The sequence below is a fragment of the Suncus etruscus genome, chromosome 4 (genome assembly GCF_024139225.1).
Source record: "Suncus etruscus isolate mSunEtr1 chromosome 4, mSunEtr1.pri.cur, whole genome shotgun sequence".
Classification (NCBI taxonomy): Eukaryota; Metazoa; Chordata; class Mammalia; order Eulipotyphla; family Soricidae; genus Suncus; species Suncus etruscus.
In genome coordinates this window covers 114,669,370-114,933,608 of record NC_064851.1, presented here as the reverse complement: position 1 = coordinate 114,933,608, position 264,239 = coordinate 114,669,370, and the positions used below count along the sequence as shown (strand labels likewise).

Below are 264,239 nucleotides of genomic sequence, written 5' to 3'. Positions count from 1 at the left end.
ACATAGAGAATGAAGATGACAATTCTGAGGACCAGATAATGACTGAACAACTAATCAACCTCTCAGATAAGGACTTTAGACTAGCAATATGGAAGGTGCTCAACAGACTCCAAGAAACCATGGATCGAGTTGAACAGAACACTAATAAGAACCAAGAAAATATGAAGGCAGAAATGACAAAACTCCAAACTGAAATAACATGTCAACTAACAGGCCTGAAAAACTCAGTAAACGAAGTGAATGACAAAATGGATAAGCTCTGGGACAGGGTATCAGAAGCTGAGAATAGACTTGGTGCTGTGGAAGATGAGATACATAACAATTCCATACAGCAGGAGAGATTGGACAAAAAACTTAAAGCAAATGAGCAGACAATGGAAAAATTAGTCAAAGAATGGGAACAGACGAAAATAGAAGTCTATGATAAGATCAACAGAAACAACTTAAGAATCATTGGAGTCCCAGAGACCCAGGAAGAAAATTTCCAGGAAGAATCAATGGTCAAGAACATCATTAAAGAGAAACTTCCAGAGCTAAAGAATATATGTGATCAAATCCTGCATGCCCGAAGAGTACCAACCAAAAGAGACCCCAGAAAAACCACCCCAAGACACATCCTAGTCACAATGACAAATCCCACAGATAGAGACAGAATTCTGAAAACAGCAAGATCAAAAGGGGAAATCATGTTCAAGCAAGCTTCCCTGAGATTTACAGCAGACCTGTCACCAGAAACGCTCAATGCCAGAAAGCAGTGGTGGGATATTGTGACAAGACTGAATGAAATGAATGCTTCACCCAGAATACTATACCCAGCAAAACTCACTTTCCGGTTTGATGGAAGAATACATGGTTTCACAGACAAAAAACAGCTCAGAAACTTCACAGACACAAAACCAGTCTTAAGAGAAAAACTGAAAGACCTAATCTAAGACAAGACTACCCAAAAGACACACCAAATTTTGAAATAAAGATGGCGTTAAATCCCAGGACAATTCTTTCTCTCAACGTCAATGGACTAAATGCACCAGTTAAGAGACACAGAGTGGCTAAATGGATCAAAAAACTCAATCCAACCTTCTGCTGCCTACAAGAAACGCACCTGAATAGTCAGAACAAACATAGACTCAAAATAAAAGGCTGGAGAAAAGTTATCCAAGCAAACAACACCCATAAAAAAGCTGGAGTGGCCATACTAATATCAGATAATGCAAACTTTATACTCAGGAAGGTTGTAAGGGACAAAGACGGACATTTTATATTAATCAAGGGGTACGTAGAGCAGGAAGAATTCACTCTCCTAAACATATATGCACCGAATGAGGGGCCAGCAAAATATTTAATACAACTGCTGACAAATCTGAAAAATAATATCAACAACAACACAATAATTGTGGGGGACCTAAACACGGCTTTGTCAACACTGGACAGGTCAACCAGACTGAAACCCAACAAGAATATACTAGACCTGAGGAGAGAAATGGAAGAAAGAGGCCTAGTGGATATATATAGGACACTCCATCCCCAGAAACCTGGATACACATTCTTCTCCAATGTACATGGGACATTCTCCAGGATAGACTACATGCTGGCACATAAAACATACCTCCATAAGATCAAGAGGATAGAAATTTTGCAGATTACCTTCGCTGACCACAAGGCTCTGAAATTATTTGTGAACTCCAAAGGGACTCAGAAGAAACACTTTAACACCTGGAAGTTAAACAGCCTCATGCTCAATAACCAGTGGGTCCGAGATGAAATCAAGGAGGAAATAAAAAGGTTCCTGGAAACAAATGACAATAAAGACACAAACTCTCAGAACTTATGGGACACAGCAAAAGCAGTACTGAGAGGAAAATTTATAGCTTTGCAAGCACACATCAGGAAGGAAGAAGGAGCTTACCTGAGTAGCTTAATGACACAGCTAATAGAACTAGAAAATGCTCAACAAAAGGACCCAAGAACAGGAAGACAGAAGGAAATAACAAAGCTGAGAGCAGAAATCAACGAAGTGGAAACTCAAAAAACAATCCGAAAGATCAACGAAAGCAGAAGTTGGTTCTTTGAAAAAATAAACAAGATTGATAGACCACTGGCAAACCTAACAAAGAAAGAGAGAGAGAGAAACTTGATAACTCGTATCAGGAATGAAAAAGGAGAGATCACTACTGATATGACAGATATTCAAAGGGTAATCAGAAACTACTTTGAAAAACTCTACGCCACTAAAAATGAGAACCTGGAAGAAATGGATAAATTCTTGGACTCTTATAATCTTCCACGGTTGAAGGAAGAGGATGTAGCATATCTAAACACCCCCATCACCATTGATGAAATTAAAACAGTAATCAAATGTCTGCCGAAAAACAAAAGCCCAGGTCCAGATGGATTCACTAATGAATTCTATCAAACTTTCCAAGAGGAACTACTGCCAATCTTGGCAAGACTCTTTCATGAAATTGAACAAACAGAAACACTTCCAAATAGCTTTTATGAAGCCAACATCACCTTGATACCTAAACCAGACAGAGACGCTACCAAAAAAGAAAATTACAGACCAATATCACTGATGAATGCAGATGCAAAGATCCTCAACAAAATCCTGGCAAATAGGATTCAATGCCTCATTAAGAAGATCATCCACTACGATCAAGTAGGTTTCATCCCAGGAATGCAAGGCTGGTTTAACATCCGTAAATCTATCAACATAATACACAACATCAATAACAAGAAAAATAAAAACCACATGATCATATCAATAGATGCAGAGAAAGCATTTGATAAGGTCCAACACCCATTCTTGATCAAAACTCTCAGCAAGATGGGAATGGAGGGAACCTTTCTCAATATAGTGAAGGCCATCTACCACAAGCCAGTGGCAAATATTATCCTCAATGGAGAAAAACTGAAAGCCTTCCCTCTAAATTCTGGCACAAGACAAGGCTGTCCTCTCTCACCACTCCTATTCAACATAGCACTGGAAGTACTTGCTATAGCGATTAGGCAAGAAAAGGATATCAAGGGAATCCAGATAGGAAAGGAAGAAGTCAAGCTCTCACTGTTTGCAGATGACATGATACTCTACTTAGAAAACCCTAAAGACTCTATCAAAAAGCTTCTAGAAACAATAGACTCATATAGCAAGGTGGCAGGCTACAAAATTAACACACAAAAATCAATGGCCTTTCTATATACCGATAGTAATAAGGATGAAATGGACATTAAGAAAACAACCCCATTCACAATAGTACCACACAAACTCAAATATCTTGGAATCAACTTGACTAAATATGTGAAGGACCTATACAAAGAAAACTATAAAACTCTGCTCCAAGAAATAAGAGAGGACACACGGAAATGGAAACACATACCCTGCTCATGGATTGGCAGGATTAACATCATCAAAATGTCAATACTCCCCAAGGCATTATACAGATTTAATGCCATCCCTCTAAAGATACCCATGACATTCTTCAAAGAAGTGGATCAGACACTTTTGAAATTCATTTGGAACAATAAACACCCTCAAATAGCTAAAGCAATCATTGGGAAAAAGAATATGGGAGGAATTACTTTTCCCAACTTTAAACTGTACTACAAAGCAACAGTTATCAAAACAGCATGGTATTGGAATAAGGATAGGTCCTCAGATCAGTGGAATAGGCTTGAATACTCAGAAAATGTTCCCCAGAGATACAACCATCTAATTTTTGATAAAGGAGCAGGAAATCCTAAATGGAGCAGGGAAAGCCTCTTCAACAAGTGGTGTTGGCACAATTGGATAGCCACTTGCAAAAAATTAAACTTAGACCCCCAGCTAACATCATGTACAAAGGTAAAATCCAAATGGATTAAAGACCTCGATATCAGCCCCAAAACCATAAGATATATAGAACAGCACATAGGCAAAACACTACAGGACATTACAGGCATCTTCAAGGAGGAAACTGCACTCTCCAAGCAAGTGAAAGCAGAGATTAACAGATGGGAATATATTAAGCTGAGAAGCTTCTGCACCTCAAAGGAAATAGTGCCCAGGATACAAGAGCCACCCACTGAGTGGGAGAAACTATTCACCCAATACCCATCAGATAAGGGGCTAATCTCCAAAATATACAAGGCACTGACAGAACTTTACAAGAAAAAAACATCTAACCCCATCAAAAAATGGGGAGAAGAAATGAACAGACACTTTGACAAAGAAGAAATACGCATGGCCAAAAGACACATGAAAAAATGTTCCACATCACTAATCATCAGGGAGATGCAAATCAAAACAACGATGAGATACCACCTCACACCCCAGAGAATGGCACACATCACAAAGAATGAGAATAAACAGTGTTGGCGGGGATGTGGAGAGAAAGGAACTCTTATCCACTGCTGGTGGGAATGCTGTCTAGTTCAACCTTTATGGAAAGCAATATGGAGATTCCTCCAAAAACTGGAAATCGAGCTCCCATACGATCCAGCTATACCACTCCTAGGAATATACCCTAGGAACACAAAAATACAATACAAAAACCCCTTCCTTACACCTATATTCATTGCAGCTCTATTTACCATAGCAAGACTCTGGAAACAACCAAGATGCCCTTCAACAGATGAATGGCTAAAGAAACTGTGGTACATATACACAATGGAATATTATGCAGCTGTCAGGAGAGATGAAGTCATGAAATTTTCCTATACATGGATGTACATGGAATCTATTATGCTGAGTGAAATAAGTCAGAGAGAGAGAGAAAAACGCAGAATGGTCTCACTCATCTATGGGTTTTAAGAAAAATGAAAGACACCCTTGTAATAATAATTTTCAGACACAAAAGAGAAAAGAGCTGGAAGTTCCAGCTCACCTCAGGAAGCTCACCACAAAGAGTGATGAGTTTAGTTAGAGAAATAACTACATTTTGAACTGTCCTAATATTGAGAATGTATGAGGGAAATGTAGAGCCTGTTTAGGGTACAGGCGGGGGTTGGGTGGGGAGGAGGGTGATTTGGGACTTGGGTGATGGGAATGTTGCACTGGTGATGGGTGGTGTTCCTTTTATGACTGAAACCCAAACACAATCATGTATGTAATCAAGGTGTTTAAATAAAAAAAAATTAAAAAAAAAATAATATATCCAGTTTAATATTTTCTCAATCCATATCTTATATAATGAGGGTTTTTCTTAGATTCTAGTGACTTAGTATTAATTCTTTATTATTACAAGTTTGGTTAGAAGTCATTCTGATTTGTTGTACAAAATTCTATATTTTACTTTCTTCCACCTAAACTTTCCTAATAAATTTATGAGTTATTATGGCATATTATTAAATAAAAGCACCCAGAAATTTAGTTTTAACACAATTATAGTAGAAAAAAGGGGCATTTGAAAATACATGATGTAACCTTAAATTTTATATTAACGGTACTAATAAGAAGAATATAAAGCAAAAGAAATATTTTCTATAATTATTCTATTGATATTCTATTCACATCCTTCTGTTCACATCTTCTAGGCAATAAACTCTTTATTAGGCTTTGTAGGCTCAACCTAATACAACTCGTCACTCAATATTTGTTGAATGATGATATCAATGAAATCCAAAGGCAAAACTTAGGATACTTTTGTATGTTTCAAATAAGATTGAAATATTTTTATGTTGACATATAAAATTGCTGGCTAGCATGTCAGAAAACATTATATAATTGATTTCATATACTAATGGGTTATTTAAGCCTACTTAAAAGGAAAAAACTGGATATTCTTTCAATTTTTTTAGGATCTAGTCCAAAAAACTAGATTAGATTAAAAAATAGATTGGATTACAATCTAATCATATTGAAATGTCTCCTGATGATGAATACAGCTTCATTGTGGGGGCATAATTTCTTCTTCTGTTCCTCTTCTGATTACCAAAAGATTAGTTCCCCAAATGGGAATTTGTTAATCACTTATAGAAACATCTTATTATTTAGAAAACTTGAGAAGAAAAGAAGGATGTGTTGGGTTTCAACTATTTTATTTTAACTTAGGTCAATGTAAAAAACTGCCAAAAAAGCATTTCTCTCAGAAATTTTTGTAGTACATGGGAACTAATTACACAAGTTTGGGAGATGAGCTCAGTGGCTAAAAGTTCCTGCCTTGAAAACCCAAAGTTTTGAGTTTTATACCCCCTACCACTCTTCCTACATATGTTGAGTGTGATTCCATAGGACCTTGGGAATGATGTCTGGGACCCTGTACCACAATTAGAGTTCATTCTCCTTGGCTAGAGCACTTGAATTGTACATGGCCAGCCTAGATTTAACTCCTGCATCCAATATGGTTCCTTGAGCCTGCCAGGAATAATCTTTGAGTACAGAGCTAGCTTTTGTGTACTTCTGGCATGACCCAAATCCCCAAAATAAATAAATAACAAATATTAGAGTTCAATCTCCAGTGCTCAGCTAGTATCACAAATAAAGATTTATGAATACTTTCCATCAGCAGACTGACCCCTAGTAATTATTTGTGTGTGGACAGCACAGTGACCCCAGTTCACACAACAGCAAAAAAGTCACCAGGTTTATTGCCTTTCTTCACATTGCACTGCCTGCCTTTTTAGAGCACATGTATGATGTCTTGTATATTCCTCTAGCTCCACTAATATACAGGAACAATATACTCCCCGGCATAAAGAGTGGGAGGCAGATGGTACACTTTCAGAGTTTGAAGCAACTGAATCATTAGGTAACATAAAACTGAAATTTGTTCTTGATTATTTTTTCAAAGGCAAAAGTTCCCTTATTTCTTTGGTAGAGTCCTAAGATCAGCTTGTTTACTAAAACACGAAGCAACTTGCAGTCCTTGTCAGTAGGGCGCTCCATTGCATTCTCTGTCTTCCATTCAGATCACCAGAGGCAATTGTCAGATTTCACATCTCTCTGAGAGTGGCAGAGAAGCCCCCTGCCCCCTGCCCCCTGCCCCCTGCAAGGACTTCTGCTTTCTTCTAGTCTAGGACCAAGCTGGTCTGGGCCATTATGCAGGTTGGCTGCAATGCTGGGTGATGTCACATAGTAGAACACTGTCTCTTTTTGCCTCTAGACAATTTTCCAGAAAATAAAAGGAAGTGCAATGGTAGCAATATCAAATAAGAAGAGATGGTGGACTTTAGCCAGAGTCATGCACGTTGTGGGGTAGTTAGCTAATGCACGCCAACTTCAGCTCTTCAATGGCCATTTTTCCTCTCTTTTCCATTGCCTTAAGATTTCTTTTAACATCCTTGATTCAGTTATTTCCCACCTTATTCCAAACAAAAGAATTTCTTTTTATAGCTTGAGCCTTCTGCTCATTATCCTTCAAACCCCACCCCACTATCTTCATTATAAATAACTGCAATAGTGCACTGGCATCCTTCTTTTAAACACCTCTTTTTCGAGAAACCTTTTTGTAAGTCCATTAGGCAAGGTATCATTAGGCATCTCCATAGCAGATGGATCTGAATGACTCTCATCATAATATACATTCTATCATAGCACACCTTCCTTCCTTCTCAGCCTATGTATTTCATTAAATGATGAATTTGCTCTTTTGTCTATACCCATATTTAGTTGACCACGTTATTAAACTGAATGAGTTTTTATAAAAGGGATAATAGACTGGTTGCAGAGAAACGTGTTCTGATCATATTACCAGCACACTGTGTTCTGAGATCACTTACTTGGACCTGGTCCTCTTTCTCTTCAACACAGCAAGTGAGAGAGCTGAATTTGGCTTGCTCCTACACAAGGATAAAACACAATTAATGAAGCAAGAGGTACTTGATGTGATGAATTGAAGAGAGATTTTAGCATTCCTAAAGATGAGTATCACATATGCAATGCGGTTGGTTGCAAAGACCAAGAAACATTTCCCACCCAGCCAGCTTGAGGATGGGAAGTGTCTTATTTCACAGGTTAATTGATCTGGTTCACAGCTCTTTCTTGAGGGAATGAAGAGCCCAATCATTCCATCAGTTCACTGACCAGAGTATGCCAAAGGCATCTGGCTGCTATTTGCCTGGCAGTCCATGCAAGACAGAAACCATTTTATTATTTTATTTATGAACTGCAGTCATTATATCTCAGTGCCAAAACAACTAAAATGTACAATTTTGGGTCTTCATGAATCGCATAGAAAGTCTAACATGGTGAGTTCAAACTGAGACCAAATTCACCATGTGATATTCACTGTTTATATCCCACAAAGTAAAGATGAGGGGGTGTAGAATAAGACATTAAAAGGCTGTTTAAAATATGTATTAAGACTGAAAATATAGAATATGGTTAAAGAGAAGATATATGGTTAAAGGAGAACAGTATACTGAGGAGATTGATCACTAAAGTTACATATATAGGATTAAGGTTCAAGTAGAGGAACCATAGATAGAAACCATTCCAGAAAATTCTCAATTCAGAGTGTTTCATTCCTCTGTCTCCTTGCTCTCTCCTTTTCTCTTGCAGCTATATGAATATTTCTTCTTAGATGGTCAACAAAAAGTGTGATATCTTTCTCAGTGTCCACCTTTCCAAGGTTTCATTTCTAAGTTCAAAAAATAAAAGTATATCCAAAGTTTGATCACAGGATGAAATGAGATATTATGATAGAGATTCAGTTACATCTAATTAGTAATAATAACAAACATCCTAGCCAATGTATTTACAATCATCAGTATTCAGGAAGGGGCTGATGCCTGTGTTCACAAAAGCCTGTGTTCCATATCCAATGCAAATAGTTATCAAACAGCTGTTTTCTCTGAGTTGGTAGATAGGATTTGTGCTGAAGATTGCTGTTGTCCTCTAAAAGCACTAAAAAAGAAAATCCTCTATGTTTCCTACCTTAATCTAAGGTGACTAATTTTTTTTCATTCTTCTTGGTCATAGACCTTATTAACTTAATTTTTAAAAGCTTCTAAATTTAGTTCACATGAAATTACAAAATGATCTGTGATTGGGTTTCAGGCAAATAATATTTTAATATTATTTCACCAATCCCTTCACCAGTGTTCACTCCTTCCCCATGTCCCCAACTGTCCCTTTTTGACTCTCGGCCGCCCATACACACACACACACACACACACACACACACACACACACACACACACACACATTTTTGCATTGTGGTTTACACTGTGGAGTACTGTTGGATCTCATTAACTTTAGCTTACTTGATCTGTCTTTCTCTATTCTCATTTCTTATTATTGGACTTCAAGAAAATGAGAGACTTAATCAATACAATGCCAGAAATAACCAAGAAACTGCACCCCTATTTTTAGACAATATATAAATCAGCCCCAACAGGTATTTCTCTTAAAGATTTTCCCAGATATAGATTCATTACCTGCTATATTTTTCTAGTATCATAAAACCCAGTTTTTCTTTGCTTGTTGTATGAAAAGAAACCTTTATCCAAAGTATAAAATTGACCAGTTTTGTGATGGTGGTGGTTATTTATCATCTTTGGGAACAGGATAATGATAGCAAAAAATAGAAGAGAACTCTCTATTTTATTCAGTTGAGATATGTGCAAGCCAAAGAACTCTGGATTTTCAAAACTTCTCCATATAAGGGGCCAAGAATGAAGCTTATATCAGAAGAATTTCATGTCTTGTACCAAAGTTCTAAGATTTGGGCTTTCACAACACACACACACACACACACACACACACACACACACACACAATTTCATATTGCCCACCTATCTATGGATCCTATTAAACATCTAATTTGGGGAACTTAACTCTGATATTAAATACAAAAGTAGATCAGACATCACAAAATTAGATAGTCTATATTGATAGCATTATTCAAGATCTTCCATATTTTAAAAAAAAAGAAATTTAAACCTCAGTAATACTAAAATACTTAATACTAAGTAAACATATATGATGTGTCATTTATTTATAAAATTTGGAAAATAGGGTCAGGGGTGAAAGTAATTAATAGAGTACATTAGTTTTTATTTAATTTTAAATTACAAGAATTAAACTCAGAATCCTGTGATTTGACTAGTTACCATTGTTTAGTACCAAACTACATTGTAATTTTCAATGATTATGTAATTTGAGTGAAATGATTAAAGAGCATATGCACAATTTTAAGACTAAAATAGGTAGAAGGTGAAGAAAAGTCGAGGGGCCGGAGCCATACCACAGTAGTAGGGCATTTGCCATGCATGTGGCTGACCCAGGATGGACCTCGGTTCAATCCCCAGCGTTCTATATGGTTCCCCCAAGCCAGAAGTGATTTTTGAGCGCATAGCCAGGAGTAACCCCTGAGAATCACTGGGTATGGCCCAAAAACAAAAAACAAAAACACACAAAAAAAGTCAAGAGGCACGAACATAAGAAAATCACTAGAATTCCTATCACCCCTACTAACGGGTCTGAGAGTCGAAAGTGTTGGAAAACTGAAATCACATTATTACATAAAGGAAGTGTGGGGCTGTGGCTCATTAATTGCCACAACTAAATGATGTTGCTAGAAAAATGACACCTTTTTAACATCTTGTTCTTAAGCTTCTTTTCAAAAATTTCTGCTTACTTTCTCTTTGTTATTATGATGACCAGGCTTAGACACTTATGGTTGTGTTAGAAATGTGACACTGCTGTAGCACTGGCGACTCTAACTACCAGTGCTCTCAGGATTACACAGCATGTTCTGGGTGTCATTCAGATTAGGGTATTTGCCTGTAAGGCAGGTAAATAACTGACCATTGAGCTATCCCTAGGCTGTTATTCTGTGATTTCTTATATATAATCACTCTGTTTCAGTTGTACTGGTTCAATGAATGAATGCTCATTAAGAAAATGTATTAGGTAAGGTCACTGTAGATAATTTCTAATGATACAGAAATATTTTAAGGTGCACACCACTTTCTTTCTTTTAATTTTCTAGCATAGGCATGAAACCCTATAAACAGTTTTGTAAATCATAATACCATAAATAAGTTTTTAAAATGTATTTTTGAAACGTGCTAATCTCTGGAAGATAAGGGGAGCAAGACAGAAAGAGATAGAGACAGAGACAGACAAAGAGAAGCTAATTACTAAAATAAAAACTAGCATCACCTGAACTGGTGACAGGGCCAAGATGGCAAAATGGAAAGAAGCTGTGTTTGCATCATCCTGCAATTGGCACTAAATCTACACAAAAACTTGGATTAGTCACAGAAATACACCTGAGGCCCCAGCAAACAACAGACAGAAGGAGAGCTTCCAAATATATTTGGAGACAGAGGGAGGCCTTTACCCCACAACCAACCACACAGCAACAAGCTAAAATTAGGGAGCAATCTTAAGGGACAAGACGTTGCCCTGAAGAGCAGGGAGTTGACATTAAGCACCTGCTACACCCATTCCACAATTCTACACTGGAACAGGAGCCACAGAACTGTTGGGAATAAACAGAGGACAGAGTCGTCATCCGGGGCAGCCTAGCTAGTTGCCTTAGTAACAGAGTCACCAGCAGGCACCATTTGGGGGAACCTCTGCAACCTGAGCAGTGGGTATCATATTTGACTCCAGTTGCCATAGCAACAGAGTCACCAGTAGGTACCATCTAGATGACCTTTCACCATCTTGCAGGTTATGAGAAGCCATGTTCAAGATGACCTTTCACCATCTTGCAGGTTACGAGAAACCATGTTCAATCTCTTTTCTCAGTAACAATTTCAGAGTTGAGTTTCATCCAAACCAAGTTAATGGCCAAATTAACTGGGGAGTGGAAGGGCTTAGAGACACTTATTTAGACTTAAAACACAGACCTAACCCCTCCCAATACACAACTAACTGCTAATAGTAAATGCCTTCATTTGAATTAGGAAGCACCTTGCTCACTTCCCAAAGTACAAAGTATTAGTAAGAGGGAAGGAGATGGAGGGGTTACTGACTATAGTGCTCCCATTGTGATTGAAATCCTACTATCCTCTTTTTTCTTTTTAATTTTTTATTTAAGCCATTGTGATTTAAAAAGTTATTCATAGTTTGGTTTTAGACATACATTGTTTCAGCAACAATCCTACCCCCAGTGTCAAAATTACTCCACCAATGTGCCCAGAGTCCATTCCATACCCCTACCCACTCCCACCCCAGCTGCATCATAACAGGCACCTTTTCAAGCTTGGTTGTTAATGTTTGAATCTCATCATTTCATTATTATTGGATATTTAGTTCTGTCCTTTCTTAACACCAACAATGCACCTGAGATTCCTTAGACCTGTCATTTCATATGTGTCTTTCTTCTCCACTCAATTTCTTTTCTTCTCCTCACTATACTCTTGGGCCTAAGGTGTTCTCAACAACTTCCATTTAAGTCATTGCAATTCTTCATGCAGTTATTCAAAATACCACATATAAGTGATAGCATTCTGTGTTTATCCTTCTTCTTCTAGCTTACTTCATTTAACTTAATATCTTCCAGTTCCATCCATATTGCAGCGAATTACATGACTGCATCATCCTTACAGCCATGTAGTATTCTGTTGTATATATTTATCACATTTTCATGATCCATTCATCTATTGTTGGACATTTAGGTTTATTCCAACTCTTAGCTATTGTACTGAGTGCTGAGATGAATAGTGGTGTGCATACATCCTTTTGGATGAGTCTTTTTTGTTGTGGGCATAGATACTTAAAGGTGAGAAACCCCATTGCCCCGTTAAGCCTGCCCACTTTCCCAAAGGTTCTCCAGCCAAGATCTGTATGACCAACACAGTACAAGCCTGGGACAGCTAGGCACTAGTGATACTGAATCATTTGCTGCCCCTCTTCCCTCTCAATTTTAATGCATCAGTGTCTTGTTTGAGAAAAGAACACAAAAAAAATGGATAAAAGGAGGTCTCCTCAACCAGTGGTATAAGGAAAACAGGGTAGCCACATGCAAAAGAATGAAACTGTATTACCTCATACCATGCATAAGAGTTAATTCAAAAATGGGTTCAGGGGCTGAGCGGTGGTGCTAGAGGTAAGGCATCTGCCTTGCAATTGCTAGCCTAAGATGGACAGCAGTTTGATCCCCCAAAATCACAAGCCAGGAGCGATTTCTGAGAGCATAGCCAGAAGTAACCCTTGAGTGCCAACGGATGTGGCCCCAAAACAAAGAAACAAAAAAGTGGGTTCAAAACTTTAATATTAACCCAAAATCCATGAAGAGAATCTGAGCAAAGCACTCCATGCTGTTCAGGGATGTTCAGGGATTGGCCTCCAAGATCAATAGAACTAAAACAAAGCTAAACAAATAGAACAACATCAAACTCAAAAGCTCCTGCACAGGAAAATAACCAACAGTAAAAGGACTCCATGCTAACTGGGAGAAAGTATTAGCATTTCAGAACCTTGACAATGGAATATTATTATGAAAGATATTATGTAAGATACAAAACAAGGGCCCAGAGAGATAGCACAGCTGCGTTTGCCTTGCAATCAGCCGATCCAGGACCTAAGGTGGTTGGTTCAAATCCCGGTGTCCCATATTGGTCCCCCATGCCTGTCAGGAGCTATTTCTGAATAGACAGCCAGGAGTAACCCCTGAGCACCGCCGGGTGTGGCCCAAAAACCAAAAAAAAATAATAATAATAATAATACAAAACAAGAACCACCATCAAAAGTTGTGGATAAGATATACAGATGGGTTACAGGCATAAGGAAAAATGCTCATCATTGCTGGTTATCAGGGAAAAGCAAATCAAAACAATGAGCCAGTCATGGCACACATTAAGAAGACTCTATATCAAAAAGACCAGAAATACTTAATGCTAGCAGGGATGGGAAGAAAAGGACCTTTCATATACAGTTTACATGGGAATGAAAAACTTATTTAGTGACTATGAGAAAGAGTATAAAAATGTGTCCCCAAAATAGAGCTACTGTATGATATAGCAATTCTTTTCCTACATATCTAGCCAAAGAATCCCCCACAAAAAGAATTTAAATATATATGCATGCCTACATTTATTGCAGTGTTATTTATTGCAGTGTTATTTTTATTAACAAAGATATGGAAGCAATCCAAGTACTCAATGACAGATACATGGATAAAGAAGATGTGGCATTTATGTACAATGGGATATTATTCAACAATTGTTTTTAAAAGATGAACTCCTCTCATTCATAGCAAGGATGCAGCTAAAGGGCATTATGCTGAATGACATTAGTCAGATGAAGAAAAGCACTCAATGTGTTGTATACTGCCATCCTCATAAGAACACACCAATTTAGATGTCAATGGTGTCTGAAGCCACCCAATGTTCAGAAATAAATGAAGTAATCAAGTGGTCAACTAGCAATGAAAGCTTACTAAACCTTCTGACAATGGTGTGCTGACCTCATTGGAGACACAATAATTTTCACAAATTTTCTTGTGGCTGTACTTCTTTTTTCTTCCTTTTTTCTTTTTAATCTCTTAACAATTTTGCTTGCACTTACCTAGAAACAAATATGTCTACTATGTGATACAACCTCTTTAAATAAAGTAAATTAAATTTCTATGTTCCCATAGAAAAGGTTCTCCAAAACCACAAGACAGACATTTAGAAGTTTTTAAGGCTAAGAAAATTATAAATGAAATCTGATACATTAAGCATAATTTAAATATTTAAGAATATTTCATCCCCCCCCCAGTATTCTTCACATCAGATGTAGTCATTTATCTAGCAGTCAGCTGACTGCATAAATATGCTTCTTTAACCCATTGTCTCTTCTCAACTCCAGAACAAGAGAGAGTGGATAGTTTTGAGTTATTTTGCACTGTCAGACTAAACTACGTTATCTAATAATCTTCAAGCACTTCTCCTTTTCCATCATTTCTGTAGTTTCCTGCCATGTGACCCCAACAGTTTTAGTTTTCCAAAGCACCATGTGAAAAGTTCTTTGAAAAAGGCTTTCCATTTGCTTTTCAGCTGCCACTATAACTTCAGTGTAAAGTTTTTCTAGCCCCCTTCACCTCCTGCAGGGGGAACTGCAGTGGTAAACCAGAAGATGGGCCAGTTGACGCTGACTCACGCCTTAGATCACCAGTGTGCAATACTTAGGTTTCTCAGCAAGGGGTTAGGAGAACGGGTTCATTGGAGGGTCACTCACCATGAGGATATAACCCTGTGGTCACCCTAATTTTGGAGGTTCTTTTAGATTTTCCATTTGACTGTTGGCCCCTGAATCTATTCCTGTTTCCCAAACCTTAAACTCAAAATAAAGATGGTACGCAGAGCCCTCTCATGTTTGTCCACTGCTGCTAAGTCAACTCTTAACTACATCTACGTTAACAACTCTTTATGGTCTAGTTACTCTGAAGGCATATAGGAAGAATTTAAAAATATTTTAGTTGGCATGTTCAGCGGTGCTCATCTGACATCCTGGTCCCTTCATTGCCATTGTTGTGTGGGAGATTTTATTTCCAAAAACATGTTGTTTCGTTTAAAAAAAATTACGACGCATATGAAAATCAAAAACAAATTGCCCGGTAATTGCTTACAGTTTCTTAAAATCATGTGTGCTGCCAGACCATTTAAAGAATATGCTTTACAGGTTATTAATTTAACTACTTACAAGAGTCTGGAAGCAAAATAAGCAGCTCAATTATTTGAAACCATAATAGTTGAAGAATAATCAAAACACATGCATATTTGGATCATCTAACTATCTCCACTGTCATTACCCTCATCCACGCTCGCTCCCTCTCCCATCTAGATTTTACAATGGCCTCCTGATTGTTTTGTTTGGTTTGGCTTTTTCATTTTCTCTCTTCTTTGACAAACCAGACCCAGAAGCTGAAAGTGTCGATCCTATTTCAATGTAAGTTGTGTCAAAGCAACATTCTGTACTCTCCATGGTTTCTCATCTTGAAATTCAAGCCATCTGCCTCACTTTCTCAGGGATTCCTTTCAGTTTAACCTTGTTTCCCGTCCCCACCCCCTAAATAAACAGCAATATTTTTACCCAAGAGCTTTTGTACATGCGATTTCCTCTTCATGAAGCTGCCTTCCCTCAGATGGTAATTGGATTGTCCCCTCACCCTTGAGGTCTTGTTAGAATAGCATCTTTGCGGGGGAGGGGGAAATCATATCCTGTAGTATGGAGGAGCTACTCCTGGCTCTGTACTCAGGAGTGACCCCTGGCGGTGCTTGGGGACCATATGGGGTGGTTAGGATTCAAACCGAGTCTATGGAGCAATGGCATCTCCTTTAACTCCTGTAGTATCTTTCTGGGCATAGAGAGTATCGTAAAAAAATCTTATCAGATGACTTTTTTAGTTTTTTTTTATTTAAACTCCATGTTTACAAGGTTGTTAATAATATAGTGTTTTTCCCACAGAAAAATTTGTTCATGATTGAATTACAGTCATACAATGTACAACAAACTTCACCAGTACACATTTCCCACCATCAATATCCCCAGCTTCTTTTTCACCCTTCCTGATGCCTCTTCCCTCCCACCAACCCTCCACCATCAGCTAGATACTCTCTTTTTCTCCCCCCCATTCTCCCCAACCCCATTCAGCATTCCAAATCCGACTTCTTTGCTTTCATTCTCCCCATTAGCTTTTATCTTCTATTATACTATCTAAATAAATGAGCTAATCTTTGGAAAATTTAGAGCTGTTATTTGGCACATAAGTAATGTACCAGATTGTTTGATAACAATTCAGAACACTTCGTATATAGTGTTTATTATCTGACACCATTAGGACAGGAGTTTCTTTTTTTAATCTCGTTATCTAGAACAAAGGCTAAGGTAGGATACAATGCTCCAAAAATGTGTTGAATAAAGTGAAATATCTATACATATACTGTAAGCAATTATAGAAAATGATCTAATTTGTTTAGTCATTTTATATAGTTTGAGAAATAAAAGTTATCCATGAAGATGTCTCAAAATCCTCAAAGGCCATTTCTCCAAAAAAGAAATACAATTAAAATCCAACTCTTAAAACTCTGTGCAATATGCCAAAGGTTCCTTTATCAAAGTGACAGTATTTTCAGCTCCCCTGAAGACCAGTGCTCTTGGCTTACATTTTCCTGGTGTGGTTCTCAAGATTTTTTTTTTTTTTTTGGTTTTTGGGCCACACCCGGTAACGCTCAGGGGTTACTCCTGGCTATGCGCTCAGAAGTCGCTCCTGGCTTGGGGGACCATATGGGACGCTGGGGGATCGAACCGCGGTCCGTCTCCTAGGCTAGCGCAGGTAAGACAGGCACCTTACCTCCAGCGCCACCGCCCGGCCCCAAGTTCTCAAGATTTTTTTACTCAAAGAGAAAATATATTTGTTTGTTTAGCACTTGCTAAAAAAAAATAAGATGAAATGTCCTTGCATCAGCAAAATATGATATAATATAGTTGAAATATAATATTAAAAATGACCAGATATCGGGGCCAGAGAGGTGATGCTAGAGGTAAGGTGTCTGCCTTGCAAGCACTAGCCAATGAAGGACCTTGGTTCGATCCCCCAGCATCCCATATGGTCCCCCAAGCCCGGTGAGATTTCTGAGCACTTAGCCAGGAGTAACCCCTGAGCATCAAATGGGTGTAGCCAGAAAACCAAAAAAAAAAAAAAAAAAAAAAAAAAGACCAGATATCTACTCCTTGTCTATGAAGCTTCTGATTTCCTGGATCAATGAGGATTATCTCCCCCACATCTCTCTATCATCTATACCCCAAATTATCTACATGCAATTCTGTTTAACACTCAAGAAACACCTGAAAAGGCTTTTAAGCAGGCATCACTATGGAAAATATCCCCACCATATTCATAACTCTTCAAATAAATCAGTAAGTGGTTAGTTACTTACCTTTAGTTAACTTCTTCACCTGGATTTTAGCTGGAAGAATTTGCCTGGAATGTGAAAGGAATAGACTTTCCTTTCTCCACTTCCCTCCAGAGACCCTGGTTATCCAGCACTGCCCATAGAGGTTTGTCTACAGATCCAGAAAATATCTGACCCACAGAGTCCCTCTTAATGTGGGCACCTGACATGTTCAAAGCAAATCAATGTCTTTCTTGGCAACACTGATATTCTCTTAATGGGTAGCTTTCAATGCCACTAGGGTGGAATGGGCAGAAGCTATGTCTGTACAAGGGAGAGAGAGAGATCAGCCTCCTTCTCACCCTGACCCCTGCCTTATGTTCTAAGTAAAAGGGACATTTGGCTAAACTCTATTTTCCCTTCAGTGCTAACACTTTAAGAAATGAAGGAAGGAAAAACACCAAAGCAAATACTCAACTTCTCAGCAGTGTAGTTAAACGACATTAAAAAAAAAAATCCAAACTGAAATTTGTCAGTGTATAACTGTCAGTGCTATTAGAGTTTGTGCACATAAACCTCCGCATCAGTGAGCAGATGGGTAGTTCTAAATAGCCATCATTTTATTATCTAGGAATTTATAGCATTGGTTTTGCTCAGATAAAAATGCAGAATACGGGTTCCTCCTTTCCCAGCCCCTAGATAAGGACAAAACCACCTACCTGTAAAATACATCCCCAAAGCATTTAGATTTGATTGTCTTTTAGGCTCTGTTCATTCAAAATTATAAAGGCTTGTGGAAGAAAAAATTATCTATTTCTAGACACATTATTAAGATATACAAAGGTACTAAAACTCCTAAAGATTGAAGGAAATGCAGGTTAAAAATGCATAGCTAGATTTAATAGAAACAGAGTGGGAATTGAAGGAAGCTTCTGTTTCTAGGATATTAATTTTATTTATTTTGCCATACCCAGCAATGCTCTGGGTTATGCCTGGCTCTGTGCTCAGGAGTCACTTCTGGAAGACATAGGGGACCATATAGGATGCTGGGAATTAAACCTGGGTCAGCCACATACAAGGCAAGTTTCTTGCCTTTTGTACTATCACTCCAGTCTGAAAATTTATTTTTAACTAATGCAACTCTCTGCTATACTGTTTAAAGATTGTGTCATTTTTAAAATGGGCCATGTCTAGAAGTCATTTTGGATATTTCAAGGGAGATAAATAGTACTACATGCAAATAAAGAACTGATCAGAAAGACAAATGCAAAGAGATTATCCTAAATAATCTTGAGTTTAGAAGCTGGTCAGCTGGGAAGTAGACATAAGCTCTTATCCAATCTTTATACCTCAATTATGCCATATGATTTCTTTCTTTTTTTTTTTTTTTGGTTTTTGGGCCACACCCGGTAACGCTCAGGGGTTACTCCTGGCTATGCGCTCAGAAGTTGCTCCTGGCTTGGGGGACCATATGGGACACCGGGGGATCGAACCGCGGTCCGTCCAAGGCTAGCGCAAGCAAGGCAGGCGCACCTTACCTTTAGCGCCACCGCCCGGCCCGCCATATGATTTCTTGCCCCTACAGGGAAGCTATACCTTTATTTTTTAATAACTGTACAATGAATAATTATACCTGCTTTTTATGTACATTGAAGCAATATATCCTCTATTACATGATGCTTCCAATCATCTCTGTGTCTAAACAGAATAAACATTGGAAACAGTGAAGAGATAGCACATAATTTCCCTGAAACATGGAATATCTCCTGGGTGCTGGACCCTGGGAGTGTCTGGTAGTTTTACAAGGAAAACCTGGTTCTTGCCATTGGGAAACTTGGTCTAATGGAGGGTGACAGACCATTGAATAAGAAATTCCAAAGCTTGAGGCCAGAGTGATAGCACAGTGGTAGGGAGTTTGCTTTGCACACAGAAGACCTGAAATGGACCCAAGTTCTATCCCTGGCATCCCAAAGGGTCCCTCAAGCCTGCTAGGAGCAATTTCTGAGTGCAGAGCCAGGAGTAACCCTTGAGTGTTGTTGGGTGTGAATCTCTCCCAAAAAAACCCAACAACAACAAAAAGAAATTCCAAAGCTGTATTTCTCCATTTCATGAGAGTGTATATAGTATGCTGCCCCAATAGCATAAAGCTGGGACTTCTAAACTAACAAGGGCCAGGATTTGGAGAAAATCCAGGATTTCTATTTAACTTGAAATATAATGAAGCATTAGGAATTTAGTAGGTGGGAATTTGGTGCCCAAAGAACTTGGTCTGTTCTAGAAAAGAAGGTCAACATCAATGTAGCTGGAGTCTAAATGAGAAAAGAAGAGGTAAGGAATGAATTAGAAGGCTTCATGTGGAGACAAGCTCACAATGATCTCTAAGATAAGGAGACGCTGGGGTTTAATTCTAAAGAGTGGTAAGAAATAAAACGTGTCCTGATTGCCTTTCACATGATGGTTAAATCAGAAGAACACGTCTGAATTATGGGGATCTGAAAATAGGACTGATTTATGGAGAGGTGGTGTCCTATAGTGTTAAATCGAAGAAGGCTTTTAAATAAGTATTTCTACTTTCAAAACACCATAGGAGACCATTAACCTCATCAAATGGAAGCCTTGGTGACAACAGTCTTTTATTCCAGATGAGTACAACTCAGGAATTATTCACCTCTTACACTTGTGATAGAAATAATAATCCATGTCAGGGGAAAAAAATACATAGGCACAATAAGACTTTTTCATGTTCTGCACAGAAGTACAAATTTACAAGTCTCAACCATATATTAACATCACAGGACAACCTTAGAATTTCAATATTGGAAGGAATGTTAAAACCCATTTGGTCCAACTCCATTTTACAGATGAAAACAGTCTACGGACTCTCTTGGCAAGAAAATCAGAAATAAGCAATTGTTTAAAATCTGAATTCAGAGACAGAAAAATAGGACTGGGGAGAGGGCGTTTGCTTTGCACACAGTCAACCCAGGTTCAATCCACGATATCACATATGGCTTCCCAGGCTTAGCCAGGAGTTATCCCTGAGTACAGAGCCAGGAATAAAGTATGAACCCCCACTGGGTGTGACCTAATCCCCCACCATAAAAAACAAATAAAGATATAAAATCTGAATTAATTTTTCAAGACTTCAGCAGGTCGTTTTGAACATGTATAATACATGATAAAAGCTAATATTTTGGCCCAGACATTTGATTCACAATGATATTAAGCTTTCAAGCTATCTTAATACACTTGTGCAGTCCTCCTTGACAAACACTTGTAAACACAAGCATGCATTCATAGGGTGAATCAGATTCATTCCCTGCTTCCCTTTCTCAGATCTTTGCCTCTGGATGAGGAAAGCAAACCGTCTCCAGCCAATGGTAGTTGAGAACCTTGGCCTGTGTGTGAGCCTGGTGTGCAAACTTGGAACCATGTTCATGAAAAGTGCCAGTGACAGCCAAGCAAACACCTCAGAAAAACTAAGAGCCAGGACCAACCAGTTAAGACACACCTGGATTTCTCTTCCCTTTTTTTTTTTATTTAAGAAAGATTTATTGAAGAGAAAAGGAAAAGAGAAGGAAATTCCCCAACTGAATCCTCGACCCTCAGAATCTGTGTGCAATTATAAGTATGCATAGTTTTAATGTGCTAAATTGTGGGATGGGTGTTTTAGTTAAGAATAATAATCCCTATATCAAATTAACATATTCTATTTGTAATATTTTTCTACAAATACTTTCTTCACAAACTTAAAATATCAAAATGATAAAGTAGATTTTAAATTTTAAGATACTACCAAAACAGGGGCCACAAAGATAGCACAGTGAGTAAAACAATTGTCTTGCATGCAGCTGACCCAGGTTTGATATCTAGTACCAGTGATTGGTCCCCGCACAACAAGGTGTGATTCCTGAGAGCCAAGTCAGGAAGGAGTAAGCAAGCCTTGAGCCCACATTAGGTATAGCCCTCAAACCAAAATAATAATTTAAAAATACTATGAATGCTATTTTTCTTTGAGAAGTGATTAAAGAATTTTCAGGACAGGAGTAGGATGTTTAACTGGTCATTTATAGGTCACATTACTGTTTGATTGTAATTTATTAGACATTTATCATTGATTTTTCATTTAATCCAAATTCAGTGGTAGCACAGCAGGTAGGGTGTTTGCCTTGCACATGGCCGCAGCGGGTTCAATCTCTGGCATCCCATAAGGTCCCCTGAGCACTGCCAGGAGAGATTTCTGAGTGCAGAGCCTGGAGTAATCCCTAAACGCCACCAGGTGTGGCCCCAAAAAACAACAAAAAAATTTTTTTAATCCAAGTTTTTTGCTAGCATGCATTTAAACTTGAAATTTTATTCTCATTTTAGTATAGCATAATTTCTTTTCTTTTAGTGGGGGAAAAATCTTAATAAGTACCAAAGAAACTAATATTAAATTAAAGCTATTTGATTCTTTGTCCTAAGAAGGAAGTAGATAAAAGAAAAACAACTTACCAACATGAGGACAAACACATGTAAAATAATTCAAAATTTTAGCCCTAGGAGACACTCCAGGAAAGGAGGAACAAGCAGTTCGAGTAATTTAGAGTAATCCTAATCCCTCTTCTAAATTTCATTTTTCCTTTAGAGTCTCAATCCAATTATTCAGCCAGTGTTATTTCAAAATATTTACTGAACCGACCTACACACCAGGCAATCTAGAGATACAATGATGAGCTGAATAGACATGTCTACCCCCTGTGCACCTTCTTTTTTTATTAATCTGTTGCCTTAATAAAATAAATCAATGGGTTACAAGAAGTGAAAAGTTGTAGCTAGCAGAGGTCCTCAAACTTTTTAAACAGGGGGCCAGTTCACTGTCCCTCAGACCATTGGAGGGTCTGACTATAGTAAAAACAAAACTTATGAACAAATTCTTATGCACACTGCACATATCTTATTTTGCGATGAAGAAACAAAACAGATACAAATACAATATGTGGCCAGCGGGCCATAGTTTGAGGACCAGTATAGTATAGAGAGTACAGTAGAACCTCCTAAATGTCTTTTATACGTTCTTGGAAATTGCAGATAAAATCCAGTATAATGAAAGCAGTTCCTCCAAGAACATCACTTCTGTTCAATGGGGACCTGGCTTTGTTTTTATTTTTCCCTCATCAATTTATAAGGATGTTATTTGAAGACCTGATTAGTCTATTCCTGGATACAGATGGAGAGGGAGAACCAGTGGGAAGGACATATCAAAGATAGAAGGGAAATCCTTTTTGTGACAGTGTGGTTTCAGGCGACAAATAAAAACTTAAACCAAAAAAAAAAAAAAATCAAAACCTCCCTGTGCAAAGACTTGAATGCAAGATGTTTCCAACAGCATTCAGTTAAGCTGTAGCCTAAAGACCTGGCTGAGGAACCTGAGATATTTTAGATCTGAAAAAGTGCCACCTCCCACCTGGATGGTCCCATTAAGACTCAAGTCAAGGGCTGGAGAGGTAACCTAGGGGTAAGGCATTTGACTTGCTTGCAGCAGACTCCATTTTAGTGCCTGTCAACCATGTGGTCCTACAAAATACCTCTGGGGGTGATTCCAGCCCACAGAGCTAGGAGCAGCAACAGTAAGTGTGCACCTTGCTAAACTAGATTCATGCCAATCACAAGAGAAAAACCGTAATGTGATTTGTTGGGGGGGGAATGCTTGGATCCAGAGTTCAATGCAGTATTGATTGACAGAAAGGGGAAGGACGTGTGTGTGTGTGTGTGTGTGTGTGTGTGTGTGTGTGTGTGTGTGTGTGTGTACTTTCTTGAGGTGCTCACGGGAATTGGGACCCACTCTCAGCCCACTGGTCTTGGTAGTTCAATGCCAGGCCCCAAAGTGCAGTATTGCCTAGGACCTGCAGTATCATGGACACTCCAGCACTGCTGATGGCTTCCGAGGATACTGGAGGAATCAGGTAGTGCTGGATTTGGAGTGTTAGGGGTACCTGCACTATCTCCCTGGCTCCCGATGACTCTCACCAAAACCCAGAGAATTCAAACCTGTTAATTGGCTTGAAGACAATTTCCAATGTGGCAGCTTTCCCTTTAGGAGGGAGCCCACACCCGGCAGAGGTTACTTCTGACTCTGCACTCAGAAATCACTCCTGGCAGGCTCAGGGGACCATATGGAATGCCGGGATTGAACCACATGCAAGATAACTCTTCCCAATGTGCTATCACTAAGGCCCCAAGTGGTGGCTTTTTAACAGACAACTTACTGCTGTCTCCATATCCATCAGCTTCTTCTTGGTTGAGGAGCCAGAATCATTGGTTCATGGCCTTCTTACACTGTCACACTAGAACAGATACCTGAGATTTCCATGAACAGAGCAGACAGAAGGTGAAGAATTTTAAAAGAGAACAAACCTTTAGGCCCTGACCTTTTGCGTACTACCCGGGAAAAAAAACTTATTTATATTCCAAGTCCAGAAGGCTAGTCCAGCGTGCCAAGGAGTTTAGATGCAGTGGCAAGAATTCTGAGCTCAAAAAGAGCAGCTCTGGATCCCAGCTTGAGTAGAATAGTCACGCCAACCTCACCAGGGGTTGTGGTTACATGGAAAAAAAAATGAAAATATGACACATTTTGCACTTGGCGCTCATTTATTTTTCTCTGCCCCATGACCAGGCTTCTGAGGAACCAACCAGTTTCCATTCTAGCTGGAGGTCCCTGGCACCACCCACCACACATGACCAGGTTAGGAGGATCTCTCTCCTGCCAATCTTTCATTCTAGTCTGTACCCTTTTTTTCAGGGAACTCTGGCATAGAACACCCCGAGTTTCTAGCACGATAGCACCAGCTTTCATTTCACACAAATGCATTCGGTGCATAGCCATGCACAGCTGAGGCTAGCTCCATCACCTCTGGTCTTCATACTTATATACGGGGACTTGGTCATCCTTCTTTTGGACCACATTGTGGAGGTGGTAGTCAGTCCTAGTAGACAACTAAGAACCTGGGGTCAAAGAGATCCAGTAACTGACTCCAACCTAAGCTTTGAGCCTGGATCTTCATTTTCTAAATGAGTTCTGTGAGTTCTACAGAGCTCCTTCTGTAGAATTCCCTCAAATGTTGCCACGGGCACAGGACTAGAGAAACATGGGTTTCACAGCCATATACCCACTCATCCATTTCTAACTCTGTGTTCTTTCACACATAGTTTAAGTTGTCTATGTGCGAAACTAAAGAGGGGGTGTGGTGATGGCAGCAGAATTTCCTCGGCATGCTATTTCCGACCACAAACCATTCCAGTCACCTTTGAGTGGAGGACCACTTGCAACCTGCCTACCTGCCTAACGCAGCTGGGACTAGGTAAAAATGAAACTGTTTTCTGACTAGTAAAACTCAACAAAACCAAAAGGTCTCTTCTGACAGTGAAAGTGAAAGCCCAAAATGAAAGGTTTCATAACTGCTTGGCCAACTTGGGATGCAGGTCTCAAATGCGATTATTGCCTCTTGTCTTCCGAGTAAGATCTCTTGAAGGACCCCAGCTAGGGAACTTGTTCAGGAACTTCGCAAAGGTGATCTCTCACTTCGAAATAGTCCAAACTGAGTCCACAAATGTTCCTATTTCTGCTTTCCAACAACACCTAAATCTCTGCCCCAAGCCCTCCTTCATTTTACTGTTACTCTCCATCTTATTCCCCCTTTGCCAGATTCTCTGTATGTTGGACTTTTAGAAAATGGAATGCAATTATTCAGTGCAATCTCAAATACACCTATTACTTAATAACCCACTCTATTATCCCCCCCTCCAGGCCTTCAGCAAATATCTTCAGGTATTCGGTGGAATTCTGAAATTACAGCACTTCTGGAATTCCCCCAAATGACAAGGTAAGGTGACTCTTACAATGAGACACATGAAGTGGGTTGGGCTGAATTGTTCATCTATCTTAATGATTGAAAGTCTCCATTTCCTTCTAAAAATATACACCCCTAGGTCTTGACTGTTTCAAAGCGCCTCAGATAAGACAATACTAGAGCTAAAAGGGCCCATTTTCATCCTGCTAAAACAAAATACAGGACGTTATTCAGTTTTAACCTCCACGAGACAGTTCAGGATAAGGTACTCTGGAAATTTAATTGTACACACTTGGCGATAAGGAAAAGTGACAGACAACTTGATTGAGAGATGTGGGCACAAAAATTATTTACTCAAGGCAGGGCATTTGGTTAAACATTTATCCATATCCTTTCCTGAATGGTTCAGGAGGGAAGGGGTCGGGGGAGAAGGAGCCTTTGAGAAACAATTGAGGATCCCAACATCAGCTCCGAGGTAGAACACGGTTTTGAAATCCCCACCCCCCAATTCTTGCTTCCTTGCAGAAAACGGATCTGCCCCCGGAGAGACGACTACACGAGTTTATTAGCATCTAAGATAAGCTCTCCTCTAATTAGCTTGGAAGAAAGTGAAAAATGCGGACTTGGCCGGGGTGCTCGGTGGGCTGACGTGTGTGTGTGTGTGTGTGTGTGTGTGTGTGTGTGTGTGTGTGTGTGTGTGTGTGTGTGTGTGTGTGTGTGTCCACCTCACCTCGGCCTCTTGGCTCACTAACCTTCCACCCCCTCTAAGGCTGGCGTGTTGGAAAAAGCCAGAACAATTGATAAGAAAAAGAAGGGGAAAAAAAAAAAAGAAAAAGAAAAAAGAAAAATCTTCCAGCTATATAAATCAGCCACGTGGAGCTGCGGCAGCAAACCCCCGTTTGCTTCCTGGTTTGCTGACTGCCAGCCAGGCAGCCAGCCTGGGGCTGAGAGGGGGGGTGAGGGTGCTGCAAAAAAGGGGTGCAAAAAGGGAAGAGATGGATGTGGCTTTGGGGAGAAAAGCCTGGGGGGGAAGCTGAAGCCCGGGTTAGCAGTAGCAACCCCCCCCCCAAAAAAGACAGACAACCCCAAGCCAAGTTGGGGCCACATGGAAAGGCTTTGGGAGGCCAGGGCTGGGGAGAAAGTGTTCAATTAGTTTCGGGAGGCCGATCGGGTGGGCAGTGGGGAAGTGGGGGGGGGGGATTTGGACTGCGGCTCCGGACAGGGGGGTACAGAAAGCGGGGTGTCCCGCGTGGGGGAGGGGGAGGGAGGGAGGAGGCCGTGCGAGCCCGAGGAGGAGGGAGGAGGAGGAGGAGGAGGAGGACGAGGAGGAGGAGGGAGCGAGCGCCGTGGCGGTGGCGGCGGCTGCGCCGGGCTCCGGAGTCGCTCTCGCGGGCGCCGGAGGAAGATGAGGCTGAAGCTCGGCTTCATCTTACGCAGTTTGCTGGTGCTCGGGAGCTTCCTGGGGCTGTTGGTGCTCTGGTCCTCGCTGTCGCTGCGGCCCGACGAGCCCAGCCCGCTCAGCCGGATGCGGGTGAGTGAGCGAGTGGCCCTCCCGCCCGCCGGCAACTTGTTGGGGTGGCGGGATCGCGGTGGGTGGGGGTCCGCCCGCCCCCCTGCGCGCCCCTCCCCAAGCTCCGGAGAGCCCCGATCTCGCGCGGCGGCCGAGCCCCCCACGCCGGGACTGGCGGGGCGCAGCGCGGGAGGGCACCCGGGGGCGGCTCCGGGGTCCATCCATCCCTCCAGGCTGCGGCCTGGCGGCGGGGTGCGATGCGCTGCGGGGCGGGCCGGGCCTGGAAGGAGCCGCGCGCGACGCCGCTGCAGCCGCCCGCCGCTCGGGACCAGGCCCCTGGGTCCCCGGCCGCCCGGGGGTGCTCGCCGGGGCTCCCCCGAAGCCGCCCGCCAGCCCGCCCGGGAGTGGGAGGGCGACGGCGCCCCGCCTCCGGCTCTTACGAAGCCGCGCCGCCTCCCCGCTCGCGCCCGTCGCTGGCCCCGGAGTCGGGGTGCGATGCGCGGCCGACGGAGGCCTCGCCCCGGCCCTTCCTCCGCCGCCCCGGGCTCGGAGAGGGGCGCTGAGCCGAACGGGAGAGATCGGGGGTGTCCGGGTGGTCCGAGAGGGCGTGTGGGCGCCCGACTCGCCTTCCCGCCCTCGGCGTCTTCGGGGGAGCCCTGCACCCCGCGAGTCCTCGCCCCCACCCCCGGGCTGCTCCGGCCACACGAAGTAACTTGTGCCGTGGCTGCTGGCTGCGCTGGGCGCCTTGGTTCCGCAGCTCACGGCCCCTGGCAGGATCTTGCGGTGGGGGGCTTCTCAGAGCCGCCCCGAGAAAGAGGGGAGTAGGCGGGTGATCCCCCCCCCACTCCCCGTGAACTGCTCAGCACTCTCATCCCATGTCTCGTACTTGACCCGGGCAACTGCCAGAGGGGTGTGTGTGTGTGTGTGTGTGTGTGTGTGTGTGTGTGTGTGTGTGTGTGTGTGTGTGTGTGTGTGTGTGTAAGGGGCGGGGTTGTGTAACGGGCAGCGTCCTGGAGGACTCCCGGGGTCCTTGGGGGGCTTGGAGTCGCGGTTGGGGTGCAGGTGCCTTTTGCAAATGAGCCCCCGGCGCGGCATCCCCGTGATCTCCCCTCCTCCGTGGACTCGCAAAGTTTCACGCTTTGCAAGTTGGGCGACCGGAGCTTGCTGCGTGCCGGAGTGCTGCTGCTCAGTGCTGGCCTCGCTGCCGCCCGCCAGCCCGGCGTGGACCCGGGTTCTGAGTTGGAGCTGGTGCCGCCTGGAGACCGAGCGAGCGCTTAGGGCAACTCTTGGGTGCCTCTGCTGGGATGCTCATCCACAAGTCACCAACGAGAATGAGCGGTTTTGTGTGTGTGTGTGTGTGTGTGTGTGTGTGTGTGTGTGTGTCTGTGTGTCTGTGTGTCTGTGTGTGTGTCTGTGTGTCTGTGTGTGTCTGTGTGTGTGTGTGTTTTAACAGCACATCTGTCCTGCTTTTAATGCCTTTGTGGTTTGAGGTCCATGGGCTCTCTGCAATGGTGACGTGTGTGTGTGTGTGTGTGTGTGTGTGTGTGTGTGTCTGGTTTTTGCTTTCAGAGGGCTCCATTGACAAAGGACACACATTGCAGTTGTTTGGAGGGCAAGCTCTTGATCTCTTCAGATTACCTTTCCTGGAGAGCTAGGAATGCGAGAAATCTTGTTTTCTGGGAGATAAATGTGAAGGAAAAGACTGACAGAAATCACCCCTTCTAGATTTTTTTTTTTGGCCCTTGGTTGAAATAAGCCCTTCCCCTAAATGGTGACTGTCACCAGTACCTACGCCCCCAATCTCTTTGGAAATATTTCATTACTAGTTGCTCTTAGGTACAAGTGTTGATGCTCCCTTTAACGTGGCACTTTCTTGAGTCTTTCGGTAGTGTCGTTCATTCATTTCATGTGCCAAATGCTAAAACTAGCATTCTGAGACTTTCCAACATAAATACCAAAAAGAATGTTTGCAATTGAGGCTACCCTGAGCTTTGTGACAAATAGTCTCTAAGTAATTTAAGACACAGTTTATAAATCGTAAGCACATCTATGGGAACTGTTGGCTCCCTTTAATGATAATAATAAAAAATTTCCTGAGTGAGGTTCACATGAGAAGGATATCTTGAAAGAAGATTCTGGCCAGTTACTGATTAGCTCTGTAGGTTTCAAGCTTCCCTTTTTGGTTTTGTTGTTTGAATAATGATTGTAGATAGTGGTTCCCATCCTGACCCTCGCCTTGCATGCTGACCCACTGAGGGCTCTCCCCACTGGTGTGAGATGATGGGTTAAAACAATCCAGGCTACCAAATACTGCTTCTGCCTCTGCCATGGCAAACTTAGCTGTATTCCTTGTTCCCCTCTGTGGCCAGCTGCCACTTCTTTTTATCTTGTACTTTGAGTTTTCCAGATAGGAAAGTGTTGCATGCAAGGTAATTCTTTTTTAAACCTAGATTGCTTCCTCCTTGTTAGAGCTCTGCCCAACTGTGGAAGGCATTACTGCAAGGACACATTCTTCCTCATCATCAAGACAAGAGAAATATGTGTTTCTTCTCTTTTATCTCTGGTTCTTTTTTGTTTTCCCTGATGGAAAAGAAAAGATAAAAAATACTCATACTGTTTCATTGATTTACTTCATTTGATCTGATTTATTCCTTCAACATTTTTTGAGCACCTTCTGTGCTGATCTAACCTTAGGGAAATACTTCTTGCCCCAACACCCAAGGGTCTGGAAGTCTAGTGAAAATAATAACCCTCCCCCCCTCAAAAAAATAATAAAGCACATCAGTCAAGGTTCCACAGATGCATAAATAGAAAATGTTCTACCTATGGTGAAGAAAGAAAAAACAGTAGGAGTTAAGGAAAAGGTGGAGCTACAAAAGCCCTACCTGAAGAAATGAGTTGAAATCTAAGACTTTGAAGAAAAGTTGTAGTTAACCTGGTGCTGGGACGGGGCACCCAAAACTGGAGATGCATGTGGCAAGGCCCTGGCTGATAGAAAACCGATAACATTAAACTACAAAATGGGAGAGCCAGACTCCTACAAAAGTGGAGGCATCTTGTGGCCCAAACCAAGGATTTGGTCATTAGTGAAGTAAAAAAAATTTTTGTCATTGTTTTTTGGGGCCATACCCAATGGGGTTCAGGCATTACTCCTGGCTCTATGCTCAAAGATCACTCCTGAAAGGTTTAGAAGACCATATGGGATGCCGGGGATTGAACAGGGTCAACTGCATGCAAGATAAACACCTTACCCACTATACTATCACTCTGGCTCCAGCCACTCAAAGATTTTTAAGTCTGAGAGAGATTTGCTTTGAAAAGGCCACTCTTCCTGCCGGCAGTATTGTGCTTAGAATTGAGCTTCTTAAGTGTTCTTTAGTGTTTTCCACTCCAGACCTTTTGGCCAGAGAAATTTTGTTTGTTTGTTTTTGCTTTGTTTTGGGGTCACACCTGGCAGCACTCAGGGTTTACTCCTGGCTCTACGCTCAGAAATTGCTCCTGGCAGGCTAGGGGGACCATATGGAATGCCGGGCTTCGAACCACCGTCTTTCTGCATGCATGGCAAATGCCCTACCTTCATGCTATCTCTCTGGCCCCTGGCCAGAGAAATTTTTATGCAATTCTGTGATATGGTATATGAAATAGGTTAAAAAAAAAACCTCAAATGTTTTTCTGCTAATAATGAAAATTTTTGTTTTCAGATACATTTTTTTAAATTATTGGATCACATAGCATTTTAAAACAGTGTTAAAAGGCTAGAATTTAAAGAAGAGTAGATAGGACATGTTGGGATGGTGTGGTGAGGCAAAGTATGTAAGAGCTAACATAAACCTAAAAGGCAACAGAACTAGGTGAGAAGGTGAGGGGTAAGAGAGAAGATGTCAAGAGTTTTAGGATGACAGATTATTTTTGGTTGCCTTGTTAGTAGTTCTGAAGACAATTTATATTTCATGTTGTATTTTAGTATTATGGAAAAGCCTTGCTTGTTTTTTAAGGCTCTGTCCACGGGATGTTTTCAGGTTAGCATTTATCAAGACCATCCATTTAGCACTTGGAAACTGTAGAAATTTCTATTAAGTAAACAATAGCATCTCTCAAATCCCTGGTCTTGGTCTTGAGTGTTTTAAAGTTGAATCGGAAGCCTCTGAAAATGTAAATATATAATGGGAATATTAAAAGTTCATCATGGCTCTGTGTTGGCCCTTTCAGTTATGGTGAGAAACTGCCTATAAACTCATGAGGCCTTTTATGTGCACAAGCAACCTTAGTTAGAACATTAGTGTCACAGGTTCAGCACGTGCCTGCAGGACCAGTTCAAGACCCATGCCTAGGCAGAGATGTGCTAAGACCAGCCAAAAGGAAAGTCACTTATAGAAGGCCAGATGGCTGAATTGATTACCCTATCACAGTCAAGGTCCACTTTACTGAAGCCCTTTGGTCTCTGTGCTGATTGGTTGTCACCGGGATAGCTCTGCCTATGGCCATGAGGTGGTATTTCTTAGCAGAGTTCCAGGTACAGTCCTAAGGATGGAGCTTTCACTAAGCAAAATATGAAAAGCAAAGTCCTTTGTGGCACCAAGGATTAAACTTGGAGCCTCACACATTCAAGGTACTGGTTTTTGGAGCTGGCTCCCCTGCTATGCGCCTCAGAATTTTTAGCACAGTTGCTACCCTTGACTTTGCTCTCCCAGCTGAATGCTGTGGTAATACTTTTTATCCTGTTCTGCTATCCATTCCTTCTCACACACCTAAGGCCAGGTCTTAAGATATGTGGATTTTCTATTAAAAAAAAAACCACTAACCCTAACCCTAATACTAACCCTAACCCAAACTCTTAATTTAAATCTAACCCTAACTTAACCCTAAACTTGACCTTAACCCGACCTTAAACCTAAATGTAATCTGAAACCTGAACCCGCATCCTAATCCAAACCCAAAAACTAACCCTAACCCTACCAGTAACCCTAACATAACTCCAAAATCTAACCCTAACCCTAAATCTTAATCTAACCTTAACATTAACTCTAACCCTAAACTTTAGTCCTAACCGTAACCCAAACCCTATCCCAAATAAATAAATAAATAGATAAATAAATAAATAAATAAATGTGGGTTCTCTAGACTTCCTGGAATCCTTATAAAGCCTTAATAAAGAATCAGAAACTTTCATGTTTCCTAATGGCTACTGTAAATTATTGCCTTAGTCTTGTGGGAGGAGGGCAAAATTCAAGTGTAATGCTCATGGAGTGTCTGCCAAAGTGCAAAACTTATTTCTGTCTCCCACAGAGGTCAGGGTACCCTGGAACTGTGAACATTCCAAAACTTTGCTGTAAATCTGTCCTTTAATGTGAGTAGCTTCTTAGAAACTGCAACTTTATAAGCAAAATGGCAGGTCAAGATACCAGTTTGACCAGAAGCTAATGGCTATAATAAGAGTTCAGTTCCCTTGGCAGGTTTCTAATCACAAAAACACCAGCAAACTTATAAATAAAGATCTCAGACAATTCTAAAACCACAAACCATCTATATCCATCCCTCTACTTCCCAGCTCACTTTTTCTAGCTCAGGAATATAGGTGACAGAGTCTGCAACAAGCAGCACAGGACCAAGCTAGGATGCTCTCCTGGAGAGTCAGTCTGCCTTCCCACCAGTTTTCACTGTGCTGGGACGGGAATGTGGAAGAGATTGGAGCAACTGGGAAAAAAATCCTTGTACATCTTCAGGGTTGGGGGTGTACCTGCAAATTCTGCACAGAAAAGTAGCCGAAACTGGAACTTGATTTCATCCCACACCCCACTCTCATCAATGTTATAACGAAGTTGCAATACACAAAAAGGTTTTCAAAAATGCAGTTTTCAAAGAACTGCTGTACCAAGTCCAAAGAAGTTTTTCCACCCTATATCCAGTGGCTAAAAGTTGGATATAAATTTTGCCCTGACCAGTCATGGTTATCACTGTCCCTGCTGGGAGTGCCTAGAACAGCAGAAGTGGAGCTCATCCTCCTTCTAAAAGACACACTAGTTCAGGTTGCCTGAGGTCCTTTCCTACTTCCTGAGTTCATCCGCAAAACGAGAACTTATTCAAGGCCATGTTTCATTAATAGCCAAACCAGTCGGTGGGAATCGTCATTCACAGAGAGCAGAAAGGAGGAAAATTGGCGAACAGCTGTCACATTTAGATAACTATCTTGTGTCATGGGCTGCCAAGGGGAATGGCAGGTACAGGCTTTGCTATAAGCTGTATTGGGCCAATTGTCAATAGTAACTTGGAGAGATAAAATAATGTTCATGACTGGAAATCAGAATTGGGCCATTTGTAAATTTAACTTTGGAGTTAGATTTTTATTAGCAAGATTTGAATAGCTGTTGAATGTAGGCAAACAACTGATTATTGAACTGCAGCCGAGACAGACCATTCTCGGCTCATATTTTTGAATTCTGATTTTCTTCCCTGAAGAATAAGTGTACAGTCTGGCAAAGAGAAAGGCAGATTAATCATCGAAAGTTTACAGGATAAATTTATATATTTCAGGCTTACTGAAGGCTAAGAAATTATTTTCAAGTTGGATTATGTTTGTGAGGGAAGACCATGAGAAGATGTATGTTAACAATATTTGTGTGGGATTGGAGTGATAGCACAGTAGGTATGGCATTTGCCTTGCATGAGACTGATTCGGGTTTGATCTCCAACATCCCCGACCCTACTATGAGTGATTCCTGAGAGCAGAGCCAGGAGTAATCCCTGAGCACAATTGGGTAATGCCCCAAATAAACCAAAAACAATATATGAAAACAATCTAGTCCTTTGAAGTAGGTCTCTCTATTAGAAAAGAAAAGAGAAGAATGTTTTTACATCATAAAGTTATAACTCCAGTCTTGACATCATATCTATTCAGTAGGTATTACATCTGTAATACCAGTCTTCTTTTGCTGTCCAAAGCCAGGACATTTTACAATACATCCTGGCTTCCTACCCTTAAAACAGTTACTCAAAATAATGCTTGAGAAGTTGCTCCCCAAGAAGGTCCTTGTTTGGCCACTGAAGATATACAGATGGCAAGAGCACAGACTCTCAGCTCATACTCTTCTAAGTGAAAATTTGATGAGGAAATTCATGCATAGATATCCAAGCTGTATGTATAGAAATAAGAGGGAAGGATATGACAGTTGGCCTAGACCTGGCATGGCAGGGTTTAGACAGGTAAAAATGCAGGGAAGAATATTTTAGACTAAAGGAATCTGGTGATACCAGGATCAAGTTTGGTTTTATTAATGAAGGATTCAGGATTAGAAAAAGAAGTTTGGGTCATGCTTTGAAGGAAGTTAAATGGTAAAGCTAAAGAACTGGGTTGGCATGCTATTAATCCCACAGGGAGAAAAGATATTGGAAAGCTTTTCAGGTAGATATGAGCAAGTATTGACATCCATTCACTCATCAACTCTTGATTCACTCACATACTTAAGATATTTTTTGAGTGTCTGCTAAGTACTATTTATTGCTCTGGGCACTGGAGATTGATTCTACAGAGCAGTAAATCATGCAATATAGATAACAGTTAGCATAATTTGAATCTTCCATTTGTGCCACATGCATTACATTAATTATAATAGTCACCTTCTAGTGCCAATTTGATACAGTCTCCACTTGATGGATGAGGCCACTGCATTACAGAGATGTGGACTCTTTGGCCCCCAGGCTATTTGTAAGAGGTGGAGCCAAGATTACTTTTCAGGCATTCTGACTTCATAGTGATGCTCTTTGACCCATCACATCAGATCTTAACAACACAGACAAGCTCTCATGAACTTTGGAAGAGAGTCTGAAATAGAGTCAAAACTGAAGGCAGCACAGGTAGCTTGAAAGATTGGAGGAAGGTCAGAGCTGAAGCCTAAGGAATAATTAGAAGCATTTGGTGAGTGAAACTCTGAAGATAGAGTGTTTGGACAAATTACAAAACTCAGCCAGGAGGAAGATTTGGGATATGGGAAATAGATGGACTTGGAGGGAACCCTGTGCTTCATAAGCTCACAGACCCAGGCAGAACTCTGAGTGGTGAACATTTCACAATCATCTCACTTGCTATGCCAATAAACAAAATCAAATGAGTCATCTTTCTTGGTCACAGGTTTGAGGCCAAATACAGAGATAACTGTGATAGTGGGTGTAATCAGAAGTGCACTCGACAAGCCCATAGGGACTAAGAGATCACCTAACAGAGACTGGAATTAATGGGGCTCAGTGGACGGAAACAGTTCATCTTAGAAAGGTCCCAAAGAGGCTCCAGTATTCATGGACAGGAGCACAGCATGTGCAAAGGTGCAAAGGACACTGAGTTTACAGTCCCCAGGATCAGGAGAGGGGACAGAGGAGTGGAGGAACGTGAGGGGGAAGTCTGCCAAAAGAAATTGCATCTGAACTGAAAAAATCTGCTCCTGGAAGGGTTAGATCTGGGCTTCCTAAGGAACAATCTAGACATGCTGTGAGCTGGATTTTGGTGGAGAGAGCAGTCTCTGGAAAACATAAGAAGCTTCAAGTAAGAAAAAGAGCAACAAAGTGAATTAGAGAGAGAAGAGGTTGTCCCCAAAGGCCCTTTCTCAGCATGGGGGAAGTGGCTGAGACTGGAAGGATGCTGGTGTCTTATCTGATGAGGTGGTTCTCACCCTTTGGCAGGTTTCAGCATTCAAACAGGTTACTCAGCATAGTGCCCAGAATTTCTGATGCTCGTGGGCTGGGTAAGGCAGAAGGAAATTGCATGTGAGATTCATTTCAGGGGAATGCAGGTTGCCTGCCAGTATCTAGAAGTCCTGCATGGAGGATATGCATATGTAGCCGGAAATAGAGATGACGCCAGGCAGGCTGTAGCTTGTCTAGCATATGGCACTGTACAGGCCACATGCCAGTCAGGCACAGGTGTCCACCAGGTAGCATGGAATAGAAATCAGGACTGCTGCAATGAAGGACCTGTCCTTGGCCAGAACCTGGGGACGGAAGCTCTGGGAAGCAGATTGATAGATCAAGGGGAGCTGGTGTGGGTGGAGGAGAGAAATCTTGGGTGGAGGAAAAGAAGCACAAAGGGCCCTTTAGTAAGGTGCCAGGAGGAGAGATGAAGAAGGCAAAGCAGGAGGAAAAAGATGTAGAGAATGTCGTGCTATTGAAAACGAACCAGGATTATGTTTGTAGGACTTTCAGAGGCTGCACACTTGAGCAGCCATTGCTAGAGAATGAGTCTATGAGACCACTCCATGGGCTAGTGTGTATACAGGAGGTCTGGGTTCCATTTCCTGTACCCCCTAAATCAATATGAGTGGCCCCAAATGCAGCCACTGAACCTTACTGAGTATGGTGCCTTCCAAAATAATGAAACAGGTGAACTGAATAGAATTCAGGATGCTGCAAGTAATTCTGGAAGCAAATTCATCTGTTAGCTAAAGTCATCAGTGTGCATGGGGACTCCAGGTAATATTTTTTATTAATGTACCTGTCAGTAGGTATGATCCAAGGAAACCAGCTCAGATGAAAACCTTCAGAGCTACTCAGAACATTCAGGAGAGGAAAAAACACAAATAGAAGAGGAAAGATGATAGAAAATCCCAGCTATCTCGGAAACATTTAGCGTGTTACCAGTTGTATCTGCTCTGTTTTAACCAGGCACATGATTATATGTACACATTTCCACAGCCGACACATTTCCACAGCCTACATGTGTGGACACATGTCTGAATATACATCCACAGCCAGTCCTCACTGAATGTCACTAGGAGCACTTAGGCATACCACTAATTGAAAAATGGCATAAAAGAAACCAGCTTTACAGTAGGGTTTGGTATACACAGGAATTAAGTCTTGTGGTTATATTATTTCTGGTCACAAACCATCAAGCAAACTTTTAAAGGTGCAAAACTCTTTTTTCATAAACAGTGCTTTTGATTTTTGGTTTTGATTTTGATTTTGCATTTGTTTATTTTCTAACCCACTAATTCTAGGTTATGGGTGACTGGAGTTTATCCCAGTAGCTCAGGGCATAAAATGCTCCCTAACCTGTGGAGAAGATGCCTTTCCATCCACTGCAGGGTCTCTGTCTGTTTTTCTGTTTCTGTCTCTTTCTCATTCTCTCCTCTACCTTTCCCTCTTTTTCTCCATCTCTCCCTCCTTTTCTTTGTGGAACAAACTTTTATCATATGCATTAATTTGGCAGGTGTGTATTTCCAGGGAAAAACAAACTCGAAATCAGTGTCTCAGTGATATTCATTTAAAATAATTTAGGTCTACAGTTGATTTAGTTAATTCCAGTTCAGCTGCTGATCCCAGAAAGAACCCTGAAACAACTTGAACTGCAGTTACCCAGAGTTTCTGTCTCTCTTTGGAGATGAACAAATTCACTTTCGGTTGCTTCATTTGCTAGGCATCCTGACTACTTCAAAATGAGGAATGTTCTCATTTCTGTTCCATTAGAAATTCCCTTCTGGGCTCCCCAGCCTTCATAGCATTTTTAAGTGTTGCTCCTGAGAAGCATTTAAATATGCCAACAGGGAGACCTGATTCAGTTCACCGCGTGCAAGAACCAGTGCACTGAAACTTGAGGAAAAAATTAACTTTGCATTATCTAATTAGGTTTATGGAATTGCTGCAGAGCCGCCTGGTTCCCTAACTCTAGAAGGTACAATTAACTGCAGTATTATATCAATAGCAACTAGTCTGTTAATGGGCTTCCAAGCAAAGCAATTGGAATTTGTTATTACCGTGGATATTTTAAACTGGATGAATTAAAATGAAATCACATTCTATTGGGAGCAGTTATAAATGTGAATCAAAAAGGTGACCTAATCATTGTTTTTCATCTTTAATCTTTTATCAAGTCCTTGGATTTAAGAATACATTTGGGCCTCCGGAGGTGTGCCAAGTGTTTCAGGAGTAAACTTACATGCTCCAGTTATTTGGCTTACATATCATTTTAGCCTGTGTTGTGCTTTATAAAAGATGACTTAGTGCTTCGGGATTACACTGCTGTGACAGTGATGTGTTGAGAGTCCTGTGTCCATTCACCTTTCTGAAGACTTGGTATTAATGACAGAGGAAATGTGTCTTACATAGGGTTTAGTAGGGAACGGCCAAAACTTTGTTAGTCTTCAAGATGATGGGTGTGCCAGCATTTTCTGTGCATTAAACTGTAATTATCCTCTTACTCGTGCTTTTCTTTATAATCAGACGCATGAAACATGGAGCTAGGATGTTCTTTTCACTGTGAGCAAGTTTTGCAACTGGCTTTTCCTGACCCTATGAGTGTCTGACTCCTTCTCTAGCCGGAACCTGCCTAAAGGAAGCCATTGAGTCTAGTTATTGAAGTGGAACTTTCATCTCAGGTTCTGCATGTACTTTTGATCAGAAGAAATACTTTTGTAGAGTTTTACAAAATTTTAAGAATCATTCCTTGTTGAGAAGTGGTGTCCGAATATCAGTGCACAATTTTGCGCCTCTGTGAGAATTTCTCTTTTGATAAATTCTTTAGAGAAATGAAATGGGGGTGGGGGGAGAACAATATAATACAATGATGCATTCCAGAAAATCAAGTTTCTACAGCATATTGGATGTGCTATTTTTTCATCAGTATTTGCTATTATACTTTAAGTCATCTTATTCTCTTTAATATGAAGCAAATATTTCATTGATTCTTGGCTAAAAATTAGAGAAAATAGCTTCCTTGAAACTCTATCTCAAATGAGGCAATTAATGTGCTTGAGTCACACACATTTCATGTTTCCAGAATGTATCAGAGATATTTGGGTAAGACACTCAGATAGAGAAAATTAGAAGGAGCCTGACAGATTTTTAATTTTTACTAGATTTGTAGTTTATCAGTTGTGTAAACATTTCAAAATGACTCAGAAGTAATTTCATTAAATCAATTAAGGATATTTTATTTGCTTATTTAATGTTTCTATGAGAAATAGATGATAAGCAATATTGTGATGAGCAATATTTGCCTAGAAAAATGTACTGTACAATATATTATCAATATATTATAGTGGCCTTTATTTATCAATAAATAGATTGCATACCTATAAAATTAAAAGGTTGACTTTATATGTAAGTCATTTTAAAACTCGTGTTTGGCAACTTTAAAAAATATTTGCCTTATTAGACATAGATTTTTATCATGCTTACTTGGAATGACTAAATTTTCCTTGTCTCGATTTTCTGCCAATTTAATATTTTGCTTTGCAATGTTTATTGAACAATTTGATCATTATGTTTCATAGATTTTAACTGACAGTATTGTCTTTTTAATCTCCACCAACAGTAAGTTAGACCACATAAGACTTAGTGTTTGTTACCTTGACATTCTATTTTCAGGGTTTTACATCTTTTCTTTTGAAAGAAAGCATTTAAAACCCCCTGTTCAAAACTCTGCTGACTCTTGCCAGGGTGATTTAAAATGAATAAAAAATCCATTAGATTTTTGGCAAATAAGCTCTCAATTATGGTACAGAATAAATGACTACAAAGTGCTTTTTGGAGTAATGGGATGGAAATGACTGAAATCTTATTACTTTACACATGCAGATTTCTCCATGTAGTGTTTAGTCTTTTAAGCAAAAAGATCACTGTCAAGGTTGGAAATTTCTATCACTTGAAATATGTAATTACATTTTAACATTTAAGCAAAAGATTGGTAGAATGAGGAAATTCAGGCTTACAGTGCCTTTAACTGTTGCTCTCTGCGGGATGGTCTCTGAGGAAAATCTGAGACCAGTATTTGTGAAGGGCTGGAGAAGAGTGTTTCTGTTGTGGTCAATTAGAATAATTTTGCTTACAGTCCAGAAGAGATCCTAGAGAGTGATAAAGAGAAAAATACTTTTACCAAATAGTCTTCTAAAATTATCTCCTAAAAGTCTGCCCAAAAGTGATTTCTACACACCAGGGGATTATAAAACAGGTACATTTTCTGTAGGAAGTAAAATAGCCCTTCCTCTTTTGCTCCTGCCATCTAGAAATTCTATATTTTTTTTAAATAAATGATGGCATGTCATTGTAGTTGTAACTTGGAAACTTGTGAATAACATTTTCAAATCTGCAAATAGGTGCGAAGGACTTACCTCCTAGAGCTCTTACTGGTCTGGTTCCTGGCTTGCAAGAACTGCTAACATCACCTAGTTTTAGTAAAACCTGCACCTACTACCTGCCTCTCTCCAGAGCATTCCCTATATCCTAAAATCTGAGCAAGATTTTCAGTACCCATTCTGCACTTACTCTGAATTACCAGGGCAGGGAGAGTGGGGGTCCATGTGTGGAGACTGCCTCTCCCTCTGACTTAATGGAAAAATCAACCAGCATGTGTTTCAGAAGTGGCTGTTGTCATCCTTGACCTCTGCTTAAGTAAGCAGCAACAAGGAGAAAGCGTTGAAATCTTTGTCATTCTCTAGCAAAAATTCTTTCCACAGGTAAAGTGAGTGGCTGGAAACATTCTGATTTGCATCTACAGCTGCTTTGTGTTGGAGAGTAAATGTGTCTTGTGTAATGATTTACGACTTACAAGAAGTGATAAAATGCAGAAGAGTAGCTAGTAGGAAATTGTTGTGACCATTAAGAAAAAGGTTTTTGTTTTTTAAATATTATTAACAAGAAATGTCATAGTCAGGGTAATAGTATTTTTGTTTGTTTGTTTGTTTGTTTTTGGGCCACACTCGTTTGACGCTCAGGGGTTACTCCTGGCTATGCGCTCAGAAATCCTCCTTGGCTTGGGAGGACCATGGAACACCAGGAGATAGAACCGAGGTCCGTCCTAGACTAGCTCTTTCAACGCAGACGCCTTACCTCTAGCACCACCTCTCCGAACCCAGTAATAGTATTTTTGTGTGGGTTTTGTGTGTGTGTGTGTGTGTGTGTGTGTGTGTGCTTATTTTCTCATGTCTTGAGAGATGATTTCTATGATTCCCTCAATTTTTCATAAAATAACTGAAACCTGTTTTTTTGGTGTTTGTTCAGAGGGACTGGATGTTCCTTTGATTCTGAAGCCTGGCATTTGTTGAGTAATTGGTCAGTTCCTGTAGGTCTCAGTGGGTACTAAATGTGAGAATGATTCCTTCAAGGTTAAGCATGTCATAGGAATAATTAACCACAAGGTAGCTAACCACACCCAGCCTGACATTTGTGCACACAGCATGCTGCCTCTGAGGCTAGCAGCTTACTCAACATTCATATCACACACACACACACACACACCATGCATTTTCTAAATATATATATTTTTTAATTAAAGATAACCCAACCTGCATAGTCCTTATTATCACACACACATACACACCATGCATTTTCTAAATATATATATATATTTTTTTTTAATTAAAGATAAACCAACCTGCACAGTCCTTGTTATCCCATTAACTCTTGTGATGCCAGTCTGAATGAAAAAGCAAAATGTTCATTTTTAAAATTAGAAACAGAGAACTTTAGAAGAACTTTTGGCCCTTTTGGTAATCTCCGTTCATCTCTTTACACATGCAGATTTCTCCATGTAGTGTTTAGTCTTTTAAGCAAAAAGATCACTGTCAAGATTGGAAATTTCTATCACTTGAAATATGTAATTATATTCTAACATTTAGACAAAAGATTGGTAGAATGAGGAAATTCAGGCTTAATGTAGTACCTTTAACTTGTGTTCTCTGTGGAATGGTCTCTGAGGCAATTCTGAGGCCACACCTCACACTGGCTTCCCAACTGCCCTTTTCTGTGCCAGAATTGGTCCAGGAAGCTATTGCATTTTATGTTGACAAAGACTGGAGGAAGGAGTGGAGGTTTTCTTGTAGGGAAACCCTTTCTGTCAAGTGACTGAAACTGTTCCTTGTTTGGTTGTTTAGCCTGGGCTTAACAAAAAACTATGAGAAAATTGGAATCAAATTGAAAAAAAATGAGAGAGAGAAAAAGAGAGAGAGAGAGAGAGAGAGAGAGATGAGACAGAGACAGAGAGAGACAGAGAGAGACAGAGAGACAGAAACAGCTCTCTCCACTAATAGGCACTTTTCTTGCATGCAGACAATCTGGATGGATCCCCAGCACCACAAAAGGTCTCCTGAGCCCCACTCAGGAGAGATCCTTGAGCACAGATCACAGATCCAGGACTGAGTCTTTGAGCACTGCCCAAGCCACCATCTCTCCAGCCCCTGAAAGCACAGTAGATGGCTAACACCCGGCAGAACAGAACAGCAAACAAAATCAAACACACCACACTTTCATAATGGTTTTGGTGAAGCACGGGGGACTTTGCTGTGCCTCTGCCCTGTTCATCATCCATCGACCCCAAATCAGCTGGCCTTGCCAGGAGGAGACTCAGATTGGTGGATCCTCTTTATCGCTTGCCAGGCACAGTTCGTTGTTTACTCTGTCCAATTTGTTGCACAGAGCAACGTGCAGGCCACTTGCTTAGCATGTTTGAGGAGTAAGCACTGCTCCAAGTCGCACCTGGATTCTCAATAAGAGTGAAAATGAGTCAGTGTTAACAACAAGACAAGTGAAAAATCCATTTGTGGGAGAAAAACAACTAGTCTGATGTAGAATTTGGGTTACTCCACCTCACTCAGAGACTCCCCTGATCTTCTAGGAATACTGGGAATATATATATTGGTTTTGGGGTCACACCCGGCAGTGCTCTTGGTCACTCTTAGCTCTACACTCAGAAATCACTCCTGGCAGGCTCAGGGGACCATATTGGATACCGGGATTTGAACCACCGTCCTGCATGCAAGGCAAACACCCTACCTCCATGTTATCTCTCCTGCCCCTGGGAAGATATTTTTATAGTTGTCTAATACTGCTTACATGCTCCCATCCCTGGCAGTGAAATGAATGAAAGTGTTTTAGTTATTTAGCACAAAAATCAGGCCTACTGGCTAGCAATATGGAATTTAGAGCTTTGCACTGTAGATTAGGTAGCAAACAGTTGTACATTCTGGATTAAATGCAAAGCTGTGAGATTCTGGATTCTTTTTCATCCTTTGCATCAATTTTAGGAGTGTAGGGTGTATCCATCTGTTTTTGCTGTTGTGTGAAGTATGACCTTTTCTGTTGCATAACTTGAAGTGAAGTAAGAGACATACCGTGTTTAAGTTCAAGAGATTCATCAGAGTGATAGTTTCAGAATACTTTCAGTGTTTCCTTCTTGCTCTCACTGGGTCTTTGGAAAAACGTGAGTCCAGAAAGATTCCTAGAGAAGGTATATTCAAGTCCATTCTCTTCTGTTCTTTATGCTTAGTGATTTGTAGAATAGAGCGAGGAGCATAAGCTGTTATAATGTAGGAAGAAGGGAAAGGTGGAACTTTGTTATAGGACAAGGTCAAGGGCTTAAGCCTATTATTTGTCTTGGGAACTCAGAGAGTAGGAAGGTAGAGGGCAGTTGATCTACTTTAATGTTTTATTTTCTTTTTAAAAATAATTAGGTAAATAATTATGAATTTTGTTCCTTGTGAATGCTAAGGAGCCTGAGGAAATGACTGACATTGCATTTACCTTACTCTAATATGTTGCTCCCTCGGGATAAACTGGCAGATTAAACATAATAGCTGACATCGTTGTTCAGTAAAAATATACTTCAATTCTGACGTTGGTTGAAATCCTCATATAAACACTGCTAATAGCTTTAGTAAGCGTGGCCAAATGGCTTAACTTCTCTGTGTGTCTCCCTCTCCTCACTTGTAAAGCAAAGTAACCATGTTCCCTGCAAGCCGTGTTCTTGTCCATTAAATTGGGCTGGTTACAGCTCTTTAGGGCAGTGTTGAACTTTCAGTCTGATATACATTGTTTTCCCTTCATTCCCTTCCTCCTTGGAAGAACATAGTTCGCACCATTTTGAGAATCCTTGTGAAGTGAAAATATACTGTGCAGATTTATTTTTTGAAGGGTTTTTTGTTTGTTTGTTTTGGGCCACAGCTGGCAGTGCTCAGGGGTTTTCCTGACTCTGAGCTCAGAAATTGCTCCTGACAGACTCGGGAGACCATCTGGGATGCTGTGAATCTAACCCAGGTCTGTCCTGGGTCGGCTGCGTGCAAAGCAATTCCGGCCCCTATTATTTGGAGTTATAAAGTGAAAAGTGGCTTAGTATATGTTTTCTTTTTTTCCTAGACTTTTAAGACTGTTTATTGAGGAAAGTAAAATGACAGCAAATCAGAAAGTTAAAGACACTGATCTTTATTTTATTCAAAACAATCATCATGATATGTTTGGTGTTCTTTTTGATATTTGTGATATTATTTTTTAATATAAATTAATTTGTTTAAACACCACTTTTAACATAGTTGACATAGTTGATCATAGTACATTTGTTTCCAGGTAAGTGGGAGCAAAATTCTTAAAAATAATAATAATAAAGGATAAAAGAGTACAACACCAATAAAATTTGTGAAAATTATTGTATCTCACCATGAAGTCATTGTCAAAAACTTTATTAGCCTTTGTTGCTAGTTGACCATTCTATTATTTCTTTGGTTTCAGAACATTGGGTGGCATCTACATTGATGATGCTAATAAAAAAAATTTGGAGTTTAGTGGCCACGTTACAGGAATTTCAAGCACTATTGCTGATACTGCAACTTCTGTGGGATGTGTTTTTGACTGTCAGGGCTTTCGGAAATACAAGAAGGTCAGGGGAGGGTGCCTGAACTCACTCCAAAAAAAAGTCCTAGTAGGGCTGGAGAGATAGCATGGAGTTAAGACGTTTGCCTTGCATGCAGAAGAACAGTGGTTCAAATCCCTGCATCCTATATGGTCCCCTGAGCCTGCCAGGAGCGATTTCTGAGCATAGAACGAGGAGTAACCCCTGAGTGCTGCTGGGTGTGACCCCCCCCCCAAAAAAAAGTCCTGGTGATGTCAGCCCAAATACTGGCTTATCTGGAGATTGATGTCTCTGCAGAGAGCCATAGAGTGGTGAATCAGGGCCATTGGAGAAGTGACGATGGTGAGTGATGTGTGCAGCAGTCATGAGTTTGGCAGGGCCAAAACTTGGTCTGCTTTCTTCTCCCTGCCTCCCAGAGATTGCCATCTTTTAGCTGCCTGGTTTTGTACCCATACATTTTCATGGCTCTTTCAAGAACAGAGTGAGTTTATGGGGCTGGCCCAGTACAGACATGGCAATTGCATTTGTGGGCATGGTTTCAGTTGCTAGTGTTTAATGTATTCTTTATATGCATTTGGTATTTATGTATATGGAGATTATATATACTACTTTGTGGTTTGCCTTTTTATTTTACCATAAAATACTTTAATTTACATAATGTTTTTAGAACAGATACTAGATTTTGCAAGTTAATGTTTAATATCTGTCCCTTTTCTCATTGAGATACTTTCAGGAAAAAGGACATTATATATTACAAATATATACATTTTAAAGTATCAGTGAACTTAGAATTGCAGATCCCAAGTTATCATCTGTATTACATTTGAAAAAAAATGTTATCCTTAAAGAGGAATAAAAAGCACATATTATTTTTATGTATGTTTTATAAGATGGTTTCTAAAACTTGCTATTTAAATTGGCATGCTTCTTGATTAAAGCAACAATTAAATGAGATAAAAACACAGAATTCTTGGGGCGGGAGCAATAGCTCAGCAGTAGGGCATTTGCCTTGCACATGGCTGATCTAGGACGGACTTCGGTTAATCCCCTGGAATCCCATATGGTCCCCAAGCCAGGAAAAATTTCTGAGCGCATAGCCAGGAGTAACCCCTGAGCATGACCAGCTGTGGCTCCAAGAAATAAACAAACAAAAAAAAATATAGAGATCAAAACTAGAAGAATAATTATCCCATATAAGTGATTTATTTTCTTCTCTCTTATGCTTTCCACAGCATTGTCCACAACTTAATTTTGAATTGTGAGGATTTTAAAGTTATGCTTAGTGAGTAAATATTAAGAAATCAGTGCCATAGGCTTTCTTGTGAGACATAGTAAATATATTGCTTTCCTAATTTCATTTATTAATCTTATTTCTGTCTTATCTATATGAAGAATAGTGACTCAGCCTATTCCCTCCTGGACTTGGTCAAATCTTTCTCTCCACATTCTAAGCATTTAGAGATGAAATTTGTGGCTACCTTTTGATTCACTGCATAGTCAGGCTGCACCTATTTCACTGTGCTATGATAGAGCTCCTCTGAGTCCTTGAATCATATTTAAAGTGCATCTTATTTGCATATCTATATATAGTAATACAACAGTTTGTAACAGACTCTCCCCCCTGCCATCCATGTGGGGTCCCAACTCCTTATCAAAAACTCGACTGGTAGCATATTACATGCCAATTAGTACATTACATACCAATAAGGAACTTGCACTGAATTCTTGCCAAGCTGGCTGGTGGCGTGTTTCTGCATTCTGGGTTTGCTCTTCTGACATTTTACAGAGGAGGAAGTGTGTGTTCGTAAAGAGGCTGACATCTTTCCTGCAGTCCCTTGGCCTTGCTTCATGGAACTTGAGTTCACATGCAGACTGAGCAGAGTCTGCCCACTCAAGCACTCCGGGAACTGTGTTCTGTGAATCAAGCCGTGTCCTAAGAGTTTCTCTGTAACCGACTCTGGATTTTGGCTGCTGATCTGAAGTTGCCAAACAATAGGAGGAGGAAGAGGCTGCCTAGAAGTGACATAAGGAGAGGAATGGAGGAGGGGCTTTGGTGAAGCAGTAGTAAGTTTATACACTAGGAAGCATCAACGACAACACGGTTGTAAACATGTTACTTCAGCTAATATATATTTTATTTTATTTTATTTTTATTACAGCACCATGATTTACACATAGTAGTGTTCCGGACATGCAGTGTTCCTGTCATTGTCTGCTGAAACCAATCCCACCGCCTATGTCGACTTCCTTCCACCCCCCAGACTGCTTCCTTCATAGAGATTTGCTATTTGCTTTTTAAAATTTGTTATTTGAGTTGTGTTACTGTCATTTGGGTCTCCTGCTTCCAGTATAATGTTGACTCTGTGTGTGTGTTTGTGTGTGTGTGTGTGTGTGTGTGTGTGTGTGTGTGTGTGAGAGAGAGAGACGGGGGGGGGGGGGGGAGAAAGAGAGAGAGAAACAGAGACAGAGATAGAGATAGAGACAGAGAGATAGCATATATACAACATCTCTACACCACCTCTATGCCCAAGGCCCCTACTACTTCTTGTTCACTCTCCTTATATCTCTGCTTGATTTCTGTCTTTCCCTTTCCTCTTCATTTCTGTAGTCAAGGGATCAGGATAATCTAGATGTTTCCCCTTTGATACTTCACACTCTCTTGTCCTGTTATCCTATATACTATGGAGAAGAGAGACCATCCAGTAAGTCTTTCCTATACTGACTTTGCTTAACATGGTTCCCTCCAGTTCCCTCCATGTTGCAGTGAATTGCACAATATCATTGTTTCTTGCAGCCGCCTGACATTTTTTATGTATACACACCTTCCTGGTCCACTCATCTGTCATTGAAAGATTTGTAGGTTGATTCTGCATCCTAGCTGGCAATTCTTTAAAGGGGGTAATTGGACCAATAGTATTAAGAAATGTTCCATGTTAGAAAGCACCCTTAGAAAATACATCGCGCACACAGGTTGGTGAAAAGCTCTGAGTTCAGAGCCCCACAGAAAATACACTTTTAAAGTTTATTTGCTCTTTCATAAACTGACCAGGTCACTGATTGAGTTTGAAAAGCTTGAGCATCTTGGGAGTCTAGTCTGCTAATGGCTTCATCAAAACGAGGCAGTTACCTGGGTAATGTTCTTTACTGGCCAATGCTCTGGGGAGAGAAACTGGTGTCTCTGGGGGTGGATTCTGGCTGCCTGGACTTGCTCAGCTCTGCCCTCAGGTTCTGACTGCCCTGCACTGGGTTGGCAGGTCAGCTTCCAGCAGTCTGACTCTTATCAGTCTTCTTTACCAATCTTCACCTGTCTTCTCAATTTCTCTTAGAAGCTACCTTGTGCCACTTGCATCCACACTGAGCCCAGAACAGCTTCTCACTATGCAGCTTGGTTGTCTTTGGTACTCTTTTCCCAGGTATCTCCAAACCTGTTTGTGGCCAGGCTGTATATCTTGGTGCCCTGTAGAATGACTTCTATAGTCCATTGATCTAGAGAAGAGAGTTTCAGGTTTTTAAAGGAGATGTCTCTTCCCTTGGAAAAAAAAATAACAACTTATTGTTCCCTGATTGCTCAATTATAGCTTCCCAATGAGAGCTGGGATTTGATTCATCTTGGGCTTTTGGCCATTCTTCAAAATGCTCAGAGACTGGGTCAAGCCTGTCTGCAATGATGGGGAAGAGGGTCAAATTCAGGGCCTCACACTGCTAAAAATGTGCTCAAATACCCTGACCCAGCACTTTGTTAAGTCTCAGCCTGGTGTGACTCTTAGGTTCATTTCCTGAATCCCTGCCTTCAGTTGTGACTCACTGGTCTTGTTGCTGGGTTTTTGTTGTTGTTGTTTTGTTTTGTTTTGGGGCCACACCTGGCGATGCTCAGGGGTTACTCCTGGTTCTGCATTCAGAAATTGCTCCTGGCAGGCTCAGTAGATCATATGGGATGCCAGGAATCGAACTTGGGTCTGTCCAAGGTCAACTGCTTGCAAGGCAAACGCCCTACCACTGTACTATTCTCTGGCCGTGCTGCAGGGTTTCTTAAGCATGAGTTCAGTTCTTTTGCAAGTTTTCCTACAGAAGAATACTACTACTGTTCAGTAAAAGTAAGTGTCTTAGAATGGCTCCTGCATGCCAGTCACCTACATCTCTTGCTCCATTGCCTCAGTAGTCCTCAGTGAGTCTGCAAAGAATTTCTTGCTAGAGCTTTCTTGCATTCATGACATGGTGTGAGACAAATGGCCAAAGTCTAGCACATGTCACAATGCTATTCATCTAGAAGTAGATTTAGGCCCGGTGTGGGAGTTGTGTCTCAGTGACAGGAAACTCATTTTTCTATCATGAAAATATCAAAGTAATTCCCCCCAAACACAGTAAATATTTTATAGACTTTTTTTTTGCTGGCACATAACACCAAAGCCATATCATATGTGTTATGTGGATCAAATTTTCTGCATAGGCAAGATTGAGTGAAACTGTTTAAAATATGAGTCTAATAAAGTTTGCACCACCTTTTCTCCTGGAAATTTCGTGCACTAATCATTGGATATTCTTCATTGCTCCGAGGGACCTCGAACAAAATGAATATCATCTGTCTTCAACATTTCAGTGTGTTCAATGAACACAAATAACCTCTGGAGGGGGAACCTGCTGTCTCTATCTCACTCCCACCTTCCCTCGGGAAATACTGAAGGAGCAGACTAAAGGGGCACTGCTGGCTTTGTGAGATTGCTACTGAGGGGTAATAACTAGCAAATGAGAGTTTATAGCAATTAGAACATAGACTTAACTGTGACAGAAATTCAAACTTTTCTACTTTCTTCTTTTTTTTTTTTTTTTTTTTTGTTTGGAGGCCATACATGGCAGAGCTTGGGGGCAGGATAGTACACCCAGCCATGGGCACTCAAAGCATGCACTTAGCCCATAGAACTCTCTCTTTCTGCAACCCCAATTTTCCCCCTCTTTTACATCAATATTCAGACTGCTCTAATAGCTTTACAAAGTTCTGTTTGACCTCACCAGAGACTGTTGTGTCATCTCCCTTGTTCTTGGGCATTCCTGAAAGTTGCTTTTCTTCATGTGGTCTGAGAGAGTTTACCACCATGCCTGCCTAGCAGAGGTGGGAGGACACAGAATGGGGAATTTGCTTCCTCTGTAGCTGCCACTCTCGGTTCATCAAACTTGGCCAAATATGGACACTCGGGAGAGAAGTTGAAAATGGACTGTCATTCTGGGTGGCCTTGTGATGGGTGAAAATGGGAAGATAAGAGGTGGTTGTCTTAGGGCAAACAGGAAAGAAGGGTGAGAGGAAGAGTAGTCTTTGCAGGCTTTCTTAGAGATAAAGTTGTAAAAGTGAGGGTTAAGATTAAGATTCTCTTTATCTCAGGGCTGCTTTGCATGGTGGAGGCCTGGATTTTTGTTTTGGGCTTATTTGGGGACCACATCTGCCATTGCTGAGGGATTACTCCTGAATCTATCTTTAGGGATCACTCCTAGTACACTTGGGGATCATATGTGGTACCATGGATCACACTTAGGTAACCCCTTTATAAAGTACTGGAGTATCTCTCCAGTACCCAGGTCTGGGTCTGGGCACTATATGGTCTCTGAGGAATCTTTAGGAGTAACCCCAAGAACCGCTGGTCTTGGTCCCCAAACCAAAGAAAAAGATTTGTTTTAACTTAACCTTTACTTCCATATTCTTCCCTGGGAAGATAGGAATAGTCCTAATATATGGAGTAGACTGGTTCTCATTCTCAAATATAAAACTTGTTTACTTCTATTTTTTTTCATGACTGTTGATTTATTACAACTTCCAGACTTGCCTGCTAGGCTCATGTCAATACAAGCCAGATCAAAAGTTTCACTTATGAACCCATTACTTCCAAGAAATGTGTTCTTTTTTAATCTAGGTGATCAAAAACTTAGTCACAATTGAACTTTGATGACTTACTACAGTTGTGCTCTTTCCTTGGGTTGCTAAAGGATTCCTGGGTCTCTTGACTTTTCTTTCTACCATCTAGAACAGTCTCTACCTTCTGTACAGATGCTTTCTCCACTGGGGGAGAGAGAGGAGGCATGGAATTTTCAGGTTGGTAAAAAGACTTTCCACAAAGTCATTCTCAAGGTCCCTGTGTTGTTAGTAGTCAGGAGAATTGAGGTGCTATGGTTCCCTGGAGGAATTAGTGTGAACAAAAATGTCGATTTTTCAGAGAGAAGCAAATGTTCAAGAGGGAAGCCTCACAGTGGGCAAATGTGTTGGCGAATCCCAGATGAGAACAAAAAGGGGGGCTGCAAGAAGAGCTATTAACCCTGGCATGAGGAATTGAGTGGGGAGGAGATAAATAGAGAAGGAGTTTGGGATTATGAGAATTTTGAAGCTCATTGCTAATTGGGGAGTTTGAAGCCTAATAAGGAGACAATTTGCAAAAGGGAGTTGTTTGCTGTTTTAGGCCACAAATAAGAATTACCTTAGAAGTTGATGTTTGGGGCTGAGAGATAGTTTGGGTAATTGGCTTATAGAAAGTTCAGGATGGAAGCGCAGGGCCAAACAGGGCCCAGAGAACTTCAGAGCTATAGATCAACAATGGAAGTGATGTACACAGAGAATAAGCCTTTTTTTTCTAGGTGCTACCTGGTTGTGTACCTGATAGAACACAGGCCCATCAACCCAATTTTGAATTCTGTCTTATTCCCAGACAAGTGGTCTTGGAGCTCAAATTCTGGGCATCACAAATGCCAACCTACCAAGGAAACACCTTCGCAGCATCAGACCATGAGAGGATGGGCCTTCCTCTAGCTTTTTAGATTCCTGTGCTAATGTGGAGCTCACAGTTTTCTCTTTTTACTTCAGAAGCCCTTATGAAAATGATCCTACATTTCCTTGAATCTTTTCTGAACTTGTTTATTTTAAGCATCTGTGACTATCTAAACCAGGGGTCTCAAACTCAATTTACCTGGGGGCCGCAGGAGGCAAAGTCGGGGTGATCCTTGAGTGCAAAGTCAGTAGTAAGCCTTGAACATTGGGGGTTGTGACCCAAACAATTAAAAAAACAAAACAAAACAAAAAAAGATTCCTCTAATGCAGGGCCACAAAATGTTTTACAGAGGGTCGCAAACGGCCCATGGGCCGCGAGTTTGAGATCCCTGATCTACACCATTTAGTAGGGCTGTTTAGGATTCTTGTGTTGTACCAAGATGACGAAGACTATCTATCCTTGGGAAGTAACAACCTAGCTTGTGGTACAAGGTGCACAGGAAGAAATTAGCATTATATGCAGAGTATTAAACAATAAATTGTTCCAGAAAAGTAGAAAAAGAGCAGGTCAGAGAAAGAGAATTAACTTTTGAATTTATCCCTAAAGTGTGCCAATGGAAGGTAGGGGGATGTACATTTGTTTGGGGGAGGGGATAGCAGGTAGAAACAATAAGATGGGGGTTTGTTCATGATTAAGATGGCTTATGCTATATAGTCACCCACTGTATATAATGAACCCTTAATTTAGTTGCTCTAAATTTTTTGTTTGACCTTCAAGGAATTGGCTTGTTTTCAAATCTTTCATTTTTCAACATCCTCCCTCCCATCTATTCTATGTTTGTACTTAATTTAAGCCCCTATTCTTGTTGACTTGATGATGTAGTCTTGATATTTTTCAATTTTGCTCCAAATCAGAGGTGCAGATGTGCTCTGTGGATGGTACCAGACCCAATGCCTGAGAGTCACATACAAGTAATGACTGCTTGAGGACAAACTGAAAGTCTCAAGGAAGAAGCACCAGTGGACTTAAGATCTTTTTCAACTTAGACCACCCAGCCATAGGCAATGTTTGGGAAAAATGAAGAGGCTAGCAGGCTAGCAGTTACAGAGTTTACAAGGGTTGAGGATCTTGGGCATTATGGTGGTGAAGACACAGGAATTGCATGTCATGACCATAAATGTTAGTATTGTTGTAACCATGGGACCAAAACTATAACCTAAAAATCAATAATAAAACTTTTTCTGAGAATCTGAGTCAAAAGTTTTATGCACTCATATCCATTTATTTACTTGGGAAGTGAAATTTGGCAGTGCTCGGAGACTATTCCATGATGTTCATGGAACCCATGTGTGAAACTACAGTTAACCAGGGTTGAAACTACCACAAGACTTGCAAGGTCTGACCTCTCCATTCAAAAGTAATTGTATTTTTATTGATTTAACTAATTGCCTCATAATTTTATTGTTTCTTAGGGTTCAGAGTATTTAAAGCATTAAAAGATAATAGAAGGTTAAGGAGACATGCTGTAAACTAATTGGAGTTCTTATTTGTCAGGTTTAATATCACGTGTAAATATGCAGAGTTTATTGAGGCATGTTTTGTACATGCCTTGGGTTGCTTAAAGAGATCATTTCAATTTAAAAAGGGCAATTTACTTATCAACTTGGAAATCTGTCTTACTGCCCAAGGGTTATTATAAACTATATTGCAACTTAAAAGGAAAAACAAGTTTAGAAAGCTCTTGGGAGTTCTTTTGCCAATGTTTTTACAGTCTCAGTAATATCTGAATGTAAATGCAAGAATTCATTATGTTCAGAAACAAGGGAGATGTTTGTTGATAGTAAAATGAAATTGATCCCGGTTTTTGCATGAAGCAATTTTCCACAGGTAGCTTCATGTAAGTTTTCTGTTATGTTCTTATAGGAGATAAGTATTATATGGCTTTTAGCCATAAGAGCAGATATACTAAAAATCTTGAAATTGTCCCATCACCTTTTGTTGCCCTTGAAGTGATCAATGAAGGCCTCATTATGAACTCTGTCTTACATTTCAGAGATTGTGTTGTCATTGTAAAAATAAAGACTCAGATTGTTCACAAGATTTTGTTTTATGCATGCAAAATATTTATAAACATTCATTTCAACCCTGTAATTAAAAAATGCCAGACCTGCCTTTGGGATTGGGAATTGAGTTTTGGGCTTGATGAAGTGTCATTAAACAAGCCTCTTCTCTAATTATTTGTGACAAAAGGACACTCAAATGATATATACAGTGGCTAGGTAGAGCAATCGGTTCAAGACTGCCAGAGAACTGGGTGATTGGCTTAGTAGGCTAAGTTGGAAACAAGTGCTTTATGTGGAACTGTCCTGAATCCAACTCTTTCCTATTCCATACGACCTTTCTTTGCTTACGTTGGTTCTTCATCATCTTGTGAATAAACTGAATAACTTCTTCAGGATCTTCAAATCATTCTGGAAGGCACCAAAGTGGAACAAAATATTTCTTCCACTTCTCAGTACTGTGAATTCCTTAGCTCAGGAGCTATTTCCTAACAGCTCTAGATCCTGCTGCATTCTTGCTGTATTCAGATAGGTGGTCTCTTTGGCAATAGCAAGACTTGAGATCTGAAGCGACCATCCAGAGAAGTGTTTAAAATGCCCGTGGTATTTTACTGTTGACCAAAAAAAGAGAATACACATTAGCTTGTGATTTATTGTCATTTTAATTTAAGCCTAAAAGCTAAAATGTGCCTCTTATTGGTGTTAGGCCATCAAAAAAATAAGTTGTCTTCAAGTTAATTGGAAAGTTACCAATAATTTTCAACTGCTTATTATATTTGCCTTTGGATATGAACAAAATACTTATTTGATCATTCTCTACTTAGGGGAAAAATTAACTCTTGGACCATGTATTACATTAAATCAAATTAAATTACATGAGCTTCCTGCTTAAAAAAATGAGTCTCAAATTGGAATGTATTTTACAATGTTTAAGATGAAAGCATCATGTATGTTCAATTCAGGGGTCCTCAAACCTTTTAAACAAGGGGCCAGTTCACTGTCCTTCAGACTGTTGGAGCGCCAGATTATAGTAAAAACAAAAATTATGAACAAATTTCTATGCACACTGCATATATCTTATTTAGAAGTAAAGAAACAAAATGGGAATAAATACAATATGTGGCCTGCGGGTCGTAGTTTGAAGACCCCCTGTTCTAAATGATAATCTAAAAAGACTCAGAACATGGGGCCAGGATAGAACATGCTAGATGATATGAACATGTGTGTCTGGTTCTCATGAAGACAAATTTGTTTTTGATGGTGGTGGTTATGCAGTGGAGTAATAATGGCCTCATTTGGACTTTCTTTTGCTTCCTGAATACTATCCCCATTCATTCCTGCCATTCAACTATCACATTGATGCATATCAGATTTTTTGCTCAGGGCTGCAGAAGTACTTATGTTTCACAGTAGATGAAATTTTTAGTTTTTTTGTTTTGGGTTTTTTTAAAAGGTAGGTTAATAGAAGGAACTATGTTATTCAGGATTGTCAGGAAATAGTTGTAGGATCTAATTCCATGAATATTTTCTGTAGACTTGGGAAAGTAACCCCACTGTTTCAAACTTTATTTATTTGGATTCTTTTCTTAAACACAATATACTATTATGCTGGATTTTCTGTATTTATATAGAATAGAGCCTACTGTACCATGTTCTGTTAGAAAAGTGGAAAAATAAAAGTCATGTATTTGAAGGAAAGAAAGAGTGCGCATGACTTTGATAAACACTTTTTCATGAAACTCTGGTCCATAAAGTCTGACTTTTATGTGAAAAGTAACTCCTTTCCTAGTTGACTTCAATGGGAAATGTGAAAAATGCCTTTCTTTTCTTTCATATGTTATCTTGGGAAGATGGTTATACTGCTTGGTCCTCAAAGATATCTCTGTTTTGTCTTGGGCCTAGATTCCAATATATCTAATGGCATCTGTGAAGGGTCCTTGGCACTTTGGTGGTGGTGAAATGTACAGTGATTTCATAAGCCAAAAGTATAAATGTTGAGGCCATAGTAACCACAGCTGCCTCAACAATGTTACCTCAGCCACAAGCAGTATTATGTCGCACTTAACTCTTACAGTCTCCAAAGTCTGAAGAGGCAGGACTACCTGTTTAAGTTTAATCTTGTGGGATCAGTTTATTCCATTTGGGAATGTACTTTGCTCCATCAGAGCAGGTTGGAAAAGAAAAGGATAGAGGATGGAAAAGTTCAGAGACTGGTGAAAACAGTGTCCTCCTAAATCTGGGTGACTTATGGGGAGAGAAGAGACTCTATATTAGAGTTGACGGTCTCAAGGTCTCTAGCAAAAGGAAAATTGGGGCTGGAGTGTGAATGCTAAGTGGAGTAATGCTGGTGGACTGACTTCTGCACAAATCTTGAAAGGCAAAAAAAAAAAAAAAAAAAGACTTGGAGAAAAAGGAAGAGATTTGTGTTCTTTGGTGGCACCATTTCAGGGAAGCTGTTACAATTCAGGTCACAGAGAATATGTGAATAAGATGTTATCAATCAAAGTTATGTAAACATAACACTGAAATTTTTTCTTGGCCTTTTCCACCCAGGTGCTGTGGGCTGCCTTAGGCACAAAAATCACAGTTCTATTATATTTTCATGATTTAGTGCCACACCCAGCAGTGCTCAGTGCTTCTGGTTCTGTGCTCAGGAATCTCTCCTGAATGCTTGGGGGTGGGAGGACCATCCTCACATGGTTGTGTTTTAAAGTATCCTGTGATTTGAAGACAGAAAGCACTTTTAGTGGTTAGCATGATGAGTTGGATGATAGGTTTATGCTATGATAAAGAGGAAGCATGAGGGAGTGGTGGAACTACTCGAATTCAAATCCCAGGTCTGTCACTTCTTTGCAGCTGAATCAGAGGTGACTGCATTTCTGTGATAGGATATCAGGAAGCCTGAAAATGCCTCTTTCCCAGCAATTGCTCAGAGATGCAAAGTTCTTAAAACAGGGGACACTTGTTAAGACATGACAATGATGGTAATGATGCTGATGGTGGTGTGACATTACTATGATAATTGTCCTTGTCATCCCTGCCCACAGAAAGTGCCAGTGAGATCATCCTTTCCTCAAAGAAGACTGTGTCATTGCCTAGCTGTCTGTGTTTCCTCCAACCCCTTCCAGTGGGGCCCTGGTTCCCCAGGAGGCCACTGTAAGGTTGCCCACCAAGCAAGCACTGTCTTTACTCAGCATAGGTGATGAAAATTTGCTGGGTCTATTTCCTATCCAAGTTAACTTTGCTTCATCCACAACTCCCAACATATCACACAGTCCCACAGAAGTTCTCAGGGATCTCTCGGGCCAAGGGGTCAGGAGGTAATAAGGTTGAGGACAAGAGGGACAGAAGAGTATCTTTGCAGAGTCTCTTGAAGCTTGAAGACTGGGTATGATCGAAATCAGTACTGTCACTGTAATGGATTCTTATCTTCCTTACAGGGAGTAAGCGATTCCTTGTTTTCCTACCACTCTCCCTTGATTTTGCTTTGTTTTGGAGCCACACCTGGCAGTGCTCGGGGGTTACCCTTGGCTCTATGCTCAGGGATCATTCCCGGTGGTCCTCGGGAGACTAGGAAGAATCAAAACCCAGGTCAATGCCAAGGATTGAACCCGGATCAGCCTCATGCAAGGCAAATGCCCTAACTGCTATGCTAACTCTCTAGCCCTGATTTTGCTTTTAAGAGGGAACAAATTAGAATCTGCAATAAGTCACAAGCTCTAAGGATAAAATGATGAAAATTGGAGCTGTGTAATTATACTGAATTCAAGTGACCTTAAAGGACTTAAAAGTCTACTGTATATCTTTTGTGTGTGTGTGTGTATGTGTATGTGTGTGTGTAGAGATCAAATAGCAGTTTAGTATGTGCAGATTATGCACTTTCCATTGATCTGTGTTTTCAATCATGTGTTGTTCCTTCTAAATTACCAGAAGCTAAATGTTACCTGAAATTATTTTTAACATATTATTTATTTCTCAGCAAACCAGCAATTCCTGTGTTAAAGAGGACAGTTGTCACAAATATTCATCATTTGAAGAATTTATTTGCTGACCACTTAACTAAATGAGAAATTTTTAGAAAGCTAAAAAAATGATTAAAAATCTATTTGTACATGAAAGAAGCCATTTGGTGCACCAATTATATATCTAACATCTTTGGCAGCCCTTTCGAATTAACCTAATTGCATTCTATTGAGGCTCGCTCACCGTTTGCAACAGGACAATTTTGTGGCAACAGAATGAAATGTCAGCTCTTTCCATTAGAGGACCCAATTTCCCTTGGATAATTTAAGGCAGAAAGTCACTTAGATTAACCTGTTTTAAGACCACTTTCATGTATCTGTGTGTATCATATGTGTTGTTGTGTTTTAAGACTTTTTGTTCTTAGTTGCAATTTTCCAGAATCTATGGATTCATACTCTTTAAAGAAACTGGTGTGTGTGTGTGTGTGTGTGTGTGCGCGTGAGAGAGAGAGAGAGAGAGAGAGAGAGAGAGAGAGAGAGAGAGAGAGAGAAAGAGAGGGGGGGGGGAGAGAGAAATTGAATCTAGTAAATATAATAGCATAGAGCTAGGGGCTGGAACCAGAGAACAAAGGTAGGGAGCTTGTTTTGTGCACAGCCAGCTCAGGTTTGATCCATAGCACCCTATAGGTTCCCCCAAGCACTGCCAGGAGGAATCCTTGAGCACTACCAGGAACCAAAAGAAAACAGAGAACTGGTAAACCTCTATATATAATCTTAGGGTTCCACTGCAAGGACTTCCCATTATAGTTTTTGAATAACATGTATTTGCCACAGCTTGCTAACATCAGTTTGCTTCCCTTTCTGAAAAATGTATGCCTATCTGGTGTTTTTGCTAAGGAGCCGGTGGTAAACTTGTTCTCAAAAAGGATTTTGCAGGGGCTGGGATAGTGGCTCAGTAGTAAAGCACTTGCCTTGCAAGTATAAGTCCCTGTGGATGTCTGAGTACTGCTGGGTATGACCCCTCCAAAAAAAAAAAAAGAAAGATAAGGCCAGAAAAGGAATGTGGTAGCATATGTTTCACAAAGTATGGTTATTTCTACTTTTTAGGAACAAGGTTCTATTATCCTATTCTGCATTGTAGAGTGTTGAATGCTGCTTTTTTATTTCACTGAAACAAAAGTAATGTTCTGAATGAAAAAGGATTAAGTAGCATTTCTGAAATACACTTTTTGAGCCTCTGCTTAAAATAAAGACATCTATCGCAGGAAAGCTTAGAGGAAAGAACATTTATGGGACAGCCATTATGGGCTAAGGATTATATTAGGTCTTTTTATAGAGGTTTAATTCATGTAGTGAATCTACAAGATCCGTGACATCCACCAAAAATAAATCTCTTCAGATTAAGTATGTTGTCAAATGGTTTTATAAATTATTATTTTAACTTTATCTCAATGCCTTGAAAATTCAGTGTCCATTTTAACTTACCTGCATAACTCAATAGTATTTTTATATGTTATTCTATAGTACCTAATATATTTTAACATATAAAATATAATATCTTTTCAGAAGACACCTTTTAGAAGAATGTGTATTCTGTTTTCTGGGGGTAGAGGGCCCTATATAAGTCTATTAGCCCTAGATCTTCTAATATTTCATTTTGGTCTCTTATCTTTGCTATTTTTCTGTCTGCTGGATCTGTCCAGTGGTGATAGTGGTGTATTGAAATCTCCTACTATTATCACATTTCCCTTCATGTGTTTCTCCAGGTTAGTGAGCAACTGCCTCACATATTTTGCTGACTCTACATTAGGTGCATAAATATTGATCAGGGTTAGTACCTCTTGATCTATTGTTCCCCTGATTAATATGTAGTGACCCTCTTTGTCTCTGATCACTTTCTCGGGGTTGAATGGAATTTGGTCTGATATAAGAATGGCTATCCCTGCTCTTTTTGTTTTCCATTGGCCTGAAAGATTGATTTCCATCTTTTTATTCTAAGCCTATGCCTGTCCTATACTTGTAGGTGTGTTTCTTGCAGGCAGCAGAAGTCTGGTTTATGTTTTTTAATTCAGTTCTCTACTATGTGTCTTTTAATGGGAGAGTTTAGTCCGTTAACAGTTAGGGAGATTATTGACAGAGAGGGCTGTTGTGCAGTTGTGTTGTGTAGGGTGGTTGTTGTTGTTACAATCGGGGCTTTGGATTGTGTAGTTCGTCTCTGAGTAGGTTGTTTAGGATCAGTTTTGTTTGCACAAATACTGAGAGTTTGTTTTTGTTTGAGAATGTTTTTAGGCTACCATCCCATATAAATGACAGTTTTGCTGTAGGCTGGAAACTTCTTTCATTCAATCATTTAAATATTGCATTCCACTGTCTTCTTGCTTGAATTGTTTCAAATGGGAGATCTGGTTTGATTCTTATGTCCCTTCCTTTGTATTTGAGGTTCCTTTTTTTCCTTATTGCTTTAAGGAGTTCATCTTTCTCTCTCTCTCTCTCTCTTTTATTGCCATTTGCATTATTATATGTCTTGGTGTTGGTTTATTAGGGTCTATTTTATTAGAGACTCTTTTCTCTTCCTGGATTTGCACGGAGTCCTCTTTCCAAAGGGTGGGGAAGTTTTTTGCTATTATTTCTCTAACTACTTGTTCTTCCCCTTTCCCTGTTTCCTCCCCTTCTTGTATACCTACAATTCTTAGATTATTTCTTTTGTCTTTGTTCATTAAGTACTGGACTTTTCCTCCAGTGCCTTGCCTCTTAGTTCTTTGTTGGTTTCCTGGTCATTTTTGGTTTGCAGTTTTCCTTCAAGTACTACTATGTGCTTCTCCATCTCTGTGATTCTGCTCATCTGGCTTTTTACATTGTCTGTCAATTCCTTTAATTGCTTTTGTATGGAGTCTCTCATATTCTGTATCAGATCTTCTTTAATTTGGCTAATTTCTTCCTCCATGGATTTCTTGTACTCAGTGGCTAGCGATTCTCTCATTTCCTGTACCAGGGCTTGCATTTCCTTTCTCATGGCTGCTTTTAAACCCTCATCTCTTGGATCTGTGCGTTTTGGTGGACTTGGGAACTTAGTAGGAGTTCTCTCTGTATCTCCAGAAGTTAGGGTCCTCCTTAGTTTACCCATGTTTTTATGCATTTATTGGTGTAGCTTGGAGAGCAGTGCCTTCCAATTTTGGCCTGCTTTTGCTCCCTAAGATGTGGGGCTGGGTCCCTTCTCTTGATTGCAGCTCTGGGTGAGACTGTTGGGTGAGGGGTGGGGGGGGTCGGAGACAAAGGAAGGTCCCCTGGCCCAGAAGACACATTTTAGAATAAATTTTTATGTTTGTTTTTTTTTTATTTCCACTGATTTTCCTGCCTTAGTTTTTTTTTTCTTTCTCTTCAATATCTTTAAGATATTATATTTTTGTGATAGAGTTTTAGATAGGGTGCCTCATGTACTTATCACTATAAGAATGACTTATTCAATTAACAAATGAATTGCAAACAGCCAAAGTTGCAAAGGCAGGGAACAGGAAAACCAAATAATAATACAAAATCAAATCTGATTCATTTCAGAGTGCTTGCTTGTTCCCAATATACCTGGCAGCCTTCTGGAAATCAAGATTTTAAAAAAAGTTTTTTAATTAAGTGTTTTTGAGTGAGTTCACAGCTCTTTTGTATGACTTAGAATACAATCTATTTTAAGCAAAGAGAACTGGGTTAGATGCTGTTTCTATATAGAGCCAAACCAGTAAGTCATTTTCAGTTTAGAGCCAACTCAGTTCACTGTTGTATGAACATTAATGAAAATGCCAACTCTCATTCAGAGCAGATGACCAACAAGTGATATCAAAGAAGACATCTTCGAGAAAGCAACCTTCTTCTGGTAATTGCGGCTGGTGTCCTACAACCTTCTGTGTTAATTGGCTCAGAGTGTCTAGTAATGCTTCACCAGCTTGCGTTGAACCTCACAGGCACCTTTGTATCAACCCCTATTAGAGTGCCAGCTTGCAGCCTTTTCTTAGTCAGAAGTCAGAGCTTGGGGTCTGGGTGCAATTTTGAAGGAAAGTGACAGTCCCTCTGCCCATGGACTCCTGATATTTTTGCAGTAGAGAGGAAAGCAGAGCCTTTCTGAAAGACAACACAGACAATGGTCGACTTGTGAATTACTTATCAGGCTGTCTAAAATTCCTAATACTCTTTGATTTTCCTTCTTTGTTCAGGCAGTGATCACCACATCACAGCCAGCCAGATGTGTTGTGCTGACATTTATTTTTATTCTGTGACTAGAAGACAGTTGTGTTTTTTGGCAAACTTGAGTCACAAGCCTTGTTTCAGCTGCTTTCCTGGGTCCATCCCCAGTGTCAGGTATGGAATGTGGCACTAAAGCAGGCGACTTAGAGGTCAAGGGTGAGCAAGAATGCTCCAGAAGTGAAGCCAGGTCAAATGGGCCTAGTCATGGCAGACAGCCACCATAACTTCCTCCTCCTTTCTGAGCTGGCTGCCAGGCCAGTACCTAGTGGGGACCAGACTTGGGAGCGGGTCTGAGTGCCCGCCCTTTGCTCGTGTTTGTGCTTTTCTTGGATTACCCTTTGTGTTTTCTTTCCTGCCTCTTCAGTCTTTATCTGGCTATCAAAGCCTAGTTCAAGCCCTCTTCCTCCTCCTTCTCTGCTCCGGGAAGCCTTAAACTAAGCTCACAAGGAAATCTGTTTTCTTTCTTTTCCTACCATTTACAGCATTTGGTCTGTCCCTGGACTAGATATTGCCTGGTGTTAGCCAGTTAAACGTTATCTTTTTAAACTATAGACCAGGAACTTGTTTTTATTTCACCACTTCCCCATCACATAGAAATAGCTGTTATCCTAAATAAAACCATCAAAAGTTCAGAAGTGAAATATCTTGCCAGCCACCAAAGAACCTCATTTCTGACTGGGCCCTTCTGATTCAAGGCCCACTTTTGACTGATTGGGGAACCTGGACACTCAGATCAGGCTTCCAGGTCTTCCAAAGTTTACTCCCTCTTGTGTCTGCCAGTGGACACTGTCCCCAGAAGTTTTGTTATTGGAAGTGGGGTACAGTGAGGGTTCAATGACTGCTCTTGACCCTGATTCCATAGTCCTCCTCCTCCAGGAGCCCTTCTGTTCTAGTAATCTCAGCCTGCCTGAGGCAGCTTAAGGCCTTGGAAAGCCGGAGCTATTGTTAACTGGGCCCTGTGTAGCTGAAACTGTTTCTCTCCTTACTTCTTCTTCTTCTTCTTCTTCTTCTTCTTCTTCTTCTTCTTCTTCTTCTTCTTCTTCTTCTTCTTCTTCTTCTTCTTCTTCTTCTTCTCCTTCTTCTTCTTCTTCTTCTTCTTCTCCTCCTCCTCCTCCTCTTCTCCTCCTCCTCCTCTTCTTCTCCTCCTCCTCCTCCTCTTCTCCTCCTCCTCCTCCTCTTCTTCTTCTCCTCCTCCTCCTCTTCTTCTCCTCCTCCTCTCCTCCTCCTCCTCCTCCTCCTCCTCCTCCTCTTCTTCTTCTTCTTCTTCTTCTTCTTCTTCTTCTTCTTATCTTAACATTTTGGGCCACACCCTGTGACACTCAGAGGTTACTACTGGCTATGAGTTTAGAAATCACTCCTGGATCCAACCGAGGTTCATCCTAGATCTGCCTCTTGCAAGTCAAATGCCCTACCTCTCTACGCTAACGCTCCGGCCCCCTCTCTCCTTATTTCTTTCTCTTCATCATCCTCAGTATCACTGTTTTCAGTAGCTGGACTGTTTAGTTGGTTCCAGAACTTTCTCTTGCCAAAATTTCAGGAACTTTGTTGCCAGAATGCCCCTTTAGTGAATGCTCTTTGTTTCCCTTCAATTCAAAGACAGCGAATCCCCTTACCATAATTCCTTCTGCTCAGGTAACCTCAGTTCTGTTGTCATTGCCTGTTGTTATTGTTGTTGTTTGTCAGCCCATATGTATCCTGACATGGCACACCTGGGTTAATTAATTCAGTATTTTTATTCCTTTCAACTTGTTTCACTCAGCACAATTCTCTTGAGTGTCTTCCTTTTCCACTGTGAATGGCCAGTCTCAATCTTTCCAATAGCATATATTATTCCAATGTATAAATGGACAATATCATATTAGTTTATCAACTGGCACTTTCATTTTTTAGTTTTGTATACAATGCTGTAAACCTGGGTTGATGCTTTCTATGCTAATGTGTATTCTGATTGATGTCCCCAAAGTGGGATTGCTGGATCACATGGCAGTTCTAGCATTATCAGCTTCTTTTATTTATTTTTTGTTTTTCGGGCCATACCCGTTTGATGCTCAGGGGTTACTCCTGGCTAAGAGCTCAGAAATTGCCCCTGGCGTGGGGGGACCATATGGGATGCTGGGGGATCGAACCATGGTCCTTCCTTGGCTAGCGCTTGCAAGGCAACACCTTACCTCTAGCGCCACCTCGCCAGGCCCACATTATCAGCTTCTTAAGGAAGTGCCAAAGTGTTTTTTTAGAATGGCCACATCCGTTTACATTAACCGCTCAAAAATAAATTCCTGTATAAAAACAAACAAAAAAATAATAAAATAAGAATGACCACCCAAAGATAACTCACTAATTTCTGGTATTTATTACTCCAATATTTTCCGGCTCTTTGTATATAATTTTTCATCAATATATTTGTTTGTTTCTGGGCCACACCTGGCAGCACTTAGGGGTTACTCCTGGTTCTATACTCAGAAATCATTTCTGGGAGGCCAGGGAGATAGCTTAGTGGTAGGGCATATGCCTTGCACACAGTTGACCCAGGACAGAGAGTAGTTCAAATCCAACACCTCATATGGTCCCCCGAGACAGCCAGGAGCAGTTTCTGAATGCAGAGCTAGAAATAACCCGAGTGCCACCGACTGTGACTCAAAAGCCAAAAGCCAAAAAAAAAAGAAAAATTCCTGACAGGCTTTGGGGACCATATGGGATGCTGGGGATCAAACTTGGGTCAGCCTTGTGCAAGAAAAACATCCTGTTTGCTGTGCTACTGCTCTGGCCCAAGGCTCATTTTTACCTACAGTTTATCAGTCTGACTTTCTCTCTGAAATCTCTGTCTCTCCTAGCATTAAATACATGACACATGTATTAGTGCCAACACTGGTTGCCAAACTTTTAATTGTTGTAATTTAACATTGGCAAGGAAAGTTCCTTCTCCCCTCAATCATTATGATCCTTTTTCAAATTAAGCTTGGCTACTGTTGTTTCCTTTGCCCTTTTGTAAAGAAAAAAAAAATGTTTTCTATTTTTTTGTGACAGTTGGGGGTAGATCACACCTGTTGATGATTGGAGAGAGATCACATGGTTCTGGGATCAGACTCAAGGCTCCTGCCTTCCTGCCCAAGCCCTTTGACATCTCCCATCCCCATGAACATGCTGGTTTTTTGTTTTGTTTTGGTTTTGGTTTTTTTTTTGGGGGGGGGGGATGTCAGACTTGGGAGCACTCAGGAATTACCCCTGGCTCTACGCTCAGAAATCACCCCTGGCAGGCTTGGGGACCATGTGGGATGCTAGGATTCGAACCACCATCCTTGTGCATGCAAAGCAAATGCCTTACCTCCATGTTATCTCTCCAGTCCACTGGTTTTTTAAATCATGTTTGGAATAGGCTATAATAAGTAGGTCAGTCTATCTCTTAGTTCTTTTGTAGTAATTGTATGTGGGTGTTTTTTTTTTCCCCCAACTGAATGGGAAAAATAAAATTTTCAGGTTTGTTTTTTTCTTTCTTATCTTACCTTTTTTTTTTTTTTTTTTTTTTTTTGGTAATTTTTGTAAGTTCATCAAACAAGAAGTAGTTTCTTCTCATCTACACTCTCTAGGTCTTTGAAAGTGGTGAAAGGCCATAGATACTGAGCCTATCTAACTTGCTTAGTTAGTTTTCTTTCTCATTTCTTTTCCAGGACCAGCTGCTCAAGGCAGGTGGGACATTCCTTACCCTTTAAAGCCCACACTGCTTTGTCTGTCCCAGGGATTGCTCACACTTCTGGAGACTTTTCTCCTGTATGACACACTTCCAAATCTCTCTGGGTGTTGTAAAAACCCATTTTGTGCAATTTGATCCCTGTTACTACATCTAATACTCAGAGCACCACCAGGAATAAACCTGAAACCACTGGCTATGACCCAACAGCCCTTTCCCCAGCCCAAAAATGTTCCTCTTGCTGGATAAGTTTTGAAATGCATGTTGGTGGTGTTTTCTGTTTACTACTTTATTGATGGCTGAGGGTCAGTCTTCATACTCATCCCAAGACAGGCATTAAAAATTCCCATCTGGGGCTCGCACAGTATGGCAGTGGGTAGGTATTTGCCTTGCATGCAGCTGACCCCTGTTCAGTCCCTGGCATTCTGTATGGTTTCCGAGTCCACTAGGACTTAAGTCCATAATGCAGAGCCAGGAATAGGCCCTGAGCATCAGAGTGTGGCCCAAATATGAAGCAAAAAGCAAAATAATTTTATTTTAAAAAAGCTTTTCTGCAAGCCCATGTTCTTTCTTGAACATGTATCTTGCTTGTCCTGTGTTTCTTTGTTTGCTTATTTTCGCTTCAGTGTTCTCTCTCAAACACACACTTCTCCCTTTCTCCTTACATCTCTCTAAATATCTTTGAAGAAAAGTTTTCTTGTTTGACTGAGAAAAACAAAACCATCCTTTGATGAGGTGAACATATTCCTGCACTGACATTTTTGAGTACTGGGGCCAAAAAGGAAGAGGAAAAATTTCACTTAGTCAGATTGCACTATCAGCACTGCAAAGTGCTCTGCACTCTGGCACCTGCCGGCCCCTCCCAGCAGCTCCTCTGCTGCCCTATCTCCTTATCTCCCAGCCTGCCCCTTGCCTCCTTTAGAAATGTATAGCAAGCCTAGAGGCCCTGTGGCCTGGCTCCTTTCCTGCCCCGTGGGGTGGCCTTTTCTCCCTAGGTATCAGCACAGAAAGTTCCCGACCTCTTCTATCTGGAGCTCAGTCAGACCTGGACACCTAGCAATTAAAGATCCATAGAGTACAGAAACATTGCAGTGCAAACATGATTCACCCCAGCCAGAAGAATAAGTGCTTGTTTCCTGGCAGGAGGGATGCCAGGAAAAGAGGCTATAAAGTCTCTGTGGGCATGGGGCCTGTGTTTGAGGTAGATAGAATTTCAGCTGCCGGAAACACCTTCATTGACTCAGAGGCGAATGAAGATGGTCACCTTTGCAGAAGCCAAGGAGAGCAGAAATAATCACTTCCACTACTTCTCTTAACTTTTACATTTGTAACTAGTCCCTTCCATTCTGATTCTTTAACAAAGAAAATGAAAACGTGGAAGATTGCATGTTTTTCATGGAAATCACCTAGCTGAAACTCTGCTCTGGTGCTGCCCAAGAGAAAAAGAAATGCAAGCCATGTTATATAACTTCGAATTTCCCAATAGCCATATTTTTTTAAAGAATTTCAAAGTATCTACGTGAAATTAATTTTAACCTTTGTCAAACTCAGTGTATCCTAAGTCAGGGATCCTCAACTATAGCCTGTGGGCCATATGCAGCCCTCCACCAAGGGCATTTATCAGGTGTTCTTACTACTGCTGCCTGCTGCTCCCTGTCCTATTTAGCAGCCAACTCATCCCAGCCCACAGTACACATATCTGGGATGTGGGATGTGCACTGCCCTCTCCAACTCCCCTCCTTCTCTCTGTCTCTCAATTCTTCCTCTCAGTTTCAGGCAGGGGTCCTCAAACTACGACCCGCCCAAAGCAGGCCCATAGTTCCTATTGAGATACTGGTAAGTTTGTTGATTTAGTTTTACTTGTTCTTCATTTTAAATATTGTATTTGGTCCCTTTCTGTGTTTTTTTTTACTTCAAAGTAAGATATATGCAGTATACATACAAATTTAACCATAGTTTTTTAATTAAATTTTATTTTTAATAATATCTTTATTTAAATACCATGATTATAGTTGGGTTTCAATCATAAAAAGAACACCTCCCTTCACCAGTGCAACATTACCACCACCAATGCCCCCAGTCTCCTTCTTCCTTCATTCCCTGCCTGTATTCAAGATAGGCATTCGACTTCTCTCACTCATTATCATTAACATTATCATGGTAGCTGTTAGTGTAGTTATTTCTCTAACTGCACTCACCAATCTTTGTGGTAAGCTTCATATCGTGAACCAATCCAGCCCTCCATCATTTTAAGGGACAGTTGAACTGGTTTAAAAAAGTTTGAGGACCCCATCCTGAGTAAAATAGCAGCACAGTAATATAGAAATTAATTTTGTTACTTTAAATTCTCTTCTTTTTTCTCTTTGAAATTTGTTGGGTGTTTTTTTTTATCACTTGCAAAGTATCTCAGTCTAGACCACCCATGCATCAAGTGCTCAATAGCCAGAAGTGAGCTCTTCTTGCCTTAAATTTGAAAATGCCTTGTTCTGTTTTTATATCAAAAATTCAGAGTTTCAGGAGTTCTAAACTAAAGATGCTTGTCCAGAACTATCTAGAAACCATTTTGGGGGGGAAGAGGCAATCCTGAGGTGCTCAAGGCTTATTTTTCCTGAGTATATCCTGGAGGTACTCAGGAGACTATATAGGGAGCTGGGAGTCAAAACCCAGTCAGCCAGGTAGAAGACAGGCATCCTACTCACTGTACTATCACTCTAACCATCTAGAGAAAAATAGTGTATACTATCCATGATCTACTGAAGTAAGGGAAGTATCTGTGTATGAATCTGGCCACATATCCTAGAATGGAACATAGGTGATACAAGTCCCTTTAATTAAAAGCAGTGTTTGGTTTCTTCCTTGCACCTATGACTAAACATATCCACTCTCATCAGACCATTTTCCTACAGAGAGTCATGGTACAGGTTGGAGTATTCCAGTAGCAAATCTGGCATTCTTTTTTTGCACTCCATATCTCTTAGTCATTTTTAACACACTAGGTTAAGAAGCATAGGAAGTTTTGTTTCAGTGACAACAAAAGAAACTGATAACCATAGGAATTTTCAGAAGTGTTTAGATTTCTAGGAAATTGCATATAGAACTACATGTAGAATTCCACAGATACCGTGTGTGTCTATCCATACACATTACATAAATAATCTTGTTATTTATCATGCTTACGTATATTTTACATGTTCTCTGATTCTCTTGATATCCTTTAGAGACATTGTATTTAGAGACATTATATTAGCATTATAATCTGCTATTTGCGGGGGTTAGTTCATTATGGGGGAAGGGCAGGGGGAAATTTGGGCCACATCCAGTGGTGCTTAAGGATTTTACTAGGGTCAGCCCCGTTCAAGGCATATGTGTTATCTTTCTAACCATGGACTGCTGTTTCACACTGCTTTGTTTTTAAATATATATATATATTAAAATAACAGTTGGGACTGTTTTAATTATCTCAGTGTATTGGTGGATATCTTAACCTAACAATGTTCTTCAGTCTGTGAGTTTTTAAAAATGTGAGCATGGACTGGCACATGGATAGCACGAACATGGATAGCACAGCAGGTAGGGTGCTTGCTTTGCATGCAGCTGATTCAAGTTCTATCCCCAGCATCCCATATGGTCCCCTGAGCCTCCCAGAAGTGATTCCTGAATGCAGAGCCAAGTAATCCTGAGCACTGCTAGGTGTGACCCCAAAACAATCAAACAAAAAAGTGAAAAATAGGGGCCATAGCAGTGGTGCAAGCGGTAGGGCATCTGACTTGCACGCGCTAACCTAGGACAGACTGCAGTTTGATCCCCCAGTGTCCCATATGGTCTCCTGAGCCATGAGCAATTTCTGAGCGCATAGCCAAGAGTAACTAATCCCTGAGCATCACTGGGTGTGCCACCCCCCCCACACACACACACACACACAAAAGTGAAAAATACATTCAGCGCTTGAATTTTCAGGTTAAAAATTCTCCTCTCTTTAAACAACTGACAAGGATGCCAAACAACACCAGACAGTATGACTGACTGCTCTGTCGTGTTATGGGAATTCTTTGTAAGGTGAGTCACAGCAGCTTTGTTCTCTTTCTTTGAATACAGCTGACAGCTAACATGTACAACACCTGAGAGATACTAAGTCTTGGAAAGGTCATCGAAAGTTAATGTGGGATTATTTTAGATGAATTGAAAATAATAGGAAAAATTTTAAACACTTATTTCAGATGAAGTAACCCCCCAAAAAATATCATCCAACATTCTTATTTATGGAAACAGTCTTCTTTAAAGCAAAATGAATTTAATAGTGAAATGTCTTTCTGGCTTTTTTTTAAATCCACATCCTGGGTTTGAGGCTTTCCAGAAGTGATCCCTGAGTGTAGAGCAAGGAGTAAGCCCTGAGCACCAATTATTTATTATTATTATTTATTATTTAGGTATAATCCTAAAAAAATTTAATAATAAAAAATAAACCAAAAAATCCAACCCAATAAAGCCTATTTCAAATAAAATAATGGTTTTTTTTATAGTAACCTACAAATAGGAGGCACTCGACTCTTTAAAAGCATGTGAAAGTTCTAAATTGTTAAAAGAAAAATAACTTTTAGTAGTAATCAGGATGGCTTTATAGGTTTCCAGTTGAAAGAATCTTAAATTTGGAATCTGCAGAAACTTTTTTTCTAGCCTTTGTGGGTGAAGGGGGCAGAGGGGTAAGTTTTAGTTTCCCAGTAAAATTGAAAAGAACCATGAGTTTCCATGTATACCCTCCCCCCACCTCTGTGTAACCTGTTGCATTTGAGCCATCTGACACAAGAGGGTAATTTGTCATTTTGTCATAATTTTTTTATCATTTTGTCATAATTGATGGGCCTACTTCAACATAGCATCATTATCCAAAATCCTAGTTTACATTAGGAGTCACCCAAGTGTGCATTTTGGACTCTGGTCAAATGTAGTCATTGGCTTTTTGTTTGTTTGTTTTTGTATTTTGGGTCATACCCAGTAGTGCTAAGCGGTTACTCCTGGCTATGTACTCAGAAATCTCTTGGTTCAGGGGACCATATGGGATGCTGAGGATTGAACTCAGGTCCATCCTGGGTCAGCCCCATGCAAGGCAAACGCCCTACCAATGTGCTATCGCTCCAGCCTCCAAATGTAGTCATTGTAATTAGTATCATACTTTTACTTTTAGGGTACTTTTACTACCCTAAAAATTCTCTGTGGTTCCCCTTTTTACACATGTACACACACTCACACTCATAGTCTTTGCTGCCACGGATCTTTTTATTGTCTCCACAGTTTTGCTTCTGTCTCTGTGGATGGAGATCCACAGACTGAGATCCAGAAAGATCCAGGGATTAGCTCCAGTTCACACATTTCCCAACTAGTTTGCCCAGGTTTTCTGACTCACTGCACTGACTGACTTTTTCCTCGGTAGCCATGAATACTTTGCTTTGTTGGAATATAAGCACATTATGATGTGCTTTGCTATAAAAGAGCTATTAAAAATATTTTCCTGGGGCCAGAGCAATAGCACAGCGGTAGGGTGTTTGCCTTGCATGCGGTTAACCCAGAACAGACCTCGATTGGATCCCCGGTGTCCCATATGGTCTCACAAGCCAGGAGCGATTACTGAGTGCGTAGCTGAGAGTAAACCCTTAGCGTCACCGGGTGTGGCCCCAAAACAAACAAAAAATATTTTTTCTTTATGGGGTCAGAGCGATAGCATAGTGGGTAGGACCCCAACATCCCATATGGTTCCCCAAGCCTACCAGGAGTGATTTCTGAGGGCCAGGAGTAACTCCTGCCTGAATCCCACTAGGTGTGACCCAAAAACAACAAATTTTTTCTTGATTGTTGGTCTTAAAAACGCAATAGAATATGGTGTTTACAATTAATTGATCACAGCCAGTTACAGATTTCTTTGTTCCTTCTCCACTCCCACTGCTTCACTCGACTAGCCTAAAAAAAAAAATGCAATAGAATAAAGGCAATAGCAATCAGATTTCCATGTTTAAAAGGGCCTTTTCTAGGGCACCAGCGAATAGAAACAACTATGGTGGAGAGAAGTGTTCAACCAGGAGGAGTAGGTGATGCTGATAGGTGGTAATGTGTTAAGTGTGAAACCCTAATGGGGACAGCAATGGAAACCACAGTGCAAAAGCAGCAACAAAAAAGCACCTCTCGGGGCCTGAGATAGCACAGCGATAGGACGTTTGCCTTGTATGCAGCATACACAGGACAAACGGTGGTTCAAATCCCGGCATCCAGATGGTCCCCCAAGCCTGCCAGGGGTGATTTCTAAGTGCAAAGCCAGGAGTAACCCCTGAGCACAACTGGGTGTGACCATCCCCCTCCAAAAAAAAGGCCTCTTGTAGAAGCAGACTGGTGGTGGGAGACCAAAAGGGATGTGGGTGAAGGGATTGGTGTTGAAATATTGAATACCCGAACCCCAAGCATGAGTAACTTTGTCATTTCATAGTGACCAAATTTAAAAAAAGAAATAAAATAGAAGTGCCATTTATCCTTCTGTTTGTCATTAAATAAAAAATTATATATATTTATATTTTTTAAAATAGGTTTACAGGCTGTTGGGATAGTTCAAGGGTAGAGTGCTTGCCCTGTCTACGCCCTACCCAATTCCTGGCATTTCATATGGTCCCCAGAGCACTGCCAAGCACAGGCTGGGTGTGACCCCAAAATGTAAAAAATTAAAGTATTCGGTTTCTTGTGCTTAAGTATAAGTGGCAATTTTTTAAACTTTTATGGAAAATACTAATGCTTGGGTGGGGTCATAAACATTCCAGAGAAAAGTGTCTACATTGAGCAAGTGTACCCAGAAGTACATGTTGCTCTTACTGACCAGCTGTATCAAGTATCTAAGAAAAGACATTTTATTAATAATTTAAGTTGATGATAATGAGAAAACCTCCTCAGAGTGCTCTGACATTCTTAGTATTCAAGATCCTTAACAAGGAAACAAATTGACTTATCTTTCTTACATTCTCCTTCCATCTAGTAGTTTGCGGTTTTTGTCTTCATATAACAGACCGTGCTTTAATTGTACAACTAGAACTCATAAACCTAATTTTCAGCACTGTGGACTATTCAGAATCCCTCAGTGGGGGACTAACTGTTCTCTGGAAACTTGGGGGTTTGTTTAAAGCTAAGCAGGTGCCACTTGAGAATGTTTCGGAGAACTAGACTGAAGGCTGACAGGAAAAGAGGAGTTATTATTTCTGTGGCAATGTTTGTAAAACTGGTCAAGCAGCAGGTAACAACCTAACATGCTCAAATTGCCTTAGAAGAGTTTTTCAGGGTGTGTGTGGGGGGTGGGGGTGGGGGGTGGGGGTGCATGTGTGCATGTGTGTGTGCTGTGCTTTTATAAAGTATTCTGCTTGTAAGTATGTTGAAAACTCTAATCTTGTTATCTGATAACTAGTAATTATTAAATATTTTTGATAATCCCAGGACCAAAAACGTTGGAATAAAGCTCAATCTAATGACATTAAAAATTACATTTTAAAAGCACAGATGTTCAATCAACACTGAAGCATTGACAAATGTAAGATGCCGAATCTTCAAGATGCCACTTCAGTTTGAAAATACTTTTTTCTCCTTGAATGAGTTACATGAACATCTTTTGCTGTCATTACTAAAAAAAATTCTTCATAATATTCTGTATTCTGCATATTCTGTTTGATTTTGGACTAATCAACTTTTAAGTTAAATAGGCATTTTCTATGAGTTCTGTACTGTTGTTCTCTATACTTTGCTAATGTATGAACTTTATAATATAATGTATAAACTTTATACCTTTATAAAGTTAAAATAGAGCTTTTCAGGGCCAGATCAGTGGCACAGTGGTAGGGTGTTTGCCTTGCACGCGGACAGACTATGGTTCAATCCCCTGACATGCCATATGGTCCCTCAAATTTGGAGCCAGGAGTAACCCCTGAGTGTCACCGGGTGTTGCCCAAAACCAAAGAAAAATAGAACTTTTCATTGTTCACCCAAATTTTGTCAATCTCAAATCACATATGGGTTAGGAAAAAAGTACCTGAATGCCTTGACAATAATATATAACCCAATGTTACTATTTTTTGCAAAACATAAACCAACTTATGTCTTTAATCTTGTTATTAAAGTTATAAAGTCTATTTCTAAATATAGAATAAATACAAACCTCTAAAAAATTCTGTAAAAGATGTCTACATTGTATGGTACACATTTCTGCCTTTGTTTTTTGATAACCTAAAAAGCTGTATTTGGAAAAGTTATTGGCCATGATTTGATTTAGACTGCTCTGTGAAGTTTGACCCAAACTGTTCTTGGCTTCTGACTCCTTATCTCTAAGGAGTCTTTTTCCTGGGACATGATTTCAAGAGATAAATTGAGGTCTTACTGTGATTAAATGAAGTTTACAGGGAATGGAGGGCACTAAGAAAACTAGAGTTTTAAGAAGATTTTAAGAAGTATTTGATATCTATCCTATTGTGAACACTCTTAGTGAAGTTATTCCAGCCAGGAATTTAAATTCAGATTCTCAGACCTGCCATTGAGTTGTATTATGGCAGCCAAGTGTGGAGATATATTGATGGACACCAAGTAGTAAATTCTCAGCTCTGCCTTCCATTTGCCCCAAGCTTACAGCTCTAGAGAATTAAAAGCAAATTATATTGCTCTATCCTCCCCAGTCATTAGATGAAACCTTCCAAAGTGTCCGTGAGGGGCATGAGTGATAGCACAGAGGATAAGCCATTTGCTTTGCAAGCAGCCAACCCAAGTTCAATCCCTGGCCTCCCATTTGGTTGCCAGGCCTGCTAGGAATGATTTCTGAGTGCAGAGCCATGAGTAACCACTGAGTGCTGCTGGGTGAGGCCCTACAACCAAAAGAAAAAATATATTTCTGATACCCATCTCCCCTGCAGGCATTACCAGTATTCTCTGGCATCTGTCTAATGGCCATCCTTCAGGAAGACACTGACTGCCTTGGTGGTGACCAAATGCCAATTTGCAGGACCAAGTTGTGGTTTGAACATGTGGGCCCATTCCTTTCTGTAACCTTCATCATTGCCAGCTCACTTTCCTCCCTACCAGAACCAATGTCCATAGACGGTAGATACTTTTATCCCGTCAACTTCCTCAGAGAGGGTCTCCTAGAATCAAGATGTGATTGGTGCAAAACCAAGAGGTTCTGAACATGCTCCTACAACTCTCAGTATTTTTCTCTTTTGCTTTCATTTTTGTTTTGGGGCCACACCCATTGATGCTCCTGTTGGTACTCCTGGCTTTGCACTCAGGAGTCACTTCTGCTGGTGTTTGGAAGACCCTATGGGATGCCCGAGATCAAGCCTAGGTCAGCCAAGTGCAAGGCAAATGCTGTCCTCACTTTATTATTGCTCCAGCCCCTTTATTTTTCTCTTTTTAACCCTCTGGGGTCCTGTGGTAATGAGACTAAGTGAGGTTCAGAACTCAGCTCAGGGTGACAGTTCCTTGCAAATCTGGACCTTGCAGATCTGCAGGTCCTCACTAGCTCTGCTTCTGGCTCCTTACTACTGTGGGAGGCTCCAGGCTTTCTTCATAAGACTCCATCTTTAGTTACTCTTAGGTAACTCAAGAAAATTCTAGAACTGGTTCAATGGCTAGGATTAAGTTCTAGCAGCAGTGATAGAAATATCTTTCCCTATCTGTAAACACAATAATTTTAGCTTTAAAGCAACCAGCAAGGACTGGAGAGACAACTCAAAGGGCTGAGTGTTCTATGCTTGGCAGGCAGGAAACGGAGGTTCTGTCCTCTGCACTACTATATGGTATAACTCCACCCCTGACTTTGCTAGTTATCACCCCCCCCCCAAATACACACACACACACACACACTGCCCACCCCTGACTTTGCCAGTTATCACCCCCCCAAATAAACACACACACACACACACACACACACACACAAATACACATACACATATGTAGAGAAAGCAGGCAGTGCATATGCCTTACACACAGCCAGCCAGCCTGGGTTCAATCCTTGGCATTCCATATTGTCCCCTGAGCCTGTCAAGAATAATTTCACAACTCAGATCCAGCAGTAACCCCTGAGCACCACTGTGTATGGCCCAAAAAAAAAAAAAAAAAAAAAAAAAAAAAAGCCTGTTCGGGAATCTGTTTCTCTGGATAGTTTTGCAAAGGCACAAGATTAAAGCATGCCTAAATGTCTTTGCATGGAAATGAAATTGGTATGAAAAACACAGTAAGGTCATTTAATTATAGAAAATTAAGAGTGCTTCAGGCTTAACTATTATTGATAACATTTCAGGCTTTTTCAGGGGTGTGAGACAGTAAAGCTTTACCTCCTTGAAGTAACTAAGAAGCTCATTTCTAGTTCATGAAATCTTATTATTATAGAATACATAAAAACAATTTTGGTCAGCTATTTTGAAACTCACTGTAATCAGGGGTGGATTAGACATTATTGACTGCCTTTCTATAAGCATTCAGATTCTGAAACTAGCTTTAATTATTATTGGAAATAATGTCCATATATTGTTCCTATCTAATATGATTCGATTTGTTAATTTTTCTCTTGTAATATTTTCCCAACCATGGACTTGCTGTAGCAAAACTTTCTTCTTAAAAAGTTCAGAGGCTCCACCCAGGCTTTCCTGAAGCCCCACCCTGCAAAAATGGGGTTGAGGTGGGGAGCAGGCTGGCAAACTGCCGGCTTCCAGTACAATTAGGGAACTAGCTTCCTCTCTCTGGGACTGGAAACCTTGGCAGCATGGGGAATAGTACGGCTCCAGGCCAAAGGGCCTTTGGCCAAGCTTAGGGGAGACTATGGAGCTCGGCCTCTCCACCAACAGCTTTCCCTCTCCTTCCTCCCGGAATTCCTGGGCTTCCCTAAGCCAGCAAGGTGGGTGCCAGGGAGCAGTTTAGAGGGGACCCTAGGCTTTCTCGAAGCCCCACCCTGCACAAGTAGGACTGTCTTGGGAAAGTCGCTCCCACCATTGTCCATTCCTAAACCGAGCGAGGGCGCTAGTCCCCGCATATAAAGTATAGATAGTTTACTAGGATCCCATAGGGTTTCATTATGTTTACAATATACATAATGTCTATGTTGTATACCTTCCTTCCTCCATTGGCTCATCACCTTACTGGCTCATTTATAGTCCTTTACTCCCACCCCCACTTCCCATTACCCCACATTTAACCATTTTTACACTCAGTTCTTTGCTCCTTATGAAGCAGATCATTATCCTCACTCAAGCCAGCTTCCAGGCAGCTCCCAAAGTGAAAAAATTGACTCTCATCCTCAGAAGAAATCAATACTCTATTTCTATTAATCTACTCCTAGCGGCCTCCTATCCTCCACCTTCCTTCACTGTGCTTGCTACCATACTTAGTTTCTGAGAAGCCTACACTCAAAGACAATTCCTGATATGGGACTGCTGGGAGTCCTTTGCAGCCTCCAGCTGGCCAAATCACAAATCAACACCTGGACTCAACACCCTCCCCACCGACTATTTCTAAAGACATAAAAGGGAATGTGTATCTCCTTTGTATATCTTAGATGTATTCTCATGACATCTATAACTCTTTTTGAATATTCTCTTATGAAGTGATAATTTTGCCCACTGTTTTTTTGTTTGTTTGTTTGTTTTCCCCCCTTTTGGGACCTGTTCAATAAGGAATTCTGGTAGAAGAGTCTCTCTGTATAAAATTCATGTTAGAACCAAGTTACAGGGAATGTTGGACTTGTTCCCTTGACTCCCAGATGTACCAATAATACCTTGTGGCATTGTTCCTCTTTTGCATAAGCACATTAAAATGAGAAAATATTACATTATGCAAACAACTTCTTATCTAATAGAGATGGGAACACAAATTTTGTAATGCCGTTAGGCCTTATACCCTGAACATTGGCATAATAACTTGGCTCAGGCCTCAGAAGAATGGGCATTGTCTATATACCCCTGAACCATAGATATCATCTATGGAAACAACTACAATTTTCTATAATATTAACAGGAAGTAAACTTTTACCAGGGAAGACTCTATCACTGCTCTGGCGTTGACATACTCCAAAGAGTGCTCTCTTAACATCCAAACGACATAGCAACAACCTGCTTGTAGGGCAGGTCTCTCCTCATCTAATGGTGAAGTGAAATTAGAGGACGCTCCACAGGAACCTGACACCAACAACAGCTAATGTGCAAAAAACTTTCACCAGGACCATGGAGAATGACTCAGGAGTTGGACAGCCTGGTATGCCTGGAGCCCAGAGTCAGTCTTAAGCCAGAAAATTTCAGGGGTGAGGCCTCCTTGTAATTAGGCCAAGGCTTTTTTTTTTCTGGTTTCCCCATATTTTGCTGGGCCTATGCAAAAATTGGCGATTGCCACTCTCACACCGTTACTACTGTATTTTTAACACTTATCCTTTAAGAAAGAAACAAAAACAGCTTACTAAACTAAAAAAAAACAACTGTAGTAAAATGCCTATCTCGAATACAGGCAGGGGATGGGACAAAGGGAGGGGGGTATTGGTGGTTGGAATGTTGCACTGGTGAAGGGAGGTGTTCTGTTTATGACTGAAACCCAACTATAATCATGTGCTTAAATAACAATAAATAAACTACAATCATGGTGCTTAAATAACGAATTTATATTTAAAAAAATCAGGGGCCAGTGAGGTGGCGCTAGAGGTAAGCTGCCTGCCTTGCAAGCACTAGTCAAGGAAGGACCGCAGTTGGATCCCCCGGCGTCCCATATGGTCCCCCCAAGCCAGGGGCAATTTCTGAGCACTTAGCCAAGAGTAACCCCTGAGCATCAAACGCAAAAAAAAACAAACAAACAAAAAAAAAGAATCAAAAAAAAATCAGAAGTTCAGAGAGACAGACAGAACAGTAGATAAGGTGTTTGCCTTGCATGCAGCCTCTTTGAGTTCAATCCCTGCACCTCTACCTTTGGTAGCCCAGAATGGCCAGGAGTGATCTCTGAGCACAGAACCAGGCATAAGCCCTGAGTACAACCAGCTGTGGCCTTGAAAAACAACAACCTAAAAGAGTATAGAGTTAAACCTTATATATAATCAAGTCCAATGCAACAGAGTCTAAATAGATGAAGTTTTATACATCATACTCAATGAAGTACACCACAGACTTCATGTGACAATCATCTACTACTTTGCAGTAGCTTATCTGGTATCTATATGGACATACCATTGAAATGAAAAGCATGTTTCAATGTATGTGTTTTCACATGGTAGTGGCAGAGCAGGGTGTTAGGCCATACTCAGGGGTGCTTGGAGACTGTTCCATCCCTCTGCCCAGGGGTTGCTGTGGGCAGTATTCAGCGGGCCATGTAGTGTTGATGACCAAATCAAAGACATTGGTGTATAAGGCAAGTGCCTTAAACCTTCTCAATCTCTCTAACCCCTAACACAGCTTTTATAAAGGTGTAAAAAAAAATTAGCATTTTTTGCCTAAATAATAGCAGGTAGTTTTACCATTTTTAGTTTTTCTTAATATCCTGCTTATCCATATGTACTTCACAATCCACAGGATTAGTTCCCTATAAGGCTCAGAGATTTCTGCAGTCTGAGTTTACTTGGAAATGAAGAAGTTGGACTGATAAACCCCAAGCTTTGCTCATGGCAGATTGCCCCTATTATAAGATTCTCCATCTTAAAGGAGGGGGTGAAAAATGCCAGGGGTGTTGACAATTGTTTATTAAATAGCATCATAAAACCATCAGGCTCCAGAGAGTTTTCTGATTAAATTTTATTATAACCCTAATTTCTCTGACTGAATCACTTCATTAAATCTTCTCCTGGCTTCTGAAGAACAGAGTAGGAAGACAGATTAAATTCCAATACCTTCTGCTATTTATTTATTGGGCTTGGCTGAATTTTTTAAAAAGTTTAAATGATAATAAAGATAGATTACAAACTGGTTTATCCTTACATCTTAGCATAGATGTTCTCCGTAGATTAGGAGTCATTTCATTCATGAATAAAATATGACTTATGATTATTAAAAATAAGAAGCTGACTTATTCTATTGTTCCAGGCCAAGAAGAGATTCTGTTTCTCTAGTTGAATAAATATGAGGGTTTTTTTCAAGTTTTAAACGCTTTTATCTCAAATTTGAGAAAAAAATATGAAGAACCGACAAGATCGTATCACATTTATCTGTTTTTCCTGCATATTTTGTTTCTTTTGCTACAGAAAAAGCATTCAGGGACTGGAGAGATAATATTGTGCTAAAGCATTTTCCTTGCTTACAGCCAACTTGGTTTGGTCCCTGATACTGAATATGATTCCCCAGAGCACTACTAGGGCTCACTCACAGAGGTAGGGAGTAGCCCTTGAACACTGATAGGTATTGCCTGAAACTCCCTTCCTAATACACACACAAACATTTATCAATGCCCATATTTTATTTTAATATTTTGTGTGTATGTCTAAAACTGCTTGCAGGAAATTCTGCATTGTAAAGGAAATAATGGTTGTTCAAACACATAGACAAGATTTCCTCTTCTCTTTAGTTGTATAACTACTTGTGGGTTTTAATTGTAGGATTGGCGATAATCTGATATGACAGTAAAAATAAATTTCTGCTCAGAGCTTGTAGTAAATATTCAGTCATTTTCTTAAAACCCATAGATGAGTGAGACCATTCTGCATTTTTCTCTCTCTCTCTGATTATTTCACTCAGCATAATAGATTCCGTGTACATCCATGTATAGGAAAATTTCATGACTTCATCTCTCCTGACAGCTGCATAATATTCCATTGTGTATATGTACCACAGTTTCTTTAGCCATTCGTCTGTTGAAGGGCATCTTGGTTGTTTCCAGAGTCTTGCTATGGTAAATAGTGCTGCAATGAATATAGGTGTAAGGAAGGGGTTTTTGTATTGTATTTTTGTGTTCCTAGGGTATATTCCTAGGAGTGGTATAGCTGGATCATATGGGAGCTCGATTTCCAGTTTTTGGAGGAATCTCCATATCGCTTTCCATAAAGGTTGAACTAGACGGCATTCCCACCAGCAGTGGACAAGAGTTCCTTTCTCTCCACATCCCCGCCAACACTGTTTATTCTCATTCTTTGTGATGTGTGCCATTCTCTGGGGTGTGAGGTGGTATCTCATCGTTGTTTTGATTTGCATCTCCCTGATGATTAGAGATGTGGAGCATTTTTTCATGTGTCTTTTGGCCATGTGTATTTCTTCTTTGTCAAAGTGTCTGTTCATTTCTTCTCCCCATTTTTTTAAGGGTTAGATGTTTTTTTCTTGTAAAGTTCTGTCAGTGCCTTGTATATTTTGGAGATTAGCCCCTTATCCGATGGGTATTGGGTGAATAGTTTCTCCCACTCAGTGGGTGGCTCTTGTATCCTGGGCACTATTTCCTTTGAGGTGCAGAAGCTTCTCAGCTTAATATATTCCCATCTGTTAATCTCTGCTTTCACTTGCTTGGAGAGTGCAGTTTCCTCCTTGAAGATGCCTGTAATGACACCCTTGTAATAATAATTTTCAGACACAAAAGAGAAAAGAGCTGGAAGTTCCAGCTCACCTCAGGAAGCTCACCACAAAGAGTGATGAGTTTAGTTAGAGAAACAACTACATTTTGAACTGTCCTAATAACGAGAATGTATGAGGAAAATGGAGAGCCTGTCTAGAGTACAGGCGGGGGTCGGGTGGGGAGGAGGGAGACTTGGGACATTGGTGATGGGAATGTTGCACTGGTGATGGGTGGTGTTCTTTACATGACTGAAACCCAAACACAATCATGTATGTAATCAAGGTATTTAAATAAATTTAAAAAAATTTAATAGTGACAAAAATAGACATTCTATAATAATCAAATAATCAAGGGATAAAAAAAATATTCAGTCATTTTCAATGGAAAGGAATAGAACATGTGCACTGTTTTCAATTAGTTTAATTAATTATTTTGGTTTGGGAGCCACACCCATTGGCTTTTAGGGGTTACTGTGCTCTCACTCCAGCCCCTCTTTTCAATTTTTTGTTTGTTTGTTTTTTGGGCCACCCCAGTGATGCTCAGGGGTTATTCCTGGCTATGCACTTAGAAATCGCTCCTGGCTTGGGGACTATATGGGCTGCCGGGATTCGAACCACCATTGTTCTGGATCGGCTGTGTACGAGGCAAATTCCCTACCATCGTGTTATTGCTCCAGCCCCCACCCTCTTTTCCATTTTATCAGCTTCCCAATGCTCTCATTTATTTACTCATTCATTCACCCTTTTTTTTTTTTTTTTTTTGGTTTTCCTGGCCACACCCATTTGATGCTCAGGGGTTACTCCTGGCTAAGTACTCAGAAATTGCCCCTGGCTTGGAGGGACTATATGGGACAGCAGGGAACTGAACCACCGCAGTCCTTCCTTGGCTAGCGCTTGCAAGGCAGACACCTTACCTCTAGCGCCACCTCATCTGCCCTGTCATTCACCCTTTTATTAAAAAAATATTTACTGATCCTTACTATTTCCTGCAAGACAAATGAGTCACAATCTCTCCTTTTAAGGAGTCACCAGCTCCCAAATGCCTCGTCAGTTTTTTGGGGGGGGTTATATTTTGTTTCTTTTTCACCCACATCTGCTTCTTATAGGTGTGTCCAAGTACTGAGCAATGTAGTAATGGGACAGGAAGAGATGCTTCCTTTGTGGAGCCATGTCTCTAGGTCAACATGAATAAAATATAGAAGCAACCAAGACTGACCTGGAGCTCTCAAAGAGAGTAGAGCTAGCAAAAGCAATCTTAGACTTGCAGAGGTGTAATTCGTAGGTGAAGGACATAGGTGAGGGACTATATCACTTTTTTTAATTTAAGTTTTGAACTTCTTTTCACCCTGCAAAATCCCACTTTCTCTTGAACATCTCTCTCTCTCTTTCTCTCCACACACATTTCTTTGGGTGAATTTCTTTAAGTAAAACTACTTTACTTCAGAAACTTTCCATTTTTATCCTTATTAGGTGAAGTATGGTGATGGATAATGATGGTGGCTTTACCGGCTAGAGATATAGTGGGTCAAAGTGCTTGCCTTGTAAGTGGATGACCCAGGTTCGATCCCCAGCACCACATTTGGTTCCCTGACCACAGCCAGGAGGGTCCCTGAGTGCAGAGCCAGGAGTGATTCCTGGATGCAGCCAGATATGCTCAGAAACCTCCAAAACCAAACCAAAAATTTAAATAGACTTTTAGGGCATGTTTTTTAAAAGAATAATTGATAGGAAGGTACAGAAGTTTTCTATATGCCCTCTACCCCCATTTCAACATCCCCCACCAGGCTGATGAATGTATTATATACAATCAATGAAACTTACAGAGACATTAATGTTGAACCACCATAGTAGAAACCGAAGTTTACTCTAGGTGCTGTAAATTTGGGGTCTAGACCAATGTATAATGTCATGTATCAACCATGATGTTTTCAGGGCTCAGCAATTTCTCTGTGTTTCATCGATTCGTCTCAGCCTCCTCCCACACCTGGAATCTACTGGTGTTTTGTTTTGTTTTGTTTTTTTCTGTCATCTTGGTTTTGCCCTTTCCAAATGTCACGTAGTTGGAGTCACATTGTATGCAACCTTTTTAGACTGGCTCCCTTCACTTCACAAAAAAAAATGTATTAAGAGATTTCTAACTCATTTCCTAGCTTGATAGCTCTTTTATGTTTTAGCATAGCATAGCACAGGGTTCACCTGTTTGGATTTACTATCGCTTCTTTATGCAATTCATTCACCTGAACGCTATCTCTGTTGCTTTTAGTCCTTCTGAATAAAACTGTTACAAGCATCATTGCAGCTTTTTTGTAAGGACCAAAGTTTTCAGCTCTGCATAAATACCAAAGAGTTTGGTTGCTGGTCCATATAATAAGAAGATTTAGATTTTACTTATTAATTTATTGTTTGACGACCACACCTGGCAGTATTTGGGGATTGTTCCCAGCGGTGCTCAGGAGACTGACTATGTAGTGCCAGGGATGAGATCCAGGTCTTCCCAAGCAAAACATGCATGTTGAACTACATCTCCAACCCCAGGATCTTTATTTTCGTAACAAACTGTCTTTTAAAATAATGAAGAATACTCCAGCATTCCCAACAACATAACAGAGCCCCTAGTGCTCCACATCCTTGCCAACCCTGGCTGGTATCAGAGTTCTGGATTTTGAACATTCTGATGTGTGTCTGTCATGGTTCCTCACTTGAATGCGCAGTTTCCTTTAACATGTGACATGGGGCATCATTTCATGGGTGTATCTACCATCTGTACAGTTCAATGAGGTCCCCAGGAAGGTTTTTAAAAATATTTTTTAACTTGGGAGGTTTATTTTTAAGACTGTTTGAAAATTTGGTCCTCCTGATTGAAACATTCAATTTTAAAATAACAGTTTCTGAGCTCAGACTTTGGCCATTTTTTTCCATGGCACTTGATTCGATGAGAATTTAGGTACTTCCACTATTTTCTTTTTTTTTTTCCAATTTGATTTTTTTTAATTTATTTAAACACCTTAATTACATACATGATTGTGTTTGGGTTTCAGTCATGTAAAGAACACCACCCATCACCAGTGCAACATTCCCATCACCAATGTCCCAAGTCTCCCTTTGCCCCACCCAACCCCCGCCTGTACTCTAGACAGGCTCTCCATTTTCCTCATACAGTCTCATTATTAGGACAGTTCAAAATGTAGTTATTTCCCTAACTAAACTCATCACTCTTTGTGGTGAGCTTCCTGAGGTGAGCTGGAACTTCCAGCTCTTTTCTCTTTTGTGTCTGAAAATTATTATTACAAGGGTGTCTTTCATTTTTCTTAAAACCCATAGATGAGTGAGACCATTCTGCGTTTTTCTCTCTCTCTCTGACTTATTTCACTCAGCATAATAGATTCCGTGTACATCCATGTATAGGAAAATTTCATGACTTCATCTCTCCTGACAGCTGCATAATATTCCATTGTGTATATGTACCACAGTTTCTTTAGCCATTCGTCTGTTGAAGGGCATCTTGGTTGTTTCCAGAGTCTTGCTATGGTAAATAGTGCTGCAATGAATATAGGTGTAAGGAAGGGGTTTTTGTATTGTATTTTTGTGTTTCTAGGGTATATTCCTAGGAGTGGTATAGCTGGATCGTATGGGAGCTCGATTTCCAGTTTTTGGAGGAATCTCCATATCGCTTTCCATAAAGGTTGAACTAGACGGCATTCCCACCAGCAGTGGGACAAGAGTTCCTTTCTCTCCACATCCCCGCCAACACTGTTTATTCTCATTCTTTGTGATGTGTGCCATTCTCTGGGGTGTGAGGTGGTATCTCATCGTTGTTTTGATTTGCATCTCCCTGATGATAAGTGATGTGGAACATTTTTTCATGTGTCTTTTGGCCATGTGTATTTCTTCTTTGTCAAAGTGTCTGTTCATTTCTTCTCCCCATTTTTTGATGGGGTTAGATGTTTCTTTCTTGTAAAGTTCTGTCAGTGCCTTGTATATTTTGGAGATTAGCCCCTGATCTGATGGGTATTGGGTGAATAGTTTCTCCCACTCAGGTACTTCCACTATTTTAACGATCGGATTGGTTATGAACTGATTTTAGATCTATTTATAAAAGAGTGAAAATGCAGGTGTTGGTCTGAAATTTGAGCTCAGACTCGGATGCTAGCGAGGTTTGTTGTCATCTCAGACTGTCTTATACAAACAAAGATACTCATTAATTGCAGGTCCCTCAGTAGCGTGTCAGTCTGATCTGTTCAGACCCGCCCCCTCTGTTTACCACTGTTCAAAGAGGTTGATCTCGTGAGAGACCCATGTACTCGCATGAGTCACGAAAGAGGGCAGATGGATGTTTTGTTTGAAGAGCTGAAAATGATTAAAACAATCTGTGGGGAAGCCAGGTTTTTTCCTTTTTGTTTTGTTTTGCTTTTATGGGGTTGAGGGTGAGAGGAGGGCACAAACCCAATTGTTCCATTAGCTTCAGTGAAAGTGAAGCAATAGAAAAATTAGCCTTTGAAATCAGTCGAAATTTCATCCTGACTTAGGTACAGAAGGCAACATCCTTCTGAGATTGTCTTCAGGTTCCCAACTGCTGCCTTTTATCATCATAATGGGTCTTTTACCTTCATTTCTTTCCACAGAACCTCAGTGGGTAGAGCTAACATGTTCCACACATTTAACTGTTTCACTGCCCCTTCGAGAATGTTTGCAGGATTTCTCCTGGGAGACCATCTCAACCTTGTCAGCCTAATCTCCACCGCCTACTAAGTTTGATGTTGCTTTCTTTATCAATCATTTCCTGGTTAAAGTTGTAGATATGAAATAGTAAAATGTTTTATGGTTCAGGCACTTTAGAAATGTTGGACTCACCCAGCCCTTTGTAATGGATTCCTTGGAATTGGGGTCTGTGTAAAGCTCCCACACACAGTGTCTCATTTGATCTTGGGGTTGTCAGTGCTCAGGGGGGTCCCTGCCAGCTCTATGTTAGGGAATCATGCCTGGGGGGGGTTCCCTGAAGACCATGCAGTGCTAGAGATCAAACGGGACAGCTGCATGCAAGACAAATGCCTTAACCTCTGTTCTACCTCTCTGGACGCACATTCATATTAATATATATATATACATATATTATATATATATAATCTAAATAGTTCAAAAATTTTAAACCACATCAAGATTTAATTTTAGGGTCCGGGCGGTGGCGCTAAAGGTAAGGTGCCTGCCTTGCCTGCACTAGCCTTGGACGGACCGAGGTTCGATCCCCTGGCGTCCCATATGGTCCCCCAAGCCAGGAGCAACTTCTGAGCGCATAGCCAGGAGTAACCCCTGTGCATTACTGGGTGTGGACCAAAAACAAAAAAAAAAGATTTAATTTTAATAAAGAAAAACATTGAAAAGACACTGCTGCAGGACCGGAGAGATAGCATGGAAGTAAGGCATTTGCCTTGCATGCAGTAGGACGGTGGTTCGAATCCTGGCATCCCATATGGTCCCATGAGCCTACCAGGAGCGATTTCTGAGCATTGAGCCAGGAGGAACCCCTGAGGGCAGCCAGGTATGACCCAAAAAACAAAAAAACAAAAAACAAAAAAGAAAAGACACTGCTACGTGTACCAAGTTTATGACTGAAATATTTACCCAAGGAATGTAAAAATAACAAAATAAAATAAAATCACTATCAAGATCAAAGCACAAGACAGCATTTTCTTTCTTGGAGTCTTGGAGTGAGAACTTCTTTTTTCTTTTTTCTTTCTTTCTTTTTTTTTTTTTTTTTTGACAGTAGAAGTATAAATTTCTTCACCGTAAAATTGATCCTTAAAAAAATCCATCCTAACCTCAGCACTTCTCCAAATCTGTGCCTGAAACCCCATGTACTTGGGGATCTTCCTGGAACTGAGTCATTTTGTGCTGGTCAAAGATGCTCTCTTCAAATGCCACCTGATCAATGGTCTTGAAAAATGTGACCATTGATATTTACTGCACAGCATCACAAGCTCCTCTGCTAAATCACACCCCATCCATCCTTCATGCCCAAAGGTCTAATAGAGGTAACTCTCAGCTTCTCCCCTGTACCCACAAAAATATCTGTCCTCGGAGAACTGAGAGACATAGGGAGGTCCAAGGGTGGAATACACAGAAATGCAGAAGCTTTTCCCATTGGATTTAGGTTGCATTGTATATTGCAAACAAACTCATAATCTTCGTGCTTTGGTGTATAGCTGAGCCTTACTTTTATCAAAGAATCTTGGAAAGAGTATTCTGTTGTATAGTTTCAGAGAAAGGGCTGGATAGAGAACTCAACTGTCTCTAAGTATGGGCTTCACAGGTGGGTTCACAGGCCTTGAGTTCAATCTCTGCCCCCTAACCCTTCCTGGAGCAACCCTGATCACAAATCCCAGAAGACCCACCCACCCTCCCTGCACCGCTGGGTTTGACCCAGAAAACAAAACAACCACAAGTTAATTGAATGTCTTTGATTTACAACTTTTTATACATAAGGAAGTGTTCAAAGTATGCTTGTCAACTATATTTTAATGTATGGTTAAAAGGCAATATAATTTTGGGGCCAGAGTGACAGTATAATGGGTAAAGCATTTGCTGTGCATGCCGCTGATCCAGGTTTGATCCCCAGCATCTTATATGGTCCCCAAGCCTGCCAGGAGTGATTCCTGAACTCAGAGCCAGGAGTAACCCCTAAGCACCATTGGGTGTGGCCCCCAAACCAAAATAACAATAATAATAATAATTTTAGGGGTGGAGCAATAGTGTAGTGGTAGGGCATTTGCCTTGGTCCTCTAAGCCAGAAGTGATTTCTGAGCACATTGCCAGGAGTAATCCCTGAGTGTCACTGGATGAGGCCCAAAAAAACCCCAAAAATTAAAAAAAAATAAAAATAAGTAATTGTAATGACCTCCAAATGAATGCTAAAATGTCACCATTCCTTTTAATGCATTATTTGTTGCTGCTTTGGAAAGAAATAATGATGAAAAACATTTAACTTCTTGAGATTTGGGTTTCTTTTGTTTGTTTGTTTGTTTGTGGGCCACACCCAGTGGCAGAGTACAGGAATTACTCCTGGCTCTGCACTCAGAAATCACTCCTGGCAGGCTCAGGGGACCATATGGGATGCTGGGGATTGAACCCAGGTCTGTCCCAGATCAGACACGTGCAAGGCAAATGCCCTACCACTGTGCTATCACTCCAGCCTCTGGGATTGGGTTTCTTTTTCCCCCTTCCCCCCTTCCCCTCACTACTGCTGCTATCATGCTGCCCCAGAGTGACACTTGTGTGGCTGTGACACTCGAGAGCATTCTGGTTGCAATGTGTTCAGCGATTTTTGAAGATCATCTCCTGGCCCCAGTGCTCCCATCTTTTACAGTTTCAGTGCTCTTGGCAGCTGCATATATTAATTACGGTTCCTGCACACTCCTGGTTGTGCACGAGACATCACCAACTCTTTAGCCATGCTGGGGATGCCAAATAGCAGAGTCACCAGAACCAAGCTCAAGGCATGTGAGCAGCCCTAGGGATTAAACTCAGAGCCTCAGGATTACCAAACTTGTACTACCATACTATAGTTTCCAAGCCATACTTGAGTGCTCCTAACTTTCTTCTACTGTTTGTTTGGGTGTTTGTTTGTTTTGTTTTGTTTTGGTTGTTTGGTTTGGTTTGGTTTTTGGGCCACACCAGGTGACACTCTGGGTTACTCTGGCTATGTGCTCAGAAATTGCTCCTGGCTTGGGGGACCATATGGGACGCTCGGTCCATCCTAGGTCAGCGCACAGAAGGCAAACGCCCTACTGCTTGTGCCACCGCTCCGGCCCCATGGGTGTTTGTTTGTTGTTGTTGTTTTTTTACTTTTTATTGTGGCCAAAGTGAATTACAGATCTTACACAGTGATATTTAGTTTTTAATTAAAATTTTTTAAACTGAATTTTATTTATTTTAGACACTGATTTACAGAGTTGTTCATAATACAGTTATATCTGGGATGTAACTAATGTAACATTCCCTCCACTCTGGTCGTTAGTTTCTCAACCTCCCCAAAGCCTGTTCCTTGGCAGATAGGAATAACCTACTTAATATTTTATGTATTTCTACCGGGAGATCAGAATGGGTGTGTTGGGAGGCTGCCTGGCCCACAAATTTGAGGAGCTGCAGTGCTGGGCTGATGAGCCCAGATGGCAACCGTGGTGGTTTTACAAGGACCCTTCGAAGGTCCCACCCTTGAGAGATCAGCTGTAAGGCTGGTAAGCCTAATGTGTTTTTCCTGCTAGACTTAACTCTGTTTAAAGAAGTATCTTGAGGCTCATTAGCTGTACCATAGAGAACAGAGTGTGAGAAGGCCTGGGTTGTTTCAGTCTGAAATGTGCCTCCTGACAGAACACACACTAGATTTGGAGTGTGTGTGTGTGTGTCTGTGTGTGTCTGTGTGTGTCTGTGTGTCTGTGTGTCTGTGTGTCTGTGTGTGTCTGTGTGTAGGGGTTGTTTGTAGTTTTTTTTTCCAATGACAATGCTTGAAATCTTTTTTCACCCAGTAACACCGAGTGGGCACTAAAAACAAAACTCAATTCCAGCTTTAGCAAGCTAACAATTAAGTTGTTGTTATTATTATGTGACCATAGTATTGCTTCTCTGCTCCTTCCTAACAGAACTTCTCGATTCTGGCCTCTCTCTTACTGTTCTGCCACTCGATGTGACTTCCTGCGAAGTCACAACCTTTATGGCTTTCTGTGATGTAGTTTCTTCAGGGGAAAAAAAAATCTCATAGGGGGCTGGAGAGATAGCACAGCAATAGGGCATTTGCCTTGCAAGCGCCTGACCCAGGACCTACAGTGGTTCGTATCCCAGCATCCGATATGGCCCCCCCGTGCCAGCCAAAAATGATTTCTAAGCCCAGAGCCAGGGGTAACCCCTGCGCGCCACTGGGTGTGACCCAAAAACCAAAAACAAAACAAAACAAAATCTCATAGGACTATGGAAGCAGTTTAGAATAGGTCAGGGGTTTTTGTTGATGATTCTTAAAAAATGTTTGAGAAAATAGAGCAATTAAAAAAGTTTTAGATAGAAACCTTTGCCCAGTAGAAGAAGGCAAACCAAGAAATGAAAAATATAGGGCTGGAGCCATAGTATAGTGGCAGGGTGTTTGCTTTGCACATATCTAACCCAGGACAGATCTGGGTTTGATCCCTGGCATCCCCTGAGCCTGCCAGGAGTGATTTCTGAGTTCAGAGCCAGGAGTAACCCCTGAGCTACTGAGCCAAATATATATATTTATATTTCAGATCTTACCACCAGAAACGATAACTTTATTTTCATTTCCTTCTAGTTATTTCTATACTTTTATTCATATTTGAGATAATATGGTACAAACAGTAGGTAGATTTTATATATGTGCCGTGCTTTTTAAAAGCATACATAGTCGAAGAGCTTCTTACAGGAACTATTTTTCTTTTTTTTTTTTTTTTTTTTTTGGTTTTTGGGTCACACCAGGCAGTGCTCAGGGGTTATTCCTGGCTCCAGGGTCAGAAATTGCTCCTGGCAGGCACGGGGGACCATATGGGACGCCGGGATTCGAACCGATGACCTCCTGCATGAAAGGCAAACGCTTTACCTCCATGCTATCTCTCCGGCCCCCAAGAACTATTTTTCTTAAAACATTTTTATAGCTCTGTGTTCTTCATTTGCTCTAGTGTGGCCTACTTTTCTTGACGTTCTTTCATTATAGACATCCTGCTTTGGTTCTCAGATATTTGCTGGGATATGCTGTAGTGAATATTTATATGTGATGTCTTTCCTGTCATTAGAATTGTCTCCTGGGAATATATAGCAGGTCTGTGATTTTGTAGTGGGAAAGAAGGAATGGTTTTTCAGTTTTGTTTTCATTTGCGTTTTTTGTTTTTAGACCATGCCCAGTTGTAATCAGTACTTATTAATGGTTCTGTACTCAGAGATCAGTTGTGTGTGTGTGTGTGTGTGTGTGTGTGTGTGTGTGTGTGTGTGTGTGTGCCTATATGGGGTACCAGGGGCTGTATGGGGTGCCAGCCTCAGAAAGAGGCCAGAGTTTTTCAGAAATTTGATAACATCGTGCAGCCAAATGATTCTATAAAGCCCACTGCCAGCATTATACTGCTACACTTTTCTTTCTTTGGGGAAAGAATTCAGCATCCTTGAGTCCATAGTCAGTTTTTAAAAACCACTGATATATGTTCACATTTTGCTGGGCACCGCAGGAAAGTCTTCCGAGCAGTGATCATGGGGCCTCGAGGTCACTCCCTGTGATTCTAAGCTAACCTGACCCCCGAGTTCAATGTAAGGGTCCCCAGATGTGCTCCTCAGGCCGTGCAGTACTGGTGCCCATCCTGGTGGTGACCATGAGGTACTGGGGATTGAACCCGGATTGGTCATGAGCTTTAATTCAACCACAGCCTCCTGTACTTACGTTTTAAAGAGATTTGAGTTTCTGGACATCATCACTGTCTTTTTTGCTTTCTAGAAACTTGGCACTCAGTGCACCTGAAACAGGAGTGCAGGCAAATTTGTTGAAAAATCAATCTTAATGAGACCTGCTGTGATTAAAACTGAGACTGGTTTCATGGATGGACATGGAAACTATTATGCTGAGTGAATAAGTCAGAGAGAGAGAGATAGACACAGAATAGTCTCACACATCTGTGGGATTTAAGGAAAAAGTAAAAGACATTATTGTAATAATACTCAGAGACAATGGAGATGAGGGCTGGAAGAACTGCAAAGATTGGCGAGGGCAGTTAGAGAAATAACTATAATAACAACTGTTATGACAATGATAGTGAGTGAGAAAAATACAATGCCTGTCTCAAATATAGGCAAGGGGTGGGGGAGGAGAAAGATGAGGGGCATTGGTGGTGGTAAAATTGCACTGGTGAATGGGAGTGTTCTTTTAAAAAATTAAAAAAAAAAAACTGAGATTGATGAGCCTTAGGAAGTGGGGATGGAGGTAACTTCCCTTGTGACAATTAAGCCTAATTTTATGTATCTCACATTGTCAGTAGCCAGCTAATAGAAAATGCCTGAAAACATGCTGTTTCCATGAAATCAGAACAGTAAGCGTAGGCAGTGGAGTTTCCCAGTCTCATACCAGAGTGACTAACTGAATATCGTTTTCTATGTTGTTCTGTAGAAATAAAATCACACAGAGTGACTAGGTCATTCTAAAATCTTCACATTTTTTATTTCCCTTCATGTTCATCTTCACCTAGACTAGGAGGCCTCATTGTAAGTTATTGGCTTTTTTGAAGTACTAATTGGATTCCTCAACATTTAATGGAAAGAATGATTTCTGAATTACATATTGGTTATGTTAGCTTGAAATAAAGGATGTTCTTGTTGAAATAATTTTGCAAAATAGAATAGTCATTCAAATGTTTATTTTTTATAAAAGGAATTTGGTGAGACCAGAGAGATAATATAGCAAGTAGGGCACTTACTTTGCATGCTGCTGACCTGGGTTCGATTCCTGGGATTCCATATGTCTGAGTACTGCCTGAGGTCTGCCTGAGTACTGCCAGGAATAATTCCTGAGCACAGGGCTATGAGTAACCCCTGAGCATTGCTGGGTATGAATACCTCTCCCTCAAAACTGTGTTTATTAAAATTAAGTTATTCTAAAGAGTATATTTAAGCTTCAAAGGAATATATATGTCTGAGGACCAGAGAGATAGCATAGTGGTAAGGTGTTTGCCTTGCATGCAGAAGGTTGGTGGTTCAAATCCTGGCATCCCATATGGTCCCCCGAGCCTGCCAGGAGCGATTTCTGAGCATAGAGCCAAGAGTAACCCCTGAGTGCTGCCAGGTATGACCCAAGAAAACAAACGAACAAAGAAATATATATGTTTAAAATATTGAAGATGTCTATTAATTTATGTGGTTAAAAGTTATGATAAAAGGGGTAGCTGCCACTGTCCTTTGACCTAGGTGTGAAGCCTGCCCCAGTTCTCAATGTGAGGCATCATATGGAAACTCAGTGCTTTAATTGTCTCATCTGTAGTCAGCTAAGCATGGTGTCCCATTAAAGGGTCAGTGCAGGGTCAAAAAGAGATCAGATTAAAGAGCTTGGGCACATGCTGGGGGAAGGGCTGCTCAGCCTTCTCCTCCCGTGACCAATGTCTTTCTCATGGGCATCTTCAGATGGACCCATGATCCTTCCCTAAAACATTTTCCATGACAGCCAGCCAAACCTCTGTGTTTAATGCTCTCGAGTTTTCTTTGTTTGGTTTGGTTTGAAGGCTGGGAGCATCCATGCTAAGACTGCTCACTTTCACAGTGCTCTTTCAGGCATCTTCTGTGTTTCCTTCCCCTTTCCTTCATAGATGCCAAGATCAATGTGTTGCATTCTTTCATCATACCATGTCAAGGAAGGACATCTTTTGTGGGGAGGGTTGGGCTACACCTCGGCCACACTCAGACATCATTTTTGGCTTTGCATCCAGAAATCACTCCTGCCAGGCTCTGGGGACCATGTGGGATGCCAGGGATTAAACCTGGGTTGGCCTCATGCAAGACAAATGCCCTACTTGCTGTGCTATCACTCCAGCCCCCCTGAAGGACATTTTTTTTGTTTCATTTTGGGGGTGGGCCACACCTGGCAAACATTCAGGGGTAACTCCTAGCTCTATGCTCAAAAATCACTCCTGCTAGCCTCGGGGACCATATTGGATGTGTCTGCATGCAAGGCAAATGCCCTACCACTGTGCTATTGCTTCAGCCCCATGAAGGACATCTTTTAATGGGAAAATGACAAAACCTGAGCTCCCTGGGCTCAGGGGAAAGTAGTAGCAAAAAAAAAAAAAAAAAAAGGCTGAGGGAGTAGGGTAGACTTGGTCATTTTAAGCATGGTCCACATTATTTGCTAGAACCTCACTTTGATTTGCCAAGGCTTCCCAGTCTTAACTTGCAGTTCCTTGACAGCTGGCATATGGCCAAATCAGCCTCATTGGCTTCTCTCAGCTGGTTGGTGATTACTCCATGGCCCCAAAGATGCTGCATCTTACTTTTCTCAAAGTGCCAGCAAGTTTCTTAGAATGAAATGATCAATCCCTAAATAAAGTTTCTAGAAAGATGGGAATTTTTTTTGAGCCTCGTTATGATAAAATTAGAATATTGCTTCTAAGTCCTAATTAAAAAAAAAGAGGTGCATTTAGCAAGATTAAGAAATGGAATTGGAAAGAAATGGAAAGTTTATTGAAAGTTAATTGGATCATGTTCTTAGTGTTCTAACATGAGTCTAATTTATTGACTACAGATACATTGGAGACTAAATAAAGGAAAGTACTCTGCATGATTCCCTATGAAAAGTATTGTCTTTAGATTCTACTCCTAATCCTTTAAATCTTAGAGCAGACTCTGAGTCCCCTTCCTACCTGCAGTCTTCCCTAACAGAGTCTTTTACACAGTAGCACTCTGGTCCAAAATCTGAGCATCCCTCAAAGGTGGCCAGAGTATGCTGCCCTCCAAGAGGAAGAATCAACTAAACCAGGAACAAAAAAAAAACAAAAAAGGGCACCTTTGTCCTTCCTTCTCAGAGAGACTGCTATAGCTCCTGTTCAGCCTGCCTTCTGCTTTAGCTCACACATCTTGGAGGGAAAATCACGGCCTAACATGCTGATGGAGCAAAACTATTTGACAAGGCAGCTCTTACCTGCTCTGAGTGTCAGAATTGGTGTGAATCGTTGCCGAAGATGGCTATTTCTCATATGCTGAGATGCAGGTTAAAGAAACGGAATGTTTCTGTTACTTGGATATATCAAATTATCCTGTACACTTTTTTACAAGCACAAGTCACTGAGCCATCTTAACATGGCTACTCAGTGCTCAGAATTAGAAGCCACACAGATCTGAGATGTAGCTTCTAGCTCAGAATTTCCTGGGCACTCTTGTCCTAATAATCACCTTTTTTAGAAAATGAAAAGAACCATTCAGTGCCCCTCCCCCCCAAAATCTGCCTTCTTCAACTGGAAAAACATCAAGTTCCCCCCAGTTACACCCAAGGCGTCTCCTGTCCAAGCCCCTGCATAGTCTGACCCCCAGGGGCAAGTATCGCCAGAGACCACAAAGCTGACAATGGGAAGACTTTCCATCACTGACTTCCTTGGCTGTGAAGCGAACAGTTAAAATAGGGAAGGTGGCGCTAGAGGTAAGGTGTCTGCCTTACAAGCGCTAGCCAAGGAACGGACCGAGGTTCGATCCCCAGGCGTCCCATATGGTCCCCCAAGCCAGGGGCGATTTCTGAGCACATAGCCAGGAGTAACCCCTGAGCGTCACCGGGTGTGGCCCAAAAACCAAAAAAAAAAAAAAAAAAAAAAAATAACAGAACCTGTATCTCAAGGATTATTGTGATGGCCAGAACAGACAGCCCTCACTGTGTGTCTATTTTCCTTTTTTGTTTTTAGATCAAAATTCTCCTTGCTGTTCTCTTAAAATCCATCTTAAAAATTAAAAAAAAAAAAATAGCAACAGCAACAACAAATGCCACGTTTTCTCTTGAGCTGATGTTATTTGGGATATGTGAAATAGAAATATCAGTGCTTTAGAGAAAAGAAACTACAGAACAGAGACTCTTACTCTACAAAAAAAGAATAAAAAGATTCCCCTCTGTTAGTGCTTGTGGTCTCCAAAATAAACTGGCATTCAGAAGAAAGAGTGATGGAAGTATGAGTGAAAATTCCTGCGGGGGAATATTATTATCACTGGCCTGAGAACAGATGGCTGAACCTGGAGTTTCAGTAATCGTATTAGAGCCAAAACTAGGAGGAAGGAGAGACCAGCTGGGTGGACTGTGGGCTCAGGGTGGGGAGCTGGGCTCAGCTCCCGATTATGGTGCTGGGGTCTCCAGAAAGGGACACCTTGAATGAGTGCCAGCAGGTGGCCTGAGGCAAAGGATTCTGAAAGTGAAGGGTTCCGAAAAATCGAGAGCGTTGTCGTGTTTGGCTTTTATTCTCTCTCTCTCTCTCTCTCTCTCTCTCTCTCTCTCTCTCTCTCTCTCTCTCTCTCTCTCTCTCTCTCTCTCTCTCTCTCTCTCTCTCTCACACACACACACACACACACACACACACACACACACACACACACACGTACTAGGAAAGCTGTATATGGACTAGATAGAACAGGGGAGACTGAGTCAGCCCCACTGCCATGTGGAGGGTCAGGGTCCACGTAAGAGAGAAATAACTGGGTCCGTACCCACCTCTGCCCTCTTCCCCACAGGCCCAAGGCAGCCCTGCTTCCTCCTTGCAGCCATCCAGGCCAGACCAGGCCTTTTTCTCCCAAGTGCAGTAACTGTAATTGGCCCTTCCCTACTGTTGAGAATGCTCAGGACTTCCCCACACAACCAAAGCCAGCCTGAACCCTGATTCAACTTCTCTCTCTCTCTCTCTCTCTCTCTCTCTCTCTCTCTCTCTCTCTCTCTCTCTCTCTCTCTCTCTCTCTCTCATCCTTTTTTCCAAATTCTGCATATCTTGACCCCAGAGACTTGCCAGAAGTTTCCTCTCTGGAATCAGCTGTCAGCTTCCCCTCCACCAGACCACTCCACACCTCTACCAGCTCAGCTTTTGAACTGGGTCCCATCCATCACCTGATTTCGAATTTCTTTTTTTTTTTTTCTTTACTCCCCACAGAACTCAAACTAGGTCCATCTCTTCTCTTGGTGTTCTCAGTCTTTACAAGGTTTGCATTCCTCAAGGAGAGACTGGGCTCTCTCTTCACTTTATATTCACCCCAACTCTAGAGCCCAGAGCTAGGAATAAACCTCGGTGCATGCCCTGAGGTAGCCCTTTTCTTACCTGGGGTTTCTGTTTCTGCTCTCATTGAACCATACATCCCCATGCACACCAGACCTTCCAGGTCCAGCCATCATCTGGCCGCTGCCTCCCCCGGCACAGGCCACACAGTACTCCTGGCCACAGTCACTCCATGTAGCTGGCCGTGGGCCTGGGGCCTTCTGCTCAGTGATCTCTACTATCATGGAAGCCTCTGGCACTCTTAAGGAGACCCCGCTTCTTACAGCCCTCTCAGGAGGTACAGTCAGCAGCTTAGTCATTAGGTAGAATGAACCTTAGACATTTCAGAAGGTCTGCTATACCTCTTGAGGAAAACCCAGACATGCCATTCCTGAAGGTGGGAAAAAAAATAGGGTCTTTCTACTCACAGGTAGCTGAGGACAAGGGGATCCCAGGCTCCCCATTGTGGAATCCAGCATCTCCATGTGAAATGTGAGCCCAGGTACTCCCATTCTGTTGGCCCTCGGTTGACATCCTGTCTGGCAGCCATACCCTGCTCACACACACACACACACACACACACACACACACACACACACACACACACACACACACACACACACACACACAATCCCTTGAAGTCTTCTCTCTCTCCTTTTGCCTTTCAGAGTATTTCACCTCTCAGGTAATTTGGGTCTGGTGGGGGTGTTGTTTTCTTATTTCTCTGAAAACATCTCAGCTCCTTTTCCTGGCCCTTTCTCAGCTTCTCAGTCCCCAGTTCAGCCCCTTGCTAAGGTGCTCCCTATTCTGAGAGGAGAAAACCAAATCCTCTTGGCATCTCCTAAGAAGTACCTCAAGTTTCTCAGGTCTGCCTATTGCTCCTCCCCAGAGCTGCCTATTCTGGGCCTGCAGAGCACAAGTCTTTGGGCTGGGGGGGGGGGGTTTTCCCCTAATATTTCTTGTTCTTCTCTGCCTTCCCCTCAATCTCCAAAGGCCAGCAAAACCACTTTCCACCCCACCTCCCTACCTACCCACCACTCCCCTTCGCCCACAAGGTGTGAGCATCTCTGCTTTTAAAACAGAGATTCCCCCTTCTCTTGCACCCCCTAACCCAGGCTATGACTCCCTAAAAGATAGGGCCTTTGCAGGAAGCACTTCATAGGGAACCTGGGTGTTTACAAGGATACTTTTACAAGTATGTCCAAATCTGTTGCTAATCAATCTGTGTTTATTATCAGTCTGCAATAAATAGGTGATGAATTTCTGAACAACTGAAAGGGCAGTTCTTTGACCATTTAATGATGCGTATAAATACTAACTCCAAGTTTTAAACAATGCTTACCATCAACTGGAGGCTGCCGGGAAACAAGTTCCTTTTTCAGAGCGGGCCTGTGGAGGGCTGAAAAGGAGACTGGCAATGAGCTTATTCCATAGACAACACAGGTCTACTCTGAATGCACGTTTTCTGTCTCCTGCAGTTAGGGTTAGCTTTGTTTCTTTGTCACACCCTCCCAAAATGAATTTCTATCCCAGGAGACTTGTGAAATGCTAAGTCCCACTTTCAAATGATGTACCTGCCCTGAAAGCATGGAGGCATTCTTTTTTTTTTTTTTTTTGGAGATGACTTTGTTCCCTCAATTTGTATAGGAAGATCATCTTATTCCAATCAAATTGTATGTGTTCTAAAGCTTTGCCGTTCTTTTATTTTATTTTTTATGAGCTGTTATGAAAGCTGAGCTTCAGGGCAAAGCAAGGAGGCACTAGAGGAAGTGCTGTTTTATGCATTTCCAGCTGCAAAAAAGTAGTAACACTTCATGTGGGAATGCTATATTCATTCTAGAATTTCTCCCCTAGAGGGATAATAGGACATTGCTTTCTCGGCTTTCAAAAGGGGTATTACAAGCAGTTTCTCCCAACAGAAATACCACATTTGACCTCATTCTGCTCTCACTCAGCAAAATCATTTCCTTATTGTCAGAAGAATTATTGATGATCTTGTGGGTGATATAATTTCTGATAAAGTTTCTAGGATGGTTTAGGAATGTGCTTGCACTGGGATTACCAGCTATGAGTTAGAATTAAAAATTATACTATCTGCTTGCTCCTGACTAATTTTCAATTCATTCTATCAGAGACGGGAAACCAAGGCTGGGATTCAATAAGCACTTCTGGGAATTAAAATGGCCCTAACAGTTGCCCTCAAGACTTGGTCTTGAGGTGGGTTTTTTTTTTTTCTTTCTTTCTTTAACATTTTACTTCTTCGTTTGGCGGCCACACTCAGATGTTTTCAGGACTTACTCCACGTTCCAGACCCTGGGGGTCACTCTTGGTGGCATTGGGTGATTCTTTGTGGTGCCTGGCATCAAACCGGTGTTAGTTGCATGCAAGGCAAGCAACTCATCCCCTGTATTGTCTCTCCAACCCCTTAACGTACTTGAAATGCAATCTAGACACAAGTGAGAAGAGAAGAGATTTTTAGCTCTTGCAGGTTAGAAAAGTAGTGTTGATTGGCACAAACTGAGAGAAAGTTCCAGATTATTGTGTGAGTGGGCAGAAGAGGAGCAAATGAGCTCTCGTTTTTCATCAATTCAGCATTTTCCTTTTTCTACCTGATGAAATGCTGTGATTTTCCTTTGAAAGGTCTTTTCAGCAGGGTTAATTTCTAATTTCTTATCTCACAAAGCTATTTGGTTTTTAAATGTATATGTCTGCTCTCCATGTGCATACATAATATCTATGCATTCATAAAGTATTCATGTGTTTAAAAATCTTCACAGATTTTTATCTTCTAATCTTTTCTGATTTTCTTTTTCTTCCCTAACCCTACACTTTCCCTTTTCCCCCTAATACCATTCTTCTTTCAAGTCATATCATTTTGGGGTTGGAAAAAAATGAGGAAGGGCATTTCTTTTAAAATAGTGACAATTTTGCTAAAATATTTGTCATTATTTTTTAGAACAATGTGCTACGTATGGGTTTTTCTTTTTAAACTTCAGTGTTTTGCTTAGCTCCCATAGAGGGTTAAAATCTCCCCACTCTGTCCTTTTATGCTTCCTTTTTTTTTTCTTTTTATGATTTCTAGGTGGTATTATCATCTGCATTTTATTACTGGTGTAAGATGGGGCTTTTAAATGACATTGGTGTGCCTTGTATTTATAGCCCTGGCTTGATGACTATGTTCACACCGCTGAAACGATGGCATAAATTTTGACAAATGTAACTTCATCGCCTTTTGAAATGCACTTGAGTGATTTATTGATCATATAATACCCAAGTTTTACTCTTAAAATGCAGTCTGAGTTAGGTAAAGATTTAATATTAAATATTCACAATAAGATTGTCTTTGACCTGTACAAAAATTTTTACATGCTTTAGGAACAGATTTTTATCTTGGATTCCACAAATCTGTTAAAAATTCTATACGCTGGGGACCGGGAAGGTGGCGCTAGAGGTAAGGTGTCTGCCTTGTAAGCGCTAGCGTAGGATGGACCACAGTTCAATCCCCCACGTCCCATATGGTCCCCCCAAGCCAGGGACGATTTTTGAGCGCATAGCCAGGAGTAACCCCTGAGCATCAAACGGGTGTGGCCAAAAAAAAACAAAATCTATACGCTGGAGCCAAAGATCTAGTACAGAGGTTAAGACCTGTGCCTTTCATGCAGCTGACCCTGGTTCAGTCCCCAGCACTGCACACAATTCTCAGTCACTGACAGATTTCATCCTGGGCACCAGTGGATGTGTGGCACCCAAAAATATAGTTGGTTTATTTTTCCTGTGTGCTTCCCAGACTTTTTGATTTGATGCCTGTGATATAAACTTTGATCTGGAAGGCCGTAGATATAGTAGAGTGGGTAGAGCATTTGCTTTTCACATGGCTGACCCAGGTTCAATTTCTGATATCCCATAGGGTCCCCCAAGCCTGCCAGGAGTGATTCCTGAGCTCAGAACCAGAAGTAATCCCTGAGCACTATTGGGTGTGGCCCCAAAACAGAAACAAAAACAAAAAACTTTCCTCTGGGCCATGAAGGAGCCCTACAAATATGTTTCTTAAAGAATATTCTTGTGGGGCCGGGTAGGTGGCGCTGGAGGTAAGGTGTCTGCCTTGCAAGCGCTAGCCAAGGAAGGACCGCGGTTCGATCCCCCGGCGTCCCATATGGTCCCCCCAAGCCAGGGGCGATTTCTGAGCACATAGCCAGGAGTAACCCCTGAGCGTCAAACGGGTGTGGCCCAAAAACCAAAAAAAAACCAAAAAAAAAAAAAAAAAAAAGAATATTCTTGTTACTTATCATTTTTTGTTTGTTTTTTGTTTTGTTTTGGTTTTGGTTTAGGGTCATACCTGGCAGTTTTCAGGGATTACTCCTGGCTCTGCATTCAGAAATCGCCAATTGCAGGCATGGGGGACCATATGGGATGCCGGGATTTGAACCACTGTCTTTCTGCATGAAAGGCAAATGCCCTACCTCCATGGTATCTCTCCTGCTCTCCTGTTATTTTTCTTTTTTTTTTGTTATTTTTTTATTGTAGACATTATTTTGCTCTTTAATTGCCTGTCTCTCTTTAATATATTTATCCTTGAATATAACCTGATACTTTGCCTGGCTGAATTAGAATACCCTTGAACTGTTTTTAAAACAAGGACCAAATTTAGCAAGAAACTTAATTATTTATTTGCAAGGTGCATTGGGTTAGAAGACTAACACCATCAGATTTTGCTTTATTGTGTTTAAACCCAGTACTCACTTCTCATATAGCACCACATTTCACCCACCACTATGATTTATCCAAATCTAGAGAAGAAACTTTAAAAAAAAAAAAAAAGAAAAAGAAGGGACCAGAGTGATAGTACAGCGGTAGAGCATTTCCCTTGCACGTGGCTGATCCAGGATGAACGTGGGTTTTATCCCTGGCCCATGTGGTCCCCCAAGCCAGGAGTGATGTCTGAGTGCATAGTCAGGAGTACCATAACCCCTGAGTGTGGCCCCAAAACAATATATAAATAAAGATTTTTCAAATTTTACATTTTATGGGAAAGTTCTATTTTTAGCTATCTCATTTGAATTTCCAAAATTGCCAGCTTAAATCATGCCCAACAATTTAAATAAGATAATGATTTTTTTTGTTGTTTTTTTTTTTGTTTTTTGGGTCACACCCGGCAGTGTTCAGGGGTTACTCCTGGCTCTACGCTCAGAAATCGCTCCTGGCAGGCTCAGGGGACCATATGGGATGCCAGAATTCGAACCACTGACCTTCTGCGTGAGAGGCAAACACCTTACCTCCATGCTATATCTCCAGCCCCTAAATAAGATAATGTAACCAAGGTTGACCTAAATCCTTTTAGGTAACAAGAGATGAATTACAATAGGTACTTTCCATTTTCTTTTTTCCACTGAGAAGTGTCTGCTGATTGTCCATACAGTGCTTGGGGGCTTGTGGGTAAATAATGATATAATTTCACTCTCCACAAACAGCCTCCAGTCTGATCTGCAGAGCAGGTGAACTGTGGAATAGCTAGTGCCAGAAATTCTCAAAAGACTTGATAGGATTGGAAGAAGGTGCCCTGGAGCAAACTCCAGACTTTTGAACTATGAGATACTTAAAAGCAGTTTCTCATGTCCAACAAGTTCTATAGAAGAGTTCTACAGAAGAGAATTGGATGGTGAAATAACCTTTATCATCTTACATTTTGAAGTTGTATAGATTTATACTTATCAGTGTGATTTTATATGTTGACTAGGGGCCACCCAACCAAAGTCAAATGTACAGTAGTACTAGAGCTGCTGTCCTGGTAAGTAGTTTCTGTGATATGATCATGTTTCCTTCAGCCTGTTTTTTACCTTTTGGATCATGGTAGTTAGAAAAAATAAACATTTCAAAACAAGAGTAGGAATTTTTCTGAGTCTGTCTTTCAGTAGATAATTCATCCATGGGAGCGTAAAACTCTCCAGATGACCCGCTCCTGGCCATTTTTAGCAACTGGCACACACACACTGGCATAACATCTCCTCTTAAATTACTGACCTTCCAGACTGCTCAGAACAGGGATGTTTTCCTTAAGGGCTGACATCTTAGATCATCAAGGACAGGAAAGGCTTCGTTTAATCTTACACTGATCCACTTTAAGCCCCGGTTCAGTTCAGACCCAGTATTTCAGCTACCTGGCTTTCCCCATACCCAATAGGCTGTGGATCCCCATTCTTAATATTCCCAGTCTCCTAGATGGCTAGATGGATGATGTTTTTGAGTCTGTCGCCAAAGTCAGCAAGAGACAGACCAGCAGAATCCACTTCTGGCTGCCAGAGGGACACCAGGAGACTGAGACTGGTGTAGCTCAACCTATGCCCACATTGTTCCAGCCACATTGGGCCTTTCAAGCACAGTTTTCTCACTGCTTCCACTGCAGGCCAAATATCTTACATCTCTCTCCCTGTGCTCTCGGCCCTTTTGCTTCTTTTCTAGAAGTAGCGAAGGATGTTGATGAGGCTTTACTAATTAAAGGTGCTGGTATCAAGAGGATTTCTGAATCCCAGGATTCAGTTTCCTGGTAAAGTAGTTTCTGTGATATCATCATGGTGTTTCCTTCAGCCTGTTTTTTACCTTCTTGGTCATACTTAGAAAAAATTAAACATTTCAAAACAAGAGTAGGAATCATTCCTGAGTCTGTCTTTCAGTAGATAATTCATTCATGGGAGTGAGGACAGTGACATTTTCAAGTTCCGTGGTGTCTCACACACACACACACACACACACACACACACACACACACACACACACACGCTTAGTTTTCTAACATTCACCTAGAATTCCAGGTCCCAACAAGCTTATCTTGCATTCATTTGCTCTAAAGATCATTATTCAAAATCCCTTTAGGGGAAAATGAAATGCAAAAGTAGTATTGGGAAGGGGGAGCATGGACCTTTGCAAATTGTAAGGGAGTTGTAGTAATGAGTCTGATTTAATTTCTGATTTTTCTCTGACCATCAGCTGACAAGAGATTGTGTTGTTCATTACGTCTCCATCTTTGTGAGCATAGAGATCTTCAGAGATGACCGATTCGCATTTCCATTCCTAGTTTACAGTGATTCATTGATTTTGATTGTACTGTAAATGAGAGGATGCTGGGAAAAAGTATTGTGATGCTAGAGAATCACAAACCTGCTGATTCTCATTCACTCTCAGGAAAGAAAATAGAGGTTTCCTTCTCAGAAGACTTGAGTTTTGCTCTTCTCTGCAGCCATTCATTGAATCATAGAACATTAAGATTTGACATGATTCTTAATTGACTGAGGGGTTAGACAGACAATTCTCATATTTGCCTTCAGATTTAATGACATACAAGCTTTGAGAAGTGAGCAAATTCAATTTTCTGATAACTGTTAATGTGGTATTATGAAGTGTAAGACTGTGCAATGAATATCAAGTTATGTCCTATTTTCTAACAGAATTCATCTAGTATTGTCAAAAAAGTTCTCTCTGATCCAGGATCCTTTATTTCCATAACATGCTCTCTATTCTCCCTTTTTCCCCCTTTAAATACCTCTTATAATCAGTCTGAAATTTTAGGACATATTAATTTACTCAGTAATTATTGAGTTACATGCCATGGTCAGCATTGGGGGTGATGGTGTACATGAGGGCCATGGCTCCTCCCTTTCACAGAACTTACAGCCTAGTATGGGGATTGGCCCCATATCCAACCCCCTCTTGCCTTTGTAAATACAATGTCTCTAGAGTATAACTACACCCTTTCCTATGTATATTGTCTGTGACTGCCTTTTTATACACTGTAATAGTAGATGTGATGCGCTGCAACAAAGGCCTTAAGATCTGCAAAGCCAAAATGCTTATGTTTGGGCTCTTTATAGAAAAAAAAATTAAACAACCTCTGCTTTAATGGGTACAGTAGAGAGATAGGTGGTGACAGGAGCCTGAGAAACCTATGAACATCTGTAAAAAAAAAAAATGTAACCCCTCCTAAGGAGAGGGCATAGAGATGGGAGGTTGGCTGGAAAATGAGCTGCTTCATGACTGCAATTCAAAAAAAGTCATTATGGCTGCTGTGTTGAATAGAAATGCAGAGGGGCAGTAAAAGCCTGTGTCTGGGCCCAAGCAATAGTACAGCAGTTGGGCACTTGCCTTGCACGCTTGCACTCAGCCAAGTTTCAATCCTTGACGCCCCATACTGTCCCTTGAGTGCTGCCAGGAGTTATCCCTGAGCACAGAGCCAAGGAATAAGCCCTGAGTATTGCCAGATGTGGTCTCATAACAAACAATAACAACAACAGCAACACAACCAAAAACCTGTGTGTAAGTAAGAAGCAGAGTGTGGAAGCAGAGAGAGTGGCTGAGGGAGCAAAGTTTCCTACATTCAAATCTTTTCTTTTCTTTTTTTTTTTTTTTTTTTTTGGTTTTTGGTTTTTGGGTCACACCTGGCATTGCTCAGGGGTTACTCCTGGCTGTCTGCTCAGAAATAGCTCCTGGCAAGCACGGGGGACCATATGGGACACCGGGATTCGAACCAACCACCTTAGGTTCTGGATCGGCTGCTTGCAAGGCAAGCACCACTGTGCTATCTCTCCGGGCCCTACATTCAAATCTTAACCCTGAAAACTACTACTGATGTTTAGAAATTTCTGGGTAAGATTTCCTGAGAAACCATAGGACCCTACCTGAAATCTACCATGGGATTAAGTACATTATCATACAGGAAGCACATAGAACCCAGTGTTTGCCAGTGGTCACAACTGCAACTGTAATAGTGAGCCACTTTAGAGGTGAGGCTGGTCATGATTGAAGGCACTAGCCTGGAGAATACAAGAAAATAGCAAGATCCTGCAGCTGTGGAAGTGGGTAGGATTTAGCAGCTGGGTGCCAATAGAGTAGAATATAGACAACAGGAAGTAGAAGGTAGAATGCAAATGTTGGACTTGGTCAGTGCAGTGAATGGTAGCACCAGTCTTTACCATAGGGCAGAGAATCCGTGAACCTGGTTTGTGATGTGAATGGGGAATCCAGTTTGGTCTCTATTCAATGTACCAGAAAGACAGGGATAGACGGGTTTAGGAAGCAGTTGACTCGTAAGAACTAGAGCTCAAAAGTGTGTTTTGAACTAAGGAAGTGGGTGGTCAGAATAAACAGCACTCAAAATAACCAGTCACCTTGCTTGGCAAAGTGAGATAAGCCTGGACTGAGATGGAATGACAGGTAGACTTCTGAGAACTATTACAAAGGCCAGCAATGCTAACAATGAAACAGACGGCTCTGAAATCAGGGGAAAGATGGCAACTTTGGTAGCTAAGGAGATAGTATAGTGGGAAAGGTACTCACCTTGCAAGTAGCTGATCCTCAGCATCCCATCTGGTTCCCTCAGCCCAGCCAGGAGGGATCCCTGAATTCAGAGGCAGGAGTAAGCCCTGAGTACAGCTCAGTGGGGTTCAAAACTAAACCAAATAATTGCATCTCTTGGAGAAAGAGAAGCATTTTGAATCTTAGACCTTGTTGAGGTGGGTGAACAAGGGATATCCACCTAAACCCCATATCTCATAATTTGGTATCCTGAGCAACTGTCTTTGGAGATGCAGTATTGTTAAGGAATATTAGACAGCAGAGTATCTACACTGTGGTTATGGAGGGTGACAGATAATTACATGTAAGATCCACTCTTCTGCATTTGCTGTTATCTCCTCCTGTAAGATGACACCCAACTATTAACACAAAACAAAGATGTTCCCCCATCTTCCTCTTTCTGTTAAATCTCTCTTTTGATATGGAGAAACCTATCTAGGATCAGTCTGCTCTGCCCCTCCTTGGTGGATTTTGTTCTGGGATAATTAAAAAAAGTCAGTTGTTGGCTTAGTAGAGGAGAGACCACAAGGGAGAAGCCATTGACCCCTTGATTTTCCTGACTGGCTTGGTTTATTAATCTTTCACCACTACCCTGCTTCTTCAGACCCATCACTTGGGAATAGAAATATGGTGCATGGGGAGATCTCACAACCCGTGGGTTTTATTTTACATCATCCTCTCATTTTTACCTCCTCTCATTTCACCCACTGGAACCTTGATATGAACATTTGAAATTGGAAGGAATGTCTCTCTTTTGTGTGTCAGTATGTGCGTGCGCTCATGCATATGAGCGTGTGCACAATCCATGGTTTAACATCATCCACTTGGGTCCAGTATCTTACAGACTCTCATAACTCTTTGTCTATTTTAATTTACTTATGACACTGCCTTAAGTGACTAGAATTTCAGAGAGAGCCAAGAGCTAAGGAGGAGAAATGGACCCACTTGTCATCATCAGAATCAGCCTTGAGCATCAATCAGTAACTGTCTTTCTGTTATAGAGTCACACTCAGCCTCTCCTTAGAATAAGCTCATTCCCATGAAATTTCTCCTTTTTTCATGAACATAAGATTTATGACAAGACCATGTGTGTCCTCTGTACCTCTACTAGAACCTGTAAGACTGCTGCTAGTGCTTACCAGTTCAGCTCCAGCCAGGAACCTGGCCTTCTCTAGGTGACAGGCAGAGCCTGCTTTGGAAAACCTTCTCTAACTATAGCCTGTGCCTGAAAGAAGATACCACACTTACATAATCAAGCAGAGTGTTGCATTTTAAATTTAGTTTTTGTGTTATGGGAAAAAAAAAAAACCTTTCATGGATCAAAAAGATAACTGGGTATGCCAGCTGACTCAGCTTTCTAGGTTACCTCATCCTCTCATTATCATTGAGCTGTTTTACAGTCCTGTAAATGTTGGCACCATGGCAGTAACACCATAGATTCTTGTCCCTTTAAAACAGAACTCAGAGAGTGCAGAATGCAGTTATTGTGGTATTACAAGGGGTGGCCAGTTTGACCCATTTTGCATCTCCTTGCAAATTCTTGGCTGCCCTTTGGATGCTTGTCGACTTGTTCTTTGGAGTCATTGTTGAGGCGGCTGTAACATCAGAAGGTTTCCTTTTTCATTAATGAGCTCATTAAAATTCCTGTCCTCTGTTCAAAAAAATGATCTCACTGTAAATATGCAGGTATGCACGTGTACGCATGTGATGACTCTGTAGATATGTGGGAACTTGAAAGCTAGAATTACCTTTGTGAAGGGAAGGGAGGAACACCAGCTTTAAAATACACATGCTCTTTTGAATTTTCAGAATAATGTAAGATATGCTTAATGTTACCTAAACAAATAGATCTATTCTTCCCCTTCAATTTTTTAATTTTCTATTCTCCAAAATCAGTCCTTTATTTGTCCTTCCCAAAAATGTCAACTAGAGGGGCTGAAGCGATAGTATGGTGGTAGGCATTTACCTTGTATGTGGCTGATCCAGGACAGGCCTTGGTTCGATCCCTGGTGTCCCATATGGTCTCCCAAGCCAGGAGTGATTTCTGAGCATATAGCCAGGAGTAACCCCTCAGTGTTACAAAGTGTGACCCAAAAATCAAACCTAAACAAAACAAAACAAAAACCAAGTCAACTAGGTTCTCATACAAATAAATGGAAGCCCAGCAGAGATTTCTGTCTCTAAAGAAACCAACAGAATCCTAGCACCTACTTCTTTCTTTACTCAATAAAACAAAGGTTTCAATCTTTCAAGGTAACTCTTAGCACCATAGAGAAGCCAAGAGCAGCTGGTATCAGCCCCTTATGAACTTACCAAGGACTCAAGTCACCTCCTAGTGAGGTGACAGGCTGTGTCCGTTCCCCTGTTTTGTTCTTGCTCTGAATTCACCTCACCTCTTCCCCAGAGGTGCACACTCTGTATAATCCCCTCATCTAATTATAGCTAGCGGCTCTCCCTTTGGAGTTCTCAGGCTTTGATGCATATTAAAATCACCTGGGAAGCTTTTAAAACCCAGGCTGCCCACACCAATTAAATCACAATGTCTGGGGGTGGGACACAGGCATCCATATCTTTTAAAGCCACTGGGCTGATACTAATGTGGAGAAAAAAGGTGCTGTCTATAGGACTAAGTCGTGGGCTCATTCAGGCTTCACATGGTATCCACAGAAGCTACTGAGCCTGGGTTCCCAAGTGAAAGGGCAACCTCGTAAATGAGGAGAGAGAATCATGCAGAAAAGGGAGACAGTGCTGCCCAAATATCCTTCCTGCGAAATCTGGTTTAAAAGTTCACACCGAGCTGCAATAATTAGAGCTTTTTTTTTTTCCAAGTTCTGAATTTTAACTAAATGATCATTGAGCAGAAAATACCCATTTGGGCAGTGGAGTGCATTCCCTACCTTGTTCCTCTGCCACTAGGGTCATGAAGCCAGCCTGTGATGATGGAGGACATCTGACGCCACTGTCACCATATGGCTCTACTGCTGGCACCAAAGTTCTATTTATCACACACCAGACAGCTGGTAGACCACAGAGCAGACCACATGCTCAGCTAAGTGTGTGTGCCAGCTAGAAAGCTGAGCACCTCCGTGCACTGGCCTACTGTGTGCTTTATTACAAGGGTCTTTCTTTAAGAGAGTTAAACTCATGATGAGAGAGATAAAAAAAAATATGTGATCATTTCTTGTTGTGCCTTGCTAAGGCAGGGAAATAGTCTATTTCTTGGCATATCCATCCCACCCCACAGCTATCTACTAACAAGACATTCCCACTTTCTGGTCTGCTGGCTTCACATCTTGAGCTTCCTTATGGTTGCCTCTACCTCTTCTGAAATGAGAAATTTTGGTGTCAAAGGCACTGTTTTGGTTTGCCTGTGTATATTCATTGTATGTCCTCCTTCCTCTTTTGTATAGGAAGATAGAGGCTTTGATGGCCCTCTCCCGAACCGAGGAGGCAATGGACTAGCTCCCGGGGATGACAGATTCAAACCTGTGGTGCCCTGGCCCCACGTCGAAGGAATTGAAGTAGACTTAGAGTCGATCCGAAGGAAAAACAAGGTCAAAAATGAACAGGAGCGCCATGCTGGGGAAGATAACCAGAAAGACATCATCCAGAGGCAGTATCTCACATTCAAGCCTCAGACATTCACCTACCCTGAACCTGTGCTCCACTCAGGCATTCTTGGGAACTTTGAACCTAAAGAACCTGAGCCTCAAGGAGTGGTCGGTGGCCCCGGGGAGTACGCCAAGCCTTTGGAATTGGGACCAGAATTTAAGTCAGCAGTTCAAGCCAGCATTAAAGAATTTGGATTCAACATGGTGGCAAGTGACATGATCTCCCTGGATCGCAGCATCAATGACTTACGTCATGAAGAGTAAGCACAACTCCTCTTCTTTCTAAAATTGGAGCACCTGTTGCTTTGATACCAGATAAACTAGGCTGTTAGAGTGGAGAAAATAGTTATGATTTTAACTCAAGGAAGTGACTTTCTGTACTTTAACATGGCCAGAAAGAGATATCTGTTTGTGCCATTATATTGACGATTTGGCATATATAGAGAATTCTGGGTCTTCCATGTCAAAGTAGTTTATTGTAGGTTTTTATTTCCAATCCACAAGAAAGAGAGCTAGCTTGTGCAAGCATGCAAGCCCAAACTAAATGCTAGCTTCCATTTAATGAAAATGGTGCAGAACAACACACATTTTCTGTGTGTTGATTTTTACTGGGGGATCAAGTTCCTTCTCTTGTTGTGGAATCACGTGAAGTCTGGGCCCACTGCTTCAGAGGCAGTAAATAGCTCTGCATTTCTAGTCTCTTCATTGTTTTCCTCAGTCCTGCAAAGGGAAACTCTTGAGGGGTGTGAAAGAGACATTCAGATAGAGGCATAAAACTGTGGCCTCACCTTTCCGATCCTTTTTGTGCTGTTTGATTGAAAGTAAAGGATTTCCAACTCTTCCCTTTTGATAGATGGTGACTATTGAGCGAGTTCTAAAGTGTTTCTCTTCAGTGTATCCTGTAGCCAATTTTGTGCTGCTGATATCTAAATGGCTTGCGGGAGTGTGGATGCAGATTGAAAACACAGCAACTGGAAATGGTGTATTCTTCGTAACACATTGTTAGCATTCTCATTAAATTTGCACACACACACACACACACACACACACACATCATGTGCATGCACAGCTACACAGTGTGTTCTTTCTGACCTTGCATGGAGATCTAAAACTTTGGGCATTTATATATTTACTGGTAACAGCAAGAAATGGTGAACAAAATAGGCAAAGAAAGTAAGGAGACAAGTAGAGGTATAGAAGCATGTTGTGGGGAGACAAAGCCTGGAGAAGATTGAGAGCATCTCAGGAGAAGGTATAGAAATTGTCAGAGCAGTTTATTCCTAATTAAAGTAGAAATTTGAGTAGCGGATCATGAAATGCATTTGAGTGTTGGTATAAAATCTGAATGGAATTGGTTGTCTGTGTTTTTCCAAGATGGATAACACACATCCTTATCTGTATTATCTTGCTTCTGCTTATACCTCCCAGAGGGCAAAGCCTTCAGCTTTCTGTCACTTTGTGCTGGTTTCAGACACACCAGCTACTGTCTTCCTCTCCCCTCTCTGAGCCTTCTCACTCTGTTGCAGTTTCCTTCCTTCCAGTCTCTCTTCTTCCCACCGCCTTTCTTCCTCATCGATTTCTTCCTTCCTCCAGTGCTTTGCACTGACCATCACTCCCACCTTCTTTGTTCTGGTACAACTGGAGGCGCCTTGCAATGGTACCAGGGTTGTCAGGAGTCCCTCTAGGGTCCTTGCAAGAAGTGTTGTGGCCCCCCACTCAAACAACAGGACTCAGGGTTCATAGCACCTCTTTAAAATTATGCTAATGAAGAGAAAAAAATAAATGCTTGAAACAAATAGCCCCCAGAAACTGGCTTGTAACTGAATCCAGATTCTTTTATAATCTTGGCTCTCCTCGTGCTTTTTTTGAATGAGGTAGGCTGCATTCCTCTTGTGAATACTTAAAATGCAATGTTGGGGAGTTGCTAACTTTGAAGGAGAGTGAGTCATCCAGTAGAATGGGAACAGTCGTAAGCATTTTGTCTGCAGTATTATAGCCAATAGTACAGGGAAACATACCCCGTTTTGCATGCTCTCTCACATGCATGCTCACCCCTTCTCCTTTCCCAGGTAGATACTGAATTGGGCCCCCAACCTGATTGTGCACAGATTCACCCTCCTGCCAGTCTCACTGGGTGGCTCGCTAACTCCTATAGGTTTGGCAGAAGGCCTCACCCACCAGTTCCCCTTGACTCTCTGCCTTTGTGGAAATGTGGCACCTGCCATATCCAGACCCTGTGCCATGACCATTGGTGGAACTTTGACCACATAGCCAGACTTCTCAGGCCGGACCATTGGCTCATGAAGTCTTCTGCCCTGCCCTGAGCAAGACAGGGCCACCAGCTGCACATTACCGCTCTGACTCAGACTTGCTGGCTCTGATTGCTTCCTTGTTAAAAGGATGAGTAACAGGACTTTAAAAAGAAAAGAGAAAAAAGTAAAGAAAAGCAAACTTCTTTTTTAAAGAGTTGAGCCAAACATGGCTTCACACTCACTTCCTATCCAAACATGCTTTGATTGGGCCAAGGAGCCACCACCTCCACCCCTACTACACAACCTGGGAGTGGCCCCAGTTTTCCCAAAACAGTGCGTCTTCTCCACAGATGTTTGCTAACTTAGTGTCTCCAGTCAACAAGGCCCAGTGCTCCCTCTTCAGATAATGAGGGAATGAGAACATGTGGTCCCTGCCGTCAAGGGCCTCTTCAGCATCAGCAGGAAGAAGGGGGCAGGATATGTTCAGTTTCTAGCCACAAGAAAGAGGTAGGGGCCAAGGTCTTGTGGTAGGGAGCGACCAGTTTAAGTTACAGGGGAGTCAGCAAGGATTTCCAGAAGAGTCCAAGGCTTGATTCTGCTAGAGGTGTGGTTACCCAGAAAGAGTTTCCAAGGCTAGAAGGCATGAAGTTAGATGTTGACTAGAAGCAAGCAGAGTAGCTCTCTGGTGACTAGAGTGGCACTTCAGCAACTGCCAGCTCACCTTCAGGTCAAGGTGAAGCGTCACCTGAGGAACAAAGCTGGGAAGACAGGCAGGTGTGCCATGTGTGGGAGGCCACACAGAGCCACTCACAAAGGCTGCACTGAGTTTGGTGGTCAGGAAACTCACTGCAACTTTTCCAAAGAGAAAGGCTGCTCAACTAGCTCAAGTGCATGGATGGTTGGGGACCTGTGAGAGAGGTAGCTGCATTCCCACAACAACTTTGGGAAAGATTCTAGAACCAGAGGGCAAGGAGAAGCAGTGCAAAAGAAGCAAAGACCTAGAATTCAAAACCTCTCTGCTCAGAAACTGGAAGAAGAGAGGTGTCCTGGAGAGAAAGAGTAGAGCTGGGGTCACAGAAGCAGGACTGCCAAAAGCTGAATGAACCCCCTTTCATTTTTTCCTCAGCCTTCAGTCTTCATGATGACACACAGAAGATGGGAAAATTCCCAGGGTAGTAGTTAGGTTTTCTTCTCAGAAAGTTTTGGGTTCTGTTCCTTTTACTGTAAACTTCTGTTAATGCAAATACATGGAAATTACTCTTGCCCTTGATCTACCCAAGAAGGCAGACAATCAGAGGTGTATAGAATCCAAGCTGTTTTGCTTCAGTAATTGAATTCAATATTTTGACTTGTTGAACAAATTCATCTGCCTCTAATATGTAACCTCTTCTCCTGCCTACACACCTATTGCATTTCTGTTTTGCAGAATACTATCTTTGTTGCATTTATGAAATGAAATAATAGGTGTTAAACTGCTTTGAAATTTCTGAGAGCTATACAAATGTTAATATGATTAATTGTTAGTAACTTTCTTGAGCTTGTCTGTGGGAAATTGAAGCTTTTTAAAAGTCATTTTACATTTATGCTACCTTGCCTTGAACACCAGATCATTCTTTTACCTGATCTACAAGTTCTGATTTTCATGCTATAATTTTATATAAGGTGAAATATAAAATTTTATATTAACTTTTACTCCTTTTTTCTAATGCAGTCTCTAAGACTGATACATTCATTAAGAACAGAGCTCTAGTTTATAAAATAGTTGCTACTTTCAAAACATTGATTTAATTGAAATGTTATTTCTTGTTATATCTATAAGCCATAGGTTTACTTAGAGTTAAAGCAACTTCTTATAGGATGAATAATTATAATAATGAGTAAGTCAGCCATACAAACACTATGAATCATGTATATGCATATGTGTTTTATGGTGCTGCACAGATACTACCTAGATAATGTCATAGTTATTAAAGTGTGCCCCTTTTTGCTTCTAGATTGCCCAAAATATCTTTTTTTTTTCCAACTACAGCTTGGCAGTCTTAGCTTTGGCAGTCTTCTGTGGGAAATATTAGAAATTGGTTTCAGATGATCCAACATCTTTAGCCAAAAAGGATTACTTTCTAACTGGCATGAAAATTATTACTCTTGGAAGCTACTTCTTTGTGAGTCCAGAGGTGTTCCAGATTAACTCTGAAAATAAATCCTGTCCCTATATTTCCGCTTTCCTCTTTCTCTTCTGGCCACCCACCTATGATCACAGAATATCGTGCCTTCCTTGTACTTTTAGAAATTTCTCGATTTTTGTTTAAGGTTCTAGCTGACAGCCAGCGATATTTTCATGTGTTTGTTTTCCTGTTTTTTTTTTATTGACTTGAGGTTCTGTGACTTGCAATACTGTTAATGATGGTTTCTCACACACATAATTCCAACACACCCATCTCTAGTGTCCGCCACCTCCCTCCCCCAGGACCCCAACACCCACTCCCTTCTAGCCAACAAAAACAACAAAACAAAGACAACAGCAGCTCCAGCAAAAACAACAGCAGTTCAATTGTGTGGATCAATTCTTCCATGATGACAGTGAACTATGCTTTCTGCCAAACTGAAGTTGTTAGAGAGAACAAAAGTTGATTTTTGTCACCCCAATGTTCATAGCTTCGTCAGGGTACCACAATAGGCCGAGTGAGACGACAGGTACTGGGAAGAGAGGTTATTTGTTGGCCGAAGTCACTAGCAGCAGAGCAGAGGTGGTGTTGAAAGTGCTGGCGGCCCTTCGGGCTGGTGGTGCTATGCAGTCCAGTATCTGTTGCTCAGTGCATATTCACACAGTGTCTCTTACACTCTGGCCTATCTCTCCAGTTCTCCATTAAGAACAAATGTAGTTTCCCCACTTCCTCCTGCACCCATCCCCCATGCACACAGCCTATGCACTGACCCGAGGACATAAATTCAGGTTGCTTTAATGGTTCAATTTTCATTTCATCATCCTCTGCCCCCTGATCTGTCATAGGCAGTAAATTTCCTTGAAGGTTGGTTAGAACAGTCTTGGCCACGGTACCCCATTTTTCTATCCCTTGCCACACCCTTGCCAGAACCTGGAAAGCTCGATTCTTCTGGTCTCTCCAGCCTGTCACCACTCCTCACTACTGAGGTGGAGATAAATGGCTAAAACTTCAGTTATTTCCCTGGTGTAGATTTTGCTAGAGATGTTGGGGAGGACTCGGGAGGTGAGAGCGCCCCCTGGCTTCCAGAAGAGAGTCATGCAGCAGGGGATGTGTGTTAACAAAATCAAGAAGAGGCATCAGCCCCCAGTGGACGAGATGGTACCTCATCCTGTTCACCCTGTACCTTGGTGTTCAGAAAAGGTCGAGGGTGCTGTTACCTTCCCAGCTAAAGTCATTTAACAAAGCCAGAAGGGGGAAACGGACACTTATAAAGGACTATTCCTCTCTCCTCACTCTCTTGTATTTTTAGTTTTATATTTTATTTAATTAAAGAACTATGATTTATAGAGTTACTGATAGTTGAACTGTAAGCATCTAATATTTCAGCAACAAAGTCAACTCCCACCATCAGTGCTCTCTACTCCATCCCCCACCCCCTGTCTGTCACCTTGACAGCACATTATAAAGTTTGGTGACTGTAGCTTGGTTTTCACGTTTTCAGTGTTGTTGAGTCTGTTGGCTATAGAGCTAGATCATTCTCCACATCACCAGTGAAACCAAAGTTTCCTCCGTACTTCCCTTTCTCATCTTCTTCCTTCCCCTCCTTGATGTGTTTTCTTCACTGTTCTCCTCCCTAAGTTCTGGGGTCAAGAGTGATCTTGGCATCCCCCCTTTACTGCATTACATCTCCTCACCCACTTACTCTCTAGACCGCAGATAAGTGAGATTATTCTATGTGTGACCTGATTTCACTGAACTTATTTTCCAGTTCCAGCCAGGTTGCCGCAAATTGCATGATTTCATCGTGCCATACAGCTGCCTAGTATTTATTCTATTGGAGTAGATACTCTTTAAAATGCAAAAAGTATGTGTGTGATGCTGAGGGGGTCTGGAATATTGGGGGTGTTGTGTGTAATTTCAGAATCCACTTGCCACTCTGTTAAGCCTCCTGGGAGCTCCCCATGCTTCAAAGGAGCAGAGAGGAAATTGAGAGGTGATTAAGAAGAGTTCTGACTCCCTTCTGCCTTACACGGGGTGAAGTTGATTTAGATGAGAAGCCAATGTATTTAGGGACATTGTTTAAGGACATCTTTTTAAGGGCAATGTCTTTAAGGAAAAGAGCAGTTCAGAGCCCTGGGCTTAAAATCTAAAGGGGAAGGACTGTGGTGTCCAGTGCAAATGTGGTTTCACTGTGCAGCTTCTTTCTGTTTTCTTTTATTTAGGACTCTAGTCCACATTTCCCTGAGTTTCCAATGGTTTCGTTATTGTCACTTTTCCTTTTAAGATCTTTCTTTTTCTTCCTTCTCTTTCCTTTATTTCTTTCTTCCTCCCTTCTTTCCCTTTCTTTCTTTGCATTCTTCCTTTCTTTCCTTCCTTCCTGCCTTCCTTCCTTCCTCCCTCCCTCTCTTTCTTCCTTCCATCTTTCCTTTCTTTCCTTCCTTCTTTCCATTCTTTCAGACAGTGCAGCCTGACAGTTCAGCTCTCCAGCAGAGCATGTGCTGGGGGGGGGGTGCCACCAGTGCTGGGGGTGGTGGCATGTGTCAGGAACCAAACTCAGAGCTCCTCACAGTATTCTACCACCTAAAACCATCCCCCACACCTCCTCTCTCTTTTTTTACCCTTTTAATTTTATTGAAGGCACTGTGTTTCAAACTATTGTTACTGGTAGAGTTTTATGCAGAAAATCATCATCCACAATTCTAGGACTCATTAATTAATAATTAATGCAACACATACCAACACTATCCCCTCCACTAAAGAGTGGGCATCAGTCCACAACTGTCCCCCTGTCCTTCCTAACCTAACCTCCCCCAAGCTTCCCACTGAAGACCATTTGTCAGTTCCTGTTGCCTTTGGGCATTTGTTGTTCCCTTCCTGTTTCTTTCCATCCAGCATATAAGAGGCATCAGCCTGTCTGACCCTCTCCTAGTGACTCACTTCACTCAACACTCTACAGACTCACCCACATAGCAGCAAAGGATATGATTCCTTCTTTGCTTATAGCCAAGTTGTATTCCATTGTGTAGATGTACAAAGGCTTACAAAGCTATGCCATGAGGTATTTTCCACATTTTAAGTGGCTTCTGCTTAGGAAGCTGGTGGTGAAGCCACACATACACTAACATAAGGGAAGGGAGTCCCTCTCTCTCCATTTATTCTGGAAACTCACCACCTTTCTAGAAGACAGGCTTGCATTTGACCACCTCAAGAAAAGAGCTGCAAAATCATGGTATCCCAGCTTCAGGAGGTCCCTTTTGTGCCCTTGGGAATAAGTGGTGTAAGGATGGGTACTGGGGAAGCACAAAAGGGCTAGGAGTGTGAGACCTGTGTTGAGACCAACAGAAGTGTCCTTCCTCTCCCTCCCCTCCCATTCCTCCCTGCCCCTTCCATTCTCTCCCTTCTTCTCCTCTCCCTCTCTTCTCCTGTTCTTTCCCTTTCCTGTCTCTCCCCCTCAGTCTCCTCACCTCTTCCTGCCCCTTCCTCCCTCCCTCCTCCCTTAAGCCTCTCCTTTTTCTCTTCTCTCCTTTCCTTTCCCTCCCCTTTTCTCCCTTCCTTCATTTCCTGACCTGGGGAGACCCTGCTGGAGAGGGCAGTCCACCTCAAGATGTCAATGCTGTGCTGTCCACCTCCAAGGGCCTACGAAGATAATGAGATCATTTGTTGGACACGCTTTTAATGCCTTTGTATGTTAATTGCCCTGCTTCAGTATAACCAAGTAGATAAAAATATATGAACTTACTCTGTCACAATAGAATTTCTCTTTTATCATTCTGTTATCATGTAAGGTGAGCATGATTAAAAAAAAAAAAAAAAAGACCCGCAAAGGCCAAGCAAATGACAGTGAGGTAGAGTCGCATTTTTTGAAAGCATGTCTTTTGTGACTATCACTGATCAGTGGCCAATACTTTTGCTCAACCCTGGGTTTGGATGTCTCTCTTAAATGAAGCTAGTGTTAAGAAGGAGAATGACTTTTATTTTTTAATAACTCAGTATCTTCTTTTAAAACAAGGACTGCCATTTAATCAAAAGAAAAATTTGTGTTCTCCAGACTAGCAGATCCCAGTGAGGAATTAAGAAGCTGTTCCCCATCATAGACCCTGTAGGTGTGTGGCTGTAAAGTGTGCAAGAGAAAGCAGGGAGTACTCTGGCCCGATACTCATCTGTGAAGCAGGTACTCTCTCCAGAACTCACACACACTCAAGAGGCAGCCCACAGGCAGGAACAATGGATTAGAAAAATGGGTAGTGTGTTTGCTTTGTTCACAGGGTCGATTAGAGTTTGATCCTCAGCATCCCATATGGTTTCCAAGCCCACCAGGAGTGATGCCTGAGTGTAGAGCCAGGAGTAAGCAGTGAGCACAACAGAAAGAAAGGAAGGAAAACAGGGAGGGAGGGAGGGAGGGAGGGAGGGAGGGAGGGAGGGAGGGAGGGAGGGAGGGAGGGAGGGAGGGAGGGAAGGAGGGAGGGAGGGAAGGAAGGAAGGAAGGAAGGAAGGAAGGAAGGAAGGAAGGAAGGAAGGAAGGAAGGAAGGAAGGAAGGAAGGAAGGAAGGAAGGAAGGAAGGAAGGAAGGAAGGAAGGAAGGAAGGAAGGAAGGAAGAGCAATTAACATACAAGGGCATTAAAAGCGTGTCCAAAAAAGTGAGGTCCCCCGTCTTCATTAGTGGCAGCAATGGGGAAATAAATGAATGAAGCATGTCACTGAGGCAGAACTAATTATCTGGGAGGGGAAAGGCACAGCTCACCCCCCATTTCAAGTGGAACCCCAAATAGATATTCAAAGGTGGAGCCCTTCCCTGTAGTTCTATGGTCCTTAGTCCTTTAGCTTTCTAATTTGTGTGTTTGTGTGTGTGTGTGAGAGAGAGAGAGAGAGAGAGAGAGAGTTAGAGAGAGAGAGTGAGAGAGAGAGTGAGAAAGAGAGAGAGAGCACATGGGATATTCCTATTCCAGTCACACCAAAAATTTGCTTCTTCTAAGCCGACAGTGAAAGAAATAATGTCTAATAGTATTTGGTATGTCTGTGACCTCATATCTTCTGCTATTGCTAAACAAACTTAGATCTCTCTGTCTCTGTCTCTGTCTCTGTCTCTCTCTCTCTCTCTCTCTCTCTCTCTCTCACACACACACACACACACACACACACACACACACACACACACACACACGAAAGCTAAAGGACTAAGGACCATAGAACTACAGGGAAGGGCTCCACCTTTGAATATCTATTTGGGGTTTCACTTGAAATGAGGGATGAGCTGTGCCTTTCCCCTCCCAGGTAATTAGTTCTGCCTCAGTGACATGCTTCATTCATTTATTTCCCCCATTGCTGCCACTAATGAAGACAGGGGATCTCACCAAATATCCGCCGAAATCAGCAGCCTCCTTGTCCACACATAGAGCGTTTCCAGGCTGAGTGATCCCCCCATTTCTGAGAACCAGCCAGTAAGGGCTTTTCACTGTCAGTTGAAAGGATGGAGCTGAGGCAAAGTTACATTGAAGGTGACCTAACTGGAGCGAGTGGTGCTGGGACCAAGTCTGGCATCCACACTGCAGTGGCTTGTTAGTGATGCTAAACTAATGGCCCAGGGGGTATGTTCCAATACATGACAGGATGTTAGCCTTAAAAAAAAAGAAAAAGGCCAGAGAAAATCAGAAAATATGAAAAGGCAAAGACTTTGTATCTCATTAGTGCAGGAGATACGCCTGCCTCCGAGGGTTTCTCAGCCTTTGCCTTGGCTGACTTTCTTTGCAGAATATTTTTCCAGCTTCAAGGCAGCATTTCCCCCATCTAAGGTGTTGACATTCTTTTTGACTTAAGGGCCAATCTGCCTCTTGGTTAGCAGCATCTCAGGAAGGGATGCAAGGACTAGCTCTTGTCTCTGAAAGGGCAGAACCATCCTTGAGGAAGGCTCAGCTGTGGAAGCTGTGTGCTGTGTGTGGTGTAAATCATAGTATCTTAGAAAATGCTCACTACTATAACAGGCCAGTCAAAGCCAGAATCTGGGGAGGTGGGACCCGAGCGATAATTCAGCAGGTAGGACATTTGCCTGGAACTTGGCGGACCCAGGTTCAAAACCCCAGGGTCTCATATGATCCCCTGAGCATGGCTAGAAGTAACTCCTGAACATTGCTGAGCATGGTCTCCAAACTAAAAACTACTTTAAAAATGCTTTTAAAAGAGCAGGATAGGATAGGGTAGGAGGAGGAAGGCAGAACAATAAAGATAAATGAGATTCTTGGTGGTGTGGGGCAAGGATAGAATTGGATAGAATGAGCCAGACAAATTAGAAGTGTTTCTAGAAAACCTAGGGGAAATCTCTGAGTTTAGGATCTTGAGCACTGTCAGGTGTAGCCAAGAAAAAAAAGGGGGGGGGGATCTATTGTAGGATTGCTAGGATCAGGAATTGAAGAATGAGACCATGAAAGTGGAATGAAGTTTAATACTTTAATCTGTCTGCCAAAAATTCCCCCACACTGGTCAGGCAGGGCCATCTCCTGAAGGAGATGAGGAAGAATGGATATAAGGAGGTTCCAGCTTTCTGATGATCTTTAAAATGATTGGCTATTGTCTAGGGGTACCTTCCTTCTGCTCCCTTGTCCTTCCCTGATAGGTATGGCCAGGTCTTGGGGTGGTATCTATGGAAATAGGCTTGTGAAGACCTATACCATGTGGTTCTTTACAAAATGGCATCTCTCCCTGCCCAGAACCTGAGAAGAAGCTTGCCATGTGGCCTCTACAAAATGGCATCCCTCCTTATTCAGAACCCATGTCCCAACAGGATGCAATCAGCCTTCACATTTCAAATAGTTGACTTTACCCTTCACATAATAATTAAGATGATTCAGAAGAAACCCAAAAGAGCTTTGAGTGGGGATTCAATATCCAATCATTCTTAAACTAAATACGTTGTCATGATACCAACTATTCTGCCTTGATCACTTCTGGACTTTCAGATCTTCGTAACAGAGGTCCAAAAGTTACCTTTATTGCCTAAGGTCTAGAAATACTAGTAGAAAAAAATATCAATGTATCAAATAAATACATCTGAAAATGAAGCTACTAACACTTACATCATGGAAATTTTGGTCCCATATTACTTGATGACCAGAATTAGCTTCCAGGCCACTAGTTCATTGGTTAAGAACATCTGCGAAGTTGCTCTATGCAAGACCTTTATTAGACCCAAAGGGGTAATTTTGCACTTTATTAGACCCAAAGGGGTAATTTATCCCACTTAGTATTTACATAAACAGAATAATCAGGTTAAAATTAGTATTAGGATTTAATTTTTAATAAGGAAGGAAAACAACTCAGGCACATATTTTGTTTTGTTTTGTTTTTTTTACCTTGTTCTATTTTTTCTTTCTTCACAAGAAAAATACCTATTGTATAATACTTGCATAGTCAGAAAGTACTTACTTCTTTTTTACTCCTAAGAACTGGAAAATTTTGGAACCCCAAGAAATCATCCAAAGTCAGACTAAGATCTGAGTGGTTATGACACCAAGTAATATTGATGATGATTTTTCTTATTTTTCTTAGATGAGTGGGAGAAAAATATTACTTCACAACTTACTATATTGCCCCTCTATAGTATAATGTGTGTGTACCTGTATTCTTTGTTCTGAATTCTTGAATCGCTCTGAATTCCATGAATCCTTTGAGGACATGTTCCTAAGACATGTTCCTGAGGACATGCTCCATGTCTCCTTATTTGCTTTGGGAAGCTTCTGAGATCTTTATCCTTTTGATAAAGGGAGTTGTCCCTGCTTCTGCCTCCACCAACTGGGACACCTCAAATCTCTAGGGCTTCACACCTCCTCAAAATCTAAGCTGCTCCCTCCACTTTGGGAAGCCCTTCATTAGGTGGCCCGATGCCCTCTCCTGTTTGAGAGTTTCTTTTCCTTCCTTTTCTGCACCTCCCACTCTGTTTCTCTCACTATAGGCCCAGAGTAGGGCGAGTCCTGAAGCATCTGTTATACAGCTGTTCTTAGTCCAGCTGGACCAGTGCTTTCTGTTTGGGTATTGCCTCTTCCTGCTTCCTGGCAGCCTGGGCCAGTGCCAGCTACCAGGTCTCTTCCTGGAAAGTCAGACATGATGCAGGGCATCTTGTGAATGCCCTGCTCTGATCCTCCGTGGCTCTGCTGTTCAGCTGTCCTTGTCATTCATGCCCAGCCCTTCCACACCACACCACATCTGGCAGGCTGAGCTCCACGGCTTCCAGGGACTCCAACTGGTTTATCAACAAAGCTCTCTGTCACTTTCACTTGGCCCAGCTCAGCTCTGCAGGCACCTCCAAGGATCTAATCCTGGATGAGAATGTCTCCTCCTGTTAACCTTTGTATGAGCCAGCGCCAGTGGGTGGAGGAACCCCATTTCCCCGTAGCCACCAAGAAGTGCAAGTCCCCAGCCTCCCTTCTGTTCAGTAAACATTTGCCGGGCTCGGTTCTGTGCATGTAGTTATGGTTTTGAGAGTTGAAAATTCTTGCTCTATATTCTAAGCGCTCCTCACTTCCTACTCTCTCCTAGGTAACATATGCTTTCGTTTTCCCAGTCTTGCTAGGTGATAGGAGGCTTTTGACGTCTTTGCTGGGAGTTCAAAGCCCAGCTTCTTGGGAAGCAGCAGGACAGACCAGCTGTTTCTAACAAAGGTGAGAGGCATTTTGCATTTTCTCTCATCTTCTTCAGCTTCTCATCCTTTGAATCCAGGTCTTGGCTTTTGTCTCACTTCTCCTCACATGGTCCATAAAAATTGCCTATCACACCGGACTGGAGCCAGACACACACACACACACACACACAATTACCCTTTTTTTGGAGATGGCATGGCAGCTTTGAAGGGAATGATTTGAATACCAGAAGAACTTGGTTCTTTTCTTATTGACTGGTTCGTAGCTTATAGAATTGGAGAGCAGGCTGAGCCAGCACTGAGGTGATTGCTTCATTCTGTGACTTAAGAAACTGAAGTTCAAGAACTAAGTGACTATACTAGGGCTCTCAGGATTGAGGCCAAGTGTCCTAAGGCTTTTGTGGGTGAGGGAAAAGTGACCAGAAAGTGCACTTGAAATGTAATGTTCATGATAAGCATTCATAAGGTATTTTTTTTTCACCTAAAAGTGATAAAATGCTGGGGCCAGCGAGATAGCACAGCGGTAGGGTATTTGCCTTGCAAGCAGCCAACCCAGGATGAACCTGGGTTCCATTCCCGGCACCTCACCTCTAGCCTAAAAAAAGCTTAAAAGTGCTTGCTTGGGGGCTGGGGCAATAGCTCAGTGGTAGCGCATTTGCCTTGCACGAGGCCAACCCTGAATGGACCCAATTCGATCCCCAGCATGCCATATGATCCCCTGAGCCTGCCAGGAGCAATTTCTGAGTGCAGAGCCAGGAGTAATCCCTGAGTGCTGCCGCCGCCGGGTGTGGCCCAAAAATAAAACAGAAGTGATAAGAACGTGTGGTCAACAGCAAAGTGACTCCAGAAGTAGGAGGAGTTCTGGCTACGTTTGTCTACTCACCTCAAGGACTGACTCGTGTGACTATCTAGGTTACTGTCTCCTCCTTCGTGGATTCCTAAGCTTCCATGTAGGCCTTTTAAAATCCCAAATCTGGGCCGGAGAGATAGCACAGCAATAGGGCGTTTGCCTTGCATGCAGTCAATCCAAGACGGATGGTGATTCAAATCCCAGCATCCAATATGGTCCCCCAAGCCTGCCAGGAGTGATTTCTGAGCACAGAGCCAGGAGTAACCCCCTGAGTGCTGCTGGGTGTGACCCAAAACTCAAAAAAATTAAAAAAAAAATCCAAACCTTGGGATAAAAGAGATAGTATAGAGGGCAAGTAGCCTTTCGAGGTTTGTTTGTTTGTTTGCTTTTGATTTTTTTTTGGGGGGGGGCTATACAGGCAGTTCTCAGCAGTCACTCCTGGCTCTGTACTCACAGGTTGCTTCCTGTAGGGCTGCGGGGAAGATGTAGTGCTGGGGATTGACCCATATCTCCTCCAGGCAAAGAGTGTGCTCAGTTTTCTGAGCCATCTTTCCAGCCCTCAAGCCTGACTACCCAAACTGTGGAGGATCACAGAAATTTCCAAGAAATATTTTAGAAATAAATGTCTGATTTGTTACCGATCAGTGGTCACCTGGTGCACCTATTTCCTCTCTCTATAGCCACAGTCACAAATGTCTTTCTGAGGCAAAAAGGGGCCATGCGTGGTTGAGTTGGCGAGTAAGGCCTGCAGTGAGGAACAGGCCCTCAGCCACATCCCATCCCTAGCCTGACAACACATGCCCTGGCTTAGAAAACAATGGGATTACAATGATGCTTAAAGTGAAAAGAGACCACAGGAAAGCAAACACTCAATTTTAGCAATGAGAAAGGTATTTGTAATTATGATGTGATGATTTTGGGCCTGAACTCACAGCCCTGATGTATCTGAATTGTCTTCATTTCTCTGGAAGATGCAGGTTATAGATTGACATTTCTTTTGATTTGGATCTATTAATGCAGTGCTCAGGGCTTACTCCTGGCTCAGTGCTCAGGGATCCCTACTGGTGGACTCAGAGGAATATATAGTATGCCGGAGATCAAACCTGGGTCAATTGCTTCAGTGGTTTGTAAAAAGGCCCAGAATTGGGGTAGGCAGGTTTTTTTTTTGTCTCTGTCTCTGTCTCTGTCTCTGTCTCTGTCTCTCTGTCTCTCTCTCTCTCTCTCTCTCTCTCTCTCTCTCTCTCTCTCTCTCTCTCTCTCTCTCTCTCTCTCAGGCCTCCTGTAGGCACCTTTGGCAGTCAGAAGCTTTGGCTCCTGGGACAGAGTCCCATCTGCCCATCATACTTTTCTTGGTAATAGGCACACTTTCTACTGCCCTCGAGTAGCACGCTGGGCTGGCAAAGTGTCACTTCTGGGTTCGTTGCTAGATAGTTCTTATTGCTTGAAATTGTCGTCTGCTCAGCCATCTCCGTTGAGCACCAGGATCAGAACACAGAATCTCTGCTCCCAAGGGAAATCAGGATGAAGCCTGGGGAGCCTCTGGTCACAGACCTTTCATCACCCTGTCTCTACAGCTTTCTTTCTAAAGACACCTCATTTAATACAGATTGCTGAACTGTGACATCAACTCGTGCCCAGCCACACAGCATGGCATGCCTGAGGATGCTTCTCTGACACATCTTTTCTCAGAGAGGCCCAGCATAGTCACGCAGCAGTCAAGAGTACTTTCAAACAGCAAGAGCATGCATAGAATGCACAGAGAAGGGAATGAAAGCAGCCCAATAGACTCTTCACAGGACCCTAGTCTGCAGGATCAGAATGGATGCCAAAAGGCAGAGTCTTGTCTTGTTGCCCGGATGTACCAGACTAATGTTTTCAGTGCTCTGTTCTGTGTGGGTGCTCAAAACTATATTGATATGGGGAGTTATGAATGAGTTACATGAATGGACAAGTAGGGAATCCATGGAAAAGAAGGGATTCACTATTTTTATTCTTTTATTTTTTATTTTTTATTTTTTTTGGGCCACACCCGGCGGCACTCAGGGGTTACTCCTGGCTATCTGCTCAGAAATAGCTCCTGGCAGGCACGGGGGACCATATGGGACACCAGGATTCGAACCAACCACCTTTGGTCCTGGTATTTTTTTTAATATAATTTTTATTTTGATCATAGTGGTTTACATATTGTTGACAATAATATTTTAGGTACATATTTACACAAAATCAGGGGGAATTCCCATCACCAAATTGTCCTCCCTACACCTCCGTTTTTGTCCTACCTCCCATTTCCTCTTCCCTCATCTCCAGGGCGGCTAGAATATTTGGTCCCCTCTGTATCTAATCTACTACTTAGTAGTCTTGCACTTGTTTGGCTTTGATGCCTCCCTTATTTCCCCCTCTATCTGGAGGCAGGACTAGGTAGTTCACGTTGCGTGGTTTTCTTTTGTATTCTTTGTTGTTTTGTTTGTTTGGTTGATTGGTTTTGGTTTTTGGGTCACACCCAGCAGCGCTGAGGGGTTACTCTGGCTCTGCACTCAGAAATCGCTCCTGGCAGGCCCAGGGGACCATATGGGATGCTGGGGATCAAACCCGGGTTCATCATGCACAAGGCAAACACTAACCGCTGTGCTATCGCTCAGGCCCCAGTCTTTTGTATTTTTGAATAGAGAGCTTAGGTTACAGAAAGACCTAGAGTGTAATTAATGGATTTTGTGTCCTTGAGAGTAAACGTAGATCTCATAAACACTGTGACATGGTCCTCCTCATTGGCCAGATATTTTTACCTATTAATGTGCATCAGTAGACAAAAAAGACAGTCCAAAAACCATCAATCAAAAAAGTGGAGGATAGAAAGAAAGTTCTTTAATTCAGAGTACTCATGAGCAGGCAGCACTTGCTGTTATTAAGCGAGCCACCCCACAGTGTGCCTCTCTTTTTTCTCCTCCGTGCCCTTCTTCGGCTGACTGCTTGCTGGCATAGACTGGGGAAGGAAGCTGGCCTGGTGCCAAGCAGTACTCCGCAGAGAACACTCCAGTCAGTGGTGGCAGGAGCAACGAAGCACAGGAGGCTCTCGGCACTGTTTGGAATATTTATTAGATTCCGTGCTGAAATAGTCTCTGTTGATTAGCAGATCTAATCTGAATTTCTCAGGCACTGATGACCATGTAAATGTGATAGTATCTTGCTCTCGAGCCCGACATGCACCACCTTTCTGAGATGGTTAGAGGCTGTGCTGAATCCATTTCATTTCCTAGTAGCTAGCCCAGATACACACTTATTAATTTTTTATCTTATCTCCTCTCTTCCTCCACGGAAGAGATTTACATTCTTGCTGGGTAGCACCTAAACAAAAGAACACCACACTTGTTTCTTCCTTCTGTCTGGCCTTCAAGAAAATACTTGCACCTAAGTCTAACTGACCACAATCTCTTGATTCATTGGGAATGAATGTCATGGGGTTAAAAATATGAATTTTGAGCAGTCGTGATGCCAGGGATGTGGTTAAACCAGAAAAAATTAACATCCACATTCTGCCTTTTTTTTCCTGGCTGATGGTGGGAATTTGTCTCAAAATCCTGGGAAGAGGGGTCCGAGCCACAGTGTACAGGAGGTTAGGCATTTGTCTTGCACATAGCCTACCCATGATCGGTCCCCAATACCCTAAATGATCCTCCAGGGTTTCCAGGAGTGATATCTGAACTCAGTAACTGGGTTAAGATCTGATCACTGCCAAGTGTGCCACCACCACCACCAAAAAAAAAATCTTAGGAAGAAAAAAAAGTGCAGATGATACAATGGCTGTCCATTGTATTTCTGGAACTAGAAAATATCAAATATTAATGGACTATCCTTTGAAGTGTAGCCACTGGTTTTAGCAGTTCTGCACACTTTCATTGCTGCTCCATTGGCAATGTGTACAAATATGGACAATTTTGTGAGGAAATATTTTAAATAGAGTTGGGAATAATTTGTAGGTACATATAGGCAAACCATTTTTCCCCATACATTGACATTCCTTTGGGTAGGGAGAGGAGGTCACTCCTGGCAGTGCTCAGGGGACCACGCCCCAACCTGGCGCTCCCACATGCAAAGACTGTGCTCCAACCTGGCACCTTCTCCCTTTAATCTGTACAGTGATCCCCTTACAGTTGCCTTGGAGATTACCTAGAGATGCAGAGATGGACATCATCTCGGTAAGGGAGATTTTGAACATCCAAGGGAGTTCATGAAATTGTACCTCTGGGATCTTGAATTAGGCTAATGAACAATAACAAATTGAAAGGTGGAAAGTTTAGGCCACTATCAACGCCTCCTGATAGGCCAGACTGAAAGGAAGCTATGGAAAGCTCTTCCTAGCTTTAAGGGGCTTTTGTCATCAGAGGTCAGTGATCTGGTGCCCTTCAGACAGGGAAAGAGCCACTTCAGGGGTTCCAGTAACCTCCATTTACCCCAAGTAAGGGCTACAGAGGGCCTCTTGGAGGAAATGAAAGGTCACACTTTTCTCCTCTTGAGGAACCTGCCTGAGTGCATCACAATGGCTTCTGAGTGACTAGACTTTAAGCACTGCTTGAGAATCCTAGGATTTCCCAGGCTTTGGGTCGATTTTTCAGAGCTGTCATCTTTCGCAGCCTGTGACATATGTTCTTGCTATCACGGTGCTTAGTTAAACATCCTTAGTAATCTCTGGCACCTGGTATTGGGACTCAGAAGAGCTTCCTCCCCCACACCTCAAAGTCATGGTGGAGGCACTTTGGTGGTGTCAGTGAGAAATAAGCAAATCTGTGAAATATCCTATTCAAATGAAAATGAGTTTAAGTAATGCACATATATGTGTATATAAGCTTACATATATATATAGCTTTTTGTATTTTGGGTCATACCCAGCTGTCCTCAGGGCTTATTCCTGCCTCTGTGCTCAGGGAATCATGTGTAGTGCCAGGAATTGAACTGCAGTTGATTATGTATAGCGCGTGCGCACACACACACACACACACACACACACACACACACACACACACCACTAAAAACACATGTAAATTTTGATTTTGGGCTACACCCAGTTTTGCTCAGGGTTTGTTCCTGGCTCTGTAGTCTGAGATTACTCCTTGCAGGCTGGGGGACCACACGGGGTGCCAAGGATCAAACCAGGCAAACACACTACCCACTCTACTATCTCTCTCTCTCTCTCTCTCTCTTTTTTTTTTTTTTTGGTCACACCTGGCAGAAACCACTCCTGGCTTGGGGGAGCCATATAGGACAGTGGGGGATCTAATGGGGGTCTGTCCTAGGCTAGCTCATACAAGACAGATGCCTTACGACTTGCACCACGGCTCTGGCCCCTATTTTTAAATCTTTTGAAAAAGGAAAAGGATACTATTTAGGAGAAAACTTAAAGGACAATTTTTAAAATCCCCTCCCACCCAGATAGGAATACAGATATTTCCCTGCAGGATTGGCCACAATTTACATTACTGATCCCTTAGTTGGAACTTTTGGGCTGATTCTAGTTTCTCTCTATTTACTGTATTTTTTGTACCATAAGATGCACTTTTTCTTCCCCAAAAGATGGGGGAAATGTCTGTGCATCTTATGGAGCGAATGCTGCCTGGAGTTGAAGAGTCTTGGGATTCCCAGAAAACTAGGAGAGTACTCAAAACTTAAACTCTCTTTATTTGTTAATGACAATCATAATGATCCTTAATGTCATGTTGACTGCTATTCACTTAACATAGTTGAAATATCATTGTTATAGTTTATTAAATATTTTAGTACACATTTGCTTTAGAATATTTTTTCTTGTTTTCCTTGTCTAAAAACTATGTGCATCTTATGGTCAGGTACATCTTATAGGGCGACAAATATGGTAATTCACACCTATGAAGGGAATAGAATTTGTGGCTTCAATCTTTGTGCCCGGCCTGGATAATTTTAGATTATTTATTTAAATAAATATATATTTAATCTGGAGTCCCTCCTCCCCTGTTCTTTTTTTTTTGGGGGGGGGGGGCACACTCAGTGACACTCAGAGGTTACTCCTGGCTATGCACTCAGAAAATCGTGCCTGGCTTGGGGGACCGTATGGGATGCCGGGGGGATCAAACCACAATCCATCCTGGGTCAGCAGCATGCAAGGCAAACGCCCTACTGCTGCGCCATCGCTCCGGCCATACTCCTCTGTTCTTGATTTTTTTGGACCTTGTTCTCTCAGCTTCTGCCTCACAGAGAATAGGTTTGTTTTACCCTTTTTATATGTTTTCCTTTTTATTTCTTTTCATCTTCATAACAGTCTCCCTAATCAATGACTTTCTGGAACCTAGGGACTCTGAGGAGAGAAGGAAGCTAAGAGAAAAAAAACTCTTCCAATAGAACACTTGACTGGAACGTTCATGTACATTCTTGGGTTTCCCCCACCAGATTTTAATGAACTAAAATGTTTCCCAAAAGTACAGCTTAAGATTTCCTGACATCTGCATTTTTTTTTTCAGTCAGAATCACCTCCCACACCACTTCAGGTTTTGCCTTATAACTTCAGCCCACCTTGGAACCTTAAATCTTTTGATACATCCTTTCTGTCTCTCAGGCAATTCATGTGCCTTCAGAGCATTTGATCTTCTGGGAAATTACAACAAAGTAACTGTGTGTGTGTGTGTGTGTGTGTGTGTGTGTGTGAGAGAGAGAGAGAGAGAGAGAGAGAGAGAGAATTAAGGATAATTCAATTAATATGGGAAAAGAAGTATACTACTTTTCATGGTTTCTTAAAATAGCATTAGAACATTTCCTCCACAATATTTATTAAACATCTCATATGTGTTGATTAGACATGCTAACTGATCTTGGCTTCCTCATCCCTTTAATGAGATAAACTGCTAAATATAGTTCCTATGTTTTATTAACCCCTGAAATTTTCTATTCTGTGACTCAGTAAGTAGAAACTGCCATACATTATGTAGTTCTCTTCATATCTATATTCTGAATTTTTACAGTTGAAAGAATCTTGGCGGAAAAAAATGTTAGCAGGTACTGAGGTAAAGATACCTATCTTACAAGCAGCCATCACTGGATCAGTCCCTGACATCATGGATAGTCTCATGAGCACTCCAGGAGTGGTCCTTGAGCATTGTGGGGTATGACTCTGAAACAGACAGGCTAATATGTCTCCTTGTTTTACTGGCTTACTATTAGTGCCAGTTCAAGAGACTTTCCAAAGCAGATATTATATAGTCTATGTTGATATCTCTATCAACATCTAACAGTTCTCTAATGGGCTAAAGTGGAAGTCACTTTACCTTACCACTGTAAGCTTATCCTCTTTCTCTAGTCACTAGGGTCGCAATCTGCTTTTGAATTACAAACCTTCCATATGGCACTGGAGACTTCCTCGTTGCACTTCAAGTACACTGAGCAGGCAGAAAAGCTCTGGCTGAGTGATGAAACATGGAACAGGAGGAGATGACTCAATAAACAGTTCAAAGGAATGTTTGCAAAGTGTGATTTTCAAATCTGTCTTGAACTTCAATTCCTAACTTGGCCTCCTCACCACTGTTTCTACTGCCTCATGTTTTGGAAGTTGGTCCCCGTTGACAATTTCCATGAAAGGCTGCCCAGTGACGCCCATCCCTGCTTTTATCCTCAGGAGGCCTCCCTGAGGAAAAGCCCATCTGGGCTTCACACCAGGAATTCTGTACATGTTCTCAACAATGGGTTTGCTAAACACAGATCAGACCAGGTTTTCTGGTGAGAGAATTCATGCCAGAGTGTGACCTTCCCTCGAGTATAGGGGTCAGGCCCCCATCCCAGTCCTCTCAGGCAGCCCTTGTTACCCAGCTCTGGAGGGACCATTCTTGGTCTATTCTTTATGCCGATGGCCCAGAAGTACACACACAGGAGCCATTAGGCAGATGATAGCCACATTTAAAAATTGCTTTCTGTGATAGCACAGTGGTAAGGCATTTGCCTTGCATGCAGAAGAATGGTGGTTCAAATCCCGGCATACCATATGGTCCCCCGAGCCTGCCAGGGGCGATTCCTGAGTGTAGAGCCAGGAGTAGCCCCTGAGCGCTGCCGGGTGTGACCTTCAAAAAAATTGCTGTGTGTCTGCCTGCTTCCTAGAGCCCTTTGTGCAAAAGGTGTGCACCAGTGAGTAACTGGCACCAGCTGATGTGGTATGGTAGCCTCACACTGCCCCCTGGGCCTCACTCCTGCTTCAAGGTTATTGATTTCTGGTACTTGGCAAAAGCCAGTCTATGCCACACAAGCTCATATTGAGAAGTGAGACTCCTGTTGGCCTGTGAGCTTCCAGCTCTCACAACCATATGTTCCTTTTCCCTTCCCTTCCTCAGGGAATTTTGAGGAAAGGTAACTTTTTGTAGAAAGGTTCAATTTTAGGTTCCCTGCCCAGCTTTTCCCTCAAATTGGTGGCTTGATGTGTTAGCTCTTGATGTGAGCGTATCTTTGTGAGGGGGTTTTTCATTCATAAAACAAGAAACTTTGGAGATAGTTACTCAGTGATAGAGTTAAGTATACTTACTTTATTCTGGTGAGTTTCATTTCTCAGTGCTTAAATCAGGCAGAAATCCACACAGAGCTATGTGCACTTAATTTTTTTGTTTTGTTTTGTTTTGGGGTCATACCTGGTGGAATTTGGGTTACTCCTAGCTCTGCACACAGAAATCACTCCTGGCAGGCTCAAAGGACCATAGGGATGCCGAAAATCAAACCGGGGTCCATTCTGTGTTGGCCATTGCAAGGAAAAGCCCTACTGCTGTGCTATCACTTTGACCCTATTTTTTTTTGTGTGTGGTTTTTGGGTCACACCCGGCAGTGCTCAGGGGTTATTCCTGGCTCCAGGCTCAGAAATTGCTCCTGGCAGGCACGGGAGGACCATATGGGACGCCGGGATTCGAACCGATGACCTCCTGCATGAGAGGCAAACGCCTTACCTCCATGCTATCTCTCTGGCCCCTGACCCTATTTTTTTTAATTATTAAATCACCATAAGGCATAGAGTTAAAAAGTTGTTTGTGACCGGAGAGATAGCATGTATGTAGGGCATTTGCCTTGCATGCAGGACAGTGGATCGAATCCCATCATTCCATTTGGTCCCCCAAGCCTGCCAGGAGCCATTTCTGAGCGTAGAGCTAGGAGTAACCCCTGAGTGCTGCCGGGTGTGACCCAAAAACAAACAAACACAAAGTTGTTGGTAGTTGAGCTTCCATCATAAAAATGTTCAAACACCCATCTCTTCACCAGGGTTCATTTCCTTCCGATTTCTCTAGTTAACATTTCCCCACCCTTCTATGGTAGCTACTCCTCTTCCTCATCATCCTTCTCCTCCTCCTCTTCTCTTCTTCCTCCCTCTTTTTTCTTCCTCTTCCTCCTCCTCCTTCTTTTTCTTCTTTCTTCTTTTCTCTCCCTCTCTCTGTCTCTTTCTCTCTTTCAGGCACTGGGTTTGCAGTACTATAACTGAAGGAATATCATGCATATCATTATCCTTTCAGCACACAGTTCTTGTTGCATGATCATTTCCAACTATCACTGTCATAGTGGCCTTTTCTCTATTCTAAGTGCACTCCCCTCCCCTCACCATCATTTTTATTGTCTTTGGTTATTATTCTCATGCTGTGTTTTTATTTTAATATGCTGCACATGAGGTGTATTTACTTTCTTAGTGGCCCTGTATTCTCTGGGTATTGAGTGAAAATGAATTAAGGACTTTGTTGTCTTGTTTGGTAAGTGTATACTTATGAGTAACTTTTAGTAAATCTGTGGTTTAGACAAACAACTCTTGAAGTCAAATATTTCATTTTTGGGGCCAGAGAGATAGCGTGGAGGTAGGGCATTTGCCTCGCATGCATGGAGGTAGGACATTTGCCTTGCATGCAGAAGGACAGTGGTTCGAATCCTGGCATCCCTTATGGTCTCCCAGAGCCTGCCAGGAGCGATTTCTGAACATAGAGCCAGGAGTAACCCCTGAGCGCTGCCGGTATGACCCAAAAACAAAACAAAAATTTTTTTTCATTTTTTTCCCTCCCTTCCTTCCTTCCTTTCTCTCTCTTTCTCTCTCTTTCTTTCCTTCTTTCTTTCTTCTTTCTTTCTTTCTTTTTTTTTAATTTTTAAGATTTTTTTATTAATTCTTTATTTCAACACCTTGATTACAAATATGATTATAGTTCGGTTACAGTCATGTAAAGAACACTCCCCCCTCACCAGTGCAACATTCCCATCACCAATGTCCCAAATCTCCCTCATTTCTTTTTTTTTTTAAACTTTATTTAAACATCGTGATTACAAACATGTTTATAGTTGTATGATTACAGTCATGTAAAGAGCACCCCCCTTCACCGGTGCAACATTCCCACCACCCAATTTCCCAGATCTCCCTCCTCCCCACCCCCCTACACCTGTACTCAAGACAGGCTTTCCACTTCCCTCATTCATTCACATTGTTATGATAGTTTTCAGTGTAGTCATCTCTGCAACTGCACTCATCACTCTATGTGATGAGCTGCATGCCTTTTTCTGTTTGTTTGTTTTTTTGTTTTGGGGCCACACCCCATGATGCTCAGAGATTATTTCTGGCTATTCTCGTGGAAATCCTGGCTTGGACCATATGGGATCCTAGGGGTTGGAACCGTGGTCCTTCCTAGGTCAGGCTCGTGCAAAGCAAACACCCTACCACTGTGCAACTGCTCCAGCCCCTTTTTTATTTACCTTTTGATTTATTTTTACTGTTATTATACTTAAGGTGCATATTTGCAATAATGTTGACATTTCTGGTCTTGTGTAGTTACTGCACCTCATCACTTCCAAAGAACCCAGCTCCCTCCACCAATGTCTTTGTGCTAATTTGGTCTACCTCTTAAGTCTCCCCACTTCTCCCCATACCTCTGGGTAATCTCAAGGTCAAAATTTTGTCATCATGGATTACTGTCGATTCTCTCCACAAAAGATGAGTGAGATCGCTATTCCATCTAGTATCTGTTCTCTCTCTGACTCTCTTCACTTACCCTGATATCTATCCTCCAAATTCATCCCAGATTCAGTGAGACATTAGAGGTCCCTCTTCTCTTATCCCTGCACCAGATTAAAGAATTTGCTTTTGAAACTCAAGTTTGTCAGTGTAACTTCAAGAAAATGATATAACAAAGACTGAGTCTCTTCAGGCAGAAGAAGCAGCACACAACACTCACCCTGTCTTCTCACCAGGGACCTGCAAAAGACAAGAGGGCCGGGCCCAGAGAGATAGCACAGCGGTGTTTGCCTTGCAAGCAGCCGATCCAGGACCAAAGGTGGTTGGTTCGAATCCCAGTGTCCCATATGGTCCCCCGTGCCTGCCAGGAGCTATTCTGAGCAGACAGCCAGGAGTAACCCTTGAGTACCACCGGGTGTGGCCCAAAAACCAAAAAAAAAAAAGACAAGAGAGCCTTGTATGTGACACTACTTAGCCATTTGAGCTGCATTTCCCTGATCTGGGATTAAAGTCAGATCGCAAAAGTCAAGAACAAGAACACCACTGTCTGCTACCTCAGAACATTACTGCTCTCAAGAGCTTCCCAATTCATTATGGGGGTTACCTGGAATAGTTGAGTATGGGCTAGGCATGAATTTTTCTGGATATTTCCCTGCAGTATTTGTCTTCCTTCTCTGGAGGAAAGAGACTTTCCATTACTGCTTACAAACCTGGGTCTGTGACTCATAAATCATGATGTCCTTGGCACAAGGACATCGCTAGGTGGCTGCCCATCTTTCCATTGTCATGGTCTTTTGTTGTTGTTGTTGTTGTTGTTGTTGTTGTTTTTTCTCATGGTATCTCTGAATGGAGAAAATGCAATTTACCCCCTGGTTGGCTTGTTGATTCTTGAAACAAGGAAAAGAGTGCCAGTCAGAAGGTCACATTGGACAGTTCCAGCCCACAGCTTGGCCCAGTGATGATTTGTAGGATGTCACAGGCCCTTAGAATTCTTTTTTTTTTTTTTTAATTTTAATTATGACAACAAAGATGCAAAGAAAGAGGACAGGGTAAAGTTACAGTGGAAGCACAATCACCCATAAACAGAATTCTCGGTTGAGTCCCATCGTATGATATCCCAGCCTTGAACTTTCAGCCAAAGAACATTAAGAAAAACAAAACTGAACCCATGTACAATACAATTACTAAATGCCCCCGCGCGGGTTGCAACATGTAGACTGGTATGAAATTGCCAGTGACAGCCTGAGTATAGCTGAGCAGCTATCTGCCACCCCCCAGATCAAACTCTACCCCCTAAGCCAATCTCTGGAGCCGGCCTGGAAGTGGGGAAAACCAGGGTGCCAGAGGGGGGTCGGGTGACCCAGGTCCGGGCCCCCCTACCCTAGGCCGCGCCAAGAGGCCTCTGACACATACAGAGGTCTGCCAGAGGCCAGCCCATGCCGGCTGAAAATCCTGCTCCAGGAAGGGAGGAAGACCCTACCAGGCCCGAAGGACAGAGGTTCAAGCCCCAACCCTAGGCCAATCTCCGGAGGCCGGCCTGGAAGTGGGGAAAACCCAGGGTGCCCTATCAGGTCCTCCCAGGAACCCACCTGGAGATCCGGAGGAAAGAGGGAGAGGGGGGTCGGGTGAGGCCCTTAGAATTCTAACCACACTGTGATTGTTCTTAGGACCATGGCAGCTGAGCCTTTGTGACTAACAACTAGATTGCTGTCTCCCCCAAATCCCCAAATGTGAGGCTACCTTGGGGAAACATAGGAACAGGAACTAAAACAAGCACAAGGTTTCCAGCAAGTTCCAGGTCTCAGGAGGCTGAGGAGCAATGTGGGTCTGAGCTGCTCTTTGTTACATAACATCAAATTGATCTTTTTTACTTGTTCCTTTATTTTTTATCAGGCTTCCTGCCTTAGGAAATCAGCTATGATGAGCTGAAGAGTTTCTTAGTCTAAGTCATTCTACTCTGCTAGGAACTTCTCCCTTTTCCTCTAACACATTGACCGCTGAAGCATAAGATTAACCTGGATATCTCAGTAAACTGCACCACAAAAATTAAGAGATGCAGCTACCTGGGGTGGAAGCTAACATGTTACCTTTTTTCCTAATTTTTAATTATAACACTATGATTTACCAAGTTGTTCATATACCCTTATTTCAAGCATTGAATGTTCAAACACAATAGTCTGTCTTCATCAGGCACAACAAATTTATTTATTTTTACAATACAAAGCAACTGATTTGATCAAATCTTAGATGAACGCAGGTCAATTTCCAATTGATTGTTCTAGATCTCCATGGTAATTACTAAAGTCAGTGTCCAAAGGTTTACTGGGGCTGTGAATTGGTTCAAGTTGAGCCTTTTGTACTACTGGTTCAGCTCACTGAGTTGAGTAGATTATCATGTAACTTCCCCATTAGGTTTCCTGTGATACTACTGGGCTGTCACTACAAGTGTCATGCAACCTATTATAACCACATGGTCCAGGATTTACAGACCTAAAACAACTTAGGTGATTTGACGGCTTGATGAGGTTAAGTCTCAGAGCTGGGGCCCTTTCTTTTTTTTTTTTTTTTTTTTTGGTTTTTGGGCCACACCCGGCGATGCTCAGGGGTTACTCCTGGCTGTCTGCTCAGAAATAGTTCCTGGCATGGCACGGGGAGACCACATGGGACACTGGGATTCGAACCAACCACATTGGTCCTGGATTGGCTGCTTGCAAGGCAAAACGCCAAAAGCTGGGCCCTTTCTGTCAGGGCCATCAGGGGTGATGCTGGGCTGCTGTAGTTTATGCAAAAAGAATCTACCACCTCCCCACTCCCCCCACCCCCACTCCTTACTGAGACTATCACAGACCTAACAGCCTGAACTGGACTACCTTGGGAAGTATCAGCTACCTTTATTTTCTTCTCATCAACATGTTTGTCTTAGTACACATGACAAGGATGTATGTGCATGTTTAATTTAGACTGAACTAATTTAGAGAAGAGATAGAGATTATGCGAGCCAGAGGTTATGTTGTCCTTCTTTCAGATCCCTCTGCTTCCTGCCTTCCAACCATAGCTTTATCCAGCACATTCCAAAACAAGTACATGCCAACAGCTATTTGTGTTCTACAGTTACCTAGTTTTAATACTGAAAGGTCACAGACTTGGAAATTTTCTGCAGAGATCAGTCATTAACTCTGTTCATTAGGTTTTGATTTTCACACCCAGTGAACAGAAGTTAAAGATTCATTATTTTCCTTTCATATTTAATTTCTAATCTAGTAATGAATGGCATTCAGTGATAAAGTACTGTATCAGGGATGCAGAAAGAATATATCCCTAACAAAAATTTAAGATCAAACCAAACAATAATCAGAATATTAAAATCATGTGGGAGCTGCTGCTCTGGCAAAGAGCAGAACTTCTGACAAATTACTTTGCTGACATTTTCATATTCCAGATAGTTTAAGGGAAAATGAATTCTGTTACAACTTACTTTGACCTACAAGGGACAAACTGATTATATGAACATTGGGGGAGAGTAATTAGATCATCTTCCAATTTCGAATCATCAAAGAAACTCTGGCCTTTTAAGGTATAAAGATAGAGTTATAATAAAATCTTTAAGTGAGGGGGAAAGTATAATCTTAAAATTACCTGTCTAGGTCCAGAGATTTAGCTCAGCCATAAAGCACTTGCCTATTAATGTGTGAAGGGAGAGAAGAAGGAGGAAGGAGGGAGGGAAGGGAAAGTAGGAAGGAAGGAAGGAAGGAAGGAAGGGAGGAAGGAAGGAAGGAAGGGAAGGAAGGAAGGAAGGAAGGAAGGAAGGAAGGGAGGGATGGAGGGAGGGGAAGGGAGGGAAGGAAAGTAGGAAGGAAGGAAGGAAGGGAGGGAGGAAGGGAGGAAGGAAGGAAGGAAGAAGGAAGGAAGGAAGGAAGGAAGGAAGGGAAGGAAGGAAGGAAGGAAGGAAGGAAGAGAGGAAGGGAGAAGGGATGGGAGGAAGGGAGGGGAGGAGAGGGAGGAGGGGAGGGAGGAAGGAAGGGAGGGAGGGTGCGAAGGAGGGAGGGAAGGGGGGGAGGGAGGGAGGGGGAGGGGAAGAAAGGGAGGGAGGAAGGAAAGGGAGGGGAGGGGAGGGAGGGGGGAGGGAGGGAGGGAGAAAGGAAGGAAGGAGGGAGGGAAGGAAGGGAGGGAGGGAAGGGAGGGAGGGAGGGAAGGGAGGGAGGGAGGGAGGGAGGGAGGGAAGGAAGGGAGGGAGGGGGTGGGAGAGAGTTGGGAGGGAAGATACACCCTGGTTTGAAAGGGAAGGATGTATTAGTGAGAAGGTAACAGCTACTTGGGAGTAAAGAATAAGGGGACTCAGAGAACAACTTTAAAGATTGCTGTAAGGCCCAGCTCTCCCCTGGAAAGAGTGGGCGAGTCAACCTGTCTGCTGAGTTGAATCTGTTCAGCGCACCCTATTGGTGGAGGATGGATAGAACTTTTACAACCAGAAAAAGCCAGATTCTGTGATCATTGGGATGCCTGATTATAACCAGAATTCGCAGACAGATTCTTTATTAATGACTAGGACTATCTGAAAACTGATTATTCTTCACATCAAATTATTGTTTTCTTTAATTTTAATCAGGTTTATACATTTGTTTTTTTGGCTTATACATTGTTTTTATGGCATGAGCACCTAGCAGTGCTCAGGGTTTTCTCCTGGCTCTGCACTCAGGAACCACTTTTGGAGGGCTTAGGGTACCATATGGAATGCTGGGGTTCAAACCCAGATTGGCCACATGTAAAGCAAGTGCCCTCCTCACTGTAAAATTCTCCAGCCCTAGTTTTGTACATTTGTAAACATTATTTATAGAACCTATCAAGGATAGCATCTAGTGAGGCCATCTTCAGCTCTATAATTGAACAATTTTCATAGACTGCTAATGATCTCAAATTAATAGATTGATAAGTTGATTAAAAGATAGTGATAGGCATAAATTTAAACTTGTCTGTCGGTGTAAATTTAAACCTCTCTGTTTCAATATACTCCTAGGAATATACCCTAGGAACATAAAAACACAATACAAAAGTTCCCTCTGCGTGCCTATGTTCATTGCAGCGCAATTTATAATAACCAGAATCTGGAATAACCCAGATACCCGACAACAGATGAGTGGCTAAAGACACTGTGGTACACGGAGCCATGTTTACCTTGTGCTTCCTCAGCTTTATGGTTGCCACTGGATGGGACTCATAACATTTTGGTGAAGGAACATTGCCTTATAATGATATATAAATTTCACAATGTTAAGCATTATAATTTGACATATGTATATACTCATTATGATCACCAATAAAGTCTAGTTTGCATCTACTATCAAAAATTAATTCCCTTTCCCTGATTCACCTAATCCTAATATGCTGGTAACCAATAATATATTCTACAAGTTCATGTTTGTTTTTTTATTTTGTTTTATTTGTGTTTAATCTATATATATGTATATTGTCCTTTTACTTTTTAATACATCTCACTCAGGATAGTATCCTCAAGGTCTATCAAGCTGTTACCAATGGGCAGGATTCATTTATATTTTTACAAATGCTGAGTAGTATTCCATTTATAAATAAAATGCTATTTATATAGTAAGGAGATCATATGGGGTTCCAGGGATAAAAAAAAAAGAAACAATGGTATATATCACAATGGAATAGTATGTAGCTGTCAGGAAAAATGAAGTCATGAAATTTTCCTACACATGGATAGACATGGAAACTATTATGCTGAGTGATTTGAGTCAGAGTGAGAGAGATAGACACAGAATAGTCTCATTCATTTGTGAGATTTAAGAAAAATAAAAGACAGTATGGTAATAATACCCACAGACAATAGATATGAGGGCCAGAAGATTTAAGAAAAATAAAAGACAGTATGGTAATAATACCCACAGACAATAGATATGAGGGCCAGAAGAATCAGCCCATGATATGTAGCTTACCACAAAGAGTGGTTATTTCACATTTAGTGAAATAACTAATTTAGTGAAATACACGAACAACTATCAGGACAATGATAATGATGAGAGAAATAGAATGCCTGTCTTGAAGACAGGCAGGGGGTGGGGGAGAAGGGAAATGAGGAGCATTGGTGTTGGAAAGCTTGTACTGGTGAAGGGGATTGTTCTTTTTTATGACTGAAACCCAACTACAAACGTGTTTGTAACCATGGCGCTTAAATAACAACATTAAAAAAAATAAACCTCTCTGTCTAAATTTATACATATACATGCATAATTATTTCCATTTACAAAAATGTCAAACATAACGTGTTGGACATTTATTTGTCGCAAACAAATCTACTCATCTAGAGGATAAAGAGACAGTACAATGGGTAGGGTGTTTACTTTGCATGCAGCCAACCCAGATTTTATCCCGGTACCCATATGTTCCTCCCAAGCCCCACCAGCAATGATCACTGAGCTCAGAGCCAGGAGTAAACCTTGAGCACTGCTGGGTATGGTGAAAGAAAAGGAGGGAAGAAAAGGAAAGAAAAGGGAAGAGAGGATGAGCAACTAGCCAAAAGTTGAACTCTGGAAGGTACTAGAGACCCCAACCTGAGGAAATACAATGGACTATACAGAATCAATAAGTTGAAAAATAAAGTCACACTCATTTTTTTTATGCATAGACTCTTGTGCCAACTTCTCCTTGCAAACGGCTCCAAGATCCAGTCCCTAAATCACAAGATCATTCAGAACCTCTGAGAAGTTGGCAGGAGGACCAGATGCCTATATGCCAAGGAGAAGGCCTCTGAAGGGCCCAGCTTGACTGTTCACTGCTGTGCCTGTCTGCTAACCCAGCAATAAGCCACCTGGGCCTTTCAACCCAGTAACTGCCGTCTGAGGGCACCTGTAATGAGGGTGCCTGGCAGGACTGTGGGGAAGGGGAGAGCAGTGTTCAGGGGAGCAGAAACTCTGGAAGCACATCCCTGTGGTGGCTGCCAAAAATAGCCCACACATCAAAATTATTTGAAAACTCAGGAGGTAAAATAAAAAAGCAAGAGTTGGCAGGTTATATGGGCATATTATAGGAGTTTAGCAGAGAGAGAAGAACAGATATGTGTATACTATTTTTGTTCCTTTTTAACTATACTGGCCTACCTCACACTCAGAAGTTTTATAGCCTGCATGTTGAGGGAATTAAATTGAGATATAATGAGCATCAACATTAAGCACATGAGTGCCTAGAATTTGGGGGGGGGCACATTAAAGCCCCCTAGAGAAGCAGGTATTAAGGGAGGACTCTTTGTAGTCCAGAAGCCTGATGGGGAGGAGGACAGATTTTATTTTAGTAAACTGGAGAGGAGGAAATGGTGCCTTGTGATTTTTAAAGGGCAGAATTGGGTTCTGGACACTTTCTCCTAGGAAAGATTCCTTTTGCATAATTATGAAGGTGGTCCTTGCTAGATACCAGAAATGAATCCTGAAAAGGAAAACAAACCCATATTCTAGGTGTGTCTTTAAAAGATGGGAGCTAACCAATGAGTGGACCTGGAGATAGTTTAATACCTAACACATATTACAATATTATTACAATAAAGTCTCCGATCCAGTGGATGAGATTTGTTTTTTAAATGTTAGCGTAAATGATAGTCCATGAAATGAATTTGATGAGTATGGCAGCCTCTCTCAGAGTTATAAGCTTGAAGCATCATATTTGACCTTCTCATATTCATCCCGTATAAACAGTGAACTCAGAGGTATAAATCATGCTAATCCAATTTCATCATGAGAAACAAAGCAAGACAGATGTACACACCAGTCGAACAAATCACCAGAGAGCAGAATCTGCTGGAACAAGCACATAAAACAATCTCAAATGCATTAAGTGGAAAAACATGGTCTTTTATGCTGAATTCAGCTGGAAAAATATAATAAATAGGAGAGCATTTAAGCTTACACAATATATTATGGTGTGTGTATGAATGTGTGTCGCTTATATATGTATATCTTTACATATCTTTAAGAATTATCCCTATATGAGAGTTGTCATATGAATCCCTATGCTGATCTTGCCCAGCTGCTGATTATTATAACAATCTTTTATAGAGAAATCCTTTACAAAATGGAGTACTCACCAAGTGATTCCTTATTTGTCTATGTATAAGAAACCTAAGGAATAAATTCTACCTTTGCATAGCCTTAAGGAACCTTAATTAGCGTATAATTGCAGTCAAACTGCATTATGAAATTCTATACTTGGGTATATCCACTCCTCCCAGTCTGTTTGAGTTTTAATGATTGGGTATATTCGGTGACGATATCTCTTTCTTTGGAAATGTGTGTTGATTTCTGAATGCTAAGGTATAATGCATGTTCATGTACTAATTTATTCAAAGTCCTTGAATATCAACAATACCTCATGTAAATTTATAAGTATTTATCATTTCTTTTGCCTATAGAAAGGAAAATTTAGTAGGAGATAGAAAGATTCTTTTTTTTAAATGAAAGTAGATTTTTTTTTTCTAAGTAGTGCTTTCCAAATTGGGAATATGTTTTCTATACTAAAAGAAAGCATGCCCATTCTAGTTTTTAGACTGCATCCAGAAAGTAAGGGGATAATATCCCCAAATTGACTGTATTTATGTCTTTATTGATAGCGATACTGTGAATGTAATTAGAGTAAGGGGCCAGCTGTAAAAGGGGTGACATTATGTACAAACCACATTCATTGAGGTATATTTAACAATTAGCCAAGATCAAGAAAGTATCCAAAGTGCCCAACAACAAATACAACATACAGATGAAATGGATTAAATGGCAGAGAGAGAGAGATTGTATGGGATTTCTATCTGCATGGAATATGATTTTTACTGTGAAGAGCCAAATTTTTTGCCACAATGTGAACAAGCATAATGGGAGATAGTGATAAGAAAGGTAGTCAGAAGGAGAAGTTACAAATACAGGATGATCCCACTCATTTGTGGCAAAAGAAACAAAAGTAAAAGAAACAAAGTAAAGGGGCAGAACTGACAGCACAGCAGATATGGCATTTGCCTTTCATGCAGCTGACTCAGGTTTGATCCTCTGCATCCCATATGGTCCTCCAAGCCTCTGAGCGCAGAGCCAGGAGTAACCCCTGAGCACCACTGGGTGAGGCCCAAAAACAAAAAAAAAGAAAAAAAAATAGAAAGGAAAGAAGGGAGGGACTGACAGATGGACGGACAGACAGACGGATAGATGATAAGACTGTGTTTATTGCTAACAAACCTCTGGACTCCAACTACAGAACTGAGGTGGTTTACGGGGGGAGGGGTCATGGGAGGGCTGGACAGGGAAGACAGACTAGAAGTGTCAAAGGTTAGTGGTGGAGGGTCTTTGGTCCTTTGGCAGTGGAAAAGGTATAGTAACTTTATACACCAAAACTATAAACTAACACTATTGTGATCACACTACTTCGGCAAAAGCTACAGGATTTAAATTTCTAGATCTTTCCCACTCCATGACTGGAGACCCTAGGCAACCCCTGCCCACTGCCACCATTTTCCTGGTAGAAATTTGGCCCAGTTCCTCCACCAATCTCCAGAGAGAATAATCCCCACCCATACTTCCCAAGTAGTCTGGTCTAACTGATCCCTCTGTGGCAGACTCAGAAAAGAGGAGGGGCAGATTCCCTTTTCTGCACTTGAACTACAGCAGCTCAGCACCAACCCAACAACTTCTGACAGGAAGGACCCAGCTCTGAGACCTACCCTAATCAAATTCCAAGCCACCTAATTTGTTTCAGATCTATAGATCCTGAAGACTACAATATTTTATAGTACTGTTCGTCCAGTAGTATCACAGGAAATCTAATGGGGAATTTACATAATAATCCACCCACCTCAGTAGTGCTAAAAGCTCAACAAGCACCAACCACAAGCCAGTCAATCCTAAAACAATGACTTTAGTAACACTATGGAGAGATAGAACAATCATTTCAACTTGACAGGTCTAAGTTTTGATAATGCCAGTTGCCTTTGTGCTGTAGAAGGCAATAAGAAGTAAATTTACTATATGGCTATGGTGGTGGGTGGGTAACAATGGACAGTGGTGAAGGGAATGTCCCACTGGTGATGGGATTGATGTTTGAATCTTTAATGTTTGAAATGACTATATTATGAACAACTTGGTAAATTACAGTATTACCATAAAAATTAGAAAGAAAAAAACTAAGAGGAAAGAAATAAAGGCTTGGGCCAACTGGTCTTAGATGCACTGACAGGGAAATAAATAAGGACTGAACTAAAAATTCAAGCCAAAGTCAATGAAAATAGAATCAAGGGACCTAACCTTTAACTATCTAAAATCAAAGGGGCCTGTTATACTGGCAGTCCAGGGGGCATAGGGTGGTGGTATAGGATGCACTCTGGGTCTATTGGTGGAGGGAGGTTGACACTGGTGGTAGGAAAGGCCCTGACTTTGTATATCTGAAATTCAACTATGAAGGACTCTGTAGATCACAGTTGTTTCAATAAAACAAAATTTAAAAAATAATTTAAAAAAGCAATGGTATTATGAACAACCTTGTAACCATGGTGGTTTAAATAAAATATTTTAATATTAAAAATTAAATGTTTATGGAACAAAAAATTAGAAAAAATTTCAGGAGGAGACAAGCAATGATGTAAAGACAGGTTTTATTTGAAAATTCTAAAGGGGCAGCAGAGAGAGAGAGAGAGAGAGAGAGAGAGAGAGAGAGAGAGAGAGAGAGAGAGAATGAGAGGGAGAGAGAGAATAGTGTGTTCAAGAAAGTTCAGCTTCCCCAAAGGTGGAGAGAGAGCTACAGTACACAACCCAGCATGATAGTAGGAAAGTACATATTCTCAGGAGGGGAGATGCTGGTGACATGTACTTGGGCATCATGCGTGGGCCAATAACAACACATCTGTGCAGCACCAACCATGGGCTCAGGGAGCACATGTGTGCACCTCCTTTGTTATAAGTTCACTCATAGAAGTTTTCCCCGACCTGCTCATGGGAGGCTTTCTACCTAGGTAAGAGCCCTATTGCTAGGGTGGTTGCCCTTAGGAAGTGTTGGGTAGTTTGAAATTCCTTGAGAGCCTTTTCGTTCCTGCTTCTCTTCTAGGGGGTTCAGCCTTCTCTGGGCCTGCAAGTCTTATATAAAAGAAGCTGTTCCTCAATAATGAATAGCTAAAACAACCCTTAGGAAAAAGAAGATGAGAGGCATCACTGTCCCAAACTTTAAATTGTACTACAAAGCAATAGTCATTAAAATAGTATGGTACTGGAATAAAAACTGAGCCTCATATCAATGGAATAGACTTGAGTACTCAAAAAATGTTCCCCAGACATGCAATCAATTAATCTTTGATAAAGGGGTAAAAAATGAAAAAATGGAGAAAGGAAAGCCTTTCTTTTGGGTTTTTTTTTGTTTTGGGGTCACACCTGGCAGTGCTCAGGGGTTACTCCTGGCTCTATGCTCAGAAATCACTCCTGGAAGGCTCAGGGGACCATTTGGAATGCTGGGATTCAAACCACCAACCTTCTGCATGCAAGGCAAACGCCTTACCTCCTTGCTATCTCTCCGGCCCCAGAAAAGCCTTTGGACAAGTGGTGCTAGAACAATTGGTCAGTCACATGCAAGAAAGTGAACTCGGATCTCCATCTAACACCATGCACAAAGGTCAAATCCAAATGGATTAAAGGCCTTGATATCAGACCTGAAACCATGAGGTATATAGAAGAAAAAGTAGGAAAAATACTCCATGACATTAAGACTAAAGGCATCTTCAAGGAGAAAACAAGTGGAAGCAGAAGTAAACAAATGGGACTACATTAAACTGAGAAGCTTCTGCTCCTCAAAGGCAATAGTGACTAGGAAACAAAAGCCACTCACAGAATGGGAGAAACTATTCACCCAATACCCATCAGATAAGGGGCTAATATCCAAGATATACAAGGTACTGACAGAACTTACCAAGAAAAAACATCTAACCCCCTCAAAAAAAATGGGGAGAAGAAATGATCCAAAACTTCCACAAAGAAAAAATATAAATGAACAAAAGACACATGAAAAAATGTTCCACATTACTCATCATCAGGGAGATGCAAATCAAAACAATAATGAGGTACCATCACACCACAAAGACTGGCACACATCACATAATAAAAGAACAATCAGTGATGGCGGGATGGCGGAAGAAAGGGAACTCATTCACTGCTGATGGGAATGCCCTCTAGTCCAGCCTTTATGGAAAACAATATGGAGATTCCTCAAAACACTGGACATTGATCTCCCATATGATCTAGCTATACCACTCCTAGGGATATACCCTAGGAACACAAAAGCACAAGACAAAAATGTTCTCTGCACACCTATGTTCATTGCAGCTCTATTTACAATAGCCAAAATCTGGAAACAATTTAGATGCCCAACAACAGATGAGTGGCTAAAGAAACTGTGGTACATCTACAAAATAAAATACTATACAGCTATCAGGGAAAATGAAATCAGTAAATTTTCCTGTACATGGATGGACATGAAACTGTTATGCTGAGTGAAATAAGTCAGAGGGAGAGAGATAAACCTGGAAGAGTCTTCAACAGATGAATGGCTAAAGAAATGGTGGTATATATACATAATGAAATACTATGCAGCCGTCAAGAGAGATGAAGTAATGAAATATTCCTATACGTGGATAGACATGGAAACTATTATGCTAAGTGAAATAAGTCAGAGGGAGAGAGATAGACACAGAATAATCTCACTCATCTGAGGAATTTAAGAAAAATAAAAAACAGTATGGTAATAGTACCCAGAGACAACAGAGATGAAGGCTGGAAGGACCAGCCCCGATATGAAGCTTACCACAAAGAGTGGTTAGTGTAGTTAGAGAAATATCTATACAGCAACAATCATGACAATGGTAGTGAGTGAGAGGAATAGCATGTCTGTTTGGAATACAGGCATGGGGTGGAGGAAGAGGAGATGGGGGCTATGGTGGTGAGAAGGTTGCACTGGTGAAGGGGGTTGTACTTTTTATGACTGAAACCCAAATACAAACAAGTTTGTAATCATGGTGTTTAAATAAAGATATTATTAAACTTTAAAAGCTTAAATCATGAGCCCGGAGAGATAGCACAGCAGCTTTTGCCTTGCAAGCAGCCAATCCAGGACCAAAGGTGGTTGGTTCGAATCCCGGTGTCCCATATGGTCCCCCGTGCCTGCCAGGAGCTATTTCTGAGCAGACAGCCCTGAGCACCGCTGGGTGTGACCCAAAAAAAAAAAAAAAGCTTCAATCACACTGACTGGAAAGATCGTACAGCAGGTAGGCGCTATGTTATTATGTAGTTGACCTGGGTTCAATTTCCTGGTTTCCCATATCGCTCTCTGAGCCACAACTGATGTGATTATTGAATGCAAGAGGAGAAAGCAAGAAAGCAAGAAAAGAAAGAAAGAAAGAAAGAAAGAAAGAAAGAAAGAAAGAAAGAAAGGAAGGAAGGAAGGAAGGAAGGAAGGAAGGAAGGAAGAGGAAGGAAGGAAGGAAGGAAGGAAGGAAGGAGGAGGAAGGAAGATGAAGGAAGAGAAGGAAGAAGAAAGAAAGGAAAGAAGAAAGAAAGAAAGAAAGAAAGAAAGAAAAAAGAAAGAAAGAAAGAAAAGAAAGAAAAGAAAGAAAGAAAGAAAGAAAGAAAGAAAAAAGACAAGAAAGACAAGAAAGACAAGAAAATTGAAAAAGATAAGCACTGCTGTAGGCCGTTTGCCTTGCACGCGGCCGACCCGGGAGGGACCCATTCGATCCCTTTTAAGCTTGGTTTGGCTAAGCTGTGCCCAGGTTCACTCCCGACTCGCCACAGGGATCGCGGATGGCAGGTTCGGGCACAGGATGCTCCTTACCTCCAAGCGGATAGCGCGCGCCCCGGGTCTCCCTGGCACTCACAGTTCAGGAGAGAGCGCGCCCCGCCGCGCCAGCCCCTGGCTCCCCGCAGGTACCGGGGCGGGGCGCCGCCGCTTATTTGCATACCCAGGGGTGCACCTCGAAGGACAGTTTCACGGTGGGAGCTCTGACCCCAGTTTGGGGGCTCCTCCTCTATTTTAGAGCAGTTTTACTCTCAGATATCGTTTGTGTCATTTCACGACATATAGGAATGCTATCTGAGTGTGTGCAAAAACCAACCATAAGTGTACTAATGTTGAATCTTTTCCGGGGGTTGCAGGCCTGGAGCCAAAGGTTAACTCTGGTTTCTCTTCAGATCGCATAAATCTTTCGCCTTTTACTAAATTTCCGTGGAGAGGAACAAAAACTGAGACTTTGGTTAATTTTTTGAGGTCTCGTCATTAACGAGACTAATCTTAGTGTACAAAGTTAGAACTATCTCTGGGTTCTGGAGCAGTAGTGCAAGGGGTAGTCTGTTTTCCCTGCACTCCCTGACCTACAATGGATTCCCTATGTCTCATGGTGTACAAGCCAGAAATTGTTTCTGAAGGTATAATACCTGAGCATCACCAGGTGTGTCCCAAAAACCAAAAGCAAAAAAGATTTGTCTGGTGTTTATATGGTAAGCTAAAGAAGTCCCGGCATCCCCATATGGTCTCCTGAGCCTGCCAGGAGCAGTTTCTGAGCATAGAGCCAGGAGTGACTCCTGAGCGCTGCTGGGTGTGACCACAAAAACAAAACTTTAACAGTAAAACTACTTGAGTGTATGCACATGACATATACATTACATGATTTAATAGTGGAGTATGTGGCTTTGCAAGGATACAGCCTATCTAATCTGCTAAATCAGATACTATCTATTGATAAACCCTAAATACAACACTTTTTAGGGTCAAGCCTGAATACACCAAAGACAGCTGGGACTAAAAGAATAGAAGTAGATTAGTTACGAAAAGTCACAGAGTTCGAAGGAAGGTCAGATGTGTGTAAGGCAAGCCTCTACCCCACTGTAATATCTTTCTGGCCCAGGAAAATAAATATCTAGGAACAAGATGGTTTCCCTCTGTATAGTAAATTTTTGTAATTTTTGTAAATGCTCGTAGAAGTTGACAAGCTTGGTTATGTTATATTATGCCTTCATGGTTTTAAGTTATTCCTGGAACAAGCTGATATGGCTTGCTTTATGAAAAGTTTTGCATAGAAGGTTCCCTTTCCATTTTAGCCAGAAGAAATAATGGTACTAAATGCCTGGTTCTAAAACTCCACTCCTACAGAAAGACCTGGGTTTCAAATTGTTCCCATGGGGGCCATAGCAATAGTACCTGTGGGGTGGTGTGTTTGCTTACATATATATCCCCAATGGAACTCACTCCAGCCTTCCTTGGGTCTGGTGAAAAATGAGGTATTTTCACACCCTGTTTTGGGTATTCTTGCGATTTAAAATAAATGGTCTCTAGCAACTTGATTCCTGCTACTGTTCTTTTAAGGTGGTTTTGTATAGAAGAGTTAAAAATCCTTTAGGGAGGGCCCGGAGAGAGATAGCACAGCGGTGTTTGCCTTGCAAGCAGCCGATCCAGGACCTAAGGTGGTGGTTCAAATCCCGGTGTCCCATTATGGTCCCCCGTGCCTGCCAGGAGCTATTTCTGAGCAGACAGCAGGAGTAACCCCTGAGCACCGCCGGGTGTGGCCCAAAAAAAAAAATCCAGGGGCTGGAGAGATAGCATGGAGGTAAGCATACCTTGCATGCAGAAGACAGTGGTTCAAATCCCGGCATTCCATATGGTTCCCAGAGCCTGCCAGGAGCGATTTGTGAGCATAGAGCCAGGAGTAACCCCTGAGCGCTGCTGGGTGTGACCCTCAAAAAACAAAAATAAAATCCTTCTTTAACCAATCTAATAACTTCAAACACTCTCAGGACTTTGTTTATTTGTTCAACTGTTAGTTTTTGAATGTCTGCTACACTGATCAGCCTTTTAAAAGTTTTTCAATATTTTACTCATTTTAGATAGGACAGTTTGCAAACATATTAATCATATAGTGATTGGTTTGGTTTTTTTTTTAAGTGAAATAAATCTTACACCAGTAGTTTAAATTAAAATAAAAGAAACAAGATTTAAAAACTTACATAAAATTTAAGTCATGGGGGGAAAAAAAACAAAACCCACTACTTTAAATAATATCTTAAGCATCCCAGCTAAGAAACCTCAATTCACAAATTAGTTCTCTTTGTCACACAAGTACCCATGGTTGAGGAACTATTCATCTCTGAATAATCTCGTCTCATGGCAGCTTCACTATTCTGTTTTATGTTTCTTCTGTAGACTATAAAGAGTTTGGGGTGGGGAGATAGTATAGCAAAGGAGGGCAATTTGCCTTGCACAGGTTTGATCTCCAGCATCACAGATGGCTTCCCCAAGCATTGTCAGGAGCAATTCCTGAGTGCAGAGCTAGAAGTAACCCCAGAGCATTGCTGGGTGTAACTCCGAAGCCAAAAATAAATAGATAGATAGATCAATAAAAACTTGTTTTTACTTACCTCAGCTAAATCAATAATACCTAATCCAATCAGAAAACATTAGCACGCTAAATGTTGGAAATAAGCGTTTTAAGTTCCCCCTGAGTAAACATAAAATTTTCCTTTTGCAGATGCAAGTACTGGCATTATGATGAAAACCTGCTTACTTCCAGCGTTATCATTGTCTTCCATAATGAAGGATGGTCAACCCTCATGAGAACAGTCCACAGTGTCATTAAGAGGACCCCAAGGAAATATTTGGCAGAAAATCGTGCTAATTGATGAGTTACAGTAACAAAGGTAAACAGCATGGGATTGATATTTGCGGTCATATAAAATAGGTTAATTATGAGTAATTGCAAAAATGTAATTTCAAAAGGTCTTTCAGAATCAACAGTATGCAATCTATTGATGCTGGTATCAAACAAACGGGCACTAACCCAAGATTCTATATACGAAATTGTGTAATCCTAACAATTAATCCTTGCAGTGAATAGTGCTGTTATTGTTCTTCAATGTCTGAGGTCCAGAGTTGTTAAAGGACTCACAGACATGGTATTTTAAACCGCTGGATCCAAATCTGCAGGTTCACAATTCTGTGTATTTAACCATTCTTTTATACTAGACCAATTATTTTTTGGTTCTTGCACTTGCAAAATATTTAGTCCTAGAAGCAATGCATTGAGAAGACTGAAAGCAGGGTAATTGCCTGTTGTTCTGGAAAGCCGTGTAACGCGCACCCTCCTAGTTATATCAACTGGAATCCATATGCTTATTAGCAGCTTGAAATTTGTGTTTGAAATGCTGATTCAACAGTTGTATTTGGCCAGAAACTGTGGGCTTTTATTTATAATAAATATTTCCTGATCCAGAGAGATATATAGGACTTCAAGTACATTTGTCTTGAATAGGGGTCCATCCCAGATTAAAACACAGCAACAGCAGATGGTTCCTTAACAAGCACAGCTTGGAGAAATCCCTGAAGACACGAGCCAGGAGTAAATTCCTGAGCATAATGGGTTAGGCTCAACCACAATCTCTCCTTAAAAAAAAAAAAAAAAGTTAAAGTATTTACTGACTATGATTTTTGCTCTGTATTTGATTTCAGACAATAGAAAATTATGTGTTATTGTTCTTGTCTAAGAAGCCTTTATTTGGGTTTTCTTTTTTTTGGTTTCGTTTTTTTTGTTGTTGTTGTTTATTTTTTGGACCACAGCCAGCGGCACTCAGGGGTTACTCCTGACTCTGAAATTGCTCCTGGCAGGCCCAGGGAACCATAAGGGTTTCTGGGAATTGAACCGGGATCCATCCTGGGTTGACTGCATACAAGGCAAATGCCCTTCCTCTGTGCTATCTCTCATGCTCAAGAAGGCTTATTATTTTTTTTTATTTTGGGTCACACCCAGTGGTGCTCAGGGGTTACTCCTGGCTCTATGCTAAGAAATCGCCCCTGGATTTGAACCACCGTCCTTCTGCATGCAAGGCAAATGCCTTACCTCCATGCTATCTCTCCGGCCCCAAGAAGGCATTTTTAATAGTATTTAGAAGCCGTTGGTTTGTTTTTGTTCAACTTGACAAGAGAGAGATTGAGCAGCGATTTTCCAGATGAGGGAGTTTCAAAGCTAACATTATTTTCTTTAAATATATCCATTATTATAAACTAAATATATGGGGAAGGAGTGGTAGCTATTTCTGAGTTTGTGCTCACACCCCTGGGAGTGCTCAAGGTAGTGCCAGGGATTCAAACCAGGAATTGACTGCATGCAGGGCAAAGCACCTTACCCACTATTCTCTCTCTCTCTCTCCTCTCTCTCCTTCTCTCTCTCTCTCTCTCTCTCTCTCTCTCTCTCCTCTCTATGATACTGAAAATATATTCTTAATGACATAATGTCAAAAAATAGAAAGTTTTACAAAAGGGACCTGTTACACTAGCAATCCAGGGAGCTAAGAGTGGAGATATAGGATGCTTGCTGGGAACAGGGGCAGAGGGAGGTCAACAGTGGTGGTGGAAATAACCCTAATTCACTGTCACTACATACCTTCACTATAACTGTGAAAGACTGGTAATTAAAATATATATATATATATACATATATTATTACCTAGACCCTATCTTCTTTTCTTTTTTTTTTTTTTTTTGGTTTTTCAGGCCACACCCGTTTGATGCTTAGGGGTTACTCCTGACTAAGCGCTCAGAAATTGCCCTGGCTTGGGGGGACCATATGGGATGCCGGGGATCGAACCGCGGTCCTTCCTTGGCTAGCGCTTGCAAGGCAGACACCTTACCTCTAGCGCCACCTCACCGGCCCCAAAACCCTATCTTCTTAAACCATGTGTTGATACTTTATACAGGGATTGTGTAAATAAGTTAGGCAATACTAAAAAAAATAACAAAGTGTTAAACCAAATAGGTTGCTCAAATGAAAGAACGCACATCTCACATGTGCAAGATTTTGAATTTCTTCTCTGACACTGCATACCCTGTGGTCGCATAAGCTAAATTCTGATCGGCGTGACCCCTATTTTAAAATAAAACACTTAAAGCATTAAAAAAAATATTAGCCGTGGGGCCAGAGCAGTGGCAAAAGCGGTAAGGCATCTGCCTTGCCTGCACTAGCCTAGGATGAACCACAGTTTGATCCCATATGGTCCCCCAAGCCAAGAGCGATTTCTGGGCACAAAGCCAGGAGTAAACCCTGAGCATCACCAGGTGTGGCCCAAAAACAAACAAACAAACAAACAAAAATTAGCCAGGCAGGAGAGATAGTGGGTAGGAGGGTATGTGTTTACCTTGTGCGTGGCTGACCTGGGTTTCGTCCCCTGCATCCCAAATGGTTTTCTGAGCCTGTTAGGAGTAATTTCTTTTTTTTTTTAATTTTATTCTATTCAAACAATTGTGATTTACAAAGTCCCTCATAATTGGATTTCAGACATACAATGAATCAGGGTGCCAGGAGTAATTTCTGAGTGCAGAGACAGAAGTAACTGTCTGTGCTGCTGGGTGTGGCCCAACCTCTTCCCCCAACAAAAAGAAAAATTAGAAAATACTACTACTCAAACTTCATATCAGCATGCCAGATTTCAGGAACTGTAACCACATTTGTGAAAGCCAGATCCAAGTTGTTAATTTTTCTTTGTTTATCATAAAACAATTGAAACATTTGAAGAATGACTACTCGATAACAAGAAGATATTTGTTTTTTATTATGGCAAATAGATTTTGCAGAGAATTTTTATGTGCATGGAATGATATCACTGAAATAAGTTTAGAATTAAAAACAGAATGTGGATGGCATGAGAACACCATTCAGAATGGCTTCATCAAACTTGATTTAGGACTCTTGTAGTCTGACTAAATCTCTACTATTTTTGCAAGGACCTGACCAGAATCTTGATGTTATAGGCATCTGTTACCATGTAGAAGAAATAAAAAAAATAAAGACTATTTCTTACCCCCCACCTGCCCCTTATCTTGTGCAATTTAAGCACTGATTTCAGTTAATCGATTTTAACTTCAATAGAAAATGTAAAATTTAAACATGTTTATCATGTCATTATATTTGATGTTTTTAGTTTATCCTCTTATCTTGGTTGCAATCTTATGTTCCAAGAGTGTTTCTTATTAATAATATTATTTCTATCTTAAGAAAACAATTTCAAAATATATTTTAGGGCTGGAGAGATAGAATGTAGGTAGGGCATTTGCCTTGCATGCAGAAGAAGGGTGGTTTGAATCCCGGCACCCCATATGGTCCCCCGAGCCGAGCCTGCCAGGAGCAATTTCTGAGATTAGAGCCAGGAGTAACCACTGAGCGCTGCCGGGTGTGACCCAAAAAACAAACAACAACAATGACAACAACAAATATATATATATATATATATATATATATATATATATATATATATATATATTACAGATATTTTGTTGGTACCGACATTTTGAAATTTAAAAAAATCTAAGTGCAAAATTAACTGAGAAACCCCATACTATTGATGAAATTGGGCTTAAAGGGCACTATTATTACTACAAGGAAAATCCTATGATCTCCTGGAAGTGAAGATACACCAAATGGTGTTTGCCTTTATAAAATAATTGTTTTGTCAAAGAAAAGGGAAACAGAAGTTTAAACTTAACCTTTATGGGGAAAGGAGGAAGTGTGCTTCTGCTCTCTTGTAAAACACTTGGGGGTAGGGAGGTTGTAAAATAAACATTTTAAGCAACCAGAGGCCAGGATGTTAACTTGGTGGTTAAGAGTTTTAGACCTGTGGCCAGATCCATAGTCTAGCAACACCAAGATGCTTTCCTTGCACCTATGCATGAGGTTGATCCTGGTTAGACAATTCCCAGCATCCCATATGGTCTCCGAAGCCTACCAGAAGTAATTCCTGAGTACAGGAATAAAACCTGAGCACTACCAGGTGTGGCCCCAAAGTCAAACAAAACCAAAATGAGTTTTAGGCCTTACCTATGTAAAGCCCGAATACTATTCCTACCACAACCCCACCTTCCCTCAAGAGAAGGTGCCATTCAGGGTCTGTATGCAGAGAGAGAAATTTGCTGGCTACTACCCTCAACAGAAGCACAGAAAGTCTTTAATTGTCAGTGTGAGAACTCATGTCATCCCTAGCCTCAGTAAAATTGCCTCATAGAGTGTTTTAGTAAAACTCTACATGAATGAAAATTCATTTTTCTCTCCCTGCCACCATCAATATCTACAGAATACAGATCCTGAGGAGAGTTTTGTAAGGTCCATGTCTTGACCAATTGACTAATACAAAGTCTTAACAAAGGAACTGGCCACTCTTCATCTTATCCCAGGGAATTCTGAAGTTAGTGTGTCCCCTCAGTGAAATTTCAGGAGCCCTTGTATCAGCCCTGAACTGGATCTCTGCCAGCCTCATGAGCTGGCCTACCTTCGGGGCTAGTTTTTCCCTGTCTGGTCAGCCCAGGCTTAGCACTCATCTTCCCCACAGGACCCAGGCTTGCTCCTAGTAGCCTGATGTGGGGTTCTGCAACCCTTGGCCCTGGAAGAAGCTCTTAATCATGAATTTTTCCTATACATAGATGGACATGGAAACTATATGCCTGAGTGAAAGATAGGGGGAGAGAGATACAGCACAGAATAGTCTCACTCAGCTATGGGATTTAAGAAAAATAAAAGACATTATTGTAATAATACCCAAGAGATAATAGAAATGAGGGGTGGAAGTACCAGCTCATGATATGAAGCTTACCACAAAGAGTGGTGAGTGAAGTTAGAGAAATAACTACATTAACAACTGTCGAGAAGTAGAATGCCTGTCTCAAATAGTCAGAGTGGAGAAGGGAGATGGGGGGGGGGGGGGACAATTGGTGGTAGGAAGGTTGCACTAGTGAAGGGAGTGTTCATTTTTATGACTGAAACCCAACTACAAGCATGTTTGTAATCATGGTACTTAAATAAATATATTATTTCTTTTTTTTTAATTTTTTAATAATATCTTTATTTAAGCACCATGATTACAAACATGATTGTAGTTGTTTTCAGTCATAAAAAATGAGTTAGGAATATACTATTTCTTAAAAAAAAAAAAAAAAAAAGCCCCTTCAAGCCTTTCTGCTCAAAGTCAGAAGCAATAGCATACTCAGTCTCTATGCAGAGTCTCCTGGAGATTGTGGGCAAGAAGGGCCATTAGCTCCTGGAAAAGATACATTTAGTGGCTGCCAGTGGGAGAGCCCCAGGAAGCCTTAAGTCATTTGTTTCCCAACATCATCTCTGTTTACTGACCATAAAAATGTTTTAGATTTATTAGATTACAAATCCCCAAACTACCCAGTGCTATTCATCAGGGACTTAATAAAAAGGACAAAAATAAATAACAAATTTATGAAAGAAACAAAACATCTAATACTGAACCAGGGTGATTTTTTTTAAAGGAGTTAGAGCTTTAAAAAAATAAAGGGAAAATGACAAGGATTTTTTCTTGGGGAGAAATATAGTTCAGCATGAAAATTATAAATTAAACTCAAATTCTCAGCATGAGATTTTAACTTATAATTCTCATTAAAACTAGGTACCAAAGAAGGAAAAATGATTTCTCTTCGATTTGAGTACTCAGCTGCAGGAGTCTGCTAATCTGTATCCCCCCAAAAAGCGAGTTAAAGTATTAACTGCTAATTCCACACTAAACACAGCCTTTCAGTTGGGTTCCTACTCCTAAGAGAACATTTTACATAGCACATAGAAAGTGTAGTTTATGTAACATTTGTCTAGTTGTGGTTTTATTGTACTATCTAAAAACACCTTCTTTGTCTCCAAGAAATGCCTTTCAGGGTGTTGGCACTTGTTTGGCTATGAGAGGCCATTCTTGCAGGCTCAGAATAACAGAAGCCAAAGGACAGGCCTGTAGTGGGAAAGGCTTGAGGAGAGCTTGGACCACTGAGCCTTGTTTTTATAACAAAATTTCCTCTAGGAATATCACACTTAAAATGCATATCAGTGTTATATATACCTGTGATGCGTCTGATGTATAAGCATATGAATACAAATATATGCACACATATGCAGACACCTATACATATACTTGGTTTCATTTGTTTGTTTGTTTTAGGATGGGGGTGTTGGACAATACCCAAAAGTACTCACGCCTTACTCCTGGCTCTATGCTCAGGGGTCACTCCAAGGAGTGCCTGGGGGGGTACTAGATGGGGTACTGGGGATCAAAACCACCAGTTGACAGCATGCAAGATAAGTGTCCTACCCATTATACTACCTCTCCAGCCCCAGCATCTACCCACATACTTTTTGTTGTTCTTTTGGATCTTTAGCCTACAGTGCTCAGGGGTTACTTCCTGGCTCTGTGCTTCAGGACTCACTCCTACGGGGATTGGGGGACTGTATGAGATGTCGGGGATCGAACTCAGGTCAGCTGCATTCAAGACAAGTGCTCTACTCATTGTACATTGCTCTGGCCCCTGCCTATCATACATCATGATCCCTTAGATTTAGGGAAAATGGGATAATTTGACTGACATTTGTCAGTTGATGGGAACAGAATTCCTTACCTCTGGGGCTGCTGCCTCTCTGCAGCCCCTGACAGTAAATGTAGAAATTTGCCCCAAAGACAAATGTGAGCCCTGTGTCCATATTATTTGTAGTAGCTTGTGCTCTGGAATCCTGAAGTCATTGTGGTATAAAAGTGAATAAAACATTGTGCCTGAAAACTTTCAGACATTTTATGTGAGAATTTCCTAATGTCAACAGGCAGCAATTTATTTCATGTTTAAAGAGAGATGTTTGAGGATTCTTTGGCTAACCACTTCTATGTAGGCTTTTTAACCTCAAAACATAGCTCCAATAACACACTGCCCTATAGAATAAACTTTGCATCTGGGCTTGCGCCATAGTATAAGAGGTAAAGCCCTTGTCTCCTATATGGCCTACCTGAGTTTGAATCCCTAGGATCGAATATGATCCTCTGAACTTAGTCCTGGATCACTCCTGAACACAGGGCCAGGCATAGACCCTGAGCAATGCTAGGTATGGCCCCAAAGCCCACACACACAAAATATAATTACAATAAATAGGGCTGCAGCAATAATACATATGCTTGTCTTGCATATGGCCAACCTGAGTTCGATCCCTGGCATCTCATATAATCTCCTGAACACTGCCAGGAGTAACTCCTAAGTGCAGAGCCAAGAGTGTGACCCAAAAGCTAAGAAAAAAATTACAGTAAATTATTACCTCTGTCTGTGTGACTCTCACTATCCCGTATCCCTGTTTCTTGAGGGAAATATAATTTAAACAATTTATATATGTAAATGTAATTTACAATACTGATTACATTTCTCATCCACAGAGCACTTAAAAGAAAAACTTGATGAGTATATTAAGCAGTGGAATGGTCTAGTGAAGGTATTTAGAAATGAAAGGAGAGAAGGTTTAATTCAAGCACGGAGTATCGGTGCCCAGAAGGCCAAACTTGGACAGGTAGGAAACATTTGACCTCTGCAATGTCCCATTGAGGTGGGAGGGTGGAGTTGGGTAATTAAAATATCTTATTTTTTAAAGTTCTCTTCAGTTTTTTTTTAGTTGAAACAAAAATGTTGGCTTGAATAAATACTTTATATGTCAGAATTGACAATGGAGCTAATGTATATTAGCACATGTAAAAGTCTGAATCATGTGTACTTTCATGTGCCGTATATGAGGAGTGTCCTTTCTTCCTGCCTCTTTTCTTTAAGGTTTTGATATACCTTGACGCACACTGTGAGGTGGCAGTTAACTGGTATGCACCACTTGTAGCTCCCATATCTAAGGACAGGTAACATCACCTTGCTTTTTTATGTTTTTCTTTCCTGGTTGAAAAGTATACCTTCTAGAAAGACAGTCCTCACAGTCTTCTGATACCAGTGCCAGGCAGTGCATTTGAAGCACTGGCTAGAGTGGATGGATGGATGGATGGATGGATGGATGGATGGATGGATGGATGGATGGACGGACAGACGGACGGATGGATGGACGGATGGATGATGGATAGATGGATGGATAGATGCATGCATGGATGGATGGGTAGGTGAATGAATAGGTGGGTGGATGGATAGTTGGATGGATGGATGGATGGATGGATGGATGGATGGATGGATGGATGGTGGGTGGGTGGGTGGATGGATAGATGGACGGATAGATGCATGCATGGATGGATGGATGGATGGATGGATGGATGGATGGATGGATGGGTGGGTGGGTGGATGAATGGGTAAATAGGTGGGTGGGTAGATGGATAAATAAATGGATGGAGGGGTGGGTGGTTGAATAGATGGGATGGATGGATGATGGATGGATGGATGGATAGATGGATGGATGGATGGATGGATGGATGGATGGATGGATGGATGGATGGATGGATGGATGGATGGATGGATGAATGGATGGATGGGTGGATAGATGGATGGATGGGGTGGGTGGGTGGATGGATGGGTGGGTGGGTGGGTGGGTGGATGCTGATTTTCCTGAATCTCTGGGCTGATTTGGACAGTCAGTCAGGTACCTGGGAGAAGCCTAGAGTAGCTCATTGGAAAAATGCCTGGTGGTTGGTTGGGTAGAGAAGAAACTTCTCCAAAACACAAGGACTTTCTTTCTTGAACTATTAATTAATGGCTACCAATAAACCCTGGTCCCAGTTCTAAGCACTTAAAAGAGTGGGCTTTGAAATTATAATACCCTTGTCATGCCCTTTTTAACTAGTCCTTTACACAAAAGGGCCAACTGTTACTCAACAGCTTCAAGGTTCCTCTACATTAAAGCTTTCAGCACAGAAGCAACCGCTCCCCAGAAAACCCAGTGATCTTGTTAGGGTTTCAGAAATATCTGAAACAAATAGATAGTAGCAGCAGTCTCTGGCCTCCAACATCTTGCCTTGCCTTTTAGATCCCAAAAAATCTGACAGGTTTCCAGATCCCTAGGCAGATAAAATGCTTTCCCTGTGAGACTGGGTGGTGTCAAAGGACGAACCTGGAGGTCATGGAGAGGATTTCAGAAGATGGTGAGGGTAAACATTTGATTCCATACCCACTGGCATAATCCTCCCCCGGCAACCCTGCTGGAGAGATATTCTTAGCTTCATTTACTAAGAGGATGCTGAGGCTTAGAAAATTAATTTGCGTTCAACCTGATGGCTGATAAAAGCATCCTTTTACACTGCCCACTCTAGGGCACTTTTAACACTGCCCCCTTTAATTCTTGAAATCACAATCATGAGAAAAGGGGAAGGGTAAAGAGATTCACCTCTCCAGGTAAAAAAGCAGCAGCCTCCATGGTCAATGAGGAAAGAATTTTCTAGAAGGTTTTGCAACCTGTTCTGGATCTCCAATGACCCTTCCTTGTTGCCCAAGAAGTCGGCAAACTTGGAGGGAACCGCACCTCCCTGTGAACCACTCTACACACCACCACCACCACCCCCGAGAGACATTGAAGCCCTGTGGGTTTTGCCCTTTGCCTTGATTCTAGAAACACTTGACCATGATTAGGAAAAGCTGTGATCCCCACTCTTTAGCCAAGACAAATTTAATTTAAAGTCCTTTCTGATCAGAGGCCTCAGTGAAGCAAGATGGGCCCCCAGTTCTCTTTGTGATGTTGTCCCTCAACCCTCCAGGTCTAGCATTTTCATGAAAACCAAATAAAAGGGATTTCCCCCCCCCAGGCTGTATTACCATGCCATAAATTCTTCAGCAGAGATATTATTTTTATTCTTTTTTAAAAAGTACAATACAGTACTTCCCCCCACCCCAGACAAAAGCTAGATTATTGCTCTCCTTGTAGTAATAAAGAATGAAAAAAAAAGATCAAGTAAAGTACAGGAACTATTTGCATAATGACTGCTCCCAAAAGCAATAGAATAGTCACACACACACACACACACACACACACACACACACACACACACACACACACACACACAACACAGTCAATGGAGGAATGAGAGAGAAAGCAATAGAAAAGGAAATGCAAAAACTATTAAGAGAAAGTTGCTTATAGTTGGTCTTTGGTATTAACTTCAAGTCCTGGTTACCTGTCTTTAAAGGGAAGGGTCATCTAAAGCCAGTCTAAAGTCTAAGTCAGTTTCCTGCATTCATCCTTGCCAAACTTCCCGGGCTATTCTCAAGTGAGTCGGAGTTTCTGGAAAGACAGTCATGTTACTTAGTGTAAAGCACAAAACAAAGCACCCGCAAGAAGAGAATTTCTAGTTAGGCAGGCTAAACCAGAAAGTTTATGGGTTCTTAAATGCATTTTCATTTTCTGTAAATGTTTCAGAACTACATGTACTGTGCCTCTAATAGATTACATAGATGGGAATGAGTATTCCATTGAGCCCACAACAAGGTGGGGACGAAGATGGCTTTGCCAGAGGGGGCCTGGGACTGGACGTTTACTGTGGAAGCGTATTCCTCTAAGCTACAAGGAAAAGGCCAAAAGAAAGCATAAAAACTGAACCTTATCGGTTAAAGATGATTACTTTATCTTCTTCTGTTGAATGTTGATCTAAGTCCTTTTTTTTTTCCTTCCCCATGTGCTCATGTAAATATGTGGGTCTTTACATACCATCCATTTCATCTTTGTTGACGACATCCTCAACATAATACAGAACCACTTGCACTGTGCCGCTTATAGATGTCATTAATGGCAACACATATCAGATTGTACCCCAAGGGGGTGGTGACGAAGATGGGTATGCCCGAGGAGCATGGGATTGGAGTATGCTCTGGAAACGGGTGCCTCTGACCTCTCGAGAGAAGAAACTGAGAAAGACAAAAACTGAACCATATCGGTAATCACTAAATCACTTACCCTGTTCTTTTTACGCTGTTGCTGCTAATCTACTAACCTCTTGCCAAGCTAAAAATCAACCTGGAGCTTCTGTCTCCGATGCCCAGAGGCTCTCTGTCCTTGCCCTGAAGTCCTTACTGTAACTTTGTGCAGGGATTTTTCTGAGAAATGAGTCTTTGGGCAATTATGCCATGAGGCACATGTGTTGGTACCATTCCATACTTTGTGGCTTTGCCCGGCCACACACCCACTCTTCATAGAGAGGGGCTGCAGAGAAGCAGTGGGAACTGGAGTACCAGGTTGCAGAAGTATCTCAGAGGAATTCACATTTGCTTCTTAGTAATTCCCTTAAATACAAGCACTCTTTTGAGAGGAGAGTATTATACATTTTATTCCAATTACAAGCGAGAACCAAAAGAGAAAAATCAATGCCATCCAATCCTAGGAGATAAGAGAGACATTAAATTTTATTCTTTTGAGTCTGATGATATTCTGTAATTTGAACATCTTTAAATCACTTACAGTCCCAGTTTTCTTCAACTTTAATGCTATGCATTAAGGGGGGGGGGTTGTTTTTTGGTTGTATTTTGAATACTAATTCTGTATCCTTTGTATATAATAAATAAAATTCCCACCTTAGAAAAGTGTTCTCTAGAAACTTTCTCTTATTTCACTGTGAAGAGTGCTTGATTAAAGGGAACTTTTATTCCAAAATAATCTTTGTCCCTTCTTCTAGCTCTTCAAATTGAACAGTCTTGCTACTCAATCCTTTAAACTGGGACATGTTTATGTCTTTACCAAGAATGACACCAAATAAAGTGTTTGCTCAGATGCTCACAATGGTTTGTTTCCATATGTAATGTCACTATGATCTTATTGGAAGTGCAGTTGTGTTAATATGAATTTCTGCTCCTACAGTTGACTTTTTTCAGTTGATCTCTTCCTGTTGCATGTTGATATCATCAGAGCTATTTGGGGAAGATTTCCCATACTGCTGGCATTGGAGCTGTCTTATCTAGATATTGAAATGGCAAACATAAAGAAATTATAAATATTCAAATTAGTTGACTTTTTCCTAAGTTCCCCTTAAAGTTCCTTATTTTTTTTTAAATATTTTAAAATTTTGCTGTTATCCACATGGACCTAACAAATAATTCTAGGAAAAGTAATAGAAAACAAAAAATCAACTTTTATATTTTCTACCAAGGTAAATAAATATTTTATTTGAGGGGAGGGGCTAGAGATATTATACAGCCCATAAGGCATTTACCTTGTACACATCCAGCTCAGGTTCAATATCCAGAACCACTTATGGTCTCCTGAGCCCAGAAGTAGACCTGAGCACCATTGGGTATGGCTGCAAAAATCAATTTAAAAAAATTATTTGGGGGGGGTCACACCTGGCAGCACTCAGAGGCTACTCCTGGCTCTATGCTCAGAAATCACTCCTGCCCAGGCTAGGGGGACCATATCGGATGCAGGACTCAAACCACTGTCCTTCTGCATACAAGGCAAATGCCCCACCTCCATGCTATCTCTTCGGCCCCCAATTTAAAAAATCTTTTTAGGAATCTTTTTTTTTCTATTAAAGAAAAAAAATGTAAGGGAGGTTTCCCTTTAATTCCTGGTTTTTGTATTGAGCTGTTTTTCAAGTATCTACTGAGATAAATGGAAATATATTTAAAGTTCATAAAAAGTGCAGTTAATTTTTTTTTGGTTTTGTTGTTGTTGTTGTTGTTGTTGTTTAGGGGTCACACCTGGCGGCACTCAGGGGTTCCTCCTGATTCTGCACTCAGAAGTTGTTCCTGGCAGGCTCCAGGGACCAAAAGTGCAGTTAATTTTAAATATGACAAATATCAGAAATAAGGGGCTGGAGCGGTAGCACAGCCATAGGGCCTTACCTGGTACATGGCTGATCCAGGACAGACCTCAGTTCGATCCCCAGCATCCCATATGATTCTCAAGCCAGGAGTGATTTTCTGAGCACATAGCCAGGAGTAACCCCTCAGCGTCACTGGGTGTGCCACCCCACCCAAAAAAATGAAGTAGTGCTCTTTTGGTGGGCTAGGCAGAGAAACAGAAGTAAGAGAATGAGTTTACCCAGATTTTATTTCCCTTTAATATGGCAAGCATTACCTGGTTTATCAGTTATCTACTCAACCAATTATTTAATGAGTACTTACAATACTCAGGCACTCTTTTCTGGGGATACATTTTTGAAGCTGTGTTCCCTCATGGTTCTTAAAATAGTGGATCAGACCCAAGTTAAAACAGAGAACTCTGCTGATGACTCGGTAACCAGCTCGCTGATAAGCAGAATGAAGGAAAATCCCAAAGCACATCGGAGCTTATGTGGCCTACTGTCACATAGGTTAGAGACCAAAGGATGCTCAAGGGTTAAGCAGTTAGCACCATGCAGGATCGGCCTCTCTGCTCGTCTGATTGGACTGAACAGAATTCAGGCAGTATTTTGAGCATTACTGATAGTGAAGCTGAAAAGATGTAGATATGGGGCCTGAGAAATAGCACAGTGGTAGGGTATTTGTCTTTTTTTTTTTTTTTTTTTTTTGTGGGTTTTTGGGTCACACCCGGCAGTGCTCAGGGGTTTTTCTGGCTCTGTGCTCAGAAATTGCCCCTGGCAGGCACGGGGGACCATATGGGATGCTGGGATTCGAACTGATGACCTTCTGCATGAAAGGTAAACGCTTACCCTCCATGCTATCTCCCCGGGTCCCAGGGTATTTGTCTTGCATGCACCCAACCCAGGACAGCGGTGGTTGGAATTGCGTCATCCCATATGGTCCCCGAGCCTTCGAGGAGTGATTCCTAAGAGTAGAGCCAGGAGTAACCCCTGAGCACCACAAAAGGAAGGAAGGAAGGAAGGAAGGAAGGAAGGAAGGAAGGAAGGAAGGAAGGAAGGAAGGAGAGGAGGGAGGGAGGGGGAGGGAGGGAGGGAGGGAGGGAGGGAGGGAGGGAGGGAGGAGGAAGGAAGGAAGGAAGGAAGGAAGGAAGGAAGGAAGGAAGGAAGGAAGGAAGGAAGGAAGGAAGAAGGAAAGAAGGAAGGAAGAAGGAAGGAAAGAAGAAAGAAAGAAAGAAAGAAAGAAAGAGAAGAAAGAAAGAAAGAAAGAAAGAAAGAAAGAAAGAAAGAAAGAAAGAAGAAAGAAAGAAAGAAAGAAAGAAAGAAAGAAAGAAAGAAAGAAAGAGGAAAGAAGGAAGGAAGGAAGAAAGGAAGGAAGGAAGGAAGTAAGAAAGAAATCAAGAAAGAAAGAAAGAAAGAAAGAAAGAAAGAAAGAAAGAAAGAAAGAAAGAAAGAAAGAAAGAAAGAAAGAAAGAAAGAAAGAAAGAAAGAAAGAAAGAAAGAAAGAAAGACAAGGAAGACAAGAAAGGAGGGAAGGAAGAAAGGAGGGAAGAAGGGAGGAAGGAAGGAAGGAAGGAAGGAAGGAAGGAAGGAAGGAAGGAAGGAAGGAAGGAAGGAAGGAAGGAAGGAAGGAAGGAAGGAAGGAGGAAGGACATGGATATTGCCATGGTGCATTTTCAGTCCACAGAAATACTGCAAGGGTTAAGGCCTTGCACACGTATAGCCAAGCTTCAATTCCTGGCATATGTATTGAACCATATGGGTTGAACCATGAGACACATGATTACTGAGCACCTCAAGAGTGTTCCCTAAACATAGATGAGTGTGACCCACACACACACACACCAATAAAAACAAAATAATAAAAAAGAATTTTGGGTGTTCGGGAGATAGTAGAGTGGTTGGCCACTTGCATGCAACAAGCTAGTCCCAAGCCTTATATGTGGTCCCTTGAGCACTGCTTCAAGTGTTAAACCTTAGCCAGATAGGTGTGGCCCAAAACAAAAAGGGGGTCTGGAGAGATTGTACAGTGGATAAGGTGCTTGCATTGTATGCAGCTGAACTGGGTTTAATCCTCAGCATCTCATATGGTCCCCCGAGTACTACCCCAGGAGTGATCCCTGAACACAGCTAGGTATAGCCCAATAACTGAAGTGGGGGCGGCAAGATTTCAAGGAACAACGTAAAAGAATTAGTGATTATATATTATGGATGATGACAGAGACACTCTAATAGAGAAATTTACTTAAGAGTGAGTGGAACAGGATGAAAATTATTCCCCCCAACTTCTAAAGGTGGGAGTGGCTTCACCCTACAAAGCTGTGAAATCTTAATTTTTTTTCCCTTGGTTCTACCTTATGCCAAGCCCCACTCAAAAATGCCCAATGATTACACTCTTGCCTGCCCACTCCCAACACAGTAAATTCTCATGTCAGGTTTCTCCTGTGTCATTTCTGTGTTTCATTTGAAAGCGCTGAATGAACGAACTATGCCTCTTCTATAATGATTTATACCCTTATTTGGCAAGGCCCCTGAGCTATAAAATTAAAAACTGACAGACTACTTCCGTGGTGCATGGTTTCACTCATCCCAGAATGACTCATAAATCATAGGAGCAGTTAGCAGACCAAAGCTGTAGGGCTCAGTATTTTTAGGAGGGAAGGAGATTTCTAACCATCCCAGGGCTTAATTTTTAAATCAGCGAAGGTGCTGGGGAGCCCTCTAATGGCAACATGATGCCATGTTCTCATTTGCTAAAAGCTATAATTGGACCTCAGAAGTTCATTTGGGAATTAGGAAACCAATAGTTTTGTGAAGGCTTTATAATTTCTTAATGTTTGATCATAGTATTTTTTCTTTTCTGTGCATTATTTCCAAGAAAGTCTGCCTAATGATTGTGGCCCATCTGGATATTCATTCTTTGATATTTACTGCCTTCTTTCTTTTTCTTAGGTCACCAGCCATGGCTGGTGGTTTATTTGCCATTGAACGAGACTTCTTCTTTGAACTGGGTCTTTATGACCCAGGTCTTCAGATTTGGGGTGGTGAAAACTTTGAGATCTCCTACAAGGTAACCTCTTCTGATCCTACATCCTGACTATTGTGACTTCCAGAGAAGGCCCGTGTCCTTGTGTAATGTTAAGGCGTACATAAATTATGAGGAAAGATTGACAAAAAAAATATGTCTCCTGGGGAAATAGACAATAGTTCCCAACTTACTCTATATTTATGCCCAGTGAAACATCTGCGCTACTCATCTTTCTTTCAGTGGATCCCTGTGTTATAGCAGCTAATCAGAGAGCATGTGTGGGAATGACACCCTCTCTGGTCCACACACACAGCTACCTCCCTAAAACAGGCTAGGGCACAACATTCAGGCTTGGAACAAACCCTACAGAGACTAACACTAGCACTGCTTCTGTGCCAAGGCCCCAGGGTCCCTATTATTGAGGTAGCACTTACTACATCACCTTTCATAAGCACCCTTTTGCCCAGTTCTTCCCCATTGCCCCCCCCCCCCAAAAAAAAAACAAGAACCTCCAAAATGTCCATGTCCCTGGGTTTTCAGTGTCTGTGCTTAGTGCTTTGGAAGGCAGGGGAAACCCTATCCTCACTCTACAGGAGAGACTGATGAGAACAGAGAAAAAACAGTCTCTGAGTTCATTGTACTATGGTAAGGGGCAGTGAGTGTCATAGGGATGAACTGATGAAGGAGCAGATCCGAGCTGGAGGTAGAATTGGAACCAGAACTAGAAAGATGGACATGACTAATGATGGTGAGGAGAGACAGGGAAGAGATGGCAACTTCTAACGCATGGGGTTCAAGGGTAAGACACGTACAATGTAGTTGGGGAACAAGAAGAGTAGGATTGACAGAATCTGGCAAGATCTGAAAGATAGGCATTGGAAAGATAGTCAAAAGATAAAGTGGATGAATACAGAGTCTGGAGAGATTGTGAGAAAGACACTATTCTTGCATGCAGTCGACCTGGGTTCAATCCCTGATATTTCATATGGTCCCCTGAGCGCCACCAGAAGTGAATCCTGAACACAGAGCCAGGAGTAACTCCTGAGCATTGCCGAATGTGTCCTCCTGCCAAAAAAAAAAAAAAAAAAAAAAAGGCAAAGATAAATAAGTTAATGAAATAAAAATTAAAAATGTTTAAAGTGGACAAGTACATGAAGGATTTGAAGAACCTCTTTAATAATGAGCTAAGGAAATTTTTTTGTTTCTATCTTTCTTTTGCATAAGTAAAAAAAGGGCAGTGAAAATCATCCAAGATAGTAAGCAAGGGAATAATATGAGCCAAAGCTACCTTTCAGCTCAAATACTGTCCTGCTATAAATAGAGTATTAGTAGAGAGAAGCCAGAGGTAGAAAGGCCAGTTAGAAGATTATTCTAAAAATCCCCAAGGTGGGAGACATTAGCGATGAGAATGCTGAGTGTGTTGGGAGTGAAAGGTCGTGTGTCTTGTGAGGTGACCTAGGAAAGGTTCTGGGAGTCCCAGGCATACCTGAAGTGGCTGCTGAGCCCATTCAGTGTGTCTCCTCACCCAAATGACCTTCTTCATTTTTTTTTTTATAAACTCAGATAAACAAGCAAATTATTTTAGGATGACTTTAGTTTAGAATCTTCCCAGACACTTTATCTGTTTTAGATTTTCCATTTTCTCAGAGAAAACTGTTTTTAGCTCTGATTTATTTTGGCATTGGGAAAAAAAATATCCCTAAACTCCATGTGTTTATTTCTTGTTGTTGTTTTTTTCCCTGCTAGATATGGCAATGTGGTGGCAAATTACTTTTTGTCCCTTGTTCCCGCGTCGGACACATCTACCGACTTTCAGGTTGGCAAGGGAACCCTCCTCCCGTGTATGTTGGGTCTTCTCCAACAATAAAGGTGAGTCTTTTAAAAAGTTCGAAGGGGAGTAAAGCTGGAAATTAGCAACTGGCTTGGCTGGCCAGCTAAATGTCAGCTGGGAGGCATCAACCTCTGGCTTTTCTGAGACTCGACTAGGCTCCATCATGTAACATCTTACTCTTCTGTGGCTGGTTGGTGGTTGCTTGGTTTTGATTTTTAGGCCACATCCAGTGATGCTCACTTTCCTATAGTACCAAGGATCGAACCTAGGCTTCCCACTGGCAAAGTATGTGTTCCAACATTTGGAGTCATCTCCCTGGCTCTCACTGGATGATGTTGTGATTATATCCCATTCTAGAACGATTCCTATATTGAGTATTCTTCAATATATTGATTTTTTTTAATTGGGTCACACCTGGCAGCGCTCAGGGGTTACTCCTGGCTCTATGCTCAGAAATCGCTTCTGGCAGGCTCGGGGGACCATATGGGATGCTGGGATTCAAACCACAGTCTTTCTGTGTCTAAGGCAAACACCTTACCGCTATGCTATCTCTCCGGCCCCATGTTGAATATCTCCAAATAAATTCAAAAATAAAACCTTTTTTATGGGGCCGGAGAGATAGCATGGAGATAAGGCGTTTGCCCTGCATGCAGAAGTACAGTGGTTCGAATCCCGGCATCCCATATGGTCCCCCATGCCTGCCAAGGGCGATTTCTGAGCATCAAGCCAGGAGTAACCCCTGAGCGCTGCCGGGTGTGACCCAAAAACCAAAAAATAAATAAATAAATACCTTTTTTAAAAATAAATTCTAAACCTGAAAAAAAATTCTAGGTTTGATTACTGCCCAGTATCCCATAATATAATAATTTTCTGGGGGCAGAACTATAGAACAGCAGGTTGGACATTTGACTTGCACACGACTGACCCGGGTTCAATCCCCAGCATCCCATATGGTCCCCTAAGCCAACCAGGAGTGATTTCTGAGTGCAGAGCTAGGAATAACCCCAGCTTGCCACCAGATATGACCCCAAAACAAACAAAAACAAAAGTAATTTTTCTTTATTCTTTTTCCAGAATTACGTGAGAGTGGTAGAGGTTTGGTGGGATGAATACAAAGATTATTTCTATGCAAGTCGTCCTGAGTCCAAGGCATTAGCCTATGGGGATATATCAGAGCTGAAAAAGTTTCGGGAAGATCACAACTGCAAAAGTTTCAAATGGTTCATGGAAGAAATCGCTTATGATATCACTTCGCACTACCCTTTGCCTCCCAAAAACGTTGACTGGGGAGAAGTAAGTATCAGATGATGCTAATGTATGTTGAGTCACTGAGCCTGGAACAACTCAAAGATGGAAAAGTGTGGAAAGGGGGAAAGTTCTTCCAGTAATAAAGTTTGGGTAAAAACTGTCAGGCCACTTTTCCCAATCCCCTCCACCAGCCTGGACCCCCCACTTCTCTTGCTGATCCAGTTTTGCCCTCTTGCAAGATGTGTTCTAAAGACTTCAGGGGGCCCAAGAGATAGTACAGCAGAGAGGGCACTGACCCAGGTTCAATTCCATAGGTTCCCCCCAAGACCCTGAATCACAGGAGTAATTCCTGAGCGCAGAGCCAGGAGTAAGTCCTGAGCCTGGGTATGGCCACAAATAACAAAAATAAAGAGGTTTCAGGCAATTTATAGCTTTATTTCAAAACTGCAGTGACACTCTCTTCCCAGAGCCTTCTAGAGCCTGAACCCCATTCCTTTTCCCTCTGTTGCTGCTGTCTGTCTGTGCGGCGCCCCCTACTGGACGTGCCCACATCTCCTCAGTGGGCTCTCCAGAACTCTGAGCCCCACTTTTCTTTGACTTTAACCCTTGCCCTAAGGGCTTTTCTTTGCCTTTTCTCCTCGGCCCTTGGCATTTGTCTGTTAGATTTGGACATACATTCTCACTTGCCCTGTCAGGAACAGTGCAAAGTAGAGCCCAAAGATACCTGACTCTGCCCACTGTCAAGTTTGGGGAATAAATCAGTGCCTGGGGGGGGGGTGTGGATGGATGGATGGATGGATGGATGGATAGATAGATGGATGGATGGGTGGGTGGGTAAGTGGGTGGGTGGGTAAGTGGGTGGATGAATGATGGATATATGATTGATGGATTATGATAACTGATGGATGGATGGATGATTACCTTTACACTCTCTCCTTGGACACACCTTCCTTTCTGACGCACTCTCAGACCCCTGCCTTGTAACTCTCACTTCTTTCAATCTTCCCTTTGAAGTCCTGAAGAAACCCAGCTACAAATCTGTGGCCTGGGCAGTGCTCCTTCAGAGTGCTCCTCCTAGCCACTCCAGGATGGGAGGGGGGGAACTCCCACCTCCACACTGACATGCCCCCACTATCCTATTGAAACACGTGGGATCTTAGAACTTGCTTTGTTTTTGTTCTTTGTTTCTCTTTCTTTTTTCCTTCATTTTCTTCCTTCCACTTTTTTACTCCTTTCTGCCTTTCTGCTTTCTTTCCATCTCTTTCCTCTATTTCTCCTTTTCTCCTTTTTCTTTCTTCCTTCCTTCCTCTTTCTTTTCTTTTTTCTTTCCTATCATCTTCCCTCCCTTCTCTCCTTCCCTTCCTTCCATTCTTCCTTCCTTTCATTCTTCCTTCCTTCCATCCATGCCAGGTCTCTCACACATTAGAGTAGCCTCTGTACTGGCTCTACAGTACCTGTCTTTTCTAAAGCTCTTCTCACAGATGCCCAATCAGTATTTGTTGAGTGAATGAATGACCAGGTAAAAGTCTTTTTATTCCATTTCTATCCAAGTCCTACTTACAGTTGAAATGCAAATATAGGATATTTTCCATAAGGAAAAGGACGTAATTTCTAGACAAAATGTGCATTACAAAGATGGAAACTCAGTTTTCCTTCTCACATGCATTGTCTATAATGAGAGAAACATCTCACTGGCACATTTGCCATAACTTTGATTTCCTCAAGCTCCAAAGTTAGCCTCCCTAGTCACTGCATGGCTGTGAAAGATATTTCATAAAAATACACTCTAATGTAGACATCTCTGGCCAATGTCTGCTACTGTGGGTAGGTACCTCTCTATTCAGCTTGCTTCTCATTCCCATGAATTATCACGAAATTGAAAGTTGTACTTACATAACTGTTGCCATTCTGTTGTTTTTCTTCAATGGTAGTCAGGGACATCTGTAGGCCAAAACCCTTTTTTGGAATGAGGCCAGTCCCAGGTTAATGTCAAGTTCCTGAACCATTTTAGTAGTGACAGATATTTTTTAACCTTCTCCAAGACTTACAATACAAACTGGGCCAGGCATGACACAGGTTGAGACACCCTCCAGGAACTTCAGTTGTTAACATGCCTTCACCCTGATATTCAAACTCACTGTCAACTGACTAGTTGCCTGCTTTTTCAATTCTTGTTCATGTTTTTAGATCAGAGGCTTTGACACTGCTTACTGCATCGATAGCATGGGGAAAACAAATGGAGGCTTTGTGGAACTTGGACCCTGTCACAGGATGGGAGGAAACCAGGTAATAATTTCATGAGTGTGTGTTGTTAGAGTCTGTGAGGAGAATGCAAAGCTTCCTGACACACAATTTAATTGCCTTTTTGATGTTTAATTTTGTTTTGGTAGAGTTCAAAGTTCCATTTAAAAAAATTCAAAAAGGACATCTGGAGCTGAAGTGATAGCATAGCAGTAGGGTGTTTGCCTTGCAGGTAGACAACCCAGGACAGACCTGGGTTTGATCCCCGGCATTCCATATATTTCCCCAAGCCTGTCAGGAGCAATTTCTAAGTGTAGCGTGAGGAGTAACCCCTGAGCACTGCCAGGTATAGCCCAAAAACAAGCAAAAAATAAATAAAAGACGTCACAAAACTTTTGCTGAAATGAGAAAAGAGCATGCTGGTCTTCATGTCATTAGAATCCAGAGTTGAGGTCTAATATCAGTTATAAGAATGTGTTATTCTGAAAGTAGGTGACCTGGATCCTAGCCCTTCTAGTTCTTTTCCTAAACAATATTCTCCAGTATTCCATAGAGGCCCCAGTAATATGTTGCTGCTGGTTATATGCATTTCACTACTGTAGTGTCCTCCTTCATTATGTAGTTGTTTTTCCTCTTTAATTCAGATCATGATGCATTATCAAGCATGTTTCCACTTTTTCACATTCTCACCTTGTCAGTACATAATAAATATGTCTTAATGACCCACCCCATAATGATGAAACTAAAGAACATCATCCTTTAAGTATGAATTAGGAATCACCAGCAACATCCAAGTAAGTGATTTGGGGGCCTGGAGAGATATAGTACAGAGAGTAAGGTCTTGCCTTACACAAGAGCGACCTGAGTTCAAACCCCAGCATCCCATATGTTCCCCCAAGCCCCACAAGGAGTGACTCTTGAGCACAAAGTCAGGAATCAGTCGTGATCACAGCCAGCTGTGGCTCCAAAACAAAGCAAAACAAAAATAATGTTGTCTCTCTTGGAACATATAGTTTGTTTTGTTTTGTTTTTGTTTTTGTTTTTGGGTCACACCCAGCAGCACTCAGGGGTTAATTCTGGCTCTATGCTAAGAAATCACTCCTGGCAGGCTTGGGGGACCATATGGGATGCCAAGATTTGAACCACCATCCTTCTGCATGCAAGGCAAACGCCCTACTCCATTCTATCTCTCCGGTTTGGAACATATAGTTCTAAAAAACAGAAAAATACATCCCTGAATTTAATTATAGAAGTTTTTTTTTTGGGGGGGGGGTTTTGGGCCACACCCGTTTGACGCTCAGGGGTTACTCCTGGCTATGTGCTCAGAAATAGCCCCTGGTTTGGGGGGACCATATGGGACGCCGGGGGATCGAACCACTGTCCGTCCTATGCTAGCACTTGCAAGGCAGACACCTTACCTCTAGCGCCACCTTCCCGGCCCCTAATTATAGAAGTTTTTAATGTGTGCCTGCTGAGAAAGTTCTCTGTGGTTTATGCTTTTTGTTTGCTTGTTTTTATAGCTTTTCCGAATCAATGAAGCTAATCAACTCATGCAATATGACCAGTGTTTGACAATTGGATCTGATGGATCGAAAATCATGATTACACACTGTAATCTCAATGAATTCAAGGAATGGCAGTATTTCAAGGTATTCTCCATTTCGACTCATAAAATGTTACATTATGCTCTTGCTTTTTTATAGAACTTCCCATGTGAAATTTATACATATAACTCTTAAAACCTGAGGTTGGAGTGAAAATATAAAGGGTGGGGAGCTTGACTATACCCTTAAGAATGGACTTGTATTTCCTTCCCATTTAGTCCTTTATTTTCTTTGAGCATAGAGACCCCCCCCCTTTGGTCCAGAATAAAATACATACCATATTTACTCTCTGAACCATATTGTCATGAATGATATTTTAAGATGAGTGTTAGGATGAACTGTAACATGGGAAAACCAGTATCCTGTGAGGCATTCAACAGTAGCCATCTCCTCCATTAAAGTAGATATGTGTACCTATGTAGTTTAAATTCTAAAAAAATAAAAGCACTGCTTTTATATGTCATGTTGTCCAGTAGGTGGCGATAGAGACAAACATATCCCATATGGGAACTCGAGGTCTTCCCAAAGCCCTATAAATTATATGAATTATAATGAATTATAAAGCGGGCAAAAACTGCCTATTGCTGGTTTTTCAAGTTATATTTCATCTCTCCCTTAACACTGCCTAGAAAAGAGCAGTGTTTGAACTCCAGCAGTGAACAAAGTGCCATGCCAAGATGGGGTTTCTTACTTCTTAATAGTTTTATATATGGTTTTCAAAGTCTACACCTGGCTAAAATAAATCTGTTATGAAATAAAAAGGCAAGTGTGCTGCCCCAAACTGAAAGAATTGGCACTGCTCAACTCTTCAAGTACTCATTTTCAAACCTCTCCATTATGCAAGCACTTGTATGCCTTATGCCCTGATAATATGACCTGCTCCATAGTCCCAGTTATCACATGGTCTTAATAGAGTAGTGTTGATAGAGTAGTATTAGTGTCACCAGCGTTACTGTTCATAGCTTTAATCATAGGCTTCATAAAATAGTATGTGCCATGGTGGATTCTTTGTGTGTGTGTGTGTATGTGTGTGTGTGTGTGTGTGTGTGTGTGTGTGTGTGTGTGTGTGTGTGTGTGTGTGTGTGTGTGTGGTTTTTGGGTCACACCCGGCAGTGCTCAGGGGTTTTTCCTGGCTCCGTGCTCAGAAATTGTTCCTGGCAGGCACGGGGGACCATATGGGACACTAGGAATCGAACCGATGACCTTCTGCATAAAAGGTAAATAAAAGGCAAATGTTGATAAGGATTTGCCACTTTGTTTTGTTTTGTTTTTTGGGGACACACCCGTTTGACGCTCAGGGGTTACTCCTGGCTAAGTGCTCAGAAATTGCCCCTGGCTTGGGATGCCGGGGAATCGAACCACAGTCCTTCCTTGGCTAGCACTTGCAAGGCAGACACCTTATCTCTAGCGCCACCTCTCCAGCCCAGGATTTGCCACTTCTTTGAGTTTTGGGGGGAGAGGAGTAGGTTGGGTGGGCAGCAGGATTTCGGCGCACACCCAGCAGTGCTGAATTAGGTGTTACTCCCAATTCAGTGCTCATTGCTCACAGCTTCTGTGTTGCACAGGGGACCATGCAGTGTCAGGAATCATGCCCAGAGCCCCTGCGTCGCAAACAGACATTGCAGTGCATTAAGCTATCTCTGGGGCCTAGCTTCTTTTCTTGCAATCGTTTAGGAAGATTCACATAAACCTGAAAAACAGAATTTATTCCCATAAATAAAAATGACTCATAGCAATAAATGATAGCGTCAGTGAAAGTAATGCTAGTTAAATAGGAAGAGAAGGTTCTATCTAAAACATGCTATCAGGAAGTAATGAGAACCCAAGAGATGGCTCAGTAGATCGAGCACAGGTTTTGCATAAAAGAAGCTCCTACAGGACCTTCAGCACATCCAGGAGCAACCTTTAAGCAACCTCTAAACCAGGAGGACTCCTAAACTCTGACAAGTGTGGCACAGAGACAAACAAAAAAGACAAACAAAAAGGTGTAATGAATTAAGGTTTGTGACTCATAGTAGAACATATGTCTTGCATGGCTGAGGACTTGGGTTTGATCCCAGAGAACTCATAGTCCTCCCCCCACACCCCAAGTCCTGCCATTTGTAAAGTTGGTGACCCACAGTCTCTGCCAGATGTATCCCATATAGCTAGCAATTAAAAGAAAGAAGAAAATATCGAGCCAGAGAGGTTAAAGCACTTGTCTTGTGTGTGGCTGACCTAAGATTGATCCCTGGCACTGCATGATCCTGAGCATAGAGTGATCCCTGAACATAGATCTCTGAGTATTAGTAGGTGTGCCCCCACCAAACTAACAACAACAGCAGCAACAAAACTAAATGAATCCAACAATGAATTGGAAAAAAGCTTGATTAAAAATGGAATATGCAGGGAGATAGGATGTTGTTAAGGCCTTGCATACAGCCAACTCTGGTTTGAGCCCCATAGCATATATGGTTCAGGTATGGCCCTAAAACAAACACAAAATAAATAAAAGAAATGTACATATTTTTGATATTTTAAAGGACACAACACCAAATATTGCTAAATATCTTCTGGCTCCTGGGGATGTAGTGGATTTAAAAACAAATAAACAAACAAAAATACCAACTAAAGCCCACTACACTATAAAAACAGAAAAGTACCGTAGGACGGACTGCAGTTTGATTCCCCAGCATCCCATATGGTCCCCCCAAGCCAGGAGTGATTTCTGAGCACATAGCCAGGAGTAACCCCTGAGCGTCAAACGGGTGTGGCCCAAAAACCAAAAAAATTAATTAATTAATTAATTAATTAATTAAACAAAATAGTGGAGAGGCCACGGGGTAGAGAAATAAAGAAATAAATAAGCAAAATGCTCAACAGCCAAGAAAGAGAGATTAATAGGAGAAATATTGGCTGATGAATTGCTGAGAAGTATCATTGTATTAGATCTCAAGATATATTTTTTAAAAAAGGATAAATAAGAAAAGAGTTAGCCAAGACATGATATGAAAGTATAAAAAAACAAAATGCGGTTGGGTATCACTAAAGTGACTGAACCTTCTAGGAATGAATGTTAAATTACACTTTGAAATTTTTGGAGAATAATGGGTATTCGCTGAGTGATGGGAATCCCCACTACTTTTAGGGAAGTAATTCTGAACATGTCATCTACAAGCTGATAAAGCAGAGATCAGTTCAACATGAAGCTCTCAAACTTTCCTGTCTCTGGATTTCCTTTCTACTCTTAAAATTCACTGTCTTAGAGCTAGAGCTATTAATGCTCTAGTGCCAAGGACCAGAGGAGTATGCTCTGCATGTGGGTGCACAGTTTCCATCTTAGACCACAAGAAGCACCAGCAATGGGAAACATACAAACTAAAACATTGTGATTCCTCAGGACAGAACTTGACATGCGAGTTATACCTGACACTAATTTCCTCAATTAGAAATTTAATCTGAGGAAGGTTGTACGTACTCAAACATGAAATCGTGTGAACAGAGCGATTTATTTTTGTATACACTGAAATTGAGATACCAAATAGTACATGTTACTGAACAATAAAAGGTTTGAAAATAATGGACAATTGAGAGAAACCCACAGTCTTCAGTATGGTGGGATCAAGTGTGTGTGTGTGTGTGTGTGTGTGTGTGTGTGTGAGAGAGAGAGAGAGAGAGAGAGAGAGAGAGAGAGAGAGAGAGAGAGAGAGAGAGATTGGTGGCAGGAAATGTGTACTGATGAAGGGTGAAACTTAATCATGAACAACTTTGTAATTGTACTTCATGTTGATTCAATTAAAGAATTTACTTTATTTTAAAAATAAATAAGAGTGTCCAATGGCTCCTGGTTTGGGGAACCATATGGGATGCCAGGGATTGAACCCAGGTTTATCCTGGGACAGCTGCATGCAAGGCAAATGCCCTACAAGAATTTTTTTAAAAAGTTCTCTCCCCTTCTGAAAGCCTAGTAATGTCTACTAGCATTCCATGATGCCAACAGATTCCTAATGTCTCTCCTCTGTGTTCCAGAACCTGTACAGATTCACTCACATTCCTACAGGCAGGTGCCTGGACCGCTCCGACGTCCTCCATCAGGTGTTCATCTCTAGCTGCGATGACAGCAAGACAAGTCAAAAGTGGGAAATGAATAACATTCACGGCATCTAGAAAGAATGAAGGAGCCAGTGTGTACCCACTGGCACCCGCTTCTAAACCTGGACTGAACCCAGCCTGAAACCTGCTGCAACTCACACACTCTGTACAGCTCCCAACCCATCACCTCCAGATCAATCGGTTTTGAAGGACATTGATAAACTGTGATGTTACAATAATAACATTATCATCTGCAGTTACTGTTTACAAAACTGCTTTTTACCTTAAACTTTGTAGATGTTTACATCCCTTTTCGTTTTGTTTTGATTTAAGATGATGTTGGTAATTTGTGCCTTTGGCTCTGTTTTGCTAGGAACAGGGTTAAAGGCTTCGTTGTCTTTTCGGGATTACACTCAGGGGTCTGAAAGGCAGTTTGATTTTTTTCCTCTCTCTTAAATACACACTTGAAAAAATAAGGTTGGAGTAACCAGATGTCATTTATAACTTGGTGATTGTCAACCTGTCGTGTCTCTTATTTAATTTGACATCAGTTTGAAGCACTGCCACAGGTTCTAGCCATGGTGGCCTTCCTTCACAGTCATGCTGCTTTTTTGAAAGGTGAATTTCAACACATTTAGTGCCTCTTTCATTTCTCAGTCTATATTTCAAGAGCTTTTGATGCAATTTCTAGGATGGTTTTAATGGAGTCGTCACCTGTCTGACTACTTTTCCTTCCTTGACATGAATTTATATGCTACCATGTGTTTTGACATTGAATGTTGTTTCAGTTGTCAAAGAAATGACAATGGGGACCATCCAAAGGCTTATTCCAGAGGGGTTGAAGATAATGTATCCTTAATTTCTAAAATCCTTTGTTGATACCAGTTCCTAAGATAGCAAAGTGACTCATCAACTAGAGAAAAAAAAATGTCCACTCAATTTGGATCTGTTATTTCTTAATTCTTTCTTGTCACTCTAGGAAACAAATAATTCTCAGCTTTGAAGCCTTCAAATACTGGTTAACAGAAACAATAAAACACCACTGTAAACCACATCAAAGATAACTCTGCGGGCTGGAGCAATAGTACATTTGTGTAGGGGGCTTGCTTGCCTTGGATATGACCATCCCGTGTTTTATCACCCCATATGGTTCCCCCAAGCCCTCCAGGAGTGAGCCCTGAATGCAGAGGTAGGAGTAAGCCCTGAACACTGCCAAGTGTGGCCCAAAAAAATGAAGGGGAAAAAAAAACTTCTGACTGATGTCAGAATGTCCAACCCTCATTAGTCTAAGCCTTACAAAACTGCATTATAATCTAAACTGTGCAAGATTGAAGCCAAGACTCTGAAGCCAAGACTGAATGGATGTTTCATTTCTGTCCTCACACAGATGAAATCCCCTGCACATTGGAATCATTTTTAGAGGATTATTTAAAAATTGTTGATCAACAAATCAGAATTGTTTTCTGTTCAGAGAATATATTATTTCCCTAGTGTTTCTTCAATTATTTTGTTGTTGTTGTTATTGTTTTTGATGTGGGTGGCGGGAGGGAAGGGGATGAACCATATTTCTGTTAGTGGTTTGTTTTGTTTTTTTCATTGAAAAGGTAACTTGTCTGTATTTAAACATTTATTAAGACAGTATCTTTTATACACAAACTGAATATTACAAGGGGTCAGAGAAGTCTTAATTTCTAAACAGATAGTATTTTATTTCCCTCAAGTACTTAAATGCTACATTAAGTGTAAAAATAAAAAGCGATAAGATGGTCACTAATAAGTAAATTAAGCATTTTTATATTGAATCATGATATAATAATGAAAGGAGTTCACAGACTCATTCACCAGAGGGAAATATTTAAATAAAAGCTTTAAAACAATATGACCTACATTACTATAAAAGGAAAGCTTACAAATTTGTCTCTCTAAGCTCAGCTCCCTAATATGGAGTCAAAGACCACATCCTAAATAAAGTTTTCTTGATAATTCTGATTTGTTGGTTTGTATTTTGCTGTTGATCTCTGGTCAACTGGTTTAACTTTCATTCATCTTCAGAAATATTTAGAAAGGAGTGCATTTCTATGCTTTTATAATTGCAAAATGAATCAGCTGAAAAAGAAACGAAATACTGGTACTATAATTTATAATTACTTTGTTTTTTGCAAATAGGCTCCATTTCTTTGTTGAATATAGATCATAACCTTGTTAACTATGCATAGTCTTAAGAAAGGTGGCACCAAACTGTGCATGTAAAATTTAAATGGGTATTTTGTGCAATTCATCAATATAATCTATGACAATGATTCTCTATATTGAAATTAGCAACCTTACCAAACACAAGAAACATCAGAAGCTGCTGCCATAATCACTATTTTCTACTGTAGGCTGCTTTGGAAAGAATTCACATATTCTTGCTTTGTAAATTGATATTATCACTATGCATTTCTACACATTTTATAAATTTGATTTATGCAGATTTTTGATACACTGTATGTTTCTGTAGAAATTGTATAAATATTCAAAATTTTATTGGGGATAAACTTGAGAAGTTTATGTATATCTTAATTCTGGGTTGCTTGTTTTTTAGGTGAAAAAAATAAAATACTGTATTTTAATCCATGACTTTTTTTTTTTTTACTATTTGTAATCATTTCTAAATCTCCTGCTTTATGCTGCATGTTTGAAGTAATTGATTTTATTATTTGCAAGGTGCACTGACATAAGAACTAAATTACCATAAACCATCCTTATATGTTTAATAGATACTTGAGCTGGTTAGAATTTTGCTTAATGTGTTTATGTAGACTGTTTCAACTTTACTTGTTTGTAGGAAGAAAACGTAAAGGTTTTTATAAGGAGTGGTCCTAGAATATTGTTCAGAGAGCCAGAACATATGTTTTCCATGCAGGAGACCTGGCACTTCATGGTCCCTGGAGCACTGGGCCAGGAATAACTCCTGAGTATTGCCAAGAAATATGGTTAAAACAAAAACAGAAACAAAAATACTTTGTCCCCCAAGGATCACTGAGCTAACAGTACTACCTGAACACCATCAGATATGACCAAAAATCAAAGACTTATTCTTAACTCTGGTCATCTATTGATAGTAAAATTTTAAGTTTTTTAAATATATACAAATATACATTATTTGTTTTAAATATTTTAAATATAAATATGTGATATATTTATATAATATCTCTTCAATTATATAAAAAAAAAACCAACTTTGGCAAATATATTTTGTCTTTAGATCAACTGAGTGTAGGCGCCCGTGAGGTGGCGCTAGAGGTAAGGTGTCTGCCTTGCAAGCGCTAGCCAAGGAAGGACTGCGGTTCGATCCCCCGGCGATCCCCCGGCGTCCCATATGGTCCCCCAAGCCAGGGGCAATTTCTGAGCGGTTAGCCAGGAGTAACCCCTGAGCATCAATGGGTGTGGCCGGAAAAAAAAAAAGATCAACTGAGTATTGAGAAGGGAAGGGAAACCAAAGATAGGTTATAGGCCCTTCTGGTACAACACACATATCAAGAGAAAATATGGCTATATTTCAGTAAATGGACCTTTCTTTCAACTGACTTGGCTACTATCATATGTTTTAACACTCAGCTGTTGTACCCAAGAATTTGATAAAGTGATATCACACCAAACGGGAGTCAATGGGCTTTACATTCTTGAAATACAAGTTTTTATGAGACTTCATGAAACTACTTCATTTTTGGGTAAAACACTCTTGAAAAATATCTCCACTTATAATTCAAGGAAAAATATAACAGCTTCCCACCAGATTGTATAGTAAGCCAGCAGTTTGAGTTAATTGAAAGCATTATTTTAAAATATTGAGTAGTATAAAAAATACTTATAAAATTATAAATACTTATATAAAAAAGAAAACTCAATGGTTTGGAGCACAAGTTTTGTATGCACATAGTTCTTTGTTAAACCCCTAGTACCACTAGGTACTTAGTTCATTTTTTTTAGTTCAATTCTTTGAGCAGTACCAGTAGGAATTCCTGAGCAACTCGCCATAGATACGTGCCACAGGTCACTGAGGTCTGCTATGTGTAGCCACAAAACAAAACAAGCAAGCAAAAGAAAATTGATGATATATTAGAACAATGCTATCCAAAATACAGATAAAATTTAAGAATAATTCTAAGGAGTCCCAAGAGAGTGCAGCAGCTAAAGTCAACCTGGATTGATCCCCAGCATCCCATATGATTGAGTGAGCTTTCCCAGGAGTGATCCCTGAGCATAGAGCCAGGAGTTGCACAAAAATAAAAACAAAAACAAATTATTCTAGATAGCATTCTTTATTACTAAATTAGAGACTAAAGAATTGAGACCATTTCTAATTACTATGCAAAATTTATTTGTAAAATATTTGAAATGCCCATGAATGAGGGTGATGGATTTCAGTTTTCTGAGTCAGGCCTGGGCCTACATTAAACAGAGGATGGAGATCCTTATATTTTCATAATAGATTAGGTTATAATTGAGTAGCAATAGAATATGGTAAACTTTGTGTTTGGAGTCTGTTCCTCTATAATTTACCTTTGTGTCTTGAATAAATTATTTAAACCGTATGCTTTCATTTCTCATTGATAGTTAAATAATAGTATCTATTACATAGAAGCATTACTAGTATTGAATAGTGATCATACATAAAATGCCAGTTTATGGTAGATATGGACATATAAATGCTTGGTATTATCTGGCTTGAAAATATGTCTTTAAAAAAGAACTACTATAACTATACTGAAAAGTCTATCCCCTCTAGAAAGGCTATGTGCATAACAGGTGTTTCATATATAAGAAATTATTTGCCTTATCTTCCATGTAAAGAAATTAAGCTCGGGGGAGGGGGGCTGGAGAGATAGCATGGAGGTAAGGCATTTGCCTTTCATGCAGAAAGTCACTGGTTCAAATCCCAGCATCCCATAAGGTCTCCCATGCCTGCCAGGAGCAATTTCTGAGCGTGGACCCAAGAGTAACCCCTGAGCACTGCCTGTGTGACCCAAACACCAAAGGGGAAAAAAAAAATTTAAAACCTGTCTTGGGGCCGGAGAGATAGCATGAAGGTAAGGCTTTTGCCTTACATGCAGAAGGACGGTGGTTCGAATCCCCGGCATCCCGAGCCTGCCAGGAGCAATTTCTGAGTGTAGAGCCAGGAGTAACCCCTAAGCATTGCCAGGTGTGACTCAAAAACAAAAACAAAACAAAAAAAAAAATTTGGGGCCGGGCGGTGGCGCTGGAGGTAAGGTGCCTGCCTTGCCTGCGCTAGCCTAGGACGGACCGCGGTTCGATCCCCCGGCGTCCCATATGGTCCCCCAAGAAGCCAGGAGCAACTTCTGAGCGCATAGCCAGGAGTAACCCCTGAGCGTCACAGGGTGTGGCCCAAAAACCAAAAAAAAAAAAAAAATTAAATTCAGGGGGCCAGAGAAATAGCACGGCTGTAGGGCATTTGCCTTAGATGCAGAAGGATGTGGTTCGAATCCCAGCATCCCAAATGGTCCCCTGAGTTTGCCAGGAGCAATTTCTGAGCATAGAGCCAGGAGTAACCCCTGAGCACTGCCGGGTATATCCCCAAAAACCAAAAAAAAAAAGAAAAATTAAACTCAGAAGTTAAGTCTCTTAAGGCCAGATGTATATAGCAGGTAGGCCTTGCTAGGTCTGACTTATGTTCGATCCCCAGCATCCCAGAAGTTATTCTTGAATATAGACTCAGGAGTAACCCCTGAGCACTACTGAGTATGGTCCAAAAACATACAAAAAGATAAGTCTTAAATATGGGTCCAAGGTGAGAAACTTACCCATAAGGAAAAAAATGCTTCTCTCACACCATTCACATAGCATATTGAGTATTATTTTTAGTCTAATTTAACACCTGGAATAAACTAACACATCATAAAGAATATGTAACGTAACTTCTTTGAATTATCTTTCTCTATTACCTAAAAGTATCTAAAATTTCTCTTGGACTTTTGTAATAAGCAAATCTCCAGCTGACAATGATTGAATACCCAAACTTAAAGAGTAGAAAACAGGGATCAGTGGATGACCACTCAGGATAAAATATATGCGGCAACTGTAGTGCAGAGTTGGTGGCTGCTCAGACAACTGGAATGTACAGGACAGGTCCCTGGAGGGGGAGTGAGTTTGAATGAAATGTGCACAATTTTTCTAGCACTACCAGTTACATAGCAACATTCCCAGAAACAACCTAAATGCACATGGACAGGAGAATGACTTTTGTGAGCATGAATACACCCTGAAATGTTACACGGCCATGAACATGAGTCCATAGTATAGCAGAGTGAACAAGGCATTTCCCCAAAAAATACGTAGGCAAGCACTTTTTTTTTTTTTTTTTTTTTTGGTTTTTGGGCCACACCCGGTAACGCTCAGGGGTTACTCCTGGCTATGTGCTCAGAAGTTGCTCCTGGCTTGGGGGACCATATGGGACACCGGGGGATCGAACCGCGGTCCGTCCAATGCTAGCGCAGGCAAGGCAGGCACCTTACCTTTAGCGCCACCGCCCGGCCCCCGTAGGCAAGCACTTTCTGTAAAAATTAGTGACTAAAATTCTGAAAACCCAAAACCACACACATACACATTAAGCATGTAAAGGGCTTTGAAGTTCATTCCCTAGGACATGTGTCTCCTCCCTGCCCAGTCCCAATTCCCAATAAGGTAGAGAAATGCTTATACCTGGAGCTGGAACCATATTAGTGAGTAATGTGCCTGCTTTGCACGTGATCAACCTGGGTTCAAACCCTGACATTCCATATGGGTCCCTCAACCACTGCTAGTAGTAATTCTGAGTTCAGACCCAGATGTAACCCCTGAGCTTCACCCAGTGTGGCAAAAAAAAAAAAAAAAAAAAAAAAGAACCACGAAGAAAAATAAAAAATAAACATATCCTGTTAGAAAGCCCTGTTGGGCTGACATAGCATGCTACCAACCCAGCATCACTGGGAATGGTGGTACCTATGAAAAAATTTAAGACCAAAAAGACTGAAGACTGGAAGGGAAACAAATAATTAGATAAACCAAAGTAATTACTAGAAATTTCCACGTAATGTGTCAGATAGCAGACTAAATTAAAACTGAATTTTAGCAACCTTCAACAAGGTAGTTTCTAGCATATACAAACTACAAATTTTAGCTATATATTTTTTGGGTTTTTGGGTCACACCCAGCAGCACTCAGGGGTTACTCCTGGCTCTGCGCTCAGAAATCCCCCCTGGCCGGCACGGGGGACCAGATGGGATGCCAGGATTTGAACCACTGTCCATTCTGAATCGGTTAAGTGCAAGGCAAACACCCTACTGCTGTGTTATATGTCTGGCCCTATTAGATTATTTTAAGTTACAAACTTGGGGGGGGTGGGAGTTAAACTTTTTGAAATCACACAAAAATATTCAAAACTGTTATTTTTAAAGTATATAACTAACCCATAGTGGGATACTATACTGATCACTATTGATAAATGGCACAAAATGTGACAGCTTCCAATTGTACTAAAGGCCTTAAAAAAATTAAGTATGGGGCCAGAGATGTGGCCCTAGGACAGACCTCGGCTGTACTCCCCAGTGTCCCATATGGTCTCCCCAAGCCAGGGGCAATTTCTGAGCTCATAGCCAGGAGTAACCCCTGAGCATCAAACAGGTGTGGGCCAAAAAAACCCTCCAAAAAAAAAGTAGGGGCCCGGAGAGATAGCAAAGCAGCGTTTGCCTTGCAAGCAGCTGATCCAGGACCAAAGGTGGTTGGTTTGAATCCCAGTGTCCCATATGGTCCCCTGTGCCTGCCAGGAGCTATTTCTGAGCAGACAGCCAGGAGTAACCCCTGAGCACCGCTGGGTGTGGCCCAAAAACCAAAATTAAAAAAAAAAAAAAAAAAGTAGAATTCTTTCGACTTGTATAAAATTTATCAAGAATGTGAGTTTCCTTTGAAGGATATTATCTGTAGAGAAAACCAGATAGACACGACTCAAGGAAAGATAAACTCCACTAGCTAACCTTTTCACATTCGAACAATATTAAGGTCTGAACAATTTTTCTTAGAGATTGGGGTTATATTAAGTATTGCACAAGGATATACCTCAGGCATACCTGACACCAAGGATCATTGGATCCCAATGCAAAGTATGCACTGAAGTCCTTTAAGCCATCTCCTAGGACAGATTTAAAATTTAAAATCAAGGGGCCAGAAAGACAGCACAGTGGTTTGAATCCCAGTATCCCATATGGTTCCCTGAGCCTGCCAGGGGAGATTTCTGAGCAGAGCCAGGAGTAACCCAAGCGCTACCAGGTGTGACCCAAAAACCAAAAAGTAAAAATAAATTTCAAAATAAAGTCGTGGGGGGGCCTGGAGCAATAGTTAAGTGAGAAGGGCGTTTGCTTTGAATGCTGCCTACCCAGGCTTGATCCCCACATCCTATTAGGTCCCCAAACATTGCAATGAGTAATTCCTAAGCAGAGCCAGGAATAATCCCTGAAAACTGCTGGGTGTGACCCCTGTGCCTCCCACCCCACAGCCTAGTACTGGATAGCCTGGGATAAAAACTCTATTTTCAGTCTTTTCCAACACAACCATTCCTTAAAGTGAAAAGTCTCAAGATTTTTGACCCACTCTTCCAATGGAAGCACATGCCTCAAATCCTGAGCTTATTCTAAAACATCTTAAATAAAATCATTCTTTCTCAAGTCCTGAACTTACTCTTCTAAAGCACTTTTTAACCAAACAAGTGGGCCAAAAATAGCCCAGGGATGCTATATAAGGTGCTTCCCTTACATCTGATCAACCCCAGCTTCTATGCCCAGCAGAGCTTTTTCAATGTTAAAACTGAAAACCCACTCTACCTTGGACTTCCATTGTCAACAAAAAAATCTTTATCCAATAAAAAGGTTTATTGGAAAATAGAAGAAAAAGAAACTTCCCAGTCAGAAGAAACCTAAAACTGCTCCCATCCATATTAATATTTCTAAAAAGTATTAGGTATGGATTCACTTAACTCCCTCAGTTTATACCAGAAACCAGAGACAAACTTGTTTTGCTAAAACTGAACTTTTTAAAGTTCATTAAATTCTGATAATTTTTAAAAAGCACTTAGTAGCACCAATAATTAGGACAAATACAGTTCCCTTTAATCCTCTTTTCTTAAACCTTAAAACTATTAAACCAGAATTTTAAGTCAGTATTGTTCCACAGGTGTCTCTCATATTTTTTAATGAAAGCTAATTTAGAATTTAAGACAAACACAATAGAATATACATAATTTTATTACAAAATTTTCTTAAAAAACAAAATGCAACATTCTAAAAAATCCCAAAATTTCCTACCTTACTATTGCTACCAATTTTTTGTCTTACCATACACAAGAAATTAAAGAAACCATTAAATATTTAGAAACATTCAACATCAGAAGCTTTTAAATCTAACTGTGGAGTAGCTCCTCAAAAAGCTACAGCCTGCATTTTATTTTAAAAAAAAGTATTTTCTCTACAAAGAATTTTATCAGCTATACAAAAATCTGTACAGTTTTTATACTGAAGCTAATATTGAGCTGCACTTGAATTCACATTCTTAGCAAAATAATTGCCTGAGCGCACACAAACCCCATCCATTATCATTACAGAATAGCCATTTATTCTTCGTCGTCTTCCTCCTCCTCCTCGTCTTCCTCTTCCTCCTCCTCCTCATCCTCTTCATCATCTTCTGGTTCATTCTTCTTCTTTGAACCTGTAGGCCTGCCAGGACCCTTCTTTCCTACTTCACTTTTGCCCTTGGCACGGTATGCAGCAATATCCTGAAATATTTGGAGGGAAAAAAAAAAGACAATCAGCTTCCGGTGTCATAACTGTGAAAACCACTAAACTGTAAACAACTTGAGATTATTGGCCAATAACACTGATGACTGTCTAAAAATGTATTCAATCTAACGAAATTTTAAGTATATTTATTTAGTAATAAAACTAAGGTTAAAACAAAATCAGAAAAAAAAAATCAGTACTTTACCACCAATATCAATTTACTTCACATTGGTCCTTCAGTTTATCTACAGAAATCTGACATTTCTATGTCAAAGTACTGCTAAAGATAAAAGCCCCTTAGGCCAGAGAGATACTACAGCAGGTAAAGGTACTACTACACCTTGAAAGAGATGAGCCCCAGTTCCATTACTGGGGTCCCATTCGATGCACCCTAAACACTGCCAGGACTGGTGTAAAACCAGGAGTAACCCAAGCATCGCTGTGTGTGGCCAAAAAAGAAAAAAAAAATAAACGTGAAAAATAATTTATTGTCTCTTGTTAATTAAAAGACCGACATAACTGAATAATTAATCTATACACAAGAATCTATCTGCCCTACAAATACTTCTAAAGCCAAAATTTTCAATTAGTCTGTTGCCCATGTAAACACCACCCTTAAAAAAAGAGCCAGCCGCCTAAAACCATCAATACATCAAGTCCATTCATTCCGCAAAGCCCAACTTGGACTTGAGACCAGGCAGGCACCTTTTCGTATTTCTCCTTCAGCTTCGCCGCTTTCTGCTCGTAGGGCTGCTTATCCTTGGCGGACTGCTCAGACCACATCTCCCCCAGCTTTTTGGCCGTATCCCCAATGGACAGCCCGGGGTGCTCGCTCTTGATCTTGGGGCGATATTCCGAGCAAAACAGGAAGAAGGCCGACCTGAGAGGAAGCAACAGGCCGAGTGAGTGGTCGGTCGCAGGGCTTGCCAACAAGACGGGGGGCTGTTGGGGGGGGGGGTGTGGCGAGAAAGGGGCGCCTGGGGCTCACTTACGGGGGCCTCTTGGGCGCATTGGGGTCTTTCTTCTTGCCCTTCGCCTTAGCATCCACCTTGCTGGGCACGTAGTTCTTCATCTCGCGGTCGTAGCGGGCCTTGTCGCTCTTGGCCATGTCCTCGAACTTGGACTTCTCCTTGGCAGACATGGTCTGGGGGTGCAAACGAGTGGGGGGGGAGGGAGGGAGGCGATGACTCGACCCGCCCGAAATCGAGGAGGCGACACCCTCGGGGTGGGAAGAAAAACTGGCAAATTTAATTTGTGGCTGTGAGGAAAGGGTGGGGGTGTGTATGTGTGTGGATCTTGCCCCGCCAAAGCTTTTCCCCCACAGGAAATATTTAAAATATATATAGAGACAAATATTTAGGGGTGGGGTGGGGTGAGAGAAACCCCTTTGTCCCCACAGGAAGTACGTGTTTAAAACCTAAATATTTAGGGGCGCTGCGGTGTGGTGCGGCGTGACGGGAGCGCCCCCCCTCGGCTCTCACCTTCCACCTCTCGGAGCACTTCTTGGAGAACTCGGCGAAGTTGACGGCGGAGTCCGGGTGCTTCTTCTTGTGCTCCTCGCGGCAAGTCTGCACGAAGAAGGCGTACGAGGACATCTTGCCCCGCGGCTTGTTGGGGTCTCCTTTGCCCATGGCGACGGCGAGGCCGCGTGTGCTGAGGAGGGAAGAAGAGAAGGGAAAGGAAGGGAGGCGGCGGGCGGGCGGGCGGGGGCGTGAGCGCGAGCGCGGGCCCGGGCGGGGTCGGGCTTCCCGCCCAAAGAGCCGCGCGCGCCGCCCGCCCGCCCCGGGCGCTCGCTCCCCGTCAGGCCCGTCGCCTCCCGACCCCAGGGAGACGGACGCCAAGCACAGGCCGCCGCGTCGTCGTCCGGCCCCGCTCAGCTCTCCGGCTCCTCGCCCCGTGAGCCACCCGCCGCCGCCCAGTCAGGCTTACAAAGCAGGGAGAAGCCGAGCGAGACGACTCCCCGCCTTCCCTGCGCGCTTTTTACCTCAGAGTCCGCCGAGTTGGCTTCGCTGGCGCCTCAGTCGCCGCGACCCGCCGAGGCTCGTTCCGGGGAGAACTGGTCGGTCGCTAACGCGAGCCGCAGCCTCTTGTTTTGCACTCTTGTACGCGCCACGGCAACTTGACAAGCCCGGCTTCCCCGAGCCACGCCCCCTCCTCTCTGATTGGTGCGGAGGGTTATTCAAATCTCTCTAGCTCCCGCCCCTCCTCGGCACGCCGCCTTCCTATAGGTCCGAAGATCCTCCGGTCCCGCCTACCCCCTTCAGCCTAGCAGGTTCGGTGGGTCGCCCAAGTCGTTAACTCCCAGACCCGTTAGAACCGGTCGGGAGAGGAATGTCCGGCTCGATCCTGATTGGCGGCGGGAAAAAAAAAGGTTTGAAAAATGGCGGGCCCGACGCTGAGTGGCTGGAGCGGCCGATGGGGGCGTGGCCGTCTTGAAAGAGGGGAAAGAAAAAAAAAACAACAAAAACCCGCCACCTGGAGAAAGCCGGAGCCGGCCGCCCGCCTCAGGGACTCGGGGAGCTTCCATCCGGGTATGACGACCGCGACCGCGGCGGCGCTTCCGGCGCTTCCGCGAGCTGCTCCTGAGGTAATAACAGGAGCAGCCCGCGCGGCCCGGAGGCTCCACTTGCGTCTCGCTCGCGGAGTCGCGGCCCCGGGAGCTGAGGGGATCCCGCGCCACACTCTCCTCCTTCCTCTCCGGGCGCTTTGTCTCCCCGAAATGACGGGGAACTTGGGGGGCGGAAACCTGCCCGATCTGCACCCCCTTTTGCCTTTCCCCGAGCGCCTCGTCCGGACATGATCTTCGAAGGGCCTTTGCAGGGACCCCCGTTCCCCCTAAACTCACTCAAGCCCCCCCCCACCGCCCAGGCCGGGCTGAAAAAGTGGGGTTCAGGGGGGCAACCCTCGGAAAGCGTGGGGCGGGACCAGGCTGGGGTTTGTTTGGCTTGCAAGCCGCCCTGGGTTACCCCGACTTCTGGGCGCCGTCGGATCGTCGCTCCTTGTGGGGTGCTCATCGCTGCTGCGACGGCCGAGCGACCTGTCGTCCGAACAAGAAGCGGGTGCTCTAGATTTTTGGCATGTGGATTGCGGGGTGCAGAGTGCAACCTTGGGTTTCTTCGTGCCCCCCCAAAAAATGATGCAGTGAACCCTGCGGGGAGCTGGGCCCTTGATTGCCTGTTGGAGAGGAAGTTGGCGGGGTCGGGGTGCCTTTGGGAGTTTGCAGGGGGGGGGACAAAGTGCAACCTTGGGTTTCTTTGTGCCCCCCCCCATAATACAGTGAACCCCGGGCCTGGGTCCTTGATTGCCTGTTAGAGAGGAAGCTGGCCGGGTGGGGGGGGGTGCCTCTGCATGTTGGTGCAGAGGGGAGTTTGTAGAGGTAAGGAGGCGTGCTCAGATCTGACTGCCTACGGGTGAACCCCGAATCCACTGGCTGGTGTCCTTCTGAAGTTCCCTGAAGCTGGACTGGGAGCTTGTCTCGTATACACAGCTGATCCGGGTTTGAGCCCTGGTACTCGCAGGTCCTTCCACCCTGCCCCAAGGGCCCCCCAACACCAAGAAAAAGGTGCTTGTGTACTATCTCATCGATTTTTTCTTTCGTTTCAGTAGATGCTTTATTTTTTTTTCTTTTTCTTTTTTATTGTTAAATTATCTTTATTTAAACACCGTGATGACAAACATGATTATAGTTATATGATTACAGTCATGTAAAGAACACCCCCCTTCACCAGTGCAACATTCCCACCACCAATTTCCCAGATCTCCCTCCGCCCACACCACTCTCACCTGTGCCTGTACATAAGCTTATGTTTTATTTTCATGTCTGCAGAAAAGCACTTGGGAATTAAACATATTTGGGGGGGGGGGGAGAATTAAATATGTTTTGACAAAACTTTTTTTTTCATGCTATCTTCATTTAAACACCATGATTTACAAACATGTTTGTAGTTGGGTTTCAGTTATAAAAAAAAGAACACCCCTCCCATCAATTTTCTTAATCATTTCACTAGGAGTGTGCCCTGAACACAGATAGCCGTGTCCCCACATATAATAATAAAAGAATTTGGACGCAAAGAGGGCTCATCTGTGGAGAAAACAACCCATACTTAATCTTTTACCATGGGAAGAAAAGAATGCACTCTTGACACCCGAGTCTTTGAGAACTAGAGTGAAGTGATCAGTGAAATAACATTCAAGTGACAGCTGAACAGGTAGTTAAAGAACAACTCTTTGGGGGGTGGGGGGAGACCTTAGCACAAAGAAGGTGCTTTACAGCCACTAACCAGAGTTCAATCTTAGGTGCCCAATTTAATCCTCGGAAGCCAGCCATGAGTGATTCCTGAACATTGCCAGGTTGGCACCAAAACCAAAGCATACCCCAAGAAAGAATTTTTTAGTTTTCAATAAAAACTATTCAAGATGTAGTAGCAACCCCAAATATTGTTCTGGGATCAATTAAAATATTAGGACCTTTCACTATTATTTACTTGACATACTTTATCAGAAAATTTACATGTCCTATCTGGAGGTAATGCGGAAAAGAGCCTACTGTGTTTCTCCTATGGTTCTAACTGAAAAAAGATAAGACTAAATTTTTAAGGGCCATTTTAGAATATTTTAATTTCATATATTCTAGAAATGATTTCAAAAATTTCTTTTCAGAATGCCTCTAAAATTATAAAGGAAAGTATTTCTGTTCGTTATTTAAAAATGTGCAAATTTTAATTCAGAGGAAACTGATAGTATACTTGCATTTCTAAGATTTTGACTGGCAGTGTTTTTGGTCTCTAAACTATCATTCACCTCTTAAGTTATATTTTTGGGACCTTGGAGAGTCACACCTGGCATTGCTCAGGGGACCATACTTTTGGAGATGAAACTCAGGCCTCCTGCATGCAAGCACGTGTCCAGCCTGGGAAGTGCTCTCTCCAATCTAGGAAAATGGTTTTAAATTTTGCAATTGGTTAGTGACAGGAACATAAAAATAATAATTTTTAAAACATCAAGGAAGGGCCAGAACAGTGAGTAGGATATTTGCCACACAAGTGACTGGCCGTGGTTTGATCCCTGGCATCCCATGTGGTCCCCAGTTTACCAGAAGTAATTTCTGAGTGCAGAGCCTGGTGTAACACCTCAGGGAGAGAGCCATGTAGCTCAGTGGTAGAGCACTTGCCTTGAATGTGTCAGGCCCTAGATTTAAGCTCTAATACCACACATATAACTTCTGTAACTTAGATTCTTAAAAATGGGACTGGAATGATAGTACAGTGGGTAAGCTACTTGCCTTGCACTTGGATAACCTGGGTTTGACCCATAGAATACCATGTAGTCCCTTGAACAACATCAGGAGTGATTCCTGAGCATAATAGAGCCAGGAGTAAGCCCTGAGCATCATTGCATGACTGAGTGTGTCCCTCAAAAAAAAAAAAAAAAAAAAAAATCTTGTAAGAATACCAGCTAGCAATCCTGCTTACTTTGAAAATATTGAAATAAAATAGGCTTTTTTGCCAAATATCTATAAACTATACCAAGCTTTAGATTATGTAATAATGCTGGAATTTGTAATAAAAGTATTTCACTTTATTTGCCAAACTTTTCCTGGATAGGCCAGAACAACAGTACAGTAGGTACAACACTCACCTAGCATGCAACTGACAGGGTCCAATCCCCAGAGTCCCATATGGTCCCCTAAGCGTCATCGGGTGTGACCCAAACTCCTCCCCCCCCCAAAAAAAAAAGCCTAGGTTAAACATTTCACAAATGATACAACTAGTACCAATAATCAATTTTGAATTAGGACTGAACTGTTTCCAAAATAGATTTCCTAGTCTATGGCTATTCTGTAGAAAAACTGGTATGTATCAAGAGCAATGTAAATATAGTAAAACTCTATGAATTATCTGGGTTCTGAGTTGTGCTAACTACTTAAATTCCTATTATTTATTCAGTAAAATTTCCTAAAGTTGAACTTAATCATCAAATCAAATTCAAAAACCCTACACCTCAGGACCCAAGTTGCACTGCATCCTCAATCCATTAAACCATTGACCCCCTTAACCAGGAGTCTCCAGGAGTGGTCAGGCCCCCCTGGTTAGCAGTTGGGAAAACCCCTAAAATAAAATAAGAAAGTAATCTCTATTACCATTAGAACAACCCCAAGCATAGCTGGTTGTGGCCAAAAATAAATAAATAAATAAATAAATAAATAAATAAATAAATAAAAAAGTAATCTGTATTAGAAGGCCAGCAATTAATGGCTACTAAGGACAGGCCAACTTTAACATCATTAATCATTAAAGAAGTGCCAACAGTGATGCCACTGCTTACCCATTGGAACGACTATGTTGCAAAATGGAAAATACTGAAATGGGAATACTTATATATCCCTGGTGGCAATATTCAATACAGCCACAACTTAAAGTGTTGATGGTTTCTCCAAATTTAACAGACCCAATGATTCCATTCCTCCTAGGCTACAGAAATGAAATCTGTCCTGACTTTTTAATGTCAATGTTTAGCAGCTATACTTGTAAAAGTAAAAATCTAGGAAATTCAAATACTAACTTACCAGTAAAAAAAATAAGTATATGATATATCCATATAATAGACTATTAATAATAAGTAGAGGGGAGAAAAGAAACAAACACTAATCCAGGCTATAATATGAATGAACCATTAAAAATCTTATGCTAAGTGAACGAAGTCAGACAAAATAAGACATAGAATAATAACATCCATATGAAATTTCTAGAAAGTGAAATGTGTGGACACAAAAAGTGAGATGATGACTATTGTTCAAGCTTGTGGCAGAGACTGAATGTAGCTTTAGCAAGTAATGGGAATGTCCTTATACTGAATTTTGTTGAGGGATGGCAACTATATAAGAAAATACTATTGAGGGCCAGAGCGACAGCACAGCAGTAAGCCTTGCACACGGCTGACCCAAGAAAGACCTTGGTTCAATCCCTTACGTCCCATATGTTCCCCCAAGTCAGGAGCAATTTCTGAGCGCATAGTCAGGAGTAACCCCTGAGCATCATGGGGTGTGGCCCAAAAACCAAAAAGAAAAAAAAAAGAAAATACTATTGAACTGCATTTTCCATACATGAAATTTGTGCTATGTAATTTGTATCTTGGTGAGAAAAGAAAGTTGTCATTGACTGTTCTTGAGCGATAGCACATCGGGCATTTTGCCTTTCACGCTGCTGATACAGGTTCGATATCCAGAATTCCACAGGGTCCTGGATCCTGCCAGGAGTGATTTCTGAACACAGCCAGGAGTAACCCCTGAACGCTGCAGGGTGTGACCCAAAAACAAAACAAACAAAAAAAATGTCATTGACTTATTTTTCCACTTGCAGAACACTATATTCAAAATAATTAAGATCAATTTAGCTGCACTCAGGGGTTACTCCTGGCTCTACTCTCAGAAATTGCTCCTGGCAGGCTTGGGGGACAATATGGGATGCCGGGATTTGAACCACCGTCCTTCTGGATGCAAAGCCTTCCCTCCATGCTATCTCTCCGGCCAAAATTATTCTTTTTTTTTTTTTTTTTTAGGGTGGGGGTTATTTTTGGGCCACACCCGGTGATGCTCAGGGGTTACGCCTGGCTATGCGCTCAGAAATCGCTCCTGGCTTAGGAGACCATATGGGATACTGGGTAATCAAACCACGATCTGTCCTAGGCTGCTCGCAAGGCAGACCCCTTACGGCGTTCGCCATTGCTCTGGCCCCGACATTTTTTTTTAATTTTGGTTTTTGGGTCATACCCAGCAGCGCTCAGGGGTTACTCCTGGCTCTACGCTCAGAAATCGCTCCTGGCAGGCCCGGAGGACCATATGGGATGTCTGGATTCGAACCACTGTCCTATATGCAAGGCAAACACTTCCATGCTATCTTTCTGGCCCCTCATTTTAGACTTTTAACATTGGAACTACAACATAGAGTATTAAAAAAAAATAAGTAGCATTTGAGAGAAAGTAAATCCAACTAATCAGGAAATAATTCTAAGTCCTAGAAAAAAATTTTTTGTCTGGAGTCAGGCCACACCTTGTGGTTCTGAGGACTTACGCCTGGCTCTGCATTCAGGAATTACTCCTGGCAGTGTTCAGGGAATCATATGGGATGCTGGGAAATGAACTCAGGTTGACCATATTCAGGCAGTACCCACTGTACTATTTCTCTGACCACGTTTTGTAATAACTTTGTTCACTTGACCCACATTTAACTGAATATCTCTTGCTTTTTATAATAGGAAAAAGGAAAATAATTTCTTTGTAATTTTTATGTAATTTCATAGGTGTTTCCCGTTAATGTGAATTTTCGTTTTGTTTTTTTTTTGGGGGGGGGGGCACACCCGTCGGTGCTCAGGGGTTACTCCTGGCTGTCTGCTCAGAAATAGCTCCTGGCAGGCACGGGGGACCATGTGGGACACCGGGATTCGAACCAACCACCTTTGGTCCTGGATCGGCTGCTTGCAAGGCAAACGCCGCTGTGCTATCTCTCCGGGCCCTAATGTGAATTTTTGGTATGTTAAACTATGTTGTTGGGGGGGTAGGGAGGAAGGAGATCTGGGAAATTGGTGGTGGGAAAGTTGCACCGGTGAAGGGGGGTGCTCTTTACATGACTGTAATCATACAACTATAATCATGTTTGTAATCACGGTGTTTAAATAAAGATAAAAAAAATAAAGAAAAAAAAACTATGTTGTTTTTTGTTTTGGGAGGGATTGTTTTGTTTTTGGGTCACACCCGATGGTGCTCAGTGGTTTACTCCTGGCTGTGCACTCAGAAATCTCTCCCCAGCAGGCACTGTGGGACCATATGGGATGCCGGGATTTGAACCACCATTCGTCCTGGATCGGCTGTGTGCAAGGCAAATGCCCTACCGCTGTGCTATCTCTCCAGGCCCCAATGTTAAAACTACGTTGATCTTGGGCTGGAGAGACAGACAGTATAGCGAGTAGGAAACTTGCCTTGCCTGTGGCTGACCCAGGTTCAATCTGGTGCATCCCCTGAGCCCACCAGCAGAGATCCCTGAGCACTGCCAGGTGCTGAAAAACAAACAAAAACTATGTTGTCTTATATCTAAGTTTGAAATAACTCAGTAATGTTTTGAGCTAGATATACAATTGTCTAGCTTTTCTAGATGAAGAGTCACTGAGGCAAAGAGGAAGTAAGTTACTTGCCTAAGGTCACAGTGTGGTTAATATCCAGTCAGGAAAAGAATTATTTTCTGGGGCCGGAGAGACAGCATGGAGGTAAGGCATGCAAAAGGACAGTGGTTCGAATCCCGGCATCCCATATGGTCCCTCAAGCCTGCCAGGAGCAATTTCTGAGCGTACAGCCAGGAGTAACCCTTGAGCACTGCCGGGTGTGACCCCAAAATAAACAGAATTACTTTCTCATTGAATAAAATTACCTGGGAAGGATTCCAAATGTCTTGGCTTGAATCATTTACCCACCCAATGAAGCAAACACTTTAGCTGAGATGTGAGTGTGGGGAATGAAAGAACTAACCTAGTGGAAAAGCCCCTTCCATTCTGAAGACAAGGATTTCAAGTGCAGGTAGTTTTATCTGGCTGACTCTGGAAACACCTGGAAGGGGTGGGGAAGTGAGATAAAAAGGGAAGGAGGAATCAGAAGCAACTTTATCAATCAACTTGTACTGGGAAGAATTAGAGAGTAATTCCACGGGAAAACGGGTGGTATGAAAAGCAGGCCTCAGAGTTGTCCCACCGAAGGGCCAAGAGACCTGAGATCTTTTATATAACAAATCCCATCCTCCTCAAAGAAGCCTGCTCCTACTGCAGGCACTTTCCAATTCCCCAACGACACCCTGACTGGGCTGCTTTGACTCTTAAGAGAAAGCCCTCAAGCAAAGAGATGGAGGCTAGCTGAAAATCTGCCTGAGGACATTAAAGCAGTCAAAAATCGCTGGAGGGAGTGGGAATTGCTGGCAGAGATCTAATGGGTCTACAACTTTTTTGGTTGATAAAAATTTTCCCTGCACAAAGTTGTAATGGTTTCAAAAGAAATTATGCTGTGAACATTTTTAGAAAGTAGAAGTATAATGCAAAGAATGGCTTTTAGGGCCTGAGCAATAGCTCAGGATTAGGGCTTTTGCCTTGCATGCAGCAAATCCAGGACCAATCCCTGGCATCCCATATGGTCCCCCGAACCTGCCAGGAGTGATTTCTGAAGGCAGAGCCAGGAGTAACCCCTGAGTGCCGCTGGGTGTGGCCCAAAATCACCAACCCCAATAAAATTAGTGTAAGTGGGAAGGTTTATAAAATACAAAATTAAAAAAAAAAAGGAATGGTTGTTTTGAAGCTTCTTTTTTTGTTGTTGTTTTTGGTTTTTGGTTTTTGGGCCACACCCGTTTGGCGCTCAGGGGTTACTCCTGGCTATGTGCTCAGAAATTGCCCCTGGCTTGGGGGGACCATATGGGACGCCGGGGGATCGAACCGCGGTCCTTCCTTGGCTAGCGCTTGCAAGGCAGACACCTTACCTCCAGCGCCACCTACCCGGCCCCATTTTGAAGCTTCTTGAATACAAAGAATGTGCACCATGTTTTATGTCTGACAGGATATATCAGACCTATACATAAGTCATAGGCTCAAATATTGACTTAGCAAAAGTGTTCAATAATGCCTGAATGTGTCATTTTCTAGGTTTATAAACTGAATTTATAAATAACTTAGGAAATAATTCTTCATGTTTCAAGAATTTTCAGTAAAAACGTCATATTCTCATCTTTTTAAATAAATCATTGTCTTTTATTTGATCATTCATTATTATGCTTTCCATTCTTTTAAAATGTAGTCCATTGTAGGTATCTGTTCATTGCCTACCCATACACATTCTCTCCTTACTTAAAATATACCTTGATAACAAGTAGATTATTGACAGGTTGCTGTTGGTTCAAATCAATTGAGAGAATGCTACTCTCTAGCATAAAGAAAAGGCAAAAGAATTATTAATGCCAAACCCAACATTGTTGAAGTACTGAATTATTCTTTCTTTTCTCATCTGTCAGAAAAAGCAATTTCTATTAATGCTGCAAAACAGTTATAGCCAGTCAGTAAATCATAACTAAATTACAATTCTTTGTTTTGCATAACTATTTCAAGACAAGTAATTTTATTTCTGAAGTAAATTATTTAAAATAGTAATTCATGGCAAGAGGGAAACTGGTGACATTGGAAGTTAGTGGACACTGGGGTAGGGACTGATATTAGGACAATGCATTCCTGAAATTCAATCACAAATATCTCTAACTTTATAATTCATGGTGATTCTATTAAAAAGGAGTAACTCGGCCAGGAGAAATAGCATGGAGGTAAGGCGTTTGCCTTGCATGCAGAAGGACGGTGGTTCAAATCCTGGCATCCCATTTGGTCCCCTGTGCCTGCCAGGAGCGATTTTCTGAGCATAGAGCCAGGAGTAACCCCTGAGCGCTACCGGGTGTGACCCAAAAACAAAAAAAAAAAAGAAAAAAGGAGTAACTCATAGAAAACATACATGAGTGGTCAGTGTTTGGCCACATTAAATTTAATCGCAGTATTCCTCAGCAATCTACCTGGTCTGGGCCTTCATTACTGATATTTTAAGACCTCAGCTTTTTCCACTCTTGAGAGAGTTCTCTAGAGAAACCTGTGTTCTCTCTTGAACACTTCTTCCTCTCCCCTCACACTTCTCTAAATTGCTTTTATTAAAACTGTTTGATTCACTAGAAAATAAAAAATAACACATTTACAGGAGCTCAGTAGGGAGGGCTCTAGTATTGAGAAAGTTATAGTGAGGTGTGGCTGAAAGTTGTAGAGTAGTGATGGTCAGATACGAGACAAGTCATGCATGTGCCTCTGATAAACAGCCACCTTAGTGGATCAGCCATTTTCAAAGAGTAGTTTCTCCCTTCAGAATATATTTGGTATCTGCTGTTTTCATATCTGCTGTCATCTTCAAGTTCATTTCTCATGCAGAAAACTTTTTCTTCAAAACCATCTCTCAGAATTTCAGAACTATCTCAGAGGGGCCAAAGCAATAGCACAGCGGTAAGGCATTTGCCTTGCATGTGGCTGACCCAGGATGGACCTGATTCGATCCCTATTATCCCATATGGTCCTCAAGCCAGGAGTGATTTTTGAGCGCATAGCCAGGAATAACCACTGAGTTTCACCGGATATGACCCAAAAACCAAAAGAAACAAACAGAATTACCTCAAAATATAAAGCAGGCCAATCCCTTCCTGGAGCCCTCCCCAAATTTTTTTTAAAGTAGGGGACTATATCCAGTGGTGCTTGGGGCTACCCAAAAATCTTTAGTGGCCCATTATTTCATATTTAAATCCAAGCACGTATTTTCCTAACTTCATCATCTATGACACCTCCTTAAATATATCAAAATATTTTTTTCCATAAAAGCTTTGCACAAACTATTTTATCTCTCTAGAATGCTCGTATTAGTATCATGGATATAGCTTGGGCAGATACTGTCATGTATGCATAAATGAGGTACTCCATGAGTTTGATACCTAGAACTAAAAAAAAAAAAGGTGGTGGGGCTGAGGGAATGGTCTTACTTTTTTTTTATTGTGTTTATCTCCTTTATTTTAGGTTTAAATTAAAGTCATTCCCCAACTTTCATAGCACATAGCACTCATAACTAATAATTACATGTATTGTTTGCTTGTTAGGTCAGCATACATGTTATCAAGTACCGGGTATGACCCACAAACCAAAAAAATAAAACAAAGGACAGTGGGCCGGAGAGATAGCACAGTGGTAGGGCATTTGCCTTGCACTCAGCTGATCCAGTACGGATGGTGATTTGAATCCCAGCATTCCATTTTGTCTCCATGCCTGCCTGGAGTGATATTTGAGCGCAGAGCCAGGAGTAACCAACCCCTGAACACCGCTGGGTATGATACAAAAACAAAAAACAAACAAAAATGGACAGAGGTATATTTCTTGTTTTGTCATTTAACAGTATTGACTATGTAAGTGCTTGTAAATTTGAATAAATCAATTTATAGCAATGTTTTATTTTAAAGCAATTCCAAAAAATTCAAATCTATATTGTTGATGCTACTACATGATAGCAATGATAACAATGCTCAGCATTATAATAAACCAGATGCTCGCATATTTTGTTCCTCCAAAAAATTAGTTCTTAAGTACATTATTCTAAAGCACTGCTGTGAAAATTAGGGAACTAGCAAAGGAATTTTCTCACATACACACTGGCATCAAAATAAGTGTCACAGGAAAACACCAACAATGAGCTAAACGTAGACATTATAGGTTTGAATAGTAAATAAATCTGAAAACTATATTAGCTTGATAACAAATGCCCAATGCATCGGTTTTATTTGTGATCCTTATAAAAGCAAGTCACAACGAAAAGAAAGTAAGCTGCAGAAAACATTTGAGTAGGATCCTTTAAAGAAAGTAGGGGGCGGGGCTGGAGAGATAGCACAGCAGCATTTGCCTTGCAAGCTGCCGACCCAGGACCTAAGTGGTTGGTTCGAATCCCGAAACCCATATGGTCCCCCGTGCCTGCCAGGAGCTATTTCTGAGCAGATAGCCAGGAGTAACTCCTGAGCACCGACGGGTGTGGCCCAAACCCCCTCCCCCCCCCCAAAAAAAAAAAGAAAGTAGGGAGCAGGGCAAGGAAACGAACAAAAAAAGAAAGTAAAATGACAACATAGTATTTTCACAATATGTCTCTTGGCAGAAACAAATATGAAAGCTTCACTTGAAAAATACCTCAGTTTGGATATAGCACAGCGGCGTTTGCCTTGCAAGCTGCCGATCCAGGACCAAAGGTGGTTGGTTCGAATCCCTGTGTTCCATATGGTCCCCGGTGCCTGCCAGGAGCTATTTCTGAGCAGACAGCCAGAAGTAACCCCTGAGCACTGCCGGGTGTGGCCCAAAAACCAAAAACCAAAAACCAAAAAAAAAAAAACAAAAACAAAAAAAACACCTCAGTTTGGGGCCGGAGAGTTTGCATGGAGGTAAGGCATTTGCCTTCCATGCAGAAGGTCATTGGTTCGAATCCCAGCATCCCATATGATCCCCGAGCCTGCCAGGAGCAATTTCTGAGCGTGGAGCCAGAAGTAACCCCTGAGCGCTGCCAGGTGTGACCCAAAAACCAAAATGAAAAGAAAAGAAAAAATACCTCAGTTTTATGTTACAGGAAAGTCACAGATTGGTTAAGTAAATATAAGTGCAAAATCAAAGAATATCTAGTGCATGAAGAAGCAAGTTGAACACCAAGGAATTCATATATTGCAGTTCTTTTTTTTTTTTTTTTTGATTTTTGGGTCACACTCGGCAATGCTCAGGGTTACTCCTGGCTCTACGCTCAGAAATCGCCCCTGGCAGGCACGGGGGCCATATGGGATGCCGGGATTCGAATTACCATCTTTCTGCACGGAAGGCAAACGCCTTACCTCCATGCTATCTCACCGGTCCCAATATTGCAATTCTTATATTCAAATGTAAAATATTCAGTGAGGGAAAGAACATGAAATTTCAAAAACAAAGCAGCGATAGGTCTCTATTGAGAATGACAGGAAATAGCTGAAAAATAACCAACTCGATGGGCCAGAGAGCACAGTGGGTAAATCACTTATCTTGCACCTAGGTTCAATCCTAGCATTCAGCCTGCCAGGAGTGATCCTTGAGCACAAAGCCAGGAGTAAGCCTTCAGCATAACCCAGTATGTCCCTACCAAAAATAAATAAATAAAATAACAAATGGTGGGGCTGGTGAGATACCATGGAGGTAAGGTGTTTGCCTTGCATGCAGAAGGACTGTGGTTCAAATCTCAGCATCCCATATGGTCCCCTGAGCCTGCCAGGGGCGATTTCTGAGCGTAGAGCCAGGAGTAACCCCTGAGCGCCACTGGGTGTGACAAAAACAACAACAACAAAAAAAAGTTATTCCCTAACTTTTTAATGATCAGAAATTTTGTGTGTGTGTGTGTGTGTGTGTGTGTGTGTGTGTGGTTTTTGGGCCACACCCGGCGATGCTCAGGGGTTACTCCTGGCAGTCTGCTCAGAAATAGCTCCTGGCAGGCACAGGGGACCGACCATATGGGACACCGGGATTCGAACCAACCACCTTTGATCCTGGATCGGCTGCTTGCAAGGCAAACGCCACTGTGCTATCTCTCCGGGCTCCAGAAACTTTTTTATTTTTATGGTTTTTGGTTTTTGGTCCACACCAGCGACACTTAGAGGTTACTCATTGTCTATGCGTTCAGAAATCACTCCCGGCTTGTGGGAACCATATGGGAAACCGAGGGATAGAACCACAGTCTGTTGTATGTTAGCACATGCAAAGCAAATGTCATATTGCTTGTACCACCACTCCGGCCCCTAAAGGTCAGAATCTTAATGAAAAACAAACCTATAGAATAAGAAACAAAATTAACCAACTGGAAAATATTAGTGAAGAAATTATACAAAATGAGAGTAATAGGAAAATATATAAAGCAAGGCTGAAATGTCAAAATAGGACAATGTTTGGCAATTTTCCCATGTGTTTAATTACTCAAGGATAAAGGGACAGAAGAAAGGGGGTTATATTATTTTAACACTGTGGTTTAGTGTTTTCATAATAAATAATATTAATTCAAAATGAAAAAGCTTAAGATAACCAAGTAATTTAATCAAAATAAATCTGCAGCAGCTACTTCAAGTTCAACCTGCAGAATATCAAATATAAATGAGTTTAAATGAAGCAAGAAAAAGTCCATCTACAAAAGAAGATAGATTAGAACAGAGCTCAATAGTAACAATGACTGCTGAGAGAAAATGACCACCATAGAATAAAATGTGTGCTTAACAAAACTATGAAGGCAAGGGCCAATAAAAATCAATTAAGGGGAGGGCCCCCACACCTAGTGATATTCAGGGTTTATCCCTGCTCTGTTCTCAGAAATTATTCCTGGCTGTGCCTAAAGGAACATATGGGATGCACAGGTTGGCCACATGCAAGGTAAACACCTCACCGTCTGTACTATCATCTAGCCCTGAAATAAAGATATTTTAAAACCAGGAAAACTGAAACTCAATAGAGTAGCCCTCAGGAAATCTATAGTTTATTTTCCACTAAGAGAAAAATAATCAGCTAAATAGCATGAATATTAAAATAAGTATAAAAATTTAAAGGCACATAGTTGCCAATATGAGAAAAAGTTAAGAAAATAGAAAATGTTCTGCTAGAAGTACAGATAGAAACAATGGTAAAAATGTAAAATATAATATTCATGGAACTCAAGTCCCAAAAAGTAAAGACAGAAATGGGGCAAGGTACATTTGAAGACATAGTAGCTCTGTCTTCTAGAAGTTCACAAGAGATTACCTTCATAATCTTTCAGTAAGGAAAAATAGTTTTTTAAAACAAGGCACAAAATGCAGTACATAGAAAGTCATAAAACATTTTATTGAGGGGCCAGGAAGGTGGCGCTAGAGGTAAGGTGTCTGCCTTGCAAGCGCTAGCATAGGACCATGGTTCGGTCCCGCAGGGTCCCATATGGTCCCCCCAAGCCAGGGGCGATTTCTGAGCGCATAGCCAGGAGTAACCCCTGAGCGTCAAACAGGTGTGGCCCAAAAACCAAAAAAAAAAAAAACAAAACAAACAAAAACATTTTATTGAAATGAAAAACTGTTGGACTATGTGACTTTAGTAAAGCACATTCCTTAAGCATGCAGTGTAAAAGTGCCACCACAAAGTTCCCTGTGCACCACCAGTGTGGCTCACAGTAATGAATATATAAATTAAAAATTAAATTAAGTTCTATTTATTAAAGGACGGTGGTTCAAATCCCAGCATCCCATGTGGTCCCCCGAGCCTGCCAGGAGTGATTTATGAGTGTAGAGCCAGGAGTAACTCCTGAGAGCTGCCGGGTGTGACCCAAAAACCAACCAAACAAACAAACAAAAAACAAAACTCAAAAAAATAAAATAAAAACTCTTGTAAGGAAAAAAACTCTTATACGGTACAATTATCCAAGAGGTTAAGTTTAAAAGAGGAAATTGACTATGATTAGCCAAGTCTTCCTTTTCCTTTTTCTCTTTGGATCAACTGCTTTTAGGAATAACATGTTTTTCTCTCATCCAAAGCTTTCCAATTCCAGTGTGGGTATGGACTTTGATTGCAAGTGTAGCTCTCTAATTCTGGGGTTTAGTTACCTGCCATACAAGTCAGTTATATTTTATTAGATATAGAGAAAATAGTTAATCTATATAATCTATGTCTTTGTCTTAGTTCTCAATTGCTTCAAATTCTTTAACGGACCCCTTTGAGGTTTCCAAATGTTACACTGCAGAAAATCATCAAAAAGTCAGATAAAAAATGAGCTGGGTGAGAAATGAAATCAGCAGATGGATTGAGACTTCTAGAGTGAGCTGGGTAAGGAACTTGAAGTTTTCACAGCCCTTTAGTAACCACAACTCATACAAAATCTTGACTTTGACCCTTAAAGCAAATACTCTAAAAGGATTTTTACACTCACACTGTTTGCCTTTAACTCTATGCTCTCTTTGTCTTGAAAATCTTAGGTCCTACAGGCCTTTCATTTCCTTGAGCTGCTAAAATTTATGGCAACAAACAAATAACAGATGTATAGAGTTTCTACCCATTAACAAGTATACATGAGTGTCTTAGCAAAGGGAACACCTCTAAAATGCAGGGGTGGGCTAGAATGTTCATGTGGGAGTTGCTGGGCAACCAAGCAAAAGCTACATTTCAGAGGTCAAATTAAGCCCAGCAAACCTCTCAGACCTTCATCCTTAGTGGACACACGTGTTTCGGAGTTGACAGAGCACCTAAGCCTTCTAGTTACTGTGCACCCCACAAAATAAAAAGGCCATGGAAGTCCTGAAAAATAAGGATATGCCCCTAGAGAAAGAAGAGCCTTTTCTCTATCAAGGATGCATCAAAGGAGACAGAAACAGATCCAACTATTTGCTGCCTCTGCTGGACTTTTCTGCAAGGTATTCTGCAACTGAGGGCTTGTCCTGCACCCATATTTCATGTGTATTAAAAAGCACTGTTTGGTGTCGCTCTGCTGCAAAAGCTCAATTAGAGGGGGGAGGGCAAGAGTGGGGAGGGGAGGGGGGCAGGAAGGAAAAAAAAAAAAAGCACTGTTTGACCTTCCAACTTTCATATGTTCCTGCTAGGCCTGCTTAGACAGTTTATCTTAATCCAATCCACTTATAAACCAATTGTATCCTACCTACAGGCAGTGCCTCTATTTTGGCACTAACAACCTAGGTTCCTATGGCTTTTTCACAAGTTCTTGAGGGCCACTAACGAATTACGTTAATTTTTTTGTTGTTATTGGAAGTTGACATCTAGCATTGCTCAGGGGTTACTATTGGTGGTGCCAGGAAAGACCATATGGGATGCCAGGGATTGAACCTTGGTCTGCCAAGTGCAAGGCAAACATATGCCCACTGTACTGTTGCTCCAGCCCCATTAGATTGATTTTAATTTGTCCATTCCGTATGTTCTGACCATTCTGACTATTACTTTTATCTGTCATGCTCTCATCAAATTCTAGCTTCATTAATAGAAGTGAGAGGATGTGTATTCTTAAATAATGGCAGTTCTTATAAAGCTCAAGCCATTTGGGGGGAATGTTTGAGAAATAGCTCAATGCAATTATTACAAATAAGTAAGTGAAGAATAGAAGGCAGCTAAAATATTATGCTTGACAGCAGTTGTAACAAAAGGTCTCTGAACATCACTGGCTGTGAACCCTATGTGAATAAAAAATTTTGGAAATGAGTCATTTTTACTTAGGAAGTTATCAAAGAAGAGGTAGGTGAAAGAGCCAAAAAGATTAGGATGGATAGAAGGGGAGAGAGATTCCTATATAGCAAAGGGAAAGAATTGACTTCCTGATCTGGCATGAGGATAATTCCAAAATGGAATTCATTGAAAAATTTTTTCATTACTCTTGGAGTATTTTCTCTAGGAACCAAATTGTGCTTAATAAATCAAAGAGAAGCTGGGGGTAAAAAAAGGAAGTGTTGGTAAGTTGATTTCAGTCATATTTTTAGAACAGTAGTTTTAGAATAAAAACAAAACTAAAGAAGTAGGCAGATTATACTGGGGAAAGAGAAAGATTTCCTTAAGAGACTCTATAGCTTCTTTGAGAATGAATTCCGGCAGAAGCCAACTAGAAAGAGAATATAAAGTGAGGCTTCAAATTCTAGGAGGGGGGCCGGAGAGATAACATGGAGGTAAGGCGTTTGCCTTTCATGCAGAAGGTTGGTGGTTCGAATCCCAGCATCCCATATGGTCCCCTGAGCCTGCCAGGAGTGATTTCTGAGCGAGCCAGGAGTAACCCCTGAGCGCTGCCGGGTGTGACCCAAAAACCAAACACCAAAAACAAAAAAAATTGTAGGAGGGCTGGAGATGTACCAACTGCACTTAAGTGTTCTTAAAATACAGAAAAATTGGAAAATACCTTGATATTAAATTTGGAAAATGTTTTAATATTATTTTAAAAAAAGTACTTGAGACTCAAAGAAGTCTAACGGGCTAGGGAAATGGCTCAGAGGGCTGGAGCATATATGCATGTGGGATCCAGGATTAGGACCCCAGCACTAAAAACATAAAATAATTAATTTACTGTTAGATTTCAGAAAGACAAGGTCTCAAAAAGTCTGAGCTTTACTGACTCCAAAAGGAGTCAAGTGTGGGAAAACTATAAAGCATAGAGAAATATGAAATTACCTCTAAAAAGGGGCTTGGTTCCTTTAAGGACCTTCAATTATTGAATTTGAAAATTTTCTTGGGAACTAACAATGGGAGATGATTTATATTCAATTATGACGTGTGTTATTGAAATTTATTATTGCTGTGACTATGCATTCCATTATTTAATTTATTTATTTACTATTATTATTATTATTATTTTATTTTATTGGTTTTTGGGTCACACCCAGCAGCGGGTTACTCCTGGCTCGACGCTCAGAAATCACTCCTGGCAGGTTCAGGGTACCATATGGGATGCCGGGATTTGAACCACCATCCTTCTACATGCAAGGCAAACGCCTTACCTCCATGCTATCTTTCCGGCCCCTACATTCCATTATTTAAATACCCTTTTGCTTTTGATTGAAGTCAAGAATCTGCATCTTGGGGCCGGCGCGGTGGCGCTAGAGGTAAGGTGTCTGCCTTGTCAGTGCTCCCGGCATCCCATGTGGTCCCCCAAACCAGGAGCGACTTCTGAGCGCATAGCCAGAAGTAACCCCTGAGCATTACCGGGTGTGACCCAAAAACCAAAAATAAAAAAAAAGAATCTGCATCTTACGTTGATTGCACAATATGGCTAGATTAAATTGGGAGGAAAAATTAGAACAGAGTGAATATTCAGCCTTGGGCACAGAATTGACCTTGGAACTGATTCAATTAATGTCTCACTTTGATCCATTTCTGGGCCTTCTAGGTTATGTCTATCACTGCATACTTTGTGATTCAAGGGAGTCCACAAGAGAATGATTGGAACTGGGAAGGATGTAGACTTCTGCAAGTGGGAGAAAAGTTATCCTTTTGCACTGCTGAGCTGCTCTTGGAGAATAACTATACTTTGGAAGGAGACTACACTCATGTTTGTTTTGGAGGACTACAGGACTACAGTAGTAGTCACAGGGGCCCTGGGCTACTCCAGCTACACTGTCAACTCGAATGAATAGTTCAATGTCAGGACCCAGCAATAGACACTATTCAGGGCAGACAAGGCCACTCTGGCAGTGCTTAGGGACTTTGGGGGCTATATCTGATTGTGCTGGGGGTATTATTCAGTGACAGGAACCAAATTTAGAGGGGCAAGAGCCCCTGATTCCCAACTCCTAGACTTCATGTTTTATGTTCATTTTGAGACCACACCTTGCGGTGCTCATGGGTTACTCCTGGCTCTGCACTGAGAAATTATATCTGGCAGTGCTCGGGGAACCATATGTGGTGCCAAGGTTCAAGCCCAAGTTGGCCATGTGCAAGACAAGTGTCCTCCAGCTGTATTGTCATTCCTGCCCAGGCTTCCTGTTTAGTGAATGAATGAAAGAAAGAAAGAATGGTGAATGGTGATGGGGAAATGATTCTTTACCTGAGCCAGTTCCCTAACCGACTCCCCACTGAAATGGTGGGGGCAGTATCAACAGTGGAGTTGAGAGAAACCAGGCTTTGCTCTGCCAGCCCTGCCTGTGTCTTTCTGGTTGGCAGTAAGCTAACCTCTGACTGCACCGATTCTGCTCTGTTCCCAGCCAGGTGGCAAAAGAAAGGCAGCCTGTCATTTTCCAGCTTTTCCTGGCCTTTTGATGGGCAAGCTATTTGCTCCTGAGTCAGTTGGCCTTCTCAGTAGGAACAGCCATGTAGCATCGAATGAATAGCTCTGTGGCTAAGTGCCTACCTTTCCTTGGCACAGAGGGAGGACATGCGTTCAAGCCCCAGGGCCATCCTCACACAAAGAACTTCCTCCTGACAGCTCTGCTGCTGGGTACCAATGCGTGGCAACAGAGCAGGGTCTCCAGCACACAGCCAGACATGTGTAAGCGAAGCACCTAAAGTGCACAGCTCACTACATTCAGAGGTATGTGAGCACAGCCCCTAGGGAGTACTCCAGTAATCCCCAGAGACTACTACAAGCACACTAAACTCAATGAGCAAAAACATTAACACAGAATGCTAACACACTTGCACCAAATAGCTCAGTAAATCCTCAGTGGCTTTAGGAACACCATTGTAAGGTCTATGCTGTAACAAGAAATATGAAGTAAGTTATTTTGTGCCTGCTAAGAGGGAAGATTTTGGCTGCTGGGCAGAAAACGAGTTGTTTTTAGAGGGAAGGTTACACCGGTGGTGGCATTGGTGTTGGAACATTGAATACCTGAAACAAGTGTATTAGGAACAACTTTGTAAATCATAATGTCTAAAAAAGTTTCAAACAAACAAAGCAATGCTGTCTGAGAAAACAGTAACCAAGAACATGATTCTACTTACATGAAGAAAACAAGAACTTATTTTTCAAGTTTATATATATATTTTATTTTTGCTTTTTGGGCCATACCCCCTTGACGCTCAGGGGTCACTCCTGGCTATGCGCTCAGTCCCCCGTGGCTTGGGGGACCATGTGGAACGCTGGGGGATTGAATTGTGGTCCGTCCTAGGTTAGCGCAAGCGAGGCAAACACCCCACTGCTTACACCACCACTCCGACCCCACAGGTTTATATTCCTGTGGTAGAAAATGAAAAGTGAGTTAATGAGGGCCACAAAAATCCAGATAAAGAGCTGCTAGCTTGGCTTCATAGTCTGTGAAATCCAAAGCAAAATCCATTTTTCTTTCTCCACTGGTCTCTCTGTCTCTCAAAGGCGTTACTTGGTTTTTTTGAGTCACACCTAGTGATTCTCAAGGGTTACTCCTGACTCTTTACTCAGGAATTATACCCGGTGGTGCTTGGGGGACCCTATGGGATGCTGGGAATCTAACCGGGCCAGTCATGTACAAGGCAAACAGCTTACCCCCTGTACTATGCTTCTGACCCCTCAAAGGTGATTTCTAATTCATCATCCACTGTGTGGGGAAGAGAGAGGCTTGACCCTACACCTGGACACCCCAGTTCCTATGACATTTCTTAGTGTTCTCACCTTTGCTAGAGCAGAGAATGGAGATGGGGGATCAGAACTACCATAAGTACCCTTGGAGGGGAGGTGCCAAAAACCCACTGTTCCTGGCTCTAGGAAAAGTCCCATATCCTTGCCTTCTAGAAACTTCACTTACAGAGCACAGCTTAACAGATAAAATCAAGAAGTTTCACCAAGAAGCTAGATGCAGAGCATTAAACCACAAGGAGTTATGGAAATAAGGGGTTTACTGGTGTAAATAAGCTTTGGGGCCTGGGGTACTGTTCTCTGTATGATTGTCTGCCCACAAAACTTTCTTTGTTGAAGATGTTCTCCCCCCCCCCCAATTTTTATTTATAAATTGTGATTTTCAATATGCAATAATGTGCAACTTAAGTCAAGTTTCAGGCATACAATGCTCCAACACCATACATCATTATGAGCCCATCAATGTCTCAAGCCCCATCACCACCACTCCCCTTCTTGATAAACTTAGTTTTGCAGATTTTCTTTTTCTTATTTTGGATTTTGGGGTAACTTCACTGCTGTTTAGGGACTATTCCTGGATCTGTGTTCACAAGTGATCTTCTGGCAGTTCCCAGAGCACTCTAAGTGGTGCCAGGGATTCAAACAGGGTGTGTGTGTGGGTGGTAGTGGTGGTGGTGTTGGGGCATTGCCTTACACTAGCTCTTTTCACCCTACATCTTCTGTTTCTTGACTTGAGCAGTAGTTATATCCATACTTATTTGACTCTTGTTGTTTAAACTGGACATTTACATTTCATGCACTTTTTGTTTGCTTTATTTTACAAATGGTTTAAAAAATGATCTTAAATAGTATGGTCCTCTACTATAATCGAATTATTTGTCCTGAGGCATGTCCATATTGGCATGCATATCATCATCTCCTAAGAGGAAAAAAAACACAAGAAGTTGATTTTTTTTGTTTTTTTGGGGGGAGCCACATCTAGCAGTGCTCAGGACTTACTCCTGGTGGGCTCGGGCACTTTATGGGATGCCAGTTATTGAACCCAGGTCGAAAGCATTCAAAGCAAGTGCCTTGCTCTTGGTATTGTTTCTCTGACTCCAGAAATTGTTAACAATGGTTACTTTTCGGGGTCAAGGGGAAATGGGAAGAAGACATGTTATTTTTTTTCTATACTGAACTTTCATTTCTGGGCCACACTCAGTGCTCAGCACTTATTCCTGACTCTGCACTGAGGGTTATTAGCAGGGCTTGGGGGACCATATGAGGTCCTGGGAATTGAACCCTGATCAACTGCATTCAAGACAAGCACCCTATCCACTGTACTATCTCTTCAGCTCCTCATACTAAACTTTTTTAGGGTACAATTGGTAGTGCTTAGGGGTTACTCCTGACTGCATTCAGGAATTACTCGGTGTTGCTCAGGGAACTGTGTGGGGTGTTGGGGGAACAAAACAGGGTCAACCTCCTATAAGGCAAATGCCCAACTTGTTTTAATGTCACTCCAGCCCTTCATACTGGACTTTTAAACTGAAAACCAGGAGGCAAGTCAAAGACAAAGCCAGTTTATTTGGAATGAGAGAAATTACAATTAATGGAACACAGACAGGGTAGATGCCTAAAGAGTATCCAACATGAACAAAAGATAGCATTTTTCTGGGAAGAAAAGTGGAAGATAATATAAATGGTTTTCTAAGAGTTTACTGGAAGCCAAAGAAAAGGTTCAAATCTGGAGTACAATTTATTAGTAATTTATATATTGCATGCCATTTTTTAGTAGAATCATTTTTAATTTCATGGCAATTGACAGCCCTAATAGCTCAGCTAATATGACACTAACAATATTGCTGTATAAAAGGAGAAAATGGTTTTTGTGCTCAGTAAATATTTGAAAATAAAAATCTGGAGCACAGGCTTTGCTTGTGGAAGCCTCGGGTTCTATCCTTGGGGATCTGAGTCCATTAAAACAGTTCTAGGTGCTGATAACATAGTGGGAAAGGTGCTTGCCTTGCATGTGGTCAACCCTGGTTCCATAGCTGGCATCCCAGATGGTCCTCTGAGCACTGCTAGGAGTGATTCCTGAGTGCAGTGGCAGGAGTAACCTGCATCTCTGAGTTTTGCCCCAAAACAAACTAAATTAGTTAAATAAAGCAGCTCCAGGTTGAATCCTAGAAAAGGGTATGGGGGCTGGGGAAGAGAGTTCATTATGGGATCAGGAATGTGGCTCAGATCACGTGTCATGCATGTGAAAGGCCCTAGGTTTTATACTTTGTGGATAGGATGACTTCTCAAAGAAGTGTTCACTTAGTAATTTCTCAAAACGATTTCAGTTGGCCTAGTTCAAGGGTGCAAAAGACAGACTCTGGAATATCTGCCACAGCTTCATTTTTAAAGGACTCCTTAATTCTATTTTGTACAAACCTTTCCTACTGCTATTTTCTTTTCTTTTTATTTTCTTTTCTTTTTTTGGGGGGGGGGTCACACCTGTTTAATGCTCAGGGGTTACTCCTGGCTAAGCGCTCAGAAATTACCCCTGCCTTGGGGAGACTATGTGGGACGCCGGGGGATCGAACCACGGTCCTTTCTTGGCTAGCACTTGTAAGGCAGACACCTTACCTCTAGCGCCATCTCACCATCCCCTACTGCTATTTTCTAATCATGTTCACCTTATCAGGGGTCTCAAACTCAATTTGCCTGGGGGCCGCAGGAGGCAAAGTCAGGGTGATCCTTGAGTGCAAAGTCAGTAGTAAGCCTTGAACATTGGGGGGTGTGACCCAAACAACTAAAACAAAACAAAACAAAAAAAGATTCCTCTAGGGCAGGGCCACAAAATGTTGTACAGAGGGCTGCAAATGGCCCACAGGCCGAGAGTTAGAGACCCCTGCCTTAGATCATGAACTGATTTGTATACTTTTGTAAATTAAGTAGATCTACTTGCTTATTTCCCCCAAATTGTGATAAAGTCCTAAAGCTGAGATTTACAAACGTACTTGGTTTACTGCCTACTTTTTAGAAACAATGACTCTGGACCAGAAAAATAGTACAGCAGGTGAGGGAATTTTGCTTTGTTTGTAGCTAATGCACAGTTGAGCCTGGCACTTCATATGGTCCCCTGAATACAACCGTGAATGAACCCTGAGCATGGAGCCAGGAGGAAGCCGTGAGCTCTGCTGTTTATGGTCTAAAATCCCTTCCCTGGCAAAATTACTCAGCACCTCCTTCTGGAAATCCATTTTCTCTAAGCAAAGTGCTCCCCAATTACAGCTGTAAACACCCTTGGGTGGTTGCAGCATCCTATTGCCTACTGTAGGAAACTGTCTTAACCGGAGAGCAGGGGGGGAATACCTTTGCTTTTTAATTGAGTATGGGGTACTTTGGGCCACGTGCTGTGCTCAGGAGTGACTCCACTGCTGCTGGGGTGGCTCACTGCATGCAAGGCAAATGTCTTCCCTCCTCTATTATCTCTGGCACTGGAAAATTCCTTTTAAGGAATTATATTTGAACTCTTTCAGAAAGCAAAATATATTCTGGTATCAAAACTGTAGATTTCAAACTCTGTATTGTCTATCAATATGAACTCATAATGAAGCGATTAAACATACTTTCCAACTATTTCACGTGGACAAGGCCCATTTAAGGTCTGTACCTGATTTTACATCTAAAATCATTTGTTTCTTAAATAACTATCAAATGCTATAAGCTGGAAACTGTTAGTCTGATTCCAGCCTTGGATATGATTTATACTTAAAAGTAGATTTTTTTAACCAGCCCTAACATGAAATGTATAGAAATAAACAATGGATTCTGGTTATGAAAGAGTCTTTGTCTTCACAAGATTCACTGAAGAAATACTTCAAATATGGTGTTGAGAATTTACATGCCACTTACTCCAGAAATGTTTTCTATATGTTGGAGATGAATCACTTCTTCCTGTGTCTGTACTTCTCTAATTTTACTGAGGCATCTGCCTTTGCCTGTTTGGGCTGCTATAACAGCAACAACAAAAAATCCCATGGATGTGCGGCTTCCAAACAATAGAATTTTCTTTATTTCTTAGCGTTCTAGGACCTAGATGTGTATGAACAAGGCAGTTCAAATCTACTGGACCTGATTATAATCTAGTTATCAAAAAACTTGGTCTTACTAAATTCTTATGTGAATGAAGGAATGAAAGATCTCTCTGAAGCCTCTCTGATAAATGATAATACTCCCTTTCGTGAGGGCTCAACCCCTCACAGCCTAGCCATGGTCCCAAAGACCTACCATCAAATATCATGGTGGAGATTAGGTTTCAAAGTAAGAATTTGGGGAGGGTGCTTTCATTCAGCCTAGAGCAGCCTATCATGTGCTTGATAAACAAGGCGCCTCCCTTGTAAATAGTGAAATCCCAAATGTAGACCCTTTTTCTCAGTATTTCTGAATCCTTAGGGCCTACCTATAAAATGTCCTAGTACGCAATCGAGTGCTTATCTGATCTTATGAAAAATAAAACCACTATGTAAAAGAGGTATAGTCACAATTCATTACTTTATTCATGTTCATAGAAACTAAACATATGGACAGGACAAATATATACATGCATGAATTGACTTGATCACATTTTGTAGACAACAGATTCTAAATTTGAGGGGAGACATGCCCTACTATGCTCAGGGGTTACTCCTGTCTTGATGTTCAGGGATCAATCTTGGTAGGGCTCTGGGGACCATATAAGAAGCTAGAGTCTGAACCTGGGTCAGCGTGTACAAGGCAAGTGGCCTAACTACTGTACTATCTCTCCTGCCCGGATTCTAAACTTTTAAGGACAGGAACCAAACAGCATTCTGAACTGCAGAAATGCATGACTATAGCTCCAGTAAGTTTAAAAAAACAAACAAAAAACCCAGGGGCTGGAGCGGTGGCTCTAGAGGTAAGGCGTCTGCCTGCCTTGCAAGCACTAGCCTAGGACCAACCGCGGTTCGATCCCCCAGCATCCGATATGGTCCCCCAAGCCAGGAGCAATTTCTGAGCGCTTAGCCAGGAGTAACCCCTGAGCTCAACGGTTATGGCCCCCAAACCAAACCAAACAAACTCTTACAGGGGACGGAGCGGTGGCGCAAGCAGTAGGGCTTTTGCCTTGTACGTGCTGAGCTAGGACAGACCGTGGTTGAATCCCCAGCGTCCTATATGGTCCCCAAAGCCAGGAGCGATTTATGAGGGCATAGCCAGAAGTAACCCCTGAGCGTCACTGGGTGTGGCCCAAAAACCAAATAAAATAAAATTTTCTATTACAACTTTGAAATCCCAGTTTATACTTCTAGTTTATACATCTCAATGCACACTATTTTTGAGATCTCATAAAATTTAACTTGAAAAATTGGTCATATATCCAGGTTGTTGTACATATTAAAAGCTTTATGATAAATTGAACTCTTCATATATTTTTTAACTTAGGGAAACATTCCGGTTTTCAGTCTCAATGACCACGTTTCAGTTGCTCAGTGGGCACACCCGACTGTCAGACATCCTGCTAGGTAGTGCAGCATGAAAAAACTGACTCCAAGTACTCACGATTCGGCATTTCTCTGGAACCCACTCAGTTAATGTAATATTTAAATTGTTTCCGCACAGCCAACCCTCCCCCCTCCACCCACTTCGTCCTCTCCTGGAAGGGAAGGAAGGGCACAGATGGAATGGATGGATGGTTTTAGATTTCAGGACAGATAGCATCGGAAAAACATGGTGTTTTTCAAATTCTCTATCTCACTTTACTGAGTGCAGGTGAAAGGACTCGACAGGATTCTCCCCACTCGCCAAAAATACCACTCTGGATTTTGGCGTCAAGAGCTGTTTTGTTCTGCAGGGGAAAGAAAACCGACTGTTCTATTACGCTGCAATTTTTCCCAGCCAACAAGAGCAGCATTCAAAGTACCCGCTTCCTTCGGTCAGTCCAGACACCAAACACGTCTGCACCCAGCAAACACACGCGTGCACACGCGTCTGCACTGAATACGGGGCACAAATAAACTCGGGGTAACAAAATAGGCTCACACAGTCATGCATCCAGCACACACACACACACACCACACACACACACACACACACACACACACACACACACACACACACACACGGGCATTGTCGCCCAGGCGCAAACGCACCAAACACACACCCCGGCGCACACGCTCGGGATCCAGGCGACACCCCCTCTCTAGGACCTGAAAGTGTTTGAGCAGCACTTTTAGTTGGCTCGGTATTGGGGGCGGGGGGATTTCCTCCTGCTGCTGTTTAAAGCCGCCTTGGTGCAGATTCTTCAGCGGAGACACAGAAGCGGGTGTGCGCGCGCGAGGGGGGTGAGGACGCGGCCGCCCAGAGCACCCCCAGGGCCATGCCGACCCGGCCCGAGGAAGCGCCCTCGCTCGGGACGCCCCAGAAAAACGACTCGCGGGGTGGGCGGGCGTGAGGTCGTGGGGACTGGCGCCCTTTTGCACCGTGCAGAGGCGGCTCTTGGCAGCCACAAGTCCGCTGCGGGACGGACAGATGGATACTCCGGGAGGATTAGGTTTCACACGAAAACGTGGCGGCACCGCACACCCCCAGCTCTCTTTTTCCAGCTCCCCCGAAACTTTCCCTCCTCCCTCACGCCAGCTCAGGCTCCGCCCCGCACCCTCCCCCGGCCGTTGGGTGCTCAGCTTGGAAAGTCGAGCGACCTCCCTCTCGGGTTCCCCCTTGCCAACTCCTCCAACATCTCTGCAACTACATTTTCCGAACTAGTCGGGAGACACCCGAGAGCCAGGAAGGGACAGATCCCCGCTGTTTACCTCGTGCTTCACACACACAAACACAGACACACAGACACAAAAACACACACACAAACACACACGCCCCGGCTCGTCACCGCGCGCGCAGCATCGTGGGAAATGTAGTCCTCGCCCCTTCCAAGCCCAACGCGAGCGTTCCGGGTAAATCCCGGAAGTCAACTACATTTCCCTGCGTGCCCCGCGGCACAGCGAGCGGGGCGCGGCGGGAGAAGGCTGCTTCGCGCATGCGCAGACTGAGGGGGCCGGAGGGAGGCGGAGGCGCCGCGGTCCAACTGCTGAAGAGACTCCATGTGACAGGGAAGCGAGGCGCCCGCTCCGCCGCCGCCCGGTCCGCTCGCTGACTCTCCCAGGCACGATCTGCCCCGCGGTCCAGGCCGGGCACGCTCGGCGCTCGAGCTCGGCTGCAGTGGGCATCGGCGTCGCGCCGGGAAGGCTCCTGGAGCGAGAAACGGGGAGCGCGGGCGCCCCTAGCTCAGCGCCGGCATGAACGGCTTCACGCCCGACGACCTGAGCCGCGGCGGGGACGCGGCCGCCGCCGTGGCCGCCGTGGTGGCCGCCGCCGCCGCTGCCGCCGCCGCCTCCTCGTCCTCCTCGTCGTCCGCCTCCGCGTCGGCCGGAAACGGGGCGGGCGCGGGCGGCGTCGGGGCCGAGGTGCCGGGCGCCGGGGCGGGGGCGGCGGCGGCGGCGGGGCCCCCGGGAGCGGCGGGGCCGGGCCCCGGGCAACTGTGCTGCCTGCGGGAGGACGGCGAGCGCTGCGGCCGGGCGGCGGGCAACGCCAGCTTCAGCAAGCGCATCCAGAAGAGCATCTCGCAGAAGAAGGTGAAGATCGAGCTGGACAAGAGCGTAAGTGAAGCGGCGTTTGCGAAACGACGGCGGCGGCGACCTTGACCCGGGGGCTTCCCCGACGCTGGGGTCCGACTGACGTGGCCTCTGAGCGCGCGCGAACACACACACACACACACACACATACACACACACTCACGAGCACACACAAACACACGCCCCCCAAGCGGGAGTGGTGAGAGGAAGCACGCACGCACGCTGCAAAGTCTCGCTGCAACTCCGGCTCCAATGCAGAACAGCAGCAACAGCAACACTGGCACTCACTTGCACGCCCCCGGCTCGCCCGCTCTCCCAGGCTCTGAGCGGTCGGGAGAGGAAACAAAGGGGACCGCGGGCTCCCCAGGGCTCCTTTCACGGCTGGCCTCGGAGCGCCCGCGGATCCCGGCGTTGTGTGCACTGAGCAGAGCCTCGCTCCGTGCACACCTCCTTTGTTTTGCTGCCCCAGCTGGCGTTTTGCTCTCCTCAAACCCCGCTGCCCTCTGTCCCTCCGGACTCGAAGCGCCGCAGGATCCAACCCACACACACACACACCCCGGCCCTGAGCGCACCCCATCTTCACCGGAACGGTGCCTGGAGCTGGTGTCGCCCGCGGGGTTAAGGGACTGCGGGGATCTACCCCGGGATCTGCTTGTTTCCTCCGGCTGCTGGTCTGGGTCCTCTCCGACCAGTGTCGCTCAGCCCTTCGGACCCTGGCGCTGAGTTTTCGCCCAGTGCCCACCCAGCCCGATCGTTGCCCCCGCGGCTGGCTGTCTGGCGGGTAATGAATAATCAGATGTCAGAACCCGCTCTATGGCTGGCACTGGTACGTCTCTCTCTGCTTCTGCACTTAGTTTAGAAATCAAATGAACTTCCTTTTTTTTTCCTTCGCCCAAACCCTGCTGATTTTTTTTTTTTATGGTTATTCAAGGAGCAAGCGATTAAGATATAGTGGCCAGTATTTTCAATGGAGATGTAACAGCTTTTACTACTAAAAGTAATGAAAGTTTGTTTTTGTTTTTTTTTTTTGTTTTTTGTTTTTTTTTTTTGCGGGGGGAATGGGGTGGGGTGGAGGAAGTTTATTTATGATACTCTTTGTCTTGACTCCAACCGTTCTTGGATCCTATTCTCGAGTTCCTGAGAAACTCATTAGGTGAACTGGAGTGGTTTTTGCTGTATTCTGGCTGGGAAAATACTATTACGGATAAGTAATATTGGACGCTCAGACAAGCCCGATATAATTCAGAATCGTAGATGGTTGGAATGATTTGCTAAAATGCATATTTTTGTTTCTGAGTTGTAATTTGGGGTATTAGAAGTCAGGAAACATAGACATTAAGTCACAAAAATGGCCTCTTTGAGTACAAAAGTTACAACTGAGTAGTGTGATTTATGGGCAACATCTTTTCTCCTGTTAAAAATACACCATGGGGCCCGGAGAGATAACACAGCGGTGTTTGCCTTGCAAGCAGCCGATCCAGAACCAAAGAAAGGTGTTTGGTTCGAATCCCGGTGTCCCATATGGTTCCCCCCCCCCCCCCCACCGCCCGTGCCTGCCAGGAGCTATTTCTGAGCAGACAGCCAGGAGTAACCCCTGAGCACCGCCGGGTGTGGCCCAAAAACCAAAAAAAAAAAAAAAAATACACCATGACCCAACCACTTCAGCCTCACTACAGTTGGATGACAACATCCAGAAGGTTGGAATTCCTCATTTTTCTGTGTCCTTCCCAACCAACACGGTCCTCTTAACTGTATTGTCACAAAATATGTTTTTAACTGTGTGCAGGACTTAAGTGTAGAAGAGGTGGGGGAAAAAGTAGCCTTTTTATTTTTAAATAATGAACTTTTGGAACTTTTTAAAATAATTTTTTACCATGACCTATGTACTTGTGTATTTTATTGACACCTAAACATTACTTTCTGTAATCATGACTCTGAAACATTTATCTTTTAGGCAAGACATCTTTACATTTGTGATTATCATAAGAACTTAATTCAGAGTGTTCGAAACAGAAGAAAGAGAAAAGGCAGTGATGATGACGGAGGAGATTCACCTGTTCAGGAGATTGATACCCCAGAGGTAGATGAATTTTTGTTTGGCAGATGTAAACAAAGTAGTTGGTTCTGGAAATTTTATAGAATAATGTAAATAATATGTTTACTAAAAGAATGAAAAACCTGAAAATGAAAGTGAAATTATATAAAATGTTAATCATGCAATGATATATGTGGCAGACATGAATATTTTCACTGGACCATTCTTGTAGCGATGTTATCTTAAATTTTTCGGTAGGGCTGCCTGGCCACAGGGAGCTGTGTGATACCTCAGAATTTCATAGGAGGGGCTGGAAAGATGGTACAGCGGGTATGGAGTTTGCCTTGTATGTGGACAACCAGGTTCTTTTTTTTTTTTTTTTTTTTTTTGGTTTTTGGGCCACACCCGGTAACGCTCAGGGGTTACTCCTGGCTATGTGCTCAGAAGTTGCTCCTGGCTTGGGGGACCATATGGGACACCGGGGGATCGAACCGCGGTCCGTCCAAGGCTAGCGCAGGCAAGGCAGGCACCTTACCTTTAGCGCCACCGCCCGGCCCGTACAACCAGGTTCTATTCTCCACATCTCATATGTTCCCTTGAGCCTGCCAGGAATAATTCCCGAGTGCAGAACCGGGAGTAACTCCCCTGAGCACTGCCAGGTGTGGCCCAAGAACAAAACTAAAAAAAAAAAAAAAAGAAAGAAAAGAATTTGTATATAGTGTCAGCCCTATAGTATCACAGAAAATCTAATGAGAAAGTTACATGAAATGTACCCAGCTCAGTGAGCCTAAACCAGTGGTTCTCAAATAGTGGGGCGCGCCCCCCAGGGGGAGCTTGAGGCTCCGTAAAGGGGGGCGTGTCGTTTGACCTTGGCCAACACTGTCGAAATAAGCTAAGCCCGTGTTTATGTCTCTGTATGTCTCTGGATTTGAGAGTTGCTGTGTCCTGCTTCAAACCCCGTTTCGAAAAGCTAAGCATTGCAAAACGTGCTCATTGTAACCATTAATCCAGACATCACCTCTGATTAAAAAATCAGCTCAAATTATTTTATATATTTTTGTTTTGCAGGTTAAAGTTTTTTTTTAATAAAGATATTATTTATAGTCGTGCGGGGAGCGTGAAAAATGTGTTCTTCCTGGGGGGGGGGATGACAGAAAATAATTGAGAAGCACTGGCCTAAACATTCACACAGAAGGCTTGCTCAGCTAGCACCAACCACAGCCACTCATTTTAGTAATTATTTATTTATTTATTGGTTTTTGGGCCACACCTGGTGCTGCTCAGGGATTACTCCTGTCTCTGTACTCAGAAATAGCTCCTGGCAAGCTTGGGGGACCATCTGGGATGTCAGGAATCAAACCAGATGCTACCCCACAACCCCCCAGTAACAGTCAATTTAAAGTACATTTTTTGAGGTCTTTGAGGGAGCAGTCTAGGTTGGGAAACTAGAAACACTGATGGAGAGAAGGTCACACTGGCAGTAGGACTGGTGTTTGAACATATAATGCCAGAAGCTACTATATTGTAAATCACAATGTTATTAAAAAAATTTCTTTTTACATTATTTTTGTTGTTTGGGGTGCTGGTGAAATGACTCAAGAGTCTGGATCCCTGAGTTTAGTTCATGGTACTTCCTGGTGCTCTGAGCCCCTAACCAGGAGTATCCTTTAAGTACTGCCAGGTATGTTCCAAAATCAAAAAGAAAGAAAAAAGTTATGCTTTGGATTTTACTATTTCAAAACATTAAAATAATACATTTATAGTTTTGATTTTAAAGGTTTTTAAAAAATAATGGCATTAAATTTGTATTGAATTGGAATTGAAATGCCTGCATATCAAAGAGAAATTTTCAACAAATCTATGAACTAATTTGTGTATTTTTTTTTTTTTTTCTTCCTAGGTTGATTTGTATCAGTTACAAGTAAATACACTAAGGAGATATAAAAGACACTTCAAACTACCAACCAGGCCTGGACTTAATAAAGCACAACTTGTTGAGGTATCTGTGAGTTTCAGAATCTTAAGCGTTTCATATAAACAGAGATCATTAAAATGTTTTGAAATTGTTAACATAGTGTGTGTGTGTGTGTGTGTATGTGTGTATATATATATACACATATATATTAATTTTAAATGAAACTTAGTTTAAAAAAATACATTATTGAAGGAATCTAGTTGCTTGATTATTGTCTGCCAACTTAAGTTCCTTCACCTGAAATCTCAGTGAGTTGGGTGAAATTTTTTTAAGCCTCTACTAATAGTGATAATCGTAAATATTGAGTGGGATTGTTTTTTATTCTCCATATGGAAATGCTGATTTTTAAATTTTCATTTGCTCTGTAAACATTTATTGAACAACCAGTTGAGATACAAAGCAAAAAGGTTTTGATGTTTTCATTAGGAATTGTATGTTTCTGATGGAATTGCCCTACAGATGAGACTCTGAATAGAATTGCTGTAACTTACTGATTTAGCTCATTCAAATAGAGAGATTTGAGGACTTTTATTCAGACTTTTACTTTGCTTCTGTGTAGGGTTATTGAAAATGTTGAAAGGTGTGTGAGTGTGTTTCCTCAGGAAATAATAGAACCAAGAACTATGTATGTCATATTTAGACTGTTAAGGATTTATATCTTATAACTATTTAAAATAAAAATGCTGAACTTGTTAGAAATATAAAACAATTTCTCATTCTTCAGCTTGAATTTAGTAAGCCAAGACTTTCTAAAATACACTTTTTTTGTTTTGGGGCCTGACCCTGTGGTGTTCAGGGGTTACTCCTGGCTTTGAGCTCAGAAACCACTCCTGGCAGGCTGGGGCGACCATATGGGATGCTGGAGATCAAACCCGGGTCAGCTGCATGAAAGTCCAATGCTCTACCCACTGTTCTGTCGCTCTGGCCCCTGGGCAGAAAGAATGCTTTTTTAACTTTGTTGAGATCCAATATATTAATGTTTTAGCCAGGATTTTTTACTTGTCTAGGCAACAGAAATCCGGTTTTTTGTTTCTGGGCCATATCCTCCAGTGCTCAGGCAGTTCTTGACTCTTTGCTTAGTCAAGAATGATCCAGGGTGCTGCTCTGGAACCATATATGGTACCATGGATCCGAACCAGGGTCATAGCTTTTGAGCCACGTGCATGGGAAGCGCCTTCTGGTATTATCTCTCTGGCTTGAGAAATCCAGTATTTCTGTAAATTGTATTGGAAAGATTTAATGTTTGGGATTATATAGTACATTAATATAACAAATAAAGTACCATGATAAACCTGTCAACATAGCAAGATACTAACCCCACTAGTCTTAATTTATGACAAATGAGAACCAAAATCTGGTTATTTTTAATGTTATATTTAAATTTTATTTTTATTAAAAATTTTTTTTTTTTTAGTTTCTGGGCAACACTGGCTATGTTCAGTGGTTATTCCTGGGTCTGAACTCTGGAATTACTCTTGTCAGTACTCAAGAGGACCACTTGAGGTGGCGCCACTTGAGGTGGCAGGGATTGACCCCATCTGAGGCAAGCACTCTACCCCTTGGACTGTCGCTCCAGTCCCTCAATGTTTAATTTACTTAAAATTTTCTTTAAATGCATAAATCGTGTGTACAATTTTAGGCAGCCTTCCAAAAAAGCATGTTTAAGTATTTCTAGAGCTTTGTCTTTTCAAAAAATTGAGAAATAACTATAGTCCAGTGAGTATTAAAAAAGTCATCATAGGGGCCGGAGAGATAGCATGGAGGTAAGGCGTTTGCCTTTCATGCAGGAGGTCATCGGTTCAAATCCCAGCGCCCCATATGGTCCCCCGTGCCTGCCAGGAGCAATTTCTGAGCCTGGAGCCAGGAATAACCCCTGAGCACTGCCGGGTGTGACCCAAAAAACAAAACAAAACAAAAAAAAGTCATCATAGTAATTATCAGATGGAAAACTTTAAAAAGTTTTATGTTGGGGTCAGTCAGAGCAATAGTATATATAGTAGGTAGTGTACTACCTTGCACTCAGATGGCCATAGTTTGATTCCCCTGCATCTCACATGGTCCCCCAAGTACTGCCAGGAGTAATTCCTGAGTGCACAGCCAGGAGTGAGCCTGAGCATCTCTGGTGTGGTCCAAAAATGCCCAAAAAATAAAACAAAAAGAAACACCACAATAAAACGTCTTATCTTCTATATGTCTACTGGTTGTAGTGCTTATGTTACATTGAAAGCAAAAAATTGAACAATCAGATAAAGGGGCCAGAGAGATAGCATGGAGGTAAGGCATTTACCTTGCATGCAGAAGGTCAGTGGTTCGAATCCCGGCATCCCATATGGTCCCCTGAGCCTGCCAGGAGTGATTTCTGTGCATAAAGCCAGGAGTAACCACTGAACGCTGCCGGGTGTGAACCAAAAACCAAAACAAAAAAAAAAAAAAAAAAAAAAAAGAAAGAAAAGGCAGGTGGATTCTTCTTTTCCTTTTTATTCATTTATAGATTTTATTCATAAAAAGCTATCAAGGACCCTTAAGTCTACTATAAATGAAAGAATGACTTAATGAAATAAATAAATGTGTGGAAACAACCGAAAATTATTTCATGGTTTCTTCTGTACTACTGAACAACTTCTCAACTACTTCATCTTCTTATATAATCTTTTCAGGAGTAGGTTCTGAACCATCTTATGATACATTTGGACTCTTACATTCTGTTTTATTTCATAGCCTTTAAAATTTTAAAGTAAAAATATTTTCACCCTACTTTAAGATTCCAATTATAAAATTGAAAACAAAAGAAAAATTATATATTCTAGTATATATTTAATAAAAACCACACTATCTCTAGCATATAGCATCTTTTTTTTTTTTTTTTTTTTTTTTTTTTTGGTGTTTGGGTCACACCCGGCAGTGCTCAGGGGTTATTCCTGGCTCCAGGCTCAGAAATTGCTTCTGGCAGGCACGGGGGACCATATGGGGCGCTGGAATTTGAACCGATGACCTCCTGCATGAAAGGCAAACGCCTTACCTCCATGCTATCTCTCCGGCCCCTAGCATATAGCATCTTACATACTTTATATCAGTATTTATTAAAGACACTTCTTTTAAAAGAATCACTCTTGTCACATAAGGCTTTTTTCTTTTTGACAAATGTGGGTTTTACGGTTGTACGTTATTGTTGTTTTAGCCAAGTAAATATCAGTAAGTATAATTGTCTTCCTTTTTTTTTTGTAGATAGTTGGTTGTCACTTTAGGTCTATTCCAGTGAATGAAAAAGACACCTTAACATATTTCATCTACTCAGTGAAGAATGACAAGAACAAATCAGATCTCAAGGCTGATAGCGGTGTTCACTAGGAAAGATGGAATTAAGACTGAAGACTTGGATATTCAGATGTTTAAAACTGTTTATTGTTTTTTCACATGTAGAAATGTTCCTTGTGTATTTTTTCTACAGAGGATTTTCTCTGCTTTTATTTTCTTTGTTTCTGACTTATTTTGTTGGAAACTCATGTAAAACGAGCTTTCCTAAATTAAAGGATATTTTAAATAAAGGTTATTACTATTATAGTTACTTCAGTGTATTTATTTTGTGAGATTTTATTTTTTATTTAAAATGGCTTTTAGGAACCATGATTAGATTTTGATGTCAATATTGTTTTAGTTTTTTTATTATTATTATTTGTTTTTGGGGGGCCATACCCGGCGGCCATTGAGTTACTCTCGGCTCCCGCTCAGATATCACTCAGCAGGATCAGGGGACCATATGGGATGCCAGGAATCGAACCCGGGTCCATCCAGGATTGACCGCGTCCGAGGCAAATGCACTATTTCTGCGCTAATCGCTCCAGCCCCAAGAATTCCTTTTTAAAGTGCTTTGACGAATAGTCTTCCATTGAGGTACTATTTTTCTTTTAACTTGATTTTATTTCCATTATATTTTATTTTATTATTATTATTATTATTATTATTATTATTATTTTGGTTTTTGGGCCACACACCCGGCAGTGCTTAGGGCTTACTCCTGGCTGTCTGCTCAGAAATAGCTCCTGGCAGGCACAAGGGACCATATGGGACACCGGGATTCGAACCAACCACCTTTGGTCCTGGATCGGCTGCTTGCAAGGCAAACACTGCTGTGCTATCTCTCCAGGCCCTCCATTATATTTTTTAATGTTTCCATAAGTACTAGGAAGAACAAATACTTTATATGCTTACCTTCTTCCAAAGATTTAGTGTGCCAGAAGATAAAACACAGTGGTTGTTGAGTGTTGAAATAAGAAACTAGACCTAAATAGTTGTACTTGTTTCCTGAAACTCTATCTTAGAGAAAAGATGACATTAACATGGAAAGAATCTCCACAGTCAGTACCCCATAATTTTTAGCTCTGGCCTATATACTGTTTGCATTGTAAGTTAATAAATGAGTGATGGGGAGTAGAACACATTTCAAAAGCTTTAATCAGGGACCAGAACACTTGAACAGCAGGTAGGGCACTTGCCTTACATGCGCTGCTTTGGGCTTGATCTCTAGCACCCTATATGGCCCCCCAGAGCCCTGAGTATTAGGTGACCACCAAAAAAATATTAAGTTCTCTTTTTTAGTTCTGATTTGTTTTATATTTTCTTTCTATATTTCACTGTGTGTTTTTCATTATTATTTTTTTAATTTTTGTTATCCTGAAATGGTATTGCTTGGCCAAGCTCTTGCTATGAATCAAATTTATATCTTGTGACATGAAAGAAAAAATATCCACTGCAAGAACATATTCTTAGATTAGGATGCAGAGTTTATTTTTATCGTGAACATATTTTTTTTCTCTTAACTTGGTGACCTACGGTATCTCTCTCTCTCTCTCTCTCTCTCTCTCTCTCTCTCTCTCTCTCTCACACACACACACACACACACACACACACAGCTGTGTTTCTTTCACACAAACTCAACTTCAGACCTTGAGTTATCATTCTCACGTGTCTGACAGTGCTCATGGGGTTTAGTTTCAGTGCTCTCACAGAATTTGTTCCACTCTTTTTTTTTTTTTGGTTTTTGGGCCACACCCGGTGGCGCTCAGGGGCTACTACTGGCTATCTGCTCAGAAATAGCTCCTGGCAGGCACGGGGGACCATATGGGACACCGGGATTCGAACCAACCACCTTTGGTCCTGAATCTGCTGCTTGCAAGGCAAACACCACTGTGCTATCTCTCTGGCCCCATGGATTTGTCCCACCCTTGACCTCAGTGTGGCACTTCTTGTAGCTGCATTGCTCACTTTTTGTTGTGCTAGGTGGAACAGGACTAGTTGCAAATGCTCTGGCAGTGTACATACACAATTGGTTAGGGCAATTTGGAGCAGCAGGATCCTACTTGTAAGGCAAACTTAAGCCTCTGACCCACCTTCTGGCTTTGTAACAACCAATTTTAGACTAGAAACAGATGAAGCCATTAACGGGTTGACATTTGGATCTCATGCTTCATTGTGACATCTGGGGTGGGATGAGGGGTAATTTAGGGCTTATTCCCGACTCTGGACAGGAATCACTTGTAGCACTTATGTGCTCAGAGGACCACATAGAATGCCCTACTTACTATGCTATTGCTCTAACCCTGAGGCTTTGTTTTCTAATTCCAGTTCTCTCTTTATTTCTACTATATCTATAATTGATTTCTCCACTGTAGCCATAAATCTCTCACAGTTATCCATGAGGGTTGAAATCAACTTCCTTTTTTTTTTTTTTTTTTTTTTTTTTTGATTTTTTGGGCCACACCTGTTTGATGCTTAGGGGTTACTCCTGGCTAAGCGCTCAGAAATTGCCCCTGGCTTGGGTGGACCATGTGGGACGCTGGGGGATTGAACTGAGGTCCTTCCTTGGCTAGTGCTTGCAAGGCAGACACCTTACCGCTAGCGCCACTTCGCCGGCCCCAAAACCTGTGAATGTTAATATATTATTTTCCCTCCTTCTGTGAATCACAAATATTCTTGGTGGCATCTGGAGTAATGAATTCCTTTTAAGGTCTTCAACTCACTTTGCCCAAACTCAGAAGAATGTGATAGCAGCTATGTCCTTATGCAAAGTATTTATTCAACAATGCACTGCATTAGTGTTAAGACTTGGAAGTCAATATCCTTGAGGCATGGATGCAGGATGGATAGTTGCTTAGCAAGCATGAGAACAACACTCATCTTGCTTGTCTCCATCCTGGTTCTTAACTGATTAGATCTATTGTCCGTGAGCAGAAGTATTTTGGAAGGAATCTTTCTGAAGTAGGTTTTAATCATGGGCTTGAAATAATCCTTGAGGCTGGAGCCACAACACAGCAGTAGGGCATTTGCCTTGCGCACAACTGACCCAGAACGGACCTGAGTTTGATCCCTGGTGTCCCATATGGTCCCCCAAGCCAGGAGCCATGTCTGACCAAATAGCCAGGTGTAACCCCTGAGCGTCACTGGGTGTGACCGAAAAACCAAAAAAAAAAAAATTCAGTGTTGTATACAAATGTGCTTTGACTCATTGAAATAGCACAGGCTGGGTAGATTCCGCATTATACTCATGAAGCCCAAGGATTTGCAAAATAGTTAATGAGCATGAATTTCAACTAAAAGTCTGAAAGTCTCCAGCTGCATTAGCCCATAAGAAGAGTTCATCTGTCCTTGGGAGCTTTGAAGGCTGCCATTCATTTCACTAGATAAAGGGTCCTGAATGCCTTTTGTTCTGATAATAGGTTGTTCGAGTGCCACTGCCTTCATCAACTGTTTTAGCTCTTCTAGATTAGGTGCTGCAGTTTTCAAATCTGCACTTGCTACTTCACCTTGGTTCCTGTGTTTCAGATGGTTTCTTTCCTCATGGACCAGCAACTGCAGTCTTTTCTTTTACATCTCTCTTGGCCTTGGAATTGAAGGAGTTATGGTTTTGTTCTGGGTTAGGCTTTAGTTTAAGGGAGTGTTGTAGCTGGTTTTATTTTTCTATCCAAACTGCTAACATTTCTTTCCTACCAACATTAAGGCTATTTCACTTTCTTATTTTACTTTCTTAAAGTAATATTTTAAATTTCCATCTATATTTTCTATGATACGTAGTAAAGCTATTTTTACTATAATGACTTTTCCATTTACATCTTGGCTAACATTTTGGTAACAGGTCCAACTTTTGGCCTGCTTCAGCTTCTGTTATACTTTTCTTGCTAGCTTAATCATTGTTCTAGCTTTTGATTTAAAGAAAAACATGCAACTTCTTTTTTTGGTTTGTTTTTGGGTAATACCCGGCGATGCTTAGGGGTTACTCCTGGCTCTGTGCTCAGAAATTACTCCTGGCAGGCTCAGGGATGCCGGGATATGGGATTCCGAGGATCAAGCTCAGATCTGTCCTGGGTCATCTGCATGCAAGACAAATGCCCCACTGCTGTGCTACCACTCCTGCCTATACTTCACACTTTTTTGTTTTGTTTGTTTGGGCACTGCCTGGCAATGCTAGGGGTTTCTCCTGGCTCTGCACTCAGGAATCACACCTGGCAGTGTGGGAGGGACCATATGGGATACTAGAGATGAAACTCAATCTGTGTGCAAGGATAGTGCCCTACCCACTCTACCATCCTCCAGCCCCGTACTTCATACTTTAAGTCATTGATGGGTCTAATATCAATTTTGTTGTGCCTCTGAGGAGGAGAGTACCAATTAGTACCAATTGTACTAATTAATTTCACTTCCACTTATATGGTTTATGGTGCTTCCAAAAACAATTACAATAGCAACACCCAAGTTCTCTGACCACAGATCATTTCAAAGATGATGATAAAAAGTTTGAAAATTGTACAAATTACAAAAATATAACATTGTGATAACAGCATCTTCTGGTAGTAGAAAATAGTGCAAATAGTCTTGCTGAATTGAGGGTTTGAGACAGTGACCTGCATATCCGTTAAGTCAGGTTTTTCTCTTTCATATCATATTTTCCAGGTCCATCCAAATGTACCTATGCCATTCCTTTTTTTTTTTTTTTTTTTTTTGGTTTTTGGGCCACACCCGGCGATGCTCAGGGGTTATTCCTGGCTGTCTGCTCAGAAATAGCTCCCGGCAGGCACGGGGGACCATATGGGACACCGGGATTCGAACCAATCACCTTTGGTCCTGGATCGGCTGCTTGCAAGGCAAACGCCGCTGTGCTATCTCTCCTGGCCCCTATGCCATTCCTTTTGTGACTGTTTAATAGTCCATAAATGTATGCATAGATATGTCTTTCTATAGCCCATGTTTCTGTTTCCACTATTCATCCATCCATAGGCATTTCCACATTTGGCTATAATGAATAATACTATTATAAACATTTACATAAACATTTTTTTTTGCTTTGTGTTTTGTTTTGGGCTCACACCCAGCTGTATTCAGGGTCTCCTCCTCTGCATTCAGGGATCACTCTTTAAGGGACCAAATGGATTGCTGTGAATCAAACAGGGTCTGCTGTGTACAAGACAGACACCCAAACCTCTGAACTATTGCTCGGACCAGTAATTTTTACATTTCAGTCTGAACAGGGGCCCCAGCCTCATACTGCCTCCATTGGATGTCTAAGAGACTTGGTTGTAGTGTCTGTCCATAGCTGTATGTTAGTTAGGGTTTGCACATAACTCACCGTAATTTTGTGGATGGAACTTGGGCCTCAAGCATGAAAGGTAGATACCTACCACTGTGTTACTCTGTTGAGAATCTTTACTATATTGCCCGGGAACCTGATGGGCACGTTTTAATTTCTCTTGGGTGTTTACTTAGCAATGCAATCGATGTCACACTATAATTCTATATTTGATTTTTTTCTTCCTCCTTTCCCTTTCCTTCTTTTCATTATTCCTTTTATTTTACTTTTCATCTTTCCTTTCTTCTTTGCCTTCCTTCCCTTCTTCTTTTCTTTGCCTTCTTTCTTTCTTTCTTTCTTTCTTTCTTTCTTTCTTTCTTTCTTTCTTTCTTTCTTTCTTTCTTTCTTTCTTTCTTTCTTTCTTTCTTTCTTTCTTTCTTTCTCTTCTTTCTTCTTCCTTTCCTTCCCTCCTTCCCTCCCTCCCTCCCTCCTTCCCTCCCTCCCTCCCTCCCTCCCTCCCTCCCTCCCTCCCTCCCTTCCTTCCTTCCTTCCTTCCTTCCTTCCTTCCTTCCTTCCTTCCTTCCTTCCTTCCTTCCTTCCTTCCTTCCTTCCTTCCTCTTGTTTTGTGGGCCAATTCCTATCAAACCCAGGTCAGTCCCATGAACCGAAAGTTCCCTACCTACTGTACTAACTCTCAGGTTCCTCTATATTTAATTTTATAATGTACTTCCAAACTTTGTAATAGTTGCTTATACCATTTTGCATCTTTCTATACCGTTTCTTTTAATACTATTTATTTGACATCATTTGCATTATATTTTCAATAGCCAATTTTTTTGTTTTTATTTTTTATTTTGTTTTTGTTTTTGTTTTTGGGCCACACCCAGCAGTGCTCAGGGGTTACTCCTTGCTGTCTGCTCAGAAATAGCTCCTGGCAGGCATGGGGGACCATATGGGACACCGGGATTCAAACCAACCACCTTTGGTCCTGGATCGGCTGCTTGCAAGGCAAACGCTGCTGTGCTATCTCTTCGGGCCCTGTTTTTATTTTTTTAACTAAAGCCCTCTTACTGGTTGTGAAGTGGTATTTCATTATGGTTTTTGGGTTGCATTTCCTTAAATGACCAATGATATTTAAGTATATTTTCATAGGCTTCTTGGCCACTTGCATATCTTTTGGGGTGGAATATCTATTCAGGTTTATTTTTATTTTCTTCTTGGTTCCCACACATTGGTGTTTGGGGACTACCCTGGGCTCAGTGCATTGAGGTCTTTCCTCGAATTACTCAGGAGCATGCAGTATTGTAGACTGAACTCCGGTCTCCTGTGTACAGAGCAGTTGTGTTATCTCTCCAACCTTTTGCTGAATTTTTTTTTTTTTTTAATTCCTTGAGTTGTAATTGTTCTTTTGTTTTGTTTGTTTGTTTTGGGGCCACACTCTGAGGTAGGGGCAGGGTTACTCCTAGCTCTGCACTAAGAAATCACTCCTAAGGAACTGAGAGAACCATATGTGATGCCAGGGATCAAGCCCTATTCAACCATAGGTGAGGTAAGTAACTATGGCTTCAGCCCCCGCAATTGTTCTTTATTTTGGATAATAAATCCCTGTTTGATATGTGATTTGCAAATATTAAAGGATTTTTCTCCAGTTCTGTAAATTGTCTTTTAGTATTCTTTCTCCTTTTTTTTTTTTTTTTGGTTGTTGTTTGTTGTAAATTGCCTTTTAGTATTCTTTCCCCTTTTTGTTGTTGTTTGTTTTTTTTTTTTTTTTTTTTTTTTGTGGTTTTTGGGTCACTCCCGGCAGTGCTCAGGGGTTACTCCTGGCTCCATGCTCAGAAATTGCTCCTGGCAGGCACGGGGGACCATATGGGACGCTGGGATTCGAACTGATGACCTCTTGCATGAAAGGCAAACGCCTTACCTCCATGCTATCTCTCCAGCCCCTGTTGTTTGTTTTTTGGGTCACACCCGGCTATGCTCAGAAGATACTCCTGGCTCTCTGCTAAGAAATCACTCCTGACAGACTCAGACACATGCGATGGAGGGGATTGAACCTGAATTAGCAGCATGCAAGACAAATCTCTACCCACTCTGTTATCGTTCTGTCTCCTTTCTCTTTTTTAAGCATTTTTGGTTTTGGGAATCATATGTTGGGATCTTGAAAGCAGTACTGAAGATTGAGTCCAGAGTTCCTGCAGGCAAAGCTTACCCTCCTGCCCTTGGAATCACTTCTCCTGCCAGCCTTTTAATATTCTTGACAGTGTTCTTTGAGGCAGGAAAAATTTTAATTTTTAATGTCCAATTTATTATGTTCTTTTGTTGCACACACTTGGATCTGAAAATTTAAGAATCCACCACAAACATATTTCTCAAGATTAATATCCTTGCATTCTTCTAGGGATTTTGTAATTTCAGTTCTTAAATTTAGGTTATCGACCCACTGTGAGTAAATATTTCTTATAGAGTAAGATAAAGTTCCCTTGTCAAAAGTCAATTTTCAAAAACATTTGGGTTTATTTCTTTCTTTTCCCTTGTATTTTATTGTCTTATATTTCTAGTCTTGATACAAGTTTGCTCCTCTGTAGATTTGTAAATTCTAAAGCCAGGTGTGGACTGGGAATGTAGTTCCATGTTTAAACTCATGCTTTGCATGAGTGAGGTCCTGTGCTTAGTCCCTGGTGGTACAATAAGTGTATAAATTAAATGTAGAAAGCTAGGGACCAGAGAGATAGATAGCACAGCAGTAGAGCTTTTGCCTTGCCCATAGCCGATTCAGGACAGATAGTGGTTCAAATCTCAGCATCCTATATAGTCCCCCGTGCCTGCTAGGAGTGATTTCTGAGCACAGAGCCAGGAGTAACCCCTGACTGCCGCTTGGTGTGACCCTTCAAAAACTGTAGAATGCCTAACATTACTCTTTTAGAGAAAATAGAAAACAGTACCAGCGCTAGTTTTGTGGGTCGGTGGAAAAGCACTTGTCTTACATATGTTGAGGCCCAGCACTACCAAGAGAAAATGGAAAAGTAAGAACAAATAATAATAATAAAAGTAAAACTTGAGCCCTCTTGTTTTGTTGTTATTGCTGTTTTTTTCTCAGTATTGTACTTAATATTCTAATTTGTGAATGTGGATGTTTTAGTATTTATTTAGGTTAATCCCTGTGTGTAATGGATTATAGTTACTTAGGATTATTTTGGCTATTTAAGGAGTCTTATGTTTCCATACGTATTTTCAAACATTTCTTCTACTCCTTGAAGAATTACATGGAAATTTCGATCAAGATACATATATTCTTTTTGTTGCAAATTTATGATAGTTTTTTGTTGCTATTTCTTGTTTATAGGTGGCACTCAGGGGTTACTCATGGCTCTGTGCTCAGAAATTACTCCTGGCAGGCTTAGAGGATCATATGGGATGCCAGAGATCGAACCTGGGTTGGCCGTGTGCAAGGCAAATGTCCTATTGGCTGCGCTATCGCTCCAGCCATGTGACAGGTTTTTATCTTTAAAGTTATTAGAATATATGGGGGTATAACGGTACATAATATATCACTATATTGTGATGATATCCTATAGAACAGGGGTGGCGAACAAGTTCGACACAAAGAGCCAAAATTTTAAACTGAGAGTCAGAGGGGCCGGGCGGTGGCGCTAGAGGTAAGGTGCCTGCCTTACCTGCACTAGCCTTGGACGGACTGCGGTTCGATCCCCCGGCGTCCCATATGGTCCCCTAAGCCAGGAGCGACTTCTGAGCACATAGCCAGGAGTAACTCCTGAGCGTCACCGGGTGTGGCCCAAAAACCAAAAAAAAAAAAAAAAACTGAGTCAGAGAGCCACACCATTCAGTGACATGCCAAAACAGACAAACACTCACACAAAAAGCATATAATTTTAACAATAATATATGAAACACATATTGCATTTTGCCATTTTGAGTGAGGGTAAAAATCCTGCAGTGACGGTGAGGGTGTGCTGCATCCTCCACACTAAGAACTAATGGCCAGATGTGACCCAACATGTGACACATGGGTTCCCCGCTGGCTGGCCCGTTCAGTTGTTTCCGAGGGATGGGAGACGGGAGGATGCAGCCTGGGGGCAGGAGGACGCGCTCGGAGATCTCTCCTCAGAGGTCCCTCCTCAGAAACAGCAGAACAAAATCCAAACTTGGCAAAGAGCCACAGTATACAAAATCATGATAAGAGGCAAAGAGCCGCATTCATTTTGGCCAGGAATCGCATGCGGCTCGAGAGCTGCGTGTTCGCCACCCTTGCTATAGAACTAAGGAAGCTAATACAGGATTATTTGCTATAAATTTTAGTATCAACGATTCTTCAAATAAATATGAGAAAAGCTTAAGTTGTGCAAGTTATTTATACACATATAAATTTACATATGAAGAAAATCATTTTTAAAACCTGTGTGCTTAGTAATAAATAGTATTATTTACATTCCAACAGTAACTGTCATGATATTTGCCAAAATTGATTCATTATGGAAAGAACCTAGATATCTGAAAACTATAAGGTGTAATTGCCAAGGGCTCTGTGAATATTATTATTTTGCTTTTTGTTCTTTAAGTAGCTGTTAGTTATTGGTTTGGTTTCCCTTATTACTTCCAATTCTTTATATTAGTATCTCTAGATCTACTCTAGCAAAGGAAATTATTCAGTAGGTCCCTGTGAATTGTGATTAGTATGAAAGAAATTTCACTAATAGTAAATAATTATTAGTAAGTATTTTTGTCAATTTTATGGCTAACATGATGGAATTTATAGTCAAAAATAGAGAAAGCCAAAAATGAAAATACAGAAATTAGGGGCCAGACAGATAGCATGGAGGTAAGGTGTTTGCCTTGCATGCAGAAGGATGGTGGTTCGAATCCTGGCATCCCATATGGTCCCCCGAGCCTGTCAGGAGCAATTTCTGAGCATAGAGCCAGGAGTAACCTCTGAGTGCTGCTGGGTGTGACCCAAAAACCAAACCCGCCCCCCCCCCAAAAAAGAGAAAATACAGAAATTAGTATTCAGTGAGCACTCAACATGTGAGCCATCTGAAATGCACAGTCTTGAGACATAACATGTACACTCATACAAGAAAAGTTGACTTTCCCAAAAGGAAACAGATTAGACAATGCTATTAAATGATGATGTACTGGTTGACTCTTCTCAAAATTTCCCAAAATAGTACTTTCCCCTAGCCGGCAGGAGGCACTAGACACATCAAGAGAAGCCATGGTCTAGTTGAGAAGCCCTTCCTGTTTCTTTGCTTCATTGAAGAAGTATCTTTTCAGGACGTTACTGATTTCTTTTTCCTTTTTAAAGAGGTTGACCACCAAAAGCTTGGTAAACTCTGGGTGTTAGCATATTGGTCATATTCAATACCTGACTTAAATGTTCTGATAATGTAATTTTAGACATTCTACTTCATCTCTCTAAGCCTCTTTGTTTTGCCCTGTAGAACAGGATTCAGGACAATGTCTGCTCATTCCATTGCAAGATGTACAAACCAGCAGTACAAAAATAGTAAAAATAGAAAAACATTGTGTTTACTTTTCCAATAATAGCTTAGTTTTCTTGCAATTAATTATATAAAAATCTGCTCTTTTCATTTAAAATGGATGCTTTTTAAAACTTATTGAGGGACCAAAACATTATAGTATAGCAGATAGGGTGTTTGCTTTGCATGCCAGAGATATGGATTTGATCCCCGATCACCACCAGGGAGTAATTTCTGCATGCAGATCCAGGAGTAAGATTTGTTGGGTTTGGCTCCAAATTCAAATAAAAATAAGTAAGTAAGTAAGTTAGTAAATAAATATAATGATCCAGTCAAAAAGAAAGTTGCCTGAGATAAGTTCTGTGGACACTCACATTTTTTTTTGTTTGTTTGTTTTTGGGTCACACCCAGCAGCACTTGGAGTTTACTCCTGGCTCTCTGCTCAGAAATTGCTCCTGGCAGGCTCGGGGGACCATACAGGATGCCGGGATTCAAACCATTGTCCTTCTGCATGAAAGGCAAACGCCTTACCTCCATGCTATCTCTCTGGCCTGAACATTCACATTTTTATATTTATATGTATTTTATATTTATATATATATAACAGTGAAAAAGAGCTTGTTACATTAACAAAATAATTTTTATTGAATAGTTATTTCACGAACACACTTGTCTCTACTCTTCTGGGAAGTGGAAATTGGGGCTCTCAGGGCCAATTCTGGTGATTACCAGCCTCAGGGTCTGGGCCTAAATGTCTATAACTAGGCTCAGTGAAGTGATGGGTTGCTGTTCAGGCCCACCAATGCTGGGGGTGATTAAGGTAAATTCATGTGTGGGGAGGTTCCAGAAGTTAGGGCTTTTGGGGTACTGGGTATTGAATTTTGGACCTCTAACACACCAGGCATATAGTGCATTCATTCCTAAAAGAGAGTGACTGAGGGATCAGGGAGATGGCTCACAGGACTGGAGGGCATATTTTGCATGTGAGATCCCCTGATTTATTCCTGTCACCATGTGGTACCCAGGGCACTTAGCTGGGTATGACCCAAAACTGAACCAACAAGCAAACACAAAAGATGAATAGACTTGAAATTCACACTACAAAGTTATTTTTAGAAATAAGATTATGATGAAGAAACATCGTAGTTATCTCTAGAATCTTACAGAATGAAAATTTCCTGTCTTTTCCCATGCAGTTTTTCTTAGGAGGTTTTGGTTGCAGCAGTAGGTGAAGCCTTCCTAAAAAACCTTAAGATTGCCTGATATCTGCCCTTGTGATGATGTGTCACAGAGATACTCCATATTAAATAAAAAATTTTGTTTTCCCTCACATATCATTTATGCCAAGTAAAGCTATGACATAGGTTGACTGATAGATTTCTTTATTTTTCTATCCTATGCACTGTTCTATTATTTCATGTAGTCAATTCAATGAAGGGGGAAGCCCTATTAAAGCACATATTATATGATAAAGCAAATAAGACATTTTTTGTTTGTTTTTGTTTTTTAGGTCACACCTGGCACCGCTCAGGGGTTACTCCTGGCTCTATGCTCAGAAATCGCTCCTGGCAGGCTCAGGGGACCATATGGGATGCCAAGATTCGAACCACCATCCTTCTGCATGAAAGACAAATGCCTTACCTCCATGCTATCTCTCCGGCCCCAAATAAGACATTTTTTTTGGAGGGGGGGCACACCCGTTTGATGCTCAGGGTTACTCCTAGCTCAATGCTCAGAAATTGCCCCTGGCTTGGGGGGACCATATGGGATGCCGGGGAATCGAACCATGATCCTTCCTTGGCTAGAGCTTGCAAGGCAGACACCTTACCTCTAGCGCCACCTCACCGGCCCCCAAAGATTTTTTTTAAAGATTTTCAATACTCATGTATTTTGGGGCTTTTTTAAACTTGTTTTTAGTTTTGGGGCCACACCCATGATGGGGTGCTAAGGATGGAGCCCGGCAAGGCAAACTCCCTTTCTGCTGTACTATCTTTCCATCCCTCTTTATGAAGCTTATTGAAAACATTCTAATTTTTAAAAGAAACAGACTTGTATCTACCCCTGAATCATTTCATTTAATGACACTTTTTAATTTTATTTATTATTTATTTATTTATTTATTTTTGGTTTTAGGGCTACGCTTAATGGCACTCAGGAGTTACTCTTGGCTCTGTACTCAGAAATCACTGTTGACAGGCTCGGGCGACCATATGGGATGCCAGGGATTGGACCTGGATCGTTCCCGGTTGGCTGCATGCAAGGCAAACGCCTTACCACTGTGCTATTGCTCTGGCCCCTAATGATCCTTTTTAATGTGATCTCAGAAACAAATTGTATAATCCTCCAAGAATGTATGGCAATGAAACAATACCATTTTTATTCCCACAATCTAATCTCCTTGATTTATTACTTAGTATAATGTTTTTCAACCTTCTCCACAATATATAGTGTTGTGGCCTACATGTCCCCTCTGTCAGACCTTATCTTTCTAAACATGACCTTGCATGTCGCGATTACCCTTTAGATTGAAAACAAGGCTTCTAACTAGAGTTCACATCCGTTTTATTTGTCACTACATCCCCAAATCCTAATCCTAACCCTCAAATCCTGGCCTTTAGCCATACATTTAACCTGCTTTCAGGATGACTTTCCTGAAATGACTTCTGTCAGGCTCTAGGGAAGAGTCCAAAGGCTCTAGAGGAAGGCCTCAGAGACATCAGTTTGGTTTATTTTCATGGGCTTTTGAGTTCTTGTCTCATACATGTTTCTTTTATTGTGTTCTGTTGTTCTCAAGAAAAATGGATATATACATCAGCAATGTTTTAGGCAGATTCTAATGTCTCATGTCTTTAGACAGGATCTGAGAACCGATTTAGAGAGTCTGCCGACTGGGTTAGGGTGGAAACGGGGAGAGGCTCCCTGGACAGTGGTGGCGAAAGGGGAGACTCTGGGAGAGGAAGTGGTGTTTGAATGTTGTATGCAGGGAACCCTATCAACAGTATTGTCAGTTCAGGATGTTGGAGGGATGGAAGGAAGGAAGGAAAGGAGGGAGAGAGAGAGGAAGGAAGGAAGGGAAAGAAGGAAGGAAGGAAAGTAGGAAGGTAGGAAGGAATGAAAGAAGGAAGGAAGGAAGGAAAGGAAGAAAATACAAGAAATAAACTGTGAATAGCTTACAGACTTTGGAATTAAAGCACTTTAAATTCTGTCTTGATTTTTGATAATTTTTTTTGTTAATTTTTGACCTTTTGTTAATACCTGGTGAGTTTGGGGTGCTGTGGATCAAACCCAGGTCAGCCACAAGCAAAATCTTTCTAGCTTTTTTGAGAAGCTTTACCTTCCCTACTATCTCTGGCTTTTTTAGGGAGCCGTACCTACCAGTGCTTAGGGCTTACTCTTGATGCTATGCCCAGGGGTCACTTCTGGTGGTATTTAGGGGATTATATTTGATGCCAGGATCAAACTAGATGCCAGCTACATGCCAGTCAAGTATCTGAACCCTTATATTACATCTCTGGTACAATTTATTTTTAAGTATCTTTTTTTTGTTTTGTTTTTGGGCCACACCCAGCGGTGCTCAGGGGTTACTCCTGGCTGTCTGCTCAGAAATAGCTCCTGGCAGACACGGGGGACCATATGGGACACCAGGATTCGAACCAACCACCTTTGGTCCTGGATCAACTGCTTGTAAGGCAAACACCGCTGTGCTATCTCTCCGGGCCCTATTTTTAAATATCTTAATCCTGGTGATGGGAATGTTGCACTGGTGATGGGTGGTGTTCTTTACATGACTGAAACCCAAACACTATCATGTATGTAATCAAGGTGTTTAAATAAAAAAAAAAAGTGAGAAGAACTTACTTTTTATAAAAAAAAAAATCTTGATCCTTTTTTTTGGGGGGAGGGCACACCCAGTAACGCTCAGGATTACTCCTGGCTTTGCGATCAGAAATCACTCCTGGCTTGGGGGACCATATGGGACGCCAGGGAATTGAACCATTGTTCCTCCTAAGTTAGCAGTGTGCAAGGCAAATGTCCTAGTACTTGTGCCACTGCTCAGGCCCCAGCTATCTTTTTTTGTTTGTTTGTTTTGGTTTGTTTTGGTTTTGGGCCACACCCAGTGGCGCTCAGGAGTTACTCCTGGCTATCTGCTCAGAAATAGCTCCTGGCAGGCACCAGGGACCATATGGGACACACACCGCTGTGCTATCTCTCCGACCCCAAAACATTTTTTTTTTTTTTTTGGTTTTTGGGTCACACTTGGCAGAGCTCAGGGGTTACTCCTGGCTCTATGCTCAGAAATCGCCCCGGCAGGCACAGGGAACCATATGGGATGCCGGGATTTGAACCACCAGTCCTTCTGCTTGGAAGGCAGATGCCTTACCTCCAGGCTATCTCTCCAGCCCAGCCACAGCTGTCTTAATCTTGAGTTAGCATTTGAAAATTGAGATACTTTCTTAGAAAAATTTGTCGTTTTTAAGAGTAAAATGAAACCATTCTTAATGCTAGGTATTTCTAGTTAAATATTGGCTCACTTTTTGTTTAAAAACTTTCCTTCCAAGAACATCAATTTATTCCTAGTTTTTTCTTTAAGTATATATTATAGATAACTGTCAACCAGGAACTGATGTTTTCAATGTTTGAGTGATGAATTTGGGGAACAGAATTTTTTTTACTGAGACAAGGAATAATATTCGTTGGTGAAAATTTTCTAGCCAAAATTTTAAGCAGTACTAATAATATCCACATATAAAAGGTAAATGAAATTAACTTTTATCACCACTTATTTGAGATAAGTTTACTTGTCTTAGGCAAAAATTGATGGCATCTGTGCTTTATTGTATCAATTGGAAACTAGAATACAGTTACAGTTTATAATGATTTGTATAATTTTGGAGAAATTAGGAATAGTGTTCTCTGGAATTAGTGAAGATTCTCAGTGATGACTGCAAGGAATCACAAAAGATATCTTTGGTCCAATGAAGACATCTCTGAAAGAAAGGAAGAACATTAGTTAAATTCACATCAGATGGGGCTGGAGAGATAGCACGGAGGTAGGGCATTTGCCTCGTATGCAGGATGGTAGTTTGAATCCCGGCATCTCATATGGTCCCCAAGCCTGCCAGGAGCGATTTCTGAGTGTAGGGCCAGGAGTAACCCCTGAGCACTGCCAGGTGTGACCCAAAAAACAAACAAATTTACATAAGATATGTATTAGTCCTTTCTGGGTTAAAATAGATCATGTTATTTCCAAGATTTCAGAAATGAATATAATAAAACCTGATTATAAAATAAGGACCAACAAAGATCAAGAATGTATTCAATTATATTCTGTTCCAATTATTGAACAGAGATGTTATGCTGTCATCTACATAAAGATCAAAATGATATTATTTCAGACCCTTTTTTTGGGGGGGGTCACACCCAGGAGTACTCAGGTGTTACTCCTGGCACTATGCTCAGAAATCGCTCCTGGCAGGCTCAGGGGACCATATGGGATGCTGGGATTCGAACCACCGAACTTCTGCATGCAAGGCAAACGCCTTACCTCCATGCTATCTCTCTGGCCCCCAGACCCTTATATTTTGTCTCTTACAGATGGAGATGAGCCATAAAACTATCATCCACAGATTAGAAACAGAAATTTAGACATTAGAGGACTGGAGAGACAGTCCAATGAGCAGAACACATGCAAAGCTAAGTCCCCAGTGCTGGGGGGGTGGGGTGGGCGCTGAGCACCATCAGGTCTGGCCACAAAGACTGAGCCACTGAGTGTGTCCCAGAAACTCCTCTTCCCAAATTATTGGAGAGCCTAGGGGCATAGCAAGAACTTAGAGCATCAGCTTTGCAAACATACAGTCATCAGCTTAAATCCTGGGTGACTCACATACTTTGAGTACAATACTGGTGCCTCTGTCCTTTAAACTTCTGCAGTGTGTGATTTGTGGGTGAGACCCACAAAGCAGGTTTACGCCCTTTGACAATATCATAGCAGCTAGGATGTGCCAGTATCGTGACCAGAAGGGTGTTAACGAGCATGTACGTAAATACCACAACTATAACTTGTGTGCCTCAGCAAAGAGTGTGATCCCTGAAGAGCACGTGTGTAAACAGCAGCTAAAGGAGTGCAAAGCTTTGTGAAGCCCTTGAGCAGGTGTGTGAGCAGTACAGCCTGTCAACACCAGCATCACAGCTGGGTGAGCACTGTGGCCTGGTAGATGAGGAATGTCAGATCATCACAGCAGCAATAGCAGCGGCAAACAGAGATGGAAGGAAGGGAGAATTAAAACATAATTTATTTAAGGACAATAAGTGCATTTCTAGATCTAGGGATGGGAGAAATAGGAAGCTACTCTATTCTTGATAGAAAGTGCATATAAATTTGGGACATTGGTGATGGGAATGTTGCACTGGTGATGGGTGGTGTTCTTTACATGACTGAAACCCAAACACAATCATGTATGCAATCAAGGTGTTTAAATAAAATATATATTAAAAAAGTGCATATAAGGTAAGTATACTATCCAAGCAGTAATGTAAAATTGTGGGCTGGATCGATAGTACAGTTATCACTGTACTGGGCACTTGCCTTGCATGCAGCAGACCCAGGGTTTGATCCCTGGCATCCTATCTTGGTCTTCTTAGCACTACCTGGAGTAATTCCTGAGTGCAAAACCAAGAGTAACCCCTGAGCATTTCCAGTTGTGCCCCTTCATATAATGTTATACAGTTGATGAATATATGTGTAAGGTTGTGTCATGGTTAGGGCTACTAGTAACATACTTAGCATTATGTAATGTACAGATAATAGCTAGAGTAAATATAGCCCTATGGTATGTTTAAAAGTTACTAAGAGAAGCTGGAGAGATATCACGGCTGTAGGGTGTTTGCCTTTTGGTTGACCCAGGAGGGGCCCCATTAGATTCCCGACATCCCATATGTTCTCCCAGCCTGCCAGGGGCTATTTCTGAGTGCAGAGCCAGGAGTCACCCCAGCACCACTGGTGTGGCCCAACATCCAATCACTCACTCACTCACTCACTCACTCACTCACTCACTCACTCAATAAAGTTTTTTTAAAAAGTCACTAATAAAGTTACTAAGATAATAAGTAGATCTTAGAAATTCTCATCTCCAGAAAAATACATTTTTTGAGGTAACTATATGAGTTAATGGTTGTTAGCTAAACTTATTATGGCAATAATTTCACAGCATATATTGGCCAAATTATGCAGTAAATCTTAAGTATAAACAGTGTTGCATGTCAATTAGATTTCAATGCAAGAAGTAGGATGGCAAATTAAAAATTGTGTTTACTGTAAGGAAAAAATGAATGTACTTAGCAAGTTGAATCTGTTGCTACTGGGGGAGAAAAGGTATTTCAAAATCTGATAGAAATTAATTTTGCATATCCCCACTTCTGTTCTTACATGCGCTTAACTTTCTCTATTTTTGGCTATAGCACAGATAGCCACAATATTATATATTAAAATATAATGTAAAGTGTATAGTGTAAATTCATTTGGTAAACTTGATCTCCATCTTATAATTAAAAAAGCATGTAGTTGAATATTAATTGGCATTTCATTGGTATAGCTTGGAGAAAATGAGACATTTTTTTTTTTTTTTTTTTTTTGTGGTTTTTGGGTCACACCCGGCAGTGCTCAGGGGTTATTCCTGGCTCCATGCTCAGAAATTGCTCCTGGCAGGCACAGGGGACCATATGGGATGCTGGGATTTGAACCGATGACCTTCTGCATGAAAAGCAAACACCTTACCTCCATGCTATCTCTCCAGCCCCGAAAATGAGACATTTTAGTAAGTTATTTAACTCACAATTTTTTTTTTAAACTCACAATTTTTTATAGTATACTTTTAGTACAGTGATTCTTAAACCTTATCAGAATCAGGAGGGTTTATTAAAACTGAATACAATGCCTTATTTCCTAAGTTCCTCATCCAGGAAGGTCAGTTTGTGGCCCAAGCGTAGATGAATCCTCAGAACCAGAACTCAGGTGACATGACACTACTGTTCTGGGAGACACAGTTTAAGAACAAACTTGCAGGCCGGAGAGATAGCATAGAGGTAAGGTGTTTGCCTTTCATGCAGGAGGTCATCGGTTCGAATCCTGGCGTCCCATATGGTCCCCCGTGCCTGCCAGGAGCAATTTCTGAGCATGGAACCAGGAATAACCCCTGAGCACTGCCAGGTGTGACCCAAAAACCACACACACACACACACACACACACACACACACACACACACACACAAAATAGAACAAACTTGCTTGGTAGAAAAAACATCTGGGGGTCGGAGAGATAGCATGGAGGTAAGGCAATTGCCTTTCATGCAGGAGGTCATCGGTTCAAATCCCCTTGTCCCATATGGTCCCCCCGTGCCTGCCAGGAGCAATTTCTGAGCCTGGAGCCAGGAATAACCCTTGAGCACAGCCGGGTGTGACCCAAAAACCACAAAAAAAAAAAAAAATTTGACCTGAATCAGAAGATTGTATTCTAGTCTTGATACTGTTTAATTGGGTATGTGGGATGTGCTGCTCATCTTAACTCTCCATATATATATATATATATGTGTGTGTGTGTGTGCGTATATATATATATATATATATATATATATATATATATACACACACACACACATATATATATGGAAGTTACATCCTTCAATAAATGGTTATCCCAGTCTGTTGGTTCTACAGAGATTTAGGCAGTAAATATGCTTAGTTACACAGATGATAGTCTGAGGAGAGGGACTGAAAAGATGATTTAGGGACCTTTAATTACTAACTTTCAGAATGGCAGCACCTTTAGGGAATGCCCTATTGGTGGGTGTCCTGGATTCACTTTTGTATCTGCCATCTCTCTCCAAGAAGACAATCCAGAGACTTTTGCATTAGCTGTACCAGGCCCCTTTGATATGTAAAGGCCTAATTAGGTTAGATTAGCAAAGATAAGCAACTGTCTGTCAACATTTGCCCTTCTTGCTGTGTTTACTGATTCTAAACAATAACCTTTCTTTATACTGGAAGGTTAGTCAGGATTGATTCTGAGTCCTTGAGGCTGTGAGCCCTCTGATGCCATGCATTTCTCTCTGATGTTTGTCTTGTTTGCTTAATCTTTGGGGTAGCTTTCTTAGGAGAAAGTATGGTTACAATTGCAAAAAGGAGTTTAAAAGAAATAATCTATATGAGACAACCAAAATTATCGCATTTGTAAATTCTTTAATAAGAAAAATGAAATGATTTTAAAATCAAAAGTGAATAAGATTTGATATATATTGTATTATAATTTCTACTTTGTAAGTCAATGAATAAGTTCTGCTTATTTCTGGCTTACTAATATATCAGCAGAAAATTTACCATTGACCATTATCAAATATTTTCCTCAGTTAATTACTTGGTCCTGTTCACTGGGATCTTTCATCAAAAGGATTTTATTAGTTTTCAAATTGGTTTAAAATAACAGTCTTGAAGTTGACTCCTGTTACTAGTAGCTTTTTCTTTTTTGGTGTGTAGTAAAAATTAGATAAGAAGGTTAGTGTTTATCATATTGGAGTATTATTAATTTCTGGATTTCATTTAGTTTTATTAAAATCTGTCAAACCCTGTTTCTGAAATGAAAACATTTGGCTCCATGCACCATGCTGATGATTCAAGATAAAGTTGAAGTTCGTAGAAAATTTTACTAAATGAGGTAAATTATCTAAGCAAACTCATTATGAACAACAGTTATGCATCCAGTTCAAAGCAGTGAATTTTATGAATGCATTTTCTTACTTTGGGCAGCAGAGCAATTCACTGAAGTTGCAATAGCAGACCATTTCGCATCTGTTTTCAGCCCAGAAGTGAGTCGGGATACTTCCATCCATCTTTGTTAGGTGAGCTATTCCTTCTGGAAGGTTATGACAGTCACCATCTTTTATTATCTTTTTGTAGCAAGAGAGGCGATTGGTTGGCATGGCTTGGAGACCTACCAGCAAAATCAGGCCAGTAGCAACAGTAAGCATGAGAAATTTCATCTTTATTTCTAGTCCTGAAGGAGGAGAAAAAAATCAGACTAGTTCAGTGTTTTATTTTGTTTTTAAAGATGGAGTTCATTGGAATACAAAGTGCTAAAGCATTTTTGTTTCGTTTTGTTTTGGTTTTGGTTTTTAGGTCACACTCAGCAGCGCTCTGGGGTTACTCCTGGCTCTATGCTCAGAAATCGCTCTTGGCAGGCTCAGGGACCACATGGGATGCCGGGATTCGAACCGCTGTCCTTCTGCATGCAAGGCAAATACCCCATCTCCAGGCTATCTCTCTAGCCCTCAATATAAAGTGCTAAAGCATTCTTATGAATCAGATTGAATTGAATAGGAATCAATATTTTCTAAACTTCTAGTTAAATGAGTTTCTCTGAATGTGTTTTTTTTTATTGTAAGAATTTATTCAAGAGACAAAATTGATTAACATAATGAGGTAAACTAACATAACATAATGTAGTGACATAACATAACATATAATATAGTTGATATAATAATAATACATGTAAGTCAAAGAAAGTTTCTGATTAAAAACACAATTTTTTCCATAATGGCTTACATGTCTTTCACAGTAGTATTTTAGGTACATATTAACATTGAATCAGGGGAATACCCATCACCAACTATGTCCTCCCCCCCATTCCAGTTCCTGTTCTACAACCCATATATCCCACCATCACCCCCCAGGCTGCTAGAGTAGGTGGACCCCTCTTTGTCTGGCTTACTATTAGTGATCACATATCTGTTTGGTCTGGAACCCTCCCTTGTTTCCCCCTCTATTTAAGAGGCAGAGCTAGAAAAATCGAGGTATGTGGTTTTGTTTGAAGGAAAGAAAAGCAATAGTTTGGGGTACAAAATAAGAGGGAAAAAAAAAGAAGTCAAAAGTCAAATACGCTGAAAATGGGCAGAGTCCCTCAAGAGGCTTCCAACCTCAGTTTGAGAGAGGACGTGAAAAAGGTAATTGAAGTAGCACAACAATACAGAAAAAATATCGAATTAAATAACCAGTCAGCACTACAGCAATAAAGACAGGCACCACACAATAGTCTCGGTTCTGAAATCAAATTATGCTCGAGTGCAAAAAGAAAGAGAAAGACAACAAAATAAAATAAAATAATATTGGAGACATCAGCCGTAATCTTCACACCAAAATAAAGACGTCAAAAAAATGGATCAATCGATAAATAAACGTGGAAAAATGATTGTTTTGTGCTTTTTTTTCCCCCTCCTTTTCTTTATTCCCCTGCTTAGGTAACTATTGGGGATATTGTAGTGGGAATTCCCTTGACCTAGGAGATACAGGGTTTCTCCACCCCTGAAGTATACTGTCATGGGATTAACTCTAGACTCCTTGCATGATCATTTACTCTCCCCTTGCTGCTTTCGTGGTGTGTGGAAGACTTCTGCTTTGTTTGGATGGTACTGAATGTGTTTTTTATCACCATCTACAATATAAATCAGGGCCGGGGAGATAGCATGGAGGTAGGGCATTTGTCTTGCATACAGAAGGACAGTGGTTCAAATCCTGGCATCCCATATGGTCCCCAAGCCTACCAGGAGCAATTTCTGAGTGTAGAGCCAGGAGTAACCCATGAGTGCTGCCGTGAGTGACCCAAAAAATAACAACAACAAAAAAACACCCCACAATATAAATCAGCATTCTTATTACTATTATTGATGTTGTTTTGTAGTTCTGAAAATTGAAGCTTTGTTTCAACCATGCAAGGTATAGACTTGACCACTAAACCACACCCAATCAACACTTAGTACTTTTGATAAATAGCAAATGCCTTGGTTTTATCAGAGCAATATTGAATAAGAAATGGTTGGGGAAGGTGGACATGATAATAGCTAGAATTTGCTTTCAAAAAGTAAAACAGGTAATTTTCTGGAATAACTACTGTCATCCATACAATGGTTCTTGACCTCTATATACCAGTTTAGCAACACTGTCAGAGAATTTGGGTCCCCACCTGAAAGAAACAAAAAGCTCATTTATGGTGACACTGACAAATTATATCCTAGAACATATTTAGGGTTGAATTAAGTTTGGTAGATAATCCCAAACTGTGGCAGAGGGTGGCTATTTCTCACTGCTTTACTTCTTAAGTGATATTAGGAAAAAATGGAGCAGTCTAGGGATGAAAAACAGGGAAAAAATATTTGTGGATTGATTACAGAAGCTATAAATCAGAGCTAGAGTCTGAGAAAAAAGAAGACAAGGTCAAAAAAGTGATGAGTGCAGAGGCAAAAATAAGTTAGTGGGAGGCTGAGCCATTTTTGAATGAAGGTATACTTAGTTTGAACTGAGGTTTGTTCCTCAGAGTATATCTACTGTCCTCTGCTACTTAAAAGTAGATGATTGTAAAGCCATTACCTACTTACCTCTTTCAGTCCTATCTCCTCTGTCTCCCTGTGTCTACCGATAGCTTAAACAGCAGTGGACTTGTTGAGTGTAAACTTAGCAATTCTGAGGTCTGGGCAAACCCAGTCTATGAGGGCTGGAGGAGGCACCAACATAATGAAGGCCACAACTGTACTTTTCCCACATTCTAGGCCTCTCTTAGGATGTTGCTGCCAATTGAGCTCTTTGCAGCCCATGTTCAAATCACAGTCACCAAGGAGCAAATATATAAAGTTCTAGAAAAGTAAATGGCTACATAGCCATCCCATGACACCTTCAGATTTTCACTTTTCATGCCAGAGCACACATACTATTTCTGTCATAGACTTAGTCACATACTATGATGGAAATTTCCATACTTGGCAAAGACTTACTAGTGGGGTTTTTTTTTGGTGTGTGTGTGTGTCTGTGGTGGGGGGAGGGGAAGTATGAGTTTTAAACACTTTATAAATGACCTATTTGAATTGAAGTCCCTTCATTTGAATGCAGGAAAGCAACTTTAAGTCATACTTAGCAAGTGGAAAATGTCTGAACCAGTATATTCCTGTGATACATTAGTTTTTCTCATCAGGAGCCACCAACCTTGGCAATCCTTGGCAATCCACCCACACCATGTATTTTTAAGTGCCAATAAGAGTGAAATGACTTAGGTGCATTTTAAGCAAACTGCTCTATTTTTTTTCCTCTTTCAATGGAAGTACATACATTTAAAATTCCTCCTGGAGTACATCCAAATTACAAAAGAAAATGAAGCTAAAAACTGAATATCTGAAAGCATTAGCCAGACATCTTTTTTTTTTTTTTTTTTTTTTGTGGTTTTTGGGTCACACCCAGCTGTGCTCAAGGGTTATTCCTGACTCCAGGCTCAGAAATTGCTCCTGGCAGGCACGGGGGACCATATGGAACGCCGGGATTCGAACCGATGACCTCCTGCATGAAAGGCAAATGCCTTACCTCCATGCTATCTCTCTGGCCCCTAGCCAGACATCTTTAAATAGTTTTCCATTTGATTTTGAGGGGTGGGGTTTATTTTGTGTAATTAAGATCATCCCTAATGTTGTATGGGAATTATTCAGACCCCCCCCAAGTGGCATTATTTTCCAAATACCAATGCAAAATATATAGAATTATGGCAAGATGTTTCCAATTAAGCAATAAATCATTGCCACCATCCTGTAGATAGGGATTTGCAATTTTTGATTGTGTAAGGGTATTTGGCACCGGCAAGCTTTTGGATGGCTGTAATTAAGAAGAGACTTTTCAAAAGTAAAATTATCTCATTGTAATGGCCCAAACTAACAGTGCTATGCAGTTTCAGCATTCAGCCCTTTCTCGTGCAATGCTCATAAAGACGCTGATGTCAGTTCTGGGAACTGGTAGTAAGAACAATGGAATGAAACACAGTTGATAAATTAGACAGAAAGGGCAGCGAATTTTCAGATTCCTTTCAAAACATAGCGAGAGAGAAGCAAAGGCTGCAAAAGCCGGGTAGAATTTTATTGGCATTTAGATTGTTCAAATTATAGATGGAAGAGATGAAAAATGTTGTCCACTCTGATGTTCTCATTCATCTTTCGCTGGAGGGATGAAAAATCACTGTCATTTCTAAGAGCTTTGTTTTGCTTATTAACTAAATTAGAAATCAGTGCTAAAGTGTGACTTTTCAGTTAGGTTAAGGGAACAGAAGTGAGGAGGTACAAAGTGGAGAAGTCTTTCAAACATTGTTAAAGTGGACACAGTTGAGGGCTGGAGTGATAGATAGTATGGCAGGGAAGGGGTTTGCCTTACCACCCACCTGAGTTTTATCTTTGGCACTCCATATGGTTCTGAGCCCCTACCTGGAGTGATTCCTGTGTGCAAAGCCAGGAGTAAGCACTGAGCTCCCCTGAGTGTAGCCCACCCCCTCCCCAAACAAAAACAAATCTCTAAAAATAAAAAAGGAAAAAAAACACTAGACTTTGTTTGTCTCGAAGTATCAAACAGAATAGAACTTTCATATATAGGAAAAGCAAGTCTGCATCTTTCCTAAAAGGAAACTGCCTCAGACTTCTCAAGGAAACAAGAGAGGAAACTCTCAAGGAAGGTGCTATTAGATGTAGCCTCATGGTCATTCTCCCTGTTATCCTGGGCACAATAAATTCTCACACTGAAAGGAAGGACCATCTTGGGAAAGCTTTTTCCAGTCTGTGTAAAGGAATTAAGGAATTTTAAGGAGGTATTTTTTATAAGCCCCTCAGGGGGAAGAAGTGCTTCCTTTATCTCTGTGGGACTGTTGTGGTGGTGTTCCAGATTGGGAATTCTGAGAAGGAATGCACTAATTCTTTCTTAGTATTTATTTACAGGTTCCTACTAGTTTCTTTTTAGGAATCTGGACTTTGAAAAAACAATCATTTGCTTCTTAGTGATTGATGTTACCTTCATGTAGAGTAAATCATCTCGAGCTATAGTGAGTGCATTTGAAATAAATTCATAATATTTTTTTAATCCAAAGGGCAGACTGGTAAAGTTCTTCTATGTGGTCTTAGATTCAGAATGGCAATGGTCACTGGGAAGAGAAAACTTACCCTAAGCCTGAAATTAAGGCAATTTCCCAGATAAGAGACTGACACTTCTCTTTGTAAGTCTTTTTTTTTTAATCTAATAAGAAGTACTTTTCCACAGAAGCAACATCCTTTGTATAGTCCATGTATTATTTCACAGTTTCCTCTCTTTTCTTCTTAGTTAACATCACTACAGTAAGATTATAATCTATAGTAATTTGAGGTAGAATGAAAGAAAAAATATTTGTAAGAAGAAAAGTAACCTACCTTTTCCTTGTTTTTCTTTTAGTCTTCTTGGCGAAAAATCTTCAATGTTCCAAGTCAACTGGGGGAATTTGGGCAAAAGTAGGAGAGATGAAGGACTGGAAGAGGGAAGGCTCTTTACAAATGAATCTTTGTGCCTCTTCTCACTGGGTTGACTGATTTGCTGCTCCAGCCAGGACTGGGGAGGAGCAAGTACAAGAGAGGAGCTGCAGGACTGATGCCTTTGGAGTCTTCCAGGCAAAAGTGGACAAATCTGTTTTTTTCACAGAGGGAAATCATGAGTCTAATGAGACCTCAGAGAAACAAATTCCTGGAGAAAAAAGGCTGAAGAGCTTCACAGAACATAAAAGAAGTGATTTTTTTTTTAACCCTCCAGTTAAAAAATTGTATGTTAAATTAATTGTGTGTGTGTGTGTGTGTGTGTGTGTGTGTGTGTGTGTGTGTGTGTGTGTGTGTAGAGGGAGAGAGAGAGGTTGCAGAAAACAGAAAGGCAAGAGGGAAATGGCTAAATGACTTCAGAAAATCACTCACTCATTTTTCTCTTTCATAGTTACTTCTGGTTTGGTATTGCTTTGTTTTCATCAAGTTTTCCTCACTACCTAGATAACTTTTTTAAATAATTTAGTAGACTAGACATTCACATTTTCCAGCTCCTCAACCAGAGTCACTTATAGCCACCACCACTGTAAAGAAGTAGAAGTGTCTAAAAAAAAGAAATACATATCTTTGAAATAAAGGCACCAAAGAAATTTTTATTAGTTTGGGAATCAAAGTGTATTGATTTATTTATAGTCTCTGTTAATTGACTTTTAGTTGTCATTGTTGCTATTGTTCCTATTCACAATATAATACAAAGTTTTGAAAAAGGAGTTAAAAAATCAATAGGATTAGGGTTATGCAGACAGAAAGTGAATGATAGAGCATTCTAGTTTGTCTGAGGGTAAAGGAGGGAGTGTCAAATTTGAGTACCCCCAAAGTACAAATTTGGTAATTTTCTATGATTGGAACTAAGGATGGCAGGAGATATCACTAAATCAGATGACTACAAAATAGAAAAGTCAATGGAGTACTTACATAAGTTTTGCAATGTTTTTGTGGCTTACATCTTAAACTCATACATAAAATTGAAAAGGAAAGAAAACTTCTAAACATTCTACAAAGACAGCATTATTCTTTTTTTTCTGTTTTCATTTTTTTGTTTTTAGGTCACACCCGGCGGTGCTCAGGGGTTACTCCTGGCTGTCTGCTCAGAAATAGCTCCTGGCAGGCACGGGGGACCATATGGGACACCGGGATTCAAACCAACCACCTTTGGTCCTGGATCGGCTGCTGCAAGGCAAAGGCCACTGTGCTATCTCTTCGGGCCCAGCATTATTCTTTTTTAAAAAAATAATTTATCATAAGCACACTGGTTACAAACATGTTCATAATTGGGTTTCAGCCATTAAAGTGCACACCCCCCCTTTATGTTTGCAACTTTACCACCGCCACCATTTCCTACCTTCTTCCACCCTGCCTGTCTTCAAGACCAGGCATTTGTATTTTCTCTCTCTGCTGTCGTTGTCCCAGTGGTAGCTGTTAGTGTTGTTATTTAGAGAAATAATAACTGCACTTTACCCACTCTTTCTGATAAGCTGTTATCATGGGTTGGTCCTTGTTGCCCTACAATCTTACTTTTATCTCCAGGTGCTATTATTATATCTGTCTTTTATTTTTCTTAAAATCCCACTTCTAAGTGAGACTATCTGCTGTGCTTCTCTCTGCCTCTGACCCTATTTTAAATTTACAAAATAGTCTCTAAATCCATCCAGTGTATAAGCAATATTTTGTGATTTCATTTTTTCTAAAAACTGCATAGTATTCCATTATATAGATGTACCATGGTTTCTTTAGTCACTTCCATATGTTGTTGGGCATCTGGGTTGTTTCCAGATTCTGGCTTATTTAAAATAGTGCTTCTATGAACATAGGAGTTACTGCAGAGGACATTATTGTATTGTGTTTTTTTGTGGTCTAGGCTATATCCACTAGGAATGGTATGAATGGGTCATATGGGAGCCTCAATGTCCAATTTTTTTTAATAATATTTTTAATTTTGACCCAAAGTGGATTACAAATCTTTCACAGTAATATTTTAAGCACATAGTGACATTGAATCAGGGGCATTCCCACCACCAATGTTGTCCTCCCCTTAACCCCCCTGTCCCAGCATGCATCCATTTCTCCCCCTCCTTTACACCCCTCAGGCTGCTAGTATAAGTGGTCCCCTCTGTGGTAGCTTGTTGTAGATTGGGTATTGATTCTGTTGTTGTTGGCTATGGATTTGGTGTTTAAGTCTGATTATTTTTTTAAATTTCTATTTAATGTTTATACGACTGTTTGGTCTTGATACCTTCCATTATTTCCCCCTTAATTTGTGAGGCGGAACAAGATGATTCAGTTATGTGGTTCTGTTTGAAGGAAGGAAAAAGATAAACTAGGGCAAAAATAAAACAAGCAAAAGACAGGAGGAGTCCTTCTAGAGGCAATAAATATCAATTTAAGAGAGGAAAGGGAAAAAGGAAGAAAAAGCATAACAGTACCAATAAAAAATCAAAAACTGAAAAGCACCAGAGCAATAAAGACAACAACCACACAATAACCAATGGTCCTGAAGTAAAAATAAAGCCACAAAAAAAAAAAAACCAAAAAACAAAAAAAACAAAGTCAAAAAAATTTTGTGCTTTTTTTTTCTTTTTTGCATAGGCACAATAAATATTGGGAAGATTAGGAAGGGAATTCCCTTGCCTAAGAGATACAGGGTTTCTCCACCCTTGAAGTATACTGTCATGGAATAACTTCAATGTTATTTTTTAAGGAATATCCATATAAAAACAGCATTATTCTAATTCTAAACAGGACAGTGATATTCCAAAACAAGAAAACTATAGATTAATATCTCTAATGAATAAAAATGCGAAGATCCTCAGTAGAATACTAACACACCAAATTCAATCTACTATACTAAAAGAATTAGACATCATGTTTATATGGATTTGTTCCAGGATGCAAGGGTGGTTCACCAGATACAAACCATTAAGCTTAATATTAAGCTTAATATTCACATCGAAAAAAGGAATAACAACATTTATATATTCATCAGAATAGGGCAGATAAAGCATTTGATCAAATTTGGCATATTTCCATAATTAAAAAAAGAAAACCCCTTAAAAGATGGATATAGAAAAAATGTAAATCAACATAATGAGGGCTATGTATGATCACCTCACAACCAACATTATACTCAAATATCAGAACAAGATGAGATGTCTGGTATCACCACTGTTATTTAAGATAGTGTCAAAATTTCTATCAAGAGCCAAGTATGGGGAAAGGGGTACAGAAGTAGCACTCAATAGATCAGAGCACATGTTTTACATGCAGGAGACTCAGGGTTTGACCTTCTATACCACATGGTCCACTGGATCAGGAATAGGCCATGCATGCCATTGGGTTTGCTCCCTCAAAACAAAAGGAACAATGAAATATAGTAAGGGAATAAATAGCATATGACCAAAGACAACAGAACTTCAGAAATGGCCCACAGAACTGAACTTTTCAGGACAGAGGGACAGAAGAGGATGGGTTAAGCAGGAAGGAGAGACAGACAATAGGACATTAAAGTTGACACACTGGTGGAGAATGTAGTATTGGAATATTGTATGCATGAAACCTATTCATTAACAGTATTGGAAATTACTGTGTCTTAATTTTGTTTTGTTTTGTTTTTGTTTTTTGGCGGGCCACAACTAGTGACACTCGGGTTACTCCTGGCTATGTGCTCAGAAATCGCTCCTGGCTTAGGGGACCATATGGGACACCTGCAGTCCGCCCTGGGTCAGCCATGTGCAAAGCAAACACCCTACTGCTGTGCTCTCGCTCTGGCTCCCATAGTGTCTAAATTTTTAGGATTTTTCTTAAATAGAACTCAAATAAGAAAAGGGTATAAATGGCATCTAATTTGGATAAGGAAATACAGTAACTCTTTATTTGCAGATGATATAACATGCATCAAAAAATCTCAGACTCCAGTGAATATCTAAAAGAAATGGTAGTATAGTAAATTTATAGGGTATAAAATTAATATACAAAAGATGTTCCATTTCTTTTCAGTGAATAATAAACTAGCATAAAGAGAAATTATGAAAATAACACCATTAACAGATGAAGCAGTATTAAATACTCTGAAATCAAATTAAACAAAGAAGTTAAAGACCTCGTCTTTAAAAATTATAGGAAATAAATAGAAGATGCCTTGGGATATATATACAATGCCTGTAAATCGGTAGAATTAAAAATATTATCAAAAGAAAAATGCAGAATCAATGCTATCACTATTAAGTATTAACAGTATTTGGGTACTGGAGCAATAGTTTAGCAAGTAGGATGCTTGCTTTGTATGTGGCCTACCTGGGTTCAATCCCTGGCATCCCATATGGGGCACCCAGGGTGCCCCATCAGGTCCTCCCAGAAACCCACCTGGAGATCCGGAGGAAAGGGGGAGAGGGGGGTCGGGTGACCCAGGTCCGGGCCCCCCTACCCTAGGCCGGGTGAGAAATTCCTCTCTAGGCATCCAGAAACTACAGAGGCTTGGCTGGGCTCAGAACACTCCACATGCCAGGATTTCGTGGGCTTTTGACTGGTATGATGGGGGCTCTGGGCAGGACAGCTAGCCATAGGACCCCTGGGCTGACCACTTAGTCCAGGCGAGCATGATTTCCCCCACACCAGGCGGGTCTTCAGGGCCACGCCTGGTTAATCGGGCCCTGGGGGGAGGGGGTGAGAAATTCCTCCCTAGGCATCCAGAAACTACAGAGGCTTGGCTGGGCTCAGAACACTCCGAATGCCAGGATTTCTTGGTGTGTTTGCCTGGTATGTTTTTTTTTTTTTTTTTTTATTTAAGAAAGAGGACAGGGTAAAGTTAAAGTGGAAGCCCAATCACCCATAAGCAGAATTCTCGGTAGACCCATAGATGATATCCCAGCCTTGATCTTTCAACCAAAAAAAATTAAGAAAAACAAAACTGAACCCATATACAATACAATTAATTTGTCCCTCAAATCCCCAGTTGTATTACATACTATTTCTTAGCAGCACACAATATAATCCAAAGAGATTAGACTTATGTAACTCCTTAAACATTGAGGGCAAAGTACATTTATCTAGTTCCATGCACATGCTTACTAGTTTAAATTAACCTCAAAAGTTTTAGTGGGTTGTTTTTCTTAAGGATTGGAGTCAAGGGAAAATAGTAAAAAATGGTGCTACAGTGGCATTTGTTTGCATAGGCCCACCAAAATATAAGGGACATGGAAAGAAAAATTATGGTCTAAATACAAGGAGACCCTGAAGTTTCCTGGCACAGGACTGACTTTAGGCTCCAGGCAAACTAGTTTGTCCAATTCAAGTCATCGTCTGTAGTGGCAATACACCTCCATTCCTCACATAGTCTCTGTTGTTGGTATCATGCTTCTGTATTAAAGGTCCTGGAGTCTGCATATCCCATATTGCAGTCAGGATGGTGCAGAGCATCCTCTCGTTTCACCTCACACTTAAGGGGCACTAGAGAGAACCCTGTCCTGTAGAGCAGATCATTGTTGTTGTCAAGTCTTCTCAGTGTAAATGGAAGTCTCTTTTTAGGAGGTCGATGTCATACCCTTGGTAGTGTCTTTCCTGGTAGAGGACTGCTTCCAGCTGTTGCTATAAAAGACCTTGGATGTTTCGTAGATAGCTTGCCTGGTTCTGGCGTGAATGGAGGATGCCCATTCTTCTGAGGCCTGTGCCAGGTCATTATATCAATGTTCAGGGTATAAGGTACATTGTACTGAGTCCTACCAGGTGTATGTAGAGCCTAGAGTAACCCTTGAGCAACACGTACTGAGTATAGAGCCAGGAGTAACCCTTGAGTATCACTGGGTGTGACCTGAAAACAACAAAACAAAAACAAATATTCTTCACAGAACATAGAAAAAAATCATAACTTTTATTTGGAACTACAAAAGATACAAAATAGCAAAAAGGATTTCTATGGAAAAAATAAGAGCATGGTGGGCTGGAGATATTGCATGGAGGTAGAGCGTCTGCCTTGCATGCAGAAGGATGGTGGTTCGAATCCTGGCATCCCATAAAGTCCCCTGAGCCTGTTAGGAGCAATTTCTGAGTGTAGAGCCAGGAGTAATTCCTGAGCGCTGCTGGGTGTGACCAAAAAACAAAAAAAAAAAAAAAAAAAAGCATGGGTGAATATATCACATTTCCCAACTTCAAACCACATAACAAAGTGCTAGTAATTAAATTAACAAGTTATTGAGATTAAAAAAAAAGACACACAGATAAATAGAGCAGAATTGAGAGTCTCAAAGTAAAACCATGCATATTGGACAAGTCATTTACAACATAGGAGCCTACAACTTATGGTAGGCTATTCAAAAACTAACATTGAGGGACGGGGAATTAGTTCAAAGTAGTAACCACATACCTTGTATTCCAAATTCCAGAATTCCATCTCTAGCACTGAATCCCCCAAATCAACACCACTGGAAGTAGCACTGCCAGTTAAGTCCCTAAAGTAACAGATTAAATAAATAAGTATATACATGATACTGGGAAAACTGGATAGTGACTCTACAAGAAAGAATTAAAAAGCAGTCTATGAATATAGACAAGTCTCAGTTCCAAGGGGTTCAAAAATTTGGGTTAAAGATCTGAAGCTGTAAAATACATAGTAGTAGCACATAGGTGATACTCATCTTGATTTCAATCTTATAGATATGTCTGAAGACTTTACTCCAATAGAGAATCAAAGTTTAAAAAATTAAACTAAAATACACTATCAGAAAGACACTTGCATCAAAACTAAAAGACATTCCCTAAAATGGAAGAAAATATTTGTACAGCCCATATAAGACAAGGTATAGGTAGCCCAAATAAACAAAGAACTCATAAAAATCAACAAGAAGCCAGAGAGCACAGTAGTAGGACATTTGCCTTGCACATAGCCTATCCAGGGCGGACTGTGTAGTTTGAATCCCGGCATCCCATATGGTCCCCTGTGCCTGCCAGGAGTGATTTCTGAGTGCAGAGTAAGGAGTCACCCCTGAGCACCGCCAGCTGTGACCCAAAAACAAAACAAAAATAATCAACAACAACAACAACAAAAACCAAAAAACAACCCTATTCTTTATTGAACAGGGACAGGATTTGCATAAGAACTTGTCCAGAGAAGACATACAAATGGCCAATAAACCCATGTAAGATACCTGTCTCTTATTTCTAAGAAAATGAAAATCAAAATAAACACCTCACATCTGTGATTGTGGCTATTAATTACCAAAAGCCAAGAAAAATGTGTAAAGAAGGCTGTGGGGGAATAGACCATTCTACATTATTGGTAGTAATGTAAATAGCAGAAAAGATGCAATGCTGCCATTTGCAAAAACATGAATGAATTGAAAGAATTTTGTGCTTAGTGAAATAAACCAGAAGGAGAAAGACACATGTATAATTTCATCTACATGTGGTGGCACATAAAGAAAGCAAACAGAAGAACTAAATAAAACAAACAGAAATGTTTGGACTCTTAGGCCAATTAACAAACAAATGTTTAGACTCTTAAACCAACTAGCGATTACCAAAAAGGGAAGGGGAAGAGAAGTAAGTCATGACAAAGGGGATGATGGCAGAGTGCAGGATAAACTTGGATGGTTAGTGAACTCTGAACAGTAAATATACAGGAGGATTTCAGGACTTGACTCCAAAAGAGAATCAAAATTAAAAAACTAATGTGACAATATCAAACTAAAATAACCCTCCAGAAAGACACTGCTTCAAAATTAAAAGGCATCCCCTAAAATGGGAGACAATATTAGCATAGTCCATATAAGACAAAGTGTAGTCCAAATATACAAAGAAGTCATAAAAGTCAACAATAAAACAAAAAAACCCTATTTATTATATTATATATAATATTATATATTATATTTATTATATATTTATTATGTACATGAACAATATATGCACAGAATATATTCAATGATACATACCAAAGACTTATAATGCAATGCTACTTCAGTTTTAAAACACAAGACAAAATATCTTATAAGGATTTTATCTTGAAAGTGAGCAAGATGGTGATGAAAGCAATATTTAAGGAGGGAACTTCTGACTGTAATGTGAGGGCAGGACAGTATGAGAGGAAAGAGGGAGAACAGAGATCTAGTAGAAATCCAAGAGAAAGTAGTCATGAAGCCAATAGTAACCTATTAGGATTTCCTGTTTATGACTAAAAAGAATGGGAGGAGACTTGATTAACTTTTAAAGAACCGAACTCTTGGATGAATGGTGCTTTCATTCATCTTAGGAAAATACAAAGAACAATTTTGGGTGGCACAAAAGTGGGAAGACAGAAATGACTCAGTTTGTGAATTAAACTTAAGGAGACTTGGGTCAGAGATAGCACAGAGGTTAAGGCACTCGCCTACCTCACAACCAATCCTGGTTTAATCCTCAGTACAGCATATGATCCTCTGAGCACTGCCAGAAATGATCTCTGAGCACAGAGCCAAGGAAACCCCTGAGTACCACTGGATATACCCTCTCCTCCCCCCAATAAATAAATACATTCATGGATGGGGCTGGAGAGATAGTACATGGTAAGGTGTTTGCCTTGTATGCAGCAGATCTGGGACAGACCCGGGTTAGATTCCCAGCATCTCATATGGTTCCCTGAGCCTGCCAGGAGCAATTTCTGAGTGCAGAGCTAGAAGTAACCCCTGAACATCTGCCGGATGTGGCCCAAACCCCCACCCCCCAAAAAAATTCATGGAAATGTAGACACAGTTGAAAATGTTTAGCAGAAAATTGGTTAAGACGACTGACTAGAACTCAGCAAAGTATGGAATAGAGAAAATTAGGATCCTGAAACCCTGCATTGTCTATATTAAAACAAATTTGACCATAAAGAAAGTTTATTCATTTGATTCATATTGACTAATAAGATCTCCTGTCTTTAGAAAAATTATCCCTAGTTTCTTGTTATCTCTACTTACTCTCAACCTGATAAAAATGTTCTTGTGTTCAATGAGAATTAGATAACACCAATTTAAAGACTTGTATTGAGTTTAATGTACTATTTTCTTTTACTTGACAACTCAGATAATTTCCCACAGATTAATTTAACATGCATTGCTCAAATTTGACAAGTGACCTTTGTTCTAACTTTTAAACTTTATTTATTAAAACATTTTTATTTAATGAAAGAACTGTGGCTTACAAAGTGATTGATAGTTGAGTTTTAGGCACATACTATGTCAACTCCAATCCTGCTGCCAGTGTCAACTCCGATCACCAGTGCTCCCATACTCAGTCATCTCTCACCTCTCCTCCAAACCCTATCTGCCTCTTTTGCAGGCACATGGTGGTTTCAGCAGATCTTCTCAGCTGTTGAGTCTGTGCTTTGGATGCACAGAGATCTCTTTCTTTCTCTGTCCTTTTCCTCCCTAGGCTCAGTGGTCAAGTGTAATCTAGGCATCCCCACTTTACTTCATTTCCTAATATAGTTATCTCATATATCACATATAAGTCAAGTCATTCTGTTTCTGTTTTTATTCTTCAACATATCTTCCGGTTCCAACCAGGTTTCAGAAAATTGCATGATTTCATAGTTCCTTGCAGCTGCATAGTATTCCATTGTGTTTATGTAGCACATCTTAATGATCCCTTCACCTGTCATTGGACACCATATCTTTGTCATTAGACTCATTGAAGCCATGAATGATGGTGGGCTCACGTCCTTTTGAATGGATATTTTTAAGTCTTGGGAATAGATACCCAAAAGTGGTAACTTAGTTCTAAGTTTACTGAGAACCCTTCAGACTGTTTCCCACAGGGGTTGAACCAGACCACATTCCCAACAGTGGATAAGAGTTCCTTTTTTCACCACCAGCACAGATTGTTTTCACTTTTTCTATGTGTCATTCTCACTGATGTGAGATGGTATCCCATTGGTCTTGATTTGAATTTCCCTAATGATAAATGATTTTAAGTTCAAAGTATTAACTGTTACCAATTAAATAACTAATAAATTCAGTTTACTAAATGGTTAGTTGAAGGAATTAATTTATTAGATAAACATTACGAAGATTCCAGGTAACTTTACCTGGAATGTGCCTCCTTACACTCCTTCTATTATTGATCCCATTTTATAGATGAGGAAACCTCAGAAATGTTAGGTAACATGCCTACGATCTCTCACACACACAACCAAAAAGTAGCAAGACCCTGACAATGTATTGCTAGCTCTAATGAGCCTCACCATTGTGCCTCCTGAATTGAATTATAGAGTGAGAAAGAAGTGGAGTTGAGACCCACAGACACATCCACCTATTCATCTGAGGGACCACTGGCATGCAAGGAAGGAGTCTTGAGCAAGGAATATAGGAGAAATTAGGAGTACATTGTCTTCAAAGCCAAAAACAGAGCATTTCAAGTTATCAGGGGTAAAATGGAAGGCCCCTAGTAATGGTTCGGTAGGGAACTGGGCATATACAACCCCAATATGAAGGTATAAAGAACAAATAACAGACCAGCTAAACCATGAAGCAGTGACTAGTTCTGAGACGGAATCTGCCATCTTCATTATGTTGAAGCAGGAACAGCAGCACAGAATTCAAGGAAAGAGATAAGAAGCATGTGTGCAATTGGTGACACGGTTCATTTGTCTATTTAGAAGCTTCCTGTGAAACTCATTAACGATTATGCCATAGATAGCGCTCATTTATTTTTATGATTTTAACGTGTTGAAATGTGTGCATAAAAGAAGAACAATGGTCTCCTCATAACTTTATCTGAAGAGCTGCTTGTCTTTTGGATTTTGCATTGATTTAGAACAGAATTACAAAACTCAAATAAAGCATGTTTACTATAGACAGCCCTTTCTTTTATGCTTGTTAATTCTTATTTCCCTGTGTGTCCTTTTCTTAATTGCCCCTTATTACATTGTCCATTTTGCTTTCTTGTATAACCATGCCCTTTTTCCAAACATTTGTGCCGTGTCACTCATCCCCCCCTTAACAAAATTTACATTGGTACCTTTTTTTGATAACTCATATAGCAGAGCATATACCTGGTATGTGTGAGACCCTGACTTTGACTCCTGGTAGTACCTGCTCTCCAGCACTGAGGCCTGAGTACTGAATCACCAGGTCATGCGCCATGGCGGGGAGTAGGGAGGTGAGTAATGTTGCCCTATTTATTTTTTATTGTCTTCTCATCATTTGCCATTTTCATTGAGGCCCTACCTAATACATTTTAAAAATGTGCAAAAATAATTTTGCCAATTTGGGGGCCAAAGCGATAGCACAGTGGGTAGGGTGTTTACTTTGCAACAGCTATCCCTGGTTCCATCTCCATATAGCAACACCAGGAGTGATTCCTGAATACAGAGCCAAGAATAACCCCTAAGCACCTATGGGTGTGTCCCCAAACAAAAAATGGTTTATAAAATAAAAAAAAGAATTTTTGCTAATTTTAATTTCCCATTTCAGCAGTGACTTTCATTATTATTCAAGGCATACACTGTGGCTGTACTACAGCTTCTGGCAGAGAGTGAGGTAGCCCACTTTTATCTATCTCCAGGTGTCCCCCCCTAACCCTCACTCTGTGTCAGTTCAGTTCTCTGAGCTTCCGATCAGGACCATCATCAAGGGCCATTTGAACATTTTTCTTCCAGTGTTTCTTTAGACCTTGTGTGACAGAGGACACATCCTTGTCCCCTTGACTCCATTTACCCATCCTGATACCTTTCATTTTTATCCAGGGGCTACAGACAACAGGAAAACATCTTTTACTAGAGCTGAGCAAAAGGGAATCTTTGCTTTTACAACAAAAGGAAGAAGAAGCAGTGTGCACAATTAGCAGATGCCATCATTCTAGAGGACATCAGCAGCTCAACCAAGCTCTCCTTCCAGCATTCCTGGTTTTATTCTATGTCCATGTTAGTGGAGGTCTTGTATATTCCTCAGTATGATTTGGTAGGTTACTTTGGGGATCCTGCAGACCCTTAAGCTATAATTATACATTGATTTTCATTGCTTCCTTACTTCATGTTATTCATTTCAGCTTACAAAAGATAGAATAGAAACCTCTGCTTTCAGAAATACAACCAGGTTCACAGCTGTACAGAACAGTTAACTGAGGGATATAGAGGGTTCCTCATAGTAGAGCAGCTGTCATGCAGGCGTGAGACCTCGGGTTTGATCCCGGCACCACTCCACATGGCAAAGGCAACACCAGCAGCACGACTATTTTGGTGATTCCTGGCACCAACACAAAACATCTGATCTCTAGTGCTCACAACTAAGTGTGTAAAAAAATACCACCACCAAGTGTGTGGTACTATCATAATGACCATGGTCATTGTCATAATATAAAGAAGAGAAGGGGATATTTTAAGGTGGAGGAGTTTGGGGTCATACCTAGCTGTTCTCAGGGTTAACTCTTAGCTCTGTGCTAAGGAATCATTGCTGGTAGAACTCTAGGGAACCATATATGATGTTAGGAATTAAACTAGAGGCAACTGTGTTTATGGCAAGCACCTTAATTCCTGTGCTATTTCTCTGGAGCCAGAGGCTTTTTTAAAAAATAAAAACAGGGCGCGGAGCGATAGCACAGTGGTAGGGTGTTTGCCTTGCACATGGCCAATACAGGACTGACCCTGGTTCAAATCCTAGCATTCCATATGGTCCCCCAAGCCTGCCAGGTGCGACTTCTGAGCACAGAGCCAGGAGTAACTCCCGAATGCTGTAGGGTGTAACC

The 264,239-nt window shown here is 41.5% G+C and overlaps 4 protein-coding genes, 1 long non-coding RNA gene and 1 other non-coding gene across 6 annotated transcripts in view; 4 read left to right on the top strand and 2 right to left on the bottom strand.

The window, feature by feature from the left end:
• The first annotated feature begins 26,937 nt into the window (after positions 1-26,937).
• On the top strand, positions 26,938-180,645 carry GALNT7 (polypeptide N-acetylgalactosaminyltransferase 7). The gene is made up of 12 exons (XM_049772672.1): positions 26,938-27,108; positions 109,371-109,831; positions 150,975-151,114; positions 158,686-158,816; positions 159,071-159,150; positions 161,971-162,153; positions 166,963-167,080; positions 168,785-168,907; positions 169,944-170,162; positions 172,305-172,403; positions 173,879-174,007; positions 177,971-180,645. The coding sequence occupies exons 1-12, from the start codon at positions 26,983-26,985 to the stop codon at positions 178,106-178,108; spliced, it is 1,947 nt and encodes a 648-aa protein (XP_049628629.1). The 5' UTR covers positions 26,938-26,982; the 3' UTR covers positions 178,109-180,645.
• On the top strand, positions 148,625-148,740 carry LOC126008230 (U5 spliceosomal RNA). Its single transcript, XR_007495572.1, has one exon. It is a non-coding gene; the product is annotated as a U5 spliceosomal RNA (small nuclear RNA).
• A 6,958-nt stretch (positions 180,646-187,603) lies between the features above and the next one.
• HMGB2 (high mobility group box 2) lies at positions 187,604-189,482 on the bottom strand. The gene is made up of 4 exons (XM_049771319.1): positions 189,321-189,482; positions 188,832-188,983; positions 188,545-188,719; positions 187,604-187,835 (listed from the first exon to the last, which is right to left on the bottom strand). Exons 1-4 carry the CDS (start codon positions 189,468-189,470, stop codon positions 187,674-187,676), a joined length of 639 nt encoding a protein of 212 aa, XP_049627276.1. The 5' UTR covers positions 189,471-189,482; the 3' UTR covers positions 187,604-187,673.
• Positions 189,483-217,513: 28,031 nt separating this feature from the next.
• On the top strand, positions 217,514-225,660 carry SAP30 (Sin3A associated protein 30). Its single transcript, XM_049771310.1, has 4 exons — positions 217,514-218,109; positions 220,040-220,165; positions 222,021-222,119; positions 225,321-225,660. The coding sequence occupies exons 1-4, from the start codon at positions 217,750-217,752 to the stop codon at positions 225,441-225,443; spliced, it is 708 nt and encodes a 235-aa protein (XP_049627267.1). The 5' UTR covers positions 217,514-217,749; the 3' UTR covers positions 225,444-225,660.
• A 6,446-nt stretch (positions 225,661-232,106) lies between these two features.
• Positions 232,107-264,239, top strand: part of LOC126005991 (uncharacterized) — a 44,509-nt gene continuing 12,376 nt past the window's right edge. The window contains exon 1 of the long non-coding RNA XR_007494830.1: positions 232,107-232,201. This is a non-coding gene — a long non-coding RNA (uncharacterized LOC126005991). The remainder of the gene's footprint in view (positions 232,202-264,239) is intronic.
• Positions 240,942-246,189, bottom strand: SCRG1 (stimulator of chondrogenesis 1). Its single transcript, XM_049771313.1, has 2 exons — positions 245,938-246,189; positions 240,942-241,135 (listed from the first exon to the last, which is right to left on the bottom strand). The coding sequence occupies exons 1-2, from the start codon at positions 246,177-246,179 to the stop codon at positions 241,081-241,083; spliced, it is 297 nt and encodes a 98-aa protein (XP_049627270.1). The 5' UTR covers positions 246,180-246,189; the 3' UTR covers positions 240,942-241,080.

What these genes read in the sequence shown, in the direction of transcription:
- SAP30 (XM_049771310.1), top strand. Translation starts at nt 217,750, where the DNA reads ATGAACGGCTTCACGCCCGACGACCTGAGCCGCGGCGGGGACGCGGCC. An exon ending in AGATCGAGCTGGACAAGAGC is followed by an intron (nt 218,110 to 220,039) that starts GTAAGTGAAGCG and finishes TTTATCTTTTAG; the next exon opens with GCAAGACATCTTTACATTTG. An exon ending in AGGAGATTGATACCCCAGAG is followed by an intron (nt 220,166 to 222,020) that starts GTAGATGAATTT and finishes TTTTCTTCCTAG; the next exon opens with GTTGATTTGTATCAGTTACA.
- GALNT7 (XM_049772672.1), top strand. Translation starts at nt 26,983, where the DNA reads ATGAGGCTGAAGCTCGGCTTCATCTTACGCAGTTTGCTGGTGCTCGGG. An exon ending in AGAAGGCCAAACTTGGACAG is followed by an intron (nt 158,817 to 159,070) that starts GTAGGAAACATT and finishes CTTTTCTTTAAG; the next exon opens with GTTTTGATATACCTTGACGC. An exon ending in ACTTTGAGATCTCCTACAAG is followed by an intron (nt 167,081 to 168,784) that starts GTAACCTCTTCT and finishes TTTCCCTGCTAG; the next exon opens with ATATGGCAATGTGGTGGCAA.
- HMGB2 (XM_049771319.1), bottom strand. Translation starts at nt 189,470, where the DNA reads ATGGGCAAAGGAGACCCCAACAAGCCGCGGGGCAAGATGTCCTCGTAC. An exon ending in AGTGCTCCGAGAGGTGGAAG is followed by an intron (nt 188,984 to 189,320) that starts GTGAGAGCCGAG and finishes TTGCACCCCCAG; the next exon opens with ACCATGTCTGCCAAGGAGAA. An exon ending in AATGCGCCCAAGAGGCCCCC is followed by an intron (nt 188,720 to 188,831) that starts GTAAGTGAGCCC and finishes GCTTCCTCTCAG; the next exon opens with GTCGGCCTTCTTCCTGTTTT.
- SCRG1 (XM_049771313.1), bottom strand. Translation starts at nt 246,179, where the DNA reads ATGAAATTTCTCATGCTTACTGTTGCTACTGGCCTGATTTTGCTGGTA. An exon ending in GAATTGCTCTGCTGCCCAAA is followed by an intron (nt 241,136 to 245,937) that starts GTAAGAAAATGC and finishes CCTTTCTTTCAG; the next exon opens with AGATGTCTTCATTGGACCAA.